Source organism: Tiliqua scincoides, chromosome 4 (assembly GCF_035046505.1).
Source record: "Tiliqua scincoides isolate rTilSci1 chromosome 4, rTilSci1.hap2, whole genome shotgun sequence".
Taxonomy (NCBI): Eukaryota; Metazoa; Chordata; class Lepidosauria; order Squamata; family Scincidae; genus Tiliqua; species Tiliqua scincoides.
The window spans coordinates 54,383,764-54,672,121 of record NC_089824.1 but is presented as its reverse complement, the minus strand read 5'-3'; the positions used below and the strand labels follow the sequence as shown (position 1 = coordinate 54,672,121).

The following is a 288,358-nucleotide window of genomic DNA, read 5'->3' as shown; positions in this document are numbered from 1 at the left end:
GAATAGAAGGGCATGCCCTCAAAGAGATTAGTAGGGAAAACCCACCCTTGCAAGGAATATAGGATCCAGATTGATCCAGACTGATTAACAGTTCTGTTGACAATTCATTTGAGCCTGAATATCAAGAGGAATCATCTTTGTAGACCTCATTTGTAGATGTGCCAACAAGCTGACTGGCATGATAGACGCCTAAACATTTTTCAGGATGGATATAGAATAGACTTTCCCTGAACTAATCATGATCTCCCCCCCCCACCTGATGTGGTGCTGTCTGGGGGCTCAATCTTATCCAACTTTCCAGTGCCAATGCAGCTGTGCCAATAGGGTGCGCACTGCATCCTGCAGTGGGGGAGCAGTCACAGAGGCCTCCTCAAGGTAAGGCAACATTTGTTCCCTTACCTTGGGGCTGCACTGCAGCTACATTGAGCTAGAAAATTGGATAGGATTGGGCCCTGAATCCGTCAGTGGTGGTGCATGGAGATGCTGGCTGTTTGCACCAGTAGCTCCGACATGCTCCGCAGCAGCACACCATTTATGGCACTACAGAGGTATTTACAATGGTGGAACATGAATTCCATAAATGCCCTCTATGTTTGGGCTGTTTTTAAAAAAAGGGAAGAATTATGATGAAAGGAGATAAGATCAGGTAAAATATATTCCCTTTAATTCCAGTATGCATAGGGTTTCCCCCACTTGAAAGCAGGGACAGAATGCTTAACAAAGCTCTGGAAGCTTCCAAGACCAGCTCTACACAGGCACAAATTCCAGTACGTGTGACTATATGAAGACTATATACCTGCATCTACCAGAGGATTATATAATGCACATAGTCCGTCCATATTGGTAGATGTGGTGGTGTCTCAGTTATATTGTATTTACCCACATCCACCTTGACTATGGTAGAAAAATAGGCTGCTGCAAATTATCAGCCATAGGTAGAGGGTATTTTAGCACCATTCTTATGCTAGTAGTGTTAATTTTGTTCAGAAGGACAACTGTCCAATAATGTCAAGTTCCAGTTTCTAGAACAGGTCCAGTGCATAGTGGTTGAATATAAACAATTGTTTTCTTGTGCAGTGTATGTTTATATGGTGTTGACATGGCATCATATAAGTGGTTTCTTTGGTGACCATTGCCAGTACTTCTGCCCTCCTCAGCAATTCCTTACAGTGCAATTGCATGCATGTCTACTCAGAAGTAAATTCCATTGATTTCAATGGGACTTCCTCCCAGCCAAGTCTGTAAGGATTGCAGCCTTGGAGCCCAATCCTATGCATGTCTACTCAGACATCCCATTATAGTCAATGCGGCTTATTCCCATGTAAGTATGGAAAGGATTGCAACCTTAACCCAGTTTTGCCTGGCCCACAGGTATACACATTTGGTCCCTATTGCGTATATGCAATGTTGGGCAGAAATGGCTTAATTGGTTACAATGTGTAGAGTCTGTGTTTTCACAGAAATGTATTTCAATTTTGCCTACTATTTTGCGTACAGCCCTGGGCCCTCAGTTCTAGAACTGAGGCAAAATTAACTACAAGGGGCACTGAGGGCCCAATCCTATCCCACCAGCCAAGAAAAGGTAAGTAAAAATGTTTTTACTTACCTCTCCATAGGCTGCTTAGTCCTCAATAGGTCTCCTCAGACCTATACCAGCTCTTTAGCTGGCATAAGCCTGAGGAGACTTCTGGGGGCGGGTCTGGGGTGGGAAGCAGGGATAATATCCCACATTTGCCAAAATCCACACCCACCTGCACCCAGCCCGGTCCATTTTCCACTGAAGATTCTCCCCTGAACTGTCTCTGCCTTACCAGTGATGTGCCTGCCCACAGAATTGCCAGCCTTGCGCATGCAGTGGCACCAGCTCTGCTGTATGCTATGGGCTGGCTGGAGACCATGACATGAAGGAGAAACAAGTAAACCAAGTTTTTACTTACTTTGCCACACCATGGTCCCCAATGGGCCAACTCGGATCAAAGTGTAGGCAAAGTCCAAGTAGACCCAAGGCATCAAGGATATGTCAAGGTTGGAAAGGGGGTACAGGATATCAGTGGAGCTGCTGCCGCTGCTTCCCTTGACACTCTTCCGGCTGGTCCCAATCTCTGCTCTGATCCTCCTCTCTCATCACACACATTCCACTCCTGCTGCCAATGTACCAGCACCAGCAGTGAGTGGGTGCTTCAGTGGCATATGCATAGTCACCAACCATTTGTGCTGGTAGCCCCATTCCATGCACAATTGCTGCTGTTGCCATGCCAACAGCCTAGGTCTTCCATGAACAGAATGCAAGTTCCATCAGTAAAAGGCCTGGATAGGATCGGGAGGTCAGAGTCAGTATTCTAACACCTTCTGTAAATGTACAGTGCAGCCACATTTGGCATAGTGTGTACATTTCTGGTTATCACATGCATAAAAGGATTTGTAGAGCTGGAAAAGGTGCAGAAAACAGCAACCTAAATGAGCCAGGGTGGTGTAGTGGTTTGGGAGGTGGACTTAGACCTGGATGATCCAGGTTCAAATCCCCCCTCAGCCACAAAGCTTCCTGGGTGACCTTGGGCCAGTCACTTTCTCTCAGCCTCACCTACCTCACACGGTTGTTGTGAAGACAAGAAAGAGGGGAGGAGCAGCTGTGTAAACCACCCTGAGCTCTTTGGAGGAAGGGCGGTATAAAAATGTGAAAAATAAATACATAAATAATCAAGAAATTGGAGCATATTCCTATGAGGAAAGGTTAAAAAGCATAAGGAGGTTTTTCAGTTTATGAAGAAGTGACTAAGCGAGGGCATAACACTGTAATAGTTGGTAACATTATGACCTGTGTGGAGTAAGTAGACAGAGGTTTTACACAATACTGACATGATGCTACACCCAATGCAATTCATTGGCAGTAGGTTCAGGTCAAGACAAAAGAAACGTATTCCCACAAAGTGCAATTGACCTGTGGAACTTGCTGCAACAAGATGTCACGATGGCCACTCAATTAGATGGCTTTAAAAGCAGATTAGATGAATTCATGGAGCTTGGGTATCCTTAGATACAACTAAATGAAACTATGCCTCTGTCTCCCAATGGCTGTGGAGAACTAGCTTGTGAGCATCCCAGAGCATATGGCTGGAAGTAGGATGCTGGACTAGCTGGACCTTTTGTTCGGTCCAACAGGAGTGCTCTCACCTATATATCCTTTTACAGAGGAAGTTACACTCAGTGCCCACTGTTCTTAGGCCACCCCAGGTGATGAACAGGCACTTGCTAACAGAAACATACTGTGTCCCAAATCTTTTTACATTTCCCTTTGAACAGCCAATGCATGAGCGTTTCATTCCCAGGTCTTGACACTGACAATTGTCAATGCAGTTGATATTACTAGCCTTTCTTGCCTGGTGGTCTTATTAGCCTATTCTTACCCCACATTAACTCTGCATGTTGAGTGCACTTCCAAAAATGCTCCAAGGACCTTGACATTTTTGTACAGCATAGTATAGGTGCAGAATAAAAGCCAATTGAGCCATTTCTGCCCAATGTTGCATATAGGCAACAGGGATCAAATGTGTATACCCGTGGGCTAGGCAGAAATGGGTTAATACATTATTTCTTAAGTGAAAAGCCCATTGTATGGGTAAAAAGCAACTGGAAGACAGATAATCACAAGAACTGATTAGAGCTTGGGGTAGTCACAGCAGTACTGGAAAGGCCTGCACAGTGATTGAGAGGCTTACTTCAAGGACAGGATATGCTGCAGCAAAGGGTGACAATGTATCCAGAACAGAAAGGATTAGTATTCAGGAAAGCTATGCTAGGGACCTGGTTTTCCCTGCACCGAAGCTGGCGATAAAACCCTGGAGAAGCACAAGACTAATGCCTTAGCAGTGCCACCCCATGAAAAACCTTCTTCATTCACAGAGTAAGACCCAGGACACGCCAGAGTCTCCGCTACATATTTCCAGTTTTGTAGGAACACTAGCTTTGCTCAAGGGCCAGTATGGGCAGGGCTCGGCTGCTCCTGGTCTCTCACGAACACAAAGCTGCATTAGGTCCTTCTGTGTTTTTCTCTGGAGTTCAGGAGCCGTAGCATGCGCTCATTTTTTGTAAGATCTGAAGGCAGCTCATTTTTCTAAAACAAGAAGCGAGAAAGTATTTTCATTGTACAGCTTGAACAGGCCAGAGTTCACGAAACACTGCAAAAAGGGACACTTGCATCTACTTGGAACATCTGCAATGCTCTACACCAGTGGTTCCCAAACCGTGAGTCGGGACCCACCATTGGGTCACGTGGGTCACAAAACAGACAAGCTGATAGCCAACAAGGAAAACCCAATACAAAACATGTATTGAACCCAATGGAAACAAAAATGGAGCGGCACGTGTGTGTTTAGTCATGAATAGGCAACCACGCCTTCGTTCTTATCAAAGGCCAGGCAAAAGGGAACACAAGGCCATCAGAATGGTCCCAATCAGATGAACATGGAGCACAACAAATGATCCAGAAGGCACCCTTCCCACCACAGAAAAGGATAAAAAGCAGAAGTTTGAATGACTGGTAAAGTGAAACCTTTTTCATAAAGCTAGAGGGTCCCAATAGAGTGTTGTTTTAAAAAGTAGGTTCCAGTGCTAAAAGGTTTGGGAACCACTGCTCTACATTGATGTGCTTTCTGTGAAACACCCTACACAACAAGTAAATCCTAGAGCTGCTATGCAACAGGATGACTGTACTATATTAAGCATAAATCATGTTCCTACAAAATAAAGATGGACTAGTGTCTCTGGCATTCAGTGGGAGGCAGGAAAATTTGCTTCCTTATATTCCAGCTCATGCTGAAGGTATGCTTCAGGAGCTTTCATACTAGTCCCAATCAGCTCTCCTGTCTCCTTTGAAAAACTTATTATAATAGGATCCCAGGGAATTATGGTCCTGAGTGTCCCAAATGTCCTCTCAGTCATATAAATTATCATTATGATGAATGGTTGCCATTTCCAATTTGCTATGTGAGTAGACTATTAAGTTTTTAAGAAGGGTGCCATTGTATAACATTTGAGAAACACTTGACATAACAGCAAATAATGTTTTCACAAAAGTTCTGCTGCCCTCTAGTGAAGATTTATAAGACATGGAGATGTTATTCTCTTAACTCTTTTCACTTATTTTTCTTAAAATCCTCAATGAATACAGCTGTGCCTTGGCATCTATGGGGGTTCCGTTCCCAGAACCGCTGTAGATGTAGAAACCCACAGATAGTGAAATCTGTGGGTTAGGGCATGCCAGACCTTTCAAAGCAATCAGAGCTCTGCTCCAGTCAGATCCAGAGGGTGTTCTGAGGCCCAGGGAGGCTGTGTATGGACTTCTGGTCCTCAGAAGGCCTTATAAAGGACTTAGAATGTCACATCCAGCTTTTCAGGAAAAGTGACGTTCTAAGATCTTTATAAGGCCTCAGAACACCATCCAGATGTGACCAGAACACAGCTCCAGTTGCGTTTGGAGGGTACAGGTCAAGCTTCAAAGCAGGTTGGGGACCGGCATTGAGTCAAATCTGCAGATGCGAAATCTGCGGATAATGAGGTCTGATCTGTATACCAATTTTAGGGATTGAGGATTTGACAATGCAATCCGATACATGTCTCCACAGAAGTCCCACTGTGTTCAGTGGGACTTACTCCCAAGAAAGTGATCACAGCCTATACATACTTACCTGAGAGGAAATCCCACTGAACTCACTGGGACTTGCTTCTGTGGAGACATGCATGGGATCACACTGTTGGTGTGCTAAAAAACTTTCAAACAGTTTCCAACGTCAGGTAAGTTTAACACAAAGACACACTACCTTGTTCCGAAGGAATGGATCTGCTCCTGCTTCTAGAAGTAATGCTACTGCTCTAACATTGCCACCAAGAACCGCTGCATGGAGGGCTGATGTCCCATTCTAGGAAATACAAAATGTACATCCACATAACTCATGCAGAAAATGATGTGGGACCAACAATTCAGGAGGATTTCAAATGTCGGGGGGGGGGGGAAGGTGGAGTCTTTTAAATAAGTCTTCAAAAGAGGGGTGGACCAAAACTTTGAACTTCCTGGTTTTGACATGTAATAGGACAACAAAGTGATTCTGCTGTATTCAAATATCCTGTACCCAATTTGTACAAATATTAAGACCACTACCACTAGACTATACTAGGGGAATATCTAGTTGGCGTGAATGAGTCTGACTTTCTATGCAAATCTCACAAAAACAAGGGTTAGCTTCTTCAGGATCCTGGAGTTTCCCTAAAATGAATTTCCCCAAAGATCTTAAATAATACTTGCCTTCAATAAGCCCAGAGCAGGAGAGAATTTAAGCAATTCCTCTATGACGTCACTATAGCCTTTGTTTGCAGCTTTAAGTAAAGCAGTTGTGCCATCCTTCAAAATAAAGGGGGAGGATTAATAAGGATAACTTGTTTCTTTTTAGATCTGCCCTTTTCTAGAATTCACACAGGAAGGTTCCTTCCATTCAATCTTCCCATCCCCTTCCTTGTTTAAATTTTCAGCAGTTTTAGTTAACTAATATTTTTCCTGAAACATGAAGAATCGAAAAACTGTCTGATACATTGCTCCTAAGAATAAGAAAAACTAAACCTTATGGGATACTTTTCCAAACACATTATATTTGTTGGTATACAGTTTGCATGTTTGGACATATACCTGAAACTTCTTAAGTGTACACTAAAAAAATGTAAAGTGCAAATACAACAAGCAAATGTACCATGCAGGTACTCTTGTCAGCAGCCCAAGAGCGAGAGCTGCTCTGCTGTGTGTATACTAGGTGGCAAACCCAAGTTTGTCTCTACATAATGTGCGAAACCACTCTTAGACATTTTCCTGACAAGGCCAAACAAAAAGGGATCCAGTTAATGAAGTCTGAGCACAGCCTTCCAGCATTTTCAGAGCAGCAAGAAGATCAGGCACAAAACCTGGACATAAAAAAAGAGCTCAGACTCATTTATTTTAAATTGGAGGACATGAAGGACTAGCTGTCCTGTTACCCTGCACATTCCTGATCTCGTCTGATCTTGGAAGCTAAGCAGGGTCAGGCCTGGTTAGTACTTGGATGAGAGACTGCCTAGGAAAACCAGGTGCTGTAGGCTTATACCATAGTCTTTCGAGACTGAAGGTTGCCAACCATTTTTGTCCTACCTATTCTAATTTAGTAGGACATGAAAACAATGTCCATAATCCAAAAAGTTACTTTCATGCGCTCAAAGCCTTGGAAACGACCAATGGAATGTTTTCTTTGCACTTGTCTCACAACTGCGCTATGGGCAGCAAACACAGAAGAACCAGGACTAAGGAGTTAAGCATCAAACCAGAAATCAAGACTAAGGACACAGTAGGAATATCCACAGCCAGAGGCCTTGTTGCTCAGTAAAATGCCACTGAAACAGGAACCATTTTAAAGTTGTTCCTCTTCTGGAAGGATCCAAAAGCCTGCCTGTCCAGACTATTCTTCTGATGATACTGTACATTGGGCTGCAGTTCTTGCAGATGGGGCTATTACTCACAGAACCTATGGCTCTTCTCTCCAACCTAGGCATTTCCTGACAATTGCAGATACTTGTGAGGGCTGCCATGTGCAGTGGGCATTATATTCAAGAAACACAGGTTCAACAGTCCCCTTAGGGGTGCAGAGAATGTCATGTAATTCTTGGATCCAGACCATTATCCTGATCACAGCTTAAGTTATGATAGGGATCATAAAATAGCAGCCCTGAAACTGGTGTTCAGCGCCAAGGCTCCACTGTGTAATACAGGCGTGACCCCGCATCCAAGGGGGGGGTTGGTTCTGGAACCCCCCTTCGGATACCTGAACTTGCAGATACAGGGAGACACCCCCACCCACCAGAGGCTCTTCTGAGCCCCACAGAGGCTCTTTCACCTGCAGCCTCTGCAGGGCTCAGAATGGCTATCACAAGTTTTAAAGAGTTACCTCCAGTTTTTCTGCAAAACCAGGATGTTTATATGCCTTTAAAAGACACTATTAGAGCTGGGGAAGCTGAGGGTTTTCCTGGGCCTCATAATGCCTTTTAAAGGCATTAAAATGTCACTTTTGGTTTTTGCTGAAAAAACAGAAGTGACTTTTTTTACTTGTAATAGTCATAGGCTGTGGGTGAACATGTGCGGCTTCTGCGGAGCTGAGAAGAGCCTCTGGCGGTGAGGGGAGTACAGCGCAGGGGCCCCAAGGATCCATGGATAAGTAAAACCATGGATACGGGATCCGCAGATACAGGGGACCCCTTGCATGTTTAGCAGTAATGAATGCTAATAAATACCAAGACTAAAAACTTTCACATTACATTTAGAATAAACTTCACTTTCCCCTTATGCTTGAACTCAGGAAACTGATATTTTTAACTATGTAAAATGCAAATAAACCAATATCAAACCATATTTCAGTTCCTGGTTTGTTTGTGATATTTTTAACTATGTAAAATGCAAATAAACCAATATCAAACCATAGTTTCAGTTCCTGGTTATTATAATGCCGTTGTACAAATCTATGGTAAGGCCACACCTGGAGTATTGTGTCCAGTTCTGGTCGCCACATCTCAAAAAAGACATAGTGGAAATGGAAAAGGTGCAAAAGAGAGCAACTAAGATGATTACGGGGCTGGGGCACCTTCCTTATGAGGAAAGGCTACGGCGTTTGGGCCTCTTCAGCCTAGAAAAGAGACGCCTGAGGGGGGACATGATTGAGACATACAAAATTATGCAGGGGATGGACAGAGTGGATAGGGAGATGCTCTTTACACTCTCACATAATACCAGAACCAGGGGACATCCACTAAAATTGAGTGTTGGGCAGGTTAGGACAGACAAAAGAAAATATTTCTTTACTCAGCGTGTGGTTGGTCTGTGGAACTCCTTGCCACAGGATGTGGTGATGGCGTCTAGCCTAGACACCTTTAAAAGGGGATTGGACAAGTTTTTGGAGGAAAAATCCATTATGGGGTACAAGCCATGATGTGTATGCGCAACTTCCTGATTTTAGAAATGGGTTATGTCAGAATGTCAGATGCAAGGGAGGGCACCAGGATGAGGTCTTTTGTTATCTGGTGTGCTCCCTGGGGCATTTGGTGGGCTGCTGTGAGATACAGGAAGCTGGACTAGATGGGCCTATGGCCTGATCCAGTGGGGCTGTTCTTATGTTCTTATGTGCTAACCACAGATTGAATAAAAAATAATTCCCCGAGTCTGGAATAAAAGGAACCTCAGATTATAAAAAGATAGGAAAGGAAATTGCTATATCTCCCGCAGCACACAGAGGAGGGGATTCAAAATGTTAAATTCAAATGGTAGTCTGCACAGGGTCCAAGAGATGCCAGAGATGCAATGAGGGAAACTTGAGTTATATCCCAGCTAGGTTACTCCAAAGTATAAACAAACAAAATAAGCCATACCACAAGACCTTGACACATTTTCTACCAACATTAATCCCACAAAACCAGAGGGAGAGACGCACATTCCTTGAAGCATCTCGGTCTGCTCCTCGGAGTAACATTACTCGCACTGCCTCGCTGTGACCCATCTGAGCTGCTATCCACAATGGAGCTGTCCCATCCTTCAAAGAAAAGAAAAGAAAAAGAAAATCTACCAGGATTGATCAATTTGACACAGGCAACACTAAACAATTCTGGCAGCTCAGCACAAGATTCTGGCTACAGCTCAAGAACAGAATGAACTCAAATCCTTTAATAAAATCTATTGCCCTGAAAAAGTGACACAGTGTTCAGTCTGGGGAGAATGCAAGTGGAACAGAGAAGCATACCACTGAGGGTGAATGGAAGGTGGGTTTTTTTTTCCCATGACTGAAATGAAACATTTGATGAAGTTGTAGGATGGAAACATTACTCTGTATGACAATAAAAATACTGTCTCTCTTTCAAATTGCATAATTTTTACCAGATGCCATAGGAAGGTTTAGGAGGCAGAACATAATGGCTCACTATCTAGCTGAAAACGGAATATTTGCAGTGAAAGGAAAACCTTATCCAGAAAAAAAGTTTAATTTGGCCATTCTTGAGGCAGAGCTACACAGGATGCATCAAAACTTTAAAACAAAAATAGCATCTGATGCAGTTGGTGAGAATGCTATTTTAAGTGGATGGAGTGGATTTTAAGTAGATTTAATTTTAATAGAGAAGGAGTTTCCTATTCTTTTCTCTTTGTGCTTTTCGTCCACTGGTTTATTTCATCCCCAAGCTGCTTTTATCTTTATTGAGGAAAAGGCACAGATACTGTACATGCATCTTTCCACCAGCAGAAGCTTATCTGTAGCCCAACATGGAGTTCCTCCAGTCTGCTTGGGAAAAACAGTTGGCACAGAATGGAGGAGACCACTGCAGCCCCTCCGCCCGTACTTAGAGGAAGGGGATGAAAGCCATTTTGGCGACACTGCACCCGGCAGAGCTGCTGGGGATAGGACTGGGCTGTAAGGCTTTCATCTCAGGTCTGGTTAATAGTCACAGTAAAGCTAGCAACAAACAATATGTTCAGGGTCATATGCTGTCAGTTGTTAAAACAGTAATAATAAAAAAGGTAACCTTTTGTCAGCTATGATTAACTATTTAATTCGGATCATCAACTTGCCTAGTGAACCGCAGTCCTATCTACTGGGCAACCCTGGGACAAGTTGCTTCTGGCACAGACTGCTTTGAGCTTTGCTTATCAATAGAGGCGTTCTTAAGCATTTTAATTTTTTTGCAGATTTCATTTTTTCTCAAGGAAAAAGTGCAGAAAGGAGTGTTATGTGTTTTTGTTCTAAGGGCGCATTTTTATAAATTATAATTATAAATTATAAGAGCTTTAAAAGTGTACCATGATACAGGTACAGGTGGTATAGTGTCAGCAGATGCAGCCGGTCATTATATAGTCAATTAGGTGTTAGAAAATAGTTGTTTATTTTGCATACTTTTTTGTTAACAAAACTGTGAAGTGCAGAAAGAGGTGTTATGTGTTTTTATTTTGTTATCACTGAAAAAAATCACACCTCTACTTATCAAGAAGGTGGTCTCCAAATGATAAGACCAAAAAACCAAACAAACACCCAATTATATTTTGCAAGGGAGTATTTGAATCCTAATATAACCCCAATATAAAGCCAGAAAGCCAGAGTGAAAAGGAATAATTCAGGAATAAGGATGGAGTAAATCAGCAAGTTCAAAACAGAGATCCAAAATACATCAAAATGGAGATATAACAAAGAACAAGGAGAGAGAGGACATCATAATGGTTTTTATACACCCTATTTCCTATTATGGCTTTGTGTGCCTGAGAATGAGCAGCCTAAGAGACATAGGGCGCAATCCTAACCCCTTATTTCAGTGCTTTCCAGCACTGGCATAGCAGTGCCAATGGGATGTGTGCTGCATCCTGCAGTTGGGTGTCACTCATGGAGGCCTCCTCAAAGTGAGGGAATGCTTGTTCCCTGACCTCAGAGCTGCATTGCCCTTATGTCAGTGCTGGAAAGCACTGACATAAGGGTTAGGATTGCGCCCGTAGTTAGCCACCCAAGTTCATCCTTGGTTCTAAGCCCTGGGATCAGTGTGGGTAAATGATTAAGGGCCCTGTAATGCCCTGAATTTATATCTGACTCTGCTCTTTTGCACAGAATGTATGATATTAAACAACAACATACTCTAACTGAAGTTGTGTGGTTATGGTTACATATCTCCTTCACTGTTTTACAGAACTGGGATTCTAAGAAATAAATTGTTGATCATTTAGATAAGAATATGCAAATAAAGATTCCAAATAGGGGAAGTTAAAGTACAACTTTGGTAGTCTGCACAGGGAGCCCAATGTTATCAGAAAAATCCAACTTTTATCAAAGATTAACTTACCCATCAAAGTTACAACATTGGAATTTAGGGAGTTAGAAGTCATGGCTGATTTATTTTAGAATAATAGAGAGAGAAAAATTGACAATATCTTTCAAAAAAATAAAAAGGAAATGGGTTGTATCGAAAATCTGTCTTGCGCAAGCACTGTTTCCTGCTTCAGCAAGAATTAGAGGGGTTTTGATTTTTTTTTCATTCCCCCTTCTTTCTCCAGCCTCCTGTATCCCATGAAAATTTGCTCCTGCGAGTTGAGGGACCTTCTGGAACAACATGAAATGCAACACAGGAGATAGTGAGAGATGGGGAAAATCACTGGAAATAACACCTCTTGCCTGCTTTTGTGCAAGCAGAAGACTATACTTGAGCAAGACAGGGTTTGGATCCAACCCAATAACAGCGAGTGATCAAGGTGTTACAGTATCTAGGTCTTAAAGATGCCGAACATTACCTGCCTTGGCTGGTTGACCTTTGCTCCCGAAGACAGTAATAAACGAATTAAATCCAAGTAGCCTCCTTGCGCAGCCAGGAAAAGGGTAGTAGCACCATCCTACATAAAAAGAATTCTTTAAGCTGCAATTCCAAACACACTATTCTGGGAGTAAGTCCCACTGAATTCAATAGGACTTACTTCTGGATAGACATGCAAACAATTGAATGGTTCATTAGCTTTTAAACTGTCAAAAAAGCACCCTCAACCGGATAGTCTATCACAGAATCCTTCCTTCAATAGTACTCAAGCACAGCAAGGATGCTTATGCTTCAGTATCCTTTCCGTAACCACAGATAAGCTTTTGTTGCTTAACACGAGGCTTCTTGTAGCACTGAAAAGCAAAATGCAAGGTTGCTCTTTAATTAGTCTGCTTCCGGACTGACATACAATCAATTTAAAGATTAAACTATAAATCTTGATGCTTTCTCAGTAATTGTTCCAACAAGAGTGCACTGAAAGTACGTATGCCTCTTGTGGAAGTCTGCCAATCAGAAAACTTTTGTGTGTTCAGCTGAGCAACATCATGCAAGAGAAGCTAAACAGATTCTTGTTTTCAAGGGAGCTTCCTTTTATTTACTACTAGAAATTACGTTTAAAAAGAACCTTAACAACTATCAAGCAGACTTGATTAAACAAGGAGTTTACTAAAGACTTCAAAGCTATCTAAGTTGTAGAGTAGTTTTTAATACAAGATCAAAAATGGTAGACAGGTTCTTAACTCTCTCACTAAAAGCAGTGAGGCTTAAATTGACTTAGATTGTTCAGTAATTTCATTAAACTAAGATGACAAGGATTAAAAGATGTGACAGCTATAATATAAATGCTGTACTGTATTGTGATTTTTTAAAAAATTTCAAAACAAAATTTTTAAAAATGCAACACAGTTACACATTTAATATGATTCACAAATCATCATAAAAAGAGAAGAGTTTTGTCTTTTAAAAAAACCCTCTTTGATACTAGTACAAATATTTAACTCAATCCAACAAGGGAGATACATGTTTAGAAGCAGACTTCTATACACGCAACCAATGCATCCACAGCACAATAATAACCTGGTGAATGGGATATGAGTACATCCTTATTCAGAGAAACTTGTTGTACACAACTGTTGTGCTTCCAGCTGTGCTTCACTTTGGCTGGATTGGGGCCATTGTTTTTCTGATCCAGTGGCATCTGTAAGCCTATGATCAGATGATACAAATGACTTTGTCAAGTGAAATAACCAAAGTGGCCACAATCAGTAAACATAAAGAAGAGGAAGACAGAGAAAATGATCAGATTGGAATGAAATAAGAGATAGGAAAAATTTGAGAAAAGGTGTTTTGTGTAGTTGCTGAAAGACAGGATAAAAAACTGAGAAGTGCAGGGAAGAAGCACAATCACACAGGGAGATCAGCCAGAAATGTCCAGGAATATATTACATATCTTTGTTTCTGCCTAGAATTCTCCATTACTGTGCAATCCTTTCCAGAGAGACTGAATGAAACCCAACACGTTCAGTGTGAAGCAGATTTTCCTACAGATTTATCAGCAGTAGCCATAAATTTCTTCAGATGCTCTCCAGCTCTGGTTTTGTGCACATCTTCATTGGGTCATAAGACAAAAGATGGACTTACTATTCCATCTGCACTCCAAGGGCACTCAAACCACTTGCCCAGAGCTAAGATTGCCAATGCTTCATCTGACAGGGTTCCTGTGCCTTTAACAGCTATTTGACAGACAAAACTTTGGCAGGTAAAGCTGCTCCCATCATATTGCTTCTTTTCACACAACTATTAAAAGGCACAGGAGCTCTGCCAGAAGAAAAGTTGGCAACGTTACCCACAGCATTCACACATTTCTAGGGGGTCTTTCTGCTTCAAAGGCCACAAACAAACTCAAAGATTTAGGGTACAGTACTCCATACTAGTAAGGTATCTTGTTTTCTCGTATGCTCCAAGATGCATTTGGTGGACTACTGTGAGATACAGGTGGACGACTGTAGACTAGGTGAGCACTTGGCCTGATCCAACAAAGCTGTTCATATCTTCTCTGATACTGAAAGGCCATTCACTCCCTCATTTTTCCCTGAGAATTCAGAATGACATTCATCCCAATTCATTGCATTCCCATGTGATCCTAGATGTCACTCTGTTTTTTACAAGTGCCAATTTATCACAACTTTGCTTCCAGTACAAATGCAGTGCAAAGCCTTGTGAACTGATTTAACCTATTGTTTCACTGCCTGTAGAGCAGTGTTTCTCAAATGGTGGGTTGGGACCCACTAGGTGGGTCACGAGCCAATTTCAGGTGGGTCCCCATTCATTTCAGTATTTTATTTTCAATGTATTAGACTTGATGCTACCCTGGTCTGTGACTGCATTTGGGGAAATGTTATAGATCTGTACTTTTAACAAGCTACTATGTATATTCTTTTAACAATGATAGTAAATGGGACTTACTCCTGGGTAACCGTGGGTAGGACTGCAGCCTAGGATTGTTAAAAAAAAATTTCCTGTTTGATGATGTCACTTCTGGTCACAACATTAATTCCGGTGGGTCCTGACAAGACTCTTATTCTAAAAAGTGGGTCCTAGTGCTAAATGTGTGAGAATCACTGCTGTAGAGGATTAGTCGGTGGTCTGGTTGGTCAGCGACACATAACTGAACACCACTCATTACCTTCACCAACTGCTCTCTCCAGTGAAAATTGGTGTAGGTGTGGAGATGTCCTAGCAGTTTCATATCCTTTATATTTTTTTTAATTCAAGCATTAGTGCACGCTGCATCACTACTATGTACAAATGCCTCAAAGGGGGGGGAATCATTTCCTGAAGTAGTAGTGCCATCACTATCAAATGTCAAATAAGGTTTGGCCCCTTACTTAGAGCCAAATTACATGCAATGATCAAAGTGTAATTAGCTCTGATAGGTGAACAGCTGCCAGACTGGGTCCATGGTGGGATGGGGGAAGTGGTAACCCTACACCCTACCACAGCAGCTATCAATCCAGTTGCTTTTCTCTAAAAAAGAACTACACTTGTCAAGGCTGATCATGCTTTAAAAGACACATGTAGTTTGGTCCCAAGTAAAGGCACAATGCATGACTCTCAAGTGACTGAAATGGCTGAGAATGTAAACTGTAGCACGTCAACACCCCATCCTGTGTCATCTTAAGATGGCTCAGAGCATATGGTGAGAGATGATGCTTTGGATCATTCTACATATTTTTCATCTCCTCCTTCCTAACGCAAAACTTGAACAGAAATTGTACTTTGCTTTCTCCTTGACAAAAATACATTATTCTTGGAAAAGGCTCCCTAAACTTTCTATCTTTCGGGGAAAAGGGAGGATCCAAATCATGAACGTCAACTTTGAGAAAACTCACATAAAGCTGATCGTGGATGTTGGCACCATGTTTCAATAAGGTTTCCACCACCTTCTTGTGCCCGTATTGGCAAGCGGCTAACAGAGCTGTGCCCCCATCCTGAAAAAGAGCAAAGAATGGGCACGAGTGAAGGGGGAAGGGAAAAAAAAAGAAAAGACAAAGTTGCAGGGAACAGAAAGTGCTGAACATTTCTTAGCATTTAGCTCACTGTGGCTGGAAACAAATTCCCCCTTTGCTGTCCCCCTGACTCCTGCTAAGGAAGCAAAACAACCACTCATTTCCCATATACCTTTTTCAGAAATCTAAGCCTTATTCATAAGTTGGATTAGAGCTCTTTCAGAGATCTTGTCCACACTATATTGCTGGTAAGCAGCTCCCACTTGTAATTTCAAGCAACATTCTCTGTATATGAGTTTCAATCCAAAAGTCTCTGTAAAAGAAGGACTCTTGTACTCTCCTTACTTGTCTCCACTAGCAGAAACTTGTTTTTCTGGTTGATGAATGTCACTTGAAGCTGAACTAGGTGTGATGGAAGCAGACCTGTCTCTCTAAATAAAGGCTGCCCCATCATGCATTGTAGGTCCACTTTAAAATGCAAAGGGGGAATGCTGGTAACAGGGCACTGAACATGCTGCATGTTACCTATAGCTTCTGTTTTTTGGAAGCTTTTCTCTCAGCTGGGTTCACTTCTACCATCAGAGACTGGCTACTGGAAAAGTGACATTAGGAGAATGTTCTCATGGTGCGAAAGCAGAAGGTGATAAGCACTCTTCATAGGCATGCCCTTTTAAGCTGAGCCCCCAGCCCTCACTTGATATGCATTTATCTGTCTCTAGATTCAGGCATGCATTTCAAAAGACACAACTGCCACTGTCATATTTACTTGGCTTCTTATTTTGAATGATGCATATCGTGGAAAGTCCACCAAGTATCACAATTACCATTCAGGAATCCACTAAATTCAGTACAATGGATGTCAGATCTCCACAGTACCCCAGAGTTGTCTATCTAGGAAACTTGTGACGCAGTTACTTTGATTCTTTCCTCTTTGCCTTTTCCAACTTGTTACCATTTTGTCTTAACTTCACTCTACTTAAAGCACACTGGAATACAGAGAACTATCCTTGGATCATTTCTTTTCTCTCCTCTTTCTTTTTTTTATGCACTAGTTGCAATCACAATTGCAACAATGAGTTCCGTGGATCAATTGTGCGCTATGTAATTGTGGAATGCTTAACAGGAAGCACTTCCTGTTTATCTCTATCTAGTATTTTCAAGAATTCAGGTTGCCTGGAAGCAGACTGTGTGTTGCTATAAGCCTGTAGACTTATAGCACCCCTGTAAAGGAAAAGCCTTTTCATTGGGGTAAGCCTTTAAATAACATTAATGGGCATGGGGGGCACAGAGACAGGGGTTCCCTGTATCTGTGGTTTCCGTACCCATGGGGTATCCGTGAAATGGATCCTCCACAGATAGTGGGACACACTTATACTTCTTCATAGCAAGCCAGAAGTGCCTGTACTGTAGAGAAAATGTGCAAGTATCAGCTCCCTGCAACAAGAGGCACATGTAGCTATCAATTGCTAGCCCAGCAGCTATAGTACACACATGATGGTCAAGGGGTTGGAAATGAGAACCACTCCAATACAGCCACATGCATTTTCCTACTTGTTTTCATGTAAAATGTAATGTGGCAAGCAGCCCTTTATAAGGAAGGTGTTGCCCATAGCTAATTGCATTTGTACTTTTTCTAGCTCTCCGAGAGCTGGGTTCCTCATCTCATGTCAGTTTTGGAACAATTTTGCTTACATCTGCAGGGAATTAGAAGTTGAGGCAGCATCACCAATGCTGGCAAACATTTTGGAAACTCTGAGAAATGAAGCCAGTACCATACTAGCAGAACTGCACACCAGCAGATCAGAACAGAAAGATTTGCATAATCACAGCACAGTTACTAAGAAAAAGGCATACTGTTATTATGCACATGAGACCTTTTCAACCAGAAAGCAAAGGCAGACATTGTACCACTCTGCTTTCAGAACCAATGAGTCTGGGCTGCAATTATTAACTCTTTCAGGACAGACACAGTGCCTCTCAGCTATCATGGAGTGTTTTACAAACCAATTACACTACAGTGCAAGATCAGATCAATATATTATCAAGTTCCTGTAGCATTCCAGCCTGCTGTCTCATCAGCAGTTACTGAAGGGCACCTTTTCATGTTACAATAAGCACCAAACATCAAATGCAGAATTCTCATGCCTTTGCCAGAGAGGGAGAGGGGAACAAAATGTGCAGTCCGAGTGTGCAGTTTGTTCATTTATTTAAAAACATTTCTGCACCCCCTTTCCTGTCCTTAGGCAACACAAGACAGCTTACAATACAATAAGACAGAACAGAACATCAAATAAAGCAAAAACAAAAAAATTAAAAGTAGCGTCCATGAAGTCAAAGCCATAACTCAGAAATTGGACTACATATCCCCTCCCCTACCACAGCCATCACTCCAAAAGCTGAACACAAGGCCACTAGTAGTACTCCAGTACTCTGAATAGCCAGATTATGATCTGGATTTCCTGCATAATCTCAAGTGTTTTTACTTGGAAGTATATCCAACTTCAGTGGTGCTTACTCCCAGGTAACTAATGAGAAAGGGCTGTAGTTCAGTGGTACACCACATGCTTTGTGTGCAAAAAGTCCCATGTTCAATCCCTGGCATCTCTAGTTGGGGCAGAGAAAGATTCCCATTTGAAACCATAGTAACAAAGGCAGGATAGTACACCATACTGAGAGATAACTTGGTCCCTTCTAGCCTTGTGACTGTAAAGCTGTTCTAAAGTGCAACAACAATTATAAAGAAATCTTGCAGCTTTCAGCACTCCTGTTTGATTTCTACCATGGGTTCAAAACTTTGCATCAGGCAAGTCAATGCTTCCCAGCCTTAGCTCCTTATATGTATACTGGTTATCTCATTATGCAGTCCCATTTAATGAGAATCCCCTGCACTACAAAGATTTTGTGAGGACAATCACAATAGTTAAAGAATTCTATAATTTATATAAGACATATATATAAGAAATAGCAAAACAAGTTCAATATAATAGTATAAACCAGAATACCATTACTGTCTCCAAGACTGGCACAGGTCAGAGACTGTATAAAGCTAAAGACAGGAGGAAGACATGTTTCACTTCAGAGGAGCTTTTCCCCCCCTTCACTCCAAGATCACATTTGCATTTGTCCATTTCTGTGCTTCACTTGCTGTTCAAGGAAACTCACAGTGAAGGAATGCACCTTGTCGCATGATACAGCAAGGTGAACCAACATTCACCGCTGAAGACCACACACCACAACCAAGATGTCACTTAGATGATGCACAAATGGAGAGGGTGAGATGACCTTACTGCATATGGCATGTGCCATAAGCATTTCCACACTAGCACTAAGCTGTGAAAATCCATACATAACAGGCCTGGCATAAAACAACTGTGGCTCTGGATATGGAAAGAAGATATTGCTTCACAGTTTAGTCCACAGCTTAAAGTGTGTGAATTATTTAGTCTCATCCCACTATGTGCACTGTAGCTAATCCTGTCCTGCTGAATATGAACAATGACAGGTCCTTTCAAAATCCAGCTGCTTGAGTGCCCGCAACAGTGAATTCCATAACTTTGCAACCTGGACATTGAAGCACAGAGCTTTGAAGCTGCTTCTTGCTTTTGTACCACTGGACAACATAAAATGGAAAATTTATCTGGACAGCTTCAGTTGTGCCATTTTAAACTAGCAAGAGTTCAAACAATAAGGAAAAGGAGTGGCACTCATGCAAAGAAAACTAAGCAATAAAACCCAGGCCTGAATTAAATTCTCTGCCAGAAAGCTGAATGGCAAGAGGCAACATTATTTCATGGGCCTCTTGTTCTCTTTCCATGCCAAGTCTTGGAGCAGAAGAAAACAGCAACCCTTTCTGCCTGTCTAAATTCATCTTTGTGTTAAAGCTAAGCATAAACCTCTTACTTTGGTTTTAAACTCGGTCGAGGCTCCATACTCAAAGAGCAACTTCACAATATCATTGTGGCCTTGTTGTGCAGCAAAGAAAAGGGCAGTGGCACCAGACTGAAAATGAGAAACATAAAGCCCATGTATTACCCATTCAAATGCACTGGATACATTTATTTATTTATTTATTTATTTAAAGGCTTGGTGCTGCCTGCCAGCTGAACCAAAATTCTCATATCTGGCAACAGATGCATTTCAATCAAGGTTTTCTCACACAGTTCCAAGACTTTACCATTGCCACCTTTTTCTTCTAGTAGGACTCCCATGTCTTTTACAGCTGCATGACAGGGTCAACATTCGAAGGATGGAAAACCCGCACCAGTTAAATTTCTATTACACAGCTGTGAGAAAAACAGGAGGCAGAGTCACTGTTGAGTGAAATGTGCCTTCTTGGCACAAGACCTCGAGGTGAGGCTCAAGATGCCATGCCCCCCTCCCTTCAGCTGTATTAAGCAACACCTAACAAAACTTCAGGGAATTAAAAACATGTTCCAAATTTCTGTTAACACCAGAAACCTGGGCAGATGCATCAAAAGTGTGCATGTAACCCACATGGCAAGCCAGTCACCTGTTGCTGTGTCTTTCTGAGGCTATAGTTACACTCTAAAAGAGATGCTAAGAATTAGGTCTAGTGGTCATATTAGCCTTCAGTATTTTTAATAGGTGCTTAAGGACATGGGGATAATGGAACTACTCATAGTAGGATGAAAGCCTTGTATTGGTAACTGCTCCAGCTATTCTAAACCACTTAAATTCATGTAAGAATACCCATCTTATCCACTTCTCAAATCTGGTAAAGTTGCATTTTGCAAATGTCACTGAGGTGATTAATATCTGAATTCCTGGTAACCCAAGACAGGTACATATACGCATAGTAAATAGTAAAGACCTGTGTTGCAACTCCTTCATCTCACTCTGCTATCAGCTAAGAAGGACTTGCAGTTCTTGGTACTCTTTCAGGTTTATTAGCATGCTTTGTTTCTGAGCAATTCTGACATAAGTCTACACAGGCCAAATATCAGTGCGCATGAAGGTTTTACTTCTGGAAGAGAACGTTCATGACATCTAGGAATCAAGAGTTGACATTTTTCCCCCTAAGGCATCTGTGCCTTCAGCAACTTCAATCACGACACAACAGCCGTTAAATTAGGGAGGCGCTTCCCAGCACAAAGACACAATACAGTGTGGAGGAAATAATCAGATATTAAACTCCTGCTTGTCATAAAACTGTGAAAGACACAGGAGCCCTGTTCAATATAAAGGCAGCAACCTTATAAATTATTAACTTTCTGTTTGTTTTAAACATGTACACACTCACTGATGGCTGCAGTTTAAAAACTGTAGCGCATTTAAGCTGGAGATGGTTATATCCTGTATTCCTTTGAGATAGACACTTTAGGAGACTGGCATGAAAGAAGATGATTAGAAGCACCATCATGGGAGAATATTTATTTTCAACCAACTGAGTTGAAGTCTGAGATTGATGATGTTGGCTGAAGTTTGATGGCAAGGTGTCTTGAGGGATGGTGCAAAACCCTGACAAGAGAGCCATACAGTAAGGAACTTGATGTTCTGGTTGCAAGGAACCAGGGAATGTCAGACCATGAGGACCACCATTCTGATTAATTGCTGTTGTCTATTATTAGTCAAAGACTGATATAAATGAAATAAGTAAAATAAAATAAATTATCTGCACTTTTGGCATCTGGGAATAACCATCTACAAAGTTCCCTAAGGCTGCAATCCTATGTATACTTACTTGGGAGTAAGCCCCATTGAATATAGCGGGACTTACTGTTCTTTCAAGCAAAACATCTATAGGACTGCACTGAAAATGTAATAGTAGGTTTTTTTATTTGTATTTTCAGCCAATCCAGCCCATGAGATTCCTTTTAGCAAGCCTTATTTAAATGAGGAATTCTATTGTACCTCTCTCTGAAGATTGATATCAGCTCCTTGCAGCACCAATTCTCGCACGCAGTCTTTGTGGCCATAGTATGATGCTACCATAAGAGCTGTAGAACCAAGCTGGGCAGAAATAAACACAAATCAGTATCTCAAAAATATGAAAATAACCCATACTAACCTGAACCTACCATATAATTTTTATGCACCAGCAGACTGAACCAAAAAGAAGGTATCTGAGTGTGTGTAAAGTGCCTCATGGCTAGTACTGAAAGCTCCTACATACCCAGGATGTGGAGGGGGCAAGAGGTGTGACTTTCAAGCAGGAATGAGACCCAGTGCCCCTCTGTGTTACAGAAGGCACTGGGGGAATGCAACATTTTCAATTTCCTCATCTGTGCAGATTCCTTTCCAAGATTCCTGGCCACACAGACACTCAGCCATAGTGAAGGACATCACTGATTTCTGACTAGAATCTTTCACTAAGGAAAAGTTTTTCCACATCCACTACACTTAATTTTTGAATAGCTGGGAGACACAGACTACAACCACCATTCAGTATTACTGTTTCTTTCACCATACCCTCCCCACGATTGCTGGCCTGTCTGCAGCCTTCTGTGATCTTCTGTTTTGCACCTGATCTTCAAAGTGCTTCCCACACAGCATCATCACTGGCTCTTAGGGTACTAGCAGCAGAGCCATTTGAGGATACAGATGCGGGCCTTGACTTTGTAGACAATATTTAGGGCAATATTTCTGACTTTATGACCAGATACTCTTTCAATACCAAAACACTACTCATCTGCACTGCTGAGGGTGCAATCCTAACCCCTTATGTCAGTGCTTTCCAGCACTGGCATAGCAGTGCCAATGGGACGTGTGCTGCATCCTGCAGTTGGGTGGCAGTAAGGGAGGCCTCCTCAAAGTAAGAAAATGTTTGTTCCCTTACCTCAGAGGTGCATTGCCCTTATGTCAGTGCTGGAAAGCAATGACATAAGGGGTTAGGATTGTGCCCTTAAGCCCTCAATCATATAGGAAGGGAAGCGTTTGTTGCCACAGTTCAAGGGAAAGAGTTTGGTATGTTTTGGCTGGTTAAGAGAAGGCTACTGGGAGATATGATAGCTGCCTTCAAGTATCTGAAAGGCTGTCACATGGAAGAATGAGCAGACATACTTTCTGTGGGTAGGATTAGAACCAAAGGGTTGAAACTACAGGAAAGTAGGTTGAGGTTAGAAATGAGGAAGAATTTCTTAACTGTAAGAGTTGTCTGGCACTGCACAGACTGCCTTGTGCAGCTGTGGGCTTTCCCTTATTGGAGGTTTTTAAGCAAAGGCTGGAGGGCCATCTGGCCGGGATGCTGTAGCAACTGCACTGAGCAACTGCACTCTCCAACTCTTAACATTCTATGATTCTATGAAACAACATACTTTGCAGACAGAAGGTCCCCAGTTCAACCTCAGCACTCCTAGGTAGGGCTAGGAGAGTTCCCTGCCTCTAACCCTGGAGAGCTGCTGTCAGGCACTGAGGACAGTACTGATCTAGGAATCAATGGTCTGATAGACCGTTCTACTAAGGCAGTGCTCTAAGTTATAAGCAAAAAGCATTCAAAGAGATCAAACTGGCAGTTCATTCAAAGTATCACCACATTCTTATTTGCTTCTATTGATATTAAAGGAAGCATCTTATATTAATATATAACACAATGGATGCAATATGTACGGATGCTTCCTATTTGTGTGTAATTACCATGTATGTATATCCAGAGTCCTCTGGCACCAGTTGCATTTTTAGAACATCATGTCGATGTTCATCAGAAGATTTGGGATAGATTAGAATCTTTGCTACCATTTCATATATGGACAAACTGAGCGGCATATGATCATTTACGGCCACAAAACGTAAGCCAGAACTATAAACTAGATATAATTGGCTAGTATGTGTTAGACCAGGGGTGGCTAACATTTCAAAATCCTGGACCTTTAACAGTTGTGTAGAGGAGGGAGTTTCAGCAGGCACAGCTTGTCATGACAATCTTTGCCTGCTGAAATTCCCTTCTCTACTCAAAGGTCCAGGAGTCCTAAAGCTGAAAGGTTGGTCACCCCTGTGTTAGACCATGTTGTCACCAAGAACCATTCTAGCCAAAATACTCTTTGAATCATACAGTGAAATGTGCACTGAAATCAATATTTACCTGTATGTAAAATATTGGCCTTCTTCTGAGTAAATGCTGCAAACCAGTGCAAACCAGTGTCACACACAGCTTATGGATTTTTTAATCCTCTACACTTGAGGTAGAGATATGTAGTCTGATCCAACACATGTTGCTTAAAAGTAAATCAATTCAAATAGGACTTAGTCCCATGTAAGTACACACAAATTGCTGCCTCAGCTGACCACAAAATACACACACACACACACACATCTGCACAATCATACATTAATGAACATAATGTAATCTGGAATGTAATTTTTAAATCTTTACTCCAAAGCAACTTACATTTAAGCAAGATGCTGAAATGAATGCATTAAAACAAGTTCTTTCTCAATGAATTATGGAAACAGTGAAAATCATACATTCTTGTCATGTATAAGCAGGGAACCTTACACTGTCTTTGCAGTCCACATCTACACGTCCACTGTTCAACAACAGCTGAAGAAGTGCCAAGTTTCCTTTCCGTGCAGCCCAGAAGGCAGCATTTGCAAGAGGCGTCTCCTTCTGTTAAAGTAAAACCGAAACAGCAAAGATAGCTAAAATCTCTTTCAAATTGTTATGTACCATTGTAAAACAAGTAACTAAAGAACAGCTCTTAATCTTGTGCCTTCAGTAGGATAGACATTATTGTCACACTGCGAGAGAGAGTGTGTGTGTGTGTGTGTTTTACACAACATCCTGGCACACAAAAATTAAGCTGCTGAAAACTTGCTTCTGCTGTTGTATCCTCGTGCCAGGACAACTTTCATCTGCTAAAAGTTTCGCGTCACATTTTTTTTAAAGGCACAGAAAAAGGACAATTTTTGTTAAAGCTGACTTCACTAAGCTTCATAAAATCCTGAATTCCGTGTCAAGCCGGAAGGCCTGACACAGAGTCTCTCAAGTCTGTGCTGACAAAATAGCTGGCATAGTCTTGAGAAATCCCACTGCAGGGCTTGGGGCTTTCCCCAGGGGATGAGGAAGGAGAAAATCCCTTTCCCCCAAGGAGACCTCCAGCTGCTTCCTGGCACCCACTGGATACATCGGTAGCCGCTTTGGTGCCGCTGCTCCAGTAAGCGCCAGGAAGTTCAGGATTGGGGTGTAAGATAACTTTTGCTTAAGTTTATGGTGGTGATATGCAGTGTTGGGAACTCGAGTCAGTGACTCAGGTTGTGAAAATGCGTTATTTTTGCTGACTCAGAGACTTGTGAGTTGTGCATGTTAAAGACTCTGAAAAAGACTCAAGTCAGGGCCCCCCTGACTCAGCAGTCGTCAAGTCTGCCTGTGTCTGGGGGTGCTTGCTTACTGTTTTCACCGCGTGGAAAACCTTGTGGGGCAAGCATTCCGACAGGCGAGCAGCAGGGGGTTCCAGTTGAGAGGTAGAAAAGGGTTATTGCGAGCAGGAGGGGGAGACGGGACTGGGCTCTCTTTTCCCATCTCTGATAGGAAGGAAGGAACAGATGATCATTGGACATTGCTGTCCCTCCCATCCCTCCTGCCCTCTTTACAGATGGGGGGGACAAAGGGGAGTGTTCAAAGAGAGCTCCAACACAAACACACACACACACACACACACACACTCCCCAATAGCAGCGCCGTTTTTTCCACTTTTTAAAGGGGGGAGCAACTCAACCCGAGTCCATCAGAGTCACTAAAGGTGACTCAGTGACTCATAAAGTGCTTCTGTTATGACTCTTTTTCAAGTCGAGTCGTGGTGGGTAGTGACTCAGCGACTCGACTCAAGTCAAGCCATGCAAGGTTTTTTCAACACTGGTGATATGAAAGATTCAGACTTTTAAAAAACGCATGCAGTGCGTTTCTTAAATATTATCTTATGACATTTCCTGTGATTTATCAGGATGATTCAGAGTCAGAAACTTCCATTTTATCCAGATAATCAAAATATCTTAGGCTGGGCTCAATGACACTGCAAAAAGGAAGAGCAGAAGCCCTCTTTAGTCACAGCATTCTCCTTTGTAGGGGATTAGTATTCATCAAAAGAAGAGCAAGCATGGAAACACAGGAATGTTGGTTTTGTTAGCCTGAAGGTGAAGAAACCGAATCTGAAACATTTGCATAGGTCAAAAAAGAAAACAAAGAATGTAGGATTTTGAAAATAGGAACATGCTTGCTAATAGGCTAGGGCTACAATACTTACAAACCAATCCTAAGGACCACCAGCATTGGCTTAGTGGCTGCTGCATCAGTGCTAGCTATTGCAAATGTGCTATAAAGCACATTTGCAATGACTAGGAAGAAGGCGTGGACTGTTCTGTCAGTGCTGAATCCAGCCTACTAGCTGCCAGCACTAAGAAGTACAGTGGGAAGTGACACAGGGGAGGGGGAGGGTGGAACAGAGGCAGGGAGGGGGCAGCAGAGGAGGCCTACGCCATATTCTAACCCCCTTCCCAGCCCTGGAAGCCCTACATGGGGCTTCTAGGACTTACGCCGGCGATTTTGCTAACCTGCAAGTTATTCTTTCCCAGCAACACAATTACCTGACAGCACAGTTTCCTCTGTTCTTTCCGGAAACAGTAGCAGTGGACTGGAGCTAGTAATATTTTAGTGCTTTCCTGCTTTTCTTCTTCAAATGACCCAATCTTACTTATCCTGCATTACTGTCCTATTTCTGCCTCTACACCCTCTTGAGATCAGACACTACTACACTGGGGCACACAAAACTACAGGTTGATACATTCCTCTGGATGTCATTGCAAAGTATCACTGTGAAACATGCTTATTAATTTATTTTCTCAAAATTCTGCACATTAGCTATTTGCCATCAATCATTTTCTCCCCCTGTGGTGTGTACTAAATAACGACTAATATTATTACTATAAGGAAGGTGCCTTTAATATATCATTAAGTGCTCCTTACTTCCCTGCGCCTTGAGTAGTTCAGGGACAAAGTTACAAGATTAAATTTCCTTTGGAGGAGTGAGCAGTGGAGAGCGATGGTTTCTAATTGGTTTGTTTACACAGATACAAGCAAATCATACCGAAATAAGCAGACTCCTAAAATCAGGGTGCAAAACCATTAAACATGCATCAGATTCCCAGAGAAACCAGCTGTCTCCCAAAACTTCAGCCAACTCACAGCTCTCTCTCTCTCTCTCTCTCTCTCTCTCTCTCTTTTAGGCTGGCTCTGTGTATCTGTGTAAAAGTCAAACCTCTAATGCTTCTAGTCACCGTATCTCCTCCAAACTCCCCCATATCTCATTCTCAAGGCTAGTAATAGATCCAGTCTATGAAGGACCATTAAAGCTCTTTTCTCAAGTCCCTAACTGCCTATCAAGTCTGGCAGCAAAACCACAGCTATAGACTCATTCATGTTAATCAAGGCAGCCAAACTCATAAAAATATAAAACCATAAAAAGAACAAAAAGCACTGCAATGAGATGCAGGTTGGAAAAAGGTAAGAAGTATTAGTAAACAACATGAAATGGAAATCAGTTTAGAAAAACCTTCATACACTCACTACACCATTTAGTGACCAGTGCACCACATTTTCAGAAGAATGTTTTGGTGCTATTATCTATCAGTTGTCTCTGGCTTTTTGAAGGGTTATAACCCTCCTCTGTCTTTTACTTAAGGTAGTGGTTCCCAAAAATCTTACTTGGACTTTGGAAACCCTGTAAGTGGGGGGGGGGGGGGCAGCAACATGATCGTCATGATCACGCTGCTGCCAGGCAGGAATGGGGTTTTTCATTTACTTGGGATTGCTATGGCTCTCTGTAGGGTCTGGGGAGCCTGTGACCCCCCTCTGGAGCCCTCCCTGGGGCTTGAAAACATTGAAAAAGGGGGGGAAAACCACTTCTGATTTTCATCCTAAAACAGGAAGTAGTTTTTTTTCCCTTTTTTCAACCTTTTCATATGGCTCTAGAGAGCCATAGCAACCCTCAGGAAAGTACAAAAACCACTTCCCTGCCCAGCAGCAACAGGATGATAGCAACTGGTGCTTTGTTGCTGATTTCCCCTTAAAGGGGAATGGCTCTTTTCTGGTTTCCCTGGTGAGTTGTGACCCACTGGTTTGGGAACCACTGATTTAAGGCAGGGGTACCCAAACCATGGCCTGGGGGCCATTTGCGGCCCTCAGAGACCCCCAATCTGGCCCAGGGGGAGCCCTTAGGATCCACTGAGCCTCTGGTCCTCTGGAGACTTGCTGGAGCCTATGCTGGCCTGATGCAACTACTCTCAGTGTGAGGACCAACTGTTTGCCCTCTTGTGAGAACTATGGGCCAAGGGCTCCGTCCGCTGCTTACTGTTTCACATCTGTGAAGCGGCAACAAAGGAAAGGAAAGGAAAGGTTGGCCTTGCTTTGTGCAAGGTCTTTTATAGGCGTTGAGCTATCACGACACCTTCATTCATTCATATAAGTTCCATCTCTAATGTATTCATTTTTGCAAATTTATTCAAATTTAAAATGTAAATTAATTATTTTTCCCCAACACAGTGTTAGAGAGATGATGTGGCCCTCCTGCCAAAAAGTTTGGACACCCCTGACTTAAGGGATTCACAGCCCACTCCCATGCATGTCTACTCAAAAGTATGCCTCACTGAGTTTAATGGGACTTGCTCCCAGGTGAGTGTGCACAGGATTGCAGCCTAATGTATTCAGGCAAAAGGAGCAACTTACTGCTATCCTTGTTGTAGGCAAGGTTCACCTTATTCCCAACAGAATGAACCAAAGTGACCAACACAGTCATTAAAGTAAAAACAAAACAAACTAAAAACTTATAATTTTTGAGTATTTTAAAGCCTCTGAGTTTAAACTTAAAATTTAAAAACCAAACCAAACCACCAGCAACTAGTGTCAAGTATTATTTTCATTCTGAAAAGTTATTGGACTTTTAGTGTCCCTTCCCCATAAGAATTTTTACCTTACAAGGAGACACCAATTACACATTCATAGTAGGTTGAGTATGAGAAAGCGAGGGGGAAGGGCTGTGGCTCAGCAGACCTGTGTTGCAAGCTCTGCATGCAAGTGTTCCCTGCCTGAAGCCTTGGAGAGCTACTATCTGTCAATATCACCAGGCCTGCAGAATGGTTTCATTCAGCATAGGGCAGCTTCCTACGACTTACTCAGCTCTGCAGTTCACTGCAAACTTTTTCTTTCCAAACATATGGCATCTCATCATCCCTAAAATCCCACAAACCTGAAGGACAACTGCCCCCATTCCATTTAGAAGAATAATTATTTCCGTTTCTGAAAATTAAAGCCAAGAATAAGATACAAAAGATCACCAGGAGTTTGTTAAAAGACACTGTCTAAAACTCAAAAAGGATGACCAAACAGATTAGTTTAAACCACTATCAATTAATTATTATCTGGAAGTGACTTGTCTAAACATGGACCTCGGATAAACAAATCCAAAGATAATGCATATTGGGGTTGGGGGGAAGGGTGAAGGACAAAGAACACAAGGCCTTTACCGCTTTGGCCCCTAAACTTTGGAATACCTTCCTGATGGATTTTTGTCCGGCTTCCTGGCTTCTTGTATTTAAGATTATCTTTACTAAAGTTATTGGGTGCAGCAGAGTTTTTATTAGCTAGAATCATTTCAGTCTGTTGCTGGACATGGTGCAATCCTATACACATTTTCCTGGGAGTAAACCCCATTAAACACAAGGGACTTACTTCTGAGACATGCAATAGGATTGCGCCCTTAAACGTTACTTTTACATCTTATTTTTCAGTAGTCCCGTTAGGGAGAAGGGCGGGATAAAAATAAAGTTTTATTATTATTATTATTAGTCTGGAAGGGGGAGGCTCACCCTGGTCCAAAAAGCAATATAATAACTGCAAGAATAAAGCTTGTTAGATTCAGCATGAACTCCGTTTTCTTCTCTTCTCAGCTTCCTCAAACACACTTTTTGGGTGCAATGGTGTGTCCACACTGTACAGAAAGGACTTTGCTCTGCTCTGTGAGAAGTACTAACAAGAGCATTTGGGGGCATGTACAGAGCACTGTCCCCTCCGCAGGCAGCATGGGTGAGAGGCAAAGATTCTGCCTGGTGAAGGATTTGTAAAGCTTCTGGCACTGCTCATTAAGGCTACAATCCTAGGCACACTTTCCTGGAGTAAGCCTAATTGGTTACAATGACGCTTCTGAGTAGACAGGCATAGGATTGGGCTCCAAGGCATGCACACTTTCTTGGGAGTAAGCCCTCATTGAACACAATGGAACTTACTTCTGAGTAGACAGGCACAGACTTGTGCTGTAAAGGCTCACAAACCAGACTGCACCTTACCAGCCACGGAGAGAGCCCCCACCATCCCATTTAGACAGGGAAGGCAATGAGAACCCAAGCCTACGCATGTCTACTCAGAAGTAAGCCCCATTATAGTCAACGGGGCTTACTCCCATGTAAGTATGGCTAGGATCGCAGCTCCCAATCAGCCCAACCTTCTTCCAGGCTTCCTGCTCGCCGTTTAGTAAGTGATAAACAGCCCAATCCTAGCCACACTTTCCTGGGAGTAAACCTCATTGACGCTAGTGGGACTTACTTCTGAGTAGACCTGCATAGGCTTGGGCTGAGAGCAAGCAGAAGGAGGTCGCCGCCGCCTGGTCTCCTTCGCACCACCTGCTCCGGGGGAGAGAAGGGCAGGAAATGGTGTGTGCGCGTCCAAGCAGGGCCCCCAGGCAGGGCTGCCGGGCATCCGCAGTGCCTCGCAGGGGAGGTCACAGCCGCAGCGGGAAGCCTGGAGGAGGAGGAAGGGCTCACCTTGAAAGACATCTTGCCATCACCAGCAGGGCTGTTCAGTGAAGCCGCGCCGCTCCCCGGCCTTCCCCGGTGCTGGCCAAGGGACGATCATTGGCTCGCCGTGCAGAGCAGCCGCCTCTGGCTGCAGCAGGCAGCGCCGCGCCCGAGCCCGAGCCCAGCCCAGCCGGCGTCTGGGTAACAGCGACCGCTGTCTGCTTGCCAGCCCGCAGCACGAGGCCTGCGTTTCCCGGGGAGCTGCCCTGCCCAGCTTAGGTGACACACAGCACTGCTGATGGAGCAGCTCCAGTGGCACAGAAGGGCTGGCTCCATCTGGGTGGCTCAGGTTGGAGCCACCAGAACTTTGCAAGGGGAGGCTGCGGTCTGCTCTCTGGCTGCCTCCCCTGCTGCCTGCCCAGTCATTCATGGCCAAAGGAAAGAACAGACTTTGCAGAGAGCCTGTCTGTCTGTTGGGAAAAAAATTAAGAGCAGCGCAATGCTTTCTTAGGATCAGGGCCTCCGAGAGGAATTTCATCAGGGGGCATCAGTGGTGTTGGTAATGATTGTGCAGCCCAGCGCCAAGCTCAAAATGATGCCCCGGAAATGATGTCACAAGTGGCAGTGATGTCATGCCAGGGCTTTTGAAAAAGTGAGAATGGGGGGAACCCGCCCTCCAGACTCATGAGAACTGACCCATGTTCACCCCTTATTGGTTCCATTCTGTATCATAATAAGCTCTTTTTAGCTCTCAGAACAATCAGTCTAACTCAAACCTGACTTATGAGAGAAACTGGGAATGGTAGCGTGATGGGATGTGATAGACAGTTTGGCGCAGTGAGAGGATGCAGGGATAAAGGAGCTAATAAGCAGCCCATCTTGGGGCATTCCTTGTACAAATGCAAATTTTATGGCATTTTATTGCATTTTATGCAAATGCCCGAAGTCTCTGAGCAAAGATTGGAGAACTGGAATGTCTGGTGACAAGGGAAAACATTGACATAGTGGGCATAAAGGAAACCTGGTGGAATGCGGAAAATCAGTGGGATACCACAATCCCGGGCTATAAACTCTACAGGAGGGACAGGGAGGGGCGTGTTGGAGGTGGGGTGGCCGTTTATATTAAGGAAGGGATAGAATCCAGCAAAATAGAGATTGAAAGTGGGTCCGACTCCACCATAGAATCTCTGTGGGTTAACTTACCAGACCTGAGGAGCGATGTAATACTGGGGGCGTATTATCATCCTCCAGACCAGAAACCAGAAGGGGACCTTGAAATGATACAGATCAGGGAGGTGACATGGAGGGACAGGGTTGTAATCATGGGGGACTTCAATTATCCTCATATAGACTGGGTCAATTTGTGATCTGGTCATGAAAAGGAGACCAGATTTCTTGACATGTTAAATGACTGTGCCTTAGAGCAGCTAGTCATGGAGCCCACCAGAGGACAGGTGACTCTGGATTTAATATTGTGCGGTACTCAGGAGCTGGTTAGAGATATCAATGTTACTGAGCCATTGGGGAACAGTGATCATGCTGCGATCTGTTTCGACATGCTCGTCAGGGGAAGAATACCGGGCAAATCTCTCACAAAAACCCTTGACTTCCGATGAGCAGACTTCCCTCAGATGAGGAGGCTGGTTAGAAGGAGGTTGAAAGGGAAGGTAAAAAGAGTCCAATCTCTCCAGAGTGCATGGAGGCCCAGCGGAAGTGTATACTGCAAAGGAAGAAGGGCTCCACTAAGTCCAGGAGGGTGCCCGCATGGTTAACCATGTGACAGATCAGGAGATCAGGAGGGTGCCCACATGGCTAACCATGTGACAGATCAGGAGAGAGATCTTGGGGTAATGGTGGACAGGTCAATGAAAGTGTTGACCCAATGTGCTGCGGCAGTGAAGAAGGCCAATTCTATACTTGGGATCATTAGAAAAGGTGTTGAGAACAAAACGGCTAATATTATAATGCCGTTGCACAAATCGATGGTAAGGCCACACCTGGAGTATTGCGTCCAGTTCTGGTCACCGCATCTCAAAAAGGACATAGTGGAAATGGAAAAGGTGCAAAAGAGAGCGACTAAGATGATTACTGGGCTGGGGCACCTTCCTTATGAGGAAAGACTTCAGTGTTTGGGCCTCTTCAGCCTAGAAAAGAGACGCCTGAGGGGGGACATGATTGAAACATACAAAATTATGCATGGGAAGGATAAAGTGGATAGAGAGATGCTCTTTACACTCTCACATGACACCAGAACCAGGAGACATCCACTAAAATTGAGTGTTGGGAGGGTTAGGACAGACAAAAGAAAATATTTCTTTACTCAGCGTGTGGTCGGTCTGTGGTGATGGCACCTGGCCTGGATGCCTTTAAAAGGGGATTGGACAAGTTTCTGGAGGAAAAATCCATTATGGGTTACAAGCCATGATGTGTATGTGCAACCTCCTGATTTTAGAAATGGGCTATGTCGGATGCAAAGGAGGGCACCAGGATGCAGGTCTCTTGTTACCTGGTGTGCTCCCTGGGGCATTTGGTGGGCCGCTGTGAGATACAGGAAGCTGGACTAGATGGGCCTATGGCCTGATCCAGTGGGGCTGTTTTTTTGCTTTGTTGGTTTTGTGTTTCCATTTTCCGGTTAATTGGTTATAACTTTTGGATAGAATACAGATATTCTGGTGTGGTTTGTTTAATTGCATTTGGCATCAAATTACCTTTCCAATGATATATAACAGGATGTATTATTTGTTCATGCCAAGGTTTTTGCAGTTTTGGCCACAAGTGTCAAGCTCAGCTTGTTGTCCCCCTAAAGCTTGTTGCCCAGTGCAGTTGCTGCCTCCTGCACCTCCTTACCTATGCCACTGGGGGTACAAAGTTTCTTTGGGGTCCCTTCCCAAAGTGGGAGGGAAGGGGGAAAAAAAAGAATGGCAAGGGCGGTGACAAGGGTGGGCAGAATAGGGATGGGGAGGGGACAGAATGGCAGACAGAAGGTGGCAACAGCTGGAAAAGTCTTTGGAGCCCAAGCCTACTTGCTTGTCCAGCATCAACAGCTGGATTCAGTAATACAGAAAACCAAATGCACTCTTAAGTGTCTCTAAAATCTTTTAAATATAGACTGTCATTGAGGAAAATCATCGTATTGAGTCTCACACTAGAATGGAAAGTGTCCTGTCCTTGGAAAGTACCAAAACATACTTCTGCAGCAGCTGTTGCCCCACAGTTGTGTCCCTGAGCTCCTACACAGTCCTTCATGGCAAGTAGATCTACACGACAAAGAGCAACTATAGCAAGCCAGCTTCCTCCCAGATTTGACACTGTGTTAAGGAGTGTTTGCATTGCTTGGCCCAGGGTATTTCTGCCCTCCTTCTTTGGCTCCTGGCCCCCCTCTTTTTACCCTGGGCCCAGGTACAAATCACCCCTCTTATTCCCCCCCATGGGCCCTGATTAGGACCAATTAAAAGATCCTCCCGAAACTTCCTCACTTCTTTTGTCCGTTTTAGTTAGTCCTAATAAAAGTATGACCCTTCTCTTACTTCTGAACAAATACACAGAGAAAACGTCTGTATCATTTGTAGTTATTTAAATGAGAGCATTTTGGTAGGTGTAGCTTACCATGCATGGTTGAAAAAAGCTGCACCTATTGAAATTCCATCTTTTGTGCAGCTATTAATAGGGCAAAGGCTTTGTCTTCCTTTACAACCAGTCACTCTAGCCATAGGGTTTCCAACTTTTCAGTGTGCAGCTGCACTGGAGATGCAAACCATGCTACAAAAACATTAACTTGCTGATTTCAGCAGAGGAGGCCAGGCCTTTTATTTCCTGGCCAGCTGGCAATCCTACTGGCCAGAAATGAACACACACACACAGAGGGGGAAAAATTTTTTATATGGTGATGGCCCAGATCCATTTTACAATAATTGCTCATATTTTTTTGTCTGTGTCCATGAACTATACCGATCATGAATGTCTATGCCTTGTGACGATGCTGTGGTGCAAACTCATAAGATCCATGGCATAGGTCTTCATGGGCCCTCATCCTTTTGATATGTATACTGTACATCCCAAATTCACAGCCTAAATACAGCTCACTATCTATGCCACTATAAAACCTGTCCCGCCCTTCATTCCGTCACTGTGGCACAAAGTCATACACCTTGGGCGCAGATTGCCATTAATCCTCATTATTCTTAAATGCCAATCCCAACCCACTGCCTAATCAAAGCTCATATTCATGCCTATAGACTGAGCCTTGATGATATATGCACTTAAGAGTCATACAGATCTGTGCCACAGAACTGCACTTTTCTCATGGCAGTACCACAAGGTGCATAGCTAGAGGGAGTACATAAACACTAAGTATTGCAGGCACCTGAACGCACAATGGAAGCAGTCTCTTCCCATCCCCTTTGGAGCCATTTCAGATGGTGGGAGCAAAACAGAGGCATTTGCCACAGGCTGGATTTGTACTTTACAGTACTGTGCTGATGCTGTACTCTACAGTCTGTGGGTTCAGATATGAGCTGTCAGTTCAATCCTATGCATATCTCCTCAGAAATAAGTCTTACTTATTACTTACTTACTTACACACTGTGGCTTACTTCAGGAAAGTGTGTACAGGATTGCAACCTGTGATTGGAAAGTAAATTTAGAGCACCTGCATATATGAAGATGCAATGGCATTAAATGGCTTGCAGAATGGGAATCTCTGCATTAGGTAGTGTCCTAGAACTTGCATTTACATAGATAAGAACTGTAAAGGATAAGATGCATCTGCCCCGTGTTTCTAGAGACTTGCAGCAGAGGCCTGCATGCATCATGAAGGATGGCAGCCTTAGTGCATGCACAGATATGCTAACAGTGTGTTTAATGACACCCCAAAAACTTAAAAGAAGGACACAGTATCATGTCTTAGTAATGAGTGCCATGGCCAGAGCATAAACGTTATTCCCCCCTTTAGTTAACTGACTTGAATGCTACCCCCAACTCCAGCAAAGCAGCACACTCTTAGAAGTACATAGAGAAAACTGTTCATCTCTTACTGCCCAATCCTACCCCCCACCAATGGCACTGATGCAGCCACACTGATGGACTGTGTGTCCATGTGGTTGGGTGGAAGAATTGGACAGCCAGCAGGAGATAAGTAAAAATATTTTCATCACCCTATAACCACTTGATTGCCTATGGATTTCCTTGGACCTACGCCAGCCATTTTGCTAGTAAATGTCCAAGGAGAGAAAAGGGGTGGGTGGCCTGGGGATAGGATAGGACCTGATGCACATTGGTGTTGCCAAGCTGCACCCCCCTCCCCACCCCCTGCCTTCCCCAATCCACCCTGAATTTCCCCCTCCCTGTCCACAACAAGCCTTTGCCACCAACTTACTGGCTCTGACAGGTTTCAAGACCCGCTGCTCCATGTATTGCACTACAGCCCATTTGCAGTGGCGGCCTGGAAGCGCATAACAGCAGCCTGGCTTTTGTACCACTGTAAAAGGCCTTTCAGTGCTGGAACACTAGTTCCAGCAGCACAGTGCCCCCAATACAGTTGGGGCCTTACAAACTTAAGATATTGCAACTTTAAAGCATGTTTCTAAATTATTTAAAAGCGCATCAAACACTCTTGGCATGCCATCAAGGAGGCTCCACTGGAACCAGCAGCAGAGTACTGCAGCGTGAAACACATAAACAGCAGCCACTCAGCATTTGTGATCATTGTTATCTATACAACAGATACAACAGTCTTGAATAACTATGAATAGAATAACGTCCGTTCATTGCTTATGTAAAATATTCTTTATGCACTGACTGCAATAGCAATAGGACAGCCATCCCTTGGGAGCAAAAAGGTATTTTTTCTCACTTAGGGCCCAATCCTAAACTGGCCCAGTGCCAGCAGTGAGCCCTAGCGCTGGTGCTGGGTGCTGTAAATGTGTTGTAACTCACGTTTATGGCACCCAGTGAGTAAGGAGTGCTGGCACTGGGCCTGTGCCAGTCAGGCACCGGGCCCAGCACCAGCAGGAAGAGGACGTGCTGCCACCTGGGGTAAGCGCAACTGCCGGGCAGCGGTGTGGCCTCTTGGGGGGCAGGGGAGGGCGGAACAAGGGTGGGGTGGAGGGAGGAACCAGGGCCGGAGGGGGTCGGATTGGCAGAGCTCTCTGCCGTATCCTAAACTCTGTGTTGGGCCAAAGGCCCAACATGGAGTCTCTCAAGCCTGTGCTGGCAAAATAGCTGGCACAGACTCAAGAAGCCCCATCGTGGGGCTCGGGACAAAAGTCCCCTTTCCCCAAGAAGACTTCCAGCTGCCTTGCCAGCACCTGCTGGATTTAGTGGTAGCCGCTTTGGTGCTGCTGCTCCAGCGGATGCCGGGAAGCTCAGGATTGGGCTGCCCATAGCTTGTCTTTAGTCAGTACTTGTGACTTCATGGTAAATCTACAGGAACCAAAGGAAATCATGAAGTGAGTTGTAATTTATTATTAGTTTTTGAACATCTAGGTTTTTAGGATTTGTAAATATATGTTTTGACCTAGGCTAATTGCCTGTGTAGTTCCAGTCCTGCCTGAAATAGTCTAGTACTTTTCAAACACTTCTGTACTATACAAACATTACTTTATTCTGGCATTTAATTCCATAAATTAATTGCATAGTATTTGAAAATAAAAAATCGTTAAAACATTTTTATAGTATTGTTAACATTTACATAGAGTGTATTCTTTTTATTTCTGAAATGTTATAGTGTAGTCTGAACTTTGTAGCCTCTTAGGGCTTATATTGCTTCATCACCCCATTCATTTGTTTATGTTATGCTATAATTTTTGTCAATATTGTTAATTAATGTGAGAGGTGACCCAAACTGTTCTCAAAATATAACTACATGATTGATTTACATAGGGATATTAGTTTCTGCTGATTCTTTTCTAGTAACTTCTAACTTTCTTCCCTTGTTTGGCAGGAGTATACTGACTGAACTGCTGTTTTTTTATTCTTTCATAAGGTTAACTGTGATAACAATCTTCAGTGACTTCACTGCATTTTACAGCAGTGAAGTGGATTTCAGAAGGGTAGATTAGCACCTATGCAGCTTGCCAGTGATTTAACATACACTATAACATTGCTAATGTTTAAGTAATTAATTATTACATGGTTCTTATAAGGTATTTTTTCATTGGATTATTTGTTTCCTGATACACATACAAGCGAGATTGTGTCCATAGTTGTGCACAGTAGTTATTTACCAGTCCAGTAAAGGTGAAACCTATTATAGTTTGGGACAAATATCTTTCCCTGACAGATTAATCTATATATCATGCAAATATAAATGCTCTGACCAATAATGGTTATCTAAAGGTCAACCAGAAAAACATTTTGGAGGTTTCATTCTTCCTCTGGAGAATTTGTAGATGAGCTCTCTGCAAGACAGACAATTAGATTGATAAGAAAATGAAAATGCAAGTTGGGTTTGTACTCAAATGTGGAAATGTTAATGGAAGTATGAAGTACTGAATTTCAGGTTGTACAGTGGACCTCTGCTTTTCACTTTGCTATGGACTCACAAGTGCCACCAGTGGAACCTCATGTGTGATAGATAAGCCAATCAGCAAAGTGAATATGAGCATTTGATAGCATTTCACAGCCCAATCCTATGCATGCCTACTCAGAAGTAAGTCCCATTAGAGTCAATGGGGCTTACTCCCAGGAAAGTGTGGATAGGACTGGGCTGCCCACCAACAGCAGAGTTTTTGTGGCTGTGTGTGTGGAGAGCAGATGTAGCCAATGTGAATACTGAAGCAAGTGTAAGCCTTCTAGGAAGCATCTCAGCTAGCAGCAGCATTTTTAACATGTCTGTGTGTACCGAGGGAAGGACATAGCCTTGTAATTTGTGTTTTATAATTACAACATTGTTTAAACTGATAACCATGTTCCTCCAAAGAGTACAGTATGCACCCTTTAAAGCACCTTTTAGAGAGAGAGATAGCTTTGTTCCCTTTCTAAATTCCAACGTCCATCTACCTTGGAACGAATTACCAAAACACAGTGTTACTGAGTTCATATTACAATATTTTCATAATATAATGGTGGCTCTGCAAATGGATTACCATCATAAAGTGGGAGTCCACTGTACATGAAAATGCATAGGAAGGTGCCTATTCAGCTCCATACATCGAGGGGTCTTTCATAGTTTAGTCCCAGGAGGGGTAACATACGCTCAGTGCAAACAGCGCAACACATGCTCACTGCCACACATCACGGGGTAAGGGGAAAAGTTTTCCCAGGCCCCAAACTTGCACTGGATGCAGCACAGGCGCCCTGGCCTGCCTGTTTCCAGCGCAAGTTAGGATTGCGCAATGAGTTGTACAATAAATAGTCATTGTTGGAAGTCTTAAGTGTTGCACCTATTTCATTTGCAAACAGCTGAGTGAGATGATTGTGGCATGCAAACAGTGATGTGATTTCATCTCCAGGATTAACCTTTCTTTCAAAAGGTAAAACCTTTGACAAGCTCAATTTTTCTTTGTATCAATTAGCTTAGCGTGTGGAAATTCCTCACATGTATTGTTACAATACATTTAAAAATACTTACTTCTCCTCCCAGCTTAGGAATTTTTTCATTTCTGTCTTTTTTTTTTCTTTTACAGCTTTGGTACATTGTGTGCAGGTTATGATTTCATGCATTCTGTTGCCAACTTTTCAGGCTCCTCCCCTCTCCCTTTCCCTGTTATGTATTTTATGACTCAGTCTGGAGTTTAACTGTTTACCTGTCCTCGATTGATTCAGCTGAGCAGCTTTATTATAGTGTCTTTCACTGAGTTCTGTTTTCTTTCTGTACACTTTGACATTATATGCAAAAATAATTATATGGAGAATATTCTGTTGTACCTGGCTAGTAGATATATGTTGAAATAAAAAGTTATATTCCAGCGACTTCTTTTTTTACTACTTTCCCTGTGTGCTTTGGGTGTGGAGGTGGCAATTTGTTTGTTCATGGCATGGGAACAGTAAGTGTGAGCTTATCAAAATATATGTGGCGCAATGACTTAGAATGAAATCTTAAATTTTTACACTCTGTTGTGTGGATGTTATGTCAAAGTATTCTATCCAGGGAAGACGAGAACCATTCTAAGACTGCAATCATATCTACCCTGACCTAGGAATAATCTCAATTGAACACAGTAGAATTTATTTCTGAGTAAATATGCACAGCATTTTACAAGATGGTACTCAACCAAATAATATGCACTGAAGCCTATTGAGGTCAACAGCAGTAACAGGTTGTGAATGTGATTAATGTCCTACCCCCCCCCATTTCCTGCCCATTTTTCCTTCTTTTTGGACATTTCCAGAAGCTCCTGTGCAACAGCTTGGGCATCATTCTTCAAGCGGCCTCTGGTTGTTTGTCTGAAACTCCGTTGTCCACCAGCTATGTGTGTATGTGGATTGGAAGCATACTGCCCTAGCTGGTGCAGCTGGTCTTCCTAGAGATTGGCATTTCCTTCTGATTGGATGGCCAAATATGTTTGTCTAGGTCAAAAGGATGGGTTGGTGAAGTCAGGTGAGTTCCACTCCTCCAGTCAGGTAACCAAGAGGGATTTTTTTTCCCAGATGGTCCCCCTCTGCCTGGATAGAAGCTTACAGGATTCTTCCCTGCTTAGTCACTGATCCAGTAAAAACGGAAAGCGGGAAGGGATGTGTGCACACTAACCACTAGGTTCTACTCCCCTCAGTCAACCTGCCTTCTCCAGGTGCCTTCCCTGACAGTGAGATTGTGCCTAAATTGACCATGTAAGCAGGTTACTGGTAGTGTTTTCAGATAAAGGAAACAATTCCCTCAATTCTGTTCTGAGGAACAAACTGCTCCATAGCCATTACTGCAGTTATTATGTTATGCACTTTTCCATTCTATGGGGTACAGTCCAGAAAAAGTTAAAACAATGGCATGGAAACAAGCCAGCTACAGTTTGTCCCCTGGAATTCCTTCATCCTGTTCTCAATAACATCTCCTTTTGGATTTTAATTTCACATAGAAAGGAAAAGCAATAAGCGGTATTAAATGTACTTGATGAGTACAGGAAACAAACTTATGGCATGGCTTGAGTGATGTGGCTCTCATCCAGTGGTAGTTTGCAGGGAGCAGCAAACAATGGACTTTTTGCCCTGGTACACTGCTGCCTCCTAGCCTACCATGAATGGAGTCTGATATGGTTAGGAGGAAGGGATCTGGTCCCCTACCTCCTTACCTTGCTCCTTCCATGCATGGTTACTTTAAACAAAACAGGAAGTTTGGAACATTTGTGCTTTGTTCAAAGCACGGGTGTCCAAACTTTTTGGCAGGAGGGCCACAACATCTCTCTGACACTGTGTTGGAGGCCGAGAAAAATACAGGCCAACACACATTTTGCTTCCTTAAATGGTTCACCAATTCCTGGATATATTTGGGGTACCAATTCCAAAAATGGCATGTGTTTTGCCCTATCACGTCTAGTTTTGGAGACATGGCATAGCCTCTTTAGTGAATGGTTCAAGCAGCTTCCTCATGAGGAAGCTATGAGGCTAAAGAGGCTATGCCATGTCTCCAAAACTAGACGTGATAGGGCAAAACGGATGCCATTTTTGGAATTGGCAACCCAAATTCATATCAAACCACCATAAAGTTTGGGAAAAACTTTTCAGACCTTCAATTTTGTAGGCCTGTGTAATTAATTTACATTTAAAATTTTAGTAAATTTACATAAATGGATATAGTAGAGATGGAACTTACATGAATGAATGAAGGTCTCCCGATAGCTCAAGGCCTATAAAAGACCTTATGCAAAGCAAGGCCGGCCTTTCCTTTGCTGCCGCTTCACAGATGTGAAACAGCAAGCAGTGGAGGGAGCCCTCGGCCCGCAGTTCTCATGAGAGGTCAAGCAATCAGCACTCATGCTGAGAGTAGTCACGTCAGGCCAGTGTGGGCTCCAGCAAGTCTCCGGAGGGCCAAAGGCTCATTGGAGACTGGGGGCGCTCTGTGGACTAGATTCAGGGTTCTGAGGGCTGCAAATGGCCCCAGGCTGGGGTTTGGGCACCCCAGGTTTAAAGGGACCACATATAGAAAAAAAAGGTAAGGGGCTAGGGATCCTGACTGCCACCTTCCGTGCGTGTGTGTGTGTGTGTGTGTGTGTGTGTGTGTGTGTGTGTGGTGCCAGTCCTGCTTATATATAAGGAGGTGGTATGTGGGATCAAGAACATGTAGGACCATGCTGCATGATTGCCCCCCTTCCTAGCCGGGTGGGAGGTGGTGGCAACACATCTTGTGTCTCTCAGGTGTGTTTTGCCCTTGCACCTGCTTATTGTCAACACTTTCACAAGTGAAATAAATAATATAATTCTTAATAGAATATAATTCTTAACTCTTCCTTAGTTAAGATTTATTTTAAAGTCAAATACGATATTTGAAAAAGGGCAATTCTGCAGATGCTAATTTACATTAAAACACTGGCAAACAAAACACAGGTTGACATTTCATTTTGACTCTGAAAAGTGGATTTATACGCACAATACACGTCTCAGGTGGAAGGTAGTTTTATATTCATATTTAATACTTGAGACTGTTTGAGACACTTATGAATGGATGCAATTGAACAGGTGTATTATCATCATTAAATACTATGAAACACTCAGGATCTCATTCTGGAGGAATATACAGGTCCAGCCTTGTTATACACGGATTTTTTATACATGGATTTGAGTCAACACGAATGGCCTCTGCATATGTGCTGATCTGTGTAGAAGGGGAAAAATACACCCCTTTAAAATCAGTTAAAAAAACTGAACAGTCCTTTAACAATAGCCTCCTTAATGAGAAAGAGAGTGGGCAGCTGACTGACAATCCATCAATCCTTCTCTCTCCAGGCAACCCCTCCCTTCTCCCTGAGCAAATGAAAGAAAGGTGATCACTTTGCATTGGTGAAGGGAGGGGCTGAGTGAAGTGCCTTTGTAAGCACTTGGAGGAGGACTGATTGATGAATTGTCTTCTTAATGACTCTTATCTTACATCACAAAAGTCAACAAGGCTGTTTTTAAATCACTGGAACTTTGTTTTTAAAATGGATTTGCTTTAGTGTGTTTTTTTGCATCCATGTGAGTTCTGGGAAAGGAACCCACATAAATAATGAGGCTCAACCTGTATATGCAAAACACTGTGTGCTATAATGTGCTTTTATGTTTCTGTCCACCAAGATCCTCCCAGCCGTATCTATGGTTTGATCTTATGGAAGTGCATGAGCAAATGCATTTTTATAGTTTTATGTTCTCAGGTCCTTTAAGACTGGAGGTGTTTAGACCAGTGGGGTAGCTAGAGAGGTTGCAAAGCACTAAGTTTTGCAGGTCCCTGAACATGCCATGCAAGCAACCCCTCCCTTTCAGAGCCATTCCAGGTGATGGGAGCAAAATGGAGGCATTTCTTCTCCATTTTGCTCCCACCACCTGGAATGACTCCAAAGAGGAAGGGGAGAGGCTGCTTGCACAGTGTGTTCAGGTGCCTGCAAAACTTATTGCTTTGCACCCCCTCCAGCTACGCCAGTGGTTCAGACATTCTGGCTAGGATGGAGCCCTCAGATCTGTTTGCTTAGAAATGGTCTTTATGAAGCTTCAGGTGCTACTGATCTGAGAGCAATGGCAAAAATGCAAGAACAGCCACTTTTCCTGACCTAAGTGACAAAGAAAAGGAATGTTGGCAGCAGTGCATTTAAAAACAGGATGTGAAATTACTAAAGATTTAACATCAGTTTTTCCTCAGACATTTGTTTGGAAAGATAGAAGCTGACAGTGCAGCTCAGTAGCACTTGGAAGAAGTGAAGCATAGCTGCTGTACCCTACTTTTAAGATAACCTCGTTATCTACCAGTATCTCTTTGCATGAGACTACTAACAGATTTGGCTACATGGCTCTTATATGTAAGCAGCTTGTTACTGTAGTCAGAGAGCTGGGGCAGCAATTCTAGGGAGAATAGCCTGAGCCTATGCAGTGCTTTAAAGCTGTATTTAATTAAGCCTTTTTGGAATGGCAAGTGTTTTCTTATTTATGTTTCTATAACAATGGGCTGGGCAACACTCCAATAAGACAAGAGAAACAAGAAGTAAATGTAATTTGCTTTGAGTGCCTTGAACTTACTAAGAAAAGCCAAAAATGCCTACATGGTTCCTTACTATAAGAACACAAGATGCCCTGTTGTCTCACATGGTTTAAATATCTTCCTGGATCAGGTTAGTGTGTGACACTCTCTAGTGTGTCTTGGATTAGAAACAAACTGTTAGGGCCTAGCCAGACAATCAGTTTAAAGCTTGCCCTCACCAGATTTTAGCATTTGCAAAATAGTCCTAGGAGTCTTGAACCAAAGGCATCCATGCCCATCCCTGGTCTCCAGAAAGGATATCGTCAATGCAAAGATTGCTGCCCTGCCCATTAAAAAAACAACATAGCTTTCAGCATCCATGAAGTGTATGACCAAAATGAAAGGAAGTAATCTTGCCTGAAAGAGTTGCTGTTAGTTGCTTTAGCGGATCCCATTATGTGTAGTTTCTCCAAGTATCAGGCAATTACCACCTGAAGCCCTATCATAGGATGGAGAACATTCCTGAAATATCTATACATGAAACTGCCAAATCTAATTGCCCAGTATTGCCAACATTGATTAGTCCTGGCTCTCTGGTGCCTCAGGCAGAAGGTTCTCCCAGCCCAGCTACCTGAGTTCTTTTGCACTGTCTATACTGACTCCAAATCTCCAGGGTTCCAGATGGTGGTCTGGAGATGGTGGAGATTGTAACCCTTTGCATGCAAGGCATGTACTTTACCACTGAGCAGCAGACAATCCCCACAGCTTCATCATGGGACCACTGTTGGCTATTGTTTGCCTAGCAACTTTCTGTGTGCTTATGCAATAGGATTCTTTTCACTGTGCAGTTAGTCAGACCTGTTGGTAACTTCCAATCCAATTATTGATGCCACATTGCACATTGCTACATTCAACCCATATTCTACTGGAAGTATCACAGTACTGCCCCTCTACTTGTTGTCGGCTGCATTCTGTACTTCCTTCTGCGAAATTCAAGCAACCTGTCATTTTACTCACCACTGCATATCTTCCAAACACAGATTAATCTTGTACAACATGAGTTTAATTCACCACAAGTAGGGAACGAGGGACCAGATGGTCAAGTACTAGTAAAGGTCATGTGAACTGGCCCTGTTTCACTTTTACATGTATCCCTTGCTATGGAACCACAGAAAACTGTGGAGTATTCCACAGCCTAACTTTTGCTATTCCATTACCTGAAAGTGGTTTTAAAGCTACCATGAGATCCAGATGACATTCCCCCAAATAAATCACTGAACACAACTGCTGCAATTTTCCTGATATTCAGCTTGTGATTGGCTTTAACAGCTTAGGAGCAAAACACTTCAGTGTACAAGCCATGCTGTTTGCTCTTGAAGGACAGAGATGTGCTGCGCATGTCCCTATTAGTTGTGCTCAGCAAAATCTTGCAAAGATGTTGGCAGAAAGTTACAAGAAGACACTGCCACTTAACCTATGCTGCTCTAACCTTGATTGACAAAGTGCTGAACTGTCAGCCTAAACGGAAGATGCGTCTTCATTTTCAGTTGCTGGGAGGTGATTTTGATATCCTGCAGACAAAGTCTGGTATAATATATACGTTCTGGTTTATCTAGAGCAGGGGTCTCCAAACTTTTTGGCCAGAGGGCCACATCAAATATCTGGCACGGTTTTGAGGGCCAGAAAAAAATTTAAATATAATATTTATATAAATAAATTAGAGATGGAACTTAGATGTGTGAATAAATGAATGAATGGGCTCATTCATTCAACCTCTCTGGCCCTTAGAACACCCTCCAGATGCAACCAGAGCATAGTTCCAGTCATTTTTGGCAAAGTGGGACAGAGGCTTTCAGGGGACAAGAGATTGGCCGCGGGCCGGATAGAGGCTCACCACGGGCTGCATCTGGCCCCTGGGCCGGGTTTTGAAGACCCCTGATCTAGAGGAAAATATACATTTGAGTCAACTGTTTAATCCCTCTGGGCCAAGATGACCACCACAATATGTACAACCAAATCTCTGAATTTTCCACTCATTTCCCTTTCCCACTCATTTTCTCTTTCCCACTCATCCCCCTCCTCCCCGAAAATCAATTTCAGGAAGAGACAGTTTAGAGAGGATAAACAATGGCAGTGAAAAAGTTAAGCACTGCTACCCCATGGCTGCTTCTCAGCTTCAGATTGCCTTCTCCTAAAATTTTATTTTCTTGAAAATTTAAAAAGAAAAAAAGGTATTGAGATTTTGCTACAAATTGTGAAATATAAAGTCATTCATGCTTATTGTAGTTTACAAGTGTAAACAGAGAGCCCCATTAACTGATGATTATCACTAAAATATCCAAATAGCACCAAAATATGCCATTTTTAGTCTCACTTGAACATAAGAACATAAGAACAGCCCCACTGGATCAGGCCATAGAACCATCTAGTCCAGCTTCCTGTATCTCACAGTGGCCCACCAAATGCCCCAGGGAGCACACCAGATAATAAGAGACCTCATTCTGGTGCCATCCCTTGCATCTGACATAGCCCATTTCTAAAATCAAGAGGTTGTACATACACATCATGGCCTGTAACCCATAATGGATTTTTCTTCCAGAAACTTGTCCAATTCCCTTTTAAAGGCATCCAGGCCAGATGCCGTCACCACATCCTGTGGCAAGGAGTTCCACAGACCAACCACACGCTGAGTAAAGAAATATTTTCTTTTGTCTGTCCTAACCCTCCCAACACTCAATTTTAGTGGATGTCCCCTGGTTCTGGTGTCATGTGAGAGTGTAAAGAGCATCTCCCTATCCACTTTATCCTTCCCATGCATAATTTTGTATGTCTCAATCATCTTCCCCCTCAGGCATCTCTTTTCTAGGCTGAAGAGGCCCAAACACCGTAGCCTTTCCTCATAAGGAAGGTGCCCCAGCCCAGTAATCACCTTAGTCACTCTCTTTTGCACCTTTTCCATTTCCACTATGTCCTTTTTGAGACGCGGTGACCAGAACTGGACACAATACTCCAGGTGTGGCCTTACCATCGATTTGTACAACGGCATTATAATATTAGCCATTTTGTTCTCAATACCTTTTCTAATGATCCCAAGTATAGAATTGGCCTTCTTCACTGCCACCGCACATTGGGTCGACACTTTCATCGACCTGTCCACCATCACCCCAAGATCTCTCTCCTGATCTGTCACAGACAGCTCAGAACCCATTAGCCTATATATGAAGTTTTGATTTTTTGCCCTAATGTGCATGTCTTTACACTTACTTACATTGAAACACATCTGCCATTTTGCTGCCCATTCAGCCAGTTTGGAGAGATCCTTCTGGAGCTCCTCACAATCACTTCTGGTCTTCACCACTCCGAAAAGTTTGGCGTCGTCTGCAAACTTAACCACTTCACTGCTCACCCCTGTCTCCAGGTCATTTATGAAGAGGTTGAAAAGCACCGGTCCCAGGACAGATCCTTGAGGCACACCGCTTTTCACCTCTCTACGTTGTGAAAATTTCCCATTGACACCCACTCTCTGTTTCCTGGTCTTCAACCAGTTCCCAATCCAGGAGAGGACCTGCCCTCTAATCCCCTGACTGTGGAATTTTCTCAGTAGCCTTTGGTGAGGGACTGTGTCAAACGCCTTCTGAAAGTCCAGATATATAATGTCCACGGTTCTCCCGCATTCACATGCCTGTTGACCTTTTCAAAGTTACCTTTGAAAGTTACCCAGATGGTGTAAAGGAACGGTGGACTTGTTATCCACTTTATTGGTTGGCAACCTTCAGTCTCAAAAGACTATGGTATAAGCCTACAGCACCCAGTATTCCCACGTGGTCTCCCATCCAAGTACTAACCAGGCTGGGCCCTGCTTAGCTTCCAAGATCAGGCATGTGCAGGGTAACAGTTGCTGCTCCATTATTAGTGGAATCAAAAATGTACATTAGCAGGAGATGGTAAGAGAAGCTGCTGCTACTTTCTGCTAGGTTGATCTTATCAAAAAATCAGTGCAAGATGTTGTAGGGATGTAAACTTGCAGGTATTGGCTTATTAAATTCCCGAATTCCTCCTGGAAAACAGCCATCACTGGGCTGCTTCACATTTACATAATTATCCCTGAATGACTGCATAATCAGGGTATGACTTGCAAATATGAATGGATCATCAAAGATCTAATGCTGCAGCCAGAAATTGTGTATCATTTTGTGTCATCTCAAAGACAAGGTTTTTCAATTGTGTCCGTTCACATATTCAGCTGAAACTATCATTCGAAGCACATAAAATCAAGTGATGTAGTTCTATTTTATAAACCAGTCACAAGTCTTTGGGGGGAAAACTTGCAAGTAACTAGAACAAAGATAGAGGGGTAGTTGTTTGAGTGAATCTTGTCATGGGCTTTGTGAAATGTCAATATCCTATTTTCTGTTTTCCTGTTGGGTACCTCAATGCAGTCATTCTCTTAGGACCCTTATCTCTTACTGTTGAGATTATCTAGTAAGGGGTAGATATGATTCTGAGATAGAAAATCTCCTTTAGCCAAGTCCCCAACTGCAACAATTTCTCATTTTAACATTTACCTGTTTATTCCCAACATGCCCTCAATTTGACATGAGAAGTGGGTTGAATGAGGACAGTGAATTTGTCATTAATAACTCATATCGCAATTATTTTGTTTACATTCTTTCTTGTCTTAATCTTCACAGCAGCAGTCAGCCACTGTAATTTCCACTTTACCTATGAGAAATTAAAGAGGTCAGACCTTGTTGTGGATAACGCTAACAATTTTTAGCATTATTATTTTATTAATATAGTTTATCACTCCAGTGCTCTTTACCATTCTTAACATATTTTATCCTCCAAGCAAATCTGACACAGGCTACGATTATTCCCATTTTATGGATGGGGAACTGAGACTAAGAGAGAGAGATTTTCCCAAAGCTATGTTACCATACAGTGTGGCTGCTGTTTTCATGTGGTTAGGTCCCACATCACATTACTAACTCTTGAAATAGGGAAACGTGTGATTACAGGTGGATTACATGGTTACATCCCATGGCAGTTCCGCCAGCCCTCCGAAAAGTGAGAGAAGCAGCCATGTAACCTTCCTGCCCCTTACAGACTCCTTGTTTGCCCCAGTGTATCCCCCCCCCCCGCTCCTGGGGCATAAAATCAGATTACCTGGAAGTAGAAATCACTGCTCACAAATGCAATGTAAGAATGGAATTGGTTCATGTAGTCCATATGTGAAGTGGGACCATGAGACTATATAATTTAGAACTGTACATTTTTGCATCTGATTTTTAAACCACTTTTTGCACAGTTATTGGAATTATACTTGCTTGGATTTGAACATACATTTGATTTAAAACTAACTTACTTCTTCTTTCTATTCTGATTAAGAACATTCACAACTGGAATTCATATGATCATTTGTGAACACTTCTATCTATCTAATCCCATTGTTTTCATGAGGTTTAAATTAGTCACCATGTAATGTGAATATAAAGCCAATACACAGAGAAATACATTCCCTTTTTCTTCCCAATTCCATTCTATATTTTAAACATTCCTTGTATTGGGGTTCCTCCTCTCCCTGGGGACCCCAACTTGCCAGGGCAGGGGTTCAGAAGGCAGAGACCAGCAGCCAGGGCCCCATACTGGGTCAGTGGATATCAGGGGAGGGGCCAGGGATGCCTAAGGACTGGCAACTGCCAGCAGGTGTCCTTTTTCAACCCCTCAGGCCGGAGTGCAAGAGGACCACTTAATTTCCAAACCCCTTGCCCCCTACAACCTAGTCCTATGGCTGTTTACATGGAAATAAGTCCCCTTGAATTCAGTTGTGTGTTAAATGTGCATGGGAGTGCAGCCTAGGGAGAAGTTCTGATCAGATCTGGAGTTAGCGCTGGATGATGTGTTTTCTGAGCTCTCACCTGATACCTAGATGGGGCTCTCTCTAGAACCATAAAGATGCCTGTGCCCACAATTGGCCAATGGTGGCACCAGATGAAAAAAAAATGGGGGGACATAGTATGCAAGGAATGAAGTGCATTTTGAGGGGGTGGGAGGACTTTATCTCACTGAAAGAAAACTACAGGTGTGCCTTGCTTAATGATCTTCCGCTTAAGGACAGACCTGTGGTCAAAGTACAACAAAGAGGCTCTTGATAAGGTCCTCAGGACTCATAGCCTGCAGCAGAGTGTCTGTTTACCCAACAAAGAGGCTCCTAATGCAAAGAAGAGGCAATCTATCTCCAGTAGCCTAGCTAGCTAGGGTCTGGCAGGGAGTGTCCATTTACACCACAAAGGCATTAGATTGGGCTGAATGTTTGCTTAACAACCTAATCCAGCCATTTTCAAGCACTGTGCTGTGGCACACTCGTGTGCCACCAACAGTCTGCAGGTGTGCCTTGGGAGTTTGGGGGAGTGTCATTGATTAGTAGGGCCATCGGGAGATGTGAGCCCCCCACCATCAGCATGGTGTGCCTTGTCAATTGTCCAAAAACTGATGGTGTGCCTTGACTATTTTAGTACCGTGTCAGCAATTAAAACATCCCCATTATTAAGCGATGCACCCCCTGCAATTTAATGCTCCTGCCTTAAACATAAATTACACTCACGTAAACTGCCTTCGGTGTTTGAAAAGCAGAATATACGGAAGGCTACAAGCCAGTGCACGCTTACCTGAGAGTAAGCTCCATTGAACCCAGGGGGACTTAGTAGACATGCAGAGGATGGTGGTGTAAAATGCACCAGAAAAGAGCCCATGGGAAGAGCTCCCTCTCCCTGGTTGGAGAGAGAGAGAGAGATGTTTTACATGCATGGCCATTGTTGTGACTGCAGGCCCTTCCCTTGGCTCAACAGAGGAGGTCCCTCCGTGGAGCTGCCTGGCCCCAGCTGCTGCCGGGATTCTGCGAACGGCGTCCGAGCAGAGCGGGTGCCTTCGCCGTCTCCTCCTCCTCGGTGTCCTGCGGGCCAATCGGCACCACAGCCAGGCGCGTTCTCCCTCTGGGCCAGCCAGGGACTCCTCCCGGGCATCCACACACAGCCAGCCAGAGCCAGGGAAGCCTCGTGCGTGCTGCTGCTGCTGCTGCTGCTGCAGCAGAGCAGGGAAGCCCCGCGAGGATGAGCCGAGCAGTGGCGGCGATGGCGGGGATCCTCCTGGCGCTCTGCTGCCCCGCGCGCGCTCAGCTGGCCGGGGACTCCGCGGCGCCCGAGCTCAGCCTCCACCCGCCCTACTTCAACCTGGCGGAGATCGCCAGCATCTGGGCGACGGCCACCTGCGGCCAGGGCGAGGGCGGGAGGCCCCGGCTGGAGCTCTACTGCAAGCTGGTGGGGGGTCCCGCCGCCTCCCCCGCGGGACAAACCATCCAGGTAACTCGCATCATCGGGGAGAAAAGAGCCAGGAGTGGGTCGGGTGGGTCGCACCAGGGTCGGCTATGGGACCTTGTGGACCAGTTGCTGCGCCTACCAAACGCAGCAGAGGGGATCGCTCTCCTATCTTTGCAGTGGCAACCTTGCCAGTCCCCATTGAAGGCTGCAATCCTATCCACACTTTCCTAGGAGTAAGCCCCACTGACTATAATGGGACTTATTTCTGAGTAGACATGCATAGGATTGGGCTCTAAGTCATGTACACTGCAATCCTATTCATGCTTACCTGGGAGTAAGCCTGTTCATTATAATGGGACTTCTGAGTAGGAGTGCATAGGATCAGGGTGCTAAAACATTCTTCCTTACGGAATAACACTCCAATCCTATGTATGTCTACTCAGAAGTAAGTCCCACTGTAGTCAATGGGACTTACTCCCAGGTAAGTATGGATGCGCTTGCAGCCTCAGGGCCCAATCCTATCCAATTTTCCAGCACCAATTGCAAAGTGCAATGCAGCCCCAAGGTACAAATGTTCCTGTACCTTGAGGAGGCCTCTGTCACTGCCTCCCCACCACAGGGTGCAGTGCACACCCCATTGGCACAGCTGCACTGGCACTGGAAAATTGGATAGGATTGGGCCCTAAGTCTCAGTTGACTTACATTGGACTGGGTTGGCTACTGTACTCTTTAATCTGCATTACATCATCAAGGTGGTTACTAAACTGGAAGCGGATTTCCCCTCCTGCCATCGCTTCCATTTTTATGCAAAACAGGTATTCAGAACTAGATTATATTGAGACAAGTTTGTTTTCTGGCAGGGGTTCTGTGTTTTAAGGTGCATGATAGGTATTCAACAGGTGCAGCTTTCCCCTTCATGTCTCCATGTTGTGGGAAGGTGCAGCAGCACCAACTGAATTTCTATGTGCCAGGTAGCTGTTAAAAGCACAGAAGCCTCACCAGAATGCCAGTACCAGATGCCAGTTTCATGTAGTGATGAATACTTAATCTAGTTTAGCCTTCCTTCCCCCTAACAACTTTGTTCTGCTCACAATCCAGGTTTTGAAGAATGAGAAAGGGGCAGGTTTTTTTCTACAGGCTAAATGCATACTTATGAGTAAAATGGGGAATCTGTTCCATTTTGGTGATTGTGAGTAAATGAAATCAAAGGGTAATCATTTGGATTTATGAACCTCCAGTATTGTACAAGAGAATAATCTTCTGCATGTGGTATATGTTTTCTGATTTCAGAATACAGGGTTACTGATTTCGAATACAAAACCAGGACATAGTTGTTATTCTTAAGTAATACAATTAATTGCAGGGTAGTGATGCACGATCAGCATTTCAAATAGGGAGCAATACTGTAATTGCCTGCAACCATTTCATCAAGATTTATGAAGAGAGTTTAAAGGTACAACAGGTGTTCGTTCATCTTTCCCTTGACAATTGTTGGCCTGGCCTCCACTGAGAGGGACCTATGAGGGCACCCTGTCACTGTGTGTAACAGAACCTCAGGGATCCTGGCCTAGCCCTTCCTCCACCCCTTCTGTGTTATAGGTAAAGAACCAGATTATAGGTAAAACCAGGTTATGAAGCCAGAGTAGCTATTTTATACTCATACCTTTTTTTCTCTAAGTACTTGGATAATGAAAAGTAGGAAACAGATTAGATAACATACAGAAAAGAGGCAGATCTCTTGTATAACCCCTTCCAGTTTTTAAAGAAGAAAGTACTGTTTTATCAACAGGGTCTGGATAGGCTCATGGTTTCCAGGGTCATGCCATCCCCCTGTACATCATGTGGTGGTGCAACATCATGATCTGCTACACTCTGGTAGTAAGGCATGGAGAAGCATTGTGCTTTTCAATAATATTGAAATGTGCTTCTGGTTTTTACAAGTCAGGATCCCTGACCTTCATAACCTAGTCCTTGCCTGCTGCCCAAAACTTAATGAGGAGCCTGACAATCAAAGACTCTGTTTGGCATCTCTCGGCATCAAGGAAGTGATGTGGGCTGCCTGTGTGTTCAGTTTTGTACCTGTGCATATTGTATGACTTCAGCAACAGCGAAAAGAAAATTCAAAGACAACATCTTCAGGGTTGGGTTAAAGAAAATACGCTTCTCCCAGGTGCTTTGGTTGTAACTTGTAGGATCTTGTTTGGAGGCAGAGGAAGAATAAATTCTAGCTGCAATGATCCAGTATTATGTGCGCCATTAATTCTACAGATATGTTGGGATGGTGGGGAGTGTTGGGGACTGGCTATTAGGTCAATTCTCAATCAGCTTGGCTCTCTTTTAGGTACAATATTTGGTTGGCTCCCATTCATTCTCACTTCTAGTCAATGGGCAGTTTAGGTGCAAAGCAACTTAAAATGCAAGGTAGCTTTGGTCCCCTTCCTCCAGGGCAGATGGTAACTTTTGTTGGAAATAACTTGCCAGACATTTTTTATATACTCTGGCAAGGGAATTAGAGATAGGAAGAAGGAAGACAAAGGCTGCAATCCTATCTACTCTTACTTGGGAGTAAGCCCCATTTACTATAATGGGACTTAGTTCTGAGTAAGCATGCATAGGCTTGGCCTCAAAGTCTCCTAAGTTTTTTACATTTCAGATTCATAGCTGCAGAATACCTTATTTTAACATTATGAGGTTTCACAAATCATCACTATAATCCACACAGAAGCAAAACATAATATATGAACTAAGCCAAAAGTACAGGTTATACAATATTGCTTCCTGTGTCTGTTTCTGAGAGTAGTACCCTGTGGTTCATGTGAGTTAATGTAATTCTTCTGTATGTTGAGGATAATAAAGAACAGGAGAGCTCTTCTTATTTAATATTTGTCTTTGAGATTCTGGGCAAGAGGTCAGTGGTGATAGTGCCTGCTCCAAGTTCCTGGAAGGATTACTGAGAGATCTGTTCTGGCAGAGAGAAACACGCTGTGCTACTTACAGCATTTGTATAAATGTGACTCCAGCAGCGTCCACTCTCCAGTTTCTAACAAAGCCTTATTGAGACACATAGCCTGAATACTTCTGTCCTTCACCAGTCATCGTTTTCATTCAAGAGAGATTCCAAATTCTTTCAAAAGGCTGGGGAAATCAACCCTGGAAAATGTGATAACAGTGCAGTGTACATATTAGCACATTGTTCCTGCTCTTGCGCTCAAATGAACTTAAGCAAAGCTAGCAAAGAGAGTGTTCGTGGTTAGGCTCTCACACAAAAACTGGACACCCTGCATCGCGTGCCTGTGCATGTGTCCAATATTTAAAAAAAACAGGAAAAATACACACCCTTCAGGTAGTCCTAAGGCGGAGACAGAGAACAGCATCAGCGCCTGGGAAATCCAGGTTACACTGAGAGATGCTTGCTCCACTTTGCCCTTTGCTATGTCAGAAGCCTCTATGGGGATTGATCTCATTCTCTGAAACATATTTACTCACAAAAAACCTGTAAACTACAAATTATTTAAAATTTAAATAATAGCTTTGGCAAGTGCATTGTCCTCAGGTAATTCAGAGAGAATTCTGGGTGGGATGTTCAGAAATTCCAAAGTCCTTCCAAGATTTTAACTGAAAATTTCAGTTTCGGGCCCAGTACAGGTGATATACTGGTCCACCTGTAAAGGTCTGTATAGTCAAAGCTATGGTTTTCCCAGTTGTGATGTATGGCTGTGAGAGCTGGACCATAAGGAGGGCTGAGCGCCAAAGAATAGACACTTTCGAATTATGGTATTTGAGAAGACTTTTGAGAGTCCCCTGAACTGCGTGAAGATCAAATGAGTCATTCTTACAGGAAATCAACCCTGACGGTTCATTGCAAGGACAGATGCTGAAGCTGAAGCTTAAATACTTTGGTCATCTCATTAGAAAAGACCCTGATGCTGGGAAAAATTGAAGGCAAAAGGAGAAGGGGATGGCAGAGGATGAGATGGTTAGATAGTGTCACAGAGGGAATTAACATGAATTTGGACAAACTCCAGTAGTTGGTGGTAGACAGGGAGGCTTGGCGTGCTGTGGTCCATGGGGTCACGAAGAGTTGGACACGACTTAACGACTGAACAACAACACAGTATCTGTCTGTTTAAGACTACTACTGTTCTGCCCCAGCTGTAAGAATAGCTCACTGGATAATATTTCTATGAATCCTCCCACAATGTTCTAGCAAATACGTAAATATGTATACTGTATGCATAGAGCTGGAACTGTATCCCAGAGTTCCTTCCAGAGACATGCAACTCAATCCTATCTAAATCCTGATGCAGCAGTGCCAGCACAGGCTACACTGCATCCCGCAGGGGATGTTCAGCTGCTGGAGGTCTTTGGATAAGGGAGCATTTGTCCCCTTGCCCTAAGGTAAGCTTCAGCATCTGCAGTGGATCAGCCCAGATTCGCACCAGCGATACAGCTGATGCAAGTCTGTGTTGATCCATGCAGGCAAATCAGGCTCAGGAAGGGGGTTGGCATTCAGTGTGCGTCACCACTGCTGAACCCACTCTTCTCCCAGGCCCAATCTATCAACCCGCTGCCCATCTCCTCCCTGTTCTGCCCTCCCCTTCAACCCCCTCCCCACCTTCGTGGCACTCTATTCTACTCCTTGCGCTGGGATTACCTGCTCCAGCTCAAGGAGGCATACGTTGTTTTCTTTCTTCTTTTATCCTTGCAGCAAACCTGTGTAATAGGTTAGGATGAGAGATGGTGACTGGACCAAAGTCATCCAGTGGGATGCCTGGGTGAGAAATTGAACTTATGTCTCCCATGTCCTAGTATGACACTGTAAGCATTATATCATGATCACCGCACATACTCTTGTGAATGCAAAGTATGCTTTGCATCTCCAGTATCCTGTGTATGGGAGAGGAAAGCCATGTTTGCTTTCATTTGTTAAAGCTACTTCTGCTTTTCTATTGGCTCTGCAAATGTTTGTCTGCAGCTCATAAAGTCATCTTCTCAAGAACAGCAGAGGATAAGGTGGAGGGGCTATTCAGGGGGATCCGTCTTTATGAAGGAAGATCAGAGTTATTCAATATCGATGTCTGGGCCAAAAAATTTCCAAACAGCCAAGAGGCCAGCCCTGTGTAGAGCACATAAGTTGCCATATTTTCATAGGTTTCTTAACCTTTTTGGACTGAGAATCCAAATGTTTGCATTAATGACTGTATGATGGGCTATGGGTAAGGACTTTAGCTCAGTGGCAGAGTGCAACTTGCATGAAGAATTGTCTAGGTTCATCTTCTGACATGTCCATGCAGGATTGTGGAAAAACACCTGTCTGAAACCCCTGCAAACCTCTGCCAGTCAATGCTGACAATACTGATCCAGATGGACCAATGGTCTGACTCGGTATAAGGTAGCCAAATAAACACATATACAGGATATGAGTTTCAGGAGATGTGGGTAATGAGGTCACTACAACATGCACACCTGCTTTGATGATAAATTCCAGCCCAAATGTAATGTTTGAAGCCCGCCTTCTGGAATTGAGAGACATGTATACCATTCCAGACAGGCTTTAGTGCTGAATGCCTTCTGCAGATATTGTAGTGAAAAACTAGCAAAGGGGAAGGCTTGGTCAGGCAGCTTATTTTCCTTCTGCTTCCAGCTACCATCTTTGCTGGCAGCTCTTGTGGAATGTACTTTAAATAACTGAAATGCTTGCTGTTCCAGGAGACTATTTTGACGTACATGTTAGAAGCATTATTAAACCCTTTCTTCAGAGAACTCCAGTGACCTAGTTACAGTGAAATAATTTTCTTTCAATCTACTCTCCGGGAGTCTGCAAAAAAAAAAAAAAAAGTGCTTGTCAGGTTTCATAGCCATGTTCCAGAAGGGCAGAAGAAGAAAGAAGAGCCCCAGTCCTCATCCCTATTCATTCGACTCTGCCCCCCCAAATCCAGGATGAGCCTGCTTGATCATTAAGGTCATAATTGGAGGTTCTTTCCCACATCCTGCTGCCCTCTGAAATGGGGAAGGTGGCCATACTGAGAGAAGACTTCCCAGCAATTGCCTCCTGGCTCAAGCCCAACCCAGGCCTCTAGTGGCTGAGATTGAACACAGGTGCCACCCCACTGGGGTGTGCAAAATGTGCTGCACAGATTTTACCCTCCCTTTTCCATTTGCTGCCCTCTTTCGCATAGTTCCTTTCCTGCTGTCGTTCCAAAGAGCTGGGAGAGAGACTGAAATTGGTGCCCTAGAATGGCTCCTCTTACCATTTTCTTTGTCCCTCCCTCACTCTTTCTGCTTTTTGGAAGTGTAGGCAAGGATCCAGGAGGGTTGTGGTTCTGATTGCAACCACAGGTCCACGGTGAGCCATTAGGGGAACAGCATTGTTGCTCCTCTGAATGTATTGCTGAAGACTCATGGTCTCACCAGGGCTAATGAGGCTGACCCTGCCCAGGCTTCGAAGTACCTCCCTAAAAGCCCAATCCTATCTGAGCACAGTGCTGGCACAGTGCTGGCATGATATCTGTCTGTACCAAAGGCGGGGAGGGATGGGACACAGCAGCATCTGAGCCATGTCCCTCTGGTGCATCAAATCTAGCAACAATACTGGTGTTCCCAGCAACGATGACACCACTTAGACACCAATACTGGTGTGCCACTCCGGCATCTGAGCCCCTTTTATGGGCTGCATGATAGGCTGCTGACTGTCTTCTCGGGGCTGCTGTCTGGTGTCCCACTGTAGCTGCCCTTTAACTAGTGGTGGTTTTTCCAGCCTGTTCTTGTTGCCTCTCTCTGGGTTTTGTGGTGGGCTGCCTAACTGTTGCCGTTGCATCTGTGTCTCTCTTGGACAGGAGTGTCTTGTTGCCGGGGGGTGGGGGGCTGTGCCTCAGCTTTTCTGGGTGGGCTCTGCATGCCCTTCTCTCTTTTCCATTTTGGTTTTTTTTTGCCAGTGGGGTTGCCCCAGTGTTCGGTCTGCATCCAGATTACAACAGGGTGGTGTCATCTTGCCATTGTGCCAGCATCAGTGGTGCAGTGATCAGCGGCGGTGGTGGGGCATCTGTGCTGGTGGGGCTGTAGTTTCACTGGCATGTGTGGTGATGCTGGCATAGCTTGTGGATAGGATTCTGCCTTTAGTAGGCCAGTTTGGCTCCTTCCTTGCTGATGTGTTGTTTGAGAGTAAGGACTTCTTGTCTCCAAACAGGCACTTGGAAATAAGATACTTCAGCTGCCTGTTATTTGCGGCTGCAGCATATGAAGTCAATCTGTTGTTAATCGTTTTAAATAATTTTGTCATTGCTTTTTATAATGTTGGCTGTATTCATTGATTTGATGTGCTTCATTGTTGTTGTTTTTTGTTTAGTTAGCTGCTTTCAGTATTTTACTTATAGAAAGGCAAGATAGAATTATGCAAATTTCATCCCTGTAACCACCCATTTGCTGCTTTTGTTTCACAAGTGGAGTGGCAGCTTTTGCAGGCAGAACACAGGGTAAAGCCAGGGTGTTTTCCAGGTCCAGCTCTGCCCTCCAAAGCAACTGCCTTGTCCAGACCCTGGGAAAGAAGGAAGGAAAATGTTTTTTCCCCCCTCTCCTTCACTTTCTCAAAACCATTTCTAGATTTAGGTAGAGGAAATGTACTGGTAACATACTTCCCCTTTCACATTTTCCTCTTGAGTTTCTTTAAAAGGAAGAGAATTAACTCAGTTAATCTCTGAGTTGGTGGTCATCCTGTATGTGAGAACCCTGGAGTAGAGACAGAGCCGTTCAGTTCCTTATCTCACAGTTGTAGCGTTTCCCCCTGAGGACTGAATAATAGCGATTTTTCAAAGGAGAAAATAAAGGGACATGCTGAGAAACACCATTGAGTAGAAGCGAAAGTGGTACCCTGCAGCCTGGTGATTTCTGATTTTGTCCCCCCCCCCCCAACTTTGTTCCAGATTGTAGCCCATTTATTAATTCCTGTGAACACAATGGGAACCACTGAGAACTGAAGTAGCTCCAAATGCATGTCTTCACATAACTTCAGTAGCAGACTATGTCACTTCAGAACTGCCAGCAGTGTCACTTCAGTGAGGTAACCTAGTGCTGTCCCTTTTTGCCTGTATGTTGGAAAAAAACAAGTAGTGAACATACCCTGATCTCATACAGTGAACAAGGGAAAAGGAAGAACTATGCCTTTCAAAAGAGCACTCTACTTAATGGGTTCTGCCTGGATGGGCAATAGTGTTGTAATCTGTTTCTGAACTCTTTTCACCGTCTCTTTCAAGTATCTTGGGGAAGAAGCAGTAAACAACTGTTGGACCCATCCAGTAGCAATTTTGCATTGTACTGCTGTTGGTCAAGTCCAGCTGTGTCAGACCTGTCAAATGTATTATTTCGTCTTTTCATTTTCTTCTTTTCCAGGGCCAGTTTTGTGACTATTGCAATGCTGCTGATCCTCACAAAGCTCACCCAGTAGAAAACGCTATAGATGGGACAGAGCGCTGGTGGCAAAGTCCGTCTCTCTCCTTAGGTTTGAAGTATGATGAAGTCAATGTTACATTAGATCTAGGACAGGTAAGAATGGGTGTTGCTTTTCATGATGTTGACATAAACAGTGTTCTTTGTCTGAGGTCTATACCAGAGGTCCAAAAGGAAGGTGGACCCTGTCTTGAGTTAGGAAGGTTATTATTCGGTGCCATCTATCGTTCTGATTTACTGGTGTGATTTCCTCGAGTCTCAGGTGCACACACAAGCCACCCCTATCTACAAGGCTGTTTCACTTCCTTAATAGCTTTGTGCATGTACAACTAAGGGCACAAGCCTAACCAGGTCTACTCAGAATTAAGTCCTATTTTGTTCAGTGGGGCTTACTCCCAGGAAAGTGTGGTTAGGATTGCAGCCTAACTGAGGAGATCGCTCCAGGAACGGAATGGATTTGGCAGCAGTGGTTTTACAGAATCCTAGCCTCCTTCCCAGACCTGACCTCCTGGTCCATACAGACCTGTGCCAGCGATTTTGTGAGCAGAAGTCCTGGTGGACCCTTCCACACTGTGGAGGGTGACCCCTGGGTAAGAGAACAAATGTTTCCTTATTCAGAGGAGACCTCTGCAGCTGCTCCCCTGCAGGATTTAGCAATGGCTATGTTGATGCTGCAGCATTGGCGGTGTGGGGGGGGATCCATATGATTTGGCTGTAGGTCATATCGTTTCCTTTACCTTTCTGGGAGAAGTGGCTTTTGAACATTCATAAATTGAAGGTCATTTCTTCAATCTACACACTGTGCATTGCGAGGGGGTGTAATTTTGGACTGGTTCACTTTAGAGTGTATCAGTGTAGGATCATTCTTCAGAATGCTTCTCCAGGCAAAAAATCTTTTCCCCTCTGTATGTAGTAACAAGAATAGGTTTTCGTCTCTTGTGATGTCACTTCTGGAAGGCTCTTCTAGGTTCTGAGGCTCTGTTTCTAGGGCAACTATCTGTAGTAATGAATTTTATGTCCCTCTTCCTCCGATAGCTCTGCACAGAATCTGGAAGAGTTTTTTAGTGATTTTCAACCGCTATGTTCCAAACTCCTGTGGCGCATCTGCGGCACACTGGTTGAAAAGTGCTGGTCTCTTGTGTAGCTAGGGACTTAATAAAACCCACTAAAATATTTAAAATACTTAAGACAGTGGAGTTTCTTGGTGGACCATTTATCCAGATTACTGGGCCAGTGAGCTAAGCATGCTTGAGAAGAGTGTGGTGATTGACAAAATGGCTGGGAAGGTCACAAAAATTCCAATGGGTCCCTAAAGTAAAGCTATTCTTCACTTTCTAGAAGTGTGTTTTACTTCACTTATGTTAGGAAAAACATGTATTGCCTTCTTGGAATTCATTATAAAGCAGGATTAAATATGCACAATTAGAGGAAAGGGATTTGCAAATGAAACCAAACACTTTACAAATGCTGTGTTCCTCCTATTCTCTCTTCAGGACTCAATGACTCCTTTCCTTCCTATGTAATAAATGTGAGATTTTTAGAATATTTGTAGACCTGGGAAGTAGCATAAAACAAAAATCCTCTTTCTTTCTTCCAGTGAAAAACTTTTTCTACTTTGAAAAACTAAATGCTAAGTTTCTAAGTTTTTAAACATTTGCGTAGCATTGCTGTGTAACAAGAATCTCTAGTAAAGAATATTGGACTGAATATAAGGCTGTTTCATATGTTCACAACTATGCTCTATTTTTAAATTGGTCTTTAAAATAGTACTTTTTTCCTTAGATTTGAGAAATATTTGTGAAAGCCATCCTGTAAGTCCTATATATTATCAATATGCAAGAAAATTAAGAGAGCCCAATAGCTCCCCCCTTTTCCCCACAAGTTCCTTTGGTGACTTGATACTACTTCACTAAATTTCTTCCCTGGCTTGACCTACATAGTTATAGTACAAACTAACTGTTATTCTCAACAGAATTACTGTAGATTTACATTGCCTCAAGAAAGAATTGGGTACATGCAGAAGTGCATGCACAGACATGTATGCATCACCATAAGCTGAAACTACGGTCAACTACAGCAAAAGCAGGGGAAGGATTTACACTGAAATATAAAAGTCTGTCAGTTGGTAAAATTAATGCAATACACCGTTGCTTTAAATTACCATAATTTATGTTAAACGTTTGAAAAATGTCCCAGTTATCAGAGCAATTAAGCCACGGACTAAACTGCCAAAAGAGTTTGTGAGTTTTGCTTCCTTAGTGACTGACAAAAAAGAGTATATTAGCATCTCTTGAAGATCCTTTATATCCTTTATAAGGATCCTTTATATCTCTTGAACATCTATTTGGTCTATGATTTGCAGATTGGATAAAATATCCTGCCACCTCTTCCAGATATATAATTATTCCAATTTTTCATGTGGTATATCATTGGGAATTACCAGGTCTCAAAACTTGTGATGGTGTATTATTTCTTTATGGGAGGGGAAAGCTTTTCTGCTTCAGAACACATTGCAACTTAATGAATCTGAGTTACCAAAATTCAGATAATGGTGGGGCCTTGATATCCGCGGGTGAGCCGTTCTTGAACCCCCCACTGATACTGAAAATTGCAGATCAGTGAACCCATGATTTTTGGCCCTTTATGCCCTTCAGGGGCTTCCCCAAGCCTCCAAATGCCTTAAAAGGCATAAAAATGTCACTTCTGGTTTCCCAAGGGAAGTGGCGGGACTGGAAGTGGCATTTTTTTGCCTCTATGGGCCATTCTGAAGCCCACAGAGGCAGCAGGAGGACATACACTGCCTCTGAGGGTTTCAGAAAGCTCTCCCGAGGTCCCCTTCAGAAGGAGCCCTCCAGAGGTCCTCTTCAGAATTGCAACTCTAATCCCCTTTGGAGGGTCCAGGTGGGGTCCGAGTCAGGCTCAATGCAGGTTTGGGGGATCCACGTTGAGCCAGATTCATGGAAACAGGATTTGTGGATATGGAGGCCAGATCTGTGCTCATTGTGTCCTATCTATCTATAGATTGTACTCATTTACTATTTGTCCAAACCTCTGAGACTAAAGACGCAATTCAGACTGTGTCCATGGTCAGTGCAGATCTGGAAGGGTTGCAAACATGCTGTAAAGCACGTTTGCACCTCTGTGTGAGTTGCCTGAGCCAGCACAGTGTTGTGTGCTGGCCTGTGGAGGCCACATCTAGCCTCTGCGCCAACAGGGACGGGTAAGTATGCGCCGGCGGAGTTCACCCAGTGTGGGGGTCTGGGGGGTCATGGAGAGGGCGAGGAGGGGGTGTTTTGGGGTGGGCAATGGGTGGGCCTGTGGATGGGCAGGCATAGAGTGGGAGGAAGGGCCAGGATCTGACACTTATACCTGGGCCAGCCCTGGGCTGCTCGGATTTGCGCCACCTCTATAGGTGGCACAAATCCAAGTAGCCCCATTGGGACTGCTCTAGTGTTACCCTGGGTAAGGCAAATTTTTTCCCCTTGCCCCGGGCTGGTCTGCAGTCAGCCCCAAACTTGCAGTGAATATAGAGCAGGCCCACTGGCCTGCCTGTTCCAGCGTAAGTTAGGATTGCGCTGTATATAATGTTAACATAGAGTTCCGACATAACTATGAATATACAGTCTTTGAAGAAAGTAGTGCCATGTTTATTATAACAGTGCTTATTAGCAACTGTTAGCAACCTTGTTCATCCACAACATGGAGGAAAGGCAGGGTAAAAATCTACAAAAGATTTAAAATAAACAAATGTTCCTCTTGCCTGGTGGACAAGTTATCTCAGTGGTAAGCTAAGGATAGAACTACTTGTTACTTCAGAATCTGTGTACCTCCAAGCCCACATTTGTCAAAAAAGAGTAGAGGAGGCATTTGTAAGAGAGAATCAGCTGATGAGGTGTGTGCGCTTAACTTGTCCCATGTCCAGTAATTCTCCCTTGTGAATTTTTTTTTTCCTAGTGGAGTTATTTTTGGTCTTGAACCATATTGGGAAGAGTTAAGCTTACCCCCTATCCTGCTCCTTACCATAACAAGGCAAACATAGGGTTCAGAATGCCGCTTATCTGATAATGTGATTTTCCATCCTAAGAACATTGCTTTGGATGAACTGAATATTTCAACAAAGACACATCATAGAAGGACTCAGGTCCCTGCTTGCCTCTAGATTTTTTCCTGACTTAATTTTACTTTCCTTCAGATCTGTATCTTATATGAACCTCAAAGACTGGGCGCCCTTTGAAAATGCTTGCCTTATCTCCTTTCTTGTGTTGCAACACAGTAACCTTCATGTTGCTTATTACTGAATTATGGCTCCTCACTGTGTCATTAAGAAAATTAAATAAATCCCTAACAGTTTTCAATCTTACAACTTTCTTTTGAAATGAACTACAGTAGTTTCCATTATAGGGCCCTTCCCCTTTAAATTTTTCCTTCCTGATTTTAAGTCCTGATTTTTTTTTTTTTAGGAACTAGCCCTAAACATTCCCTGCCCTTGTGTTCTTTACCACCCTACCCCCACCTGCATGCTCTTCTTTCTTCTCCCTTCCAAACCTTCTTCTCACCTTCCAAACTCTTAAAGGGACATAAATATTTATTACAGTGCTACATTATTGTCAAGGTTGGTGTTGTTGTTCCCATTAATGGGAGTAACAGGCCCCTGGCCCCTGCCCACTTAACTTACCTTTCTCCCTTTGCTGGTTCTCCCAGCAAAGGGAGAAAGTCGTTGTTGTTCTCCCAGCACCACCACCGCTTCCTCTAATGGCCATTAGAGGAGGAGGAGGAGGAGGAGGCAGGAGTGCTGAATGCTGAGGGAGAGAGGTAAGCCTTCACCCCAACCCCTGCCTGTGTCATTTAGCTCTCTCCCTTGGTGACCAGCACCATTGCCACCACTTCCAGCATTTGCTCCACGAGCCATTAGAGAGAGAGGAGGATGTGGCGGCAGTGGCTCTGGAACTGAGGGGGAGAGTTAAGCCCTCTCCATCTTCCTCTCACTTGTTGCTTTGCAAGAAAAGGATGGAGCTTGTCCACACTTCATGCAGGAGGCAGAAGGTGGAGGATGGCCACATGATACTCTCTGCCAGCATCACCTCGTGCAACTTGCCACCTGATGCAAAGTTTTCAACACACATCACGGATGGGCAGCTCCTGTAGGGGGTGTACTAGGGGGCATGTTCTAGAAGGGGTGTACCTGTAGGGGGAGTGCATGTCACTCTCTGTAGTCACTATTACTATCTTATTCCATTGTTCTTATGGGAGAAAATTTTCCTCTTGAAATCCAGTATAGGACATGGATACACATATTGTCCCTATTAACCCCTATGTACATTATTTTTTATGGCAGGGTCAATTCCCCTTTATAAGTTGTTTTCTCTGTCCATGCTTTCTGGCCCTTAACCCTAACTCCTAAAGGACTTCCTGTGGTATGATGTTTCCTACCTTGCTAGTTAATAACCTATAATCAGTGATTTTCAACATTTTTCTTCTCATGGCACACTGATGTCACTTCCGACTTCTGGGAGACTCTTTCCCCTGTTTCTAGGGCAACTGTCTTAGTAACAAATTATCCCTCTTCCTTTTTTGGTTCTGCAGTTCTGCTCTGCCAGTGGAGAGACAGACAATTCATTATTATGGATGGTGGCCCTAGAAATAAAACCACAGAACATGGAGGAGATTTTTTTAGTGATTTTCAGCTGCTGTGCTCCAAACTCTCGCAGCACATCTGCGGACCTTTTGCAGTACACTAGTTGAAAATTGCCGGCTATATATGATTAAAACTAGAAAAGGCAGATCAGGAAAGGTGTTTTGGGGTCATGGTTGATAGGTCAATAAAAACATTAACCCAATGTGTGTCAGAAGCAGAAGCAGGCAAAGGTCATTGTAGAGATTGTTAGGGTAGGAATTAAGAATAAGACTGCTGATACGGTATTGCTTCTGAAGGAGTTTTAGGGTAGACCAAAGAGGTACTTCTTCACATAGTGCATACATGCACATACGCCTGTGGAGTGTTGCCTCAAGATGTGGTGATGGCCACTAGCTTGGATGGCTTTAAAAGGGGGTTAGACAGATTCATGGAGGACAGGTCTGTCAATAGCTACTAGTCATCATGGCTATGGGTTTAGCTGTAGTATGTCTCTGAATTACAGGGGAGCAATGGCGGGAGAGACGTATGCCATCTACTTGTGGGCTTGCCAGAGACAGATAGTGGGCTGCCATGGGAATCAGGATGCTGGACTAGATGAGCCTTTGCCCTGATCCCACAAGGCTGTTCTTATGAAAACCATCCTTAATGGAACTTTCTGTTAGGTTCATGTTCACCTTTGAAATTTTGAATTAAATTTCTTTTGGCTTCCCTAGGTTCTGGATTACCCAGGGTTTGCTAATCAGAACCAATCACTTCCCTGAATTTTGTCTATTGCTTATTGGTTTAATGAGACCATCATGCCAGAGTTGGCCAGAGATTCTGCTGGTTTTCTAGCCAACTCTGATGTTTAGTGGAAGTGTACAATGTCCAACTTTCCTCTCACATACTATGTAGTATATTTAAAATGGAATTTAGTTGTCAGATCTGAGAGCACATAGTGATACAGTTGAATCATTGGTACATGGATAGTTGTTAAGCCTCTGAAAACTAGTTGGGGAGAAATGGTATGTCTTTTGTCTGACCTGCTAATTCCACCTGGATGGTGGAACATTGTGTAGCCAGCTACTGAGTCAGTACTTGAGATCAATATCTTAACTGTCCAACAGATAGGCAGGATGTGAGTCATGAGAACATAAAAGCCTTGCCTTGCGGTATCAGACTAAAGGTCCATCTCATGCTGGAGGGAAGAAAAAGGCAGCTCCAAAAGAAAAGAGAAGAAAAGAAAAGAGAAAGATCTTAGACTTGCCTTTTGCAGGAGATGGGCTGTAGCTGAACTTCTGCTGTTCCTCTCATTTGAACAGAGTGCAATATTAGGGTTATGTGGTTTTGACTACATACATTGAAATATGTTGGCTACATTATTATAAATAAATCCATTTCTGAGTACCAGTTTGATCTTTTCCATCTCATGCTTTGTCTCTTTGGACAGTGTATTGCAGTAGTTCTCACACATTTAGCACGGGGACCCACTTTTTAGAAAAAGAATCTGTCAGGACCCACCGGAAGTGATGTCATGACTGGAAGTGACATCATCAAGCAGGAACATTTTTCCCATCCTAGGCTGTAATCCTACCCACTTTTACCTAGGAGTAAGTCCCATTGACTATCATTGTTAAAAGAATATACATAGTAGCTTGTTAAAAGTATAGGTCAGTAACATTTCCCCAGATGCAGTCACATACCATGGTAGCATCAAGTTTAAAAGATTAAAAATAAAAGATTGAAATGAATGGGGACGCACCTGAAATTGGCTCACGACCCACCTAGTGTGTCCCAACCCACAGTTTGAGAAACACTGGTATATTGGGTTATTAAGATAGGGCAAATGCTGATTAGCATGTAAGGCACCCCCTCCATATCCACCGATCCAGTATTCATGTTTTCACTTATTTGCAGATCCAGGGGGACCCTCCAGTTCCCATCAGAGCACAGTACCTTTGTTTTTTAGTTGTTGTGATGACAGCACAGGTGTTTCTTGCTTAAACTGAAGAACGCAATGTGCAGGCAACCTGCTTCCTGTTAATATTATTAGTCTCCCTGTAGCATGCAGGCTGCTTGCCTGCATGTGCCATTCTTCAGATTATTTTAAACAAGTTTAAGCGGTTTAAGCAAGGCCTGTACTGCTATCATTATGACTGAAGAACAAACGTAGTGGGTGCAGGGGAGGGAGGTTGCTTCTATTTAAATAGAATAGTTTGAATCTGGTATTCATGTGAGATCTTGAACAATGTTGGCCTGGCAAGCCAGGAAAATGAGGCCATGCAGCGCCCCTGTGAGTATGTCATGGCACCCTGGGGCACCGCATCACACACTTTGGGAACCTCTGTTATAAGTGGTAGGTTGATGGGACACCCATTTCTGAGCTCTCAGCTCCACTGTCCCTCCTTTTGCTTCTTGGACTCTAAAAGAAAGAAGGGAATGGAGCAGAAGAGAAAGTGTTGAGGAGAGCGATGGACCAGAGCATCAGGGATGCTCCTCTCTCTTCCACATTTCCTCTTCTGCCCCATTCCTCCCTTCTTTTTAGATTTCATGGAGCAAAAGGATGATGAGTGGTGGTGTCACTGAGTACTTGAGGGTAGCATTTGGCATTTTACCTCAGACAATGGGGTGTGTGTATGTTGGGTTAAGTCTTCATGGTAAAATTGGGTGTATATTGAAGGATTCATATTAATGTGTTAAGACCAGTGTGAAGTTGTTGTATTGATTTCTGCACACATTGGTATAGCTCAGTGTTTCTCAAATTGTGGGTTGGGATCCACAAGGTGGGTCGCAAGTCAATTTCAGCTGGGTCTCCATTAATTTCAATATTTTTTTTTAATATATCGAACTTGATGATACTATGGTATGTGACTGCATTTGGGGAAATTATAGACCTGTACCTTTAACAGGCTACTATATACTTTTAACAATGATAGTAAATGGAACTTACTGGTCATGATATCACTTCTAGTCATGACATCACATCCGGTGGGTCCTGTCAGATTCTCATTCAAAAAAGGGGGCCCTGATGCTAAAAGCTTGGGAACCACTGGTATAGCTGATTTCGTATGATATACTACTACATGTATTTTTAGGTGAGCCACCTTGAGCTGAGGAAAAGTGACATATAAGGCTTTTGGTCTAATGGATTAAAGAATGTACATATGAAACCACACAGAGTCTGAAAACTTAAAATGGTCTGATAGGATAAGCTTGTGTGGTTTAAAATATACAGTATTTGACATTTATTTTCACATACTCTGTACTAGACATCAGCAGATGTATTCTTACTGAAAGCAAGTTTAATGCTTCAGCTTGCTTCAAAAGAAACTTATGTTTATACAACCAGGAAAGTCAAATATTGTTAATCTTTTTTTTTCTTCAAGTACTGTGCACAAGCAAAATGCTTGTTTGTTTTATATAGCTGTACTATTATGGTTGACTTTAAGTCTAAAGCTATCAAAGTATTTATCATGTGCAGCTAAGTCTAAGCATGTTTACTCAGAAGACAGTTCCACTGAGTTCAATGGTACTCACTCTCTGCTTGGTGCTGCTGTTTTTGTTTTCAGTGTTTTGGGAGAAAAAGAATTGGAAAGCAGTCTTATTTACTGAGCAGCTTTTGATATTTTATCATCATTATATAGGATTAGAAGGTACATAGGGCTCTCTTGTTCTTTTCTTCCATTATTTTATGTTCAAGTAATCCGATCAGTCTCATAGGGAGCGTTTGCAGATACTGAACTCTTATGTAACAAATAACATGTTTCTGATGACAAGGATGTTCAAATAACAACTTGCATCTAACACAGTTATGGAATTATATGTGTAACAATTTTTTTTTTTTTTACTTTCCTTAACCATACTTAAAAGTAATATCTGAGTATCTAAATTGGGGGTTCTCAAACTTTTCAGTCTTCGGGGCCCTTTGCACTCCTAAAAGGAACCTTAAGGAGCCCCAGGGCTGCTAGGAGCACACATTGAGAATCTACATTAGAATATAAAACTTTGAGGAATGTTGTAAATATGTACTGATCATTTAATTTAATCATAATACAATAAACGAAAAAAATATTTTAAAGTGTATCTGTTAATAGAAGTTTTAAATAAAATTTAAAAATGTTGTTTGGTCCTGAATTCATCTGTCATGCTGGTGGGGTGCAAAGCAACTTCTCAGTGTTATCAAGAGGAACCCTTCTATGTGGCTGGGATAGCCACATGGAACGCAGCAGTGAGTGCGGTCTTCAGGGCCCACTTGTAAGGTGCCTTGGAGCATTGGTGCATGGAGCAGCTCGGCTCCAAACCTAGCACCAGACACTGGCAAAGAGTCAAAACAGGAGAGGAATGAGGAAGGAGAGCCACAAGAAGGGGAGGTGGGAGAGACAGCCAAGCAAACTGACAGGGGGCAGATAATGGCCACTTATCTGGAGGCCCCAGGCCTCCAAAAAGCACTGAGAAACGCTGATCTAAATCATTGGACTGACTGCCAATTAGGATGTAAAGCTATGGGGTTGGATCCTGTATTACATGTATGCTGTCTCCCACTTATGCAAGAGGGGGAAGAGCATGATTTCCATGTGGTTTTCAACAATTTCCCTTCCCCTTTCCAGCTCCCTCTCTCCCCCCAAAATCTGCTCTAGAAGGTTGGAGAATGCTTATTAAGAGGATAGGTGCGATGGGGCTGGTGAGGAAAGGGGAAATTGCTGAAAATCACACCCTTCTCTTCCTCCCCCTTGTGTGCATGAGAGACTGCTTACACAAGAGAGGGTTTGGATCCAACCTAGGGTTGTACATGGGTTGCAAACCATGGTTTGCTTTATCAGGGTTCTGTGTGGCATCTTACCAATGAAACCATGGATGAGGTAGTTTTCCTGCCTCTGCTTCAAGGTGACAAGCAGCTCCTGCTGGTGTTTCCTATACATGCCCTCTGGGATCAGAGCTTACTGTAATAAGTGAAACCATGATACTGTTAAGCATTGGCTATATAAAGCAGTGTAAACATAACAAATCGCGATGTGCAACAACCATAACAAATCATGATGCACAACAACCATGATAGAAGTGTAATATTTGCAGAAGTTCACAGTTAAATTTCTGTTTACAGTGGAACTGGTGCTATATGCAGCATAACAACAACAACAACAGTATTTATATACCACTTTTCAACTAAAAGTTCACAAAGCGGTTTACAGAGAAAAATCAAATAACTAAATGGCTCCCTGTCCCAAAAGGGCTCACAATCTAAAAAGATGCAAAAGAATACCAGCAGACAGCCACTAGAACAGACACTGCTGGGGTGAGATGGGCCAATTACTCTCCCCCTGCTAAAAAAGGAGCACCCACTTGAAAAAGTGCCTCTTACCCAATTAGCAGGGGTTAATATATCTGTTAGCATATGCAAATGTATCTGTCCCATTTGTTTTACCCAGTCTGTATACCACACAGCATTATCACAGTAATGGATCAGCGTGTTAGCCAAACAGCACTTATGAATATGATAACCTTATTTTTTTATGTTTGCAAATAAATGGAACGTGGAAATATAAAACAGTGTATGCATCTGAACTCTTGAGTGTTTCAGTTCTGGCAGCTGTTAGAACAGTGTTTGATCTCCATATGATGGCCTGTTAATACTCACCATGCAGAATCAAAAGACCTTTGGACAAACCTCAGCTGGGGCCAAAAAAGATGAAGTCAGACTCCCTTAGAAGATGTCAAAGTGCCACAGGCAACTCTGACAAATATATTTCCATTAGAGAGAAGAATGAACTTTATACAGCCAATGATTCATTGTGATTCGTTGCCAAGTAAGTCTTAGATTCTTTAAAACTTTTAAGATAATCGGTGCTTAAGGAGTGATTGATCCCATTTAACCAGCATAATTTGCTTAAGTGTAAATCATTGCCCAAACGTCTATCTTCTGAAGAAAATGGTGGATGCGTTTGTATCTGGAGGTCTTTCTGTGCAGCACAAATAGCCAACACTAACACCAGCATAACATCAAGGGCTCAATAGTATCCACAGCCAGCCTGTGCAATACGGCCTTTGCTGCATCCTGTAGGTCAGCTGGGGACCAGGCTGGTGGGGGAAGGCAAGTAAATAATTTTTTTACTTACCTCCTCTGCTGCTTCCTGGTCGCCAGTGGGCCTGCTCAGATCTGTGTCAGCTGCTGCTGCTGAGATCTGCCCCCCAGCCCATTCCCACCATGGATCTTCCTCCATTGCCACCTTACCTCACTTGCTCCAATAATTGGTTTGCAGCCTGAGGGACTTTGCTGAATCTTGTCTTGGTCTAAGGAAAAATAAAATAGTACCACTGTCATCACAGAGCAGTTTTTTTAATATGAGATTTTTCCAACCAATGAACGGTGAAAGATTATTTGTTTAGTCTGTGACCTTATTGAATTAGATATTTGGTGGCTTGCTGAGATCTTAGACATGTAACTTAGATCTTGCACTTAATAGCTTTTGGCATGATTCTTTTGACATTCAGTTTCAGTGTCTCTTATGGGTTTGTGTTCCAATTGTTGCGATTTCTTTGCTGGTTCTTCAGAAATGCAATTCTAGGTCAGACAACTGTAGGTTAATTTAGGAAATGGGTCAGAAATTCCACACTAGAAGGCACAGAAGGCTTCTGCTGTTCTGACTCTTGTTTTTACTCTTCTTCACCATGGATAGGCTTCAACTCTGTTAATTATTTTCTTTGATGTTAAAGAGATAACATAGGCCAAGCCCTCAGTATGCTGTTCCAAGTAAAATAGAATTAAAATTTCTGTTGACAGAAGAGATAGGAAGATCGAAGCCTAAGGGTACAGTGTTTAAGCAAACAATAATGCTGCTTACTTGAGAACATCTCCGCTGAAGTCACATTCCTTATTGTTTCAGGTTATAGTGCTGTAACTACCTTGACTTTATGATTAGACCACGTTTAATGGTTGTTTCATTTACATTACAATTGTTATCTTCCTTTCATAGTTATTGGCAATGGACTATGGCCTTAACTATGGCCCAATCCTATTGGGCGATTATGCAACCGGAATACACGTTTGGGCGGCGGAATGCATTTTATAGCTGTGGAGAGTGTGATAATGCTGGAAAGCGCAGTCTGGCCCCTGCCCCAAGGAGCAAGCGGCCAGGTTCACGTAATGATAGATTGGGGATGCCTGTCACCTGAGATAAGGCTGCATGGGCGCGGACAGAGGATGGAACGGAGGGGAGGGCAGATCGCGCCCAGGAAGGGGGCTGGTTCAGCAGCAGCGAATCCTGATCTGCTGAATCCTGACCCTCTTTCTGGGCCTGATCCACCTTTACATGGATGTGCACCAGGTTCGATATTGCTGGCTCAGATCTGAGTAGACATGGCAGCCAGGCATGGGCTTATCCTGGGGCAAGGGAATAAGTGCTTCCTTATCCCGAGGAGGCTTCCGGAGGTCAAAACTCCCTCATGGGATGCAGTAGATGTTGCATTGGCACCGCTGCATTGCTGTGCAGGGGGTTAGGTAGCTTTGAACTGCTTGGTTTCATACATTCTTCTCTCTCTCTCTCTCTCTCTCTCCCCCTCCCTGTGTGTGTGTGTGTGTGTGTGTGTGTGTGTTATTTTGCTCAAAGAAGCATGTATGATTCTCAAATCTGCAGAGCTTCTTATTAGAAATGTAATGTCTGAATTTCCCCTGGTGTCTGGGGATTAGAATAGGCCCTCAGTTTGGCTGTACTTGTCACAAGAGGCGACTAAACAGCCACCGGGTAGATGGGACTGGATAGCCTGGGAAGGCAGCTCATCTGAGAGAAGGAAAACTCTGATCCCAAACCTCCACTGCCTTGTGGCTACATCCAGTTATGGAAAAGGCTTCAGGAGACAACCTCGAGGCAAAATCTGGAGCCGGAGTCCCTGAGGCAGTTCATGGCTGAACACAGTCACGTTCTGGCAACTCCTGCAACGCCGCTGGAACCAACCGTATTGGCCTCTGCCTTTCCATTGGATCATTTCAGCGACGTGGAGAGGGGGGATTTGCTGCATGGGAAACAGCCTATCCTCCATACCTACTTTACCCAGGCTTCGTGCACTGGAGAGGACACTCTGTTCCAGAACCACCAATTAGAGCGTGATACCATAGTTTTCCGAGACAGAAGGATGCCAACAACAATGTCTGAATCAGCCCAATGTCCATTTTAAAAGATGTCAGTGAATTGATTCCTTAAGCCGTTTACTCCAACGTTTCTCATCAGCTTCTGTTCTTTACTATTTTAGAGCTGTAGCATTCAATCCACAGACTTAACCATTATCAGGACCAAACAAATGGCATTCATTGTACAAGGGCCTGCCCAAGAGTATTGCAGTAAGGAATGATCTTGTGCAACGTAGGTGCAGAATATGTGGGGCCTTAGTGGCATGCATATGAATTATACATCCTACTGGTTTTATCTTGTACTGTATTGTATCTTGGTTTTCTGATTTGTATTTGTATAATATGTGTATTTATTCCATATTTTGTAAGTGGCTTTGGGTGCCCTGTTTAGGAGAAAGGCAGGCTATAAATTGCCTAAATAAATACATATTAAGGCTGGAAACCTGAGGGACTTCAGCTTAGTCTGTCCTCCACCATTGTGTCTTTATGCCAAAATACCAAGTTCACGGAAAATATTGCTATTTAACTGTAGTTTTGCTTTGTTTCAAACGCATTGTGATAAGAAAATGTTGTAGTGCTGAATATATTTGAATACTGAATGTGCTGTGAATTTTTGTAAATTATTCTGTAGTAGAACTAATGGGAAACTAAATTGTAAGAATAAGCAGAACGTGTAACTATTATTGAATCTACAGTCTTTTGAGGTTTGTCAAAAGTGTAGCTTTTGTAGGGGTGCTTAGTTGTTGCTCCCTCTATATCTTTTCTACCCTATTATTTTCTCAAGAATAAATAAAATTAGATTGTACTCTGTACCGCACATTCTATTTTAATATTTCTATGCATGTGTTTCATTACCAGTTTTTTCATGTGGCCTATATCCTCATCAAATTTGCAAATTCTCCTCGTCCAGATCTGTGGGTACTGGAAAGATCAGTAGATTTTGGAAGAACTTATGCACCGTGGCAATATTTTGCTTGTGAGTATCAAGTGTGGAGCTTTTATAGGAAGGACTTCACATTCTTTCAGAGTTGCAAACTATTTTTCCCCTGGGGCTTTATCTTGCAAGAAAATGTGCAGTCTCATGATATGCATGAATGATCCTTCATTCTAAAAGTCTCCTTAGCTGTGCTTGGCAGAGACCTCTCTCAAAATAGTATTAATGATGCTTTCATCATAGTTGTAGATACATATTCCTCAAGAAATGCTTTAAATATTTGTTTTCATTAAGCTTTTTAGGAGATTAAAGTTTGGAGATAAGCACGATTAACTTGAATAAGACTTGCTTCTGAGTAGACATACAAAGGATTGTACTGTAAGAATATAGTCCTATGCAGGGTTAAGTGCATCAAAACAATTGATTTCAATGAGCTTAGGTATGCTTAACTCAAGATCAAGATGTGGGGCAGGAGTCCAATGCATGGTTTAAAGTATGTTTAAGGCCACCTGATATTTGTGTGTCTAATGGTATTCTGGATTATAGCCATTATATCCTGACATAAGAAAACAAGAGAGGTGGATTTCTGTGCTAAAACAAGAAAAAAGGAACTGCCTCTCCCAAATGGAGCATAGCTTGTCCTGCTCTTCTTGTTCTTTCTTCAGTCGCACACTCATTGACGCACTCTCAGGGTCAAGCTATACGTTATAATATAGCAGCAGGATTAGGTCCCCTTTGGATCAAGATCATTCCAGGGTCCCTTCTTCTCTTCACTTTGGCGCCTGTTATTTGCTAAGGAAAAAAAGTTCTAATTGGTGCCAGTGGAAACTCCCCCCCCGGTCTGGAATGGGTTAGTGTTGGTGGTAGGGTTAGAGTCCTGTAAATCCTCCCCCCCCCACCTGCATCCAAATCCAGCTACTATTTCAACTTACAAGACCAAGCAAAACCTTAAAGTGCCATCTAATTTCACCCCCTGTACCCAGACTATACCAGCAGGGCTTGGAAGGAGGAGAAGTTCTTTAACTGTCAGGGCTATCTTCTCTTTCGCTGAAGTTGCTGTGGTGACTTGATGACTCCTGAATAATGTTTTCAGGACCAGAAGGAGCCACATATAAAGCATATCACAAGACAGAGATAAAGGAGATTTTTCTTCTTTTTTTTTACCAGATTCTAAGGCAGACTGTTGGGAACGTTTTAAGAAGGAGGCTAATGAGCGTGTTAGACGAGATGATGATGTCATTTGCACAACTGAATATTCTCGAATTGTGCCTTTAGAAAATGGTGAGGTAAGTCCAACAACAGCATTCATATTTCATATTTACAGAGTATAGAGGGGTCACATGTGTTTTTCTCAGAAGCCTACTGCAATGAACTTATTTAGTAAGTTGGTCCAGCAGTATTCAATGTTAAATATAATTAAGTCACATTGAAACCAAATTCTCTTATATGATGTCATCAGGCTATATGTGGTTACATAATTTTGGGTATCGTTGAGGAGGAAATTCCCCTTCCACTTTTCACCTTCCTTCTCTTTGACCTGCATAATGTTGGTGCCCACTAACAGCCCAATCCTAAAGGTGGTGCAGCAACGCCAAAGCAGTTGCCACTGCATTCTGTGGCACTGCGGCAGCCGATGAAGGACTCCTTGGGGAAAGGGGACTTTCTGGGGAAAGGGACCTAAGCAGTGCTAGTCTATCAGTACCCTTTTTGAACTTAAAAAATGAGTGGCAGCAGAGCAAGTTTGCTTGCAAAGAGGACATTTACACACACACCTGCTGTCTCTCAGAAGTGATTGTGAGCAACCCTTAGAGGGTGAAACATTTCTGCTGAATATATTCAGGCTCCTCAATTTTTTTTTTTTTAAATTCTGGAAGTCTTCAGTTTCTACATATCTTACATTCTGGTTATCAGTTAGATTTGCAAAGGGTTCATTTAGAGGTGAGTACTGGAGTGGCAGTCCTCTCCCTCAGGAGCACATGGAGCCTTTTCCCCCCTCAGCATTCACCTCCATTTTCCCTGGCCTGTCACAAGTGTGCTCTTGACTACCCCAGTTACTCCCAGGTGTCTTTGCGTTCTTTTCTGGCCACCATTTTCTAAATGTAGTGTAGGCAAGTCACTTTGGGATAACTTTTCCCCATCAATATTCTGTGCATATTCAACCATATACATGGGCACAACAAGACTACAGAAACCTTCATTGGCAAACACCTATTCACATTTTACCCTACCAGAGGGACATCTTGTGCTAATAAATACTTACTGACATGGATAAAGGCTATTTCTTGGCTCCTAAAATAGTAAGTTCTAAGAACTGAGCCCTGCATTTCATTATTCTACAATGAACTCTTGTTTAAAAAGAGCTTTGAAGCTTTTTCTTTAATCGTAAGAAAAACATGCTCCTGCTTACAGGGAAATTCCATAACAACATTTTGTATTTTCCTGCAATCATAAAGAGCCATTAATCAAAGGTCTCATTTTCTGTCAGCAGTCGCTAACTTCATGAATCTTTGTGTTACAGCTATAAAATAAACACTTGTTGGTCGAATACTACGGTGGTCACTTATCTCTTCATGATTATTATGGATGTATGAATAACTGTTGTTGATATTGCAGTAATCATAAGCATTATTTGATGTGCATTGTTGGCCAATCATGCCAGTTGTATAGAAGCTCCTGTACTTTAAGAACATTCAACTTAGGCCCAAATCCTAACCAACTTTCCAACACTGGCATAGCTGTGCCAATGGGACGTGTGCTGCATCCTGCAGTTGGGTGGCACTCATGGAGGCCTTCTCAAAGTATGGGAATGTTTGTTCCCTTACCTTGGAGCTACATTGCTCTTACGTCAGTGCTGGAAAATGGGTTAGGATCGAGCCCTTAAGAACTTTCAAGATACAAGCATGCCTGACCATATGTCCATAGATGGCATCAGCACCTATTCCTGTACATTCCCCATCTTGTTCTAGCCTTTCCCAGCAAGCCCTGTTAGCTCACTTTTCAAGGTAAGGCTAGACAGTATAGTGTACAGTTGGTGTACTGTAAATAATTTTTTTTTCATATTATACAACATATCCATTACCGATAATAGTGATGTTGAATGTAAGAACAAAACAACTTCCAAACATACCTTTGGACTCTAACTTGTTTTTAAATATTGGTGTGTCTATATTATCTCCTGGGAATAGGGTTCCATTCAGGCATAGGAGCAACAGGGGGATGTATGCATAGTTCTGTTTAAAACCGTTGTGGCTACTGTTATCTTAGAAATCATACAAAGCTGGTGTAGCATAATGAATAAGAGATAGAGCTGCACAGCAGGATTTTCCTGGTTGGAATCTCACCTCTGCCATAAACTCATTTGGTAGCTTCAGGTAAGCAGCTCTGCCTCAGCTGCAATATGGGATTAATAATGTTTACCTGACAGCATTGTTGCAAGGAGTACATCAGAGTAATATATGTGAAGGACTTTGAACACTCAAGCACCATACAAATGATAAGTAATATTATTAAGAAAGGGCCAGTGGCCCTGCGCATTCATCTCTTCTGCAGGGATGTATACATTTTGTGCTATTAATGTGTCCATGTTTTTAAAATGAATCTCTCTCTCTCTCTTTCTCCCCCTGCCCCTTAGATTGTGATTTCCTTGGTAAATGGACGTCCAGGAGCAAAAAACTTCACTCACTCTCCCATGCTTAGAGAATTTACAAAGGCAACAAATATCCGTTTACGCTTCCTCAGAACCAATACGCTTCTTGGACACTTAATATCTAAAGCTCAGCGGGACCCCACAGTGACACGGAGAGTGAGTAAATGTGACAAAGAGGACTATGCAGTGAATGTGAAGAGGCACTAGTGAGATCTATAAGATTCATAAAATCTACTCAGCAGTTCCCTGTTCATTCCCCAATCTGCAAAATATTTGTGTAATTTTAGGAACCCAATCCTACCCAACTTTCTAGGCACAAATGACTAATGGCTGGAGCAGTGGATCTCACATATTTAGCACTGGGAGCCACTTTTTAGAATGAGAATCTCTCAGGACCCATCGGAAGTGATGTCATGACTGGAAGTGACATCATCAAGCAGGAACATGTTTCACAATCCTAGGCTGCAATCCTACCCACATTTACCTAGGAGTAAGTCCCATTGACTATCATTGTTAAAAGAATATACATAGTAGCTTGTTAAAAGTACAGGTCTGTAACATTTCCCCAAATGCAGTCACATACCATGGTAGCATCAAGTCGAATATATTAAAAATAAAATATTGAGATGAATGGGGACCCACCTGAAATTGGCTTGTGACCCACCTAGTGGGTCCTGACCCACAGTTTGAGAAACACTGGGCTAGAGGTATTTGTTTCCAGTGAGTAAGATAGGGTTATAGCAGAGGTGCCCAAACTGGGGTGTTGTGACACCCTTGCCAGGGAAGCTCTGTCTCTGCTCCCTTAAGGGGCAAGACAATGGTGAAGGCAGCAGAGTGCAATTGCCACCATCATGTCGCTGCTGGATTTTTTTTTTTAGATTTATCTCTGACAACATCATTCCTCAGAAAGCTCAGGAAGCCCACAGACCCCTCTGCAGGGCTCCTCAAGCCTCAAAATAGCTAAAAATAGCAATCATGACTCTCTTCTGGTTTGCAGTTGCAAAGAGTTTGGGATTGTGGAGAGTTTGGGAATGCCTGGTAATAGCCTAAGTCTTTACTGACTCAGTGGTCTTACTTCTGAGTAAAATAAATAACGCCGTTTTCAAACCCCTCTACTAATGACCCAATTCTGTGGGCTGTTTACATCACCATAGCAAGCATTCCAGTGGCGTAAACAGCTTTGTGTCTGTCACAAACATGACAGTGCTGGTGAGCATGGCCTGGCTGCTGCTGCAAGCAGTGAGTAGCTGGGTCTGTGTAAAGACACCTGCCGCCAGTGGTAAGACCATACAGGGATCAGATGGGAGGTGGGGGTGGCAGGGAGGCAATGGGGGTGGGAAGGAGCATGGATCGGGACCGGGAAGGGGGCGGGTGTGGCAGTGGCAGTGCCTGCTGAATCCTATCCACCTTCCTAGGCCTGATCCACCTTCACCAGTCAATGTCGACGTGTGCCAGCAATATGGCACAGGTCGGAATTGAACCATGATGGCAGCAGGGGATTACGCTGGGGAAAGGGAATAAGGAGTTCTCCCCCCAAGGAATCCTCAACATGCCAAAACTCCCCTTTTGGATATAGTGGAAGCCACATTGGCACTGCTGCATCACCAGATGGCAGTTGCGGACCTGACCCCTGTGACACATCAGGGCACAGGCCTCTGTGTCCCCCCCAGAGGAGATTCACCCAGCTGTATGGAGCCTTGCACTATATCCACAAGCACTCCAAAAGCCTTCTGAGGCCTCCGGAGCACTGTTAACCAGTACTGGAAACAGCATTCTGGAGACCTCAGAAGGCTTTCAATGTCTGGGACACAACGCTGGGCCTGTACTGTGGAACAGCTCCAGAGAGCAAGCGGAGGTGGCAGTGGTAGTATGGTGGCCGCAGCAGCGCTGCCCCCACAGGTACCACAGGTGTGGCACATGGGGCTTCCCCCCCTTATCCTCCCCCCACCACCACTGCCACATGGGGAGTTAGGTAGAATTTGGCTGTCTGGTTCCTGTTTACCACACAATTTGTCCAAAGACACTATTTTTGCCAGCTGCATCTGTGTCTAGGGTTTTTTTTTTGAGGCAAGTGGGATGCATACATGAAGCAGAATTTGTAGGAGGAAATAATCCCCTGCAGTTTCAATTTATTGTGTTTCCTGGACACCGAAGATAAAGTAGCAAACTTGGTTCCCTTTGTTTGACCTTCTCCCTTCCACTGTACATCAGTACTGCTCAGGTAGGGTGGAGAATCTTTCTCTTGTTTTCTTAAATGTACACAGAAGTGACTATAAATATTGACATTTACATTGACTCAGCCCAAGCTGAGTACCGCTTTATCGGCCTCCTGTGTTGGTGGCAGGGCGTGGTGCTGAGATAGCAAGTTGTTAAGTTGTCTGCACAGCTTGAGGCTAGTAGTGCTTGCAAACATCTTACAACTCAGTCCTGTGTGTATTTGCTCAGGAATAGATCCACTGTGTGCAATGCGCCATTTGCAAATGCTCATGCATAGGATTGCAGCCTCGTGTTCCTGAGTGCTGACAGATCTGCAATGTTAAGATTGGAAAAAGCTATCAGTGGAACAAGGCAAATAATTAAACAGTTCTGGATGATGCCTAACAATTGGAACTTGTGAGACAAGCTCTGTGTTGTCTTGGTCCCTAGCCAATGCCATGAATTTTGAGGGGAAAACTCAATACAGTATTTGTTGCATTCTCCTGTTGACTGATATTGCTCTAGTTCTAAACCAAGTGCTTTGGGTTTATGCTTCATAAGTCAACAAATAATTGTGGTCTTCAGAAGAAGCTATGTCAGGTTGGGAAACCATTGCTTCAAAATGAGTTATAAGTAACCATTAAAGAGCTAGTGGCAGTACACTATTTCTTTTTTGGTGGTCTTTGTGCAGTCACACTTATGGGTTCTGTGCCTGCACAGAGCAACCTTGGAACCTTTGAGCTGTAGCCAGAGAACCGATGCTTGTCTCTCCCTCCAGGAGAGCACATGTAGCCACCTGAAAAGGGGGTTTCCAAGTGCCTTCCCACTCAGTTTTCTTCTAATTGCTGTGTGAGCAGTGGCTTTGGAAATTGCTCTGCTGCGTTTTTGCTGTGACTTTAACAGCCCAATCGTACAGGCTTGTATTGCCAGCAGAACTAGCACTCCACCAGCACTACCTGCTTTACAGCTGCTGTAAAAGGCACTCTGGCAGCACACAAAGTAGCATGCTGTTAGAGTACCAGAGGGGAGTCCAGGCTATATTAAATTTCTGCCCAGCCCACAGGTGTAAACATTTGATCCCTGTTGCGTATATGCAACGTTGGGCAGAAATGGTTTAATTTTAGTGCAAGGATTTCAAAAAAATGCCACTATTTTTTAATAGCATTAATAGTTCAGCCACAATTTACGCTATGCAGTTGAATAATATGATGTGTAATACAATGCATTAGGCAATAGGATAGATAAAAACACAAAATTTAAGATAACTGAAGAAGTTTTGATGATACAAGAAATAAAAAAATAAAAAAAAAATCAAAGATTACTATTGGAATCGGCACCTTTGAATTGTATAAGAAACATTAAAAATTCAACATAAACATTTCTTGTGTTACACAATGTATTAAAATGAATAATGCGTGGTAGATGGAGGTATCTGTGTATTTTTCACTATCAGTAGACCAATAGATTGTGTAACTTTTGATTGACAGAGAATACTGATGAGAAATCCATTAAGCAACTTATCTGCCTATCTCATTTCTGTTCTCTAGTATTACTACAGTATAAAAGACATCAGCATTGGTGGACAATGTGTTTGTCATGGACATGCTGATGTCTGTGATGCAAAAAGTGACCCAAGTCCATACAGGTAAGGAGGCTTATGGTATTTGTGAAATGATTGTGCTTTAAAAATGATTCCTTGGCTGTAAAATGGTGGTGTATGTCGGTTTCTTTTTTCTCTTTGAGCTCTCTAGCAGATGGTTGTTTCTGAAATGGAGAATAATCCCTTCTTCCGAAAAAGAGTGTATTTTTGAAAATGCATTTGAAAAATTGGTTGTTGGATCTGCATATGTTGATGAAAAATACTGTGTCTTCATTTCAACCATTATAGAGCAGTCGCTTTTCTACTGCTTCATTGGGAAAAAAAGGCATGAAGTAGTCTTAATATGTTCTGAAAGAGATTACCATCCAGTAAAATCCCTGTTAAGTTATATAGAAAACTTCATTGTCCAAGTGCAGTTTGACTGCAATCCTGCATACAGTTTGCTTAAATCTCATTGAAGTTCATCCTGTGGTGCTGTGGCACAGCGAGGTCCAGCGGTGCTGAAATGGCCACTGCTGTATCCCGTGGGGCCGGAACAGCTGCTGGAGTCTCCTTGGGGGATGGGAACAAGTGTTCCCTTATTCTGGGTAGAGCTCCACTGGCACCAATGGATTTCCTCAGAGCTGCCCCTGCTATTTAGTCAATGGGTCTCCTCAGAGCTGCACCCAACTGGTGCTGGCCTCTCTGTTGGCACAGCGGGCTCACCGCCACCAGCAGAGTGCCTTGTGATGCTTCTGTGATGCCCAGCACTGGCAGTGGGGCAGGAGTACTGGTGGTAAGCCTGATAGGATCAGGCTCTTAAACAGCCTGGGTGCCCAGTTGTAGCCTGTGCCTCTGCTTACCCACCCTGCCCACAACGCTTGTGCAGCTCCGTAGGCTATGGGCCATAGCTACAAAGCATTCTAATTTTGGAGGGTGTATTGCAGGGCTTCTCAAACTAGGGCATCGTGATACCCCAGCCAGAGGGCCCTGGACTCTGCCCTCTTAAGGGGTGGGGGCAGGGGGGAGGCAGCAACGCAGTCCCCAGGATCACGTCACTAAGGGGGCTGCAGGGACTGGCATTTACTTACCAGTCCCTGCAGCAGCCTCCTGGGGGTGCGGGGAGCCCTGTGTGACCCTCCGCAGGGGCCTCCAGCCTTCAAAATTGAAAGCGGAGTGATCGCGTTCCAATTCCGGTTTTGTGGAAGCAGGGCGCAATTGCTCCGCTTTCACTTTCTAAGCTGTGGACGGTCATCCAGGGCTTTCCGCACACCCAGGAAGCTGCTGCAGGGACTGGTAAGTAAATGCCTGTCCCTGTAGCCCCCTTAAGCGGTGCAATCCTGGGGATCGTGTCTTTGCCTTCCACCTTTCCCCGCTCCCACGCAAAGACTCCCACGCAAAGACCCAGAGAGTTTGAGAACAACTGGTGTATTGATACATGCTGACGCTTAGGTTTGTGCACATTTCATGTTGGATTGAGTAAAATACAAAAGAAGTATTAAAAGAAAAAAAAAATCAATCAATTCAAAATTGCTTAAACATCCAGGTACCAATGTGAATGTCAGCACAACACTTGTGGAGAAACTTGTGATCATTGCTGCCCTGGATATAACCAGAAACAATGGCAAGCTGCAACAACCAGCAGTACGAATCCATGTGAACGTAAGTAGCATGAAAAGATGCAACCTTAATAGTTGCTGGGGTTTCCATTATTGTATTGGTTTCTTTCATCCTGTAAGACAACTGGCGTGCTATCAAGAACTCAGATGGTGTCTCTTGTAGCAGTGGCTTGTGTAGCAAAATGAAGCAGTATTGGCAACCCAAAAGACATTTTGCAAGTGAAACACTTGAACGTTATAATTATGCAGTTTGTAGTATTGGAAATTTGAAGAAGTGTTCTATACAAACATTGAGGTCTGAGCTATCAATGGTGAAACAGTCCCAGACGTTTCATAAAGCGTTTGGTAGCAACTAGACATGTCAGAACAAACATACCTGAATTTTCCATGAGTGATGTGAGAAATATTATTTGTTTTATTAAAAGGATAGACTGTGAACAGGTAAATGGTGTGACTTCATATATTTAAAGAAGCATAGACAAATGGCCAATCCTGTCTAGGGCTAGCTCAGAGCATGCAGCATATGCTGTGGGCTGGTCATGACCAGGCAGCCTGAGAAAGGTAAGTAAAGAAAATTTTATCTGCCTAGTACCCAGTGGGTCACCTCAGTCCTATGCAGTTCTTTGGCTGGCATAAGTCTAAGGAGCCTTTGGAGGTGTGTCTGAGCCTGGAAAGGGGGATAGGATCTGGAGTGTGTGGCTACTGTTGAGACCCACCTCCTCCCTGCCCTGAACTGCCCCGATTCTGCCTCCATCCCCGCCACCAACTTACCAGTGACAGTGGAGGTTTTGTAATCCACCACTGCCGGCGTGGGGCTTACCAGCTGGAATGGCAGAATAGCTGGAATGATGGCAGTCCTGGCGTTACACTGGCAGATGGTGAGATCTGCCAGCATAATGAAAGAATAGAATTGGGCTGTTTGTAACCATCAAAAGTCTTTGAACCAAAATATGTAGCATTTACTTTATAGACAGAATACTTTGTGATTTCTCATAGCCAGGGGCCATGCTTGCTATCCCTCTTAACAGCATCAGACTTGCATTTCCAAGATTTTGAAATAATTTATGTGAGGAAAACAATTCTGCTGCGGGAAGGAAGGGAAGATGTGGCTGTGAGGCACAACAAAAATGTTTCCGATACCAGAAGGGATGGTTTATTGGCAGTACTTGAATTACAGGGAGAAGGGCAAAGGAGGCTTTAATGAAATACACAAGCCTTACTGCCTGACAGCCCAATTCTATGCTTGTCTACTTAGAAGTAAGTCCCATTAGAGTCATTGGGGCTTACTCCCAGGAAAGTGTGGATAGGATAGGGGTGTGAATCTCTCCCAATTTTAACCAAATCATGGTCCATCTGTAACCTTCAAAGCACAGTAGCTAAGGGGGCAGTCACAAAATAAATATTGTAGGAAAAAACAGTATTCTGTAAGCTGCCTTGGGCACCTCCCTATAGGGAGAGGGAAGGTGATATACAAATATTTTAAAGAAGTAATAAAAGCTATGGTGGAGCCATAGTTGCTCTGCTCTGTAGCTCAGTGCTGTCAGCTTGTCATGCTGAAATCTCTTCTCTACCCAATTGTTAAAGGTCCAGGAGCCCTAAATTCTAAAGGATGGCCACCTCAGGTTTAGACTACTAGAGGTTAGCTTTAGGTAGGGACTCAGAGAGTCTGCAGTAGTTGTTAAATTACAAACAGTCTCAAAAAGAAGTGGAGCTCTGTCAAGGCTACTGCAAAAGAGCAATGGTTTCTACCACTAAAGACACCAACAGGAGAGGAGGAAAAGAGAGTCTGAGCACTGCAACAAGATATAATATTATTAGACTCCCTGATTCTAGAAACAGTATGTTACCTGAGCTTGCCATTGCCATTTTCCACCTTCTGCAGGGAGTTTGTACCACGAGAAGAGCTCTGCTATTGAAAGCAGCCAGGCGGGTTTTGCATCTCAGTATCATGCTCTGGTGCTGCAATAAGCCAGCTGCCTCTCCCATTCCCATCTGTTGTGTTATGAATCAATGTCAAGAATACTGCCTGGCTCCAAAAGTGGCTTAGGCTGCAATCCTAACCACACTTTCCTGAGAGTAAGCCCTATTGAACAAAATAGGACTTACTTCTGAGTAGACTTGGTTAGGCTTGTGCCCTTAGACCCACTTTGAGTTTACTTCTTTGGAAGGTATTATGGCCCAAATATGTGCATTTGGAAAGAACTAAATTCTTTAAGCCATTTCTGCCCAGCGTTGCATATATGCAGCAGGGATCAAATGTGTACACCTGTGGGCTGGGCAGAAATGGGTTAAAAAATAGAGAGAGATTCTTTCAATGTTTTAAATCCTTTCAATGACTGTGAGGCCTACAGCTAACTCCTTTTTGTCCCCTGTAACAAGCTTTATGAGCATGTCCTGAGAATGCCACATAACTGCAGGTAGTGAGTGAATGGACTGTAAGCTCACCTGGCTGCTGATGGTGAGAAATCTCACTGCATGTTGTATAGAAATCTGAGAAGTTCTTTTCTTCCCTGTTTCATTGCTCATTTACTCCATTATTAAAATGAAATCCAACCCGTCATCTCTCCCAGCCTGCAACTGCCATGGACATGCTGACAACTGCTATTATGATCCTGAGATTGAACAACGTAAAGAGAGCTTAAATCTCTTTGGAGAGTATCAAGGTGGAGGGGTCTGCATTGACTGTCAGGTAAAACACATTGAAGTAGACCACAGATAGATTTGAATCAGAAATGGTATGCAGAAAATTAATTGTTTTTGAATTGATAACTGAGCCTGATTTTTAGTCATTGAAGTTTTGCTTAAGTTTTAGACTATTATGTTATGATTCTAAGAATGTTTGCTGACCAGGAAATCTCATTGAGTTAAAGTGGATTTATTCCTTAGTAAGTGCTTTTTTTAGGGTTGTAGCCTGAAATTGTTAATATTTTCTCTGAGCTATGATTAAAATTAAACTTTATTTTTAAAAAGGGGCATCAGTAATGAAGGTGAAGACACTGGGAGGAGGGACATTGTGAGACACTTATCCAAACTAAATGCAGGATGTTTTTTTTTACCATTTAAATGAGATACTACGGGCTCTTCCAGATGTAGTGTTTTGCAGCTGACTAGCACATCAGATCAACCACACTTGTCCACACCTTTAGGGTGCCGATTGCTGATAGTCCAGGCAGAATAGTAGGATTATCACTGGCAGCATGTCTTCTGTCATTTCAATAGATTCTTCCTGTTGTGCTTCCTTTTCTGGTGCTACTGTCACTGCTGGAAATGACACCTGGAAATCCCATAACTTTCATGCCAAAAAACAGGAAGTGGCCTGTTAATCGGAGGAATCAATACCAGATCACAGGATAAAGTGTCTGCTGTGCCAGTTTCTCAAGCTATTGTCAGTGATAGCATCACAGAAAAAAAAAAAAAACCATACAAGATTAGAGCTACCCATGAGGAAATCCCCTCATTTTCATGCAACTCTAACAAGCAATAGAAGATGGATCGCGTTTTGCTCAATACAACAATTCTGGTCATGAAGATTAGAGGGGCAAAGCTGGTCCACACTTGGCCAGCTGGAAAAAAAGCGAAACTGGGGAGGGGGATCAGGGAGGAGCCCATGCCTTCCTTAGCAGCTACTTCTGCCTCTATGGGGCATCTGGTCTCTTACTTGAGAACTGGAGGCAAAGTCCAGTGCATTTATAGTGTATTTTTCTTCCCATTGTAAAATTGAAAGCAGGATTTGTCTTGCATGTAGTTAGATATAAATAAAAGAAAAAGTAATTTTTCAAGATGTAGAGTGAAGCTCTTTGTGAGATTTTTTTAAATTTAGGTTTCTGTGTGGAGCTTTCACTTTGTACTTTGCCCATGGAAGAACGTTACTTAAGCTTCCAATGTGAAAATAAAAAGAAAAAGTATCTGCAATCTTGAGAAACACTATCTGAGAGAGAGAGAGAGAGTGAGAGAGAACGCAAATGATCTTGATTGTCCTTATTTTGATTTTGTGGAGATTATGGTGGGTGAAACTGCTTAGCCATGAAATCTATTTATAGTTTTCCCTTCTAGAAGAGGCATAGGAATTGTACTTTGCCCTTTCCCATTTATCTCACAGAAACACAATTAGAAAAGTTTGAATGAATGACAAAGTTTCCGTGAATTGATGGAAATTGGAACATGGTGTACTAAGAAATGGACTGTTTCTCTGAAAAAAAAATGTTATTTTGTATGTTCTGTGCTCTGTAGCAGGCAACGTGGCACTGCAGTACAAATGTCATTTTCCTGCTGTACATTGAATTTTTCATTATTTTTATCATCACAAAGTTTAAAATGTTCCTGCTGTCCAAGTAACTTGGTTTTGTGCTTTTTGCATAAAAAATTATTTTGCTAGAGGGTTTATTGGACTTGAAATTTTATCTGAGCTGGAAAACAAACTATTTTCCAGCATATAGAAATTGGATGACTGTTACTGCCTCTATTTAAAAGAAAGGAGAATTAAATAAATGCATTATTATGCTTCAGAAGTTCAGAGGTAACACTGAACCCTAAATGTACGGGATAGGATTGGGCTGTTAGATATTGATCATGTTACATTTTAATGATAGTCCAAGATACTGTACAGAAAATTTGACAGTATATTAAAAAACCAGCTCTGAGTATGCTGCATTACAACTATATCAACTTTTCCTCCTTTGCTATAGTGTGTTACTATGCCTGTTCTTTTTGTAGTTAGGTATTCTTGTGATTACATTGTTCTCATGTCATTTTTCCTTCTCTTTTCTCTTTTCTTCTCTCTTTATCATGCCCAGCACAACACAGCTGGCGTAAACTGTGAGAAATGTGCTGTAGGTTACTACCGTCCTTATGGTGTTCTGGTGACAGCACCTGATGGATGTAGACGTAAGTTGTTGTTGTAGTTTTGTGTGTGTGTTTTAAAGGAATAATTGCTCAAAATAATTTCAGTATGTTCTAGTATATGAAATTAGTGCATTTGTATTTCCTTTAGTGCTTTTTATTCTAGAGCCATGTAGATAATAGACTGCAGAAATTATAAGGTTCCCTGTGCCCAGCTTCTTGTGCGCTTAGTAACTGCCTAACAAGAATAGCCTCTTTTATCACTATAGCTAGCACTATGTAGCATCTACTGACAGCGTTTGTGTAGTGCTTTTTGAGTGTGCTAACTGCTTCATGTATATTGATGCAATCCTTACAACAATCCTGTAATGCAGTGGTTCCCAAACTTCTACTCATATGTAAGTCCCATTATAATCAATGGGGTTTAGTCACAGGTAAGCGTGGATAGGACTACAGCCTCAGTGAGTAATTCAGAATGCTGCCACCAGGGCCTCTGAAAGGAATTTTATCAGGGGACACAAAGTTTCTTTAGGACCCCTTTGCAAAGGGGAAGGGGTGAAACAGAGCAGGGGAGGGTGGTGACAGGCGAGCAGAATGGGGGCAGGGAGGAGCGAAACAGAGTGGGGGTGGGCACTGACAGCTGGAAAAGTCTTTGGAGCCCAGGTCTACCCATTCATGTGTCATTGGCTGATAGATGCAGTAATACAGAAAACCAAACACACTCCTAAGTCTCTCTAAAATCTTTAAATATAGGAAATCTTGAAGAAAATTAGTGTCGTATTTAGGCTCACACTAGAATGGAAAGTGTCCTGTGTGTACCAAAACTTCTGTAGCAGCTGCAGCCTCACAGCTGTGTCGTTGAGCTCCAATAAACTCCTTCATGGCAAGCAGATCTAAACACCAAAGAGCTACTGCGGCAGTCCCGTTTCCTCCCAGATTTAACACTGTGTTAAGGACTGTCATGTATGCATTCCTTGGCCCAGCATATATGGCTTTCCAGTAGTTGCAGAAGCTGCAGCCACTCACTCGTGGTATTGTCCCCAGCAATACTTGTGCGGGAGACAAGTCTGAGTAGATAGGAAAATGTAAGATCCTAGGAAATGTAAGAAATTTGTGGGCCCCCTCCTTTGGTTCCTGAGTCCCCTTTTTGACCCTGGACCTGGGTACAATTACCCCCTTTACCCCCCTCTACTAGGTCCTGGCTGCCACCAGAAACCTTAAAAAAAGTTGCCTTGAAATGTAATTCATGTTTGTAACAAAGAATTCCAATGGTTGCTTTGCTGTGGGAATACCAGAATGCAGCTTGACAGACAAGCAGCCTGCCATGAACCTAGGAAGCATACATAACAATCATACAAGACAGAGGTTCCCAAACTGGGGCATTGTGATGATCCAGCCAGGAAAGCTCGGTCTCTGCCCCCTTAAGGGGCAAGGGATGGTGGCACTATTGCCATAATCATGCCACCGGTGGGGACAAAGGGCTTTTCTTAAACTCACCACTCGCAGGGTGGTTATCATGCGATAGTTATTGTGTCCCACTTCCGGTTTGCGATCGTGAAGCCAGAAGTGAGTCACAATAACTATCTTTGACTGTTTGGGGGCTTGGGGAACCCTACAGAAGTGTCCGCAGGCTCCCCGCACCCTCTGGAGAGTCAGCCTTATGAGTCCTTTTATCCCTGCCGGTGGTGCAATTATAATGATAGCATTGCAACCATCCTTCTGCTCCCTCACACATTTACAGTGGCCCAAACTCTAGCCAAGAGTTTGGGAACCACTGATATAAGATATAGTAACTTCTGGAAGCCAGCTGCTAGTCATTTGTTTAGCATAAGCTGCTATTAGTAGGAAGGTAATACACTAGAACAGTGGTTCTCAAATTCTCAGGAAGAGTTTGAGAGCCACTAAGTCTTTGCTGCAGGCAGCAGGGCGGGGGGAAGGCAGAGACGCGATGCCCAGCTTCGCACCTCTGATCGGGGCGCAGGGGCATGCTGCCACTCACTGCCACCTGCAGGAGCCTCCCGGGGGCCGGGGAGCCTGGCGCCAGCCTCAATAGGGCTCCCCACGCAGCGCAGAGCCCTCCAGAAGGTGATTGCAACTGCTTCCTGCTTCTCCCCTGACCCCGGGAGGCTTCAGCAGGTGGCAGTGGGGCAGTGAGCCCCTGCGCCCTGATCAGAGGTGCGATGCTGGGCATTGCATCTCTGCCTTCTCCCTCTCCTCGCCCCTTAAGAGAGAATTGCCCAGGGCTCTCAGGCTGGGGCATCACAACGCCCCAGTTTGAAAACCACTGCACTAGAGCCAAGATGGTGTGGTGGTTCAGGAGTTGTACATAGATCTGGAAGTTCCAGGTTCAAATCCTCCCTCAGCCATGAAACTTCCTCAGTAATCTTGGGCCAGTCACTCTCTCTCATTCTCACCTAGCACAGTTGTGAGGACAAAAGGAGTGAAGGAACCATGTACACTTCCCTGAGCTCCTTGGAGGAAAGTTGGTATAAATACTTGAAAAATAGTGTGATAACGTTGACGCAGGATGCAGTGGATAGTATCCTAATTCTAGATTATAGTATTATCTCAACAAGGAACCAGGCACACGTGCAGTTAAAATTCCAGTAATTGCAATGTTTGTCATTAGGAAATAAATAAATTGGGCGGAGCAAAACTTTGGGGCTGATGTTGTTGCTTTATTTAGCCTGCAGGTGCAATCCAGAACATTCCCATGGCTGTGAGGAAGGATCAGGTCGCTGTTATTGTAAACCGAATTATCAGGGTGAACATTGTGACCAGTGTGCTGAAGGATTTCATAGTTTTCCTTTCTGTTACCGTGAGTGTCTATGTAATACATTTCTTAAGTTTTAAAAAGTGAATGTCCACTTAGATCTCTTTGTTCCAGCTCCAGTGCACAAAATCATCAGTAAGTCACCAGTAAATTCATGTTATAACGCCAAATAAGACAATTATGTAACTTCAGGTGCTATCTGTGCTGGGATGCAATGGCACCCCGCCTGGGCTAAAGGACTTCTGGGGCCCTAGACTCTCCCCCAAGGCTCCTGAGATTGGGGCTGCTTCCCTGTTTTTGTCTCCTGTGAATCTCTTGCCATTCTGCTTGTGGGGTGTGCCTTCCTCCTTCACCCCCTTTTTCTGTCTCTCTCTTCTTCCTGCAGCTTGCAGGTCTGCCCCTGTTTCTGCTGTCTCTCTCTTCCCCTGTCAACCTCCTGCACTGTCTGTCCTGGCCGCTGCCTCCTATCATCTCCTTCTCTTCCATCTCCATGCCTAACCTGTGCCAAATCAGAATACTACAATCTATTAACGTGTAATAAAACAAAATGTTATTCACTCCTTCATTCATTTTCACTCCACCATTTACAATTAGTCCCATGGCAGATGACAAAGTCTAAAAACATTTTTTTAAAATTTACAATAATATTGTATTTAAAATAGTAATGAAAATATTCACGCTCATGCACAAAAATAAATATCTCGACAGTTGCTCCCCAAGTCAAAAGCTTGGTGGAACAGGAGGGTCTTGAGTATCTCCTTAAACTCAGAGAGAGGGAGCACTTCTTGAATAACTTGTAGCAGGGAGTTCCACAACTGGAGGCTATCACAGAGAAGACTCTTTGCTGCAGGGGTGCTCAAACTTTCAACTTTAGGGATGCTGGACCTTTAACAAGTGTATAGAAGAGAGAATTTCAGCAGGTGCAGCTTGTCATCTGTGGGATGACAAGTTGCACCTGCTGCAATTCTCTCTTCTATACACTTGTTAAAGGTCCAGAATCCCTAAAGTTGAAAGTTTGAGCACCCCTGCTTTGCTGCATGAATGCTAGTTAAGCCTCACTTAATGTCAGCACATGGAGAAGAGCCTTTCCCAACTATCTTAATGGATGGGTAAATTCATGTGGCAGAAGGTGGTCCTTAAGGTATCAATGGTCCAAACAATGTACGGCTTTAAAGATCAAATATAATTGAATAATAATAATAATAATAATAATAATAATAATAATAATAATAATAATAACAGGTATTTATATACCGCCTTTCTTGGTCTTTATTCAAGACTTTATTCAAGGCGGTTTACATAGGCAGGCTTTATTAAATCCCTTATTAAACAGGGATTTTTACAATTTCAAAGAAGGTTCGTTCTTTCAAGAACGACTACATTCAAGGTGTTTCATTCCGATCTGGCTTCACATTCTGGCCTCCATCCTCCCACGCTCAGAGCAGATGGGAATTGCTTCAGCTTGTCAGCTGCTCCAAGGTCGCACGGTGCCAGTGGCCTGGAACTGGCGACCTTGTGGATGTTATCTTCAGGCAGACAGAGGCTCTACCCTCTAGACCAGACCTCCTGCCCTAATAATGTAACCTCTAGTTATTTTCCTAATAGATTCCTCTTTTCCCCCCACTTGAAAGGTATTCCTATTTATCCTGTTACTACTTCAAGCTCAGAAGACCCATCAGCTGGTCATATAGTTGGTAAGTTCTTCTTTATCTCTTGCTTCTGAAGAATTTGTAATTTATCATTTATTGGCCATGTATTAATCGTTGACCCAATCTTGAAATATTTAAGTACTTAATGGGTAATTTTACACAGTAGGATATGGAATTGCTTTTTTGGGTGGGGGTGGGTACCTTCATTTATGTGTGGACATCTGCTAGAGTAAATGTGCATCTTCTTTGGACTGGAAAAGATGAGTATGTTCTCCCATTGGGTTGCTCCAATGCTATGTTTTAATGCTTATGCTTTGTTCTGTAGTTTTTTCAGCATTATTCTGCAGCATAAAGAGATAGCAAATGGTATGATATTCGCACCTAATGACAGAAGATAGCATTACAATGTAGCATTAGCCCTCCTAAACATGTGCTTCACTGAGCAAACAAAATTATTTCATTCATTGTCTATGGTTCAGCAAGAAAAGCTTTACCAATTCCATAGTTTCAGACCAACAGCACAATACTATGTGTGTCTACTCAGAAGTAACCTCAACTGAGTTCAGTGGAACTTACTCCCAGGTGGGACTATATAGGATTGCAGCTCACATTTATTGAACACAATCTATGTTTTTATTTAGAAGATTTGTACCTACTTTTCCACCCTTCTGGGTGCTCATGTCGACAACTAAAGGCTAAGGACTGCTAGGTAGTTTGCGTATGTGTATGAGGTTTTTTTTTTGTAATTTTCTTGTATTATCGCAATCTAAGCCATTTTGAGGATTATGAGATTAAGGGCACAATCCTAACCAGGTCTACTCAGAAGTAAATCCTATTTTGTTCAATGGGGCTTACTCTCAGGAAAGTGTGGTTAGGATTGTAGCCTAAAAGGCATGGAATTACCTTCAGAACAACCAAACTATGTTCAGAGGAAAAGCGGAAAAGCTCAGCGACAGTTGAAGAACTTCAAGAAAAAAGGACTATGTCAAACTTTGATAGAAATTATTTTCACCCATACAGACAACAAAAGAACTGTGTAGAACAGTGTTTCTCAAAGTTTGTCCTCCACTGTACCACTTCACATCGTCCACTTATTCAAAGTACCACTGGAAGTAACTGGTGATGACGTCATCACAAGTTATTTCTGGATAGGGAGGCTAGATGTAACATGACAAACTCCAGTTAGAGGCTCAGGGTAGATGGGAGGGCTTTTTGGGGTACGGAAAAGCTGGTTTTGGAGCTGTGCCTGCTAAGCTGAGTCTGCTAGTGCTGTTTGTTGCTTCACATTCCTGGTCTCACTGCCAGATAGCAGGTGTCCAGGAGTCCTGTGAGTACCACCAGACACCATCTCAAGTACCACTGGTGGTACCCATATCACCAGTTGAGAAACAGTGATGTGGAGTATAATGAATCCTCAATTTAACAGACTAATGGGGGGGGGAGTGTTAATGTAATAAAGAGGGAACCATTAATGACTCTAGCTGGTTGACAGCCCAATCCTATGCATGTCTACTCAGAAGTAGGTCCCATTATAGTCAATGGAGCCTACTCCCAGGGAAGTGTGAACAGGATTGGGCTGTAAATCTGAATGCACTGAAATCAATGCAGACACACATGTGTGAAAGTTGTATGACTCGTGAAGCAGAAAACGTTTCTGAAGTCTGCTAAATCAAAATTTGTTCAATTGAGGGTTTGCTGTTCTGAAAAAGATGAAGCAGCAAGCTCATGTGAATATATGATCTTGTCCAGTCTAAATGCCTTTGCAATCAGTTGACCTCAGCACTTGGTCAAGTGATTAAGCCTACAGTTCCCTGCACAATTATGGGAGAGAAAATTCAACTGAACTCAGTGGGATAAACTTCTAAGTAAATATGTGTAGGATCATGCTGTTTCCCACCATGAACGTTTAGTTTTGTCTGCTTGCCCCAAATGAATGACGTGGCAGATCGTGCTATTCATGTTTCTTTTAAACATGTATTATTAAGGCTGGTTGAAAAATAAAAGGAGGGCAAAAAAATTGCTTGCTGCGCAAGTAAATACTTCTAGTAGAAGCTGACCTTTGCTTGTCAAGAGCTTATCCATCACAGGATCCTCTGATGTATGAGGGCTTGTCTGTTGTTTGGTATTGAACATCTTTATTACGTACTTAAAGCTACCAGGACTCAGCTTCTGCACGTGGAAATCACCCTTAGCAATGCACTGCTTATGCTTTCAGAATGTTCTTGAACAAGAACTACTGTCATCATCTAGACCAGGGATATCAAACTTGTTTCATACAGAGGGCTGAAGTTAGCATTCATGGGCCAACTGAGTACCGGAAGTGACATCACTAAGCAGAAAGTGACATCATTAAGCAGATGATGGCCAGAAATAAGCAGTTTGTTCTCATTAGCTGCAAATGACAGAAAATGTGCAAATGTTGTTCATATTTTCAAGATATGAAAGTTACCATGTTGGGAGAGCCCAGTAACAAGGGCCAGAGAAATTGCTTCGGGGGCCACATTCGGCCTACGGGCCTTATGTTTGACACCCCTGTCCATCCCCTCCAGTTTTGTTTTGTTTCATGTGAGTGCTTTCTTTGCTTGGGCAGTAACTCTGCTGTGTTCTTCTGTCTTTTGTATGTGAAGATGGATGCAAACCAGGATTTTTTGGCTCACCTTGTCAGCGTAAGTTCTACAGTTCTGCTGCCAAAGTCAATGCCGTACAAGTGCCATTGTACATTTTTTCAGCCCAAGTGTAATGTGACACTCAAGGCAGTTAATTCTCTCGATGTTTTCCTTTGTAAAATCTGTGCTGTCTAGCTTGCCAGTGCCATGGCTCGGGAGCATTGCAGGACAGCGACTGTGACAGAAGAACAGGACAGTGCCGATGCCACACTGGATTTCAGGGGATTGCTTGTGACAGCTGTGCAGTAGGATATTTCCATTATCCTTTCTGTCAAAGTAAGTGATCACACCACTTGTTTTTCAAACTGTTGATACCTGGCAATTGGGTATCAAGGAAGCTACTTGCAAGTAACTAGTGTCAGGCTTACAGCCTGAGGGGTCTAGATTTTTACGATAGCATTTAATTCAGTTATCTGTAGGATGGCCCTAGGACTAGCCTCCTTAAACACTTGAGGATGGATTTTCACTGTCATTCAGATCATTTAACTAGGGGCATGCTTAAGGGCTAAACTTGCCTGTGTACAGGCACTTGTGTGTACTGTCACATACAAAGTGGTGGGGAACAGGCTTATGCTTTGAACAAAAAGACACAGAGGAGAGGTGAAAAACCCAGCCCCCTTATCTTGCTGCTGTCTGTAGTTTTAAGCAATAATTATCTTCCTAGCCAATTCCATTCTGCAGTGGTGTGGCTATGGGGGGGGCATGGTAAGTGCTGCAGGCGCCACAGTGCACAGTGTAAGTGGCTCCTTCCACTTGCCTTTGGAACCTTTCCGAGCAGTGATGGCAACGTGCATTGCCATTGCTGTCCAGAGTGGCTTAGACAGTGAGTGGGAGGGGGCACTTACACTACGCATTGCAGTGCCTCCAGTTCTTACTGACCCTCTGTAGTTGTGCCACTGTGGTTCTGATATCTTAAAGCTACAAATTCTACATATTAAAGCTATAGAGAGCAATGAGATAGGGAAGGAGGGGGGCCATTTCTCTCCCTTCTCCTACGTATTTCCATTTATTTAAAGAGTAGATTTCCTTTTCCCACTTTATGTATTAATGGGACAACTGGGATTAACTTCCATGTGCTTTCCCTGCACATGTAATTTGGCCTAATTGGGTTTTTTAAACAGTGCCTCTGAAAGTATCTTTCTTGGCAGTGTGTACCTGCAACCCGGTTGGTACTCTTCCCGAAATATGTGACTTCCTCGGGAGATGCCTCTGCCGCTTGGAAGTAGGTGGCCTTCAGTGTGACAGCTGCCGTCCTGGGTACCATTCGTTCCCCTTGTGTCAAGGTAAATATACATAGAACATTCATCTGACCACAGAGAGTTCAAACCTGAATACAAATATGGTTCTGTGTTTCTTTTGATCTGCTGACTTAGAACTGCTAAACAGATAAGTCACTCTGACGCATTGGGCTGTAGAATTGCAGTATGGTATGTTGACTGAAAAGGAAGGCATGGGAAAACTTTACAGGCTGTATCCTCCCTCTTACCTGGAAGGAGGGTATCTGAACCTAGCTTTGGAACCTTTGTCTGCAATGTAGAAATATATTCCAGCCCATCTCCTGATAATGTCTGAGAGGGCCTTCCTATGTGTACTGAAGAGGTGGACCTTCCTTCTGCAGGGGCAAAGGTCTGCAATGGTACCCCTCTGCAGAATGCCATCGCCCCCATGTGCAAATTGTTTTGGAGGATAAAATAGTGAAGTGGGCATGGTATCATCTGTGGATGAGAGAGGTGCACTAAACCCTTCCAATAACCAGCACATCAGCAGGATGTGCCAGAACCTGCCATAGATTTCAGTAACAACTGAGAAATGTGCCACACTTCCACTCAACCTGGAACTTAGAGAGGTGGCTCAGATTCCATCTTGAATCCAAATTCCATGGCAACTCTAGTCTATTTGAAGCAGGAGGAAAAAAAAATTAGTCTGCTGATTATCTGAAGAGGAAAAAAATCAGTTCAACAGAAGGTATCCTCTCTTCTAGTGTGTTTGTTTTTTTTCTTGGGCACATCCAGATATCAGTTCCCAGATGATCTCATAATTGAAAGCAAGGAAAATATCTTAGGCAGGACTATGTTAAAAAAATAAAAAAGTCAACTAACAACCATATCTAAACACCCAGAATCCCATATGATGGACCAAGAATCAATGCAGGGTAGGAAGATGAAGAGGCACCCAAGCTAGAGAGAACTTATAGAACCAGTTCTGGTAGAAACTAGTACAGGCCTGAGAGGACTGTTGGGGCAGCTTCTCCCACGCCTTCCTAGGGACTACTTAAGACCTGCATGCCTTGAGGGGAAGGGAGAAGAGGTGCTCAGAGGGATCTTTATAGCACCATCGCCTCTAGATATCAGGCCTGAGAGTTTTATGATGGTATTGTACTTTCAAAACCTTGCAGGCTGCCTGGGGGGGGGGGGGGGGGAGGGGGGCTCTTCCTTGACAGAAAGTTGAGATATAAATAACTGGATAGGCAGATAGATATTTCTAGAGGGCAGCAAAATAAACACATTATTTCAGGATGTAGCCATTCATTTGTCAGTGTATTTCTTGCTGAGTTCAGGTGGATCATCAGCAGTTTTTGAAAAATATACTGAACATCAGGCTATAATTCCAGGAACAGGCATTGCAGGAGTTAAATCAGATTCATCGATACTCTGCCAAGCCTACTGGATCTTTACTGTAGGATATCATGTAGCAATAGCATAAGCACTTTCCTAAAATAGTTTTTGTTGACTTTGAAGATTAGTTTCTTTTATCTTGTTTTGGTCTGGTCTTCAGAAATGTCTGATCTATAGAACCAGTATTGAAAAGCATGGGGATTCATTCTTGATTGTGTAGCATTGATACCCATTTTCAATCTTCTAGTACAGCTGGAAAATATTTTGATCAATTCTGAACATTGACATGGCAATAAAATCATTATTCTTTCCTTTATTTACTTATTTTGGGGCATTTACTTTATTTTGGGGCATTTGGTGGGCCACTGTGAGATACAGGAAGCTGGACTAGATGGGCCTATGGCCTGATCCAGCAGGGCTGTTCTTATGTTCTTATGTACTTATTCATTAGTGAACAATTTTTATTATTGTTTTCCACCCTACTTCTCCATAAAAGAATATGAATTTGAGTTGATTTCCTTGAGATTTGTTTTGAGGTGAAAGCAGTTGTAATTTTAAGAAAGTGAAGGAACAAGTGTAACTGAAATGATTTCTTTCTTTTTCCCGTCAGAGTGTGACTGCGATACAACAGGGTCTGTGGAGAACACATGTGGCCCTCGCGGTCATTGTCTTTGCCATGCAAACTACGCTGGGCTGAGATGTGACCAGTGTGCTCCTGGTTATTACAGCTACCCCAATTGTTTGGGTGAGTAACCAGCCAAGTTTATTTCTCTGTTCTTATTTCTCAGATGAACAGCTTGGTCTACAATGTGTTACATGGAAGTAAGGCTGCTAACTTAATACTAACAGCTCAATCCTAACCCACTCTGGAACAGGGAGATCAGCTGGCCTGCCCAGTATCCAGAGTGGGGTTGGGGCTACCTGTAGCTCAGCCTGGGGCAAAGAGAATGCCTTTACCCCAGGTAATGCCACAGCAGTTCCAATGGGGCTATGAACAGATCTCCAACCTCATTTACATACCTCGCTCTTATAGCACAATCCTATGCCCATCTATTCAGAAGTAAGTCTGATTAAATTCAGTTGAACTTACTCCCATATATGTATAGGATTGCAGCCTTAAAAGGGGAAGCATGGAATACATTGGTCACAAAGGCCTCAAGATTTGATTGCTAGAGAATATCTTACAGAACATTATGCCAGAGAGAATTTTCAGTTGTTACCATAGCACTCTTTATGCTGATTGTTCTGTCATTTTAAACTGGATGCTTTTGTTCAGCTTGTCAGTGCTCAGGCTTCGGCTCCTACCAGGGCACATGCGATCCAACAACAGGGCAGTGTGAGTGCCATCCAGGCATCACAGGTCAACAGTGTGACAGATGTATTTCAGCAGGCAACAACTTTCCTCATTGTCAAGGTAATATTTACAAGGAAATTATTGGTTTGTGCAGTAGAGGCCACCAGCAATTTGAATGAACTGTTATGACACCAGGACAACTTGATGCATTAACCTTACTCTGTACTTTGTGGTGAGACTACTTGTTTTGTAAGCCGCTATTGCAAAGTGTCAGATGCTCTTGAGAGCTTGATGAGTTCCTTGGGTGACAAGCAGATGGAAGGCTTGCTGGAGGCCAATAGTCTGGTGGTACAGAAGGAGAGTGTCATTATATTATAAAGTCATTATATTATATATTATCATTTTCAGAGAAATTTTAGTGCACGCAGGAATCCATCTTGTAAGAGAAAAAGCAGCGTCTCTCTGTACCTTGAGAATAGTTGATATCAGGGAAAATTCTCAGGCAGGCACCTGTCTTAGTCTAGACTGGGCTATTGTGACAGTGACTTCAAGGCTAGACAGCTAGACCACTAATTAAAAATTGACTGCAGCTGCATGCTTCAGGAAGGGAGGGGGCAAGTTGCTACTGGGCAGACCTTCTGTCAGATAGGCATGTAGAAGGTTCTGAGGTCTAAGGCTCATGATTGGCACTAGAATTTGTCTCTTGTCTCCAAGTGAGGAGAATTATGGACTGTTGAGTAACCTCAGCTAGAATTACCTGCAGTTCTTCCTCTGACTACCAGTGCATGGAGTTGGGAGTCACTATCCATCAGGCTCTTGATTCAAGCCCCAAGGCGCTTCGTACTGAGGTCTCCAGTTCAGCCGCGGACCTCCGCAGCCCCACGCCCGGCGATGGCACCTCCCGTGGGCTATCACCACCATCCCCACACAGAAATCCCCCCCCACTCACCAGAGGCTCACAGAGCCTCACTTGACCTCCTCCCACACCGGGATAACCTCTGTGAGGTTCCCTGGCACTATAAACTGTGCTTCCAGCAAACCAGAAGCACAGTTTCCGCCTCCGTCAGGAGCCTCAGAGAGGCTTCCACGGGGTCCTGGCAGCCAGCGTCTGGGGCATTTGCCCCGGGGAATTCTATGGCAGGTATGCAACTGCTCAAGTCTGGTTTTATGGATAGCATTTGGTTTAGATTGTGGATGTAAATGATACAGGTGGAAATCCCCCTCTCTGCTTCCATGATCTTCACTCAGTGATTTTGCCAAAACTGGTCAGAATCAATGCGGTACAGTGATTATGGTCATAGGCTCAAGTCCTGCTCTCAGCCTCATTTCCATCTCTATTCAAGAGCAACAATAGTGGCCACAGGTGTGTTGTGAGGCTTGCTGTGCAATCTGCACCTAAGAAGTGCTATTAAAATTATTAGTAATGATTTGTGCATGAAACTTACTTCCCAGGTTTCTTGTGAGGGTAAATGCAAAATGTTTTATACGTTTAAAGTCCTTTCAACATTGTTGAACATAAATAGCTTAATTCTAAAATATGATTTTTTTAAAGGAGTCAGCAATGAATGTGACCCTGCTGGTACCACTGAGTCCTATTTTGTAAGTATGACATTATAGAACTGGTATGAAATGACTGTCAGCAGCTATCGATATTATTTGCTGAAGGTGTTGAGTGTCTGGGAAGTTATCCTAATAACTTAAGTTGATGTTAATATACAAAGAGAGAAACAAACAGCTGGTAATGTGTTTGCATCTACTTATCCTAATTAATAACCCAATTATGGCAGCTGCAGTTATAATTTAGGCCAGAAGGTCTGTGTTTGGATCCATTATGGTAAATTCTTTGTTGTTTTTCCCCCACCAGTTAATGGGACAAGAAGCAGATGGGGCCACAGGAAATTACTAGTTTAAAGATACTGTAGCACTGTCAGATGGGGTTTTCCAGTAAATTCCTTGAGGAAAGGGACATTGGGAGGGGGAAAAATGCAAGCCAGTTCTTGAGAGAGGAAATGGAAGCATTTTCCAGAATAAAATTCAAGTTGTGTTTAATGTGCTTGTGGATCTGTCATCTCCATCTCCTCTTCTCATAAGGGGGGAGCAATACCTCCAGGTGGATTGGGAAGTTCATTGATAAAGCAGCCATACCTTGAGGATTATGCTCTCAGATTCTTTATTGGGTCAAATGATGAACAAAAGAACCAGGGCTTGGCTTCACCTTTTCAGTTTTTTCATTCCCCCGGGAACATGGGCTGGTGACCTAAGTAAAGACACTTTGCCTATAGTGTTGTCCCAGGCAGGATACTGCAGTCTCCAAGCCACCTGTTCAGTCCCTCTCAGGGATTGTCTTGGGGTCCTAGGAAAGCTATTCTGACCACATTCCTGGGAAGGGATCAGTCTTGCAGGCAGAGATCTTGAACTACTGTCTTGGGGTGTATGCTGCTTCCTTCTTGCTAAACTTTTGTTTTCTCTCTTTATGCTGCTTTGCAGCCAAGTCTACTCTAGGTTGTCCTGGCCTTTCGCTTTGTGTTCCTGCTTCCCCTTCACCTCGAGCCCTTCTGGGCTCCTGGAAGTAGTGCTCCTTCTCTCTCCTTCAGACTTGTCTTCTTCCTCTCTTTGGCCTTCTTCGTCTGTCTCCTCTCTACCTCTTTCTCCTCCTTCTGCCTCCCCCATTTGCTGTCTTGTATAGAGCCACATCTGAGCCTCTCCGTCTCTGCTAGGTATTGCTTATCTACTGGCCTACCTGCTGGCTGGGAGCAAATAGTCAATGGCATCACCGACTGATGCGTTGCTATCTGGCTCACAGGTGATGCCTTGCCTACCCCTGCCCAGCTGATTAGTGGGACTGACTGCACCATCTCCCCTCTGATTGGTGGGGCCGTCTGCGCTGCTCCCCAACCAGCCTGTGCACACACAGCCTTCCAGCTTGTTGGCAGTGCCCTGCCTCCCTCCCCCTCCCCATCGCCATCACATCTAGCTCCATCTAAACTCATGGAATCTCAGGCTAGTTACAAAATTAGCCTGCCTGCTATACCTACTGATAGCAAATGTGCAATTCCTATAACATATTATGTCTGAAGCAAACATGTACATATAATTAAAAGTTTCTCTGTACTGAACTTTCCTCTCACGGAAATTGTAACCTAATTTTTGGTTGGTTACAGGGTTGATGCTACCTAGAAGCCACAAGGACAAAGAAGGGGCACTACTCACCAAGGTCTGGGTTGCACCCCAGAATGCCTTGTTGCTTCCAGGTGGTGCTGGCACACAACCCACTTTGTCGACTGTGTCACACCACAGAATGCCTTGCAACCTTGCATTCTGGGGTGTAACTTGGAAGCTGCATGGCATTCTGGGGCATGGTGTGGCTGCTGTGGCTGATGAAATGGGCTGTAGAGGTAAAAAGTTTGACAACACGGTTGTGTTCTAGTCTAGTCTCGCAATGTCTATAGAGCAATTGGGTTTATAGTTAGCAAATGTCCCCAAGTTTTTGATAATCTGTAGGAGTGCCTCTGTAGGGGGACTTCTCAGAATCTGGATATGTTATCCCAGCTCATCTGGTTTCTTCAAGTCTCATACATGCAGAGTGCATTGGGAATTTAAGCCAGGGCAGTCTAGTAGCTCCACTGTTGGGCTGGGTTTGGTGGCTGTAAGGCTCACCTCTAGAGTGGACCACTATGAGTCATTGGGCCACTTTCTGTTTCTCAGCCCCAGGTCTTCTTCTATGAAGGGCCTGTAGTATTAGCTTATAAAAGTCCTGAGCTTCCTGTACTGACAAATACATTATATTACCTTTGTCTATTAGGACTACTGCCAGTGTCTGCAGAATGTAGAAGGTCCAACCTGTAGCATCTGCAAACCACTTTACTGGAATCTGGCAAGAGAAAACCCTGATGGATGCATACGTAAGCTTGTATTGATGAACCTTCTGTTCTGTTAGGAAAATAGAACCTGTGCTTTTCTCAGCTATTTTCAGCCCAGTTTGGGTCTTGTCTGCCAAACATTATTTTTTATTCAGTAACCTTGGGCAGAGTTAAAATCTGTTCAGATTCTCACGCAGGACCATATGCAGGTTTGAAGATCCTAGAGGCCACACTGACAAAGGAGTGGGAAAAGTTGTGTAATGCCACCATTTGTGGTATTATACCTTTATTTAAAATTCATTGTCCGTTGCAAAAAGACAACTGCTATATTTTGGTGAAAGCACATTTCTCACGGTTTGATGGATATCAACTAATTCTTTATTCTTGTTGTTGTTTTAAAAATTCTGGTGCCTGTTAATAAAACCATTGATGCTTAACCAAATTCTGTCCTCTAGAGCAGTGATTTTCAACCTTTTTCATCTCCTAGCACACTGGCAAGGCACTAAAATGGTCAAGGCACACCATCAGCTTTTTGACAATTGACAAGGCACACTGTGCTGTTAATGGGGGCTCACATCCCCCAATGGGCCTATTGATAAATGACCCTCTCCCAAATTCCCGCGGAACACCTGGGGACCATTCGCTGCACACCAGTGTGCCATGGCACAGTGGTTGAAAATGGCTGCTCTAGAGTCTCTTGACGATAAATGGAGTTATGCAATATTTTCATGCATTCATTTGAAAACCTAGCAAGTCCTTTGTTTGGAGAATATTTTTTCTGAAGTAGTCTAAAAAGCCTTTTGGTTGAATTTTATTGCAGCATTGCCTGCCTTATTGTGGGCGACCTCAAGTTTTGCAGAGAATATGAAATATTTTGGCTACTTTAGCTAGACTAGTGGAGACACATTACTACAAAGAAGATGAGAACATTCTTTGGGAAAAAAGACTTCTAGACCTTTCAAATGAGCTTTGTACATTGCTGCATGTTTTGCAAATACTTTCAGTCATTTTATTATTATTATTAGAGGGACAGTAATAAAATGGCAGAAAGCATTTGAAAGGTCTAGGAGTCTTTTCTCCAAAGAATGCTCTCATCTTCTTTGTGGTAATGTGTTTCCATCAGTCTAACCAAAGCAGTAGAAATTCATATTGAACTTACATGGCAGCACAGTGCACTAAGGTCAGCAAAGAGAGTTTCTGAAAAAAGAGTTTCATAGTCCCAGGATAATTTTTATTCAGCGTGGCAGAAACTCATACAAGAGCAGTGAATGAGTGAGAAGGAAAGATCAAAGCGCTCATCCATCAGTTATAAATCTCATGCTCAAGTGCTTCTTTCTCTATTCCCAGTCATGTGTTAGACCTCAGCGCTTGAATTAGGAAAAACCATATTTTTTTTAATGTGGAACTGCCCTACTCGTGTGATCCACACGGTGCTTTAAAAGGACTTTGGATTGCAAGATCTGGGAAGCTCCTGCATTTAAATAAATATCTTCGTCTTGTTCAGGTGTTGCACGTACCAAGAAGTTGTACAAAGAAGGGAGGAAGGAGGTGGGACAGTGAGAGTCCTGATCTCGCCATGCGTAGAGATTCTGTAGTCAAGTGGTATATGAACAGTTCTCAGGTCTGCCCTTCCTATTGGGCAGAGAGCTCCTTCAGGCATGTCTAAAGTCTAACACACACCCACTGGATGCTGGTGATGTAAACTGATTCTGGGAAAATGAGTTTCAAATGAGTTTGTTTGCCCTTGCAGAGTGCCAGTGCGATGCAGCTGGTACACTGAGTGGAGTCAGAGAGTGTCAGCAGGTAAAAAAAATCCCATTTACTTTGTTTAAAATTGTTTAAATTTGTGATTGAATAAAGCTGTCAACTGAAATCTGTTTGCTCGCAGAAGCCCTATCACATTGGCTTTGCACTAAAAAAATGTTCATTATTTTTTGGGGGAGGGGGAAGCAGAGTCCAATTCTATTATTGTTAGCTTGAAAGCAAATGCTGTAGAGTTTAATGGAATTTAGAGCCCAAGCCTATACATGTCTACTCAGAAGTAAGCCCCTTATAGTCAATGGGGCTTACTCTCAGGTAAGTTTGGATAGAATTGCAGCATTACTCCCAGATCAGTGTTTATACTATAGGTTTGCAGCCCATGTAGCTTGCTAGTGAATGCTTTGGAGATAGGGTACAGTAGCTCAGTGGTACAGTACATACTTTGCATGCGGAAGGTCCCAGGTTTGATTCTTGGAATCTCCAGGTGGGACTAGGAAAGACCCTTGACTGAAACCTGGAATGTTGCTGCCAGTCATTGTCAACATGAACCAATGGTCTCAGGTAGGGGTGTCCAACATAAGGTCCATGGGCTTGCTGTGGCCTTTGGAAACTTTTTATCTGGCCCATGTTAGGCTTTCCTACCACCACCATCAGCTACTCTGACCTGGAAGACCCCAGTTATCCTGCTAACTTTTCAGCAGTGCTCTCACTGCTGAAGGGGTGGCCTGCATGATAAATGGTCTTTTCCAGCACCACCCTTTCATTAGCACTACTTCTGCCATGGCTCCAAGAAGGAGAGATGGAGGGAGGCCTCAGAATGTGAGGAACAATACAGGGGAAGAGGCAGACAAAAGGGGTAAGAAAGGGATGTGCTGGGAGAAGCCAATAATCTTGCAAGCTGTCCTTTTAGCAGCACTGCTTCTGCCAAGGTGTTACTTTGCAGAGCAGGAAGCAGTGCTGCTAAAAGGGTGACCTGTGTGATAATTGGGCTGTCCCATATCTTGAAAATATGATCAAGATTTGTGTATTTTCTCTTCTTTCATTTGCAGCTATTAAGTTCCTAAGTAAGAAAACTGTGCTTATTTATCGTCATCACCTGCTTAATGATGTTATTTCCTGATTGATGATATCACTTCCAACCCTCAGTAGGCACTATGAATGCTATTCAGCTCACTGTATGAAACAAGTTTGATACCCCTATCTAAGGCAGGAGTTCTGGGCAGGAGGTCTGGTCTAGAGGGTAGAGCCTCCATTTGCCTGAAGATAACATCCGCAGGTTGCCAGTTTGAGGCCACCGGCACCGTGCGACCTTGAAGCAGCTGACAAGCTGAGCCAAGTAATTCCATCTGCTCTGAGCATGGGAGGATGGAGGCCAGAATGTGAAACCAGATCAGAAAGAAACATCTGAATGTTGTGGTTCTTGAAAGATAGAACTTTCTTTCAATTGTAAAAATCCCTATGGGGATTTAAATAGCCTGCCTATGTAAACCGCCTTGAATAAAGTCTTGAATAAAGACCAAGAAAGGCAGTATATAAATACCTGTATTATTATTATTATTATTATTATTATTATTATTATTATTATTATTATTATTATTATTAAGGCAACTTACTTAACTTCCATGATGAAGAGTCATGGACTCTTCGCTCACAACAGGAGAGGAAACTGAACGCTTTCCACATGCGCTGCCTCCGACGCATTCTCGGCATCACCTGGCAGGACAAAGTTCCAAACAACACAGTCCTGGAACGTGCTGGAATCCCTAGCATGTATGCACTGCTGAAACAGAGACGCCTGTGTTGGCTCGGTCATGTTGTGAGAATGGATGATGGGCGGATCCCAAAGGATCTGCTCTATGGAGAACTCGCGCAAGGAAAGCGCCCTACAAGTAGACCACAGCTGCGATACAAGGACATCTGCAAGAGGGATCTGAAGGCCTTAGGAGTGGACCTCAACAAGTGGGAAACCCTGGACTCTGAGCGGCCTGCTTGGAGGCAGGCTGTGCAGCATGGCCTTTCCCAGTTTGAAGAGACACTTGGCCAACAGTCTGAGGCTAAGAGGCAAAGAAGGAAGGCCCATAGCCAGGGAGACAGACCAGGGACAGACTGCTCTTGCTCCCAATGTGGAAGGGATTGTCACTCCCGAATTGGCCTTTTCAGCCATATTAGACGCTGTTCCAGAACCACCTCTCAGAGCGCGATACCATAGTCTTTCGAGACTGAAGGTTGCCATAGGAAGTTAAGGCAACTTCCTATGTTCGTATTTGCAGCTGCTCCACAGACTGGTCTCAGACCTAGCTAACCTTATAAGCAAGGCCCCAATATCAAAAGATATCTGTGATTGGCTGATTTCAGCTATAGAGGAAGTTCCCACACTGCCTAGAACTGTTTCTCTGTGGGTTGCTGATCTCACACACACCCACTCCTACAGAGCTGGGTTGAGTTGGCCTTTCTCTGGGCACATGTGGTGATCCAAACACCTGTCCTCCCTTTACCTACATCAGTGGTTTTCAAACTGGGGCGTCATGACGCCCCAACCTGAAGGCCTTGGCCTTAACGGGCAGGGGCAGTGAGGAAGCAGGGAGGAGGCTAAGGGGGGCTGCATGGACTGGGATGCACTCACCATTCCCTGCAGCAGCCGACCTCAGGACCTGAGCCAGCAGCGATCCTGAGAATTGCGTCACTGCCTTCTCCCCGCCCCCACCAAGACTTACTACAGTAAGTCTCTTGGGGAGTTTGAACCGGTAACCTACATACTAGCTCCCACCCAATGTCAAGAACCACCCTTTCATGAATGTTGAGGAAACAAATTATTTTAGTTTATTTCACAACACCATTACTTGAAATAAGAAATGTCAAGGAAATGTTGAAAGCTTCCTCTTTTTTTGCCCACAGGAAAATGGTGAATGTTACTGCAAACCCTTTGTTTGTGGAGATTCTTGTGATACTTGTGTAGAAGGTTATTATGGTCTGGAGGACAAGATTTATTTTGGATGTCAAGGTACAGTGTGATTTATTCACAATAGAGCTTCTGCATAAGGACACAGATTTCTGATAATCTTCAAATCACTGCTACATTAGAATATTTGTACTTGAACACTTCTGTGAGTTAACTTGTTGACTTTCATTGTATAACTAGGTTCAATTTTCACTTATTTTGTGACAATTCCTTCAGGAATGGAACCTCGCTGTAAACCGAGGTCTACTTGTATAATCTTTCTTGTTGTCTCACAAAAATTTGGCTTAGTAGCACAAGCTTTCAGATTGGCTAGTACAGGCCTCTGTATGCCTGTCTTGAATGGGAGAATGATGCATGAAAAACCTCAGAATGATGCCCTCTTCCGTTTGTTTTTTTAATACTATGCAGAGGTGGAAGCAGCTAAAACCAGCCTTCCTGGCATTTGTTGTCCATACCTAAAGCTTCACATTGTTTCATGGCATGACCAGACCTGCTCCAGCCATTTATTTTGTTAAATAATAGCGCAGGAATATAGACTATTGTTATAGCTCCTGTAAGTTATAGCCTATATAGATTGCATTCAGGTACAATATCTATGCGTCTCACATTCAATTTATGTAGTTTCTTTGAAGAGAAACAGCTACAGTGTTTCTCAAACTGTGGGTCGGGACCCACTAGAGGGGTCGCAAGCTAATTTCAGTTGGGTCCCCATTCATTTCAGTATTTTATTTTTACTATATTAGACATGATGCTACCATGGTATGTGACTGCATTTGGGGAAATGTTACAGACCTGTACTTTTAACAAGCTACTATGTATATTCTTTTAACAAGGATAGTAAATGGGACTTAATCCTGGGTAAGTGTAGGTAGGATTGCAGCCTAGGATTGTTAAAAATGTTCCTGCTTGATGATGTCGCTTCCGGTCGTGACATCACTTCTGGTGGGTCCTGACAGATTCTCATTCTAAAAAGCGGGTCCCAGTGCTGAATGTGTGAGAACCACTGAGCTAGAAGCTTTTGTTCAACATCAGTTATTTCTCCTTTTCCCTTCTGTGACTTTTGAGTGTGTTGAACCACTGAGGAGGTGGTAGATTCTCCCTCACTAAAGATCCTCAAGCAGAGGCTTGACAGGTACCAGCTGGAGAGGCTGTAGGAGGAGTTCCTGCTACAGGCAGGGGGTCCCGCCTTACAACTCCATGATTCTGTGAGTGTGGGGGAATGACCCTGAGCGGGCACACAGGCGACTCGGATCTATACACACCAGTGTGAGATTCAGGGGTTATGCCAGCACAGTGAGGAGGTGTGTATGTGCATCCCTTAGTACTGATGAAAGGAACCTTGAATAAATCTTATTTCTAGAGTGCCTCTAAAGCAGTGGTTCCCAAATTGGTGGGTCACAACCCACCAGAGGAACTAGAAAAGGGGAATCCTTTAAGGGGAATGGCCCAGAAATCAGCAGCAACACAATTGCACTGCTGCTGAGCAGGGAAGGGTTTTTTTCCCCACTTACCTGGGGGTCACTGTGGCTCTCTGGAAGGTCTGGGGAGCCTGTGACCTCCTCTGTAGCCCTTCCCGAGGCTTGGAAATTTTGTAAATTGGGAAAAAACCTGGTTTTGTCTCGAAACAGAAAGTGGGTTTTTTTCTTCGTATAAAATTTTCAAGCCTTGGGAAGGGCTGCAGAGGAGGTTGCAGGCTCCCCAGACTCTCTAGAGAGCCATAGCAACCCCCAAGTAAATGCCCTTCCCCTTCCCCTGCTAGCAGCAAGTTCATGGCAATCACATTGCTGCCCTTTCCCCTTCCTTGCAAAGTCTTACAGGGTTCCCAAAGTCAGAGTAAGACTTTAGAAACTACAGCTCTAAAGACATTTGCAGCACAAATCTTAGCATGTCTACTCAGAAGCTAGTCCTATTGTGTTCAGTGGGGCTTGTTCCCAGGAAAGTGTTATAGGATTGCAGCTTTAGAAAAGAATGGTGAGTGCTCACCTTACTCTTTCTCTCAAAAACTTACAGGTCTTTATTCTGGTTATGTATATTTTATATTATTTGAGTAGAATTTGGATTATTTTCTTCCCTTGCAGGTTGCCAGTGTGATGTGGGTGGGTCTGTCAGTCCTGTGTGCAATGACCTGACAGGTGCCTGTCAGTGCAGAAGGCATATAGTTGGAAAGTCCTGCACTGAGTAAGTGAGCCTGGAAATCCAAGTTTGTCAACCACAGCAGTATTTTAAAACTTCCTTGAGGTTTCTTGCTATCTCTTCGGTTCTAGATTGATGAGCTAAATCAGCTGCTAACTACTCAAAAACATTATTCTTATCATAGTGGGTGTCAAATTCATGGAAGATAGATCTACACAAGGTGGCCACAATGCCCCTAGGCAGGCTTCAATGGTTTCAATCCCAAATCCACATAATCTCATGCATAGGGATTTTCTGGCCACTTTGTACAAGAGCCATGAGAACTAAATGGAACCATATACAAAGTGATCATAGGGGCATCTATAAGACATCCTTCCACACACACAGACACACAGAGGAAGTTGTGCAGGTATCTCAGCACGTCCCTTCGCCTTCAGAGCCATTCTGGGCAGTGAGAGCAACTCTGACCTCCTCTGTGTTGCTCTCACTGTCTGGAATGGCTCCAAAGGCCAGGGGGAGGGGCTGCTTACACACTGCACCCCCCCCCCGGAACACCACTGATAGAGTACAAAGCGGAACTGTTCCCACCAGCCCGATGCCTCCTCGCCTTCTGGTTCTGTCCCTGATGCCTCTATGTTCTGCAGAAGGTTAGAAAATAGAACCTACATGTGTGTGCTCCATTTTTCACACCATTCCTTAGGCCCCATTCCCTGCCATAAACTAGCTTAAGAATGTGTAATTGAAACAACTGCATATGTTTCCCCTGTTTACTTCTGTGTCACCCTCTTTACCTTCCTCTGTTTTCCTTTGTCAATATGTAGTCTGTAAATCCCTCTGGGCAGGGACTTGTCTTTTCAGCATGCCTTGTGCATTGATGGCACCGCATAAATAATGATTCTGCTGAGCACATGGAGATCAGGAGCAGGGCCGCTGCTTGTGGCCCCTCTCTTCCCAGCCCACCCATGCAACTGGATGAAGCAGCTTCCAGGGGCAAGCTGGCAGAAGTGTTCTGGACCCTGTTTCGCCTTTGCTGCTTCATTCTACTGTTGCTGCAGTCTTCTTCTCACTCACTTCCTTGACAGGCAAGTTGATGAGATGACAACTGGAGTGGTGGCAACCAACCCATTTCTCTAGTGTTGCTGCTGCTGAGAGTGTTCTGATCACTCTCAGAGAGAACAAGTTTGCACTGCTGCCACATACCAGAATGCCCACCTTGGACTTCCTCTTCTGCTCCCTGAATGCCCTTGCCTGGACTGTTTTGAAGGAGTGGCCTGATGGGCATTGGAGTAGGAAGTGGCAATGGTGGAAAAGGGAAAGTTGGAGGTCATGTGTTTAAAAAAGCAGTGGGGGGCTTGGGTGGAAAATTTGGGTGTTTATTTGAGCATTGCTTTGGCTTGAGCCGGTCCTGTGCACACGTGTGCTTGGAGGGAAATTATATGCTTCCTTATATCTTTAAGTGCCAAAGTGCACAATAGAGGAAGGCTATTGACTTCATGTCCTGTTTGTGTGCTTACTTTCTAGAGGTATTTATATGTTGGAAAGAGAATGCTGGACCTGGTAGACTTTCTTTAGTTTGATCCCACTGAACGCTTCTTAGATTCATGTGCTTCTTTAATATATATAGGAAGCAAAACATTTTCAGGAAGTAAGTTATTGTTTTGCTGTTTAATTTTGTATTTCTGAAAGGCCTGCACAGAACCATTATTTTCCTGATCTACATCACATTAAGTTTGAAGTTGAAGATGGTTCAACGCCCAATGGAAAAGCCATCCGATTTGGTTATGATCCTCAAGAATTTCCTGGCTTTAGTTGGAGAGGTTATGCACAGATGTCCCCCATACAAGTATGTATTTAACTGGCTAGCTGTTTTTATCTGAAATAGCTTTAGGAAGAGGGTGCATGTGTCATTTCTCCTGAGTCCCACTGCATTTGTGAAAGACACTGAAAAACGTAACTTACGTGGATACTGAAGCCTCCTAGAAACTTCTTCTTTAACTGATCATGGACGAAGTGTAGAAGGATGTATGCCTCAGTGACATTTGGTATGTAAGTTGCCTTGTCTGTGCAAGAATATTTTGTACTACATGTTCTGATTGCAGCGTTACTGCAGTTTGCCAATTACTGTGAGACATTCACATCATCAAGAGACACATATAGGAAATCCAACATGGCCATGGAGATTCCTCTAATGATTGAGATGGTCCATATGAAAACCTGTGCTAGATGTAACAGCAAAGTCACAATGCAGAATAGACCTCACACAGGAATAGAACAATGTCTAAGAGCCCAATCCTGAGCTCTGCCCTCCGGCTTTCCGCCGGAGGGCACTGCTGCAAAAGTGCCGTAAGACACATCTGCGAGGCTTACCGCCGGGTCAGCGCCCGTGCTAGCCCAGCGCTGACCGGCGCTGGGCTAACACTGGGTGGGCACCCGTCCTCCGCTGCTTGGCGGTCTCACAGAGTACACAGAGTAGCCCCATTGTGGGACTGCTTCCCTTACCTGGGAGAAAGGGGACGAAAGTCCCCTTCTCCCAAGGCGCCGCCTGCGGCAGGCTGAGGCATACAGGATGCTGCGGCAGCTGTTCTCGGTGCCGCTGCAGCTGCGCACCCCAGGCAGCTCAGGATTGGGCTGTAAATTAACTCTAACTCTGTTAGAATTACAATTGAATGTAGGTCTGCATACTTGCAAGAAAATTGTACTGTTCAAGAAAATGTGGATATACATATTTGTTGCAGTCATGTTCTTGATCACAGTCATGGATTAGGAGGTGCTGTTGACTGTGGAGTCCCACAATTTCATCAACAGGGTTCAGGCAGGCAGTGGGAGACAGTTGTGTGTGGTACTTTGTTATGAGGAAGATATAGCCTGTGAAGTGCTCCTGGGATAGAGGGTCATAAGTACTTTCTTTGCACTAACCATGTAGTTTGGGCTTTACGTGAATCTGGCAATCTTATGGCTGTACCCACAGCCATGCAAAAACATTTCATGTATTTTTACTCTTATGTTATGAGCCGCAGAGTCAGAAAATAAAAGTGCAGTTGCTCTTGGCCCATTTCTGTCAAAATCCTGACTTTTTTTTTTCAGAACAGAAGTAAGTTCTGCTGTGTTTAGTCAGGCTTATACTCTATGTAACTGTGTTTAGGATGCAGTTGGATAGTGCCAGATAAAAACTAAAGAGAAATTGTTTGCAGGAGGAGGGAAAAAGTTTGAAAGTGCAATCCTATACATGTTTACTCAAAAGTAACGTGTTCAGTGGAACTTACTCCCAGGTAAGTGTGTACAGGATTGCAGCCTGGAATATGTAATAGTATAGAAAAGTGATGAAAATGAAGGAACAAGACAGATTACATGGAACTCTAAATATGTATCTATTTGAGTCAGTATATTTGCTAACCAATGTCTGGTAAGTACTACTAACTACTTACTACAAATCCCCACTTCTATCATCTTTGTAGTGCTTGTTAACAATGACCCTTACTTATTTACGTACGTAGTATGTATTTTATACTACTTTTCAAGTATAATAGTTCTCAAAGCAGTTCATAACAATATAAAATATCCACCAAAACAGCCATTAATTCCAAACTGCAATCAACAATTGACACAGCCAAAGAAAGCAGAACAGCAGATAAAAACAATTACATAATATCAAGGCTTCAAAACTGCAAGATAAGATCAAACATAAAAGGAGCAAAGAAATAGGTGCCCGTTAATTTCCCTGTCCTTCTGCTCAACTTTTTCATCTACCTTCTTAGCAAGTAGGATTTAAATATTCTCTACAACAGATGAGGGTGGAGAATGAGTGGAAGGACTAGTAGAGGAAAACACAGGAAAATGTTTGGTTGCAAACTCTCCCATTGCATGATTTACATTGAGTTAGTTTCTCTAGATCAGCTATTTTCAACCTTCTCCATCTTACAGCACACTGACAGGGCATTAAAATGATCTAGGCACACCATCAGGTTTTTGACAATTAACAAGGCACACCATGCTGCTAGTGGGAGCTCACATCCCCCATTGGCCCTACTAATAAACGACCTTCCCCCAAATTCCAGTGGCACACCTGTGGACCACTCATGGCACACCAGTGTGCCATGGCACAGTGGTTGAAAATGGCTACTTTAGATTGTATCCTTGCAACTCTGACATTTGCCGCATGACAAAAATTTCTTCTCAAATAACCAACTTTAAGCTCTTTGGTAATTGATTAGGGAACATCCACAGTACTAGGTGTGTCATCCGTGATGGAACATTAGCCCACAACTTTCAACAAAGTCAACATTAAGCACAGATGTACCTTTCCTCACGATCCATGTTCCTCAACAAATTTACTTAGAAATGAATACAGGGCATTTTAGTTAACAGGGCATCTGCTTTAGGACTGGATTTTGAGATAATGTTTGGTGCAAGGATCTGTGAGAAATGTTTTGTCCTGTGTTTTATCAAAATATATAATTTTTTTTTAACATGGGGTGGCATCTCTGAAACTTCTGCCATCAGTACCTCTGCAGATCGGTGTTTCTCAACCAGTGGTATGGGTACCACCGATGGTACTTGAGGTATTGTCTGGTGGTACTTGTGGGACCCCTGGACATCTGTTGCCCGGCAGCAGGACCAGGAATGCAACACAACAGTGGTAGGAGACTCAGTTTGGTGGACAGAGCTCCCAAGCATGCTCTTCCGTGATCACATAGGTCCTCCCATCCACCCCGAGCCTCTTACTGGTGTTTGTCATGTCACATCTGGCCTCCCAACCCAGAAGTAACTTGCAATGATACCATCCCCAGTGACGTCCAGTGGCATTTTGAATAGGTGGATTATGTGAAGTGGTACAGTAGAGGACAAACATTGAGAAACACTGTGAGCTGCTTCCATGAATGATGGACAGAGCTCCAGTTTGCAGACAGAGCTCCTGATGGCAAAAGCACTAAGCTGGGATTCCATCTGCTATGTTTGCAGATATGCTAAATGATTTCTAGGCATTTTCCAACTTTGGGTGGTAGTGTTAAATAATATGCTTTCCTGTCCTCTTCTTTGCTTCTTTTTTCCCAGCCAGAGGTGGTAGTCCCTGTCACTGTGGCTTCTCCTAAGCTCTTCCACCTAATACTGCACTATGTCAGCTTGGTTTCAGAAAGCTCTAAAGGGAGGATCTCAATTGCTGAGGGAAAACATTTTGACCCTAATAACACTTGTAAGTGAACTACATTTCTTGCTAGGTTTGCTTTTCTTCCTCTTCCGTACCCCAGGAAAATGCTTTCCCCCCCTCTGCATACATGTCTGCGTTTGCATGTGTGTGTGTTTATGTACATGTTTGTACCTTTTCCTATAGGAACTGATTATTTTGCTTGCATGGCATCTAACGGTTTATCCTTTTGGCACTTTAAGGCTGTTTTTTTTTCTTGTTTATTAACTTCCCCTTTACAGAATGAAGTGAGGATAACTTTGAATGTGGAGAAATCAAACCTCTATTTATTTCATGTTATCTTGAGGTATATTAATCCTGGAACTGCAGTAGTATCTGGCCAAATAATCGCTTATCAATCTCGGCCTCACAAAGGTAGGTAAAACACGGCAACTGCAAAAAATAGCAGGTGATTGAAAAGCCTCTTAGTGCATTGAGCTAGTTCATCTAAAAGATATGGGAGGTTTGTTGACATGTTTGGGATACTAAAGAAGTTTCAGAGATTTCTCAGAGATGAAATAGTTTCAGAGATATTTGGAGTTTTTTATGAAGTTTGAAATGATACACCAGAATCCTGAATGCTCCCAACTTTTATTTTTGTCACGGGAGGACTGTCCTTTTTGCACACACATGTTTAAAGACATGCATGCACACGCACATGTGCATGGGCGCACAGAGAGAGAGAGAGAGACCTAAGCCTCACAGTTATAGAATTAACATTTGAATATGGGGCGGCAACCATTTCCAGTCTGATACATCATGCTGAACAAATTGCTCCCTCCTGATTTAAATGGGGTCTGCATAAAGAAAGGTTAAAAGCCCCTGAAAATTCATAAATAAAAGTTTTTCCTCACGCTTTAAATGGCTTCAAGAATTTGGATAAATAAGTTCAGCCTTGATCAAGAAGATGAGCCCCAAGTTTACTAACTGGATTATTTCAGTTGTAGTAGTTTCCCAGAATACTTCCTTGACCCCAAGGCTGCCTTCATGTGCATGGTCTCATCCTTAATTCGTATTTTTCTTATTAATAGCTTGCTTGCCCCATTTAAAACTTAATCGCTTCCTAGGATGCTTTCATGGAGGCTAATGTTGGCATAGTTGCTTTTCAAATAATGTTTATATAATAGCTACTTGTCTCCACAAGTGAATACAGGGAAAGGTATTAGTGTAATGGAATCTGAAACGCAAAATCTGAATTCATCTCTATGCTGTAATAGCAGAATAGCTGTTTGCCTGGTCTTTTATTGGTGGCTCAGTACCATATCTCCAAACCCATATTGGGGTGTTTGGAAGGACAGCCATTCTGCTTTTTCATATGTAACTAAGGGAGCAATCCTAACCCCTTATGTCAGTGCAGCTCTGAGGTAAGAGAACAAACATTCCCTTACTTTGAGGAGGCCTCCATGAGTGACACCCAACTGCAGGATGCAACACATGTCCCATTGGCACCACTATGCCAGTGCTGGAAAGCACTGACATAAGGGGTTAGGATTGCGCCTTAAGATATATTAGAAGTTTATGTTTAAAAATGTTATGAATGCCCAAAAGAGATGTTGGAAGGCACTTTTATTCTACAGGCACATTCATCAGAGAGCCTGGTTTGGTGGCCGCTTCCGGGAGCTTACATAGTGGCAAACCTTGGTTTGTGAGTGTAATGTGTGAAGCGGTCCTCTGAGAAGCCTCCAAGTTGAACTTGGCACTAGATTCTGAACTGACTGAATACTGCATAGTATTCACGAACTATCCTGTTCGGTCTTCTTTATTTTCTCCTTTTCTGAATGATGCCTATATATCCAGTGTTATGTATTGCTCCAGGGAAAAGGATCTGTGCTGGCAGATCAGAGTCAGACTCTTCACTCACTCTCTTGTCAACTTGCTCTTCATCTTGTCTTAATGGTGTTTTTGGATCATGAATACTCAAAGAATAGTTTTATTAATTGATTTGTTTGCTGGCAGGGAATATTCAGAGCAAAGATATTGTGTTCCCACCCAGTAGAGACCCGGCTTTTGTAACTGTCCCAGGAAAGAGCTTTGCTGATCCATTTTTACTTGTACCTGGAACCTGGATTTTTAAGATCATGGCAGAGGGAATCCTTCTGGTAAGGAATTCACCTATGGTTATAGTGTTAATTGTTTTGAGAATTGAGCAGATGTTTGCACACACAAACACACAGCTCACTGAAAAAAATATATTTTGTCTCTTTTGGGGAGGTGGAAAGACAAAAGGGACAAAGGACCCAAGCCTGTCCAACTTTCCAGTGCCAATGCAGCCCTGAGGTGAGGGAACATTTGTTCTATTACTGACCCACCTCCCCACTGCAGGATTGGCTTGGCTGCATCAGTGCTGGAAAGTTGGGTGGGATTGGGCCCAAAGTGTATTTTTTCAAGGGGTAGTGTGAGCTTTGGTTGAACAAATTCTTCTGAAAGGAGAAATGTTTCAAATTAACACATACAACCTTGAAATATTGTTTCTGAAAATCACTCTTTTCAGTGCAATTCCCTAAATTTAGGATTGCTTTTACTAAAGCCAGGTGTAATGTACTCTTATCAGCAGTCCTTTTGGGATGCTATGCAAGGCGTCCCTATTCAGAGAGACTGTGCCCTTGCCCGCATAATGTGGTGGAGACAACTGCCCACATTGTTTTGCAATGTCCATATTATGATGATTTGAGATCTAAATTTATCTCTCCGATTTTCGGTACTGAGATGGGGATGCAGGTGGAGGAGCAGCTTGCTTTTCTGCTATCTGATATATATTCTGATATATCACTCAGGGTTGCCCACTTCTGTCATGCTGCACAGTTGGTAAGAAAGAAAATTGAGAGTGTAAATCTCTGATTTTATGATTTTATATATGTGTAAAGGGGTGTATTTTGTGTATTTTGTTTTGTTGTCTGTGATTAGCTGGTCGGATGATCGTAAATAAAGTATCTATCAGTGCAATTAAAAGTTCTGTTCTCCACTGTAGTTCTGTCACTGACAGATGCAAGTGAGTCCATGGGGAACTTTTCTTTATATATATTGATTCATGATAAAGAAGGAAAGCACCCTGAATGTACTTCTCAAAGTACAATGAACCCTCAATTCAACAGACTTTAGAAATAACAATTCACAAAGACCATCCAGAGGTCTGCTAAACCCTAACTTACAATCTAAGCAGCACTGACAGAGTTCTGTTGAGTTACTTAAGTGTGTGTGTGTGGGGGGGGGGGGGGGGTTGCGGCTCAAGGTAGGTTTACCTACTTCCAGGGCTCCCTTGATGCTAGTGTTCCAGCTCTTTTGGACCTTGTGGTGGGTACCCTAGGAATGAAGATGTGCTTTCACATGTCTGAGGCTGCTTTCAGAACAGAGAGTCACTTCATGAGGAACCCTCCATTCCTAGAGCAGTCTCAGGAATGGAGAAAAGGCATCTCCAGTCCTAAAGCACCTTATTCAAGGTCAGAAACGAGAGCTGCAGTGTCAGCACCAAAGGAGCCCTGGAATGTAAGATTTGTGAGTCTTAGGTAAGCCATTCCCCTTCAACCTCAGCTACAATATAGGGTTAATAGCTTATCTTACAAGGCTGTTGTAAGGATAACAATATTATGATAAATATTTCTTATTATTTATTATTTACATACTGCTTTCCACCAAAAAGTAGTTTACAAATTGAAACAAGTCAATAAATGGTTCAGTTCCCCAAATCACTTTACATACTTTATATGAGTCACTTTACATACCCAAGAAGTGCTATTCAAATGTTGGGTATTATTATTATTAATCCAGTGCAGCAGATGTGTTTCTGAAACTGTCTCCAGCAAATGAAATCTGTGATTTGGAAAGAATGTGTTACTGTAAGAGCTTAGTTTAACTTGATCAAAAGTGTTCATTAAGTACCTTACAGCACAAGCCTTGTATATGTTTACTAAGAAGTAAATCCCACTGCATGCAATATGCCTTACTCCTAGGAAAGTGTGTAGTGTGTTTAGAATTTCCCAGGAACTTCTATAATCACTTTCCTGGGAGTAAGCCCTATTGAACACAGTGGGGCTTGTTTCTGAGTTGACATGCATAGGATTGTGATGAAAGGCAGTTTCTCAGAGTCTTTATTGATGTCCTTTTGCAAATATGCAATATATAATTTTTCTGCAGTGATCACATTATATTTGCTCAATAAATATACTTATGTAGATCTTGCTTTTTCTTGGCAGGATTACCTGGTACTCTTACCTAGCGACTACTATGAAGCACCCCTGTTGCAACTACCAGTTGTAGAGCCTTGCACATATTCAGGACGTCCCACAGTAGATAAGTTAGTGTACTGTATCTATTTATATCAGTGAGACAATATCCCACATCGTTTTCCTAATCTAAGCATTGCCATATCCCTGTCTTTTCTCTTTTTTCAGTTGTTTACAGTATCAACATTTGCCACTGGAGAAATTTCCTTGTGCGCTTGGTTCAGCAGTAACATTTTTCTTGCATGGGGGAGAGTACAGGAAAGTCGATTTTCAGCAACCAACAGCCACGCATCCATTGATGTCTCATATCAGTGGTCAAGAGGTAAGACCTCTCCATTTATATGTAACTATTTCACAGTGTGGGTCACATTTAATGCATTTTAGCTATGTGCATTCTCACAGTATTATTGTGTGGTGACTTACTCATGTTTGTGAGAGCATTCATGCAATAATTATTTTGGCAGTATTCAAATGTTGCTCGAATCTTCCTTAGGTGGACCTGCAAATAAGACTAAATGTTCCCCAAGTTGGCCGGTATATTGTAGTCTTTGAGTATGCTAATGAACGTGATCAGAAATACATTGCTAACGTGAAGATGAACAGTCCTGGGCATTTGATGGAGGAAAAGATTAATATATACAGCTGCAAATATAGGTGAGAAAATCTTAAATTATTCTTTATTTATCTGTCTTAAAATTTGTATGTGTCCTTTCGGTCAAATATTATGTCAAAACACAATAAATTCAAAACACATAAACTCATACATAAACAACAAAAACTATATAAAGCAGCAGGAAACTAAAACTACAGTATGAACAGCAATAGCAACAACAGAACTGTTCATCTTAGGGAACTGTTATTCAAAATAATAAAAGGCTTATCAGAGGATTTACAGAAGTACATTGTCATTAGATATGTAGAAAATCATGGTTTTTCCAGTTGTATCAAATGGAATGCTTCTATTTGTACATAGATGTTAATCTCCAAGGTGTCAAATAGAAAATGGGCAGCACAGTCCTATGCTTCCCAGCGCCAAAATGGCAACCCCTACATCCCATGGGGCTGCGGATCAGCGCCAGGTCTACTTGAGGTAAGGGAGCTTATGCTCTCTTACCCTATGTAGAGGCCAGGTGGCCCAGATGGTTCTCCTTGGATCTGTGTCTGCTATTGAGTGGGCGCAGAATCGAGGAGACCCATGTTGGGTCTCCCAGGCTGGGAAGGGGTTAGGATATGGTAGCAGAGCCTACTGCCGTCTCCACCTTCCTCCTGCCCCACTCCCACCTTCCCCCGCCCTCCCCCTGCCTTGTAACGCCTCCCCCCCACCCTGACTTACCACTCTGCTGCCTGGCACTCACCTGGAGCTCTGGACATCATGTGACTAGCCTCCGCCTGCCACTGGTTTGGTGCAAGCTTGTGCTGAGCCAGTGCTGGTGCTGGCTCAGTGGTAAGTGTCGTAGGTGTGCCTTATGGCACATTTGCAACACAGCGCCAGCGCTGAGACCACAGGATCTTACCCTCAATTATTTGACTTGGATAACTCTTCATTTTGCTTTGTGGAATGTGAGGAGGAGGTGGAACAAGTGTATGTTTTTGGCTGGAAGAATTCCAGCATAGCTGGTGTGGAAAGAATCACAGTTCAGGATAACTACCTCTGAAATCTTGTGTTTGCTACAGCTTCCAGTGTCGGAGTGTCATAGTTGATAATATGAATCGCATTGCGGTTTATGACCTTTTGGCTGATGCAAACTTACACCTTAGGGCATCATCAATAGATTTCCTTCTGGTAAGTTTCTGTTTGCAATATTTTCCCATAAGGGAATCAAGGAAGCCTGTCTGTGTTTTAGATAGGTTATGGAAATTACCACACTTAAGAGCAAACTTCAGAACTGTAAAAATAGTAAGCTTTGTATGTGCAGAGATATCTGTCCATCCTTATAACCCTTAGACACCATTACTTTATCCCAGTGTTTCTCAAATGGCGGGTCAGGACCCATTCATTTCAATGTGTATTTTATTTTAATATAATAGACATGGTATGTGACTGCATTTGGAGAAATGTTACAGATCTATACTTTTAACAGGCTGGTATGTATATGTGTTTAACAATAATAGCTAATGGTGCTTACTCTCACCAAATGTGCATAGAATTACAACCTTTGGGATGTTTGGGAACTTTTTTAAACAGATCAGCAACTGCTTGGGAGGATTCTTTTTTTAAAATACATTTAAAAACTTATACTTACTGTAAACTTTTAATTTACTTATTTAATGATTTAATTTGAATTGGTTGTATGGGGCATGTTGAAAATTTGCCAGCTTCATGATGTCATTTCTGGCCATGACATTTCTCCCAGATTAATGACATCACTTCTGGTGGGTCCTGACAGATTGTCATTCTAAAAAGTGGGTCCTTGTGGTAAAACGTTTGAGAACCACTACCTTATCCAAATTAAGAGCCAGTCCCAGTAACCTGCTGGTGTTCATTTTTATACTTTCTGTGTGATTTCTCTGACTTCTCATTGTGAGGCAGGAAAGGAGGCAGGTGGCATTGGCCCCAAAAGCACAGCTGAGGATGAAATCATCTAGTCAAATACTTGTTGCAGCTTCTGGAACCACTGCTATGGACAGCTCTACAGTTGCCCTTTGCTTGTGCTATCCCTTGGGTCCTTCTGCCTTACTTATGGTCAAAGATCACTTCAACAAGCATCAGCGTCCTGCACTACCACTTTCCATTCACTGTATGCAATCCCATGGATTTATGTATTATAATTATTTATTATTATTATTTATTATTTTATTAATTTGTACCCCGCCTTTTTGCCCAACGGGCACACAAGGCGGCTAACAAACAATTTAAAAATACAACATGAAAAACAGTTAAAAACAGTTTACAATGATTAAAAAGCTAAAAACAAAACAAACCCCATGGATTTTCGTATAAAAAGCAAGAACACCAGCCAGCCTGTCAACAATTAAAAGCTTTTTGAAATAAAAAGGTCTTCAGTCCACGCCGAAACGTTAGCAACAAGGGAGCAGTTCTCAGTTCTAAGGGGAGGGTATTCCACAGTTCGGGGGCCACCACCGAGAAGGCCCTCTTCCTGGCCGCCACCCCTCTCACATCTCTTAGTGGCGGCACAGTCAAAAGGGCCCGCCCAGAAGATCTAAGAGCACGGGCCGGATTGTAAGGAAGGAGGCGGTCCCTCAAATACCCCGGACCCGAGCCGTAAAGGGCTTTAAAAGTCAAAACTAGTCAAAGTCAAAAAGCAAAACTAATGTGTTTGCCATGGTCTCTTTGGCAGCTCCCATGATCACAACCATCTGCTGTGTCTTCCCCAACATATGTAGCAGTAGGGATGTGATTCAGATTTTCGTGCAGCAACTAGTATCCACTATTGCAGGTTTCACATATACTTTGATGCACATTATATAATGTTTTGGGCTTCATGATAATAGTAATTACAGTGGAGTCACATCATATGGGAATCTTACACAAATTCAACTGTATGAGCTGGGGAAACAGTTTAAGTAGTGCAAGCCATTCCACTCAATGAGTGTGTGCCTCAAGTGAGAACGAGAAGGGAGACATGAATCTACTGTTCCCTCAGTTGGTCTCAATTTCCTTGTCCATCTCCTAGTATGATTCTAATTTTTAAAGATACAATACATATTTTTTCATACAACGTGACCCCTAAAGTCAAGCAATTTAAGGGGTTTTCAAGGGTAATTTTATGTAATTTTTGCCTTACACACTGACTTTAGAACCCAACCCCTACACAAGACATGACTCCACTGTATTTAGCTTTGTTAACCTAAAATGTTTTGTGTACGTTTGATCTTGATCTTCAGTCATTATTAGCTGTAAAGCAATGAAACCGATTGCACAAGTCCCTAATTTCCCTAGCAAATGGCTAAAATATTTTATTGTAAGATCTTTGCTGCCATCTTTTGGATACATAATTACTTCCTCTCTTACCTCTTTATGCCCTCCACTTTCAAAATAATGTCAACCACAATGAAAAGGAAAACATGGGTGATAACAGAAACATATGATTCCCATATCCATATTGCTTTAAATATCTGTTAGGAGTTTGATGTGATTAGTAAAGTTACTAATCCTATGTTAAGGATTGGGCTGCAATCCTGTGCACACTTACCTGGGGGTAAATCCCATTGAATTTAAGTGGAACTTAAGTGGAATAAGTGGAACTTCTTTCTGAGTATATATACATAGGCTTGCATTCTTAGAGTCAGAAAGGAAATTTATCCAGTTCTGACTGAACTTGTTTTTTTTTGTTTGATTTGGTTCTGCATTGTGCATATGCATGGAGTTCATAGCTTCACTGACCAGAGACCCCTGGATTGTATTACTACACTATTTCCTGAATAATTGAAGCATCTGTGGTGAAGAACATCTAACAGCCCAATTCTAAACAGCACTGCTACAGTGGGGCCGCATGGCCTACACCAGTGGTTCTCACACTTTTAGCACTGGGACCCACTTCTTTAGAATAAAAATCTGTCAGGACCCACCAGAAGTGATGTCATGACCAGAAGTGACATCATCAAGCAGGAAAATTTTTCAACAATCCTAGGCTGCAATCCTGCCCACACTTACCCAGGAGTAAGTCCCATTTACCATAATTCTTAAAAGCATATACAGAGTAGCCTGTTCAATGTACAGCTCTGTAGCAGTTCCCCAAATGCAGTCACATACCATGGTAGCATTAAGCATCAAGCATAATTTAATATATTAAAAATAAAATATTGAAACGAATGGGGACCCACCTGAAATTAGCTCATGACCCACCTAGTGGGTCCCGACCCACAGTTTGAGAACTGGCCGGCGCTGGGCTAGTGCCAGGTGGGCGCCCATCCTCTGCTGCTCGGTTGTCTCACGGACCATTGAGCCGCAGCACGGTGAGTGGGGGCAGGAAGGGAGGTGGGGAGGAGGCATGGTGGAGAGAGGGTGGGCGGGAGACATGACGGGGAGGCAGGGGGCGGAGAGAGGGTGGGCGGGAGGCATGCCGGGGGAGGGAGCGAGGAGACAGGAGGTGGGTCCGGTGGAGCTCAGCTCCACTGGATCCTGATCGTTTGTGTAGGGCTCAGCACCCTAAACGAATGCCTTTACTTTACCGCCAACCTTTTGGTCGACGGTAAAGTGAGTAGCCCCATTGTGGGGCTCCTTCCCTTACCTGGGGGAAGGGGACGAAAGTCCCCTTCTCCTGAGGCACTGCCCTCAGCAGGCTGAGGCACACAGGATGTGGCGGCAGCTGTTCTCGGCACCACTGCAGCAATGCGCCCCAGGCAGCTCGGGATTGGGCTGCCCGCTTCTCCGGGTTGTAGCCTTCCAGTACAAAAAATTGGAATCCATGAAGGATAGAGACTTACTTTTTGAAACAAATTGAGATATTCTAGGGGAATTCCTGCTTTCAACTCTGCATACCTCCCAGAGCCTTGAATAAATGGCTTACTGAATAAATAAATAAGTCTTACTGTTCAGGTGCAATAAAAGCAAACTAAAAAAACCAAAACAAAAAAAAGGCCTTTCTATGCTTCTGCTCTTAGGAAGACAAATGAGCTGTCCAAAGTCACACAGTGAGTAACTGCCCACAGTGCACACTTTTAATCCCATACTGGTACACTAGCAGCTCTCTACCCAACCGTGATGTACCCTTGGCTGCCTTCAAATGAGAGTAGGAGCCTACAAGCTCTGTGGGCATGAAAAAAGATTTCTAGCTGTCTGCCCTTCTGTTTCTTGTCAAGGTCTTGCAACCAAAAGCTCTCCATTCATAAGCCTTCAAGATGTGCATTGTATCTTTGCTGTAGGAGATCCCTTTCTTTAAGGGTTTTATTCATGCAGAATTTTTTTTTCATATGTTGTTGTTGTCCTTTTTTATATACTGATATCTGTTGGCAAAAACAAAAAATAAATGCTTGTCATCTTTGGTTTCTAGCACAAAGTCTGCATTATTCCAGCAGAAGACTTTTCTTTAGAATACGTGAAGCCTGAAGTACGCTGCATTGCTGCTTATGGCCCTTTAGCTGATTCAAGGTAAAGTATATTGTTCCTTAGATTTCAGTAATGGCTTTCAGATTAAAATAGTGTAATACTGAAAAGTGTATCCTCTGTTTTGGGAATAACCACAATGCCCACAATACTGCAGGGCTGCCACTCTTAAAGTAAGGGGAAGAAAGGATTTTTCTTTCTGTTCAGTAGTGATGTGCAGGTCTGCGTAGAGATGTGTTAAACTCCTTTGAGCCATTTTAATAAATTTCTTTTAACTTCTCTGAAAATTCCTGCAACTGTTTCATCTGTACAGGACCCTCAGATTATTTCTCTTTTTGTAAAATATGTTGACAATTTTAGCTGCATTTTGCTTGGATTCTGTCAATTGATTTGTAAGTTTCTTGTTCTTTAAAGCATGCAAACATTTTAAAGGAATCCAGTGATTCATTTGCTTTCCTTTGATTTGATGTTTCTTTCCAGTCTCTGCATAATTGGTATAATTTTTCTCTCTCTCTTTCACAGTGTTTCATGCATCCCTTCTCAGTTTGAAACCCCTCCTGCAGCCGTGGTGTTGAGTGCACTAAGGGATGGGAAGATTAGGGAAGTGCAAAGAAATGTAGTATATCAGGAGTCATTGAGTTATCCTTTACCAACTGCTCATCCAGCTAATGGAGTAACTTTGACATCTTTACAGGTAGTTATATTCTGAATTAAATGTAGGTCACAGTTTAGCACAGATGTGTCCTACAAGCTCTTACAATCATCAAGTACTCTTATGAATTAATTTGCCAGGATCTGATGTGGATATGTCTTTTTGTGACCTGAATGGCAGTGTTGCATGCTGCAATGATTGTGCCATTGTCTTGCAGGGTCAAATAGCATGGCAAGGCAAGGTGTGGCTTCGATGAAATTTTCCTGTATAGGGGGAGGAGAGGAATTGCATCAGGTGCCAAGAAAAGTTTTATTTTTACAAGAGGCTTGGATCTGATGCTCTCATAGCACCAACCCTGGTCAAGGGAGACATGAGTTCTGGCCTGGGTCATGTGTCGTCTTGGAATTCATCCTTCACCTTATACATGTGTCACAAACGTATTGGGTAACAAGTGGCTCATCTCTTTGCTGTTACATCTTGTGGAATGACCAGGAAGCTAATGCTTCCTGTCTTTGTGTTTCTTTTCTATTGTCTATGCAGCCTCATGTATTTTTGGATGATATTGATCAGTCATTTTCAACCACTGGGCCGTGGCATACTGGTGTGCTGCGAATGGTCTGTAGGTGTGCCATGCGAGTTTGGGGGAGGGTCATTTATTAGTAGGGCCATTAGGGCATGTGAGCCCCCCACCAATAGCATGGTGTGCCTTGTCAGTTGTAAAAAAACTGATGGTGTGCCTTGACAATTTCAATACCTCGTCAGTGTGCCATGAGATGAAAAAAGATTGGAAATCACTGATATAGATGATGGCTCCATCATAAAATCAATGGTATTTTCCTCAGTTTTACCTCAGGAAGAAATGCAAGCAGCAGAATTTGTGAATCATTCACTCTCACTGCTTTTCTTGCAAGATGCAATTCTTGGTAACCGACTGCCTCTCTGACTGTTAATTACAATTATTTGGATTCATCATACCCAATTCCACAAGCCACACTGGGGACTGAGGGCCCAAGCTTATCCAACTTTCCAGGGCCGAGGCAGCCACAATGCAGCTCTGAGATAAGGGAACAAATGTTCCCTTACCTTGAGGAGGCATCTGTGACAACCTCCCCACTGTAGGATGCTGCACATGCCCTGTGGGCAGGGCTGCATCACTGCTGGAAAGTTGGATAGGATTGGGCCTTTAGTCTTATTCCCTTGCTAATCTCTCCTTGCTCCAAATGGCAATCTGGGAATGAGCCAAGTGAGAATCTAAATGAGAGATTGCCAGAAACCTATAGAACACTATACTATCCAACCTTGCATTACATTTTATGGCATCTCTTCCTGCGCTTTCACTCGAATGCAGAATCAAGCAGCCCATTATATGCAAAGATGGTAGTTGGATGTAGCCTTGCTCTCATTGCAAACATTGCAGATTAAATTTATTCAAATTTATATTGACAGAATCAAATTACTCTGACTGGGAGAGTGCCACATTTGGGTAGATATGTGTTTGTCATACATTATTATCAGCCAGAGAACCCAACATTTCCTGTACATATCATTGTGGATGGAGGACGCCTCTGGTCAGGTAAACTAGATTTACATTGGTTTCGATTCTGTTGCATTTTGAGTTCCAAGAGATCAGGTTTCAGCTTTTGTTTGTTTCATTTAGGTTCTTATAATACTTCATTTTGCCCACATACTTCTGGATGTCGGGGTCTGGTGGTGGCTGAAAATCAGATTGAACTTGATGTTTCTGAGCATGATATCTCAGTACACCTGACAATTCCTGATGGAAAAACACTTATTTTGGTAGGTTTTAGTATTCAAATCTATTCATTCTTTAGACTAAAAAAGATTCCTAGTATCCTTTTTCTCTGGGGTTGATATAGATGCAATAGAATACATCTCATTGAACTGAATGAAAATTGCCCAAAATTGCTAAATATACAATTTCATTTTCTCACACTTAAAGGAACATGTCCTGGTTGTTCCAGGAGACAGCTACAGTAATTCAGTTCTTCATAAAGATACTGTGGACAAGTCATTTGATTTCATCAGCCAATGTGGTGGAAACAATTTTTACATTAAGTAAGTAACTCTTGTATTGTGGCACTATGTTGATAATTTAATGTATCCATTGAAGAGTGCCCTTGCATGTGCATTGATATTCCAGATGCATCAGAGAAAAGTCATTATTAACACAAGCTTTTAATGTCTTTAAAAAAAAAAAAGATTGGATTCAGCTTCATTTTACATATGAAAGAGCATTACAATACTGTAGCAACAGTAACAAAGATACAAACATAAGTGGAAACAGATTTATAGATAGCATTTAATTTTTTAATCCAATGCAGAATATGAACAGGCTTGGTTTTTAATTCCAGAATTCACTTATTTTGTATTTTTTCTTGTCATAGCCCTGTGACTTCATCAGGATTCTGTAGAAATTCTGCACGGTCACTAGCAGCTGCCTACAACGGTGGGGCACTGCCTTGCAATTGCCACAAGAATGGTGCCACTGGCCCTACTTGCAACCCTCTAGGAGGGCAATGCAACTGCAAGCCCAACATCATAGGTCGTCAGTGTACTAGGTGCCAAACAGGATATTATGGATTTCCGTCTTGCAGGCGTAAGTAAATAACTAGTAACTATTGGGATAAACTTGCTTAATTTAAAAGCTACATACGATAAACTTCTGATGTTTGAGAGCCACAATATTTAAGAAGTATTTAAATTCCTAAATATATTTGCTCACCGTGAACATTGAGCATATGTTCTAATCCTGTGAAGTCTCGGTTTATATCTGGTAAATAATTACAAAGCTTGAAAATTTCTTATGTAACTTTTGTATCAATTGTGATGCAAAAAGGAGCTGGGCCAGCATATTTCAGAAAGCCACACATTTTGTGTCAAAGAGCCACATGTGGCTCACGAACTGTGGTTTCACTTTAGAGCCCTGATATATACCACCCCTGGTATATATCAGCATTTATTTAAGATTATGTATTCAACCTTTATTTGAGAACTTTGTCTAATACTTATCATTGGTTGCGTTACAAGTCATCTATGTGCAGTTTTTAATAAATGACCAATTTATGGTTAATTTAGTCAATTTTATAAATGGCCAGTCAGTATGAATATGTAGCAATTCCATTTACTGATTCTCAAAAATAGCCTTGACTAACCTCTCTGTGGGTTTCTGGATAAATCATTATATTATTCATGTTTGGTGGTAATACCAAAATTGTTTGTTGTTCCTAATATAGGCTATTGTTATATAGCATGAAGGAAGGGCCATAGCTTAAAGGTAGAGCACCTGGTTTGTCTGCAGACGGTCCCAGGTTCAATCCCTAGCATCTCCAGTTATTACTGGAGAAGATCACTTCCTGGAGAGCCACTGCCTGTCTGTGTAGATATTTCCGGGTTAGGTGGACTAATGGTCCAATTCAGTAAAAGACATATTCATATATGTTCGGCTGGAAGACCAGCTCTGTCTAATAGCATCCTCTCACCACTGGCTCAGATTTCTTATGTAAGCTACTTATTCTATGGTGGCATAACATTGGTTTACAGAAAGGGGTGGAAGCAGAGAGAAGCCCATTTGGGCAGTTGCCTAGCAAGAAAAGGATGGATAGTGCTGGTATTCACCCCACTGTGTAGGGTGGGACTTTGTGTGTAGGCTGCAATAGTTTTTGTCAAATCCTGGCTCTGAACCTAAGTAGCTACTAAGCACATGCATGCTGTGATGATCACTTTACACCAATTAACTCAAATGACATAATGAAGTTGACTTGAGGCAAAATAGACACCACTTGGATATTCTGGACTTCTATTCAAATTAATAGTAACTTCCATATGTACAATTAAAATCATGCATAAAATGGGTTCTCCTTTTCCCAGCGTGCAACTGTGGACGACGCCTTTGTGACGATGTAACTGGAAAGTGTATTTGTCCCCCTCAAACCGTGAAACCAAGATGTGAAGTGTGTGTGAAGCAGCATTTCAGCTTCCACCCTCTTGCTGGTTGTGAGGGCTGCAACTGCTCAAGCAGAGGGATTGTGAATATGGCAAACCCAGAATGTGATAAAATTGATGGGCAGTGCAAGTAAGTTCGTATTATTGAGTTGCATATGAACATTTGCATCAATGTTTGCAGGGGAAGGGAGGTTCGTGGTGGAGAGGCATGCCTATTTTTAAAAACTATCTGAACAGGAATGAGCAGGACTGAGTGAGAGTGGGGACAGAAGTGGCAAGAGGGAGGAAAGTCATGTGCAGCAGCTGTGAGGCTTACCAGGATGAGGCTTACCAGGGCCCAATCCTATCCAGCTTTCTAGTGCTGATGCATCTGTGCCAGTGGGGTGTGCATTACATTCTGTAGTAGGGGGACAGTCACCAAGACCTCCTCAAGGTAAGGGACCGTTTGTTCTCTTACCTCAGGGCTGCATTTTAGCTGCATCGGCACTGGAAAGGTGGATAGGATTGGGCCCCCAATCCTTTGCAACTGTACTCAGAAGTAGTCCCATTTGGACCGGTCATTCAATGACGCTTCCTCCCCCCAAGTAACAATGGAGCTCACAGCAGCCTTGCAATTGGAAAATGTGGTCTCTACAAACCTCCCCCCTGCTTCTCCGCCTCCTTTTTTCCTGGGCTTCACCAGCCAATCCTAAGGCAAGAAGCCTGTTGGGCTCCTGCTTCTGCCTCCCCTCATCCAAAGAAGTATACCAGATTGCCCATTTTTCATCCAATGACCATCGGTTCCTTTAGAGATGGGCAAGAGAGCCCACTCCTGCCTCCAGCCCGATGCAAAAGCAAACATCAACCCTTCCCTGCCTCCTGACTGAAACCTCTCTGCTGCTTGCCAGGTCTGAATGATGAAGTTTTCACACCATGAAAACAGTAAGCAAGCACACCCAGACACAGGCAGACTCGAGTCTGCATTTGTGGGGTCCGAGTGCCAAGTCAGGGGCCCTCGACTCTAGTGTTTTCCCAAGTTTTCCATGTGTGTGACTCGGGTGTACACGAGTCAGTGAAAAACGCAGATTTTCATGCCTTGGACTCGAGTCACATTCCTGGTTATTAGTTGTGAAAAAATTATCTCACTATTTTTGTAGACATTCTGCCTCCAGCATTTGCTACCTTTTCCTTCATTGGTTGAATATATGCACTCCAAAATTACATTTGATCTGTTAGGAGAAAATACCTGCAGAGTAGAGTTATTTATATCCTTCTGTAAATTAAAATCAGCTCAGCTGTTTCAGCTGATGTAGTTCTCTCTTTGCATGCAAGATGCTCCTCCTTTTGTTGAAGTCAGTGGGGAAGTCTTTTCATGTGGGAAAACCTGTGTGCACACTGGAGCACACAGAGAATTCTGGAGGAGTAGTTTTGGTAGGATTAAGAGTCTTACAGTGAAACTTGGATGTTACCCTTTATGTGTAATGTGACCCTGTTGTTTTTTTTTAAACATTTTCATTTAAATAGTATGTGAGGGGAAGCCATGAAGCAGGCCCAAACTGTGATTGAAAATAGTTTAGCACAGTTTTGATCCTGACTGCTACCCCTGTGTGATGTTTTGAAAGAAAAAATTCGATTGGCTTTCAAAAGTATTAAAGCCCCCCCACACCCCTGTTGTTCTGACCCATTTTGTGCTTCCTCCCTGGCTATATAATACTAATAATTAAAAAAATACATGTTCAGGGTAACTAGTTTGTCCCTTCACTTTGAACTGATTTGTAGTTCTTGATAACAGTGCAATTTTTAACCAATGTTAGTTTAAGTTTGTGTTATGTGCCTAAAGCATAATAGTTGGATGCTTTGCAAAATGCTAAGTGTGTTACTGCTCAAAGAGCTATTGTGCTTTTCTGGCTGTCAAATTTGGGGCTTGGAGATTACACAAGTCCAAAGTCCTAATGCATTGTGCAAATTTGCTTTATTATCAAGGTATGTGGTTATTGTACTGAAAGGCTATGTATAGAATGCCTCTCCTATGTACAGTGTTATCTTACATGCCCTGTGTATGCTTTGATCAGGACTTTGAAAACTGGTTTAGAGCCACATACCAATTTACACCAAATATAAAATGTAATTGCTGTGTACCCATGTGACAGGCCACCAAATATCAGGCTTGGGCTTGTACTGCAGAATGATTCAGTTGCAGTTTGGAGGCTGCAGTCCTAAACACATTTATAGACAGTAAAGTTCAATGAGCAGAGGAGGGCTTACGTCTCATTTAATATACGTAGGATTGCTCTGTAAGGTTTATAATCCTATAATGTACATACTTATCTGGGAGTAAGTCCAGTTGAACACAATGGTAGTAACTTCTGAGTAGATACGCCTAGGATTATGCTGTAAACATAGTGCTCTGTTGCCTTATCCTAACCTCCGTCTCGGCCTGGGAGACCCGACACTGGTCTCCTTGATGCTGTATCTGCTCAATAGCAGGTGCAAATCCAAGCAGACCCATTGGGGCCGCCTGGCCGCTACACAGGGTAAGGGAGTGTAAGAGCCCAATCCTGTGGTCCATAAGGCACGTTTGCGGGGCTTACCGCTGGGCTCCCGCCCAAGCTAGCCCAGTGCTGGCCGGAGCTGGGCTGGTGTGTGGCAGGCGCCCAGGTTCTGCGGCTCGGCAGTCTCCTGGCTGCGGAACAGGAGTGGGGGCATGACCGGGGGCATGGGGGAGGCGTTCTGGGGAGGGGGGAGGCATGGCTGGGAACGTGGGGGAGGCTTGTTGCGGGGACGGGGAAAGGCGGATTCGCGGAGCCGAGCTCCGCAGGATCCAAGGCGCTCAGGCATGGCTGCTCGCCCTACACAAGCGCCTTTACTTTAGCAGCGACCAAAAGTTCGCCGCTAAAGTGAGAAGACCCATTGCGGTGCTGCTTCCCTTACTCGGGGAAAGGGGACGAACATCCCCTTCTCCTGAAGAGCCTCCTGCGGTAGCCCATCATGGAGCCGCCGGACCTGGGCGCTGTGGTCAGCTCAGGATTGGGCTGCAAGCCATTTCTTCACCACTGCAGCCCTGGGTGCTGTGAAGCATAGGATTGGGCTGCCCGAAATTATTTTCAGCTTTTTTTGTTGTTTTTGCTGTAGATGCCGCTCAGGAATAACAGGTCGACAGTGTGATCGATGTGCTCCTGGTTCATATAACTTTCCCAATTGTAAACCCTGCAATTGTAATAGAGGAGGAACAGAACCAGATGTTTGCAATCCACAAACGGGAGTTTGCCTCTGTAAGGTCAGGTGCTTTTGCATTCAAAAGTCGCTGTCATTATCCTGATTGGCGGTTAAATCATTATTTAACTCGTAATAATCATCACTGCCATCATTAATTTTAATAAGAAAAAAACTAAAGGTATAGTATTGCCCTGAGTTAACTTGAAATCAAAGTTAATTATAAAAAGTCCCTAAAGAGAGCTCTCTCTTGTGCCATTCTCCAGCATTTCACATGCACTACTTGCAAAATGTTAGAATTGTCTCCTAAAAATGCCAATGGCCTGTTAGTGGAATGGTTAGTGAGGGAGAACGGATGCTAGACTCACTCAAGTTGCCCCCTCTAGTCATATCTTAGGGGGTTCACTGAGTGGAGTGGTGGCTTTGCTGGAGCTGGTTAATCTGCTTTACTCAGCTGTGTGGCTCCCACAACGCTTCCCCTTTCTCCCTACTTGTTGCCATCTAGTAGGCTAGACACTGACTGCTTTCCTGTCCACCCACCAAGAGGCAGGTTCTATTCTCAGAACACCTGCCTGGTCTGCAGGGTCCCTCCTACTTCCTTTTTTGAGCCAGTCTTTCTCAGAACTTCCATTTTGGCAGTCTATGGACAATTCGTTACCAGATTATAAGGGTGCTTCCAGACAATCCTTTCCAATTGCTCAATCAGTTTTAATCATGTTTCTAGTCTGAGTTCTAGTTTGCAGTGTGACTAATGTGGATGAGTCCTGGCATCACATCTGTTTTTCAATGTCTGTACACGTCTCTGCTTGTTTCTGAAATACTTGGGCTGACTCTTGAAAAGCCAGGTGTGCGTGTTGCATAATTTTTTTCTCCCTCAATCAATTCCTCTATCTATGCATAGCCCCGATTACAATACAATTTACCATTCGTAATAGCTCTTGTAACCGTGGTACTATGAAGAATGAAAGCCAAGGCTCACGTGCATGATCACACATAAAGAGCCATGCCCAATCTCAGTGGGGCTTTCTCACCCACAATCCTTTAAATACATACTTCCGACTGCGATCCAGAACTTCAGAATGTTGTGTACATTTCATCTGACTCGACTAGTAACTAAGGGTGATATAATGAGTAAGAGTTATTCATAAAAATGTTTTTCTGGAAGCATAGTCAGCCCAGAGCCTGAGGCAGCATGCCAAGTTCTGCCCCCTTTAACCAATGATGACCCAGCCTCCATTCCTCACACTCTCTGGACTAGAAAAAGAAGAGGGATATGGAGTGGAAAAAGTATGGAGAAGATGCTCTAGCCCAGGAGTCTCCAAACCCTGGCCCGGGGTCCACATCTGGCCCTCCAAGGAATTTTATCCAGCCCACAGTTCCCCAGTGCTTTGGAGCTAAAACTATTATTATTATTAATTATTAACAGTATTTATATACCGCTTTTCAACTAAAAGTTCACAAAGCGGTTTACAGAGAAAAATCAAATAACTAAATGGCTCCCTGTCCCAAAAGGGCTCACAATCTAAAAAGATGCAAATGAATACCAGCAGACAGCCACTAGAACAGACAGTGCTGGGGTGAGGTGGGCCAGTTACTCTCCCCCTGCTAAAAAAAAAAAGGAGCACCCACTTGAAAAAGTGTCTCTTACCCAATTAGCAAGGGTAGCTCAAAAGACGCACTTCCAGGTTTCCCAGCATGGCTATATTCTGCATTCAGCCCCAAGAGGTGCTCAAAATAGCTCAAAAGGCGCACTTCCAGGTTTCCCAGCATGGCTATATTCTGCATTCAGCCCCTAGAGGTGCTGAATGTAATGCAGTGGAATGGAATGGAATTATTCCATTACATTCAGAACCTCTAGTGGCTAAATTATACACACACACAAATACAGATGTTGGGAGATGTGGAATGTAAGTATAAATTAAAGTTAATGTTTTTGTTAAACTCATACAGAGCAAAAACTGAGACAAAAAGAAGTTTGTGATTTGTGTCATAGGTTCCTTGATGCTTTTTCAAAATCCATTCCCCTCCCTTCCTTTGCAAGTCGCTTGGGCCCTCTGCTCCCTTCCTCCTTCCACCCCCACCCACTTATTGTATTCAGTCCAACTCTCAGTACATCATTTCTCCTTGTATTTATTACTTATTTTCTGGCCGTCAACACTGTGTAAGATACACAATGCAGGCCTCGTGCCGAAATGTTTGAAGACCACTGCTCTAGCCCACTCCTCTTCTCCACTCTTCTACTCCATCTCCCTCTTCTTTTTCCAACTCAGAGTGCAAGGAGGAAGAGAAGTAGTGGAGGTGAACAAATGGAAAGAAGTAGGCACACCCTGCCAATCTGCTGTCTGAAGTGACCGCCCCTTGGATGAGCCAGCCCTGTCTGGAGGGGTCCTAATTTAAAGAGACCTGTGCATTTCTAAATACCTATAAGAGATTGTCTGTGCACTGAAGGGATAAAAGTGTTAATGTGGCTTTGGACTGAAACTGTCCTTTCAGAAGGAGATAATTTCACTTGCACGTGTGCTGCTGTGCACTGGGAAGCAAGGCTGAGAACAATATTCTCTATTATTCTGTGTGTGTGTTTTACAGCTGTTGTCATGTGTATATTACTGCCGGAGCTTTATGTGGAAACATTTAATGACTTATTGCAACTGACTTATAGGAGAACGTTGAAGGTATACAATGCGACTTGTGCCGTTCTGGATCGTTTTATTTGGACCCTGCTAATCTGAAAGGTTGCACCACTTGCTTTTGTTTCAGAGCAACCAATAATTGCCGCAGTACAAATAAACGTAGAGTTAAGGTACGTTTTCAACACTTTATTGTTTTTGTCACTGTAAGGGCTCAGATTTGGAAAGCTTTTAATTTGAAGAGGAAGGCTTAAAAAAACCTTCTTAAATAAAGAAAGCAAATTAACTAGACCAGCATTTCTCAACCAGTGGTATTTGAGGTGGTTCTGGTACACACAGGACCTGCCATGTCATGAGACCAGCAATGCAACACAACAAGCAACAGTAAGAGGCCCAGCTCAGTAGGCAGAGCTCCAGCATGCACTTTTTACACGCTCCAAAAAGCCCTTCAGTCCGCCCTCAGCTTCATACTAGTGTTTGTCACATTGCATCTGGCCTCCCGATCCAATAGCCAATTACTTCCTGTGGTACTTCCAATAGGTAGACCATGCAAAGTGATACAGCGGGAGGCAAATGTTGAGAAACACTGAACTAGACAGCAGGAGAATCATGATGAGATCTTGCTTTGAAAGAAACAATTAAAAGCATTCTGTGTGTGTGTGTGTGTGTGTGTGTGTGTGTGTGTGTGTGTGTGTGTGTGTGTGTGTGTGAGAGAGAGAGAGAGAGAGAGAGAGAGATTAGAGCCGAGGTGGTTGGTAAAAAGTTTCTATCACAAACTCTTGCATCCTTGAGAATGAGCTCTTGCCCTGTGAGAAAAGCCCTGTTTGGTGCAGAAATGTTTCTGTGCATCTCATCTGTTTTGCCATTAGTTTGTCGATATGAGGAACTGGCACCTGAAAGCTGTGGGTAACAGCATGGATATCCCTACAACTTTCAATCCAGGCAGCAACAGTGTCGTTGCTGATGTTCAAGAGTTGCCTTCTTCTGTGCATAATTTGTACTGGGTGGCACCACAATCTTACTTGGGAGAAAAGGTAACTGACACCTAAAGCAGTTTCTTTATTGATGGGGTGGTGGCAGGGTGCGGCCCATGTTTATTGCTGAAGATCTATATTGATATCTTTCTTGTTGTTTGAGATGTTTATTTTCCAAGCCTTCTTTTTCTGATTCTCTCTCTCCCAGCAATTTGGGGTTACCTTTCTTGTTTTCTGCTGTTTCTCTTTTTCTTTCTCCATACTGTATCTTCTCTTGTCTGTCTTTTCCTCTTCTTAATCTAGCTCAGGAGTCTCCAGACCTTGGCCCAGGGACCAGATGCGGCCCACAGTGAGACTCTATCCAGCCCATGGCCGGCCTCTGATCTCCTGAGAGCCTCTGCCACAGTTGACTAAACACAACCAGAGTTGTGCTTGTGGGGTGGGGAAATGGGGATCCATTTAAGTGTGTGCTTTATTTCTTCAGCTGTGTTCGTGCTTGGAGAAGTCCTGGACATTTGAGCCCATTCATTCATCTAAGTTCCATCTCTAATGTATTTATTTAAATTTTATATTTAATTTTTTTCCCCCCGGCCCTCAACACTGTGCCAGATATTTGATGCGGCCCTTCGGCAGAAAAGTTTAGAGACCCCTGATCTAGCTCATAGATGTAATAACTTTCTCACAGTTAACAGCTCCTTGATTGGGCCCTCAAGCCCTTTTCTTGTTCCCTCCATTGCTGCACCTCCATAGAACTTGTGCTGGGAGTGTCATGGCAAGACCCAGAACACTAAGATGTTTGTGATGTTATACTTAGAAATGATGATTTAAGCTCTTATCATTCTCGTAATCACTTTAAATGCGTTGTTCAGCTTTCTTCATATGGTGGATACCTGAGTTATCAAGTGAAATCCTTTGGCTTACCTAGTGAAGGCATGACTCTACTGGAAAAAAGACCTGATGTGCAGCTATCTGTAAGTAACATTTTGCATATAGGAAACCGCTTTCTCTACATGCAGATACTTCTGGGAAAAATGGAACAAGCCCTTACGATAGCAAGGGCACAATCCAAACTGTGCTTTGGGCCAGCGCAAGTCCCTTGTGCCAGCTCAGGAGGGTCGCAAACATGCCATAAAGCACCTTTGTGCCTCCTCAGGAGTTGGTTGGGCTGATGCAGGGGTGCGCGCCAGCCCGCAGAGGCTGAATCCAGCCTCCGCACAGACTTGGAGAGGGAGTCTTGTGTCGGCCAAACTCTGCAATGAGGAGGTAGAAGGGAGGCATTCTGGGGAGGGGGGAGGGAGGAGGGACGGGGATCCTGGGGTAGGTGGGTGGGGAGCAGGAGACGAGGCTGAGACCCGGCTGTTATGCCGGATCCCAACCCTGTTCCTGGAGCAGCGCGGAGCGGCTGCAAGCTGCTCCGCTCTCCTCAGACTTATGCCACCTCCAGAGATGGCGCAAATCCAAGGAGACCAATTGGGGCTGCAGTGGCTTACTCGGGGGTAAGAGGAAGAGTTTCCCCTTGCCTCCAGCTGAGTCACTGTGGGGCCCTATCTCACGCTGGACACAACGCAAGCCTCCTGACCTGCCTGTTCTAGCGCAAGATAGGATTGTGCTACACATCTGCTAAAATATGAGTTTTGCTCCTAGAACAGGGAAATCCCACACTCAGGTTAGGGAAACTTAGGTTTATCCTCCTACCTAGTTTTTGCAAGAGAATGATTAGGTGAATGTGTATGCAAGCCTGATCCTATGCTCTCCGTAGGTGCCATATTGATGTAAACAGAGTCATGGCGTTGTACAGTTTTCTAAAATAATGCAGAAATATTGTAGCTCAGAATTCATAATATCATCATGCTGTGTTTTGATGCTGATGCTATTTTTCGATGTTGCTGATGTTGATGTTTATTCAGATAATGCTACCATTTCAGCTGAAGTATTAAGAATTCAACATTGAGGAGCATTCTGATTCTCTGTATAAATGCTAGAACATTAAAATACGAATGTCAATGTGTTTACATAGGGACAGCAAATGAAAATAATCTATGTGGATCCTAACAATCCTTTGCCTGACAGACAATATTATGGATCAGTTCAGCTAGTTGAGGTAAGAACTGCAATAATTTAGTAGCTGACATTTCACTGACCAGTATTTTCTCTATTCAGTAGCACAACATTGGGCACAATCTGTAAAAATACTCTTGTGTTACATTCTTAGCATTTATTTGATATTGTAAACTCTGAATAAAAACATAGCTGAGAAAAAAAACCTGCAATAAGTATTAACCTTGTATGGGAATCTTATGGAAAAGGAATACTTTTGGATGTGTCAAGAAAGGAAATGATCTAGTTCCTTTGCCTTATGTTCAGTAAATAGCTGGTGATGTTTTCTTAATGGGCAATCTAGCCATGGGGTGAGGCCTGAGACCAGTCTTTGTGTATTGCAGAAAAAAAACAATAGTTTTACAGAGAAAGCTGTGGTTTATAGTAGCGGTTTGCTGGAGGTGAAGCATCCTTGGGGAACAGTTGCTCAGTATTTATTTAATCATTACATTTTTATCTTCTTCCTCTGAGGAACTCATCCTGGTTTACAAGGTTCCTTCCCAATCCCTCATTTTATCCCCCTAATAAACCTATATGATAGGTTAGGCTGAGAGACTAACTGATGCAAGGCTGCTGCTAAGTAAACTGCATAGTTGAGTAGGAATTTGAACTTTGATTGCCCCAATTCTTGTCCAACCCGCATTGCACTGCACTGTATGTAGGTAATTATCTTTGGGGTCTGCTGCCGGATGAGCAGCTCTACAAAACTTACTGGAAGCAAGTGGGTCCTAAAGCAGGCAACAAAAAATAGACAGATATTATGATAAGCCATAGATCATCCATTCTTTCTCGCTCATCCAGAGGCAAATAAACTATCCCCCGGAATTTTCATTGCATGGGGAAATAGAGAGCAAGTCTGTTGAAGAGTGAGCTTGTGAAAATGGCATCATTTTATATGGTGTCGCAGTATTTTCCAGAATTACTGCTTATAGCAGAACAGCAGCTTATTTGACTGCCTGAAAGTTAAAAGTCAAGCTGGGTTCTTGCCTGGTGCGTGCCTGGGCATGATGAGTAAAGATACCTTTAGTCTTATTCTGCCATCACTCACACACGTGCTTGCTGACGGTTTTAGGCCACTCCAAACAAATCACGTTTTTGATGTAGGAGATTTTCCCTGAGGCATTAGAAGTCAGGCTAAAACAAAGTCCATCAATAAGGGCTCGATCCCTCGCTTAACACCTTAGGCATGGCCTGTCAGTGCCCTTCAGGTTCTGGTGTCAGCATGAGTGTGTGGCACTTACAATACATAGTGAATGAGTCTTGGGCCTGTGTAAAATTATGCTGTTCTCCTGTGCCTGTTTTACATTTTGCTACCATAAAAGGTCTAGACTGTAAAACTGTCTTTTTCTAAAAATATTTCTGAATCCCTTTTTCCTTTCTCTAGTCCAGTGGTGCTCAAAGTGGTGACTTGCGACCCACCATAAGACGTAAAAGAAAGCCATTCCAACTTAGGGGGAGTGGCCTAGGAATGGGTGCCCCAGAGGCAGGGCACCATGGGAACCCAGGTGCTTGTCTCCCTACCAGGAGTGATCTTTAGACATCAGAGAAGGTCCGGGAGGCTCGCAGCATCCTCTGCAGGTCTCCCCCCAAGCTTCTTATCACTCTGATCTGCAGCTCAGAGTGCACTTCTGGTTTTTGCCCCAAGTCCCTGTGGCGCCATGATCACTACAGTGCCGCTTGGTCACATCCCACCATCCAGTCCCCACCCCTGCAAACATTTTCCAGTGTTTCTCAAACTCCCAAAGAATTTGACATCTGCTGCTCTAGTCTTAGCATAGACCAGTGGTTCTCAACCTCTCTGGGAGTTTGAGAACCAAGGTAAGTGCATGCCGGGGAGAGGCGAAGGCAGCGACATGGTTGGCAGGATTACTGCGCTGCTGGAGCCAAAAAAGGGTTTTTTGTGACTTCAGCCAGCACTAGCCTCCAGGGAGTGTGGGGTGCCCTGCTGATGTCTCTGCAGGCCTCCCCAAAGCTAAAAATAGTGACTAGAGCCCACTTTCAGTTTTGTGATTACAAGCTGGAAGTGGGTTACAGTCTCTCTGCTTCGGTACCACTATGAGACCTAAACTACATTACAATGGGCTGGTTTGCATCCAAGCAGCAGAGAAGTATTTATCTGGATAGAGCCCCTTCTCTTGCTTGCTCATTCACTAGTGTTCTCTGCAGCATTATAATACTTGCTGTTCCAGTTGATTGAAAAGTCCACCTTGGATACTAAAAATGTACAACAAAACCTTTTTAGTTTTAGCAGTAAGCAATTCTGACATAAGAAAAGAAGCTATTGCTTTGCACCTTGCAGAGCATCCCATTTGAGCAGAGCATCCCATCCCTGACCTTGCAGAGCATCCCATCCCTCTCTGTTCCTATTTCAGTTCATGGTCTATACAAGTTGGCTTCTGAGACTGATCCTCATTTACTCTACCTCTTCATTTTTTTTGCTTGTCTCTTGCTTGTATTGCCTGCTTTTTCTGTCTTAATCATTTCCCCCTCTACTGTCAGTGTCTAAACATACATTCTCTTTTCTTGCCTTCGCAGAAAGCAGTGCTGACTTTTTAATTGAATATCTATTTTTGTGCTGAGCAGATTGTTCATTAAACTTGCTCCACAGTCAAACTTTGATTGTATTTTTGATGTGCAGGGAAACTTCAGACATGCGAGCAGCAATAGCCTGGTATCTCGAGAAGAGATGATGATGGTTCTGTCTAGACTAGATGGATTACAAATCAGAGGCCTTTACTTCACAGAAACTCAGCGGTTAACCTTGGGTGAGGTTGGACTGGAAGAAGCCACTGAGACAGGAAATGGCAACATTGCTTATAATGTAGAGACATGCTCCTGCCCTCCTGAATATGTCGGTGATTCATGTCAGGTAGGAGATTTCCTTTGTCTGTGATCTGCATCATTCATGAGACATTGCTCATGATAACAGTACTGATTTAGCTTCAGCAATGAAAGCAAATAATTCATGTCAATTTACTTAAAAATTCAGTAGAGTTGCCTTTTTGAACATGTATTGCTGTTCAGTGGAATGTTTGACCTTCTATACCGTAGGCTGCAAGTGGAAGTTATAATTGGTTTATCTCGGTATCTATTTATGAAGTGACCAGAGGCAAAAGAGAGTCGGGTTCCTTTACCTTAATTTATATAGAGCTGTGGTTCTCAAACTGTGGGTTCAGGACCCACCAGTGGGTTACAACCCATTTTTTGGTGGTTCACGAAACTATCAGGGCAGATTAGGCTATGTGCATCAAGGGTTAGATAAGCTGCTACTTGCTGGGGGGGGGAGCACTGCTGCCCAATCACCACTATAGAACACTACTTGGCATTCAGAAATCGGACAGCAGCCTGTAGGGACTCTAAAAAGTTTGAGAACCACTGGTAGAGGAAGAAATCATGCACAAGTGAGCAAAACCACACCCACTGAATTTCCCCTTCTTCCACACAAGTATTAAACAGTCCAGGAACCTTGTCCTTTCAGTCACTCTCCTTATTTGGTATCATTCACTGATACTATCAGGACTGTTTTTCTAAGTAAATGTGTTTAAGGTTTAAACACAAGGTTTAAAAATGCAAGGATTGTCATTTTTCTTCTTGAGTTGCTGTCATACTACAGTACTTGCTGAATGTCATATTTGAAAATACTTTCAATAGTTGTTTTAAGCAACCTTCTCAGTCTGCTATATAAAAAATGGAACTGATTAGCATGCTGAGGCTTGTGTTAATATATGAATTAAAACCTTCCCATTCCTGTCCTGCTCACCACTCACAGCTTTTGTGTGGTTTTTGCTTTTGTTCCCTGGGCTGATGAAAATACGTAGCCCAAAGGAAGATATAGAAGCGCTCGCCTGAGTCACACACACCCTACATGTTTCCACAGAATTACTCAACCAGTGATTTAGAGCTCTAATCATCTAGTACTGTCTGACTGTGTTAGGCCAGGAAAAGGTGATGCCTGCCACACCTTAATTCAGATATACACTCCTTTGCAGGGATCACAAAGTGGTTCATTTAACCTCAGCAACTGCTAGGTGTTGCACAACCTGACTCATGTCTAAAGTTTAAAGGAGGAGCATATCGCAGCATACAGACTTGCTTATCTGAGGCAGAAGCTAAACAATCAGAGGTAGTGTAAGGAAAAGGGCTGCATGGTGAAAGAGCCTTGCAGGTGAGCAGCAAAGCTTTACGCTAAGCAAAATGACGGCCGGAATGCAAAGACCAAGCAACCTAGGCTGGCTAGTTTTGTGGATAGGCCTGAGGCATTGTTTGGTACATGCTACACAGCAGAGGATAGTGTTTCATCATCATCTTCAGGGCCAAGATCAACAGCAACAAAATCACTGGGATTTTAAACCAAGACAGGTAATGTATGTTCTCTTTCTCCCCACAACCCCAGTCCGCCCTCTCAATTTTTACATCCTAACGTTTAAATATTTTATGCAGTATTTGGAGTCTAAACACAGATGTTAATTTCCTTATCCACTGAGTTGTGTTGCTTCTTCCTACACCTGTTATAAAAGGTTGCTGTTATTATTTGATAGCAAGGGTCATGTTTAGGTCATTAGCTGAGCAATTCCTCAGTTGCACTGGTAAGAGTTCAGCAGATGGTTAGCCAGGATGTTTCTTTTTGTGTTGAAAATGGCAGGCTTTTTTTCCAAAGTCTAAGTTCACTTTTTGCCCTTGCTTTAAAATTTTGAATGCTAGAGTGGCAGTGTTAAAATGGATTAGGAGCAGATATTTTGCAGACTGCATGGCAAAATGGGAATCCTCTTTTCCTGCCCGGCATAGGTGAGTCTGCAAAGAGCAACTGCCTCTTTTACATTCTGTATGTTGCACCATATGACCATTTCAGCTCTAAAATGAGCTTAATCAGCTTAAATCAGTTTATTTCTATTAGTTTTTTCAAAGAGTTCCTTTTATTAGTCCCCAGTAACTCTAGTTTAATATGCTATTAACCTTTTAGTTTATTTGTTTTGCAATTATCCGTACCTTAATGCCTGCTCTTGCAACTACCCTGCAATTATAACCACTGGTGAATGCAGTTACAGTATTAGTTTTAAAAATTTCTACTACTGCCATTAATCTAGTATTATGTGCAGAGAGTTTTACAATCTTGACTGCGTTTGTCTTCACAGTAGTTCTGTGAGGTAGCTGATTATTATTCATATTTTTCAGATGGTGAACATGGTTTGCTAGATATTGGTTCAGATAAACATTGAGTCAACTGGGAGAGGTAGTATTTGAGGCAAAGTGTTCCAGATAGAATATAAGCACTGGGCCTTTCAGTTCACTGCCTACTGAGTTCAGGATAATGTATTTTTAAAATTTATTTTAAAAATGTACAGCCTGTTCTTCTCCTGAAACCTACTGTGACTTAAAATGTATGATTAAAAGCAATGCAGTTATTTTTTAACAGCAATTAATATTCAGACAAATCAGGGTGAGGCTAAGCTACATACAGTAGCATTTATAACACAGCAACACACACATGACAAAAAAGGCAAATATCCAGCTGACAGCAGGACATTGATAGCAAGTGAGCCTACTGCACTTCATGGAGCCAGGAGTTCAACAGGGCAACCTCCAATAAAGCACAGGAACTCACAATACAGGTTGAGTCTCATTATTTGTGAGGGTTCCATTCTCAGAACTCAGTGGATGACAAAAATCGTAATACAGCAAATCAATTTAATAAACAAAGTCCCTTTGCTCCAACAGTCTTTCTCCAGGCCCTTAGAAAGGATTATCTTTCTTTCATGTGTTCAGAGGGAAGGAAGGTGGTCACTTGGAAAGAGGATGTTTGATGGATTGTTTGCTGGCTGCCCTCTCTCTAACTATTGTAAAGGACTGTTTTCCTTTAATGTAAAGGGCCCTTCTCATCATGTTGAGATAAAAATCTCTATAACAGTAAGAAAAGCATTTTAAAGGGGTGCATTTTCCCCCTTCTCCATGTATCAGCACGTTCCTTCTCATTTGCAGTGGCCATTTGTGTTGAGTCACATCTGTATATAAAAAATCCATGTATAACAAGGTTGGACCTGTACTCTAAGAGTCCAATCCAGCTTTCCAACGCTGATGCAGCTATAATGCAGCTCCATGGTAAGGGAACATCTGTTCTTTTACCTTGAGGAGGCTTCCATGACTGCCCCCCACCTCAGGATGCAGCGCAGTGAGTGCATGCCCAATTGGCATGGCTGCATTAGTGCTGGAAAGTTGGATCGTCTTAAAGACTAGCACATTATTTTCATGTATGAAACATGATACAGCTCATTTTCATCATATGATCATGCAAAATCATAAATTATCTGTCACTATTAATGATCTGTCATTATTCTTTTATTTTCTGTGAGATCTTCTCGGACCAATCAAATTTAGAACTTTTTCAAATGTGCTAATTAGTCCCATCATTGGGTAGTTTTCATATTTTAATAGTAGCTCAAGGTCTGGTCTGGTAGAAATTCTCGTGAGAAAATAGATCATATTCATTTGCAAGACTAGTTTTTAATGTGATTTTTCTCGACTTTATTGAGTACAGTTCAACACAATGTTTTGAACCCAATTGTAAACTGGTACATGTAATGAAACCTGATGGCAGCTTCTGATAGACACGTGTGCTTCAGGAAGAACCGTTTGCACCAGAGACGTTGAGGGAAGAGTGCTTCCCCCTACTACTGTTCTCCCTCCCTCCTGGTTAGAGATACTTAGTTGGTGTCCAGGCAAACAATATTGAATATGAAATCTTAGAACAAAAGATGTGAGTTTGAAACTGGAACCTGAAATTATTTTGGTGGCATCTAAAATTATAATGCTGAAAACATTGTTTGTGGTCCAAAATATTTATTTGCAGCATCATGATTTTTGGAAATTGAAGGATCTGAAATTTTTGGTTGGATTCTGGGTTGCCTCTTGAAGGCAAAGATTCAATGTTTGTCATATTGCTCTAAATCAGCCATTTTCAAAGTGGAGACCAGTGCGCTCCAGCAAAGGCTTCCCTGGCATGAACAGTGCTTACCGTTCTGCTGGGGAGCCTCTACAAAACCCTTCCATGCGCCCCCGTCGTCACTCCGGCCAACTGTGTCTGGCTGGAAATCCTGGCACAAAGCCTGCTGGGGCATTGGAACCCAGAAGCTGCTAGCTGGTGTGAAGACTGGGGGTATGTGGAGGGTCATTGCAGAGGGTCCCTTGTGGAACAGTAAGCGCTGTTCATGTGGGGGAGGGCTTAGGCAGGGTGCTGGATTTGGCCTGCGGGCTGGAGTCTGGAGAGCCCTGCTCTAAATGATCAGTATAGAACAGCGGTGCCCAAACCCTGGCCCTGGGGCCACTTGCGGCCCTCAAGGGCTCCCAATCTGGCTCTCAGGGAGCCCCCAGTCTCCAATGAGCCTCTGGTCCTCCAGAGACTTGCTGGAACCCATGCTGGTCTGATGCAACTGCTCTCAGTGTGACGGCCAACTGTTTGACCTTTTGCGTGAGGTGTGGGATGAGGGCTCCCTCCACTGCTTGCTGTTTCACATCTGTGATGCAGCAGCGGCAGCAAAGGAAAGGCCAGCCTTGCTTTGTGCAAGGCCTTTTACAAGCCTTGAGCTATTCCAAGACCTTCATTCATTCATATATGTTCCATCTCTAATATATTCATTTCTGTAAACTTATTCAAATTTGAAATGTAAATTAATTCTTTTTTTTCCTGGCCCCCAACACAGTGTCAGAGAGATGATGTGGTCCTCCTGCCAAAACCTTTGGACACCCTGTATAGAACATGTTGCAGAAGAAACATAGGGGTGATCTAATTAAAGCTAAACTTCTTGAAATAGTTACAGGTCTTAAAAAAAGGCAATTATCCAAGAGTTGGCCACTGCCCTGACCATAGAATCTGTCTAAAAGCTAGGGTTGTGAACTTCTTTGGCTATGTATCCATAAAAGCCACAGTGTTGTCTCAACAGATATCTAATTGTACAGGCCATATCTTTGACAGCTCTTTTTTTCATATCCCCAAAATGCCTTCTCTTGACTTTGATTAAAAAGGAGAAAGCAGCTTTGCCTCTCAAATGCATCTACCCAATGAACATTCTTTTTGTGCTTTGAGTGTCTCTAGGACAAGCCTATGCATACAACTTTTACTCCGTATTAAAGAATGCCTTGCATTGCCTAAACACAGCTTCATATATCCCCAGGTCAGGAAACTGGATTGTGTTAATGCAGAGGTGACGTCACTGAAGTACTTTTAAAAATTAAACTATACAGTAATTCAGATGTTGGGAAAACATTAATTAAAACCAAGCCCTGCAAAAATCTGTCAGTTTAAAAAAAGAAAAGAAAGAAATACCAAACCCTTAACTGTATATTAACTCCTTTAATCCCCAGCCATAGAAAAAGTTATCTTCAAAACATTGTGCATATCATATGAAATATGTCTTTCCTTACCATCCCTCTAGGGTTCAAATTGCGAGCATCCTTCTTGACATATTTCAGAGAACTGATATAGCTATTTTTCAAATTGCAGGCAGTTCATGAACTTTAAAAAAGAGCTGACTTTGTCAAAGTGTCTGGATTTATATTGTAATTCTCTCTGTGTCTCAGAGAGAACTGGTTCATTCAGTTGCTTTGTTTTTGATATAGTTGTGACCAGCTTCGAGCGTTTCTTTTCCAGAAAAGCAGGAAATAAGATTGTAAAATAAATAATACGGAACAACCTGTAACCATCTTGCCCATGTTTAGCAAGTTGATTTCTTTCACTTTAAAATGCCCCGGCATGTTTTTATATTTTATGTGATAAAGTTATCACTTTCTCAAACCATTATTTCACTCTACCTCCTCTCATTCATTTGTCATAGGAATGCAGTCCTGGATTCTATCGTGAGAATAAAGGCTCATCCACAGGACCATGTGTTCGTTGTCGTTGTAATGGACATTCAGATAGATGCCTGGATGGCTCTGGAACCTGTATTGTAAGTAAAAGTAACATTCTTGAAATGCACACCTATTCTTAATTACTAATGTGTGACATGCATAATATCTTTTTTTTCAGACATTCAATTCCTGATAGATCCCAGATTTTTAGTTCACTCCAGAGCTCTCCAGCCTATTGAGGGCTTCCTTATTAACTCCAGTGGGGATGGCAATTCTCTTTGTGGTTACAGATGTTTAGATACTCAGAGCGGCTCCTTTTTTGAAGGGAATGGAAGTTCTTGAGTGTGCAAGAGTGCCATATCACAGTGTATAATGGGCTGGAAAGCAGAGGGTTTGTCTTTCTGATAGCAGAGAGCCACAGCAAAAATAAATTACATCAGTGGTTCTCAAACTTTTAGCACCGGGACCCACTTTTTAGAATGAGAATCTGTCAGGACGTACTGGAAGTGATATCATGACCAGAAGTGACATCATCAAGCAGGAAAATTTTTAACAATTCTAGGCTGCAATCATACCCACACTTCCCAGGAATAAGTTTCATTTACTATCATTGTTAAAAGCATATACCATACATAGTAGCCTGTTAAAAGTACAGATGTGTAACATTTCTCCAAATGCAGTCACATGCCATGGTAGCATACCATCTAATATATTAAAAATACAATATTGAAATGAATGGGGACCCACCTGAAACAGTTTGAGAAACACTGGATTACATAAACTTGGCAATTTCCCCTTTGAGAGGACCTGCTTCATGTGAAGAAGGCCTTAAACTCAATCTCTAGCATCTCCTAGTAGAACAGAGAAAGTTTCTAGTCTGAAACCACAGAGAACTGCTGCTGGTCACACAAACCCTTTCACTGCTAGATTTGTTGCATACTTAATTCCTCACCCACTTATTTTACCATACTTCTTCAATATGACTATTTTTTGTGTGCCAGAGTTCTTTTGCATTATGCAATATTCCCCTTGCTTTTGTTTTGATAAGCGCTTTGGGTTAAATACAGGAGTTGTAAGCCAAATCAGCAGGTTTCAGGAGGTGTATGAATCATAAGGCATTTTGACTGGAGAAAAAAAAGACAGTTCATGACAAGCAAACACAAATGCAGGAAGAGGATTGTTTACATCATCCTGCAATGAGTATGAGATACATACTCACTTTTTCAGACTAATAATAATAATAATAATAATAATAATAATAATAACAACAGTATTTATATACCGCTTTTCAACTAAATGTTCACATTTAGACTAGCAGACTAGCTTCTGCCACATTAATAAATGTACAGACGGTGGTATACCTGGAGCCCAATCCTATTCCACCCTGCCCCCACCAATGCAGCGATGCCAAAATAGTTACTGCTGCAAGGGAACAGTTGTTTATCGAAAGTAGAAGATGTTGGGAGTTCTGTGGGAGTTCAGTTCTCCCACACTGCATGTAGCTGGTGCAATGTAATTGGTGCTCTCTTAGTCCTGAGAGACTAAGGATGTATTTATTTGTTCAGTCTTGCAATCATGTAAATGTGTGGAAGAAATGGAAGCCTTGGGGCAAGTCAGCTATAATTTTCTCTTCCTAATAATAATAAGGAACCTAAAAAATTGAGTTGCTAATAATTTTCTGGTTTGTATTTTTTTTATTATGAAGAACTGTCAGAATAATACTGCTGGAGAGAAGTGTGAACAATGTAAAGAAGGATACTTTAGAGATGCCAATGAAGGAACTTGCAAGATGTGTCACTGCCCATTTACGAACAGGTACTATATGTGGGTAGGAAGTGGTGTGTGTGTGTGTGTGTGTGTGTGTGTGTGTGTGTGTGTGTGTGTTGTGCTTGGCACAAGGGTGCCTAGATTTACACATCAAGCCACTGCTGTAATGAAAAGAGCTATGTTTGCTCAGCACTCTTCCCATTTTAATACTTCGTTTGGGATTTTTGGCTGTATTTTTGTTAATAATAATTATGATAATGATGGCACTTTATGCAGAGTAAAAAAGATGCTTCCCTGCCCCAAGGGGCTTGCAGTGTAGAAACTGACATAAGGGAGACAGAGAGAGCATTAAACGGGGAAGCATAAGCTATTCTTTCAGTTTCATGTATTTAAGTTCAGTTATGGTACAGAATGGGAACTTAGGCATGGTGCCAAAGGCTTCTAGTTAAAGGTAGGTTTTCAAATAGTGAGAGAGCACCCTGCAGATATTTAGAGAGGCAGGTCCAGATAGCAAGAGACAGGGGCAGCAAGAGACAAAGGCTGGAGTTGTTGAAGGAAACAGGAGATCTTCAGAAGGTTGAGGGTGGTAGAGCTGAAAGAGTGAAGGTCACAGACAGGAGTGTAGAGATAGCAAGAGCTGAAATGTAGTGAGGAGTGAAGTCTTGAGAGGCTTTGAATGTAAGAACAAGAGGCTTGTGCTGGATTTTGGAGTGGACAGGAAACCACTGAAGGGATGTGATGGTGTCTGTGCAATGAGCAAGATAAATGACTTTGCCGTTGGAGTGTTGGGTGAAGTTAAGGCAGCTGAGATAAGCCAATAGAAAACCATCAGGGGTGAGGTTGCAGGACTCAAGGCCAGAGAGTACCACAGTGTGTTTGCTAAGGGGAAGAGGCCAGATTCTTGCAATACTGTGAAGTGGAAAAGACATGATCTGATGACAGTCTGAATATGGGAACAAAGTAGAGAGAGGGATTAAAGGTAAAACCAAGACTATGTGTCTTTTATACTCTGTGAGGTAGACAGTGACTTCAATAAATAAGGAGAGGTTATAAGAGGAGAAGGACTTGGGGGAAAAATAAGAAGTTCGGTCTTGGGTAAAAAACCAAGAGCTTTCTAACCCAGACACAGGGTTGGAAAGATTGCATCTGTCCACTCTTCATGAAACACCAGAAGTTAGTCAAAAGTATGTGTGAATGGAAGGCAAGAGCTTGGACGGCCCTGTCTGTGTGGGCAGAGCACACTGCAGAGTATGGTGGTGGTTCATCATTCCTTGGCATAATGAGAGTAAGGGAAGATTACATCTAGCCTGAATCTCTGAAAATGGACTTAACTAAAATGTGGTTTTTGAGAAGCAGAGATGTTCTGTAGCACTTAAAACTGAAGTAATTAGTGCCTAAGGGTATCAAATTGCACTTGCCGGGTACAGACATAGAAGTCAGGGAGAGTCTTAAAACTATTTCCCTGGTAGACAATATATCAGAACATTTGATGAAGAAAATTTTATTCCCCCTCATAGCTTTGCAACTGGCTGTGTAGAAAATAATGGAGAAATGCAGTGCTTCTGCAAAGAAGGCTATACAGGAGTACACTGTGAAAGGTAAGTTATTTATTTATTTATTTACTTACTTACTTAGGGCGCAATCCTAACCCACTTTCCAGCATTGACATAAGGGCGATGCAGCTCCAAGGTGAGGGAAGAATCATTCCCTTACTTTGAAGAGGCCTCCATGAGTGACACCCAACTGCACGATGCAGCGCATGTTCCATTGGCACCGCTGTGCCAGTGCTGGAAAGTGCATTAGGATAGGGGCCTTACTTACTTACTTACTAACTACAGTTATACCCCACCTTCCTCCCCGAAGGGACCCAAGGCAGTGTACAACAATAATTTAAAAGAATACCAAAAAAACCACAATTAAAAACATGATTAAAAACAAAGTAAAAACACATACACAACAAACATCTTAAAAACAGCAGTTGGACAATAAAAGTGTAAAAAAGCAACAGAGGGAGAGAGGCGGGTCTGTGGAGCTTTGCTCCACTGGATCCAAGGCATTCATGGAGGGCTCAGCGCCCTACACAAACGCCTTTACTTTACATGGTAAAGTGAGTAGCCCCATTGCAGGGCTACTTCCCTTACCCGGGAGAATAGGACGAAAGCCCCCTTCTCCTGAGGTGCCTCCCGTGGTTCTCGGTGCTGCCAAGGCTGGGTGCCCTGGGCAGCTCAGTATTGGGCTGCCTGTTGGTCACTGGGGCTTGGCGTGCGGAATCCGCTATGCCATTCTAGCGACTACATTGGCTACCCCATTTGTTTCTGAACCCAATTCAAGGTGTTGGTGATGACCTTTAAAGCCTTATAAGGAGTGGGATCAGGATACCTCAAGAACTGCCTTGCCCCATATTTTCCTGCACATCCCCTGTGGTCATCAGAGAAGGCCCTTCTTAGGATACCTCTGCCATCTGAAGCCAGAGAGATGTCAGCAAGGCAGAGGGCCTTCTTGATTGTGGCACCATGTCTCTGGAATCTGCTGCTGGAAGATCTGAAGGCAGCCTCTTCAGTATATGGTTTCCAGAGGGGTTTGAAGACCCATCTGTTTTGCCTGGCCTTTGGGGAGGGAGGTACTCCTTTTTTAACTTCTTAACTTTTATGCTGCTGTACACTATTGGACATTTTAATCTGCTCTTTTATTGTTATTTTAATTGTTTTAATGGTTTTTATGGTTTATTAATATTTCCTTCCGATGTTTTATCTCTGTGTGTTTGTACATTGCTTTGGGTTTTTAGAAAAGTAATATAGAAATCTAATAAATAAAAATAAAGATATTTCTTATGCATATAATAATGTGGTATGAATTTCTACAGGCACGCATTGAATTTTACCTTGAAGCTCCCAGTTTTATATACCTGGGCAAAGAGGAACAACCAATTAGTTATTGCATAGTATGTAAAGTTCTGGCTTGAATAGCATTTCCTGTTACATAGGAGCTCTGAAAGAAACAGGATACAGTCCAGTTCTTTGAGGTTTCAGCTGATTAAAAGATGAGACTGGTTCCTTTTCCTCCTAATGCTCCATCATGTGGCTAGCCACATGTTAAATTTAGCAAAATAACAGATAGGATATGTTCTGAAACTAATTTTTAAATTTTCATCAGGGTAGATAATTGTAACTTAGATCTGATTACATAAACACATATTTATTGTTTGTTTTTCATGCAAAAGTCCAGCAGAAGCTCTTTTTAAAGTATTAAACATGCAATGTATTTATTAATGTTTTGTAGCTGTGCTCTTGGTTATTTTGGAAATCCTTTGAAATATGGAGGATCCTGTCGAAAATGTAATTGCCCTGATAATAGTCAGCTCACGAACTGTGATCGCCTGACTGGAGGTACGTAAAGACATATAGATGTTCCTTGATATAGGATACTTTATTTCACTGAACATTACAACTCCGTGGAGACAGTATGAAAAATATTCCAATTGAATGCAGTCTACTGAAAGTTTCCTATGCAAACACACTTGCCCATGATAAAATACTAAACCATTTCTTTTTTCATGCATATAGTATGATGCTTTCGTTGTCCCTGTTCCACCTTCAGGCATGACTTGTCAGATGGCAATTGACTGTGAGGGCTGTGGAGAGAATCTTCTGGCTGCATTCCAGCACAGAGGCTTCCTTTCACCATTCTGCCCGCCATCAAACCACTCACAATTTGCAGCACTGGCCTGACAGTGCATGAAGGCACGCTGTGCTGTGCAAAGCTTATGTTGTGTTGTGTTGTTGGAATGCTAGTTCCAGCAACACAGCCCAATCATAGGTTTGGGCTGTGATATGAGTTGACAGCGATACTTTTTCCAAAGGTTATAACATTCTTCTGTTTTTAATTATAATATTAGTGGACATGTTCTAAAAACTCTTTTAAAATTCTGCTCAGCTACTGAAACAAAAGATAGCCAGAACATGTTATATCTTGATTTCCAGTTTTGAGTTATTTCCAACCACCTACATCAGCAGTATGTAGTGTATTTTAGCAAGCTCTGACATCACTATGGTCTTGTGCTCAACTATGGAAACCTTTAATTTCTTCATCTTTAGCTGTTCTTTTTACTGCATGGGCTATAATAAAGTCCAATTTAATTGGCACTTTCCTTTAATGTATCTTGAAATATACCTAGGACAGTAGTCAGTGTATGAACAATGGTAAGTGATTTAATAATCTAGACTACATACCAAGTAATTTGCCAATGTTGGCTTCTACCTTCATATTTTCTTAGCTTGATAGTTGCTTTCAGTTCACTCAGCAGATGAACAATTGATCCCCTGCAAGGATGAAGTCAGCCTGCCGTGGTGCAGAAGCCATGAAAGTTTGGTGTAGTTTAGATTTGTTGCACTTTGAATATTTAAAGTATCCAGTGTACATCATAGTACATAGACTAAACCTTGATATTCCATTTGGAATATGTTCTAAGCCATGGAATGCAAGATTATACACCTGTTTTGATTTGATGTTAGTTTTAGCATCCTGTGAGCCATTGCAAAAATACTAGAAGTCTGAGATTACAGTACTTGGGACAAATCACCACCATAGCGCCTTCAAATTTTGTCACTCTTCATAGAAACTAGAGCAGTGCTGTTATTGGAGGGAGCCATGGCATGGACCCCTTCCAGTGTCCTCAGACTTCTGGCACTACCAATCAGTGTAGTAAAGAGCCACACTGCAGGGGTTATAACATTGCTATAGGGAGCATTGGAATAGGCCCATGATTATTCTGGGATAAGTCTTGAATTCACTTTCACTGTTTCTGATAATCTCTTGCAAGGTGTTGAGAACTGTTTTCATTTTTCAGTGTATATAGAAGATATCTGTTATTTTGCAAATGACAGTCTTCTGATTGCCATTTCAAAATCTGTTGTCTGTGTTGGAACTCACGTTACCAAACTCACGTCATGAACTGGGTGTTACCTGTGTTGTACTTCAAGCAATTCTCATGTTGGCTCTGCTTTTTTCTTTCTTTCTAATGTCCAGAATGCATAAGCCAAGAACCAAAAGATATAGATCCTCAGGAGGACTGTGATTGTAAGTAATAAAACTTGGCCAGACTGGATTTTTGCTTACAGGGGTTCATTAATGGGAACCAAAGAAGTCAACAATATTTGCTTTTAGGACAAGCCTATTCAAAAACTAATTAGTTGAGCACCTAAAGGGAAAAGGCTCTGTAAAAAGAAAAGTCAGTAGGAGACATACTGTAAATGGCCTCAGGATTTGGTTACTGCCTCCTGGGTTCTTAAGTTTCTGTCTTTGTTTGTATAGCATTTGTATAGCAAATGATGATAATTTGTTGAAGGAAGCTTGTTTGGTGGTACTTTACTGTGCTCAGTGGGTTGTTCTTTACGCATACTAAAAACTAACACTTTGCACTGTTTGATGTACGCTCTTTTCCATTCAGCTTGTGATAGCTGTGTAATTACTTTGCTGAACGATTTGAGTACAATGGGGGACGAACTCCATCTGATCAAGTCTCAGTTGCAAAGTGTCAGCACTGGTGCCAACACATTGAGACAGATGAAGCATCTGGAAGATCGTGCCAGACAGCTGAAGGTAACTCAAAACAACAACAACAATGGTTTCATGAGGGAAAAAAAGAGGCATAAAGAAATAGATATTAGGCCAACTGCACAATGAGGTGCCCTATAGCCACAGCCATGTGGCTGTTGCTTTTCTATAAAGGAGGCATTTTCAGCCACTCTGCTGTGGCACACTGGTGTGCCGCAAATGGTCTGCAGGTGTGCCGCGGGAGTTTGGGGGAAGGTTGTTTACTAGTAGGGCCATTGGGGGATGTGAGCCGCCCACCAACAGCATGGTGTACCTTGTCAATTGTCAAAAAACCGATGGTGTGCCTTGACAATTTTAGTACCTTGTTAGTGTGCCATGAGACAAAAAGGTTAAAAATCACTGCTATAAGGCGATACCATGCAACTTGATGGGGTCAATTGCATGTGCTTCTTTCTGTGGGAAAGACCCACATGATTTGCCTTGTCTATACAGATGTATCATTAAGAACCAGCCCCAGTTTTGTGGGATCACCTCAGAGGACAGCCGCGCTAGTACAACTGCAGCTATACCTAAGGGCATCTACTTAGTCTGTAATTCTTCACAGAATGAGTCACATTTGGGTCCACCGAAATTGATGTGTTTAAGTATCAGTGAAATCTCTATTGTGTGGAGATTTGTCAGTATTAGATCCTTAGCCCCAACCCTGCTGCTCTGAATTGCAAGCTCACCTGAGACTAGGAGCTTCCCCGTTTTTATCAATGATTGATAGTAGCAATTTTACTTGTAAACAACAGTGGGGAATTTTTTATTTTAGATGGTATAGAAATCCCCTAAATAAAGTAAAATACAATCACAATTTTTACTTCAGTGTAAGTTGTGTAACTTGTATCATCAGACAAGGTGAGGTTCTGCAAGCCTCCCATGCAGATGTACATTTTTTGCATGCCTTTCCCTACCTATTTTTAATTTTATCCCAGTTCTCATGTGAACTATACCAATTCTTTGGGTTATTTTTACAGTAGTAATAGTAAATCAGCCCTGATTGAATATTGGTGTGTGCCTTATAATTCATGGGGGTTGAATGCATCAAACATTTGACTCTACTGTGACTGGTATTATTAATGGATTTTGGTAAGGTATGTTTTTGTTGAAATTCACACTGAATCTAGGTTCAAGTTAGGGCTCATTCATCCTCTTCCATTTGCTTTTCTTTTCAGATTCTTTTGAACCGCTACCGTTCCATTATTACAACTCAGGGCCCAAAGGTGGATGAACTGGAAACAGACCTGATTGACCTTAATCAAAATGTGAATGCTCTAAAAGAAAAGGTGGGCTATTAAAATGTTATATTGTATATTATTGTATATCTTGATTGGGTTGGATCCTTCTGCATTGGGAAACTGTCTTCTGCTCACAGAAGGGCTGCTTTATACCTTGCAGCTGAGTGTTGCACAACAAAGTGAAATGAAATGCAAAGGTGCTCTTTCACCTGTACAAGAAGAAATCTTGAACTATATTAGTAGAATTATAGAATTTCTGTTGCAGCTTTTGTGCAACCTTTTATGCAAGCATTTGCAGAATAGTGCTATTTTATTTCTTCACATGCTTCTTTGGATCCAACCATATATGGGGTTGCAAGTAAGAACCACATATGATGAATGCTGACCACATATGATGAATGATTGATGAATGCTGATGTTTTCTGATACTTCTTGAGATTTTATGAAGGCCAGTGTCAGTAAATCTCAAAAACTGCTGAGTCTGCTCAAAATGTCCACATGCCACTCTCATTTCCATCCTACAAGAGTTTTACAATGCCATGGGTGTAAATGTTAAAATAGGCCTAATGACACAAACTACTAGCAAATGCTTTTTTGAAAACCATATATTGTTAAACCATTTCTCCCTCCCCTTAAAAAAAAAACCCTATCTCTTCTTCCTTCTTTTTTAGGCTGAAAGTAATTACAAGAAAGCAGAGACACTGTTCAATAATTTTAGTCAGACTAACCAAAGAGGAAAAGACTTAATTTCAAGGATACAAAGTAGTATCATCAATATTAATGGTAAGAATGTCTTCTGTTCCGCTACATCAGTGGTTCTCACACATTTAGCACTGGGACCCACTTTTTTGAAAGAGACTCTGTCAGGACCCACTGGAAGTGTTGTCATCAAGCAGGAAAATTTTTCACAATCCTAGGCTGCAATCCTACCCATACTTATCCAGGAGTAAGTTCAGTTTACTATCATTGTTAAAAGAATATACATAGTAGCTTGTTAAAAGTACAGGTCTGTAACATTTTCCCAAATGCAATCACATACCATGGTAGCATCAAATCTAATATATTAAAAATACAATATTGAAATGAATGGGGACCCACCTGAAACTGGCTCATGTCCCCCCTAGTGAGTAATGACCCACAGTTTGAGAAATACTACATCATTCTACTTGGTTCTGAATCCTGTTTTGTGGGAGTAATTTCAGTTTTTTTAATTCACAACTGAAATTTTACGTACCCTGTACTTCTCTGACAATGGACACATTTTGCCTCTTGTGAAAGATTAAGATTATGAGTGCAGTGGCCATAGATGTGATTATTTAGGAATTTCTTATCAGTGTCTTCTCTAACATTGACAAATGCTTGTACAGCTAGTGTATGTATTGTGCCACAGAATGCTTTCAGATGCAGGGATGTTAGTGTCTCCCTAGTGATTTTTTCCCCACTCCTCTAGTCTGTAACTTCGGAAATTCTTGCTATAAAGATTGCTTAACACTTTGAATAACCTTGTCCCACCAGCAGCTGTCCCCAGTGCAGAGTGATAGAACCGATTAGCAACATTGTGGAAATATGATATCAGATATCAGTTACAGACCTACCCCTTGCTGCTGCCAGGGCAAAGGTCCGCGATGCCGCCCCCCCCCCCCCGCAATGCTGCCCCCCATACCAACCCAGTGAAACTGAGCTTCACACAACTCCAGGACCAACTGGGGAAGCATTCTGAGGCTTCCCTGTTGTCTTAAACAGTACTTCTGGAAAACTGGAAGTACTGTTTCTAATAATGTCAGGAGCTGCAGAAAACTACCCACACGGTCCTGGAATCGTGCGAGGCATAGTACCCCGGGGCATTTGCCCCACCCCAGGTCTGCTGCTAAATGATACAATAAGAGATTTTAAGCATTAGAGCTTAAGGATGGAAAACATACTGTGTTCCATAAAGATGCTGTCAAGAACCCATCCACCTGACAAGCACATGTACCAATTCTAAGTTCTTAAGAAGTGGAATGCACTTTGTATCCTAGACATCAGGCCAACTCTATTAAATAGGAGGAAAGTAGAATAAATGCAAGAGTTGCAGCATTTTAGCTAAGACTGCATGATGAGATATTTGCACACTAATAAATATGTGTGGGACTTTTCAGTTTAGAAGAGGAGCATGCAACTCTAGGGCTATGTCCATGAAAGCGTTTTATTTGGATGTGATTTTTTTCCCCAATCCATAGTTCTGCAGGAACAGATAACTGGTATTTCAGCAGAAGGAGGTCCTTTGCCCTCGGGGAATGCTACCAAAGAGCTGGCTCGAGCTCAGCAAATGATAAGTGAGATGCGAAACCGCAATTTTGATCAACAGCTTACGGAAACAGAGAAGGAGAAAAGAGAAGCACAGCTTTGTAAGAGCTTAATTGATTGCACAAAGATCTTAAGGGCAGGGGAAGTGATTCCGCATGGATATGCTGAGGTGGGGCAAATGGGAAGTGTTTTGGCCTCATTTGAAGATGCCCAGTGCATTTTAGGGGCCATGGGGAACAGGAAGTAAAAATCATGGTTGTGGCTACATGTGGGGAGGAAGCAGTAGGCCTGAGAGCATACTATACATTCACTAGCAAGTGCAAGTGAGAGAATAGCAGGATATTGTGGTAGCCTTGAGAAACAGACATGCAAATGGTAAGGTAGAAAAAGCAGGCTGGTCCAAGCCATGAAGAAACCTATGAGGTTGATAAGGCCCGAGAAGTGCCTGATGTACAGGATGTGAGATCTTCATCCTGCAGCGCTCATTTCAACTGTACTGTATTTGCCTAGTGTTTTGGCTTTTGCATGCCAAGAAGTCAAGGTGGGACCATAAGAATCTTCTGAAAGGAGCTTGTAGTGAATTAGAATTTGTTTCCACTTTGCCTTGAAGTTGTGTGCATTTATCATTAACGGCTGATCAATTTTTGGTAAAGAAAGTCTGCAGAAGATGCAAAATACTTCACAGTGAATAAATTTTGAAAAGCAGTATGAAGTACTTTCTTAATGCACAACAGTAGAATGTTGTGGCAGTAGTATAGCCTTACCATAGTGTTTTTTCAATGAATTATTTAATTATTAGCATGTCAGTCAGTGTGAAATACCAGCAGCGTTAGAACTGTTTGCCAGAAAGGGCATGATCAGAATGGGAGCTCACTGTGTTCAAGGAAGGTCAGGTTTTTTCTTCTTCTTTTTTAATCTTAATGTTTTACTTTGTTCATTCTAAATCTGTAGTGCTGGAGCGTGTAAAAAATGAACTTCAAAAACACCAGGGGAAAAACCAGGCACTTGTTAAAATTGTCAGGGATTCATTAAATGAATACGAATCCAAACTGAATGACCTTCATGAATCTTTGAGAGAAGCAAAGGAACAGACCAAGTTGGCTGAAAGTCTAAATGGAGAAAATCAAGTTCTCTCAGAAAATCTTAAGGTAATATTCCTTAAAAAAATTTTCCCTTTGATTTTAGTACAAAAAAAAATAAGATCCCATTCACAGTCGTATCCTTTTCTTCGTCGTAGCATGCAGGTGCGCCAAAACAGGCTGCACTGCATGCTGTGCTAGAGAGGGAATTGGGGGGCTTGGGAAAGATAAGGGAAAATATTGTTATCCATCACCAATGGGTCTCCTTGGACCTGCACCAGCTCTATAATTGGCACAAATTTGAGAAGACAAAGGAGGCGTATCAGGATGCTCCAGAGAGGATAGCATCTTGGTGCAAGTTGCTTACGCCAGGATAAACCCCTCCCACCTCTGATACTTTGACACTTCCCGCCTCTGACACCCGACGCTGTCGCTCCCCCCATTCCAACCACTCTACCAATTTACCAATGTTGGCAGGGCCTCTCCTGGCCGCTACTATACATGGGCGCTCCTCGGTGACTACTGCAGTGGTTCAGAAGGGCACTGCTGCACATGCTCCAGTAATGGTTTTTGTGATAGTGTAAAGTTTGTTCTGCTGCTGAAACAGATTGGGTCGTAAGAGTCTTGTATACACAAATTAACAGAAGAAGAAAAATGAGCTAATGGAAGGGCACCCTTTGTGTTGTCTTATTTACTGTACTATACCTATTAAAAGGGTTCTGTAAAAAAAAAATCAAGTAGACATTGCTGGAATTTTTGTTGTTGTTGCTATTTTATATCTTAGAAACTAAACATGAGAGTTTTCTTTTTCTAGGAGAGCCTAATAAGCTTTAATTTGATCATCTAACCTGTCCAAACCTAGACTCCTTATCCTGAGAATACTATGTACTGAGTACCTGAGAGTCTTGAATGTGGACGTATAAAAAAATGTTCCACCCTGTTGTGTTTTACTTTTGTGTTGACTCTCTGTGCTGGAAACAATCAGTTGCTTCAACAATAACAGCAACAAAAATTCTTCAATGGCTCCAGGTTTAGATATTTTGAGTCCAGTGGATAACCTCGTTCCGATCTTTGTGACTTGTCTTTATACTTAACTTTATATTACAGGCAAGAAGCGATTTACATGGTTAATCTATATACAGGCATATCCTGGTATCTGCAGGGGTTCTGTTCCGGAATCCCCTGCAGTTAAGTGAAACTACAGATACCAAGGAATGCCCCCCTGGGCCAATTATAGAGCCAATTTATACAATTTATAGCTTGTGTAAATTATAGAACTGGTACAGGCCTGAGGAGACCCAATGAGAGCTTCCCTGGGCCTCCTAATGCCTTATAAGGCATTAAAAAGTCACTTCCGGTTTTACGAAATGCAGGAAGGTTTTTTTGTTGTTGTTGTTGTAAGACTTAGTCTGAGCCCAGCTGAGGCCACAGGCAGACATACATGGCCTCTGCCGGGCTCAGAAGATCCTCTGGGGAGAGGAGGGGAGTGTGCATGGAGGCATGCGGACCCGATCCACAGATAAGTGAAACCACAGCTACAGGAACTGTTTGATACGGGAGCCTCCCTGTATTTGTTAACAACGTTGTCAGCTGTAGCAGAGTGAGGGGCTTTTTCAGGTGTGGGAGTTGAGAAGAAGCTCCTCCCTTGTGGTGGTCTGAAGTAAGACCTTGTCTAAGCAGAGGTACTATCCCAGAACCAAGAAGTGTCCCACCTCGAAATAGCTGAGAATGGAAATGACACCTTTCCACTTGATCTACATTTTCACTTCCTGCAAGCATGGACGATTCAGAAACGGCCTGCCAGGTTAAATGCAACCCTATAAGCCAGTAGTTCCTGAACGTATCTGGGTCACGACACCCTCACAGCCTCTTCCCAGCTCAGCTGGGCACTGCCATCTTTCATCTCATGAGGTCCAAGGTGGCAGCACCCAAACCTCATGAGATTTTGCAAGATCCAAGATGGTGGCACCTGGGGGAACAGGTAGGAGGGCCCACTAGGGTCATCCTATGGTGCTCCTGTGAGTGTGCTGTGACTCCCCAAGGTAATGCAATTCACACTTTGGAACTCTTGCTTAATCAAACATGTTGGACCTTCTTCCCAAAGAGAATCTATTTTCTGGGATTGGACCCTTTGCAGAAATAACATTAATTAAAGTTCTGCCAGCTTGAGAGCTCTGTTTTGCGCTATTAAAAAGTCAATATGCCCTTTACTTCTTTATCAGAAACGGATTGAAGAGATGACTAAGCAACATAATAATATCGAGGATCATCTGCGTTCTGCGGAAGCATCGTTGGTTCAAGCAAACACTGTATTTGGATTGCTGCAGAGGAGTAGAGAGGTACTGAAGTAATGCTTTAATTCAGCAAAGAGACAAAAATTGACTCTGCCATTGTAATGGAAATAAAAATAGGCTCCAGTAATTGAGTTGGTTTTATAGGTAGTAGTTGCTGCCCATAAAATTTGAACTACATGAAAAGAATATTTTTCTCCTGCTGTGTCTCATCTTCTATGCTTAATCTTCTGTGCTATGCTCAAAAGCACACCTGGCATCAGGTTTTGCATGAAAAGCTAAGGCACACAGAAGGCAGCGTACCATTTATTTCTTGTTTCCTAATTTGTGCATGCCTCAGCAAAAACAGCATCTGCCTCTCAAACTCTAGGAATATGAAGGCATAGCTGCCCAACTGGATGGAGCAAGGAAAGATCTAAGTGAAAAACTGAAGAGCCAGTCTTTGTCAGCCAGCAAGGAGCCTCTTGTAGTGAGAGCAGAACAGCATGCCAGTTTTTTGCAAGACCTAGCAAGACAGCTGGATGAGTAAGTGTTGACAACTGCAGATGAATAACTTAAGTGTACTCTGTACCTTGCTAAAGTGTGTTGTTTATTGCATGTGAGCATGGATTTAAAGATTGTGTAAGTGAAGGATCCTATACTGAATCATGCACTGAAGTCTGGCACCTGTCCTGCAAGTCCACATCCATGCAAAAGGCGCAAGCTCCTTTCAGTTCGCACTTGAAGTGTGCCCCAGTCAGTGCCAAGAACATGACCATCCTCCACCACACACATTTTACATCCCCTTGTCCTTGCCTTCAAGTAAGGCTCCCAGTCTCCCTGTCACTTGGCAGTGTTTGAAGACCCAGTCATTTCAGAAGCCTTCACAAACAGCCCAATCCTACCAAGGCCTGCTCTGGTGGAATGTGTGTTTGCTGCTGCGCACTACCACAAAAGCATCATAAATTGCTTTGTGGCAGTCCAAGGCCTAGGCATGCTGGCAGGGATGCCAGAGCCTTTCCGCTGGCGCAGTTGGAGAGGCCCACCAGAATAGGCACGTCCAGTGCAAGGGCAGGGGAGGAGGCTGAATGGGATGGGGTAGGAAGAACAGGGAGGATATAGGGGTGGGACATGGATAGATCAGGCCTGGGAAGAGGCAGGACCAGTGGCCCCAGCATGTGCAAATTCCCAAGGCCGTTCTCGGACCTGATCCACCTGCGCAGATCAGTGTAGACTTGTGCCCGCGATATTGCTGGCAAAGGTCTGAGTCAACCCATTTTGGCTGCTGTGGCTTACCAAGGAGGCTTCTAGCAGCCAAAGATCCCCCACATGATGCAGCATAGCCCAAGTTGGTGCAACTGCATCACCCTATGGGGATTTAGGTTGGATTGGACTGTTAGTGGCTTTGGGGTTTTGCCAGCTCTGCATTTTTGGTTTCTTTTCTGGTTTTTTTCTGATATTAGAATTGTTGTATTTGGTTGTAGTTTGTTCTTTATATTTTCATGTAGGCCCCCTGAGTTCTCTTTTGAATAAAAGGGCAGAACAAAATAAACATAGATTCTCAATGTAAAATGGGGTGTGCAGTGATAGCTTTCCATGCCAACAAATGTCCTAGTACTGAGTACCATTTGTTTGACTTTTTCACATATTATGCTGTGTGTGGGTGTGTTTTGTTTGAATGGGCATTCAAGTAAAAAGCGTATTTCAAACATTGTGTTTTAAGCTTATGCTCTCTATATTACTGTATTTTCTACCGTATTTTTTTCGTAGGATCAAGAAAAATGCTAGTAATGATGAGCTGGTGGCACGTGCCGTGGAAGCAGCTACTGCCTATGAGAACATTATTAATGCCATCAAAGCAGCAGAGGCCGCTGCCAACAAAGCAACAAATGCTGCAGATTCAGCATTATCGGTAAGTGTTCTAAGGTCACATGACAACGATCACTTTGTGGGTTCTGGCCATTGAATCTGTTGGTGCTAAAACTGCTTTTGTGCATGGGCCTCCTTTAGAAATAAGCTTACAAGGGCCCACCAGAGAATCCGGTCAGTTTAAAAAGTGATAGTATAGGCAGTAAGACACCTTCCACTCACTGTCCCAACAGTCCCTTGGCCCATTGCTCTTTCCTGACAAATGCAGCCAGCAAAACCGGCCTCATAGAAAATGGAAGGAAATGGTGCATAGTGAGCATATTGAAGCAACACAGTGCTTACTGCTGCTATGTTCCCCTTTTCTGCCTTTGAGATGTTAAAGCAATGTTCACCAGTACTTGGAAATGATAATTAGGCATACAGAGAGCTCATATTGTAATTCAGAACGGATTATTTTGCATTTGGGATGTTGTGTGTGTGTGAAATGGGGTGTGTGTGTGTGTGTGTGTGAGAGAGAGAGAGAGAGAGAGAGAGAGACAAATGCATAATTTTTCTGGTAGTGAAAAGCAGTGATTGACTTCTGAAAGCAAGATGACTGCATTCAAAATTAGCAGGGATATAAGGTCCTTTTTATGTAGCCTTAATACCTAGCATGTATGCACTGCTGAAACAGACGCCTGCGTTGGCTCGGCCATGTCATGAGAATGGATGATGGCCGGATCCCAAAGGATCTCCTCTATGGAGAACTTGTGCAAGGAAAGCACCCTACAGGTAGACCACAGCTGCGATACAAGGACATCTGCAAGAGGGATCTGAAGGCCTTAGGAGTGGACCTCAACAAGTGGGAAACCCTGGCCTCTGAGCGGCCCGCTTGGAGGCAGGCTGTGCAGCATGGCCTTTCCCAGTTTGAAGAGACACTTGGCCAACAGTCTGAGGCTAAGAGGCAAAGAAGGAAGGCCCATAGCCGGGGAGACAGACCAGGGACAGACTGCACTTGCTCCCGGTGTGGAAGGGATTGTCACTCCCGAATTGGCCTTTTCAGCCACACTAGACGCTGTTCCAGAACCACCTTTCAGAGTGCAATACCATAGTCTTTCGAGACTGAAGGTTGCCAACACTCTTCTCAACTATACCTGAGAATTACCTGCATTAATTCAGCTTCTACAGAAAGCTCCTTGTTTAGTTATTGCTTCAGGTATCATAGAACCAAGTTCCAGGATTCAGAACAGATTCCAGGGCTGAGGAAGATGCTCAGTGGCATCACTCGGGGGCGGGCTGCACCGAGTGACAGGGGTGACACTACTCCTGTCCAAAAATCTTAAAACTGTGTTTTTGGGGATAATACCATCAGGTTTTATGTGTAATTTCATACAGAATGCAGTGAAACAAACCGTGTTTGAATATCTCCATCCTATCAAAAGTTATAACAAAAAACCCAGCAGGGTTGGGGTGATGATATGTTGCCACACCCCCTTCCTGGGGTGTTGCCGCACCCGCCACCCAGGGTTTTGCCATGCCCACTGCATGGGAGAAGGCCCATCATGGGGGTGACATGCTCGCTTCCTGCACTGTTTGATGCAAACCCTAGTGATGCCACTGGCTTGCATAGAAATGGCTCTGAAATAAACAGAGGGTGTCGAGGAGCAGATTTTTGTGAAACACACTCAGTGAAAATAGAAAAACAAATAATGAAGATGAAATCTCCCTGATGGCAAGAGAAAGCAGTATTTCCACAGCATGATTGGGTGGACTGACTTCTTATATAATAAACTCCTTCCTATTTCTCTTGTTTCTGATAGCTTGGTTAATGAATTTAGAATCTTTTTGGTGTATTCTTCCTAACATTTACATGAAACTGCTTCACTTTCAGACAATGGAGAGAAAAGACCTTGCAGGAAGGGCCAAGAAACTGAAGGTCAGCAGCGGTGATCTGCTGAGTCAGGCACAGACAGCGCAGAACTCATTACAGAGTATGTAAACACATAATGCCAGGTTGATAAAATTTGCAGGGTTCCAGTATGGCTGCTCCAGGTTTAACCTTCTTAAGAGCTCATTCCCACAGTCTTTACTGAGGGGATGAAGTCTTCGTGTGATGCCTTACCAATGCCAATCTCATTCAGAAAACAATGAGTCTGGTTGCTTCATATGAGAACTGGTGCAATCACTGCATCAGACAAAAATCAGCTTTAAATGATTTTCTTTTTTAAATGGTTTTCTCTGATTTAGGATATGTAGTGACTTTCATATAGGAGTGGTTTCAGAGAAACAGATGTCCCTACTTGAAATTGGTAAAGTTGCTGGCTCAGAGTTTACTACTTAAGAAATAATTCAAAGGATACAAAATCTTGATTTCACTCCAATTAAACAGGTTCCTAAAGGGACGAAAGGTTTAGCAGGATGTGGGCTGCACCCACACATTTAGGTGGTTGATGGGAAAGGCTTTCTGGAGAAGGATTTTGAAAAGACTGTCTGGATGGTCTAGCCCCTGGGCAGTTAGGCTTCATATATTATGCAAGAAGTCTTGTTGGCAAGTAAGACTATGCCAAAGTTAACAGCCCAAATTTGCAAGGCCTTGAAGGTGACCCACAGATGCCCCACAGTGCTACAGCTTTCTGTTCCATCAGTGGCCTTTTGTTAGTATGCCCTTGATTAGAGGGAACCTTGTCTCACCTCCTCCAGTGCAAAGTCCTAGCTGATTCTCAGAAATGTCAGCTAAGGAACCAAGACAGAGTTAGAAGAGGCTGAGCATGTTTTGGAATGTTAAGTCATTGGCAATAATCCAGAAGCTCTTCCAAATGCAAATTCAGTTAATTCAGCATGGCTGAGTCCGGCTGTGGTGGAGCCACCTCTCCTCTCCCTAGCAAAAGAGAGAATAGAAAGTGAAATGGTGAAGGGTCACCCGAATGTGAGAGCTGAGCATAATTACCAGGTGGATTCACATCAAATTTTGTTTTACAGAAATCAGTCCAGCACTTAAAGATGTAAATAGCAAACTTGAGGATGCTAAACGCAAGAAAAATGAGATAGAGATAAATCTCACAACCTTCCAAAATGACCTTCGTGGCATAAACAGAGGTAAGTTTCCATATGTGAACTTCTCTTACAGCAAGTTTCTGAGTTTGTCTAAAAATTATGTACTGAGCTTCTACAGGAGGGCCCCTGTATCCGCAGACTCACTTATCTGCAGATTAGGTCCACGGTGCCTCTTAATGTCTTATAAGGCATTAAAAATGTCACTTCCGGATTCACGGAGAAAGCAGAAGTTGCATTTTTAAAAACTGTTGGGCTCAGAGAACCCTCTGGAGGCAAAGGAAGCAGAGCAATCCTCAGCTCTGGAGACTGGTGGGGAGGCATTTGCCCATATCCGTGGTTTCACAGAATGGGACCCCCATGAATTCGGGGGCATGCCTGTAAACTGAGTAACCCAAAAATATCCCTACTCAGGTGGGAAGGAGAAGAGGAAGAAAATACTGAATCAGAATACTTGACATGTTGTTCACTTGCTTAGCACGTTGTGAACTGTGAGCCACCCAGTACAGAGGACAGATGGTTTTCTTTCAGTATTACGTTTTCAAATAAGAGGGGGAAAATGTTAACATGAATCTTTGTGGCTCTTTGTCTTCCTGCTAGATGAAACTGAGAGCATGATCACCAGTGCAAAAAACATGGCAAAAAATGCCAATGACATTACCGATAATGTGTTAACGGAACTGAACCCAATTAAGGAAGATGTTGATAAGATAAAACTTTCTTATGAAAGCACACGTAGTGAAGACTTCAACAAGGCTTTGACAGATGTAAGCAATACAGGTACGGATGTGTTTGTTCTCTGGATCCCCTCCACCGTTTTGAAGTTGATATTAGCATTTGTTTGAGTGGAGCCTTTTTAATATATATACAGTAAAAGAGAAATGAGGCAGTGTTGAAAGTTCATGATGTGTCCCGTCATCAGTTAGTAAACACACCTGTTATGGAACTGAGTGTTGCCAGGAATTCCCAGGAAAGGCCGCCATCCCTGGTCGGTCTTTAAGTCCTGGATGTAAAATATTTGAATGTAGGTCATGTCCGAGATTATGACAAGAGTTGGGGCAGTTTACAAGTAATATTTTTCAGTAGTAGCCACATCCAAGTTCCCTTTCCTCCTCATAAAGTCAAGTTCATTATGATGCTTGTTTCCCCACCCTTTTGTGCAGCAGCCAATGGTGTGGTGATAAGGAAACACAAATTGTAAGGATGGCAGGACCTGTGGGAAGTATGCATTGACTTTATGGAGCAGGAACTTTACAGAGGGTTTCAGGGCTGGCCTTCGTGCAACCACTGCAAGGGAGTCAGTTCTCAGAAGTCAGGACTAAGAGCAGATTCAATACTGAAGCAAGGATTCACCCTTGAAGTCTCATCCTAGAAGGCATGCACACAGCCAAGGAGGCTTTGTTATTCCGACAAAGTTCAGGCCCGAATAGGAAACTTTTTATAGTCATTCCTGCTCAGAGATGTCCATTTGCTAGCCTAGGTGGGCAGAACTAGTCCAGAGCTTGAAAGCATTTTCCTCTTGCAGTTGTCCCAGGCTGTAGTTCCAGCAGCTTGCCACCAGGGCAGCTGCTCACAAAACCTATAAGAGGCTATTTCATATGGTGGCCGAATAGCATTTATGGTACCTGCTGAGAGTCAGCTGTGACATCATTAAGCAGGAAGACATCATTAAGCAGATGATGGCCAGAAATAAGCACTTTTGTTCTCATATAGAAACTCATTAGCTACAAATGACAGAAGAGAAAATGTGCGGATCTCGTTCATAATTTCAAGATATGAGAGAGTCCAGTTATCATGCTGGGAGAGTCCAATTACGGGGGCTGGAGAAATTGCTTCCAGGGGGGTGCATCCGGCACATGGGCCTTAACTTTTGACTCCCCTGGGCTATGGTTCTTGGCTACAACCTAGGCAGTTCCTTCTTGCGTCAGCCCCACACTCTTTGTAGTTCTGCCATAACAGCTACCATGAAAGAGCAGTCATTGTAATTAGGCTTGGCTGTATCCTATCTTGCTTGGTCCTAGCACATACAGTAAAAAGAAGCTAGTTAACCATTTCATCTGCTCTGTATTCTTTATTTCCATGCTCTGTCTCTTATGAACTAATCATTAATAAGTAGCCATAGCAAAATTATTAGCAATGCCTAAAAATTAAGCACTAAATTACCTTATTATAATTTTAGAGAGGTTGAATAAGAAATAAAGAATCCAATGCTCTGTCTATTCATGTGCCATTGTAAAACTGTTTATTTCAGGGAAAAGCTATTGGTTTAAACCAGGGCAAGTAAGAATGGAATATTTCCCATGGTATTTCTGCAATTAAATGTGCACATTATGTGACTCATATTTGATGTTTTAGTGCTTAATATTTCTCCCCCCCCCACCCCCATTAAAATATTACCTACAGTAAATAACTTGACAAACATCCTCCCGGGCCTGTTTAACAAGATTACAAGCATCAACCAACAGCTGATTCCGATTGGCAATGTATCTGAGAATCTAAACCGCATCCGAGAGCTCATTCAACATGCCAGAGATGCTGCAAACAAGGTACGTGGCAGGATTTTTTTCATGGCTGCTGCTGCTTTTGTCATCTGTTGTTGCATGTTTACCCAAGAAGAACACTGCTCTGTCATTATTTATGCCCAGGTATATTTTATGTTTGGTGAAAGCTTTAAAAAAAAGCATACTAAGTCGTATCCAGGGCTTGTCTGAATGGCAGCTTCCCCCCGGGTTAGTGCTGTAAAGCTAAGCTTGCCTTGTGGAGCATGACTAGATTCATTTCAAATTGTACAACCTGAAGGTATGAACTTTGGAGTGTGAGGCCATCTGCCTGCCTACTTGATATTTGCCCAGCTTGGCTTATAAGATCTACCCAGGGAGACATGGCTGAATGGATAGGGAGAGTAGTCAACTCATTTCTTACAAAGGGGATTCTGTTGTTGATGATGAAAACGGCAGTGGGGCACCCCCTCCTGAAGAAGCTCTCCTTAGATCTCTCTGAACCAGAGGTTGAATTTCTGGCCAGGTTTTTTTTCTTTTCTTTCTTTTTTTTGCACAAAGTGACCAAGCAGATAATGTCTCAGCACCTGGAGGATGTCTCAGCACCTGGAGGAAATTGATTGTCTTGATCCCTTTCATTCTGGTTTCAAGACTGGCTTCAGAGCAGAGATGGCCTTGGTTACCCATTTGGGTGACCTGCATTGGAGACTGGACAGAGGGAGTACATCTTTGGTGGTCCTGTTGGACCTCTCAGAAGGTTTTTGACATTATTGACCATAATGTCAATTATGGGTTGGTTGGCCAGGTTGGAACTTGGAGGCATTGTTTTGCAGTGGCTCTCGTCCTTAGCTGACGAATCTCAGACACTCAAAGTTGATTATTTCATGTACGTGTAAGTTCATTATTTTATGACTCCTACGAATTGCTATAAACTAGAATTATAACGGTGTTGCCTTTTTGTTTGGATCCCCATGTAATACATTATTGATTATATTCCTTTTAATTTTTAATAGGTTGCTATTCCCATGAGGTTCAATGGCAGTTCTGGGGTTGAGGTTCGACCTCCAAGTGACCTTGATGATCTAAAGGGCTATACTTCCCTTTTTTTATTTCTTCAAAGACCTCTCTCAAGGTTGGATAGCCCACGGAGGCAGACTTCCAACATGTTTGTCATGTATCTGGGCAACAAAGATGTAGGTATTCTTTTTGTGGGTTCCTGTTATCTGCATTATTTTTTTCCTTATGTGATTTGTTAATTATTATGGAAAACTGGTTGTAAAAGTGTGAACAGTGTCTGCTGAAAATTTAAAAACTAGAGTGCGTGTGTGTGATGTATGCATGGCAGAGTGTCTAATAGTTAATTGAACTTTAGTATAGCCCCCGTCTTCCTTGCAGTGGCTAGTAGTCACTTTTCTTGTACTCCCTACTGCCCAGTCTGTACAAATCCTCCTTATTTCTCCATTTTACCACATTCAATTGTTGTCCAAATGAATTATTTTACTAATGTGATTATATAAGATGGGGGAAAAACATTTTGCATAAAAAATCAAGCCAATTTCCACCAGAACTTGAAAAGCAGGTTGCCAGATAAAAAGTTTTCCTACAAATCACTGAAACCACCCTGAAATAATTACATGGTTTATTTCTGGTTTTGGAATTAACCAGTAAGTGAGGTCTGCTTCATACATGGCAATTTTCCTGCACAGAGATTATCAAGTTGCACTGTACACATAATGGTAAACAACATTTTTCTGTGTGAGAAAATGTTGTTTACCATTATGTGTACAGTGCAACATGAGTACTTTTTGTTCCTCACTGATACAGATGAGCAGTTGACCCCACAGAGATGATGTTTGCAAGGAAGATGATAATTTGAGAAGCAGCTCCCTTAATTATTCCTTTAAACCCTTTCTGTTTCTAGAGTTCCAAAGACTATATAGGTATGGCCATTCGGCGCGGTCGTCTTATTTGTGCCTATAGCTTAGGAGGCAATGAAGCGGAAATTGAAGTGTCAGAGTCAGTGAATGAGAGTGAGACCACTGAAGCCACTCTGGATCTTGTGAACTTTGAGAGGTATGGGAATGAAAGATAAAAGTCCTTCCTGTTGAGCTTTCATTCAGAGATCTCAAACCTTTTGTGCCGTCTTTTTTTTTTCTTTTTAGGATTTACCAATATGCAAAGCTGAATTACGTTAAAAGTGCAACCTCCACTTCTCCACTGAGCCTCGATCCTTTTGAATTTAGTGCTGGGGATAGTAACACTCTCTTCAACCTGGATCCTGACAGTGTGGTTTTCTATGTTGGAGGATACCCACCAGATTTTACAGTAATCTGTTGCTGATTTATGGCAACTTTATTTATTTTAAAATGTTTATATTCCACCCTTCCCCTCCAAATCAGGAGACACCCTGGGTGATTCACCACAAAGCTAAAAGCAGTAACAGCCATAATGGAGAAAAAAACCCACTAATGATTAAAAAACAAAGATTTTATAACTATAGCAGCATAACATGAAATTATCAGGACATTCAGTTAGTAGGCAGCCCAGAACAAACTCTGTCTATTTGTAAATAGCCATATATATGTTTAAAAACCAATGGGCAGTACTCCTGATAATTCTGACATTTTATAGTTGACATCAAATAACTTGGCAGTAATATTCTGTAGTAGCAGCAAGGAAAGGCTATATTTTGTGCTTTTAAGGGCACAGTCCTAACCCCTTATGTCAGTGCTTTCCAGCACTGACATAAGGGCAATGCAGCTCTGAGGTAAGGGAACAAACATTCCCTTACTTTGAGGAGGCCTCCATGAGTGACACCCAATTGCAGAATGCAGCACATGTCCCATTGGCACTGCTATGCCAGTGCTGGAAAGCACTGACATAAGGGGTTAGGATTGGTCCCTAAATTTATACCCTTTGAATTCTGCACAATCTGAATAGATTACAGATGTTATTTATTTAGCATGATTTGCTTTATTTCAGTGAGCCATGCAGAGGTTTTGCAGAATTTTTAGATCTCCTTAGCCATCTCCTCTAATACCCGGAATCCTGCCTGAGTGACTCTCAGATATCTGAAATTTAACAAGTCAAGGCCCCTAAATTTTTAAGTTTTTTAAGTTTTCAGTCATAAGGACTAGAATCTTGCTTTTTCTTTTAAATAAAGGCCAAAATTATTAAAATGTTTCTGAAAGTGGAAGCAACTTCTATGCCTGTGTAATGGGCACAGTGGAAGTATGAAATGCATTCACCTCTGGTGTCAGGGTATCATAGCAGCTTCATAGTTTTCATGTATATGTTAAGCACTCTTAAACCAATGCTGCTGTCTTTAACTGAAAACTGTTTTTATTTTTATAGCCGCCAGATACAATCAACTACCCTCGTTATGAAGGCTGCATTGAATTAGATAGCTTAAATGAGAGAGTTATTAGCTTGTACAATTTCAAGAGGACTTTTAATCTCAATACAACGGAAGTGCAGCCATGCAGGAGGTAAAATAAAACGTTCCTTTCAGATGGCATATACATTGTTAAACACACATTTGAAATTTTACAACACTTGCTATATCATGTTGAATTTATTCCAGTCAAGGTTGGGTTGATATAGCCAACTTTCAAAAACATCTGAGTCCTCTTTTTAATCATATTGTTGTGATATCCCTGTCGATAGTCCCATAGATGTTTGAAATCCCATAGTATCACAACCCAACATGAGTTCAGCAAACATTAAACATTAGACTTTTATATCCTTGTTCCAAGCAACTATTCCATGCAGATTTTAAGTCCATATGGACAACCACTTTGCCATATGTTCTCCTATATATCTTCATCTGATATGTAGTAAAATCCTCCTTACCACTTGACAGGATGATATGGACAATCAAGTTACCACAAGATGGGAGAGTTCACTTGAGGCTGTTGGGTGATTTGTACGAGTGCTCTGTAAGGAGATGGAAGTGAGAAGCAGATAAGATAGATGCTGAGTGGTTATATGCCTGAGGGCCCAAGATACAACCATTGTCCCTGAAGCTAATCAGTTCTAGATCTAGTTAGTAGCTGAATGGATTGCAATTGCTCCATCACATACTAACAGCCTGATTTTCAAAGCGCTATGAGGCCTGGTCACTGGTGGTTGAAAAAATTAGGGCTGTCCGTATAGGGAGAAAAGAATACAGCTTCTTTGCTGCATACCAAAATCAGTCTCTTGATTCATGTATCCTCTATATCAGTCCACCCTGAGGCTCAAATCACATAAGGTGGAATTCTGTCATTCTTTCCAGTGTGTATGTGTACAGATCTAAAGCCATCTGGGAACAGGGACTGAGCATGTGGAGGAAGGCTGCTTAACCTTTTTCTCTCTCATTGCTTTTCAGTTCAAAAGCACATGCACACACAAGTTGCTTTTTCACCCACGGGGAGGAAAATATAGAAATTACCGGGGATGGGCTGGAGTCTCAGCACCAATTGTCAAGTCAAGCCCCGAGTTTCTATCCTCCTTGACAGTTGCAAATGAGTCATAATGGAAGGCAGTCATGACTTGTCCAAAGCTGTTTTCGAGTCATTTTGACTCAAGTCCAAATCTTTTTGAGAAACGAGTCAAGTCATGGAAACGGTGAATAAAAAGCAAGTGCGCACACACGCAAAACAGTGACAAGCACACAGAAAAATGAGTCTTGACTTGAGTCTATTTGAGTCACAAGTCTTTTCATAGTTACTGCCACGGGTCTTGAGTCAACCCCAAGTCACTGGCATGCATGACTCAAGTTTCCCATGAGTTGCAAAAAACCATGTCAAGTCCAAGTCTCAGACATGAGTTCCCATCCCTCAAAATTACATGTGAAAAAGCATCTTGAGGAACACAGAAAACTGGAGAAAAAGTAAAACAGTCTCTATCCACCCACTCAGAATTATGGAGTTTCATAATTCCTTCCTTAAGGAAAGAATCTACATCTAACATAGTATGAGCCTTAGAGCTGTGTGATTCTGGACACTGCAACAATTAAAAAGAAAGAAAGAAAAAAGAAAAGAACAGGTGCATCAAAATTAATCCGAGATCCAAGGTTGTTTTTTTTTTTTCAATATAGGTTTCCCTTTGATGACCTCAAATTCAAAAATTTCATTTCCTGAAAGTTTTGCTTTTTTAAAAAACTGTATTTATTAATTTATTGAATTGTGCCCATAGGATAACAGTAGTTCTGATTTGTAACATTTCCCTGTTACAGATACCGGCAGCAGTCTACTGAGAAATATTTTGAAGGCACAGGCTATGCGCGCATTGATGCTCCTGTTCAAAGTAAACGTTTCTTACGATATGAGCAAACTATTCAAACCACTTCAGATGAAGGATTGGTGTTTTTTGCAGAAAAGCAGGTAATGTTGTTCTTGGGGCAATCTGGGGGGGAAAGTATTTTCCAAGCACTGTGAAATAATCTTATTTTTGAGTGCTGTTGGATTCTACATGGCAATAACTTTACTACAGTTCTACAACATTCTGAAAATATTGAGGAGCAAGTATGCAAAGACTGAGTGCATACTATATCGCTAATAATATTGCTTTAACTTTAATATTTACTTCTCTTCAATAAAGAAATGGACTCCTAGCCCAATTCTATCCTTCATTTGTGACAATGAACTCATGTTCCATTATTGCAAATGCAGCAACACCCCCGCAAACAACTCTTCATTGCTGGGAGCTTCAGAGCTGCCAATTCAAAGGGTGGTCAGCTTTGCCTCCCCACAGCTGCAGAGCCTGACCTGTAGCAACACAAGTAGGCTGAAAGAAAAGGCAGTCATGGGCAGGGAGAAGGCAGTGGGCTGCATTCTTACAGCAGTGACTTGCGCCAGAATCTTATCCCTGATTCTCTGGACCTGTAGGCAACCTTCAGTCATGAAAGACTATGGTATCGCGCTCTGAATGGTGGTTCTGGAACAGCGTCTAGTGTGGCTGAAAAGGCCGATTCGGGAGTGACAATCCCTTCCACACCAGGAGCAAGTGCAGTCTGTCCCTGGTCTGTCTCCCTGGCTATGGGCCTTCCTTCTTTGCCTCAGACTGTTGGCAAAGTGTCTCTTCAAACTGGGAAAGGCCATGCTGCACAGCCTGCCTCCAAGTGGGCCGCTCAGAGGCCAGGGTTTCCCACCTGCTGAGGTCCACTCCTAAGGCCTTCAGATCCCTCTTGCAGATGTCCTTGTATCGTAGCTGTGGTCTACCTGTAGGGCCAATATACCCCCTTTCTCTCCTCAGACTTACACCAGCTACATAGCTGCCGTAGGTCTGAGGAGATCCATAGATGGCCAGTAGGCCTACCACGAGTTAAGTAAAAAAGTTTTTTTACTTACCTCTGCATAGCCTTGTGTGCTCCCTGAAGCCTGTCTTGTGTGCTCCCTGGGGCATTTTATGGGCCACTGTGAGATATAGGAAGCTGGACTAGATGGGCGTATGGCCTGATCCAGCGGGGCTGTTCTTATGTTCTTATGCCTTCTGGTCACCTGTCACCCCCACCATAGCTTGGTGGCATGGCTTTTTTGGTGTGGCTGCATGCTATGGTGTGGCGGGGGATAGGATTGGGCTGTCAAAGTAATTGTGTCTGAAAGATCTTATATTTGTCTAATTTTTCAGCCCAGGACATATGTGTAGTTCATTGAAAGAAGCCTATTCATGATCCATTTAAATGCCCACATTCTTTCAACAAGATTATTTCGATGTCTGCAGTGGGCTCTGAGGCTTGAGCGCCCATGGTAGTCTTAGGGTCCAGAAGTTGCTGTAGGTCATAAACTTAGGACCCAATCTCAGGCTCTGAGTTTCCCAGTTCAATCTTTGAAATTCTCTGACAGTAGGACTCTAAATGGCTAGTGAAAGAAGCAGGAAGCTTGTTTCACAAAGCAATAAATATGCCGTACTTTGATTCAGTATAGCTTCATTCTGCTGAAAAGGAGAAAACTAGTAGAGGAAGACTAGACCATTGGAATTCTTTTGCTGGATTCTGAGATATTGCTCAGTACCGTCTTCATGTGTACCTTCTTTCTGATAGCACTGAGAATGGAAAGCACACTTTCTTTAAACACTAAAATTCTAGGGAGTACTGTACAGAACACAAGACATTTGCACAATTTATATAAATGTATCTATTAATGTTATATAATACATTATCTTTTTTAATTACAGGACAATTTTATTAGTTTGAGGATTGAAAAAGACTATATAGTACTTAGATACAAAGTTAATTCACAACCTCCAAAAGAAATAAGAACTGAAATTAATAGAATGGATCAACGAGTAAGTCTTTGAAAAAAGTATATATAATGTGTTATAAATGATGAGTTTATGTATGTCATACATTCAGACATATTTTGAAAACAAATATTTCAAGCTCGCATCTTCTAGCTTTTTTTTTTGGTCAAAGATTGTCCTTATCTAGAGGTATAGAAATTATTTTTAAAAACAGGACAACATTTCTGAAGTACATCTTTTGTTTTAAAAGTGAATCTGTGAAACCACTGCATCATTTGTAAATGTGTTCCTTGAAATTAGTAACTTCCAAATAATAAACACTCATGTGTCCAGGGGCTTCACATTTGTTTTGGTGAGCAGGAAATTCTCTTCAAGTAGGGAGAAATACATAGTATACGCCAGTTTGTAGAGATACTTCTACCATATGATCCAGCTCAGCACAATTAGTGCTACATACACATCCTGGCCCTTACAAAGTACATCCACATACTTGCTTTAAAAATAGGTTTAGCAGTGCCAACATTCAGTTTTAAAACTATCCAGGAAGGAGAGGAGGAGCCAAGATGCGCACACAGTATGAACATGCACATTGGTAATTGTGTGGGGCTGGATGGGTGGTATTGTCCAAACCGGCCCTGTCCTTTCACAGGCATTTTCAAATGCACACGTGAATGTTTTTCTCAAAGAAAAGAACTGGAAGCAATCTTCAGGCAGTCGGAAACTCTGTATTTACAATGAGCAAACTCTTTCATCCTTCTACTGTCCCTTCTAGAAGGACAATTAAAACACTTTGTCTTACCAGATTTTCTCATCATTCTCTTGCTAGCTCAACCTGCTTCCTGCAAGACATATTGTACATTTTTTTCCATAACAATGTGGACGCTTCATTGTTTGAATGTGGTGTCAACCTCTTTAAAAATCGAATAGCTCAAAAGCTCCATATATTTGGAATGAATTAATACCATGCATTTAGGAGTAGACTGTTAAGATCCTGAGCGAGTGTTAAAACCATCTTGAAACTGAAGGAGGGGAAATGAAGTCTGTAGATTTAAATTCCATAAATCTTTTTCTCAACACCTACCTTTTTAGCTTCTTCAAATTAATATAGCATTACACGCTGGAATGCTGCTAATGATTCGATGTTGCTTGTAAAATGCATTATCCAGAGAAATGATGAGTAGAACCATATCTCTTACTTTACAGTTATACAAATGAGTAGCTATACTACACACTGTATTTTCCTATAAACTGTGCTAAATTCTCTTACATTTCTGCACCTGATCCTGCTTGAGGGCTGTTCGTGTCAGATGTAGCTCCAGCAATAAATGCAGTTGTTTAAGAGGTTAAAAAAGAAATTGCTTATTGTATGTTTCTTTTGGTTAATGTTAAGTCTGCTTTATCCATTTCAGGTTTCGCTAACTATTTTGGAAGATAAATATATTTTGAATACTAAGCAGACAGACAAACTTCCAGCTACATTTTTCTTTGATTCATATTACTTGGGTGGAATCCCAGTGTCTTTAAGAGAACGGTGAGTCACTATAATCTTGATAATGAGAACTAATCTCCAAAGGGGAAAAAAATTCTACTGCCTTATGTAGGACCCGCTAAATGGAGAAAGTGGTGGGGCTTCAGCCTTCTTTACAATCCTGTTAGTCTCACCTGAACACTTACTGGTGCAGCAACTTTGCCTGACAGCTCCTCCAGAACCAAATCTGATCAGGCCCTTACAATTTGTGACCTGCCGATCTAAATACAGCCTATTAACTATGTATGGCGCCAGGATGCTGGGGCCTTGCAGTAGTCCTGCAGTCAGCATTTCTTGTTGCACCTGTTCTCCTCTAATGATATACTGAGTGCTATCACTGCATCAGGCCATGGGAACCATGTTAGGTAGTGGATCTGTTGCCCACTACCTGACCAGACGAACCTCTGGTTCCACCCCTGCATATCTTGGCAAGCAGTTGTTTGGCTTCTAGGGACTGAAAGAGAGATATTTTTCTGCCAGTTCTTTAGGAGACATTCAGCCCCATCCTGAGCTACCTGGCGCCCAGGGCAGCAGCTGCACCAAAATAGCTGCCACGGCATCCTGAGCACACTGGGCAGCCACCAGTGGCTCCTGATGCTTCCTCAGGGGAAGGGGACCTTTAGCCGGTGCAGAGTGAAGCAGTCCCATGTCAGGCCAAGAGGCCTGATGCAGGGCGTTGGATCAGGTGGAGCTGAGCTCCACTGGTCCCGCCCCCCTTCCCCGCTCCCTCCCCTGCCATGCCTTATTCCCACCCTTCCCCACCTCAGAATGCCTCCCCCCATGCCCCGATTTATCTCTTTGCTGCCTGGAGCTTCTCACAGAATGCTGGGTGGTGGCTGGCTGGCATCCGACCGGCACGGGCCCAGTGTGGGCTCGCACTGAGCCTGCTCCGGTGCTAACTGCCACAAGCATGCTTTAAGGCACATTTGTGACAGTGTACGCCAATGATGAGCTGGTTTGTGTTCTTTGGGATTGGGCCCAAAGTCTCTCCTGATTGATCAAGGGAAGGTAGGTCTAAGCAGCACATAAAAACTGGGTTGATCTGCAGAGTAGAGTGATGAGATGGAAAGGCAGGCTGGGGTAGAAAATCAAGTTGGAGACCATAGCAAGTCCAGGAGTCTAGAAGGTTGAAAGTGGGGATTGAAACAAAGAGGCAAGGGAGAAAAAAATGGGAGTTTATTCTGGTGCAGCTGGTTAACTGGCAATATATGGAAGATAAATAAAAGGTAGAAGGCAGTTTGTATACCACAACCAAAACTGATGATAATTACTTTAAAGAAAGTAGGAGTGGAGAATAATAACGTTTAAAAGTCAATTCATTTATTTATTTCTGGAAACAGCTTTGATATATCCACACCTCCATTTCATGGGTGTATGAGGAGTGTGACAACTTCCTTTGAGGCTTCCCCCACTTTCTCTGAAACTGTTGGTGTCAGCAGGAAATGCCCAGAGGACTGGAAGGTAGTTTATTTGTTGGCTTATTTATTTTTCACATTTTTATACCGCCCTTCCTCCAAAGCGCTCAGGGCCCAGTACACAGCTGCTCCTTTTGTCCTCACAACAACCCTGTGAGGTAGGTGAGGCTGAAAGGAAGTGACTGGCCCAAGGTCAACCAGGAAGCTTCATGACTGGGGGGGGGGATTTGAACCTGCATCTTCCAGGTCTAAGTCCACCTCCCAAACCGCTACACCACCCTGACACCACCATTACTTCTTCCTTAGATACAGACCACTAAGGTAATTCATGTCACATCAATTGCTTTCCATTAGTAAAAGATACAGTTAAAAAGTTTCACAAAGTGAAGACATGTAGAACTTCCCTGCAATGAGACATGTGCCACATGACCTCTAGAGCTCACAGATCTGGCCACATGTGAGATTCATTAATCCCACTTTGGATATTTGGGCACTCATGACCAAAAGCAGTAGACTCTACTGCCACTATGAGGACAAAACCAGGTAGAGAGAGTCTATCCTTGAAAAGTTCCCAGTTGTGTAGTGAAGTACCCAAGTACATATCTTTAGCAAAAATTACAAACAGGCAATTATAGATAAATTAAGCACGTTTAAAGCAAATGAAAACTCCTAATGTGTGTTAACTCACTGGTCCCTAGCTAGATGGAAGATTAGCAAAAGGTAGAAGGCAGCTTTCTCAGGGCACCACTATGTCTCTTTGGCACATGTTGAGGCTGATGGAACTGACAATGCAGCAATACATCCCATATTGGTAGTACAGAATACACCCAAGCATCCTTGGCTTGACCTAGGATTGACCTTAAGAAACTTAGGTTCAGTGATGTTATAAGCCCATCCAATTGGGTGGTTTACAACTACCTGGGCATTCCTATCTGCTAATTAAGCTTTGGATGCCCAACTGATGGTCATGTGCAAATCCCAGATGGTGAGCTGGTGAAGGGCTCTTGAAGAACTCAGATGAGGAACACAGGCAATCACCAACTACATGCTTGGCCATGCAGTCCTTCTGCAATGGTGCTATTTAGCAGTTTCAAAGTGAAACAGATGGGGAAAAGGAAGAGTGAAAGGAGCGATCCTATTACAGGAGAAGCAAATAAAATAGGAGTGAGACTTGTTCTTCTACATAAGAGAACTAAATTCATTATTCATTTGTATGTTTAGCTTGTAAGAACTGCAACTTTTTCCAAGGATGGAGTACTTGGTTTGAGTGATGAGGGTTTCCCATTTCCCAATGATTTCCAAGTCAGCTTTGGCTTTCAGACATTGGACCTTGATGGAACATTATTCAACTACAATCTACGGGTATGAACAATGCATTTTGTTTTGCTTTTTGCTCAAATATCATCTGATAAGCTTGCTACCAAACCTGCAATCCTCATGATGAAATTTTATTTTGTGGTCAGTTTCGTTGTATGTTATATGAACCACTTATTGATTTATTTCTATGTAAGCCACTTTGTGAGCTACCTTGTTGAAAAGTGGTATATAAATATTCTTAATATAATATTCTTACAGCCCAATCCTAACCTGCACTGGAACAGGCAGGCTGAATGGCCTGTGCTGTATCTAGCACAGGTTAGGAGGTGACTGGAGGGCAACTAGGGGTAAGAGGATATTTTTTCCCTTGCCCCAAGTAATGCCCCAGCCACCCCTATGGGGCTGCTCAAATCTGCACTAGCAAAAATTGCTGGCACAGATCTGAGCACCCCATGTAAGGCTGATTGGGACAGTAGTGGGGGTTAAGGTACAACTTGTGCTGTCACAGCCGGTACCAGTTCCCCTCCTGGGCCCAATTCACCTCTCAGGTCACTCTCCCCCCACCCTGAAATGTCCTCTCCTGACCCCTGAAATGCCCTCCTGCCACCCTTTCCCACCCTCTGCTTCAGCCTGCCTGGGCCGGCACAAACTTATCCCATCTGGCATGGGTCTGGCATCCATGGGCCAGTACAGGCCTCTGCACCAGCCCAGCCAGCACTAGAGGAGACATAAATGTACTTTACAGCACATTCACGACACTCTTGGGCCAGCACAAGAGGCCTGCACCAGCTTAATGGAACATTAAGATTACGCTCTTAATAACGTATGTTTTCTTTTTAGCCTGATGTGCTTACCATCCTCCTGAGAAATGGCTCTATAATCATAAGGTTAACTGATGAAGAAAGCCAGCCTAGCAAGAGATATGAAGATGGTTCAATGCATTATGTAACAGTAATGAAACAAGATGATATGTAAGTCCAATACTTCATTTGATTACGGTACAGAATGAAAGCTTTGTTAAGAGAAATGACACCATAGCCTTAGTGCTTGACTTATGTTTTAAGGATCTACAGAACTGAAACTGCCATCAGTGGACGTGGATCCTCAGAGTCAATAGATGCTTTATTTACAGGCTCAGTGTGGAATGTTCCTCACAGTTCTGCTCTTGAATATCACAGCATTATTTATGATAAAACCTAAAACAGTGGTTTGGATCCCAAGATGCTGTACATGAGCAGAATGATGCTTTCACTTGGGTGGGGCAAGGCAGGGAACCAGTTCCACTGATTCCCTCGTTCTCCTGTTCCACATCCCATGCTGTTCTGGAGGGACTCCCAACCACCAGGAACAGATTTGCAGAGAATTCAGGAGTTGCTTCAAAAAGAGGAGCAAAAAAATCTGGTTCCATGAATGGAACTCTGCTCATAGTAATTATAATTGAAGCTTGTATTACTTCTGTAGTGCTTTACTTCTGTGTGCTTTTTCTGTGCTTGGTAAGCCATTTCTGCAAACAGTTTCTCCTTGTTAGGCCAGGATCAAGTGCACTGCACTTCAAAGGAAATGGGGTGGGGAGGGGAGTAGGATTGGGAGAGCTCTCCTCTGCTCCATCCTGAACTCTGTGTTGGGCCGGAAGACCTGTCAGGGAGTCTCTGAAGTCTGTGCTGGCAAAATAGACGGTGCAGACTTGAAAAGCCCCATCGTGGGGTTTAGGTCTTTCCGTGGGGGACAGGACGGGACAAAAGTCCCCTTCCCCTGAGGAAACCTCCAGCTGCTTCCTGGCACCTGCTGGATATAGGGGTAGCCGCTTTGGAACCGCTGTTCCAGCAAGCGTTGGAAAGCTTAGGATTGGGCTGCCCACTGACACTTTCCAAATCCCATTGTATGGGCCACATGGAAAGAGAACAGAGCCTGGATAAATCCTTCCCTTGTCTATAGAAAATGCTGGACTTTTCATGGGTAGTGCAAATTCATAAGGCAGGAGGAACAGTGTTGCCATGCAACCTCCTTACAGTCATGCCTCCAAGAATGGCTTCCTTTAGTGCTGACCTTTACAGTGCTCTTTGTCCCAGTGTGCTTGACAGCCATTCTAACCAAATGGGAAGAGTGCCTTCTGGGCCAATCAGCACCCACTTCCTGCCTGTTAGATAAACAATGTCTCCAACAGCATTGACTCATGCAGCATTTGACTCTTGGTAAACATATCCACTGCGCTATCTGAAGTATTGCTGTACAGTGTATCATTTCCCGTAGGGTTTGAAAAAGAACAATTCCACTGAGGTCGCTTCAACTGCACCAGTAATTGAATGAATCAAGTGTTTTCCTTCCAAAATTTATTAGGAAAGCAAGGCTGTGCTTGAAACAATCATATACTTACTCAGGGTACCGTGCGTTGTGGATAGAAGATTAGCATGCAGTACAATTAGGGTCTTTTTGGTAGTCAGTATTAAGAATGTCTTCCACCCAGGGGCTAAGGGTACAATCCTAACCAACTTTCCAGCACCAAGGTAAGGGCAATGCAACTCTGAGGTAAGGGAACAAACATTGCCTTACCTTGAAGAGGCCTCCATGACTGACCCCCCAACTGCAGGATGCAGCACATGCCCCACTGGCACAACTATACCAGTGTTGGAAAGTTGGTTAGGATTGCGCCCTAATTTGGCTAAATTGCTTGCCTCCTTTTGGAGACAGGCAAAAATATTGTTATTCCTTCTGTTAACTGACAGTGCAGTCCTATGCGTGTCTGTTCAGAAGTAAATGCGTTTGAGCTCAGTGGGAGTAACTCCCAAGAAAGTGTGGATAGGATTGCAGCTTGAGACTGAGATTCAAATATATCTGCTGCTGCTGTTTTCAACCTGTTTTACTGTGTACAGGGTTTCTGATTTTAATTTTTGTTAGTAATAGTTGTGTTTTGTGCTGTAAAATGTTTTGGAAACAATAGTTAAAATATGATGTAAGTAAATAAATGTTTAGATGACTTGGTGGTTCTGCTTTGAAAATTCACTCTGACTTGTGTTACTCTTGCTCCAGGCTAAAGCTGCTGGTTGATGATGTGCTTGATTCAGAAATATTTGGAACTCTTGGAAGAAAATCATTGAATCAACCGATAGTGCTGGGTGGGGATAAATTCGAAGGATGCATTTCCAATGTCTTCATACAAAGGTATACTTAATTCACAATGTCAATATACATAATGGATTTACTGGGGCAGGGTCATGCACAGTTTCAAAAATGTAGAGGAGGAATCCTTTGCAAACCCCATAATGTTTTTCATGAGCAATATGGAATCATGATGCTTCCAGCTGATGCCTTTGGATACATGTCAGAAATGGAACATCTGCACACGTGAACAAGTGGAACTTCAAAGGACAACCTGCAGTTCCTGAAAAAGAAGTTGCCATATTTGTGCAGGGTTTTGTACATCTTTCTGCTATGTTCACTGTCATAAGAACATAAGAACATAAGAACAGCCCCACTGGATCAGGCCATAGGTCCATCTAGTCCAGCTTCCTGTATCTCACAGCGGCCCACCAAATGCCCCAGGGAGCACACCAGATAACAAGAGACCTCATCCTGGTGCCCTCCCTTGCATCTGGCATTCTGACATAACCCATTTCTAAAATCAGGAGGTTGTGCATACACATCATGGCTTGTACCCCATAATGGATTTTTCCTCCAGAAACTTGTCCAATCCCCTTTTAAAGGCGTCTAGGCTAGACGCCATCACCACATCCTGTGGCAAGGAGTTCCACAGACCGACCACACGCTGAGTAAAGAAATATTTTCTTTTGTCTGTCCTAACCCGCCCAACACTCAATTTTAGTGGATGTCCCCTGGTTCTGGTATTATGTGAGAGTGTAAAGAGCATCTCCCTATCTACTCTGTCCATCCCCTGCATAATTTTGTATGTCTCAATCATGTCCCCCCTCAGGCGTCTCTTTTCTAGGCTGAAGAGGCCCAAACGCCGTAGCCTTTCCTCATAAGGAAGGTGCCCCAGCCCCATAATCATCTTAGTCGCTCTCTTTTGCACCTTTTCCATTTCCACTATGTCTTTTTTGAGATGCGGCGACCAGAACTGGACACAATACTCCAGGTGTGGCCTTACCATAGATTTGTACAACGGCATTATAATACTAGCCGTTTTGTTCTCAATACCCTTCCTAACGATCCCAAGCATAGAATTGGCCTTCTTCACTGCCGCCGCACATTGGGTCGACACTTTTATCGACCTGTCCACCACCACCCCAAGATCTCTCTCCTGATCTGTCACAGACAGCTCAGAACCCATCAGCCTATATCTAAAGTTTTGATTTTTTGCCCCAATGTGCATGACTTTACACTTACTGACATTGAAGCGCATCTGCCATTTTGCTGCCCATTCTGCCAGTCTGGAGAGATCCTTCTGGAGCTCCTCACAATCACTTCTGGTCTTCACCACTCAGAAAAGTTTGGTGTCGTCTGCAAACTTAGCCACTTCACTGCTCACCCCTGTCTCCAGGTCATTTATGAAGAGGTTGAAAAGCACCGGTCCCAGGACAGATCCTTGGGGCACACTGCTTTTCACCTCTCTCCATTGTGAAAATTGCCCATTGACACCCACTCTCTGCTTCCTGGCCTCCAACCAGTTCTCAATCCATGAGAGGACCTGTCCTCTAATTCCCTGACTGTGGAGTTTTTTCAGTAGTCTTTGGTGAGGGACCATGTCAAACGCCTTCTGAAAGTCCAGATATATAATGTCCACGGGTTCTCCCACATCCACATGCCTATTGACCTTTTCAAAGAATTCTATAAGGTTCATGAGGCAAGACTTACCCTTACAGAAGCCATGCTGACTCTCCCTCAGCAAGGCCTGTTCGTCTGCCTGCACTCATCCTGCTGTTCATCTAGTTTGCAGGATGTGGTGACGGCATCTGGCCTGGATGCCTTTAAAAGAGGATTGGACAAGTTTCTGGAAGAAAAATCCATTATGGGTTATAAGCCATGATGTGTATGTTCAACCTCCTGATTTTAGAAATGGGCTATGTGAGATGCAAGGGAGGCCACCAGGATGCAGGTCTCTTGTTATCTGGTGTGCTCCCTGGGGCATTTGGTGGGCCGCTGTGAGATACAGGAAGCTGGACTAGGTGGGCCTATGGCCTGATCCAGTGGGGCTGTTCTTATGTTCTTATGTCTTATGCTATGGACTACCGTGGAATTGACGTGTGATGGCACAGTGTGATGTGGAGGGACTGTACGAGCAGCTTATATTTACCAGAGTTCCTCCCAAACATGTGGACATACCATTATGATACTGTTTAGCAACCCCTATGATTAACCCCTGCTAATTGGGTAAGAGGCACTTTTTCAAGTGGGTGCTCCTTTTTTTAGCAGGGGGAGAGTAACTGGCCCACCTCACCCCAGCACTGTCTGTTCTAGTGGCTGTCTGCTGGTATTCCTTGGCATCTTTTTAGATTGTGAGCCCTTTTGGGACAGGGAGCCATTTAGTTATTTGATTTTTCTCTGTAAACCGCTTTGTGAACGTTCAGTTGAAAAGCGGTATATAAATACTGTTAATATATAAATAATATAAATATGGGTCTGTCTACCTGCTCGTGTCTCTGAACGCCCAATCTGATATATATAGTCTGGCACACTTGTAGGTGGCATTTCTATTAGCACTTCGTGCATATGCAAAATATGTTCATCCTCTGGAAGGACTGAATGTAACTGTGCCCAGAGTTTAGCATCCATAAACAGGCAAAGCTAAGCATTGGCAAATTTCACTGAACAGAAGTTTTGCCTTTTTCATTCAATGGTGCTTCTCCTTAGGTGCATGTTTTCCTTAGCTAGCATGACTTTTACAAAGTAGTACACTCTTACATCCCTTTCTCTTCTTATTTCTGTTCCAGGACAGGACAGTTTCCTCAAGTTCAAGATCTAACTAAATATACTGAGAAAACTGATGTGTCCTTAGGCTCCTGTATGATAAAGAAGCAACCAAAGCTGATGCTGCTGAAGGAATTCACAAGTGCTTATCATCCCAAGGTTTGGACTCTGCAATTCTGTAAAGGCAGGACTAGTCCCATATCTATGGAACCAGAAAAATCTAACTTCTGTTATGTTACCTAGTCTGACCAATACGGCCTATATCAACTTTATTTTAAACCATATTTGGAATGCTTAGTCGTGGCTTGGTGCAAAATTTGAATATTTTTTATGGACAGATGAAGAGTTTAAGGATCATAGAATATTGTGAAGTGTGACCCAGTCATCATTCATGGGCATTTGAAGAATTGAAAATAAAAAATCTCCAATAGGATTGAAAAGCACAACAAAGAGTCTCTCCTCTCTCCAGAACTAATCTGGGACTGAGGCCTAGAACACATTTTATAATCACCATGGGATGCCTCCAGCACTGCTCGACCTCCCCCCATAAGAACTTCCAGTCTTGTCCATGATGTTTAAAAACACATACTGTATGAATCAGTCAGTGATTACATTGTGATTTTCAATGCCCTGCTTTCCTGCCCACCACAGGAAGGCATGTAATGAAGACCTGGAACATGATGGTTACTGAAGCATGAATGGTTGGACAAGGAAGATTCACTACGGCAGAGGTTTTTAGACTGGGGTGTTGTGACGCCCCAGCCTGAAGGCCCTGGCCTTGGCCCCCTTAAGGTGCAGGGGCAGGGAGGAGGCTGCAAAGTGATCTCCAGGATCACGGTGCTCAGGGGGGCTGCAGGGACTGGGATGCACTCACCAGTCCCTGCAACATCATCCTGGGGGTGCGGGGAGCCCTGTGCGAGCGCCTGCAGAGCTCCCCAGCTGGTTAGAAGTGAAAGTGGAACAAGAAATGGGTAAGAAACTAGAGACAATGAATAGGAACCTGGGAACTGCGCTCAATGCAAGTGTCTTCTTCATGACAGAAGCTGAAACTATAGTTTAAGCCTGTAATTCTCATTTCTGCCCAGCTTACAGGTATGCACATTTGAGCCCTGTTGCGTATATGCAGCGTTGGACAGAAATGGCTTAAGAATGCTCAAACTTCTGTTTTTCCCCCCATAACTATTTAATCAAAGTTACCTGGAAGTCACGACTGACCTGAAAATCCTGCCTGTAGTTCCAGATCTATTGGGACAGCCTGATCTATGTAGTGGGGAATGGAAATATATTCTACATATGCTTAGATGCATTTCCTCTCCCCCAGTTTCAGAAATTGAGCAGCAAGCATTAAAAGCATTAATGCTTTTAATTAATTTAATTTAATTAATTTAATTAAAAGCATTAAAAATTGGGAACTTGACTCATATTCAGTCATGTTCTACTAAGAATCTCTTTTTGGGGGATGAATCTTAAAATTCATTCATAATAATAAAAATGAGCAGCCAATTCACAAACCTGACTTTAACTGATCTGTTGATTTGGGGTTTAGTTTCTAAAAAGGTTAGTTAAAATTAGTTGAAATTTTGTTCCAGTATTTTCACTGGTTGGAAATAAAAGCTCTGAGAACCTTATAATCCAGTCCTATGTCAGAAGCCTACAGCTGCAATCCTATATACATGTTCGTTGGAGTAAGTCCATTAAACACAATGAGACTTACTTCTGAGTAGACATGCATAAGTTTGTGCTGTTTCATAACCCCTTCTTCGTACCTTTATAACAATATTTATTTGCAAAGTGAACGTTTCTAAATTTATTTTAAAATGAGTTTGCAGAATGGCTGGGTAATATAATCACAAATACCATATAGAAAACGGAGAGGAGAATAGCATCTTCATTTGAAAAACCTCAAGTTGTGATTCAGTGGTTTTTGAAGCATAGGTCTAAAAATATCCTTGTAGATCTATGACGGAAGCTAGGAGAGGAGAAACAAGGTGCAGATTGTCAGACAGGGTGAGTGAGAAATGAATGCACAGAGTCCTCACAAGGAAATATGTAAACCATGACTCTTTTTTTCAACATAATATCCGCTTAACTTAAAATTATTCAGAGCAGTGTCCGTACTGAAGATTTAAATTTTCTCTTGCAGTTACAGAACAAAAAATTCATATCCTACTTGACGGATGCAGGCATGCGGCAAAACAGAAAGGGCTGTCCTTTACACGCTCCGTTAAATTTTCTCACTGGAGCTTATCACTTTGGCAATACTCCAGGCACTCATTTGTTGTTTATGGCTTCCCAGACATCACAAAGAGACAGGTAATTGGATTAATTTTCATCTTGCTGTCAGCATTTGATTTTCCTTCAAGGTGTCTAAAACTTTGTGAGGTGCTTAGGATTGGATTCCGAAGGACATATTTTATACTGTACAAATACAGTAAAAGATGTAATATCAAGCATGCACAGGGAATAGGGGATGCTGGTTACTCCAATGTGCCAGTTTCAAAGCTTTTATCATCTCCAGGGTTCCCTCTGCTTCCTCCTTACCTGACAAGCCTCCCTCTACTGTGTCTCTCCTACCTTCCTTTGCAAAGGCCCTCTAGGAACGGAGACACTTCCATTCTTATGAGGCCCTTGTCTAGAAGGAATGTCTCCAAGGAAAGGGAACAGAGAGATACTGCAAAAGTCAAGGGGATTTGTTTGGGAAGGTTTTTCTTGGGCCTCCAAAAATAGAAGAGAAAAAAAATAGCCCAACCCAAAAACGCACTGTAGCAGTCTCCAGATCAGGACATTTGCTGGTGTGATGGCATGAGGTGCTCCTGGGTGACAAGCAATCATTGTGAAGTTGGGTCATGCCTATAAGGCACCAGTTACTGGGCAGAACATCACACATTCCAGTAAACAGTATTTGTCCAATGAGGAATTTTAGCTGGTTTTATTTATGTAAATGTCTGAACTAGTACATTTCAGGACTTTGGATTTTGCCTGGAAATTTTAATTTTTAAAAATCAAAAATTGTGACATTTTGAGAGGAAGGCGCTGTTTTACTCTGCCATCTTGCCCATCTCACCCTTTTTAAGGGTGGTCCTCTTCGTGCAGTTTCCCATGGCCTCGTGTATGGGGCCACCCATGGATATGTCAGGTTTCTGTTAGCCTGAGTCAAGGTTGGCAAGGTCTTCTTGTGTCAAAAATGGTCCTGAATTTTTGGAAAAAGAGATTTCCCTCATGGGGGGGGAGGGGATCCTAACTGCACGTGAAAAGATACAAATGGAAAGATACAAATGCCTATATCCAAAAAAGCCTATGACATTGGTTCATTCTTTCCATGGAGCATGTTTCTCATTGAGAAGCTTCCTGTCCTTGTTCTTGTGGCCCCCAGAGTTGTAGTGTATGCGGAGGGGGGGGGGGAATGAGGCTTGACCTGCCTCTGCTGGGTGTCTTGCACTGGGGTGATTGACTGAACTTGCAGGTGGATACCCAAGAGCTCCTTTCCCTGGTTCTGAACAGAAAGATTGTCTTGGGAAACCTCCCAGCCAGTCCCTGCAAAATGAATTTATATTGTTTCTTGGATCTTCCTGCTTGGAGTCGGGGGGGGGGAGCCCACTTTTTCAAATGGGGTTGCCGTTTGGTAATACCACTTCCTGCTCTCTGCTTCAGTGATTTACTATGTCTGTGCCTGAGGGTGGGGGTGGGGGTGATTGGTAGTTATTTACTGCCACCACAAGAGGCTGAGGAAACAAGGTGAGGGAAGCTGACTGGGTGACCTAGGCTGTATCCTAACCCCCATCCTGAGCAGTTCAGCATTACACTGGGCTGCTTGGATTTGCAATAGTAATTTTGCAATTAATTTTGCAAATTTGCTGGTAATTTGCTGGTGCAGATTCAAGTACCCCCATTGAGGTGGTTGCTGCTCTACCCAGGTTTAGGGGAAACAAATCCCCTTACTCGAAGTTCAGTGGCAGCTACCGCCTACTCTCATGCTGGATATAGCACAGGCCAGTCAACTTCCCTGTTCCAGTGCAGGATAGGATTGGGCTGCTAGACTTTTAGGATGCTGAGATAGCAAAGAAGCCTCTGGAGGGTTAAAAGTGTCTAAAAATAGGAGAACTGGGAGTTCTTCACATTGGTATTGAGATAAATAATAATTGTCTATCTAGAGCAACTTCAAATGTTGTTTCATCTTCCCTTTTTTGTTCTTTTGTGATCATTCAAGGTCCCATTTTGCCATTGATATACGGACATCATCATCTAGAGGACTGATCTTCTTCATGGGCAACAAGTTGGAGGGCAGATTCATGGCTCTTTACCTTACAAAGGGACGTTATGTCTTTTTACTTGGCATGGATGGGAGGAAGATAAAAATCAAAAGCAAAGCCAAATACAATGATGGGCAGTGGCATACTGTGAGTATGACTTCAGTTAAAGATTACAGCCCTTTGTTAACCTAGGAAGGCACTTTCTGCTGTCATTCTTGCCCATCTGCAGACTATTCTCTGAAGGATGGAGGTGGGGCTTCCGTTTTACCTCACCTACCATCTTCAGCTGTGATGGCAACTGTGCCTATCCAGAGGCAGAGCAATTACAGTTCTCTCATTGTGACAATCCTAGGTTTGACCATTAGAGTGTCTGACTAGGACCTGGAGGACCTAGGCAGTGCTGGAATATATGGAAGCACAGGTGGGGCCTCGGTATCCACAGGAGATCTGTACTTGGACCCCCCGCGGATAAGGAAAATCACAGATAATCAAATTCAGGTTCTTCAGCCCCTTTAGCCCTCCGAAGGGGCCTGGAGCTGTGCTCTGGTGCCCTCTGGAGGGCTTTCTGAAGCCCGCAGAGGCAGCACACATTTGCCCGTTGTCTCTCCGGGCTTCAGAATGGCTGTTTTGGCCAAAAAAATGCCGCGTTGAGTTTCCAGTCCTCAGAATGCCTTATATGACATTAAAATGTCACTTCCAGTTTGCCTCAACCGGAAATCGTGGTGTTTTGTTTTTCCCCCTGAAATGGCCATTCTGAAGCCCGCAGAGGTAGCGAGCAGATGTGAGCTCCATCTGCAGGCTTCCGAAAGCCCTCTGGAGGTGAGTGGAGTGCAGCTATGGTCACTTTCAGAGGCTTCAGGTGGGGGTCCACATTTGGGCCAGATCTACAGATGTAAAATCTGCAGATAAACAGTCCCCACCTGTATTCTACCACTCAACATATGTGCAAAAAAATTGCAGAATGTGGTGATGGGCATTGGACATAGGATACAATTTATTGGGGAAAAACTTTTTTTTCTTTTTTAAGTCATTTCTGCCCAATATTACATATACACAACAGGGACCAAATATGTGCACCTGTGGACTGGGCAAAAGTGGGTTAAAAAGTTTCTAGCCCTCATCACTGCAGTTATATTTGAAAGCATGTGAGCAACACCTAGTGAAATCCCAGAAGCCAAAGATATATTGAATGCTAAACTTCAAAATCTTTCAAAGCTTAGTTCTGTCATCACTTATATAATGGTGTTAGCTATTTTAATTCAGCATTAATACTCTGTGCTGCTTAGTCTTTTTGTGATGCCTGTATTCAGGATTATGCTTGTCTCTTGAAAAGGTGGCATTCAGCAGAACTGAAAATAAAGTACGTCTTGTAGTTGATGGTTTGAAAGCTCGAGAAGGAAATGTACCAAGTAATTATTCTGCCAAGACTGAGTCACCAATCTATCTAGGAGGCGTGCCTTCCTTAAAAGTGCAGGTAAAAAACCAAGGTTTATTTTGCTGATGTGAATTCTCTTTGAACAGAACATCCACATTTGTGCTTTCATCCCAATGTACTGCTAAGCCAAAGGGCAGGTAACACTTTTCCCCCCTATTTTAGCTGTAAGTAAATGAATGAGAACCCAAGTGTGGCAGGCACGTCGCCTTCTAGCTTGACTCCCCCTGGAAAATGTAGATGGGAATACAGAAGTAGATCCCAGTTCGTAACTTGAGTAATTCTGTTCAGGAATCTGCATGGGTACACAATAGTTTCATGGACATCAAAGCTACAACTAAGCTGTTAACCGAGCACTACCACTTTTTAATTGTATCATCAGGGAAACAGCTTCTGCACAAATCCTACCCTTGCAGGGATTTTCCAGTGTGGTGTTTGCAGAGTCAACATTGAGCATTTTCTTTCTTGTATTTTTGCTTTACATGTTCAGTGCACAGGCACTGCCAAGTATATTTTCACACATGGTTTGTTGACCATAAAGTTGTCAGAGGTGAGACCCAGGCGCTCCTGTATTCCATCTATGTTCCCTTCTAGATCAGTGCTCTAGCAGCCTATTTCCCTACAACCCTTCCTTCTTTCCCATGGAGAGTAAATTTCTTACATTTACACTTTCATCCCTATCTGGCTATCAACCTAGCTCAAAAAGGAAAAGGAGGCATTTAGTGGTTTTGTTACAAAGAATAAATATATACCTAAATTACCAAGTATGGAATAATATATTGCAAGTCTCTGAGAGGTTTGGCCTACCCAACCTTAAAAAGGCACAAGGCTAAATGCAAAAGAAACCTTGGGATAGCTCAGAGTGAATCTAGGAACCATGGGTACTGCTCTCCTACCCAAGACTTAGTCCAGCATTTTGGTTAGTTAGACCACCCATGCTTATGAACTGTATGCATTTAAGTGGTTGCCTGTTCAAAGGCTAGATAGGATCCCCTCGTCTGCTGTTGGTCAGAGAGAGTTCATTGCTTCACACTGTTTGGTGTGGGTAGGTTGTGTCATTCAGATCACAGCTGCCAGTGGCAGTGTGGGTAAGGGAGAAGAGCAACAACCTAGTTTGGTGAGCCCTGAGAAATACTCCAAGAGAGGACTATCTAAGCAACCCCTTGAGGTTACACCATGCAAGTGAATTGAAGGTAACTCCCGTAGGCCCAACTTGCATTACACCTCCAAAGGCTGCTCCACTTGAGGGTAATGATGATGTTGTGCACCTCCTTGACCTTATGCACCGAAATGAGTTTGGAAAGAACAGCAGGGTCAGGCATTGGCTGGTCTGCTCCTTGAAGACTGGGTGGCACTGCCAAGTGTGTGGGGAAGCTAGTCCTTACTGGGCTTCAGGTTTTTATTTTATTATTGCCCATGCTGCTGAGGGGTGATATTAGGTCAAGTCATTTTTTAAGTAAATGTGTGGCCCCTTGAACCAGTCTGATTGTAAAACCAAAAACTGTGGTTTTACTTGGTGTGGGGGCAAGTGATGTAATTATTTATGCTGAATGTGCATTTTCAGAACATTCCAGGAAAGAGTTTTGTGGGTTGCCTGAAAAACTTCAATGTGGGGGGAAAACCTGTACATTCTTACTATCAGAACAGTGGTGTTCTGCCATGTTTGGATAACACTTTGGAGGAAGGAGTCTCTTTCTTCAATGAAGGTGGACATATAGTCCTTGGTGAGTATTGTAGGAGTTACCGGTTCTTATCAAAAGTGTTGCATCATATTCTAACGGAGAACTCTTGCCATGCATAGTCTTACTCAGTCATTTTAAATGACCGTGAGTAGGGGATCTACACGTTTCTGAGGGGCAGATCCAGCTGTGCAGAGAAGTTAGCAAGTTTGGAAAGACTGGAGCAGCAGGATGTCAGGCAGTTCCAAGACTAACATCTTGGTCTGGAGCCAAACTAAGCCCTTCTGTTCACTCTTGGCCTGGTTACCTATCCTAGGTTCCACCCCGTCTTGCATAAATTGAAATCTTTAAAGGGATTGCCCCAGTGTGTTGAACTTTGCTCTCCTGTGTAGCTTGGTTAAATCTAGTTAGTTACACTGTCTTGCAGGGGAGGTTGTGCAGAGGAAGAGATCCTTTCAGATGAGACAGTATCCCTCCCCCTTCTGTTGAACAACTATGCAGAGAGCCCCTAAATGTGCATGAAACTGAGTTCATATTTTTGATATGCTCTTTAATATATTAATTATTTTCATTATCTAGAAAAAGCTTTTTTGATGAGCACGGAATATAGGATTGTATTTTCTATTCGTCCAAGAAGCTTAACTGGTATTTTAATCCATACTGGCAGCAAACAAAGGAACTATTTAACTGTTTACATGGAAGGCGGCATGGTAGGTTTTTCCTTCCCCTAAACTACTTGGTTGAGAAGGGGCGAACATGGGAGAAAGAGAGTGTGGGATCTATTTATCTGCAGTTTGTAGAGTTCTGTTACAATACTGTGTGACAAAGAGACAACAAAAACTTCTGTTAGAAAGATAGGTGTTTGACTCCCAGTGGTTAATGAGAACCATTAGATAGTACAAAAGAAACTAACTGCGGTATGAGACTGTCTGGAGGAGGCAAAATCTGCCCCTCATCCCAGATATAGGTGTCCCTAGACCCCAGGGTATGTCATACTTCTCAGTACACTCCTTTACTTTCTCACCATTGCAGGCCAGCAGGCAGTAAAATTGGCTTCCCCTGTACCTAGAATTCTCATGCAGATATTTGCTTTCTACTTGAGTGATAGTGCACAGAATACAAATAGCCCTCTCTTACCATTTCGGAGACAGAATGCTGTTCTTCTAGACCATAGCAATTTGACTTTCATAAATAAGATGGCTGTCCCTAAAAATTGCAAAATTAATCAAGCTCAGCAAAACTCATAGTAGCATACTCTTGTGCCTGCGTTGTTATCTTTTTGTTACTTGTCATTTAAAAAATACCTGTTTTCACAGCTCACTGCTTCTGGAAATAGTGGCACTGGAGAATTCACAATGACAGTCACACCTCAGCAGTCTCTGTGTGATGGCAAATGGCACTCCATATCAGGTACCTTGCAATCTTTAGAGACTGGATAAGGAGAGAGTCAGGCATAGTTGAGCTCCCAAATGAATGCTCTTTCCTTTTTTAATAAGTACAACTCTGTTTTTGTGCATCTTTATTAACATCCTTTAAATGCACAATGGGATTTTTATCCATTTAAGGTTTATCTGTATCTCTGGTTGTTTATTTTTCTGTTGTATGAATTCTGACTAAAACATGCCATGGCTACTATCCATAAATCAGTTTATTCTGATCTATCCTAGAACAGTCTCATAGGTTTCAGTGAGATTTCAGCAAGATAGTTCTGGAATTAAGTGGGTTGTAGTCTACTCAAATAGATTCATTGCATACTTTTAAACTGTCTAGAGACTAGTCATTTTCTGGTGTGCTTTTATCACTGGAATAAGAAAGAACTAGTGCTACAGATCACATTCCTGCACAAAAATGCAAGTAGAAGTCCGCTTCCCTACACAATACAGTGGAGCTACATGTAATGTTAAGCCCAATGGCCCCTTCTCCATTGGAATCCATGATGAGAGATGATGTTGAGAATCCTTCCCATCAGCTTGTTTCCCCTGAGATTCTCCCCACCTCCTATGATGTGGCTTCCTCAACTGCAATGTTCCTGACCCATGTTTGTAAGGGAAGCACAGATCTGAAATCCCAGCAGTGTTAAATCATCATGCAGAGGGAGAGTTTCAAGGGGGGAAAGGACTGACCATGAAAAGGTTGACAGACTAATGCAACACTTGTAGTGTAACATGCAGTTTGGCCTTATGGCCAGGATACTATATAAATATTACATTTGTCCAATGAAGAAAATGGTGGTCTCAAAGAGGAGGGGACAAAATATTTTGGGTTATGTAGTCAAGGAGAATGGAACGCAAGGCTGAAAAGCCTTTGCTGTAACTTCCAGTGACCAGTGCCTTGGGTAGAAATACTGATTGATTGATCCGTTTACAGTAACCCGGAAGCAGGACGTTATTCATCTAGAAGCCGATACACAGAGTAACTACACTACTGAACTATCAACAATATTTTCCCTTGGTTCTGCACAACCGCTTTATTTTGGAAGAGTTCCAGGTAGGAGTCTCTTATTCGTTAATGTTTAATTATTGCTACTTTGGTTTGCTTTGCAAGTGTGTGTACAAAGCAGGCAGTACCTTTTATATGGAAAAGTTGCACTCAGTTGAGGAAAGTAAAGCTTGTATGCCATTTTTGGTGAAGGGCAGGACTTTGCCTCTCATTCTCATATGAAGATGCATGCATGCTCACACAGAGTGCACAGTTGCTAGAGGTTTCCTTGAAACTGTGATTTTCAGGAATGCTCTATAACATCAAGATTTTTGTTACATTTTTTTGGTTACATCTTAGTGGACAGCCCTGTTAATCATCCAGATTATTTTACACAACAGGAATTGATGGTGACTGCCATTCTGATGCTTAGAATCTCCTTCCTATTCTAATTGCCATGGAGAGAAATGAAAATTATGCATCTTGAATGGGACCTTGAATATTATTTCATTTCTGTTTTCTGTCATAAAGAGATACTGAAGAACATTCATCCGAGCCACACATCTGCTTGCTACAGTTCTTTATTTAGCCCCCTTTCTTCTTTTGCAGTTCATTTGGAAACACCATGGCTTCCTGTTCAAGATGTGTTCCTTGGCTGTCTGAAGGATGTTAAAATCAATGACAGGCCTGTCTTGGTCAGCAAAATTTCAGACATTCACGGTGTTATCAGCTTGCAAGGATGTCCTGTCAATTAGCTGTCTAACTTGGATCTCCTCAGGATGGTCAAATCACCTAGCGTACTGTATGAATTGCCACAATATGGTTTCATCTCCTCTTGGCCCTGTGTTATTCTTGCTGCTTGTGTCCAGCATGGTTCAAGGATGTACATTTTTTTTTCAGAATTGTAAATGATGCTGCCATTGTTAGGCTCTTTGTGAAATGTCATTTATTTGCAATGTACAAACCACTATGTGCCATAGTGCCATATGAAATACAGAATGGTCGTGTTTTATATGTATTGTAATATAATCTGGAGAGATTCTGTTCTCAGCCACAGTGAGCATAACTAGAGCAATTGCATTGACACAGCATCCCAGTCCTGAGGCTTCTGACAAGAGAAGCTCTGCCCAAATTAGAATTGGATGATTTTTGGATTGCAGGCAGAATATAACCTTGTAGACAGAACTTTATAAAAATAGAAAATGTTTGATTGCTGAACAAGTTCTTTCATACTGAAGTGTGCATTACATAATGACAAATATATATAAATGGAGTATGAAGCACTTTACAAAGAGTGGTAACTCGGAGGTGACAGTCTGAAGAGGTTTATGACCAAATAAATGCAATCTGCTTTTTAAAAAATCTCCTTTTTGTTATTGTACTAATCACTTATGGTTACATTTTCATCAGCTTTAATTTTTTTAAAAATAAGAATAGGGTATATGATTTTAGGCCTGTGATCTTCCCTCAAAACATTTAATACGTATAGACAATTTTATATGTTATAATTGTGGTTCAGCAGCATGTCTGTATACAGATGCAAGTGTCCGTAGCTCAAATGGTGAGGTCCGTGGCTCAGATGTGGACTGTGGCTGGGTGGTGTCAGCACCAGTCCTTTCACTTCTCTCGACCCTGCGCCTTCAATGCCCTGCTCAGTCAAAGGAACCAACTGGCCATGCTGTGTCTGCACAAGCAGCAGACATGGAACAAGCCCAGCATAAGGCACTGCAAGATGAGGGTGATAGAGAGAGGAACAAGTCTCTACCTCAGAAACAGCAAGAAGAAAAACTGCTGCTCAGCTGTGTCGGGGGGGGGGTAGAATGGACTGAAAATAGGACAAGAAGTGGGCCGCTTTGGAGGCAGGACTAAAAGACATCACGCACACGGGGTACCTGGGCTGTGGGTGCCCTGCCTTGAGTCCAGCAGCAGCAATTCACTTCTCTTCCTCCCACCATGCAGGAGTAGTAGGCCAGGTTTCCGACTGCAGTTATTAAGACAAATAAAGCACACTTTTCCCATTTTTTCCCCTTGAATGAATACGTTCATGGTATATTTTCTCTGCTCACCCCCATCCCAAGCACTGCACTGCCACTGTTTTCCCCCTCTTTCTTTGTCCTTTCGTTATATTTGGTTTTCTGGCATTACGTCATACATCTTTAGAAAATGGAATTGCGCCCCCTCCCCAAATCAAACAATGTTTGGGGATGGACTCCTCAACAATGAGTAAAAAGCACATCCAAAAGCATTAATGTGAGTTGATTTTGTATTACTCATTATTAATACTATTACTCCTGCACCCTGTTCAACCCCCCTTCCCACCCTGTCCCGCTGTCAGCACATGCAGGATGGCTTCAGCCTTCCTTCTGGTGTACAGGCCCTCTGCACTGTGGTTTACAGTGCTTTTGTGACAGCCAGCACCAATGGAATAGGCCAGCAGCATCACTAGGGTTTACGTCACCCAGTGCTGGAGGCGAGCACCTCATCCCCATGATGGACTTCTTCCCATGCAGTGAGGCAAAAACCTGGGTGGTGTGCATGGTGATGTACTATCGCCCTACCCCCACTGGTTTTTTTGGCCTTTTGATAGAATAGAGATATTTCAAAGTGTTTTCTTTCATTGCATTCTGCTGTAAATTATGCATCAAATGGTATATAACATAATGGTATTATTCCTACAAACAGCAATTTTGGTCACTAGTGGTGTGCCCCCCCCCCCCCGATATCAAACACCTTACTGGTTCCATGCTGTGTCATAATAACATCTCATTTGCTCTTTGAACAATCAGTCTTATTGGTCCATTTTGAATTATGAAAATGTACTTTTTTGTTACATAAGACAGTTGCGTTTTTGTTTTCTGGTTTCTAGGCCATAATTTTTGATATAATTGTGATATTTCACTCTGGTTCTTTTCATTGCATTCTGCTGCAAATTACGTATCAAATGGTATATAACATGATGGTATTATTCCTACAAACCACGATTTTAGCGTGTGACTCACCCTCTGCACATCACCCGGTGTGGGTCACAGCCCCACCGCATCCTCTGGTGATGCCACTGGAATACACATTCTGCCAGCTCAGGCCTTTGTTAGGATTGGGCCATAAGGCTGCAATCAAAGCTTACTTCTACTCTGTGGGATTTCTCCATACATAACTACAGGTTTGGACTGTGCATCATAAGCAAAGTTTGATAGTATGCTAAGCCAACTCACCACCACAGTTCACAAATTATGTGGGCCAAAAGTCCAGAACCCCACCCTCCCCCAAAGTGGTTTAAATCTCATGTTCAATGGTTCCCAGTGACCAGTGGGTCACAGCACAATTTTTGATGGGTTTTGCAACTGACAAGGCAGATTAGGCTATGTGCATCAAGGGTTCTTGCTACTTGACCTGCTTGCTTACAACCTGCTACTTGAGGGGAGCACTGCTGCCCAATCACCATTATAGCCACAGAGGCTTGAGCGGCTGGTAAAGTGAAACTCTTTTTTTAGATGGGTCCCAATGCTAAAAAGTTTGGGAACCACTATAATCTAGTCAACATGTTCTAACTAGATGAGGTCAGGATTTCTGCACCATGGCTCTCCTTTCTGCAGTGCTCTACTTCTTAAGATGGGAAGACAAAACACAAATATATGTGTGCCCATTTCCCATTGAGGTTATAATACATTTAATTAGTTAGAAATAGCTGTTGTCTTACTGGTAGCTGTTCCTATATGTAGATATGTTGTTGAGGGAGGAAGAGGCAAATTGAATTAGTCAGGCATCAACTAATTATACAGAATATTTACTTTTATTTAACAAATAACTAATTCACATAGCTGTTACAGAGGCAGAAATTTGAGAGAAAGTTTGAATTAGTTTTGGCATAAGCTATGGTTCAGTACCTTGAGGCAAGGGAAGATATTACAATGTTACTTAAAGAACTGCAGCTATAGATATATGCAACATAAACCTGTTTTTGTTTTTTTTAATTCTGCATTAATGGCTGGACTGTTGTTTCAATTTTCTTTTAACATTTTAATCAATACTGAGATGTTTACCCCATCAGAGCTCCTATTCTGTTTGTGTACATGTCCTTATGTCTATACCACGTTTCCACATACAGAATCATAAACCCTTGATACGGTAAAGACATGCACCCAGAGCTACCCTTATATAAATCAAGCCCAATTCATACCTCAATTAATAGTATAATTGGATTGCTGTCATGTAGACAGGAAACTGAATGGTGCCAGTGTGGAATCCTAATACTTTTTACCCCCCTCCTGATGTACAAATTATATGCAGACCCTTTTGCCACTCTTTGCTACATTGAAGCACCCCCACAGGAGATGCAAATATTACTTGCTATCAAAAAGGACAATGGATTTCACATACTGCAAGCTCATCAGTTATATGTACAAGTGCACACACACATCATGCCATGACTGATTAGGCAGTCAGGGCTAGTACATCCATGAGGCCAACGGAATGGTCACCACAGGATGCAGACCCGGAGGGGGGCGGGGCCAGAGGCAACTGAATGGCCATGCTTTTCTGAGCTCTTGAAAGCTCTTGGGAAAGCATGCTATTTCCTGCCAAAAAACTGTGGGTCTGGTAAGATCCAAGGATCTGTGATCAGGAGAGATTCGATCCTACAGATGGTGTACGGTTTCAGAGAGGAAGGGTCCAGCTAGGGGCTGTTTTTTCTCCAAGGGAACCCAGCCATCAATGTTGGCGTTGGTGAGGATTCATGTTGAAACTAAGCTGAAGGCCCCAAGCAGGGAAGGAAGTTGGAAGAACTAAGTGAGTGTTGTTCTGCTGTGTGTGTCTGGCATTGATTGATTAATTGACTGCCTGATTAAGCTTTTGTCCAAGGGAAGAAGAAGGAGGGGCAGGTTTTCCCCCTCTGGGAAGAGGAAGAGGGGGGGAGGCTTTCTTCCCTCATTTGTTTGCTTGTGTGAGAAGAAGCTTTGGAGGAGACCTGCTGAACTTGTTATGGAAATATGACAGCATAACTCTAATTTTACAAATCTAATTACAAATTAATCGTTTTGGAATATGAACTTTGCTTTGAAACGTTCAGTTTCATTTTCTTGTGGAGATCTTGGACTGCCTGTGGAGAGGGCTGGAGATTTGCATTTCTTTGTTTTGCAAAAGCGGTTTCATTGTTTTGAATTCCTCCCACTATCTCTTGGAAGGGAATGCAGTTGATATAGTAACAAATGTAAGCAATAGAACCAAGATAACAGAATAAGAAGAATAGAACATTGGGGACAACTAGTGGATTTTAAAAGACATTGCAAGGATAAGAACAGGACTTGACAAGTGAAGTAAGGAGGACAATACCCTGAGGACATCTAGTGGCTTTAAAAACATTGCAAAGCAAAGGTTTATTTGATTTAAAATTTCCCTGTGTTGGTTTTTATAGGTGAATAGTTGATTTTTTTTGATGATATGATGTGATGCTATGGGTAACTGATAGTGATATATGTGATAACAGATATTTGAGTTTTACAGGAAAGAGATATAAGAAGGAAGAAAAAGGATGACAGGAAAAGGAACGAAAGTTAGGGACTCTCCCGCACTGGAGTCAAGCTTGGGAAAACTAACACAAGAGGAACCAAAAGGGAAAGATTGGAATTAGACATTACAAGACAATATAGAAAAATTAGTGATGATGGGACAGCAGCACACAAATCAATTTTTGCAGGTTCAAACTAGTCTGGATGTTTTAACTACACAACTAAATGATCTTAGTGTGCAATTGAAAGCCGTTAAAGATCAAGCAGATGAGAATACACAAAAGATTAGGGGGAAAAAAGACAATAAAAGATCAACCTAGAATACTGGAGATAGAACAAAACCAATATGATGGAGAGGCAACTTTAATGGAAATTCAGATGGAGAGTGCAGCTCGAGTGGTGAGAATACAAAATGTACCAGAACAGAAAGGGGAAGATACACAACGTCTGATTGGTGATTTAATATCAGAATGGATTGACACACCAACAGAGGAGATACTCATGGATCTGGATTCAGTGAGAAGAGTGAGCACTTTTTATCTAAGAAAACATGAACTACCAAGAGAAATCCATGTGAAATTCATCAGAACTTTTTACAGAGATGAAGATCTCACAGGAAAAGGAACGGATGGTGGCGGGTAGCAAAGTGAAAATTCTGAGCCATGTCCCATGGAGAAAGAAGAGAAACGAATATGAAGAGCTAGTAAAATTTTTAAGAAGGAAGCAAATACCATATAGATGGCTTCTCCCAGAAGATATGCTTTTTCAATTCCAGTCACAGAGATATAATATAAATACAACAATAAAAGCAGAAAAATTTTTTAGTACAGTGATGAAAGGTGAGATGAGAAATGAAGAAAATGAGGAAGAGGAATTGAGAAGAAAAGAACTAGAAAGTGTAGAAATAGAGCTGGAAGAAAAGAAATCAGATGATTCAGAGACAATTGAGGAAATGGAGAAGGAAGAAACTAGAGGTGTAAGGAGACACTCACTGATAGCAACAAGAAGAAGACAAAAAGAGAAGGTGAATAGTAAAAAGTAACATGATGGTTAAGGCAGGATGGAGTATTTATTCTGTCAACATAAATGGCTTAAATTCACCTCAAAAATGAAAGAAAGTCTTCCTTCAATTGCAAAAGTTATTTGCTTAATATTATCTGTGGCAGTTTTAAGCTGCTATGGGAAGCACGCAAGGCTTAGGCCTTGTTGCTTGAGGGAGTGCAGAGAGCACTGAGATGTAGCAGTTCTACGCTGCTTTGGGAAGCACCCAAGGCTTAGGCCTAGTTGCCTGAGGGAGCAGAAGCAGAAGCACTGAAGGGACTTTGGGAGAAGAAACTGAAGTAGCAGGGAGTCAGAGCAATGATGAGACAACAGTCATGGATTCAAATGTAGATGCCTGGGAAGAAGGCGGAAGTGGAATGGAGTGAGATCGAGAGAGAGTGTCCGCCCTCCAGCCAGCCTTCTCCAAGCTTTTATTTACTTTCCAACACATGAAGCAATACTGATAAACTTCTAGTTACAACTAGCTGAGACTCTAGCTAACCACACACATTCGTAGATAATGACCTCCTGTTGTTTACTGCACTGGGCTTAGACACTCAGCATATTTCAAGGCTGGCAAAGTGTGCTTTGCGTATATAGCTGATGTGTCTGCTATGTTGCCAAATATGCTAAAGCATTTCAAAGGCCAGCGCTTGTGCATAATTACTACAATTATCTTAGATATTATAGATAAAGAAATATTATATAATAAAGATATTATAAAGAAGATGTGTATTTACTTATTATGATATTAACTGCTGTAAGGATTTTATATGCTAGATACTGGAAAGTTATTAAAATTCCAACGAAAGATGAATTAATAGAGAAAATAATGAATGTGGCGGAAATGGATAGGCTTACAGAGACTTTGGATCAACAGCGTAAACCGACACAGACAGAGCAATGGAGATCATTTTATGCTTGGTTGAAAATGAAGTTGTCGATGTATAAGATAGGGCATTTAGATGAATATATTGTATACATGATATATTATACAGGATATGTCAAAATCATTTATTGTATTAGCTAATAGCCATCACAATGATATTATACAGGATATGATATGATAGATAAATGATATTAAGAGGCTAAGCTAGAAGAACAAGATTAGAAGATATGTATTGATTGATTAGATATATTGATATATGAGTGCCTGCACCCTCCAATGGTGTGTTTTTGTGTCTTTTTTGTGTGTGTTGTATATTGAGTTTGTGTTTGTTATGTGTTTGTTTATATTTGTTGTTTGTTTTTATTTTGAAAGATTAATTAAAAAAAATAATAAAGGATGCAGACCGGGAGAGGGAACATCTGTATCTGCCCACCCATTTTTTACTACTATTGCTCCTCTTCCTCCTCCCACTTGCTGAATTAGAAAAGGAAGTGTCTAAAGTAGAAGAGGAAGTGTTTGTGTTGTTGGCAACCTTCAGTCTCGGAAGACTATGGTATCGCGCTCTGGATGGTGGTTCTGGAACAGCGTCTAGTGTGGCTGAAAAGGCCGATTCGGAAGTGACAATCCCTTCCACACTGGGAGCAAGTGTAGTGTGTCCCTGGTCTGTCTCCCTGGCTATGGGCCTTCCTTCTTTGCCTCTTAGCCTCAGACTGTTGGCCAAGTGTCTCTTCAAACTGGGAAAGGCCATGCTGCACAGCCTGCCTCCAAGCAGGCCGCTCAGAGGCCAGGGTTTCCCACCTGTTGAGGTCCACTCCTATGGCCTTCAGATCCCTCTTGCAGATGTCCTTGTATCGCAGCTGTGGTCTACCTGTAGGGCACTTTCCTTGCACGAGTTCTCCATAGAGGAGATCCTTTGGGATCCGGCCATCATCCATTCTCACGACATGACTGAGCCAACGCAGACGTCTCTGTTTCAGCAGTGCATACATGCTAGGGATTCCAGCTCGTTCCAGGACTGTGTTGTTTGGAACTTTGTCCTGCCAGGTGATGCCAAGGATGCGTTGGAGGCAGCGCATGTGGAAAGCGTTCAGTTTCCTCTCCTGTTGTGAGTGAAGAGTCCATGACTCGCTGCAGTACAGAAGTGTACTCAGGACACAAGCTCTGTAGACCTGGATCTTGGTATGTTCCATCAGGTTCTTGTTGGACCAGACTCTCTTTGTGAGTCTGAAGAGGAAATGTGGAGAATAGGAAAGTGGTGGGCTAGACTGTGTCTGAATAGCAGGAGCAGAAGCTGGCACATCAACAGGTGATAGGAGGCAGCATTAGGCACCCCTTTGCAGGAACCGAGAGCTCTTGGGCCAGCCTTAAGGATAGTATCTGAGGGCCCAATCCTATCCAACTTTCCAGCACCAATGTAGCCCTAAAGTAAGGGAATAAATGTTCCCTTATCTTGAGGAGGCCTCCCCCCCCAAACCACAGGATGCTGTGCATGCCCTGTTGGCACAGCTGTATCATTGCTGGAAAGTTGGATAGGGTTGGGCCCTGAGATTTAGCAATACTTGTGAGAGTATTGCAAGTAGGTTTTTCCCCCCCAAATTTTAGAGCTTGGGTGCCAAATTTCAAATGGCACCTTTGAGTTTGAAGTGTCACTTGCACATGCCGCACACGACCCCACATCAGTGTGTTACAAGGCTATTTGGACTGCGGTCAAACTCTTAAAATTAAGGTTATAATTCACAGGAAAATTTCCTTCACACGTGTATGGCTGTTTTCTTCCACAAGTCTCATTCATTTCATTTAGGAAATGTTACCTTTGAACTCAGCCTTTACTCCGAAAATTAAACATCTTGAAATTTCCAATAATTCCTAAACATCTCAGCATATGGTGGAATAAGATTTCCATCTATGTGAATTCTCTGAAGGTATTTCATAGGCATAAGACCTGTATGGATATGAATAGCACCACTGAAAAATCTGAAGTAATGGCCACTGGAAGTACTGTAGGCAGCAGCTTTTCCCTGTCGGTATTTATTGCTGTTATTACTTTCTCATTACTGGCCTTCTGACAGAATCCGTTCATCACTCAAACACTAACACCTCCTGGGAGCGCATTTCATAGGTTGCATATTGCTTTGACTACGGCACTGCAGGCTAGGAGAGCCATGCTTTCCTCTATTAGTTAATGAAGTGCAAAAATAATTGCCCCACATAAGGAAAAATGACTGCTCGTTGCTTAGCTTTCTATTTTGGATTAGTGCTAATATTTTTAGAACACTTTAATGGGCCATTCTCTGACAACGCGGAATGTTCTGTAGTATAGCCATACAACGACATACAGTAGTTTGAAAAACATGATCACGATGGCCAGAGGCCATGGCCACTTTCCCTTCTTCCACAGTGCAGAGGGAAGCATCTGGTTCTTAAAAAGGGCTAACCACATTTACAGGCATCTAGCACATCATTAAACAAGTGCCGATTTGCAGTTGCAGTTAGCAATTACCCATCCCGCTAGTTTTCTGTGCTTCCTTCTGTCTATTTTTTTACTTCCATCTGGAAAGCCAGCGGAAGTCAGATCTTCACAGACACAAAAAAGCATAGAATCTTATGCCTGTACTGAAAAGGTTGCAATAAGTAACTTTAAACCACTGGATGATGCTATAGTAAAGCTAAAACTTTTGTTTATTAAATCAGATTGGCTCATCATAAATAGTCTGCTGCATAAAAAGTTAACGGCATTGTTGTTAATCCCTGAATAATGTAACATCATGGGGGGGGGGGAGGTTGTAATTAAAAACAGAAACAGAAAGGCCAGTTCAAAATTATAATGTTGGTGCAGAGTGCATTACAGCCATTATATTCACATATCCAATACCTCTGGGAGGGAAATATAGATTATTACTGTTTTACATATGAAGATGTTGACTTGCTCAGTCTTTCAACACTGGGGATCGTGTCGCTGCCATTGCCCCTCCCCCGCACACACTTACAGTGCTCTCAACTCCCTTGCACTGCTCTAAAACTTGGAAGAGGAGACTTAAAATTTTTCCTTGATGGAAGATCCTTTCTGGCCCTTCCAGCTGTGTGTGTCATTCCGTGACTCCATGATAAATATCCTAATCCACCCCTGGTGTACAGCAAAATCTAAACAAGTGTTAGTACAGGATGAAAAGCTTTTAACACACTTGCTGTGATACTGTCCTTGGAGCTGCTGTACCAATCCAGTAAAGACAGCTTTGCATGAAGCCTCAACGGCACTAGGAAACTGCTGATTATTTCCTTTGTTTGGGCAAAATGTCAACAATCCCCTTTGGCCATCCTATTTGTCAAGACTAAAGGAAGCACATCCTGTTTCTTGTTCCAAGTGCCAATACCTCCTATTCATGCTTTCATTTGCCCAAGTGTAACATGTTGACCACCTGCCTCTATGCACTGACAACACAATTCATCATACTGACAAGAAAGCCTCCTGCAGGACAGAAGAACCATGGTGGCTGAAGAGGTCTGACAAGACTTACCCACCACCTGTCCCTCCTCCTTTCAGCAGATTCGTTTAGCATGATGGGTAAAACAGTCTTGCTTTCTGGCTGCTCAGGGATAACAGGAACCTGCCTTTGCCTCTGATGCCTCCCTTTCTCAATAGAACATAAACCAGAACACAGCATTGTTCTTGCGAAGGAAGGAAGTGCTATGGTACATGTTAACCATTACATCATGAACCGCTCTGGTCCTCAGCTTCAGAGTTGGAGACCCACAACTGAGGCACAGCCTGGCCTAAGAAAGGTCACATCAAGTGACATTACCATGTGTTCTTTTTTCCAAAATAGAAGAAAATGGACCTTGCTTTTCAGGAACTCTTCCTCAAGTTCAGTCTTTGTGCTACATCACTAGCGTGGATAGCTACAACATGGCTGCCAAATTCCAGCTGGTTCCATTGCTGTACATGCACTGGTCAGCTGCCTTAACACTCAAGTTCCTTGACTAAGTTCACTCTGTATGCAGCAGAAGATCACGGGGCTCCAGCAAGTCTGATCACCTGAGCTTGTAGTTTTGTGCAGCTTCCATATTTCTTACAATCCACTTCTTATCTGCTTTTTTCTCAATCCGTTGATAGTCACATAGGCACCAGGTTCAGAGAGCTTCAGCTGCTGTCCTGAAAGTCCCCTTTCCTAAGGTCCCCAAAATCTTAAAGGAACCTTGCCATCAATTTCTAGCAGTGGAGGATCCACAGGTAGGATCTAGTGGGGCACATGTTGCACACCCACAATCATTCAAGGGCCTATAACCATGCATGATCAACCCCTGAGGCTGTTCACTGGTTCAGCGGGGTTCACTGGTGGGTTCATTGTTCATAAGGTTTGCTTGTGCCGCTGCTCTCCACCATCACCCAGAAAACCAGCCAGGGCTCAGGGCACAATGGGAAAGTTTACCACCAGGTAGAGAGGAACTGACAGCATCAGCAAGTGGTGGTGTCACCTTTGTGTCACCACCATCTCCTGTAGCAGTGAAACAGGCCACTGCCCAGTCACCGGTCCACTGCCCAAGCTTTACTCACTGAGTATTATTGGAGGCACCTCGTCAGAAAAACTAACCCGGAACCAGGCAGTGGGTGGGCCCTCCTCCATTGTCACCTCTGTACCTAAGGGTGGTGATGTGAAGAAAGATTTGCATCTGTCTGTTGCCTGGTTTCCCAGGCACTATGGGGCGGGTAGCCGGCATGAGTATGCACATTTCAAAGCATGGAGGGGTACATTATTGGAGGATTTATTTATTTATTTGATTTGTATTCTGCCTTTCTCCCCAAAGGGCACCCATGGCAGTTAACAATAAAAAGATTAAAATACATTAAAATACAGAATAAAAACAAATAAACATTAAAAATAAAGAATTAAAAACAAGATAAAAAATACAGAGCAATCAGCAATAAAAAATGCACAGTAAAAACATTAATTTATAAAACAACCCTTATAAGGCCGCGAAGGCTTTCCTAAATAAAAACGTCTTTAGGCCCCGTTGGAAAGTTAATAACGAGGAAGGTGTCCTCAATTAAAAGGGGAAGGAATTCCGTAATGTAGGTGTACCACCGAGAAGGCCCTGTTTCTGGCTGCCATCCCCTCCACCTCTCTTAATGGCGGCACAATCAACAGAACCCCCTCTGATGACCTCAGAGAACGGACCAGACTATACGGAAGAAGGCGGTCTCTCAGATATGCTGGTCCCAAGCCATTTAGGGCTTTAAAGGTCAAAACCAGCACTTTGAATTCAGCCCAGAAACGATCAGGCAGTCAGTGCAGTGGCCAGAGCAGCGGAATGACAGAGTCAAACCGCTTCATCTTTATGTCACGATGGCATGGAACACCGTGGCCAGATCTGCCTGAGACAGGTACAGCTGCAGCTGGTGCACCAGCCGAAGCTGGGCAAAGGTATCCCTGGCCACAGCCGACACCTGGACATCCAGGAGCAGCTGCGCATCCAGGAGAACCCCCAAGCCCCCAATGATCCTTGCACACCTTTTGGCCCAGGCCCCCCTCAAAGTTTGGGGCTGGGACTAGTTTCCACTTTCTTTTCTTTGTTTAGAACTTAGGCATTGCACAAACCCCTACTACAAGACAGTTCAGAATCAGACAATAAGTTCCTTTACAAATATCCAAACATCCATGACACAGCCAATTGCATTTAGCTTGACAATTTCTGCTTGTAAGCTAGCACACAGCTAATAACAATTAGCTGATATAGTCATACCTCCAATAATGCAGCTTCTTTAGTGCTGATTTGTTATAGAGCTCTTTTGTCCTGGCATGGTTGACAGCCATTCTAACCAACGGGAGCAGTGTATTTAGGGCCAATCAATGTCTGTTTCCTGCCTAGTAGATTCAAAAAAAGTCTCCAATAGCACTGATATACACAGCACTTGACTTTCAGGGAACGTATCCCTGATCTATGCTATCCAAGGTATTGTTGTACTGTACATTTTTGCCCAGCCCGCATGTATACACATGTTGGTCCTTGTTGAATATATGCAACGCTGGGCAGAAATGACTTATGGGTACAATCTTACCTGGAACTAAGCCTCAATGAACACGAGACTTATCTTTGATTAAACATGCTTGTTGTTTCTTCTACTAAATCTGATTTTTCTAACTGAATATTTTGCTGGTTGACACAGTATTCCCTTCCTCGTTTATTAAATCTTTTGCTTTATCAGTACATTCATGTGGAAATGTACTGAAATACCCATTCCATGATAGTTTAGAAAGCAACAGTGCTGTAATTTACACTTGCATGTGATGGGGGAATCCATGGTTGGACCTCCTATCTTTTTAAAAGGTTAATGTAGCTGCGGCGGCAGGGGTATGTTGGCTCAGAGCAACAGCACTGGGGGAGAATGGATTCAACCTTCCCACACTCTGTTTCTCCAGTCTAATCCAGCAACACCCTATTTGCCCAGCAGGGTAAAAAGGACAACAGCTGCATTGTGCCTGTCTTCCTTTTTCCCACTGTAAGAATGTGTAGCAGATTTTTGGAAGGAATTTCAATTCAAAAAACCACACAGGAAAAGTGTTAAACAATCACACTTTCAGAACTAATTTGCCCATTCCTGCTTTTACACCTTAAAAAACAAAACAAAACAGCATATCCAATTACAGATCTTCCAAATCACATGCAATTTGGTCTTAAAAGAAATACAGAATGACATCCAAAGAGGAAGCACAATATTTATGTTGTATGCAGTTCACCAATTCTTCCTCCCAGTGTGGGGGATTTTTTTTAAAAAGAAAAAATTTTCAGGAGTCTGAAATTGAGAGCAGGTGATCAGCAGGGGAACAGGCTGTTTAACCCTTTCTCTTCCTGCCATTTGTCTGCTCAAAATTCTTTCTTCCCCACTCCACACACTGCTTGTCTTTTTCCAAGGAGAAATATAGAGGGTCCCCATATCTTATCCCCATGGGTGGGAATGCAACTTGGGGAAGGGAAGAATAATAAGCAGACAAGTGGCTGAAACAGAAATCTCCTGTCAGTCCTCCATTCCCATTTCCAGACTTCTGTGGCTGCTTTTGCTTTTTAAACAAGACAATTTTGGAAGAATGGCATCATGAGTCGCTTGGCCTTCAGTGTCTAGAAATGCAGGCTGGAAGGCCTTAGAGACAAAAGTTTATCCAGGCATGAAGTGCACTAACCCAGCTGTTGCCCATGGATAAGACTGTCACTGAATGCACATGAAAATTATCCTGCTTGGATGAGCACATTTAATGCATTTAATTGGGGAAGAGTCCTCTGCATTTGGACTTACAAAGGAAGATGAAGCCTTGTCTCAGTCCCACCCCTAAATTATATATTGCACTTGCTTATTTTCCCAAGCACGTGTGGCAAAACCTTTCAGATTGTGACACTGTATTTCTTAGGAATTACAGAACATAAATCAGAGGCAAACATTCTCCCCAATGTGGCAAATTATTTTTCCACAGGCTGTTCTGGTATCATTTATCTGAGAACTCAATGGGATGTGATATGGGAGATCCTCCAGGCCAGATGTTTGGTTAGTTTAGTTCAAACAAATTTGATTGGAGAAACAGCACTGGAAGAGGGGGTGGTTAACCATTTTAACATATTGTTTTCCTAAACTAAATTGTTCCTCCTCCTGAGGCTGCTATGAGCCCAGTGGTTCTCAAACTAGGGGACCCAATTTTTGGTGGTTCACAAAACTGACAGGGCAGATTACACTACGTGCATCAAGGGTTAAACAAGCTGCTACCTGGGGGGGATACTGCTGCCCAATCACAAGACCGCCTTGGGATTTGTAAATCAGGCAGCAGCCTCTTGGATAGCATTTCTTAACCAGTAGTACTCATACCAATGATGGTATGTGTGGGTCTCCCAGACCCCTGCCATCTTGCAGCAAGACCAGCAACACAACAAGCTGTGGTAGGAGGCTTGGCTTAGTGGGCAGAGTGTCTTGAAAAGCCCTCCCGTCCACCACGATCCTCTTAGCACAGTTTGTTGCATTGCATCTGGCCTCCCAATCCAGAAGTAACTGGCATGACATCCTCTCCAGTTACTTTCCAATAGGTGAACCATGCAAAGTGGTACAGTGGGGACAAACATTCTGAAACACTGTTCTAGGGCCTCTAAAATGTTTAAGAACCACTGTATTAGCCCATCAGAGAGGAAAAAGATGCAGTGTATAGTCACAGTTGCCCTGCCCTTGAGTACATGTTAGGTTCTGGGTTTATGTCATAAAGAAGTCGAGTCTGCGAGTGCAATTTTGCAGAAGCAGCATCTCCCACAATAAATTAGTTATCTGATACATTTGGATGTGCAGCTTAGCTCTGTGTTTCTAGTCCTTATGATTGCAGAGATGCACCCTCATTTCAGTTTTCAAGCATATCTCCTAAGATCAGCACAAAAGGATAACCAATCGATCTCTCCATATGGGCATGGGAGAAGAGACCTTGGGTGGCCTTTGGCTCTGGATGCATGACAACACTTTAGCTCTTATTTCAAAGAAGGTCAGTGTATCCTTCCCTTATACATATCCAGCTTTCCTTCCCCTCTCCAAGGCCCTTGTCTGCAAGTTACACAAGCCCCGGAGAATCAGAAAGACAAATCAGCTACTTCCCAAGGTCCCCTTCTCCCCTATTTTGCATGGTTATTTGGGTGACAGCGAACAAATTCAGCATTTATTAACCCAAACATAAAAAATATATTTGAGAGAGGGAAACCTGTGGGTACAGGAAACACACCAGACTATTATAAATCAGTGAGAGGCTAAAGCATGAAATTAAATTAAATTAAAGGTGTTGTGTTTGTTGAGACACAGTCTTGCAGAATGCACTTTGCCAAAAATAACTTCAACAAAGCTTGACAATTTATAGGAATGTTAAGTGCCAAACCTCCATCATAACTGCATTTCTTCATAATCCCTTAATAATGAAAAACACTCGCAAGATCAAATTTATGGCAACTTGATGCTGGGGCCTCAGAAAGCTTACTATTTAAAAAGGTTAGTGTAACTGTGTGAACATGATATTCTGTCTTGCCTGGAAGCATGAAGACCATTTTCACAGGCTACAGAAGGAACTTTTTAGTGGCATCACGTATCAGAACATTATAATCTGTTTGATCCAGAGAATTCCCAAAATATTCAGAACTGCAGCTCAATGGTTGCTTATGTAGGGCTTACACTAATATACAACTGCAGGTCCAGTACCGAGTGAATTTCTAGTGACCGGGGGTGTGATATTCAAGGGTTCTATCACACACCATTAATGGGGAATATAAAGATACTGTATTTATACTGCTGGGCTTCTCTGGTCTGTGAACCATACATTATATCAGATGCAATGTTTCTTGACTCATAAATATTTAAGACATAATAAGCAGTGAGTTTCATTACTAGAGGCCTGAATGGCAGATTACAAAACATAAAACCAAAGACCTAGTGACCCGAGTTACATACAAGCTACAGCACAATGGCTCTTTATGAATACACTATTGAACATAAAATATTCTTATTATAGTTAAGAAGACAAAGTAGGAGGGAAATTCCATTTATGATTTTTTTAGGTACTATCCAGAAAAATGGTCAGAGATTATTTACATACGTACATGTGCTGATTAATTCAGCTTTTCACCCAGGAGAACTTTCTCGTGCTCCCTCCTATCCAGTGGCATCACTAGGGTTTGTGTCATCCAGTGTGGGAGGCCAGAGCATCATCCCAATGATGGACCTCCTCCCATGTGGTAGGTGGGGCAACATCCCAGGTGGTGAGAATGGTGATGTACCATTGCCCCGCCCAAAATGGCTTTTTGGCTTTAACTTTTGATAGAATATAGATATTTGCTTGGACAGATGGAAAGAAAGCATCAGATCCACAGGCCTTAGGGGACAGGGAAAACTTTGGTTCTTCAGAGCAATCCCCACCGCCCACCCACAACTCTAGCTAGCTGGCTTAGAGAAGCCTTGCCTTTGGGGGAGAATTCCATGACTGACTGCCCCTTGCATGATAAGCTGATTTAAACCTGTCAGCAAGGCCATATCCTGGGAGCCTCCTGAATTCTAAATACATAAAGTTGTAGCAAACACAAAAGAAGTGCCTTCAACCAGGCCTGGCTTATGCTCAAGAGCTGCCCAAGCCAGCCCCAAATTGCTGCTTTTCTCCTCCAAAATCTTGAAACTCAAGTCCCGCCCCTTGCGCCTTCCCTCTGCCAAGACCAGTGGACAGACATAATCAACAGAAAGGTGTGAGCAAAACACACCTTGTGAGCAAAACACAGCAAAGGGTGCTGATGTTTTCCATGATGCCCTTTGTTTGATTAACAAGTTCCAGCCAGGGTGGTATTTCCTATATGCTGTACATTCAGATTAAATTGTGAATACCCAAGGTCATGGGTCAGAATGGTGAATCTGTTCAAGCAGATTCATCCAAGTCTGCACCATGTTACTTACGAGTACATTTGAGGGGGGCTTCTACTAGGAGGGGGAGCTCCCATTCGCCACATTCTGAATTCTTAATTAATCTGGCCTGCTAGATCTCATCCAAAGTAGACTTGTTGCATTGCTTGCTTACTTCTGAAAAAAAAGTCAAGTTTGGTTCAGGCTTTGATAAGTCTCCAAGGAAATGGCTCCACAATTTTTAGAGCATCATCTATCAATGTGCTGCGGAATGCATTCAGATCACAGATGATATAACCCAGTTCAAATATAATCATCCTGGTCCAACCAACAATTGGCCATATCCAGACCCAACAAGCACACTTTATTGCAACAAACACAATGTGAAATATTGGTCACTGTATTTATGATTAGGTAGCCTTTAGTTGTACAATCCATAAGGAACCCTGCTGATCACAATTGAGGCACTGCCAGGCTGGTACACAGGAAGCTGCCTTTGTCAGACCACTATTCCTTCTAGCTTGATGTATCTCTAGTTTTTCTTGGGTCTACCTGGAGATGCTGTGGATTGAACCTGAGACCTTTTGTATACAACGCACATGTTTTTCCATTGAGTTACAGCCTATCTCCAAGGTGACTAGGGCACCAACTGTGTACACAGATGATAGCCCCAAAGATGCAGATCAGGAGTTGGAGCTGACCAGTTCAACAACTTATTTATAGTACAACTCTATGTATGTCTACTCAAAAGGAAGTCCCACTGAGTTCAATGGGGATTTCTCACTGGTAAAGATGTATAGGATTGCAGCCCAAATTGCTAAAGAGGATAATATAAAATTCAATCTCTGACAGGGGTATCTAAATTCAATGTGTGTATATACACACACATGCATATCTTAAAAAATAGTTATTCTGGCAAGGCCAGTAAAATATGAGCCAAGTAATGAAAGTGCACAACTTCTGCTTTAACTATATGGACCTTGAGGGTAGACACACTCAGGGCCTATTCACAAGTGATCCATGGATGCATCAAAAACAGCCACCACTGTAGGTAAGAAGAGCTTTCTTGTATTGTAGTTCATGGGGATACTCAGCTGCATGAAGATTTCATAAATGTCTTCCAGAGCACTTATATATATTTATTCTGTAAATTTATACACAGAATCTGGATTTCACAGCAGCATATAGTTCTAAAAACAGAGGCAATGAAATCCAATCAAACAGAACAATGAGAATCACAGAAGTTGTAGTAAGCCCTCCACCCAACAAAAGAAACCCATCAAGACCCAGCAGAGATCGTCTAGCTAGGGGGAATTATTATAATAATATTTATTATTAAGAATATATGTATGCCACTTTTAAACAAAAAGTAGTTCACAAAGCGGTTTACATAGCAAAATAAATCAGTAAATGGTTCCCTGTCCCCAGAGGGCTCAGTCTAAAAAGAGGGGCAGAAAAGACACCAATAACAGCCACTGGAAAAGATGTCATGCTGGAGTGAAAAGGGGCAGTTGCTCTCCCCCTTCTAAATATAAGAGGACATTACTTTGAAAGGTGCCTCTGCACAGTTAGTAGGGGTTATAGGGGTCAGTAGGGAAATTTTATATTCCTACCCAGTGAAACTGGTCTGAGAGAACACAAGATTATTTTTAATTGGTGGTGTTTAAGCAAGACTGTCAGATGGAAATAATTTCCAGTCATTACCAGCATGGACTAACCCTGAATGGGTGATTCAGGAGCTGAATGATTCCAGTATTCCTTGATTTCATCGTTATTGAATCTTTTAATCTCCTCTTCCCCTATTTGCATGATTCAGAAGCGATTCTATTCAGAAGCAATTACTGCAAAGTAACTAAAGAAAACAAAATTGCAGTCTGATGTCAAAATTCAGGAACAGAAGGTGGGTGAAAGTACTGTGAAATTAAGATTTCATATAACTATGAAATGTATCCTACTCTCCCCCCCCCCCCCACAAATATTCTGGGTTTCTACAGAATGCCCTGCTATGCCTTTTGGTCTCCAATGGACACATGGAACATCATGGGTGTAAGGGATGACTCACTGCCTTCAGTACTGGAGCATATTAGAGACACGATGCATTCTTTGGCATTCAAGAGAGTGGAGAATATTCTGCTCATGTATAGCTTAATGCGTGCCCTGGGTCCCTGTAGAGACCTGTATGAAGGTCTAACTATTACCTGCCTGTAAATACTGCTTTAAAGGATATGTTATCCACATATACGCTGAAATGTGCAACCTAAATCTGAATCATCAACCAGTTCTCTATGGGAACTGCTGTCACAGGGCATCATGGTGTTACTAAGCTGAAAATATGGACACATTATATTCTCAGAACTGAAGCTTTGCCTTGACAAGTACGAACAATGGGAATAATGGAACTACTGCATGGGAAATGATGGCTCAGGTTAAATCACACACTCCCAGCAAGTGGTAGTTATGCCAGTAGGAGGCTGCACAGGCAAGGCAAGACCAGGCAAGACCCTCTAGTCTTGGATAATATTATGGAATGAAATGTTTAGCTCCAGGATTGCCCTGATTACCTAAGATGGTTGGGATAGGGAGGAGGAACTGCTGGACTGTAAAGGAACAGGTGGTCTGCCTGTCACTTAGTCCCCATATAAAAAGCCCCCCCCACCTCTGCCTGAAGGTGTAGTCAGCTGCAAGCAGTTGGCATCCTCCCAAATATAACATCAGTACTTGACAAGAGGTCCTATTCACATTGCAGCCATTGCTTTCCCATGAAGGCATCTTCCAGAAGCACATTCTGGAATGAGTCATATACTGTATAGTGGGAAAGACAGAAAGAATCTCCTTTTTTCTTCTTCCCCATTTCCTCCACCTCCTATAAAAGGAGTCCTGCACCTGTGAATATTAGCAACAAACTTTGAAAAAGTATAATTCTGTATTATTTCATTTAAATATTCAATGGGAAAAATGCAAATACCTTTTCCACAATGCCAGCAGAAATTCACAGCATTTAATTCCGTTCCCATGAGCCTCCTTCTTATGGAAGCCAAGCAATTCATTCAATATATATCCTGTGTATAACCTATGACCTATTTCATAATGCAACAGATATTGCAGCATTCCTGATCTTTTGATGTTTTGTAGTAAAGACATTAAATGCACTTTATAGTCATGTAGGAAAGGACTACAAAGTTATTCACAGGCTGTAACATTAACAGAAGCAGTAAAATCGCTTGGTCACTGGCATTGTATTTGTTTTCATTTATAGGAAATACGTTTCAGCACTACAAATCTTCACCAATATTTGGCACACCTGGACTGCAAGTGAGCCAGCTGGAGTTAGCTAATGTGCATTGCTCTCACACGTTACAGGGAACTCCACAGACACATGGTTTGTAGGAATTTGTCGTGGAAGAACTTGTCATGGAAGTGGGGAGGGTATTTATTATACAGGCATAATGCCAAGCAATGGCCCCTTTTCCCCACAAGTTGCAAAAGGAGGTATTGCAACTACTGTTTCCCACTCCCAATCCATAATTGTTCAGTCAACAGTCTGAACAGGCCCTATGTGTAATGCCCTAAGTGTAACTGAGGACCAGATCAGGTCTCTGACTATGCATTAAGTCTGTATAAACGTAGTCACGTCTGTTCAAGCAGTAGACTGAATGTGCATAGGTTACCAATAAGAGGGTACTGGTGTGATCATGAGCAGCCTTCCCTGTAAGCTGCCATGCAGCTGCAACTGAAGCACCGTACAACAGGAAAAGGTTGCCATGCACCACCTGCAACTCCATGGCTACACTTTCCATCACTGCCATTGAGCATTCTGGATGGCAACAGTGGCCCCTGCACTCCGTGTAGGGCTCCATGCACTCAAGAAAAAAAATAGAGGGAACATTGATCCTGTCTCCTCTATGTATGCCGATTCTGCATTCCAATTCAGTGAGGCTTCAGCCTCATTGAACTCATTGAGATCCACTTCTGAGTAAATACGCATCAGATGGAACTGCACACACATAAGGGCTGGTTAACTTCATTGATTGGCAAAAGAGCAGCAGCAATTTGATTTCAGTGGAGGTGTTCATAGTCAGTTCTACCATTAAGCAGAGGGAGGCAGATCACAGTGGCAGATACAAGAGTACCACAGACATCAAGCTCCCATGTTAACTGCAGTTGAACAACTGGAAGCAAGATCACTTGAAAATTGACGTAGAATTACCCTTCTACAGATTTTACCTCTGTCTTGGTTGGATAACAGAACTGTACAATCCTACTTCATAAACTTTGAAGCATCAAAGTAGGGCACACAGCCCCTGCCGTCTGATGACAATCACATGAAGAAAAACCTCATAGGTGGGAGAAAGCAAACGTTTTTGAGGAGGAGAGTTCTGTATTTCAGGAATAAGGTAAGCTCTACAATGTAACCGAGGCACATTTGGAATATTTTTAGCAGCATTGATTTTTGTAAATAAATGAAATTTGAAAATGGCTGCTGCAGAAAGTGAAGCTTTCCAAACGATTGTGCTAATTGAAAACTGAATTAAACTCACAATACTTGCATTGTACCATTCACCTGTTTAATTCAAAGCCATCAGTAACAGCAGCAGTAAAACAATTTATTATGCATAATTGTTATGACTAACCTGTTTAGTAATAAACTGTTTCGCTTTTAAACATTAATGGCATCTCTGTTGGCAGTACAGCAGGATGGGAGCTCTGCTGTGTGTTGCATGCACAGATACAGTACACTGTGGAACAACAGTACAGGTGGGGCCTTGGTATCCACAGGGGATCCATTCTCGGACACCCCATACCAAAAACATTCTGAGGCTTCCCTGGGCCTTAAAAGACATAAAAATGTCACTTCCTGTTTCCCTCAGGAAACCAGAAGTAAGTTTTTTTGGCTCCCGGAGATATTCTGAAGCCCGCAGAGGCCATGGGCAGTCAGGTGTGGCCTCTTTGGGCTTCAGAAAGCCTTCCAGAGAGGACCAGAGCAACACCCAGAGGGTTCAGGTGGAGTCAAGTCTGGCTCAATGTGGGTTCAGGGGACCTGTGTTGAACCAGATCAGCAGATGTAAAATCTGCAGATAAACAGGCTCCACCTGTATATGCAGCAGAAGATACAGAAAAACTACACCCATAGACTTCAATTTGTGCATCAAATTCACTGTATAAGTGCCCTCCCAGATTCAGAACTGACACTGTATATAGTAATTTGGTTGGGAACAAGAATGCTTAGGCGGCAATCCTAACCACGCTTTCCTGAGAGTAAGCCCCATTGAACAAAATAGGACTTACTTCTAAGTAGACCTGGTTAGGATTGTGCCCTAAGTTGTACAAAATCAATTCTGACTCAGAGCCCAAGCCCATGCATATCTACTCAGAAGTAAGTCCTGTTACAGTCAATGTAATTTATGCCCAGCTAAGACTGGATAGGACTGCAGCCTTACTGGTTTAAAAAATCTTAAAGCATTCAATCTTGTATAATTACACACTTACACTTTCTGTTAGTTTTCTACGAAAACAAACAGAAAGTGTTTGTTACTTACTTACTTACTTCTACTCAGAAGTAAGTCCTGTTACAGTCAATGCAATTTATGCCCAGCTAAGACTGGATAGGACTGCAGCTTTACTGGTTTAAAAAATCTTAAAGCATTCAATCTTGTATAATTACACACTTACACTTTCTGTTTGTTTTTGCAGAAAACTAACAAGAATATTAGGTTATATTTTATCAAATTATGATGACCCACCAATTTCTACATGATTGTTTCTGCACGTTCATGACTTTGCTTATTAAGCAAAACCAACAGCAATGCTAAAAAAAGAAGTGTATCTTAAAAGTCAAAAATGCAAGATTTTAAAGGTGTGAATGATGCATATTGTTAATTCTAGTTAAAAATTGAATGGAACCTTTTTATCTATGTGGCAAAACTTTGTATTTTTGGCAAAAGGCTGTAGATTTAAGCACATTGACAATGGAGGATGGGAAGTGTTATGTATGCAAGCTATGCAGGAGAACTGCATATCTGGTCCAGGCTGGCCAATCAGGTGATAGATCAAAATCCTACCATCTGATTGGCCCTCTAGTTAATGTTTCAACTGCACCAATCATGGGGAGTCTGGGCGGAGCTAAAGGGTATAAAAGCCAGGGGCGTTTGCCTTGTGTCAGATTCATTGCCAGGTTCTGTTCTGAAAATGGAATAAATGTATTGAGCTGTTATCACTACGCCTTCCTTGATTTGGATGGACCCATATAACATGAAGGGGGGAAAAAATCGAATGAAGAAATAAATACACTCAGTAGGACTGGCTACTTGGCCAAAATGTTTAAGGATCCAATTCTATAAATTTTCCAGTGTTGATGTAGCCATGCCAATAGGGCACATGCTACATCCTGCAGTGGGGGAGGGCAGTCATGGAGGCCTCCTCAACGTAAGGGAATGTTTGTCTCCTTACCTCGGGGCTGCACTGTGGTTGCATCGGTTCTGGAAAATTGGATAGGATTGGACCCTAAGGTTGTACTAAATACATTTGCTATGTAATTTACTACAACTACCTTGGGCATTTGCTTCAGCATGGGAAAGGTAGGATATAAATTCTTTCAATAAATAAATAAGCCCCATTGATCACAATGAAAATTACTTCTGACTAAACCTGTTTGTCTTGTGCTGTAAGGCTCATATGTGGAATTAACATCTAAGCAATGTCTTTAGAATTATGGGATAGATAATCAGGCTGAATCCTATACACGGAATGCAATCCTAAATAAGGCTTCAGCCAGCGCAGCTGCTGCTGCATCTGCCAAATATATTGTGAATGTGCTATAAACACCCTGGGAATAAGCAGCAGCAGCAGGAAGGCCTGTACTATCCCACCTATGCTGTATCCCATCAACCGGCCACCAGCTGAAGACCTGCACTGGGCAGCAGGGGGTGGCAAGAGGGAGTTTTGGAGGTGGGGTGGGGGTTTTCTGGGCAGGGGCCTCCTCTGCCATATCCTAACTCCCTTATTGGGCCAGGCAGCCCTACAATGGGACCACTCAGGCTTTCACCAGCTAAATAGCTGGCAGAGATTAGAGTAGCCCCATAGGGCTGGCTGGGGCATTACTCATGATATCAGGAAAAATATCACCCCAAGAAGACCTCCAACCAACTCCCAATTAGCACTGGATACAGCATAGGCCAGGCCTCCTGGTTGTGCCAGTTAGGACTGGGCTGACAGTTACCTGGGAGTAGGTTCAATTGAATTCAATGGGACTAAATTCTGAATAGGCATGCATAAGATTGTGCTGCAAGTGTATTACTCACTGATAACTCCAGACACTCAATATGCACATGCTAAAGGCTATTTATTGAAAACAAAACAAATATTATGCATAATCAGACACTGACAAACAATTACTGAATACAAGGTATTTCGCTAGAACTACATGAAGTATATTCTTTAAAACCTACTCTTCTTATTTTATTTTATTTTTGAAGAACGTATAATCCAAATGTTTAAAAAAATTTCACATCAGATTTTCCATTTGGCTTAAAAATCATGGCAACTAAGAGAAAAATGTGACTTTTCTGGATTTATTTTCTGCATTACTAAACCGCAGACACATTTTCAGAACTGAATTTGGACATGTTCTCTCCAGACCTTGGCCTTATGATCTGTTTTGAAGTACAGGGTTTATCTTTCAAGTAATGATGACAGGATATTCCTAACAGGTCTAAGACTGAAATCCTATACACATTTTTCTGGGTGCCAATTCCATTGAACACAGTGAGACTTCTGGATAAACATGCATAGCAGTGCACTGTAAAGTACCTTTTCTGCTCCACAGGAAGTTCTCACATAACAAACATCAGCAGTGAGGGCTTCTAGGGCACAGGGAACAGAAATTAAAAGCATTCAACTCCCTGCTGCTGTTATAGAGATGGAAATCCATATTTAAAGTATTTTAAAATGGAGGTTCTGGCATTTTTACAGCAAGTCTTGTGAGATTTTGAGCTTCAAGAAACCGTATATTAGTGGGACATTTGATAAATTGTTTACAGGCACAGTACACCCAGTCACGGGAACATAATCATGATTTGTTCCCTCTAAGGACAAATTATATGTAAAGCAAAACACACATCAAGTATTTCTTCCTCCTCTCTCTTTAAAATAAATAACTAGGAACCTGAAATGTTACTGAACATTTAGAAACACATCCTGTTTGCTTTCAAAGCGGAGCAACATACATTCAACATTTTATCATGCTCCTTAGGGTTGCGATCTAAAGGACATTTAACCTGACAGCAATTTCTATTGAAATTAATAAGGCTTCAGTGATTAAAATTTAAAGAAAGGTGGGGTCTATCAAACAGCTAGATGAAACCTTCATGTTCAGCAGCAGCATACTGTATATTTGAATTGCAGATGCTGAGAAAAAACAACAGAACAAACCCAAACAGGGGTTGGCTATCATATACATCTCAATGTTTGTCCCCTGTGGCACCACTTTGCATCATCTACCTATTGGAAGTACCACCGGAAGTAACTGGTAATGATGTCATCACCAGTTACTTCCAGATTGGTAGGCCAAATGCAGCATGACAAACACTGTTAAGAAGCTCAGGGTGGGCTTTTTCGAACACACAAACAGCACACTCTGGAGCTCTGCCCACCAAGCTGAGCCTCTAAGAACATAAGAACAGCCCCACTGGATCAGGCTATAGGCCCATCTAATCCAGTTTGCTCTAACTGCTAACTCTAACTCTAACTGCTGCTTGCTTCATTGCATTGCTGGTCTTGCTGCTAGGCAGTGGGGGTTTGGGGGTCCCTCACATACCACCAGACACCAGTGGCGGTCCTGGCAGTTTTCCGCTTCTGGCCGGCTGCCCAGCCATTCTGAGGGCTGCCGTCTTCTTCTCCCCTTTCTTTAAAGGGGAGAAGGGGAGGGCAACCCTCAAATGTGGTCAAGAACTGTTCCAACAGTGGCTGCAGCAAGAGTGCAGCCACAGTTGGTGTGGTTGGCAGGAGTGCAGCCACTTTTGGTGGTTACCTGCTGATCTGAGGGCCGCCCTCCTTTCCTCCCCTTTAAAGAAAGGGGAAGAGAAGAGGCTGGCCCTCAGATTGGTGCAGAACTGTGCTGAATGCTGCACTCCTGCAGCCACTGTCAGCATGGTTGTGGTTGCTGACCACAAAAAAAAATTGGTGGCGAGGGAGCAAGTTGTGGTGCCACCCCCAAGCTCCCAAGTGCCTGGCACTCAGGTACTGCACCCCTAGCCTCCCCCTGGGTATGCCACCACCAGATACCACCTCAAGTACCACTAGTGGTACACATACCACTGGTTGAGAAACACAGGTCTACATGCCTTGCCTGTCAGCTTCTCAGCAGCATCTGGTTGACCATGGCCACTACTATTTGCAAACGAACTACTGCATTAGACAGACCTTTAGCACATCTTAGTGAGAAAGCCTTGGGGCTTATATTAAAGAAGCCACACCCTATCTTTTTTTTCTTTTTGTAGTAGAGAAGCAACAATCTATGTTCTCAACATTTGTCCTCTGCCATACCACTTCACATGGTCCACCTATTCCAAGTACCACAGGAAGTAACTGGTGATGACACCATCACCAGTTATATGTGGTTGGGAGGCCAGATGTGATGCAGCAAACGCCATGAAAGACTCAGAGTGTGCAGAAGGGTTCTTTTGAGCATGGAAAATCAGGCTTTGAAGCTCTGCCTACCAAGTCAGGCCTGCTACTGCTTTTTTTTTACATCATGTTTCTGGTCTTGCTGCTGGGTGACATGGACAGGTGTCCCACAAGCACCACCAGGCACCACCTCAAGTCCCACTGTTGGTGCCTGTACCACAGGTTGAGAAACACAGGTGTAGCTATTGTCACAACAATTCACTCACTGCCAGGTGGCAGGTGTCCAGGGGTGCCATGAGTCCGCCAGGCACCACCTCAAGTCCCACTGGTGGTGCCTGTCCCACAGGTTGAGAAACACTGGGTAGTTATTGCCATGTCACTTCACTCGTTGCCAGGTGGCAGGTGTCCAGAGGACCCACGAGCACCACCAGGCACCACCTCAAGTCCCACTGGTGGTGCCCGTACCACAGGTTGAGAAACACAGGTGTAGCTATTGTCACATCACTTCACTCACTGCCAGGTGGCAGGTGTCCAGAGGACCCACGAGCACCACCAGGCACCACCTCAAGTCCCAGTGGTGGTGCCCGTACCACAGGTTGAGAAACACAGGTGTAGCTATTGTCACATCACTTCACTCACTGCCAGGTGGCAGGTGTCCAGGGGACCCACGAGCACCACCAGGCACCACCTCAAGTCCCACTGTTGGTGCCTGTACCACAGGTTGAGAAACACAGGTGTAGCTATTGTCACAACAATTCACTCACTGCCAGGTGGCAGGTGTCCAGGGGTGCCATGAGTCCGCCAGGCACCACCTCAAGTCCCACTGGTGGTGCCTGTCCCACAGGTTGAGAAACACTGGGTAGTTATTGCCATGTCACTTCACTCGTTGCCAGGTGGCAGGTGTCCAGAGGACCCACGAGCACCACCAGGCACCACCTCAAGTCCCACTGGTGGTGCCCGTACCACAGGTTGAGAAACACAGGTGTAGCTATTGTCACATCACTTCACTCACTGCCAGGTGGCAGGTGTCCAGAGGACCCACGAGCACCACCAGGCACCACCTCAAGTCCCAGTGGTGGTGCCCGTACCACAGGTTGAGAAACACAGGTGTAGCTATTGTCACATCACTTCACTCACTGCCAGGTGGCAGGTGTCCAGGGGACCCACGAGCACCACCAGGCACCACCTCAAGTCCCAGTGGTGGTGCCCGTACCACAGGTTGAGAAACACAGGTGTAGCTATTGTCACATCACTTCACTCACTGCCAGGTGGCAGGTGTCCAGGGGACCCACGAGCACCACCAGGCACCACCTCAAGTCCCAGTGGTGGTGCCCGTACCACAGGTTGAGAAACACAGGTGTAGCTATTGTCACATCACTTCACTCACTGCCAGGTGGCAGGTGTCCAGGGGACCCACAGCACCACCAGGCACCACCTCAAGTCCCACAGGTGGTGCCCGTACCACAGGTTAAGAAACACTGGGTAGTTATTGCCATGTCACTTCACTCGTTGCCAGGTGGCAGGTGTCCAGAGGACCCACGAGCACCACCAGGCACCACCTCAAGTCCCACTGGTGGTGCCCGTACCACAGGTTGAGAAACACTGGGGTGGTTATTGTCATGTCACTCATGTCACTGCTGGGTGGCAGGTGTGTGACTCCCAGCAGGCACCAGCTCGAGTGCCCCTGGCGGCGCACGCCCCCACCACAGGCTGCAGACCGCGGTCCAGCCTCGCGCCCAGAAGCGAACAGGGACTCCACCGCGGGCGCGCCCAGAGCTGCCTGCAGGGGAGCGAGCGCAGCCTCCCTCAGCAGGACTGCGGGCAACGGCCTCGGCGGCGCAGTGCGCAGGCTCGCGCCCTCTCGCGCCGGCTGCAAAGCTCTGCTGGAGGCTCCCAGAGCGGGGAGAAGGAGGCAGAGCGGCCGGCGGGCTGGCGCTGCCCGCGAGGGGGAGGGGAGCCGGAGCCGCGCTTCGTCGGGGCCCTCGTCACACCGGCGGAGGCTGAGCGCAGTGCGGGAGCAGGCGGAGGGAGCCTGCCGGGTGGGTCCCCGTCCGCCCACCGCCAGCGATGGCCGGCTCCGAGCCGGAGGGCGACGTTGCCAAGGCGCCTCAGCCCATGGAGGACTCGGAGCTGGCGCTGGCCGGAATCAACATGCTGCTCAACAACGGCTTTCGCGAGTCCGACCAGCTCTTCAGGGAATACAGGTACTCCCTGCCCTGTGGGGCGGCCTGGGGCTTCTTAGCCCCAGCCCTCCTTTCTCCAATGGCGCAGGCAAGAGCGCCCCTGAGCGAGTGCAGAGTGCCTTTCTCCTCACTTCCGTAGGTGGGGTGACCAGACACGGAGGGGGGCGGAGCGGCTGTACCCCTAACCCAACCGTTTCAACCCGTGTGCCGCGGATGGTCTGCAGGTGTGCCACGGGAGGGACATTGGTTTAGTAGGGCCACAGAGGGATGCGAGCCGCTGCCGCCCCTGCCGGTGTGCCTTTGTCCGAAAACTGCTGTGTGCTTTGGCAATTTGTGTGCTTTGCCACTGTGCCCTGAAATGGAAAAGGTTGAAAATCCGCTGCTCAAACCGTTGTCTAGAAGAGGGAATTTGGGCAGGTGCAGCTTCACATGGAAGGGTTGAAAAAGCTGCACCTGCCCAAATCCCCTCTTCTAGACAATGGTTGGAGGTGTAGGCACTCTGTCCGCCTTTGGCCACCCCAGTGGATTTCAACCTTTTTCGTCTCAAGGCACACTGGAAAGCCACTGAAATGGTCAGGGCACAAAATTGGTTTTTGGACAATTGACAAGGCACACTGTGCTGTCAGTGGGGGGCTCACACCCCCAAAATGGCCCTACTAATAAAAGACTCTTTCCCAGTTTTCCGAGGCACACCTGGGAACCATTCGCAGCACACCGGTGTGCAATTGCACAGTGGTTGAAAATGGCTGGGCTATTGATTTAGGGGTACTATGGGTATGGGCATTTTGCAAAGCCACAAAAGCTAGTGCCACATCTCTGTCCCAAAGTGCTTCCAGTGTATGTGAATTGCAAAGGGTAATCAGGAGGGCTTCTATGGAAAAATAACTTACCCAAGCTTCTGTGCTTCCCATCTTGGAATTTAAGAACTTGGTAGCAGGCCCCTTTGGCTGCATGATTGTCCACCAGGCGCTTCTCCACCTGCTCTTTTCACAGCTCTCAGCACTGAACACTTGCCCTCGAAAATCCACCTTTCTTTCTTTGTTGGCTCCCCTTACTGCTGCATCCAGGGGTTCAATGTGTGCTGGGGCTTGCTCTTATTTTGAATGACAGTACTTAGCCCTGGGATGTTTAAAGCAATACCAGTGCTCCAGAATATGTTCAGAATGTTTTGTCCTCTCAGCAGCTACACCTGGAATTGTAGACTACTAGGGTTTTTGAATCCAAATGAATGCTTGCTGTTTCCTTCTCCTCTGCATTGACAAGAACACTTTGTTGTGTTCTGCATTAATTTATTTGGAATAACTCCCATCATCCCCTTTCCCATTCTGTGTATTCTGCCATACATGCATCTTGGGCAGTTGCCCCCCTTTTCCTACATTAAGCAGGTATTGAGCCAGTCTGACTGTATTACAGGCTGGTTCTCTATACTGAGGAGTAGCTGTGATGCTGGCATCCCATCTGAGCTCATCATTTTTTATCATTGTACTTCTGGCACCTCTTCCTTATGCCTTTCTCTTGAATGTCTGTACCCATTGTGTGGTGATATGCTTCCAGTCTGCACATACTTGAAGGTGCAAGTATGGGCTAAGCCCTGGCATTAGAAGCAAGTCCTGTGATCTCTTACTCAGAATTAAGCCTTAGTTGAAAGGAAGGAACACACTGGGGACTGTCCCTCTAGTGCTGTGTCAACTCCATTCATTTAAGAATACAGAAAGTTGCCTTACACTATACTTGTGTCAGATTATTCATCCACTTTGCTCAGTGTTGTCTATTACAGTGACTGGCAGTGCTCTCCAAGGTTTTGTACTTTTGTCCAGGTTTTTCTTAGCCCTGCCTGGATGCCATCAGGGACATTCTATATGCAACACAGATAATATATTACTAAGCTATAGATAAGCTTATATATATATATATATATATATATATATATATATATATATATATATATATATATATATATATATATATATATATATATATATATATATATATATATATATATATATAAAAGATATAAGCTTATATAGATAAGCTGTAAGCTTATATGGGGCTTGTGTAAAAGTTTCGTTGGTGTGAATGGAAAGCACCTAAGTTCTTTTACAGAATGTGTCCAGTGTGATAACAAGCAAGAAGGCTGAATCATTGCAAAGTATCTGTGAAGTTTTTAGATTGTGAGCCCTTGGGACAGGGAGCCATTTAGTTATTTGATTTTTCTCTGTAAACCGCTTTGTGAACTTTTAGTTGAAAAGCGGTATATAAATACTGTTAATAATAATAATAAGTTCAAGTCACTTGCATAGACTCACTGGCTAAAACTGAGTTGTGTTTTCTGTCAGCCAGTCACATATAGGTATTTTGTTATATGCTACTTTACTTCTCTCCCTGAGAAAAAGACCCCCTTCGACTAAGCACTTCCTGCAGCTTGAGGATTGAGGCAATCCTGGCCACACTCCATCTGCTGTGCTTTCCTCACCCCTCAACATGGCATACACCAATTGAGACCCCCTGAGACCCCTTGGATTTCTTCAGTAACTTTTCTCATTTATGTCACCCACCAATTTTCTTCTTCTTCTTCTTCTTCTTCTTCTTCTTCTCCTCCTCCTCCTCCTCCTCCTCCTCCTCCTCCTCCTCCTCCTCCAATACAGTCACTAAAGGCTAAAACTTGAATCCACTTTTACAGAGACTGAATAGAAGCATTAAGTGCAATAAATTACAACAACATTTCCAGGATATCCCTTTCATGTATGTCCTGTGGAGAAGGAGAATGGAAGACAGTTCAGTGCATATTATATACTGTATTACATTTTTGTACTTTATATTCTTTCCTAAATGTTCTCTCTTTCCAGAACATACCCAGAAAAACTTATATTTCTTTCTCCTCTAAAAGAGCAAAATATAAGGTGTGCAGTGTTGCTTCTTTCCTGATTTGGATCCTTTCTTCAAATTCTCTTCTGTTGGGAAACTGTTAGCTTTTCCATCTAATAGGTCCCTTGGCCATAGGTGACTGTCCCTTGGCTATAGGTGACTACAGTATGCGTTGCAGTTGGCCTTCCTCCATGCACTTCTCTGTTACTGTAAAGTCTGTCTCTTTCTGCCCCTGCAATTAGATGTTCACTGCCTCTTTTATCTCCCTGCAAAGCTAGGCTTCACCTTATCTTATCTGTTTCTACCTTCTATGCGTTTCTTACCTTCAACCCATGTCATTAACCTCCCCACAACTGAATACCTGCTGGACTTCAGATACAGCTACTCCCTAGTGCAGGTATTTTCATGCTTTTTCATCTTATGGCACACTGACAAGGCACTAAAATTGCCAAGGCACACCATGCTGCCAGCGGTGGGGGGGGGGCTTACATCCCCCAATGGCCATACTAATAAATGACCCTCCCCCAATCTCCCATGGCACACCAGTGTGCTGCGGCACAGTAGTTTAAAATTGCTGTTTGTTCCTGGGGACCTGTCTGTGGTGTGACCTCTTACAAATCTTCTCTAGCCTTCTCCCCAGTTCCACCCATAATCCAGCTACTAACAATTAGGGTTTTCCTATTCTTTGTGTTTCCAATCTTCGGTTTAGTGCCTTGTAATTTGTAGTACTGTTATTTGTTACACCCTTGTTTTGCCCTTCCTCCCACTTTATAGCAGTGTGTGTGTGAAGTTCCCAGGCATTTTCCCACCCAGGTTAAGTTTATACATAGTTTAGTAAATGAAATCGCATCAGGTGCTTTCAGACCTTTCTCTGCTGAAGTACTCCCCCCCCCCCGCTGTGTGTGTAAAAATATTTCCACATATTGGAAATGAGAACAGATGATTTTGTCCTGAGCTGTGGGGTGGAGAGGACATTGGTCCCTTTGATGTGTAAAAATTGCTGTTACAAGGTTCCTTTTAAATATTATTTTGCTGTACTGTTGACCTGTTATTCACTTAGTTGATGCCAGATTCTTAACATTTCTATAATACAGTACAAAGGCTGGCTCAGTGTAGCTTCTGGTATCATTAGTCATGCTTAATATATCTGCCCCCTTTTTGCACTGGGGAAGCCTGCAGTCACTCTTGCTTACTGGCAGCACCTGCCCTGTTCCTGAAACATTGCATCCTGCTGTTCTCACACTGCACCTGCTTAAGCAGCCATTTGCCACCTGCACAAACTGCCATGTCATCACTGTTCCCATTACGCACCCCCTTTCCTCTTCTCTCTCCAGTCCTTCATGAGACGACCCTTCATTGGTGGATTTATGTTCTCCTCTCCTTCCCGATCAACAGCATGACTAAGATCAGATTGGTGCCGTTTGTCTCTTATCCTACGTGGATACTGCTGAAGAGAGGGAAGCTGAACACAAATGCTGTGTAGCTTGTTAGTGAAAGCATTTTCTTTCATTCTGCTGAAAGACTGTGATCTTCTGTTAAGTTCCTTTTCTTCTAGTTCAGTAGAACAGGTTAGATTTATTTCCCCTTCCCTATCTTTTTTTCTAAGCTGACTTCCCCCTATGCACAACTGCACACATTTTTCATTAAGTGAAGCAAATTAGATGTGTGTTCTAAAATGTGCAGAAATGTATTCTTGGAGATGCATGTTGCTGAAGCCAATGAGTTACATTTCAAAGTAACCTTAGAACTGCAATCTTAGTCATGCTCTTCCTTTTCCTACCACAGTGACCTGCAAAAAAGAACTCTGATTTTATCAGTCTTTCTTCATCCCATTTGTATAGTGTTATTTAAACAAAAACAAAAACAAAAAAACATACTGTATCCCATCTTTTTTCCATTGTGGACCTCAAGGTAGCATATGTGGTGGTTCCCAGACACTGACCAGACCTAGACTTCAGCCAGGTCGCTACATCATGTGTCTTAAGGACACGCTCTTGGATCATGATGTTGATTAAATATTCAATTTCTTGAATTAATTTTTTTTGTCTAAATAAGTCATCTTTAACGTTTTAATAGTTCTTAAAAAAAAAAAAGCATTGCCGCTGTATTACCAGCAGTGCTTTTTTAGAACAAACATAACATGCATTCAAAACGGGAGAAGCAAATGTGTGCAGGAATCCTTTGTCAAAAGTAATGGCACATCTATGTAATTTGGTGGTGAAAGGATAAATGATATAAGAGCTAAAGTGCACCAAAGTTTACTAAAAGTGCTCAAGGACCAAAATGGGGTTTGACCTGGGACTTACTATACAAGCACACTTGTTCTTTAACTGTACTAGGGGGAAATCTAACACATTATGGAGCCCTAAGGAAAGCAATTAGGAGGAGAGGAGAAAGGAACTTCCTAGAAGGCACAGAGCAGAAAGAGGGACATCATGCGTAGATTAGTTGGGCTTCATAAGGCCTGGGAGCCAGATGCAGTTCCCTAGAAGCAGTTTATCTAGCCCTTGTTGTTATAGGGCTCTCCCAGAGCTTCCCTTTCAGCAGCACTGCTTCTGTGGAAGTTCTGGGAGGGAGAGATGGAAATAGACCTTGGAAGGCAAGGAACACCATGGGGGAAGGGGCAGACCAAGAGGGGAGAGAGAGAGAGAGAGAGAGAGAGAGAGAGAGAGAGAGAGAGATGCAGCAAAGCTACTGGGAGAGCCCAGTTCTTATCCCTTTCAGCAGTGCTTCTTCTGTCAAATCTTCGCTTCTCAGCTGATGAGTTGCAAGTGACTCAGCAGAGAAGCAGTGCTGCTGGAAGGGCAGCCCGACTGATAATTGGGCTCTCCTCCAATGTGATAATTGGACCCTCTTGAAAGTATGATCAAGATTTGCACATTTTCTCATCTGTCATTTGTAGCTAATGAGTTTCTATGTAAAAACAATGTGCTTATTTCTGGCTATCATCTGCTTAATGACATCACTTTCGCCTTAATTATATCACTTTCAACCCTCAGCAGGTCCCATGAATGCTATTTGGCCCACTATATGAAATTAGTTTGACACTCCTGATCTAGAATCTCAGCTCTTCTCCTTTATTGATTGCTTTCACCTGGGTGTTTGTCTATGTGTAGAGTGTATACCAAAACACCGAATTGAAACCTAAAGGAAGAGAAGAATAATGTTATATACGTTGTTCCTCTGTGCACAATTATATGATGAATGGCATAATGATAATTGCAACATCTTGGGGGTTGAGAAAGCACCTCATTACTTGAAGAACAAACCACTCATATTGCAACATGTGACTGTCATAGTGGGTCAGAGTTGCTGCTGCAGTGACAGTTTTTCAGCCACAGCTGCCTTGAAAGGCTTTTGGAAGAACTGAGGAAGACAGACCTCATAGCTGAAAATAGTAATTTATTTTAAGTGTCTTTACCAGAGGTTGATTTTGGGGACCTGAAAATAAATGACATATTTTTATTCTCATTTTCCCTTGAAGGTCAGATATGTATAACTTGTTTGAGCACCTTATATTCCTTTTAATAGCCATTTACAAAATGTCGTTTGACCCTTAGGAAAACCTTTGGTCAAAATTGCAAGATCTTTGCAAAATGAATTGGTACTTTCAAGAACTAGCTTGAAGCCTTCCTCTTCACTCTCCTGGTTTTTTTATGTTTCTTCCACCACATTTGCCCCAAAAGTCTTATGACCATTCCTGAGAATAGTAGGAAGAAGGGAAATTTGTCAGCCTCTGATCTCTGGGAGATCTGGAAAATGCAATATGAAGAAAGGAAAAAGAGTGGCTGGTACATTTTGTGAGTTGTGAAGCGTAAAGCTATGATTGTTTACTACCTATTGTCCATACTAGTGGTTCTCACTCTTTTTAGCCCGGGACCCACTTCTGAGAATGAAAATCTGTCTGGAGCCCACCAGAAGTGATGTCAACAACCTGGAAGTGATGTCATAGCCAGAAATGACATCATCAAACAGGAAGTGACATCACTGTGATGGCAGAACCAGAAGTGATGTCATCAAGCAGGACATTCTTGCCTAGAAACTCAAACTGTAAATGACAAGAGACAGTATTCCAGCTCAGAAGCTTCTTCCAATTCTCCATGCCCTTGCTACCATTGCTATCAAGCAAAAAATAAAACAACATCTGGAACAAAATATTTGTGTATTTATTAACTACTATTTTTATTTCTGTCTTTATTTACAAAATCTCAAGCTACTTCTTGTATTGTGCTTGAAACTAATAAACACTGATGTGTTGATACAGTGCTCAGCACTAGGCAGAAACAAGTGCACCCTACTCATGCAGCTCAATACAAGAAGTAGCTTGAGCTTTTGTAAATAAAGGAAATAAAAACAGTAGTATCCCCCTCAGAAGGAAGATAAACAGGGACACTTCCCCTCATCTCCCCCAAGCCTAAGCACGTCTACTCAGAACTGACTCCCATTATTGGCAATGGGGCTTACTCCCAGGTAAGAGTAGACAGAATTGCAGCCTAAGAGAGAAGTAAGAAGAGGGGAAGGGTGCACATCAGAGAAGCGGCTGGGGGAGCAGCACTCTCCCTGGGTGCTTCCCCCCCCCACATGCCAGGCTTGCCCTCCCTCTTCTCCCACCTCCTGGGTGCTCTATTGGCAGCCAGGCAACCAGGGATCCCCCCTCACCCCAGCTAAGATATAAAGAGAGGACGTGCTAGCCAGGGCAGGAAGGGATCGTGGCTTCCTGGTGATTTCAGAGAGGGAGAGAGGTTGTGATGCAGAGGACGAGAACGGCAGTGGGGTGGCGGCGGCAATGCTGCTTTCAGAGCAGGCTCACAAGAGGGGAGATCACATGGGTCTGCCTCTACTCACCCAAGCTCTGTGTTCAGGTCTCTGCCTACACTCTGCAGCCCAGTCCAGTTGCGGGAGGGGGGGGAGCTGCTCTGTCTTGCAACCCTGTGGCAGCCCATCCTATCAAAGCAGCCAAGCTGAGAAAGGTTGGTGGGGAGAAGCCTGGCTGGCTCGTCCACGTCTCTCCCGGTCCTTCTTTGCCTGTAATCCAAGCCTGCACTTCGCAATTGGCCCCCCTGAGGGAAGCCTCCAAGTGCAGAGGGAGGTCCAGCTGGAAGGCAGCAGCATGCTTTCTGGGGAAAAGAGGCACGCTGCTTTCTTTACACATGTGCAAGCCACTTTTAGTTACGTCTCAATGCCGGGAAGTTTAAAATGGCGATGCCCAGGCTTTGCCCACTTCCAAAATGGCATCGCCGAGGACTTTTGCCATCTTCCAAGATGGCTGCTGCCAGCTTCTCATGACCGACCAGAAATCGGGTCGCGACCTGCCAAGTGGGTCCCGACCCACAGTTTGAGAACCACTGTTCCATACCATAAGCATTTTCTCCACAGAAGAATTAAAGAAGAATCTGTAGTTCAGTAGTGTGAATTCTCTGCTTATATGACGCCTAGACATAGGAAGCTGCCCTTTTTATTTATGGATAAAGAATCTTAGGTGATGGAGCTGGGAGGGACTTTTGCCTGAAGCATTGGAGAGTTGGATATTCTTGCCTGTCAGGATTGATAACACTAACCCATTAGTCTTGCTCAGTACAAAATAGCATAACGAAACATTCATTGAAATTCTCTGAGTCAAGAAAAGGAGGGGTGAGTGGGTATACTGAAGCATTGAACTTCTCCTAAGGTAAGTGAAACATGAGAAGACTGGGAGTGTGCAATAATGCTTTTGAGTTTCACTCCCTCTTTGTAATAGACTTGTTAAATATCAGGATGAACACCTTTGTAATAATACAAATAGCTGGGTATTGAAACCAATTAAAAACTCAGTTTTAAAAAGGAAGTCTGAGTTTCTTGTTCTTCCTAATATAGGCAGTCCTGTACCCTTGTCATGCACTGTTGCACTTATAGACTGGCACAACGCTCTAATACAGCCATTTTCAACCACTGTGCCATCGCACACTGGTGTGCCACCGCGAATGGTTCCCAGGTGTGCTGCGGGAATTTGGGTGAGAGTCATTTATTAGTAGGGCCATTGGGGGTTGTGAGCCTCCCATTGACAGCACAGTGTGCCATATCAATTGTCAAAAAACTGATGGTGTGCCTTGCCAGTGTGCTGTGAGATGAAAATGGTTGAAAATCACTGCTCTACTATTTGTCGTCTTCATCATATTCTAGGTCAGGGAAGTAAAAACTTGTTTCATACAGAGGGCTGAAGTTAGCATTCATGGTATCTGCTGAGGGCTGGAAGTGGCATCATTAAGCAGGAAGTGATGTCATTCAGCAGATGATGGCTAGAAATAAGCACTTTGTTTTCACATAGAAACTCACTAGCTGCAAATGACAGAAAAAAAATATGCAAGTCATTTTCAAGATATGAGAAAACCCAGTTATCAAGCTGGCAGAGCCAATTATAACAGGGGCTGGATAGATCACTTCCAGTTCAGCCCACAGGTCTTGTTTGACACCCCTGTTCTAGTTCCTTGTTACATTGTTCAGTTTCCCTGCTTATTCCCTCAATGACTGCAGCCCTTTCTTAAAAATTCCCTTTATTGCTCACTGCCAGTGCTTGCTTTGGCTAAGAGCTGAAGTTTTGGTGCATTTTCCCACTATGTAGATGTAGATGGAGGGTGGAAAAGCTCTACATCTTGTTTCAGAATACTGCTAAAAGAGGTGAAGAACTTTAGCACTCTTCAAGGCTAGGAGGGGAAGGAGGAGAGCTTAAGAAATGATGGTCTGGTTTAAAAGTAACCTTGGGTATGGAAAAGAAACATGCCCATGTGTAATTATAGGCAGCTAGTGTCAAGTTTTAATTGGGTTGCTAGTTTCAGCATCTGCTCCTGGGGTATTGGCACACTTCTGTGGCATGCATCCAAGCCATTGACTCCTGGCATGCTATAGCCTTATCCTTGTGAACCAGCTACATGGCTTTCCTCTAGGGTCCTCAAGCTTTGTTAATGTGATCCCCAAAACAAAATTTAGGAATTTTCACAGCCTCCTCCCCATATTACAGCTAGACACAACCCATGCTTTGAGAACCTCTGAAGCATGAAGACAGTTGGTCTGTATAGCTCAGTGTTATCTGCACTTACTGGGCAATGGTTCCTGGGGTTTCAGACAGGGGTCTTCCCCAACCCTGTTTGGAGATTCTAGGGATTGAATTTAGTTCTTCAGACCATTCCAAGCTGTTCACAACTCCTCTGAGGATCCTGACCCACACTATGAGGTTTTCATGTGATGGTGGTTTTTTTGTTATCCCTGATGGATAAACTTTTTTTCTTCACCTCACATCTTTGAAAACATTTTTAATTATGTACATAATGTTAAACTCCTTAAATATGAGTGTTAGCTGTTTTCCTGAATAACTTTGAATTCTGTAGAAATGTCATATAAAACTTATGTTTCCTTTTCCTTTTTTCACATAGGGGCTTTGTTGCTGATGCTTGGATTAACCATATCAGTTTTATGCAAATATCACAGTTAGACAAGCTAGGTATTGAAGTTTATTTGTGCTACAGTGACCCTAAATTCATGTGAATATGACTTATACATTTTATTAATAGTTTTCTCTCTGATCAAGTTTTCATCTTTATGTTGTATTGGCATCACTAGTTAAGGAAGAGCATCTGGATTCAGCTTTACCAGAGGTGTACAAACCTGAATACATGAGTTGATGTACGCTCTCATCCCTTGTGGCCATTTCTCTCTTACATTTTTACTTGTTAGTTTTATCATAGGTAGAGATGTTTGAAAACGTTATTTTACTCAGAAGTAAGCCCATTGTTTTCAGTAAGACTTAGGCTGCAATCCTATCTTACGCACTGGAAACACTTCTACCCATAGGATGTACTTCATGCTGAGAAGTAAAGCCTCAAACCTGAATTGATATTTAAAATAATAATTCTGAGTTGTCTGCTACTTACTTCTACTGCAGAGAAGACATGCCATTGTTAACACAGGTATTTTTCACCATTGTGCTGCTGTTTACACTAACTTTTTTGACAATTTACAGACTCATCTTCACAGCAGGTGTTTGAAGAAAAGTGAAAACATGCTAATGTTTTGGTTTTTAAAACTTGTGTTGAAACATACCAATGTGGTTTACTCTTTGTAACCAGAACTTTTAAATTTTATTTTCTGCAACTGTCTTGTATTAACAGACGCATATCATTACTTAAGAAAGAAAGGCAACTCAGGACAGCAAGTCTGGCTGCTGCACCTTGTGTATTGACTAACTGAGGAGTGGAAAAGCTTCAGTGGCTTGTGTTCTGCGTCTCAGACAGCTGTGAAATCCTTAACTTGGATTCTGAGAATATCTTCCCTGGTGACAGGAATAGGAGGGGGGAATCTGTCAAAATATTCTCATATGTAAAACTTCCAAAAGATAACTTCAGCTGGGGAAAAATGTGGAAGTGTCAGCATCTGTCTCTGTAGATCAAAATAAATGACTTGTCTCCAGATACCTTAAGATTTATAGGTAGCTTTTCCTTCCATAGGCAATGAGGAGACTCATTGTGTTTTATTTTTTTTTAAATCTCATGAAAATACCAGACAGCTTAAAATTCTACCATCAGTTATCCACTAAAAGCAGGTAGAACCTGCTTGTACTTTTCTTTATGCTGTTAAAAGGGTAAGCCAGTCAATGTGCATTGCCTTTTAGATTTTGGCCTCAATAGTGCATGAACATCTTATTGCTCCCCAGACTACTATGACCCATTTGGTAGTGGGGCATGATAGCTGTTCAGATAGGAAACTAAGAAAGTTCTTATATACACACACCAGCTACTTTTTGCTATTCTTTTTTTCTAGGACTCACTGGCAATGAGTACCCACAGTTTACATCTTCTTAGCTAGCCCTTGGTGTTCTTTCTGCCAAGAAGTTAATGTACACATCTTCTTGTTTGCTTACCACCAACAAACAACGCCCAATGAAACTTGAATGTCTCTTCTCTAAAGACTGAGCGGTATCCGTGGTTTGTCTTAAGTTAGTGAACCAGAACTGTCAGAACAGAATGGGAAGGTTAATGATTTCATTGAAAATACTGTATGTATGTGTAGAAAAATGGTGCAGCAAATGCCACTGTAGTTGCAATAGTAAGAGTGATCCTTAATATCTGATAGTTTAGTATATTCTTGTTGTAACTAAAAAAAACTTTGCAAGGTAACTTGAAAATAAAAAGTCAAGAGTAATTCTTGTGCTCACTAACAAAAAATGTTCTGGTTCTGGTCCCTATAGTACAAACAAAACTTATTGAGCTTTTCAAACTCTGTACTGTTTCTGAACTTCCAGTGCTGGCAGCTTTATAAACTGGTGGTGGTTCCTTTATAAACTGCTGGCAGCTTTATAAACTGCCACACCAGTCAGGAATTATTGGATGGTTAAAATCCTCACAAACTACATTGAAAGGAGAATTATGGCTGCTTTGCAACCCTTTGTTCTTATGCGTTGGATCAAAAATATTCTGTTCCTTGGTCTTTAGAAGCAAACGGGAATGTTTTCTTTGCCTATCCATTCCCATAGTCCAGGTGTGTGATTAGTAACTGTGTGGATCATGTGCTGTCTACTATTGCATGAGTTTCAATTGAGAAAGCAAATTCATATGTGCAAAGGAAGGCTCACATGGGTCTGCATCTTCTGCTGAAATAAATGGGAAGCTTATGAGTCACAGGGGCTCTGGAACTGTTTAATACTTTGCTTTCCTCAAGGTGTATTATGGTGGGCTCCATGACTGCCACAGGCATAATATGGAGTATAGAAGACTATTTGGCGGCCCTCTGTATGATGTTCCTAACTTCCTTTGTTTACCTGGTATAGATCTCATGTCAGTGCAGTATGAGTTCTCCCCTCCACCCTATTCAGCTGGTTACTTTGTAGCAGAAATAGGGGCTAGAAGGAAAACAGACCCTGTTGCTAAAATAAAATTAGTATTTTGTAACACATTACTCTTCATTGAAAGTTGCAACGCAGTTATCGCCTCTTAAATGGTTTCTCTTTACCTAGTCAACACAGGCGCCCTGGGTAAATAATGTGGGGCAGTATGTATCTCATGGGAGGGATTAACCGCTCTTGACAAACAGCTACAGGAAGGTGATTGCCAGCCATTGCCCTATAAAACTTATCACAAAACTGCTCGAATCAGTAAAAAAAGGGGGATACTTGCCAATCCTGGATAGGGGTGGGATTTGAATGCAAGTGTCCAGTCACAGGACTATGTTGACCATCTCATTCCAACTTCTGAGGCATTTCACATCTTACTGTGCTTTTCCTCCTGTGACTACAAACCATCTTTACAAGAAATGGACTAGAGAACATTGGTTGTCAATAATTTTTTTCTAATTGTAGGTATAAAACTGAGCTTCCAGGAGCTTAAAGAAAAGTTTAAATTGCTGTAATATTTACATACTCTACACCAGTGGTTCTCAGAAGTTTAGCACTGGGACCCACTTTTTTAGAATGAGAATCTGTCAGGACCCACCAGAAGTGATCTCATGACTGGAAGTGACATCATCAAGCAGGAAAATTTTAATAGTCCTAGGCTGACAATCAGCCTGAAGAAAACACAGGTCATGGTTCAGGATGTGGACTCACCTCCCTGCATTACAATCTCTGCGCATGAACTGGAGGTTGTCCATGACTTTGTGTACCTTGGCTCAACGATCTCCGACACTCTTTCTCTCGATACCGAGCTAAACAAGCGCATCGGTAAAGCAGCTACCACATTTTCCAGACTCACAAAGAGAGTCTGGTCCAACAAGAAGCTGACGGAACATACCAAGATCCAGGTCTACAGAGCTTGCGTCCTGAGTACACTTCTGTACTGCAGCGAGTCATGGACTCTTCGCTCACAACAGGAGAGGAAACTGAGCGCTTTCCACATGCGCTGCCTCCGACGCATCCTCGGCATCACCTGGCAGGACAAAGTTCCAAACAACACAGTCCTGGAACGTGCTGGAATCCCTAGCATGTATTCACTGCTGAAACAGACGCCTGCGTTGGCTCGGTCATGTTGTGAGAATGGATGATGGCCGGATCCCAAAGGATCTCCTCTATGGAGAACTCGTGCAAGGAAAGCGCCCTACAGGTAGACCACAGCTGCGATACAAGGACATCTGCAAGAGGGATCTGAAGGCCTTAGGAGTGGACCTCAACAAGTGGGAAACCCTGGCCTCTGAGCGGCCCACTTGGAGGCAGGCTGTGCAGCATGGCCTTTCCCAGTTTGAAGAGACACTTTGCCAACAGTCTGAGGCTAAGAGGCAAAGAAGGAAGGCCCATAGCCAGGGAGACAGACCAGGGACAGACTGCACTTGCTCCTGGTGTGGAAGGGATTGTCACTCCCAGATTGGCCTTTTCAGCCACACTAGACGCTGTGCCAGAACCACCTTTCAGAGCGCGATACCATAGTCTTTCGAGACTGAAGGTTGCCAATACAATACCTAGGCTGCAATCCTGCCCACACTTACCCAGGAGTAAGTCCCATTTACTGTATTGTTGAAAGCATATACATAGTAGCCTGTTGAAAGTACAGAGCTGCCCAGATGCAGTCACATAGCATGGTAGCATTAAGTCTAATATATTACAAATAAAATATTGAAATTAATGGGGACCCACCTGAAATTGGCTCGCGATCCACAATTGAGGAACACTGCTCTACACAGAAAGATAATGGAAAGCTGTTTATTTACTAAGCAGAGTTGCCGTACTTCTAATTTACAATTTTCCTCTTTATTAATCTTCTAGCCTACCATGCAAACTCCAGCAGCGAATTAGCCTATCTGGACCTGTTTCTCCCCCCTCCCCTTTTCTTGGCAGTAAATCCTATTATGACAATCTCTAGTTCAAAGGCAGGCAACCTTATCTTTTCTAGCCCTTTGGATGGTTTTCACTCCTATTTTCTTGATAAACAAGTTAATTTGCCCTGGTTTCTCAGCAGATACAGAAGGCAGGCAGTATTTTAACAAATGTTCCAATGGAGATTTTCTCCTTGTCCCTGGATAACAGTTTTATAGAAGGTGGGAAAAGGCACACAGTACCGAGAACTCGGGGTGGGGGGGATTGCAGATATGTTGAACCAAGTTGGATCCGGATGAAATGTGGGTATGATATACCAGGAGAGTCTTCAGCTAAATAACTTCTGGAGGTGTAGATGTGCAAGTCTGTTAACAGCAAAGACAGTGTGTCTTGTGGCACTGTAAGGCTAAGTAAACTTTGTTGGTGTCTCTTGCTTATACAAAAGCATATGCCTTAAAGCAACACACATGTGTCTAGGCTGATTTAGTAATTCCTGCAGTGATGAACTGGCTGCTCCCCTGTCGCTGAATTTCAAGTCACTCTGCAAATGTTAAAATAATATAATTCAGGCAGTTCCTTTGAGAAGTTCTCTTGTTGGCCATGTTGACCCATATGAAGACAAACCACTTCGGTGAAAACTTCCTGTGTGATCTGCCCATTCTGAGTGATGGATGGTTCATTCAGCTGCTAACAGATCAGTGTAGGATCTCTGAGCCACTGGGAAACAGTTTAAAGTGACTCAGGCTTGGATTGTTCTGAGTCAATTAAATTAATGGGGCTCCTACATGATCTGCAGTACTTGCTGAGTATTACTGACCAGATCATCAAGCCTGCTTGTAGGATGTATGATTTTCTATCATCTTGGAGAACCAACTCTACTAACTGGGAGGATTAGCTCAACTGAGGGACATGGGAGGCCTTCCTTTGGGACAGCCTATGGGAGTGGGGAGGTAATGATGGAAGGAGGCTACGAGTGCACATATATAAAGTTTATGTGCAACTATTCCAAAATCCAAAAAATTCAGAAATCTAAAAGACTTCTGGTTCCAATAATAAGGGATCCTCAGCTCCCATGTGTCTGTGAGAGTAAAGCTTTTATGTTGTGCTTTTATGTTATAGCTGTTTTTTATTATAATCTGCTCTTGTAATGTTTTTGTTATAGTGGGTTTATTCTAATGTTTTTATTTAAATCTTTTTCCCTTCTGTATGTTTAATTTTTATGTTGTGCATCACTTTATGTACCAGAAAAGTGGTGTATAAATATGCTAAAGCAAAAAGCCACTGCTCCAAGATGTGGGAAACTGGAGTGCAAAAGAGAAACATAGCTGTAATGAGCATAATGGAAACATGGAGGGACAGGGAGAACAAGCAAGAAACTTGTTCCATGACAAAATTCTATAATAGGGACAGGGAAGGATGTATTGGGAGTGGTGTAGCTCAGTATGTCAAAAAAGTTCTAGAATCAAAATCTATACTATAAAAGGTATAGAATCCAACAAATTAGAAAACTTGGGAACATGACCCTTCTACATAATCATAGTGGGTGAAAACTTGAAACCCAGAGAATGTAGTACTGGAGATATGCTATTACTCTCCTGATGAAAATGCTGAGAGCGTTCTTGACTTGGAGAAAGAAGTCAAGGAGATATCCAAAGGAGTAATGGGAAGCTTTAATTACCCTCATGTAGATTGGATAAATTCATGTTCTGGTCATGACAGAAATTTTCTAGATATGCTCCCACTTATTGAGCACATTTAACAATTCTCACTCACTGAGCACATTTATTTTTGAGTAAATATGCATAGGATTGCACTGTATAAGACTGCCCTAGAACAGTTGGTCTTGAAACCAACCAGAGGGGAGGCAACCCCCAACCTTGTCCTATATAACTCCCAGGATCATCTTGGTGTAAGATGTAGATGGCATTGAACCGATAGGAAACAGTGATAATAGTTCATTTGTGCAGTTCAGTGCACAAAATATATAACTGGCAAGTTTTCAAGGAATTCCAGTATGGACACATTTGACAGCAACAGGAGGGCACATCTGAAAATGAGGAGAATAAAAGGAGGCTGAAAGAGAAAGTCAAGAGGGTAAAACCTCTGCAGAATTATTTAAAATGACAATCTTAAAAGCTTGTCTAGAATGTATACCTCATGTAAAATACTGCCAGGTCCTGGAGGATGCCAGCATGGCTTGTGAGTGGAGTTGATAAAAAGCAAGAAGGCTTCTTCTGAAAAAGAAAGTCTGACTCAAAGAGAACAAAAGGAGCACAACTCGAGCCAAAGAAATATAAGCTGAAACAAAGCATATAAAAAAGAATGTATGAGTACATGTCTTAAAAAATCATGGCAAGCAGAAACATATCTTTAAATACAGTAAAAGCAGGAAATCTGCCAAGCAGCCTGTTGGACTATGAGGAAGTTAGTGCAACAGGAGACATTATAGGAGATAAGGCAGGAAACTGGTTCTGTTCAACCAGAATGTGCTGCTCTCATTTGCAGCAGACAGTCAACTCAGGAAAAAAGTGCTGCAGTGAAACAGCGGTAAAGGAAGCAATATTATTGGAGGTGGTACTGTACATTTTCTTTTCTAGAAAGAGAAACAGTTGTTTTCTAGGAAGCTTGTTCAGAATTTTGTTACTGAGAGCTGTTGCTGTTCTTTGACTGTGTCCTTATAATTTTTATTACTATTATTGTAGCACTGTCTTCTGTGGTTGTAAGTGGCCTTGAATACTTCTGTAGAAATTCCAGTTAAAGTCAATCATTGAACTAACAGTAAAATTTGCATATATTCTATATATGTTATCAACACTTGAAGTAATGAAGAGTGACTTTCAGACATTGCTTTTTATTCTTGCTGCTTATCTTGTGTTTTGTATCTTAATTAGGGCACACGTTCCTGAAGGAATATATTCTTGCTGGCAAGCTAATGAAGATACATATAATCATCAGTGAAAACGATGTTTCCCAGGAAACTTATTTTTTTTAACTCTGTGGCAATTAAAGATATTATTCAGACCCAAGCAGAAAGTATTTACTGATTGAATTAATATATGTGCCATTCTTTATTTTTCTCTTTTTTCCACATCTTGGTTAATTTGAGATCAGCTTGTGTTGTAATGTTCTGTGTATTTTGTAGGAGGGAATATTGGCTTCCCCACAACCTCTTGCATAATGGAAAAGCTGTATGGAAAGAAAGTTGAAGAGCAGCATGAGTGAAAGAGGGGTCAAAGTACATGAAAGTTGCAAAAAGAAGTGATGTGGAAGGATGGAACTGAGAAGACATGGGGTAAACACAAAAATGCCATTAAGGCCCAGGTCTTAATTGGTAGGGAAGGAATAGCTAGATCAGGTAGCTCTGGAGTCTGGGCTACTGCAAATAAGGAATTCCACAGTAGCAGTGCTTCAGTGTAGCAGATTTCTTGGTAGCAATGCTGAATTGTAAGTAGATGAATACTAGACAGGACCTTTCTGTGGACATGTCCTGTTTGTGGAACTCCCTCCCTATATACATTTTTGTACTGGTTTTCTAAGTTGCCCTAAAGGCTATTTTAATGGAAAGTTTAGAACCAAGATATTGGTACTTTGGTCCCAATATGAGCAGTGCAATATTTGCACAACGTGCAAAAAGTATTGTACAGTGCAATTTTTTTCCAGTTGTCTCTGAAGAATGTACCAGTAATAATCAAAAGCTATTGCGAAGTCAGTGAGCAAGTGATGAACCCATTAGCGAAATAGATGCTAACACCAATACTTACACTAGGAGTTTGCATGTTAATTATATATATTGACATTACTTCTGATACATACCAGTAAGGGTGCAATCCTAACCCCTTATGTCAGTACTTACCAGCTCTGACATAAGGGCAATGCAGCTCTGAGGTAAGGGAACAAACATTCCCTTACTTTGAGGAGGCCTCCGTGAGTGCCACCCACTGCAGGATGTAGCACATGCCCCATTGGAACCGCTATGCCAGTGCTGGAAGGTACTGACATAAGGGGTTAGGATTGCACCCCAAGTCTGTTTTGGGCTGGTTCTGTTCACTAGGCTTAAGCAGAGGTCATTTGCTGGCTCTGCATCATGGGAATTATTTATGGTAGTACATTGTGTTCTATATTGTCAGTTATATTACTTAATGGCTACATGAAGGGGCTGAATATGGTCTTCTGGAGTTTTTTTTTTTTTAGTATAGTGCCAATAATATGGTGAGGACTCCCACCTTTGTGTAAAACCTGAGCAGTAATTTGTCTTAAACCAGTGTTCTCATCCTTTGGGTCAGGCCTAATACACTGGAGGTGAATCCAGAGATGATGGTGGACAATTCAGATGCTCTCAGGTGGGGGGCACAGCTGGTCTGTTTTTGGTGATATGGTTGTTGTGCTTTTTCTTTATATAGAGCACCGTAAGTGTGCATGGCACTTTTGATAGAAAAGTGTGCATGTTTCTTTCTCATAAAGACTGGTCTCTACTGGAGGGGCTTACAATCTTTAACACTGGTGCAAGGGAAATGATGAGTGGGGGGACAGAAGTGGGAGTAAAGGATAAACAAGAGCAGCATTTGCAATTCTTTAGTTATACATGCTTAGCTTAGGTGCAGCACAATCCTAACCCCCAGGTTAGGCTGGCACAAGTCACTTGTGCTGACCTGGGGGTGTCGCAAATGTGCTGCAAGGCACGTTTGCACAGACTTTCAAATTGAGGCCAGTGCACCTGCACCGGATCCAGTTCCAGCAGGGTAAATTTGCATCAACCAACATGGGTCTGGGGGAGGGGGGGCATGGGGAGGGTGGGAAGCAGTCGTTTCGGGCCGGGGGGGAGAGTCGGCAGCAGGCATTCCTGGAGGCGGGGTCAGGATTCTGCCAGATCCTGCCTGATCCTGACCCCATTCCCAGGCGTTGTAGAGCAGCCTCTGGCTGCTCTGCTTGGATTTGCACCACCTCCTGAGGTGGCCCAGATCTGAGTAGACCCATTGGAGCCAGTGCAGCACAACACAGGGTAAGGGAAAAGTTTTCCCCTGCCTTGGGTTGCACCAATTCTGGCCCCAAACTTGCGCTGGATGCAACGGAGGCCTGCTGGCTGGCCTGCTCCAGTGCACGTCAGGATTGCATCCTTAAAGTAGGGAAGAGGACTGAGGCACATAGAAAGACACCACAGAAGTGCTGAGTTTTAAGGAGAGATTTGAAGCAAGTAAGAAAGCAGCTTGCAGTGTTTTGGGAGCTGTTTCCAAACATAAGCTCAGCAAGATACTGGTGGGGTCTCTGTTCTTCTGGTACAGTAAACTTACAGACTGGGAATGTTCCTGGAACTGGCTCTAGTTGTATCTGGCATGCCAGCTGTGCTGTTCTGAAAAACAGCAATCCTGCCATCACCATCATCAATGCATCATACATGCATTTGTAACCTTCATGTTCAAATATGGTAATGTGAAGTTCCCCTCGTTTTCAAATCATTGTCTTTAATTGATACAGGATAGGGAGGGGAAATGGGAACTATTTTGCCAACCAACCCAAACTTTTTGTTCATTTCTGGACCTGGGGGATGGTGTAAGACAGTGGGCTGCATGTCGTGGAGGGAGTTCCTTCCCATATAAGCCTTCCCACCCGTGCACGTGTTTTAGACTGCTGAGTGCAAGCAGGAACTGCTGCAGGGTCGTTTCTGCAGTGGCTTGTGGCTCTGAAACCTGCTCCTTCCTGAGGTTCACAAGTGACCATTCCTGTTGATCTTTGGAAAGACATGTGTGTTTGTTGGATCTGAGAATTAGTCCTCTGCTACAGATAACATTACAGAACATTCAAGCAACTAAGGGCGCAATCCTAACCCCTTATGTCAGTGTTTTCCAGCTGCAGGATGCAACACACGTCCCATTGGCACCGCTATGGCAGTGCTGGAAAGTACTGACATAAGGGGTTAGGAATGCGCCCTAAGTCATTTTATTTAACTGCAAAGTAATAGAGGATGAGATGGTTAGATAGTGTCACGGAGGCAGTGAACATGAAATTGGACAAACTGCGGATGTTAGTGGTAGATAGGAGGGCCTGGAGTGCTTGGTCCATGGGGTCACAAAGAGTCGGACACGACTTAAGGACTGAACAGCAACAACAGTAGTTTTATTAGAATACCAATTTTCTGTAGCATACATTTAGCAAGTGTTCTTGTATCTCCTTATATCTTTTAAACCATTTTCTGCATACCACAATATCATTTAATAATGAAGCACTTAAAAAAATAAAAATAAACTTAGAATCAACTTCCGTTTGTTCTGACTGTGAGTAAACATAATGTCTTCCAGTAGCCCCTGACAGCATGAGCTTTGCTTCTTTGTGATTTTTCCTTATAGCGTGAAGTATGCAACCTTGGTGTTGGCTGTGCCCTTAGGCAGGCAGCAGATGTTACTGTATCATTAAAGACTGGAAAATTGTCCCTTAGATTATTAAATTTCTGCAAACAAGGGATGTGCTGCTCTGGATTTTTCAGCCTGAGACTAATTTCTTTGGCCATCTTGAACCTTTAAAGATGTCTAAATGTTGAAAGTGGAGGAGGGATGTGACTAGAGAACTAGCTTGGCTGAATTCTTCTGAAGGAGAACAAAGTAGAAGTCCAATATCTGTCCATTATAAATCCTTCGTCTTTCTCCTCTTCTCTCCAGCAGGAGAAGCAGCACTACTCCGATAGTGTGGTCCATGCCAAATACAGGAATCCTCAGTGCCTCTTCTGATCTCAGTGCCTCTTTTGACTTTTGATCTCCTCCTGTTCTCTGCCCCTCCCTGCTTGCTTCCTTCTCAGAGCTTTTCTTCCTCCTGTGATACTGATGCAACCTGCTTGGCATCTCTGCACATTTTTTTTTCTTGTCATACACCTTCTCTAACCTTTTCTTTTCTTTCTCACTTGATGCTCGGAATAGCTGGCTGTCCCCCTCAGATTCCTTCATGTGCCCTCTCAATCCTGTTGTCTCCCAGCCCCTTGTAACCAGTTCCCTACTCTGCTGTTGCCCTCCTTGATCTCTGCTGCCTATCATACAATCGATCACTCTCTTCTGTTCTTCCTTGTACATTTCCACTATTGATACCTGAATTCGCACAAAGCAAATGTTCTTGGAAATGTCTAGAACTTTTGACCCAGGAGTCTGCCTCTCGTCTCCAACCCTGGAGTGACTGTTCTGCTGCCTAGAGAGGTGGAGCAAGTACCTTCTCACTTATCTAATCAGAGTTTGAGCAGCAGCTTTGAGAATGGTTCTGCAGCAAGTTTTTTGGCTGTGTGTATTTTGTCAGAGTTTTCTTGGTCCATGTCTATCTTGGTGGAATACTAGTCCTCGTCATATTTTGTGGCTTTGTGAGATTTCACCTTCTGTGATTCAGCTAGTTTTCTCCTCACATGTCTAATCACTCAAGTAATGTTTCAGTGGGAGAAACTCTTCTGCCTTCCTCTTTTCTATTGGATTTCTTCTATCTTTAGTTCTATTTTTTTCTTTCCCTTTGTCCCTGGGCTGCCTCTTCTAATACTGCATACCACCCGAACACTGATACCCTAGGTCTACCAAGTCTTTGTGTCTTGGCTTTTCTCCTCCATCCAGTCCTACATGTCCAACTGCCTGGTATTTCTGCTTGGGTATTTCATAGCTGTCCCAAGCTCAGTATGCTAAAGACATCTTACCTCCCATGCCTTCTTGTATATTCTCTGTATCCATTGACAGTGTCACTATTGCTTTGTTGATCAGGCATGAAGCCTTGACTTTATCCCTAATTCATCCTTCTCTATATTCAATTTGTCAGCAAGTCATGTTGTTGATGTATATGCTACACTTTGCTTACAGACTTTTTATCTTTGTGGCAGGTTTATAAGATATATTAAGGGGGGGGAAGCTTGGATTCAAAGGTGCCAGTCTGCGAAAGGACTAGTGCAAGAAGCTTGCCAAAGGAAAAAAGCCAGAACCGATTCTGAACCCCTTGTGTTCACGAAGGAATAGCTTGTAATAATTTAATTATATTTTTTAATTTTAAAATTTAGTATCTCCTCTAAGGATGTTGTTTTTGTTGGACTTTCTCTTTTTAGAAAAACTTTTTTTGCTATGCCTTTGTGGGTAGCATGACAAGAGCATCTTTTGAAGTACAGATAGCATTCTTGGTGCTTCTTTCAGTCTTGTGTATGTGTACCTGTCTAAAAGTCTCCTGTTGCCTTAAATGACTCCACCTTTGCTTCCCATATTCCTGAAACGCCCTCCCATAACCCTGTGTGGTGCAGTCATTCTCTTCCTTAAAACCTTCCTTTTTCTTTTCTTCTTCTACTTCCCTTTCCTGTTGCAGTTGGCTTTAATCCCTTAGTCTTCATCCTCTGTTGTAACTGCCTTAGCACATGCAATTTAACTGAATGTATCATCCTCTGCTGTAACTACCTTAGCACACGCAACTTAACTGAATGTATAGTCTCTCTCAGTTACTTTTGCTATTTGGATTTTAGACTGTAAGATCTTCAAGGCAGGGTCTCATCTTTTTGCTGTTACTTTGTAAAGTATGATACACATTGATCACAAGTATAAATTAAAAATTAATGAAAGTAGGTGTCTTTTTGTGTAATATAGGTGTAGTAATCTACAGAATTAAAATCTGATTCAAGGAAGTTTGGAATTTTAGGCACTGGGTTCACAGATATAACAGTGAGGAATACTTAGTCTTGTAGATAGGCCAAATGGAAACATCTTAATAATTGTGAAGATATTCCAGGTTGTGATCCAAAGTTCTTCATATACAAGAATGGACTTTGCACGGGTGCACTCGACAAATGGAGGGATGGCAGGAATAATCTAACTTCCCCTAACCCCTTTAAGGGGCAGGGGAAGGCAGCAACACAATCCCCAGGATTGCACTGCTGCCAGGGTTTGGGGAGGTGTTTGCACTTACCTACAGCCAGTGCTGCAGTCCTAAGAGGTCCAGGGGGTCAGGGGAGCCTTCTGTGGGGCTTCCCTGCCTTCAAATGTCTAGAAAAAGGCACCTGGTTTTTGCAATGAAGCAGGAAGTGTCTATTTTCTCTTTTTTAAATGATTTTTTCAGGCAGGGGGAGCCCTGCAGGGGGCTCCCTGGACCCCCAGGACTGCAGCAGTGGCTGCAGGTAGGTAAAAAACCTCCTGTCCCCTGCAGCAGCACAATCCTGGGGATCATGTTGCTGTCTCCTCCCCTCCCCCACATGTATTTACAGTGCTCCCAATTCCCTTGTAGGAGTTTGGGAAGCACTGCCATAAAGCATCATTGCACTTGCAAAATCATTCTATTTAGTGAGGAGATTTGGGGGCAGTAACCATGTTCACTGCACAAATCACCCTTTTCAAGTGCCTTAGTAATTATAGTGGATTAAGAGGATCCATTCAAGGATTGATTTAGATATTGTACTTCTGCTGTGTGTTCAATAGATGAACAGAACTACTCAGATGTATAAATTCATACAGTAGAGGGTGTGTGTGTGTGTGTGTGTGTGTGTGTGTGTGTGTGTGTGAGAATGTTAGCATGTGCTGTTAACTACATATAGGACATGACAGTCTGAAAAGACTCTGTGGTCACAGTCCAACATGCAGTTATGCATGTGTGATTTCCATTGAAATCAGTGACATAGCTTGACTGTAATCATGAATGTTCAGATGTCCCATGTCGCACAATTGAATAAGCTGAGTTAGGTGCTTAAAAACCTAATATCAACTGTCATCTGTAAATTTAAACATACAGTGACTGTTCAGTGTTCATCAGTTTAAGGTACAATAGCTTTTAATCTTTCATAATCAAGAACCCTGATCTTCCATCTGTTCTGTGACTACGAGCGTATGATATTACATAGAACCCTTTGTTTCTAATTCAAGGGTAAATATGTGTATTCAGGAGGCACCTTTTTTGTAAGCCTCTTTGAACACTTGGGTAAGGTAAGATAAGCCTTTCAACACTTTTTTGCTCTTAACTTTCTTTCTATTGGGTATTGCTTTGCAATCGTCTGTGTAATTGAAGATTAGGCCTGTAATCCACAAGAGATGAAGGACAATGCTGAAAATTTGTCTGAAGCTATAACTACTTGCACTGTTAAACTGAGAAGTGATTTGCCTCTTCAAAACTCAGTCAAAAATTGTGTGACTAAGGGCACAATCCTAACCAGGTCTACTCAGAAGTAAGTCCTATTTTGTTCAATGGGGCTTACCCTCAGGAAAGTATGGTTAGGATTGCAGTCTGAGGGGGGAAATGCCCAGGAACCCTCTGCGCCACAGTCCTGATTCTTCCTTGAGTGACTATAGAGCTTCAGTGGATTATAGCTTAGAAAGCATTTCCTTTCATGTTGATTAAATTCATGCAGTCACTAGTTTCATGCAGTTCATGCTATTCTGATTCTCACTTTTAAAAAAATACATTGTTCTGAATTTCATTTTATCTTGGGGATTTTGAAAATCAAAAATGCAGTTTTCAAACCAAATTCTTTGGGAAAATTGAATCATCTTTGCATATTGAACAATTGAGTTGTTTTTTTTAAAAAATAGATTTTGTTAACTGGAATCTGTGTATTAACCTTGATACAGTGCTGTGAAATGCCTGTCATGTTGTCCCGAATATTGGAGAAGTAATTTGGTGTAATTCATCTGCGTCAATCAAAGACGTTTATCAAATTATCGATGGTCAGGTAGTGATAGGTAATGTTTGTATGTATGTGTTATTTATCCTTTTTTCCCATTTCTTTTCAGAAATCATAGTCCATTAATGAGTTTTGGAGCCAGCTTTGTCAGCTTTTTGGTAGGTGCATTCAAAGTACCCATGTGCCAGTATTTCATTTCCTAAGATACATTGTATGTACAATGTGTGATGTACGCCCTTGTATTTTTCTTTTCTGGTGTCACTTTTTGAAAATGCAAATCAAAATTTATTTGTATCACTCTGCTGTTGCTTCCAATTTATAACTTCAGGCCTACCCCTTCAAAACTGTGGGCTCAGTCAAATTGTGGTTTGGAGGCAAGGTACTAATCATTGTTTACTGAATTGGGAATTATGACTAGAAAAATGTGGAAGGGGAGAAAGGAGTACATAAGGTCTGAATCAGATCTTTATTCTTCATAGGTGTTTTAGGCAACCTAAATGTGGCAGTAATAGTATTAGCAAATAACCTCTGCTGAAACACAAAAGCATATATGGGTAGATTATCCCTTATCCGGATATCCGAAAGCCAGACTATTCCAAAAGCCATACATTTTTGTCCAAGACTTGTTTTCTGTAGTGTGAACATTAGAAGGTCTTGTACTCATTCCCACATACAGTGCAGGTTGCAGGCTGTAAGTCCTGTTCTTTGCTCTGTGGTGTGTACCTTTACAGACATTGTTGAAAAGTGTCATAGAGGCCAACAGAAATCCATATGGGCAACAGTGAAAAGAACAAGAGAAAGCATTTCTCATTATATTTATGCAATTATTCTGAAATACAGACAAATCCAAAATCCAGACACCTTCCCATTCCAAGCAACCCGGATAAGGGATAATCAGTCTATCATTCTTCCTTCCACAGGTTTTTTGCATTGGATCAGAGAATGGGACAGTATATCAGCACAGGTGTACATGTGCAACCCTTGCATTCATCTTAGGAGCTGAGATGCAATGCTGCCATTGTTTCCAAGAATTTTGAATGCTCTATATGTTGTTGAAATTTCTCTAACTCTGTGTGTGGGCATCTAAAGTAACTCTGCCTTCTTTCTCTCTCCAACCCAGTTTGGTACTGGGTAACAGCTTGACATGTGAGTCTGTAGATCCTGGCACACCTTTGCATAAATTCTGCTGATCCCAGAAATGTGGGGTTCAGCGTAAATATGAAAATATTTTAGCCTGAGTGTCCTTCATCTCCGGTAGCCCCACTGTATGTGTTGGCAAGCCAGGATCTAGATACTGATCTACAGGACAGCAACTGAGTAACTTCTTCCTTCAAGCTGCTGCTATAGAGAGAGAGATGGAGATTGGTCTTAGGAGTTCTGTCTGCCATAGCTGATTGTGTGGGAGGATCCGAGAATTGAACATCCAGATAGTGTGTGGTTACATTTTATGGTGTTCATTGCTCACCTTGAACTGAAAATCAAACATTGCTAAGATTATTTAGTAGCATACAAAGAGTACTTGAATCTTGGTATATTCTGCACTTATTGCCATAATATCTAATAATTTGACAAAAACTGTGACATAGCTGAAATCTTCAAACTTTTGAATGGCCTAATAGCACATGTACATATTATATGTTCAGTTGTGATTTATACTGAGTAATTTGTGCCTTACCACTGATTATCTTCTGAAAATTCACTATTATGCCAGTACTACAGTTATAAATGTAACATTTCAGACTGCAGTCCATTCCTCTATCCACATAAAGACCATTGGGTACAACCTGTTGATCAGGTGATGATTATAGTAGGTATAATCCCCCCCAACTACCTTATGGGATTCTAATGATGACTGTGTATCAGATGAAGAAGTCTCTTGCCTGCAAAAGCTAATGTGGCAATGAAAATATATATATATATATATATATATATATATATATATATATATATATATATATATATATATATATATGGGGTTGTGTGATCCTTGCTTACAGAGTTTGACAGCATCTCAGACTGTATGTGTGCATCAAAGGTAGTCTTGCTTTTCATCATCAGAATTATGTGGGAAACAACAATATTGTTGGAGTAGAGGAAAGCTCTTTGTGTAGACAAGTCCTACTTTCCAAGTGTCTGAATGTTTGGTATATTTTCTGTAAACCTTGCAGAGTGCCAATATCCCAGAGCTATAAATTTTATACAGAGCCTTTTCTTTTGACTGTCTCTTCTTAGGATATAATTGAAAAGATGATTAAAAAAATATTTTTACTTTTAACCATGCTTGTTTGAGCTGGTTTGCTTGAACCAGTGTTGCATCCCAGCACAGCATCCTTGTACCTAGAAAAGCTTTTGCTTAGTTACTGTTCTAAATATAGCTGCAGCACTTTGCACGCTTGTATCATTCACATCTTCCCTTAGAAAAGCCATCTGAAAAACAATTTGCTATGTGAAAAGTGAAGTGAAACTATCCTGTTTGCTTTTGACTTTGCAGCATTTGAGTTAATATGGATATGTTATATCTAAGAGAAGCTGTGCAGATACAAACTATAGCTTGCATAACAGTAGCTGAAAGACAATTTATGTAACTTAATTCTCTTTTCAGCTAATATAGTATGACAGCATTTTCGGTTCAACTGTATATAAAGCATCCAGCAATGTTAGAAGAAGCAGAGATGGGGAATTAATAATTTCTGATTTTCAACCTCTTGACATTTTAATAAGGCACGCTTGCCATGTTTGTGCTCCATACATAAACCTGCTAATGTCTCAAATTGTAAAATGCTTGTAAAATACTTACTGTAGTATGTGTTTAAATTTCCTGTGACCTACAGCAAAGAGTTTGCTTTGGGAGAGTATCTAGTCCCTATCAGGAAATGCTAATTCAGCTTTTGCTGGAATGTGAGTTGTTAAAAACAATTCAATGAGAGGATTTTGACAGCCCATCAAAATTAATAGTTAACTATGAATATTCTTTATCTAGACTTGGGCTGTTACCACATTACCAGTACTGGTGTTACCAATTTTCCAGTGCCGGTGCTGCTATGCACGTAGGGTATGCACTGCTTCCTGTGTTGGAAATGCTGTTACAGAGGCCTCCTTAAGGTTTGGGAACATTTGTTCCCTTACCCCCGGGGCTGCATTGCAGTTGCACTAGGTCTGGAAAGTTGGATAGGATTGGGCTGTTATTCTCCATTGGGAACCTATAAGCACCATTATATCAGCCGAACCCGAGAAGAAAAGAGCTGTAATTTCTTGCGAATTGGTCCTGTCCTATCATTAAATGATGAAAGTACACAATAAAATATCTTCCTATTGTGTAAGAAACTGAAGAGTTCAGTTTTTTCAACATGCTATGACTCCATGTTCATAGTTGCTACACTGGAATTTTCATGAGTCTGAGACCTCAACTGGTTTGAATACTTTCTGTGTGTTTGATATTTTGTCATGAACATGGTAGGTAACACAAGTGAGTGATGAGGCATTCTTATTCCACAATAATCTTTTCTGTAAAATAATTTACAGCAGTGAGTCATCCCTTGAAAGATCTTCACATTTAAGTTTAGACATCTTAAGATTGAAAAAACAGAATATGGAATTCAGGTGATTTGTTTCCTGCATTTTTCACAATATTTCACTGCATTTTTTAAACTGTTAGGACGAAGGAACTATATAGTATACTGAACAGTACTTAGAACTTTATGCCCTGCAATGCTAATTGTGATTTCAGTTATGTGTATCTATTGATTCCATGGAAGTCTTCAGTTATATATAATTTTTCCATGAGGAAGTCTTTGTCCCACACTGCCTTATTTGTTACACAGTAGTAGTGGGTGTGGGTGTGGGTGAGTGAGTGAGAGAGAGAGAGAGAGAGATTTTTTGATCTATTGACTTCCCAACTCGTCTGCCAGTGGTTTTTAAATGCAGTTCTCTTCTGGAAAATGGTTATGTCTTGGTAAGCTTATTCCAAATGCTTATAAGTTATGAAACATCCTTAGTTTGGGCATCAGTACGCAGATTTAGATTAACTTGTCGCTTTTTACAATTCAAATAGTCTCTTCTTATCTTTCAATAGAATGCCATGATGACTTTCGAAGAAGAGAAAATGCAGTTGGCATGTGATGACCTGAAAGCAACTGAAAAACTGTGTGAGAGTGAAGAAACAGGAGTGATAGAAACCATAAAAAATAAAATTAAGAAGAATGTAAGTGCAGTGTGCGAAGATGTGAATAAAAATGATGTGCCAAGATATAAATGCTTCCTAAGTCCATTCCATAGCTCTCTTTGGCATGTAATCAAAGTTTGCATGATTGGGCTTTCCATTTCAGTGTTGAATTTGAACCACCCCAGTGACTGAACTTTGTGGGATTTTCAAGAAAGCCTCAGGATCCATTTTTGACCTTGGTATTTCCTGCCTAGCACAGTGAAGAAAAGGGCCCTGCCTGATCAAAAGGTTGAGCTATAGAAAGTTGTAGTAGTTGATGGAATACATTCTGACAGACTGGACAATGTGTGACCTGATGCAGCTACCCGTACTAAATAAGAAGGTTCTTTGAAGCTACACTAAGCATCTCATCTCTGTGTGTGACCTATTCGTAAAGATGGGGTGTTGAGTGGCAATCAGGGAGAGGCCTTCCCTGTGATGTCACTTGCTATACAGCTCGCTCTCCTTATCCATTTGTCCAGTGCCTACTTTGATTATTTTTTAACTGACAATCTTGTTAGACTTTTAATGGTGTTGAAGTGATTAGCAGCAGCAGAGAGATTAGTCAGTCTACTGTGGGTTTGTTTTGTTTTGAACTTAGTTTTTGGAATACAATTGTAAGCTGGTTTGATGCTACAGTTAGTAGAATGTGACTGGTTGTCTTGTGAAGAAGTGCTCTTGAGTGAGCCCCCTATTAATTCCCAGGATTCTCACACCAGTGACTTTATTCTCTGCAGTTCTCCTGGTCCCTTTCTTCATCCCATCATTACCCCCTTGCATGCCCCCCCCTTCTTGATTATGCCTCCCTTTTCAGCTTTGTTGGCTCAAGGTTCTCATTATGCCTCACTTTATATGGTGCACTAATTTGGTATCTTCATATTGTGATCCCATGTCATTGAGTGCAATATGACTTATAAAAACTGTCGTACTTCCTCCTACTTGTGATTCTGAGCCCTGCCGTCTTGGCAAATTACTCAGTTCTGCTGCTTTCATAACTGAGCCTTATCAATATGTCATTGACAAAAAAAAACTGTATGTGTTAAGATGATAAAGGGTTTTCTTTTTCACAAGCCAATTACCATTTGGTCTTTATTCCCCCCCCCCTCGCCCAAGCCTTCTCAATATTGCTCCTGCCTGTTGAGTTGCAGGTTTCTATGGGTACTGACTGCTTCATGACACAACAGTTGCCTGGAGGTCTCCACTTGTCATTGAAGCTTGGCTATTCCCTTTAAGTAGAAACTGTGAAATAAAAAGTGGCACACATGAGGTTCACTTTTTGGTACCTAATTAGTTTTAGAGCTTTTTATTACTGTTTCATTTAGTAGAAGCTGGCAATGTGTTCATACTTCCATCAGCACTACTTGTTTATATGCGTGTAGACAGCATGTATCCTCCATTAAATTAGAATGATTAATATTGGCAAGTAAACCTGCTGAAAGTATCCCACTGATACTGTTTATCTGTGCTAGATCAGTGGAACTCTTGCAGCACACTGCATAAGCCATAAATAATTCAGCTTTGCCTCCCTTTGAGAATGTCCTGCATTATTAACGTAGAGTATAGAAAGACTGTGCCATTTGTTTTGTGTCACTATTCCATATTTTTTTTTCCCAATGGGAATGTGAGCAGTAGGTCACAGTGTTCTTGTTCTCAATATGTTGAGAGCATCTCCGCCCCCTTACCACACATGGCAGATTTACCTTGCCATAGTAAAAGGAAGGTGAGAGAAACCAACAACGTTCAGGGAAGAGAGGGAGGCAGCAAAATGCCCTGTCAGAGCATCCACGCTGCTTGGAAGGTCATGGTTTTTATAGAAGTTTAATGGGCACCCACAAAAAAGTGAGGTCTTTACAGTACAGCCGTTGCTTCTGTGGATCATGCCCCCCCCCCATGCCAGGAGTGTGCCCATACAGCAGTAGTTCTCAAACTGGGACATCGTGACGCCCCAGCCTGAGAGCCCTGGACTCTGCCCCTTTAAGGGGCAGGGAGAAGGCAGTGATGTGATCCAGCGGGTGCAGAGGAGACTTTCCCTAGCAAGCCTTACCTGCTGACGGAGTCTGGGGAGCCCTGTGGGGGGGACTCTGCAGTGCTCTCTGCAGCATGGAATTAATGAAAAATGCAATTGCGACTGACTTCCGGGTTGTGAATGCGAAACTGGAAGTGGGTTGCGATCATGTTTTTCAATGTTTCCATGCTGCAGAGAGCCCTGTAGAGTCCCCCCCACGGGGCTTCCCAGAACCCCCAGACCCTAGCAACCAGTAAGGCTTGCTAGGGAAAGCCTCCTCTGCGCTTGCAGCAGCACAGCAGATCCTGGGGATTGCGTTGCTGCCTTCCCCTTGCCTCTGCAAGCACTTAGAGCGGCTCAAATTCTCCTTGGAAGTTTGAAAACTGCTGCCATATGGTGTGCCTTTAAATGAATAACCAAGACTGGCTGTTTTGGTTCTAGATAACCCTTAAGTTGTTCTTCTCTTGGCTGTTTCTGATTGAGTGATGGTTAGTGATTCTTAATTTTGATTGTTTTAGTGATGGATTTTGTTTTGATTATTATGATCCGGTATTTTTTTCTGTTTTGAATATTCCTGGATCGTACAAAATTTCTGAGCACAAGGTCTCAGCTATCCTTGGAAAAAGGTATTTCTTCAGTGCAGCATTATAATTGCCATGAAAGTGTTCTTAAGAACTTGATGGATTTTTTTTAAAGGTTAAAAATGTGTAAATATTGCCTTGTTTTAAGATAATATGTCATTTGCACAGTGTTTCTACTCTTCTCTTTCATGTTTTTCAAAAAAGGTTGATGGCCGAAAGGCCTCCCCATCCATGATTGATCGACTGCAAAGGCAGATAATTGTAGCAGACTGTCAAGTTTACCTCGCTGTACTTTCATTTGTAAAACAAGAATTATCAGGTGAGCCGCAAATTGTAATATTAATCATAATTTTTTTTCTTCCTGAGGGACTGGAAATTCTGTCACTTTAAGCTGTCCAGGTTCCCGTTTCTTTTGTATGTGAAGAAAGTGCTAGATTTTTTTCTGGCTTACCTAGCACAGGGTCAGGGGCTGGGCATGAATCTGACAACCACACCCACTGAAGGGCTTCCTTCCCCAGTGTCATGAATAAGTACCTGGAATGTGCTGGAATCCCTAGCATGTATGCACTACTGAAACAGAGACGCCTGCGTTGGCTCGGTCATGTCGTGAGAATGGATGATGGCCGGATCCCAAAGGATCTCCTCTATGGAGAACTCGTGCAAGGAAAGCGCCCTACAGGTAGACCACAGCTGCGATACATCTGCAAGAGGGATCTGAAGGCCTTGGGAGTGGACCTCAACAAGTGGGAAACCCTGGCCTCTGAGCGGCCCGCTTGGAGGCAGGCTGTGCAACATGGCCTTTCCCAGTTTGAAGAGACACTTGGCCAACAGTCTGAGGCTAAGAGGCAAAGAAGGAAGGCCCATAGCCAGGGAGACAGACCAGGGACAGACTGCACTTGCTCCCAGTGTGGAAGGGATTGTCACTCCCGAATTGGCCTTTTCAGCCACACTAGACGCTGTTCCAGAACCACCTTTCAGAGCGCGATACCATAGTCTTTCGAGACTGAAGGTTGCCAACTACTACAGGCCTAGGTTGGCATGTGAAGCCTGAACCAAACTAAGACAGTGTACCTGAGAAGTGGCCAGCAGTTCCCAGCTGCAGGAATGTGAGCAAATAAACAAAAGGATTGTTGTCTCTCCTTTGCTGGCGAGAAAGGACATATAACAAGAATTACAACCCAATTATCAAGCATGATGGAGTGCAGCTGTGGATCTCCAGTTGGGAGGGGTAAAGAACTATGAGGGGTTAACAACCAGGCCAACTTCGAGAAGGTTCTGTTCCTGAAGGGTTGTGATTGGACAGCTAATAAGTATGAAGTCACCTCAGTACTATTAGCATAAGAAGTATAATAATGAGTGCCCATGAGGTGTGTGTGTTCCTTCTTGGACTGAGGTTTTGGATGCAACATCCTGCCCACATGTGAGCTCCATTGTCCATCATGGGCACCTGGCCCCATAGGTAGCCTGGGAGCTAAGAGATCTACAGGAGTAACTGACCCAGGTGAGAGATAGGTATTAATAGAGATAGCCAGCTAGCTTTATTATTTTATTGCTGATATGTTTCCTAGATGTTTATGCCTCTAGCATTTGCTGCCTTATTGTAGTGTGTGTAACCTTATGTGCTTAATAAACTAAAATACTTTTTACTAAGTTGTTTCATTGTCTGTTAGGGACAAAGGTTCAGAATCCTGCCTAGCCGTTCAGCAAGCTACTGAGGTCTAGTAACTCATTGAGGTCTAGTAACTTGAGGACTGAGGCTTTAATTGGAGAAAGAGCTCAGTGCCTGCAAGGAATAGAATTTAGCCTAGAGGGTCTGAGTGTCCCTGGACTGAGGCACTGGCACGTACAGGGTGGTGGCAGTACTACTGAGCAGAGGAGCCTTGAGGGTTTTAGGGTTCGAAAACCAAGAACCCCAAACCCCCCTTTGTTTAGGTGCTAAACATTCCAATGGGTTGTAATTCTTGTTACCTCCTTTCTGGCCAACAAAGGAGAGACAACAATTCTTTTGTTTATTTACTCACATTCCTGCAGCTGGGAACTGCTAGCAACTTCTCAGTTACTGTCTTAGTTTGGTTCAGGTTTCACATGCCAACCTAGGCCTAACATGTACTTATTCATGACACCCAGCTAATCCCTAAGATCCATGGAGCTCTCTCTGCTGCTTCTCACATCTGCCTGGTAAATCTTCCCATTGAATCCTGGCTTATTAGGCAAAAGTGGGCAGTAACAGTGGATGCTCCACTGAACTATAGTGCTTTTTGAAACTTCTCATTTTACGATATTGAAGGAAGTGACTGAGCACACCAAGTTCAGGAGCAGCACCCCATAAAGCAGTGGTTCCTAAAGTCATACCTGGACTTTGAGATCACACGAAGTTGTTGGAGTGGCAGGTAGCCCCCAATGATGCTGCAGCATTCATGGTGCTGCGGGGACCCAGGGACATTATAAAGTACATGGGGGCTTCCAGCCCCCTCTGTGTGGCTGCACTGAGCTTCAGTAGCAGATCGGAGCTCACTTCTGGTTTGCAATCTTGCAAATTGGAAATAAGCTCCAGTAATTGGAGCTCAGTGCAGCTGTGTGGAGGATTGCACAGGGGGCTGCGAACCTCCAGGTCATTCCATGGCCCATTTCCATTTCCCCTGGTGGGTCACAACCCACCAATTTAGGAATCACTGCCATAAAGCATGAAGGACTGCCATGTGGTGGTGGTGGCCCTCCTTGTGTGTGACTAGATGTATTTCTGCTTTCCCACAGGGGAGTTTAGATCCTATCCAATCAATATTTAGAACAATCCAAGCTATTGTTATTTGAGTGTAGGTCTTTGTTCAGTTAAGTCTGTTGGTGAAAACAGAAACTTCTTGATGATCAAATGCTATCTTTTCCTTTGGTGATAACTGTGATACTTGGTTCTGTACCCAGCGAGATAGTATATGCCCTTCCTTATTGTTTCCTTTTTGATATTGGAAATTACTGAAACACACAAGGCGCAATCCTAACCCCTTATGTCAGTACTTTCCAGCACTGGCATAGCAGTGCCAATGGGACATATGCTGCATCCTGCAGTTGGGTGTCACTCACGGAGGCCTCCTCAAAGTAAGGAAATCTTTGTTCCCTTACCTTGGAGCTGCATTGCCCTTATGTCAGTGCTGGAAAACACTGAAATAAGGGGTTAGGATTGCACCATTAGTTATGTTACAGAGATATTCTTTTTAATCTCATGTTTTATTAAAGTTAGCATTTTAGCCTGGAAAGTAGAACGCTTATATCAGGAATGGGGTGAATGGTTCAGAATAACCCTGTCTGCAGTCCAAGGTGATGAGAACAGTATGTATATTTCTTTCCCTTTTTCTCCATGCTGACTGCAGCATTGCTGAGCAAAAGTGTATAAACAATTGCCTTGTGGTGAACCACACGAGTACCAAAATTTGCTCTGCAGCATAAAGCAGTCGAACTGCACAGTCTTGCAGTAACTTTAGTGTCTTAATAAAGCTGAATCATGGCTCTTGATCTGAATGTTATTATAACTGACAGCTTAATTTTCTATAGTTTGGTAGTTCTAAAAAAAAATTGTTTCCTTAGTTCAACCTTAATGGCATAGCTTACTGCAAGCAGTTGGGCATGGACAATTTTTAGTCATTAAACCATTTTCATGATTTATTCTTGTAATAGGCTTGTGCACAATGTAATCTTCTCTTTGTGACTTAATTTCTTGTCATGTATTGGTTCTGGGTACCCTGGCAGAGCAACAGGTGGAATCCCCCAGAAAACAGCATCTTGTGACTTTGTAATACCATGTTCTTACTAACAGTGCTTGATTCATGCAGAGATTTTTTGTACAGAGACAACATCTTGTATGTTTTTTTTCTGGCTTTAAAATCTGGAACTCTCCTTCATGAGCGTCTTGTCAGTAGTAAACTATATACAGAGGGGCCCCCTTACCCGTAGATCCCATATCCGTGGATCATGTCTGCGAGGCCCCCCTGCATGCACCCCCTCCAGAGGTGAGGGGTACTCTGTCTGTGGCCTCTGCCAGACTCAGACTGAACCCTAGAGCACAAAACACGTGCAGTTTCACAGAGAACCCGGAAGTGACTTTTTAATGCCTTATAAAGGCATTAGGAGACCTGGGGAATTCTAGTAGATGCACTTGGCAAACAAAGACAGTTTAAATGTGGTCAGCTTCGCCTGCCATTCCACTTATTCAGTACTATTTATTTATTTTTCACATTTTTATACTGCCCTTCCTTCAAAGAGCTCAGAGTGGTATTTATATTTCCTTCCCTCTTTTTGTTCTCACACCAACCCTGTAAGATAGGTTAGGCTGCGAGATAGTGACTGGCCCAAGGTCAACCAGGAAGCTTTGTTGCTGAGTGGGGATTTGAACCTGATTTTTCCAGGTTGGTCTCAGTTCCCACATGCCTTTTGTAGTTTTAAAAGAGACAGTATGTTCTTTTCCAAATGAAAGGGATTTTAAAGGTAATTTTGAGCATAAGCAATTTTAGCTTTAGGTGCTGATTCAGAAACAGAACCCTTGAGTAAGATGTGGGCCGACTTTATCTCTGTGTGACTGAATATGGTTCTGAGACCATTAGTTTGTGTATTCCCTCTATTTGAAAAAGGTGTTTTGTTTTTAAGGAACCTTTTCTTCTTCTTCTCAGCATATATAAAAGGTGGGTGGATCCTTAGAAAAGCTTGGAAAATCTACAATAAGAGCTATACGGACATTAATACACTTCAGGAATTATATCAGAAGAAGAAATCTCAGGAATCCTTGACTTGTGATGCTGCAAATGATAATCATATTGCTACAGAAGATGTAACGGAGGATTCACTGAACAGACTGAAAGGTGCTGTGAGCTTTGGATATGGACTTTTTCATCTTTGCATATCCATGGTGCCCCCAAACCTGCTCAAAATCATCAACCTGCTGGGCTTCCCTGGAGACCGCTTACAGGGGCTTTCTTCACTGATGTATGCAAGTGAAAGTAAGGACATGAAGGCCCCTTTAGCTACGTGAGTAGCTATATTGCAATGCTTTGGTTGTTAGTACTGAAAGTAAGTAGACTACAAGCTGACGTAAGTTAGAAAGCACACTCATGTTTTGGTGGAAACATCAGCAGGTAAAACTGAGAATGAATTTCTAGAATGACATGCCATGGTTTATGAAACTGGAGACCCTTTTAAGAAGGGGGCCTTTTAATTCACAGAGGTTTAGGATTGCATCATCAGATTGTTCTTATTGAACAAAAACGTGTTCGCATGAGAAATACTAAATAAAATGAACAGTTCTTAAAACCTCTGTAGGTTGAAACTTAGTTGTAAGGAAGCTTATACACGGGGCTGACCCAAGACTTCCTGATGCTGTAGGCAGCGTGCCAAACGCTGCCCCTCTTTATCCCCTCCTATGTGCTAACCTCTGCTCCTACTCTAATGTTCTGGTTCAGCACTCACCTCCACATTTTTTCTTCCTTTTCTAATCCAGGGAGGAGGAGGAGCAGTGGAGGACAGTAAGTGGATAGAGAGGGGTAGCCCCACCAATCTGCTGCCTGAGGCGACAGCTTCAGTTGCTCGTATGGTTGGGCAAGCCCTGCTTGTACAGAATTACTAATTTTAATTCAAGGATTTTTCTATATGCTCCAGTATGTTGCAGTTGTCAAATACTTTTCTCAAATCACAGGGTGCCCTGATTCAAAGCCTAGGGTATTCTGTAACTGACCTTCAGAACTCCTGCATGCAGTCTTCACCATTCTGTTCAATGGAGAGGGTAGTTATACATCCGCAATTACTTTACATCCTTTTCCTCTCAATTGACTCTGATAATCCTATCATAAGGCCACTGTGTATGTGTATTGGATCCTTCCCATCCGCCAGGGGTCTCTGACTTGGGGTGAAATAACGAATATGCAGCCCACAGCCTGTTGTAGTTAATGGAAAATCTCACTGAAGTATATAGCCTGGTAGTCTACATGGACACACTTGTTTTAGTTAGTGGTTTAGCTGTTTTGTTGTTGACTATGCCTGATCATAAATCTGGAGCACATTATTAACATGTTTCTATTTAGAGAGCACTGATTTGATTATCCCTGATTGACATGTAAATGCATATTCATTCCAGTTTGCTTAATGGGCTTTTCGAGAAAATCAGATACCACATCTAGTATTAGAATTCCAAATGCAGGAATTGAGAATACAGTAGTGTGCCATCCTATTTCTCTTTGGCTGAATGGACACCAGATTATTTGCTGTTGTCTTCATGTTCCAAGTCCTACATGCCAACCCAGAGCCTCATTTGTGCTCCGGCTCATTTTGGTAGTGGGGGAGCCTTGTATACACAAAGTGATGTGCTTTCAGGGCTGCCCTTTCCTTTGAAGTGGAGAGGAATGTCCACAAATGGAGAACACCCATCTTTACACTGAAGTGTATTAGTGGTGCTGGATGGGGATCTTGAGTTATTTTTGTCTATATATTTTTGTACAATTATGTCAATGAAGTGGTATATATGCGCAAATATATAAGATGTCAGGCTGCAGTCCCAGGCAACCCAGCACAACCTGAGGTATGCTGAACATTCATAGTATAGCTGATCACGTGACTGAATTGCAAGCTGGATTTAAGTGGGAAAGTGGCTTAGCTGTTCCACCAGTTGATCACCTGCAATAGAAATGTTTGCGGTATCTCTGCTTCTAAATTCATTTGTATCCTGCCTACCTGTGGTGCCATAAGCAATTTGTAAGGCAATTTGCTTTCCAGACTGAGCTGTTACAAATATCCTGTCTTGCTATGACTTAAATGTAGATATGAATTATTAGGATAAATTTGGTCTAATTTGAGAGCGGAAGAGGGATAGGATCCCTAATCTTATGTTAATATCTTCTAACTAGGAAACCAGATTTTGTCATGCACATTTTTTTTTTTTGCCTATACTTTTAGGTTAGCCTTGCTGTGGTACCATACTGTGGTTCGCCCCTTTTTTGCTCTGGATGGCAGTGATACCAAAGCAGGATTGCAAGAAGCTAAAGAAATACTTCAGAACAAAGAAGCTGCTTATCCAAATTCTTCCCTTTTTATGTTCTTCAAGGGAAGAATACAGCGTTTAGAGGTACTATAAGCATTCTCTCTAGTGATCTGCAAGACTGATTGTTTCTAAACTATTTCAATAGCCATTTCATAGAAAAAGATGTGTTAAATTCCTGTTGATTTGGGTGGTCTTCAGAATCGGTAGTCAGTTTACTTAGCAAGGGGGATGGGGTTAGGGGCTGTTGTGCCTAACTTTTGGTAGTTGACCTGAATTCCTATCCTGGATTCAAATAAACATCAGACTTCTAGTGCTCATAAGTGAAAAGAACATCTCCAAAATGCATAGGCAGTTCCATATTTCAAAGGAGAAAAGTTTCTTGTGGCAAAAGGGTATCACGTTTCTCATACTTGGCTACTGTTTTACTGGTGGTATTAACTCTTATATATTAAAAGTCTTCCTGCCCCCTTGTGGGAGAACAAATGAACTGTTTTGTGATGGAAGCAAAAATATCTTGCCACCAACACTATAATCACCAGTGGTATCATATAAGCTGAATACAGTACAAGATAAAACATTTGCCTCGCCTTATCTAATCACTTTTGTTTTCTTAAGTATCTGTTAGCCTGTCCCGATGTGATCCACACTGCTTAGGCAACCCAGCTATTCTCTCATACTTCCTGGGGCTTGTGATGTTTAGCTCAAAATACTTCTGTCAGAAACCTCCAGCCCCCTCTACCTTTTTGGCAATCTCAGGATTCTCCAGTCTACATATTCCTTGGAGATTCATGGCTATTTTAGTGTCAGATGTAAGCAGAGTTACTGTGATTATCTTGTCCAAAATACATGGCACTCTAGCAAGCTACAAGCCACTGTAGTTTGGAGATTGTTTGGTGTATAGTGCTAGCTTCTTCTGTCACCTGTATTTTGATCGTTCCTGAACACGTTATCCCCCAGTTTGGTGTCTTGAGGAGACAGATTTTCTTCCCTTTAAGTTGCAACCCCATGTTTTAGATTCCTGTTATTTTTGAACACTTGAAGTAGAACAGAGGCAAAGTGTCACATTTTAATACCAAGTTTTATTTGTTGTTTTTCTCCTGCCAGAGTTTTGTAGTACTGTTGAATGGAACTACCTTATTTTTATGTTGGGATGCCCTGTAGAGTGTAACTTTTGCTTGTAAAGCTTTAGTTATTGTTTTTTTAAAACACTGCATCTATTGTTCTCAGTGGTGTTTGTTATTGTTATTCTGTGATTTAGGGCTAATTCACTTAAGCAGCATCTGCTGCTTCTAGGAAGGAAACTGAAATAAGACTTATAAGCTTTGTTTGTGAAGAAAAGGACTACTAAAGGCTGTGGAGATCTATAATGTACTTCTAAGTTCCTTGAAGGTGATACCTTAGATGTGTGAAGTTCTGAACATGAGCACAGTCAAACACTTCCTGTCTTGTCTCAGCTTTGGCAGCAATTCTCAATATTGCCCCCATTACCCTACTGTGATTCACACAGGTAAACCTGGTATAATGCTTTTGGCATTATCAATTCTACTCCGATGGGACATATCATAGGTGCTTTTCATCTATCCATGTAAGAGGATCATAATACTTTGCATCCAAGAACAAGCAAACTCCAAAGCACTCTGGGACTGTTAAGCAGAGACTTTGATTACTCTTTTCCTCTGTAGCCTTTTCTATAATGTCCATGACACCAACAGTGAAATAGCAACATGGGTTTGTGATGTTCATAACTGGGGTGACAACTGACACCATTGATGTCCAAAACATCAACATCAGTACACCCATCTCCACCAACATCAGCCTACTCTCTCCTCAATTCAGAGAATGTCTAAAGACTTTTGTAGATGTTTGGAATTCCATCACATCAGACCAATGGGTGATTATCATGGTCAGGACTGGAAAATACCATAGAATTTCAACATCTCCTTCCCTCAAGTGTGATATCACCCAACCATCCCAGTCTGTACCAGTCAAAATAGACACTCTTTCTCTGGAAAGGTGCCATTGAGCCATTGCCTCTCAGTCAGCATCATTAAGGTTTTTGCCATAGATTTGAAATAGACATCCTTTAACATTGCAAATACCTACACTTTGCAGTGAATACTGAGCACTTTCAGTATTTTCTTTTGGCATTTCTGCAGCACTGAAGGTATTAACAGAGTGTATAGATGTGGTTATGGTGTTCTTTCAGCATTAAGAAATAATGATGTTTTCTTACCAGGATGGTTGCTAAGATGACAGAATCTAAGCTTCTTGTTAAATCAGTATGTTTATACCATGAGATTTCAAGTTACACCTTGGTAAAGACTTGTGTTCTTAGAGTAATTTGCTAAAAACAGTGACATCTCTTAGGACCTAATCCGTGCAGCACTGCAAACTGAGCATGTGCTGCATACTATGGAGTGGGGGAAACCAGACAGCCCAGGAGAGAGAAGTAAAAATTTCAAAATGCTTCAGTGTAAGCCCTGGATAGGATTGGGCAGCCAATTCCTTATATATAGTTATGCTTCATTCATTTGTGTTGTAACTCTGCTGTTTATAGGATTTATACTTTGATCACTGATCTGTACTTCTAAGTTGTTAAGGTCTGAATTGATATTATGTACCATGAGGTACATAAAACTTCCTGGAAATTTAAGTTATAATTGTTTGCCTACTATGTTTAGCCTGTCCTTGGATCACTTTCTCAGTTGCAGTGAGTGGTGAGTGGCCAAACCCTCATGAAATAGATTCATGCGTTTCTATGGGAAGAATGAGTGTGCCTGCTATTCTGAGAAAATTGACTCAATAGTACATCTCATCATGCTCCTTACTTGTGCTTCACAGCCCCTTTAGATACAGAGAAGGATGCACATTTGCTCAGCAAGATCTCTGTTTCTTGCCTTTGACCTGCTCCACACTGCAAATTGCTTTTGATTCTGCTCTACATTTAAACTATTTACTTTTAAGTTGGAGGGGAAAGAACAGAGACTCTGCAGAGTACACAATGAGTGTTTTTCAGAACTGTGGACATATTCGTATATGCAAGACTTTGAGCAAATTGATAGTGTTTTGTTTTGAATGTAGATGTGAAAATCTGTGTTGTAGTAAAGTGCTCTAGACAAGTGTTGCCTCAGTGTTCTTTTTCTTTCCTCTGAAAAGTTGTACCCCTGCTTAATGCAGGGGTGGCCAACTTTTCAACCTTAGGACTCCTGAACCTAACAGTTGTGTAGAGAAGGGAATTTCAACAGGTGCAGCTTGTTTGTGTGATGACAAGCTGCACCTGCTGAAATTTCTTCTTCTACACAATTGTTAAAAAAACTGAGAGCCCTAAAGTTGAAAGGTTGGCCACCCCTGGCTTCATGATTAGGTTGAATACCCCTTTATACCTGCAAGTTGGACATTGTTCAAATAGGAGCTTTCTCATCACAGCTTCTGGTCTTAGGCTGGTTCCAGAACAGGCCTAATGAGAAGAGGCACTGTGTAGGGCAAGCTCATGATTAGATGGCTGTCTTGGAGGAGGCCAGAGATATATTACTAAAGGACAGGCCTACCCTATAGGGCAGGGAGGTCAGAGATAAATTGGCTGATGGGTGGGGCTGAGCAGGCAGTGGAGTGATGTGCATGAACTTAAGAGAAGGGCAGGTGGGAGAGACAGATATCTCAAGTTAAAAGCTTTGATCCTGTGGGCTAGGAGACTAAGGGTGCAATCCTAACCCCTTATGTCAGTGCTTTCCAGCTTTTCAGCACTGACATAAGGGCAATGCAGCTCTGAGGTAAGGGAATGAACATTCCCTTACTTTGAGGAGGTCTCTGTGAGTGACATCCAACTGCAGGATGCAGCACATGTCCCATTGGCACCGCTATGCCAGTGCTGGAAAATACTGACATAAGGGGTTAGGATTGCGCCCTAAGAGGGCATAGAGTTGCCAAGTTTAGGCCTTGAAAATGCTACTTTGACTTGAGATAAGCAGAGAGAGAAAATTCTCTGAGCTGTGTCACTGCAGCATTATGACCTGACAAAGGAACAGCAGGATCTAATACTCAGGTTCCCACATACAACCAGTCTATACTTTACCTACTGGTTTCTAAGTATATACTTACGTTGCTAGATGATAATTAAATAAAATGTTTTGCAAGTTCTAAACTATGTGAGAGGACTTTGAACTGTGATTTTTAAAATTGGTATTTGTTTATATTTGCATTTTGGTAATAGCAGAGTTTTTTCTTCTTCTTAGTGTCAAATCAACAGTGCCTTGACCTCCTTTCATACTGCTTTGGAATTTGCAACTGATCAGAGGGAGATTCAACATGTCTGCCTATATGAAATTGGTACATAATACTAATATACTTCTCTTTTTCTATGTTATACTGCTACAACATTATATCTGAAAAACATTAACCTATAAGCGCCTAAAAGCACGTTGGTGCGTGAACCCCTTTGGCAGTTGCCACTCATTGGGATACTGCGCCTGGTCGATTGGTGATGATGTCTTCACATTGTTGCCAAACTTCCAGGTTACTGACCTCTGCACTATGAGGTACTTGGCTTGGAGGTATGTGGCTGCTCATCTGCACACCTCAGAGGGAACCCTGGTTATAAGCATGCATTATATTAAAATAGACCCAGAACTTGATCATTGGAAGCATTGTTAATGTTTTTCTGCATATGGAAAGCATATGATAATTTACAGTCTTCAGCTGGTGAATAATCAAGGGGAAAATTTCAAGCAGTTGCTTTACTATGACCACTGAAGCACACAGAGTCTTTGAAATGTGTGCTTCTTTCATCAGCTTCGCTTCAGAGTAAAAAAGATATAGTGTTAACCTCTGTGTGTGTGTGTGTGTGTGTGTGTGTGTTTATAAAGCTATAGATTCATGAGCATACTTATCTATTTGTTCTGAATAAGTGTTCATCAGATTGAAGTGTTAGTAAATAAAGATGCATCTCTCACTGACCAGACTTTTGCAAATGTATTTATGGCTACAGTTGCATTAGAAATCCCAATGTTTGCTTGATCTTTTCCCAATTTTTAAGAAATGTTGTGTGTATTTATGTACAGTACTTCTTTTCAACCAAAAGGTTCACACTGTGGTTTACACTGCAAAGGAATAAGATGGCTATCTGTCTCATAAGAACATAAAATCAGAGAGAGAGAGAGAGAGAGAGAGAGAGAGAGAGAGAGCGCATAGCAAACAGCCACTGGGAGGGATGCTCTGCTCGGATGAATAGGAACTGTTGCTCTTCCCATGCTAAATCTAAAAGAACATCCATTCTAACAGGTGCCCCTTTGCCCGTTTAGCAGGGGTAACCTGCAAATAGACAAATCTGTACTGAACACAGATCCTTACTAGTATAGTTAAAGATAGTCTTGATTTGCTATTTAATCACCCCTTTCGTATTGCTTTTTTATCATCTCCCAAATTTGGCGTAGCTGAAAAGAGATGTTTTTCTTGAAGAGTGGCAAAGCTGTTTGCAGCCAACACTCCTTCCCAGCCATTTCCGCAATGGCCCGTGAACAAAAAGCGGTCTTGCGCTACAATTGCGATGGAGCAATCCCAAGTCATTCAGCCCTGAATGGGCGACAGTTTCCCTCTTCTCCAGATATTTGTTTCCTTACAGTTATGCTATAGCTGTGCTTATATACTATGTAAAATTGGTTTCCTTCCTTTGTTTAAACTGTTGTTGTTTGTAGGCTGGTGCAGCATGATCGAAATGAATTTCAAGGATGCATTTGAATCGTTTGAGCGTCTTAAAAATGAATCAAGATGGTCCCAGTGCTACTATGCCTATTTAACAGCAGGGAAGTATAGTTATGTCCATAGGTTTGTTGTGTGTGGGAGACGAATGAATGCATCAGTTAGTATACAGCAGCAACATCCTTTCATGAGAACTCTGCATTTTGATTCTTTGCCTCTTCGATTAGACCTGTTTATGTAACTTTACTTTTAAGTTTTGCCATGTGAACTGCAACACTTCATGCAGGAACAATGGCAATAATGCTGGGAAGTGTATGTATAAAAGTGTAAAGGTTTTCCATTTTTCTGTTTGAAATGTCACTTAATTAAGGACCAGTCTTGTTAGGATGATTGAAATGACTGTGCTGCTTGCTCTAGAGTAGCCTCATGAACCAGAACCCAAAGGAGCACTTGAGGTGAATTTTGTTTTTGTCTAAGCAGTAGACCTTCCTTCCTCTCCTTCTTTTCATGCTGTATCATAACTACTTTTGAAACTCCTGCCCCCAATTTCAAGAGCAGTTTGGCATGTGGGAGAGCTGTTTGGAAAACACAAGTACAAAGCTCTTTGTGGTATGCTTACAACTAATTCCATAAGAAACCTCTCTGGATTCTACCATAGAACTCAAAAGTACTGTTGAACTACAGCTTGTATCCTTCTGATGCTCAATTAGACCAATTTCTTGTGACCATGCCATATTTTTCCACCTTCATGTTGTCTGGTGTCTGCATTTCCTTGTCTCTTGTCCATAAATCATTGGAACACTTTTTTTGTTCTTTATTACAGTGTGTCAAGGAGCCACCGGTGATGTGAATGGGGCACATATTGTATTCAAGGAAGTTCAGAAGCTTTTTAAAAGAAAAAATAATCAGATCGAACAGTTTTCAGTCAAAAAGGTCTGGCTATCGTAGAACAGGGTGACTTGGTCATTGGATTGTAATCTTCCCCTATATGTTGTTCCCCCCTCCTGTCAAATGCTGTTGAACTCATCTCCCACCATCTCTCTGTTAGAGACATAGATTTAGAGATATCCTGTATAACTAATACATTGTTTTGCTGGTTTGGACATTATTTTTTTTTGTGAGAGAGGCAGGGCAGACAAGAATGAACCCACAGCTTACACATATCCCATATCAGGTGCAGGAATGTGCATAGGTATGGAAAATAGTAAGAGAAATAATTCCACTGGGAAAGCTAAATCAAGCCCTTGTTCATTCAGAAAGTAGTAAAGGAATGCTGAATGATAATGTTAACATGCTGCTATTCTTTGGTCTGTGTATCCTGAGGAGAAGAATAGATACCTGTTATGTCCTGCTTACTTGTTCATTTCTCACTCTGTATATTCATACAGGGGTAGTCTGACTGGGTCCATCACCCTAAACTGGCTCTGGAACTGCTGGTGCTATCACACCATGCTGAAAAAGGAAAAACCAAAACCCTTACCGTTTTGTGCCGTCATTGTGCCGTTTTTGCAAACCCGGAAGTGTGGGTTTCTGATTTTGTTTAAAGAGACTGCACACCTGAAGGAGCTTCTGCCTTTGTGCAGTTCCTGTAAATAAAATCTGAAGCAAGCCTGGACATGGGGAGCAAAAACCCTGTGACAAAGCACAGTACAGAGCACTGTATCCACTTTCCACTTGTTTTTAATGAATGGGAAGTGGATTGATGTGGCTTGCATCTGCAGCAGGCTGGAGGGAGGGAAGCGGTGGCATACTTGGAGTGAAGGGCATTCTGAATCTGCCACCCCCTTGCCATCTGCCGTTGGTGAAAGAGGCATCAGGTCACTTCATGCCTGGGGTGGCCTTGCATTCATGCATATACTGAATGTATAGAGAAGTGGGACTGTGTCCTGGACGTTGGCATGCCCTGGTGTGTAAAAAGGGCCATGATATATTGTGAGACAGAAGAACTCACTGCATGGGGATTTTGTAACACACAGAACCGCCCTCAGTCATTCAGCTTTGTAATTTCAGGATGAAGTTCTTAAAGTTCTTCAAACAGAACTACAGTGTTGAGTTTGTCCAGTTTTGCAAATTTAACTTAAAACTGTTGATTACAGAACTTGGGTGGAAATGAAATAAGTATTTTTGCTGTTTTGCAGGCAGATAGATTTAGGAAGCAAAAACCAACTAAACAACTCTGTGTGCTGGCTTCTATTGAAGTATTGTATTTATGGAAAGCTCTTCCAAACTGTTCCTTCACCAACCTACAGCACATGAGTCAAGGTACAAGATGTGACTTCTTATCTTTTGTGCTCACTGTTTTCTTCCATAAAACAACACTTTGCTTTCTGTCACTTATGCTAGTAATTTTGTGCCAATTGAAAGGCTGAAAGTGGTTTGCTCATCTAATGACAGACACGTTATAAATTCTTGCCTTGAAATAATAAACACAAGGAGTTGGCTGATGTCTTTAAAGCAGATTGCAACATTTGGACTATGGAGTCCTCTTCCTCATTGGGAAAAGTTTTGTTTCTAAAATATTTCTTGCAGTGTTACAAGCCAAAATAATAGTGCACTATAGCTGGTGGGTTTTGATCACATGACTTGTTTACATTTATCTAATTGTGTGAGTAAATCCTTTGATTTTATCTGCATAAGTAATGTCTGTAGAAGTGCTGGAGGAAGTGGCTGGATATTTATGGAATTTCTATGACCATAGCTAGCTCATGATCATAGACCTTAAACCCTGTGCAGAAGCATGCTGAAAGACTTGATTTATGGTATTGCACTGGTTTAAATGTTGAAATACCCCATCTCAAGTTCTTGGTGCCCATATCCAGTTATTATACCCACATCACATTCATTTGAAAGTCTAAGTTACATGGAATTTAGTTTTAGATGTTAGTGAGTCAGACAAGTGTTTGACTTAGCATGCGCATGTGCTCCTCACCCACCCAATTGCTAATTTCAGTGAATTATCCACCACGGTCCCAAGATCTGTCTTATATTGTCCTGGCTAGTTCAGATACCATCAAACACTAGAAAGTTGGGTGTCTTGCCAAATCTATATGGGTTGTACTACTCTGGTAAGGATTAGTTTGTAATTTGGGGATACTCTTGGATACAGCACTGCTCCTGCATTTTCCCAAGACATCGAAACCAAGATTACCTCAGCTAGCCCAGTCAAGGCATTTGCACGAAAAGGTGGGTCCAGATCCCTAATTTTTTCGATGTTAACCAGTCCTGGAATCAAAAGCAACCTTTCATTTTTCTAAGTGGGATACCTGTTACAGAAAGCGGCGTCACTACAAGTGATCATAACTCTCCAGCCTGGGGCTGATGTGCTGCCAGTTACCTTCCTGGCCTCACTCTGATTGCTTTGATAATACAAGCTCAGCAGCTTCCTCCACAGATTGGTTCATATATGATAGCCTAATTTTCTACCTGCCTAACCAATGCCAGAGAGCATCTGGGGGCACTCTGGGGTGGGCAGGCAACCAGTCATGGCAATAGCCCTTGAATATCTCAGGTCACATCTATTAAACTCACTTTGCTATCCCTGCACAGTGTCATATCTCCCTCTTCCTGCAAGGACCTACCACTTGCCTGCAACCAGCACAGAACATTTTTTTTAAAGTTCAGAAATGCAACTATTCAGTTTATTAGTTATGATTAAACTGAAAACTTTTCTGACACTGGTAGCAGTTCTGCTTCATGCCCCGTTCTAGATCCATAGAAGCTTATACTGAAATAAATTGGTTAGCTTTTAAGGTGCTACAAGATTCTATTTTTGCTGTAACAGACGAGGAGTCCAATTCTGAGCTGTCCGGAATGTAGGAATTCTGCTGCTCTGCTGAAAATGACTGCCATGGCATCCTAAGCACAACTGGGCAACTACCGTTGGCTCCTTGGGGAAGGGGACTTTTTTCCCCTTCCCCCAGGTAAGGAAAGTAGCCCTGCAATGGGGCTACTAGATTCTGTGGCAGTTCTGGAGCTGCTGCAGAATCAAAGAGTTCTGTGCTGGGCCTCGTGACCTGACACAGAGCTCAGGATCCTGCCTTCCTCTCACCCTGCTCCCTCCCCGGTGTGTCTCCTCCCCACCTTCCCGCTGTCCCAGAACGCCGCCTCCCCCCATGCCCCCACCTCCCTCTCTTCCACTCTGCAATTCGCGACCGTGGAGCATCAGAGTACCAGCATTCCACCTGCACTAGCCCAGCATCAGCTAGTGCTGGACTAGCTCTGGCACTGGGTCAGTGCTGAGGGCCCACAAGCGTGCTTTATGACATGCTTGCAGCAGTGAGCCAGTACACACTTTTTAAGATTAGGCCCTAAGATGGCTACCTCTCTGATAGTGAATCACATCAGATCCTCTTTTTTTAGTGGCCCAGTTTTTAAATAAAGTTCTTCAAGGTTGTGAACCACACCAGGTAAGTCTTCAGGCATATGTGTTCAAATGAAAATAAGTATCTGTCTCTGATATCAGCCTTGTCATGAGAAAACAATATTTTTCCTTTTGAAGATGAAGTTATTGAATGCCAAGGCTCATCTTAGTGATGATGTCATTTGTCTGCAGGACCCTGAAGAAGCTCTGTGCCTTAGGAAGGGAGGGATACAGATTCAGCATGGCAGCTGGCATTTGCTTAAAGCTATTCAGATCAGACTGCTAGAAATCAGACTGTGATTAAAAAAAATACAACTGCTCAAGGGCTTTTTGTACCCACTTTTTCTTCCTCTTGGTTACATTTAGCCCTGCAAATTGGCTTTTGAGTTGAAAAAGCAATCCAGGCTATAGCTGAGATTTCAAAAGTTCATTTCTCTGTAAGATACGCAGAATGCATATTATTGTCCTATGGCTGAAATGCTGGACTAAAATATCCCACTGTATGTATGTGCTGCTGTGGTTGATACGCTCTTCCCTAGACCATGTGAATAAAACATTCAGAGCTCTTTACATTAATTCACTTTTGTTTTCTAACTTTATGCATTTTATGCAATTTCTTTGGATTTCTGAATTCAGTCTACACATAAATGTTATTCACTTAAAAAAAAATTTGAGAAGTTTTGTTAATGCAAATAAGATATTAATGAGTGAGAATCCAGTTACTGTGTGTGTTTATATGCATGCATATGTGTGTACATGTACACACAAATGCATGCACATGCACAGGGATGCACACGCACGCAGAGTTACTGAATCCTCACTCATTAAAATCTTATTTACATTAACAAAACTTTGTTTTCTGCTTTTTTTTTCTTGTCCTTTTCAGTCTTTCAGGAAATTCCATGTTCCATTAAGATATTATAGAATTTAGTTTTAAAAATCCCAGAACATTTGCTCTGAACAAGGTCATCTCCTTGTTTAAACCATCTGGCACTTGTTTCAACATTAAAAAAGCAAAAAGATTTATGCTGGGGTGCCCAAACCCTGTTCGAGGAGCTGTTTGTGGCCCTCGGGGACCCCCAGTCCATCCTGCAGGGAGTTCTCAATCTCCAGTGAGCCTCTGACCCTCCAGAGACTTGCTGGAGCCCGTGCTGGCCTGACACAACTACTCTCAGTGTGAAGGCCGACTGTTTGACCTCTCATGCGGGCTGTGGGTCAAGGGCTGCCTGCGTTGCTTGCTGTTTCACATCTATGAAACAGCAGTGACAGCAAAGGAAAGGCCAACCTTGCTTTGCACAAGGTCTTTTATAGGCCTTGAGCTATCATTTATGCAATAAAATAATTGAAGATATTACAAATACCTTCATTGGGTTTTATCTGTGAAACTAAGAGCTGGTTCTTAAGTTACTCTACCTGGTTTTCTTCTATGCATGAATGCTCATGCAAATGGCTTTTAAAAAAATTATTTTATTACAAATATTTGTATTCTGCTTTACATTAAAAAAAATCACAAAATAGCTTGCATAGGGTTAGAAGATACTTCTCTGTCCCAGAGGAGCTCATGATGATCTTAAGAAAAAAGACATGAGAGAGACTAGCAAACAACCACTGGAAAAGATGCAGTGCTGGGCCAGATGGGGACAGTTGCTCTCCCCAGTTAGCAGCAGGGGTTTACTTTTGTGAGCACTCTCGTGCTGAAAGAGGCTGACTTGAAAGAACAGAGGCTGGCTTCTGTGAGCAAGGTATGCTCCAAAACTGGAAACCTTTTTTGGGCCTGGGGGGACGTTTTGATCTGTGTCCTTTCTTCCTTTGCTGGTGCACTGCTCATCATCAGCACTGCAAGTAAAGGGCGAGAAAGCCAGCTGGCATAATTTTACCTATTAGTCAAACTGCCAAAAAGAAGCCTCTTTTTTCAGGTATACTCATCACTCTCATTAAGCAAAACCCATTTTGCAGAATTATACCTCCTAGTCAAAGACTTCTTTTTTTAAAGCCTAGGACACATGGGGACAATGAAGAGGGACACAAAAGAGAGAAAGCACATGGGCTTGTATGCTTGCTTTCTGTCACCAGGGAAACCAAGGGAGTAAAATGGACTATATAAAATGAGAAGCTGACAGAATCCTCATCATGTCTGTCAGCCAAGAAGATGGAGGTGATAGTAGTTGGATGAATTTCTGACCCACTCAACAGTTGGATAAAAATTAAGTTGAAGGAAAGGATTCAGGAAAAGGTTTCCTATCAACTTTTCATGTCTCTTTAATTAGGCCAACCCTAGTTCTAACACTGGGGAGGGCTGTGGAGAAATAGAAGTAGAAATACCTAGTATAAAAACTCAGTTTTGAGTTATTCTGTGTTTTGGTGTCTTTATGAAGCTTGCCAAGAAGTTGATGATACTGCTGTTGTTGGTTTGAAGAACCTGCTCCTTGGTGCCATACATAAATGTTTAGGAAATGCTGAAGATGCTGTTCAGGTACGTTTTTATTGTGACCACAGTAAGAGCAGAGAAGGAAATGTGTTAAGAATAGAAATATATTTGTAATATTAATAATCCAGCAATTGGATATTCATAGTCTTCTGGATAGTCTGCCTTTGTGTGAAACTGTTGGACTCAAACTCTTGAAAAATGAAAGATCTAGAGCAGGGGTCTCCAAACCCTGGCCTGGGGGCCAGATGTGGCCCGCGGCGAGCCTCTATCTGGCCCGCGGCCAGCCTCTGATCCCCTGAGAGCCTCTGGCCCAGTTGACCAAACGCAACCAGAGTTGTGCTTGTGGGGTGAGGGAATGAGGGTCTATTTAAGTGTGTGCTTTATTTCTTGGGCTATGTTTGTGCTTGGAGAAGTCCTGGACATTTAAGCCCATTCATTTATTCATTCATCTAAGTTCCATCTGTAATGCATTTTTTAAATTTCATGTTTAATTTTTTTTCCAGCCCTCGACACTGTGCCAGATATTTGATGCGGCCCTTCGGCCGAAAAGTTTAGAGACCCCTGATCTAGAGAATGGCACTGTTGAGCTACTTTTTCCGGTAGTGTGTGGTAGGGAGAATGCAGGTGTACTGGGATGGTATCATAAACCCATTTGTTTGAACTTTTGGTAATGGGTAACCAGGATTTTTTTCAGTTATAGTTCTTGTTCCATTGTTCTTGTTCCTTGTTTGAAAAGGTTGCGTGATGGACTTAATCAGCAATGCTGCCTTCTTTCCCCTTTCACTTGAATCACTTCTCAGACAGGTCCGCTTCCAGGATTTGGAGTGTCCATTTGCTTTCCGCACAGTACTTCTGACCCCTCCCCAGCTCCTCCATTTTTTAAAAACCCGTTGCAGGGATTTGTGACTGCCAGGCACTCTTAACTACTTTATCGTGTGTGAAGTTCTCTAGTCCTGTTCAGATGTTGATGAACATGTTTTTCCTAGCAATTCCTTGCAGATTACCACTTGTATTCTAAAGTTCTACATGTGTAATGTTGTATCTATTGATACATCTCCCTATTCTAAGAATGGGGAAGCTTCTACTATGTACCCTTTGAAGTATCAGGACTGTATTTACACCATTAAGCGAAAGTGTAGGCCAGCAATTTTTCCAGTATTCTTCATGCTTCAGTATGCTTCTGATTCTTTGGAGATCATTTATAGAATCTTCAGACCAATGCTGTGTAAAAATCTCAGTTATTTCCTAACATATGAGAACAACTGTAAAGTTTTTTCTCCCCTGAGCTTCATAAATGCCATTGTTTTTAATGATTCTGTATACCCAAGGATGTGAGATTATCTCTTTGATGACTTTGAATGTGATTTTCGTAGTACTAACTTCTCATTGTAGTTGTTAGGTTTGGTGTGTGACTCAATTAACAGCCCAAATTAAAAAGACCTTAAAGTTGGCTATTGTGGCAAGTGCTGACAAGAGCGTGTGCATCTAGTGTAAAGATTTCTTTTGTTCTGGAAGGTTTTGCTGTGCTCTGAATATTTTTATTTTCTCTTCCAGTTCTTTCAGCAAGCCCTTAAAGATGAATTGTGTCGCCAAAACAACTTATATATTCAGCCATACGCTTGCTATGAACTTGGCTGCCTTTTGTTAGAAAACCCACAGGTAACAGTGTGGTGTATATTTATATGTATTTTTTTTAAACCGCTGGGGATTTGGGGTGTCTTGCTTCAGACAGAAGTCTGGAATGTTTGCAAGTGATATAGAATGTGCTGCTTTCCACCTTCCTTTCCTTTTTGCTGTCAGTTGCAAGTTAGTATTGCAGGTCGTTATTAAATTATTATTGTTTACTATTACACCAGTGTACTTGGCGTTGTATCAGAATGGGTGAATAGGTTCCTGCTCAAAGGGACTCAAAATCTAGATAGGCACAAAAGAACTTGTGACTATATTGTTATTTATTTTCCTATTAACAATGTATTCATTTTTTTCTTACATACAATCAAGTTATAATGATCTTAGTGAGAAAATCAACCATAGTCTGCCTGTCATCCTCCTTCCCTTCACTGAATAGCACAAATATGCAGGCAGATGTAAAGCATACACAGAACTATGTATGCCCTTTGCTCTGACTGTATGTTAATCAGACTGTCATTCAAATAGCCAGCAAATCTAAGAATTCACCCAGGTAGTCTGCAACTTCTTGTCAACTCCTGGTTTATGGTACAATATTTTTTCTTTTGGATTTCATTGGATTTCCTCATTGCTAAATGTCAGGCAGGTGTTTTATCTTTCACCTTTGAAGGATTCATCATTTGACTACTAATGAGGTCCTCAGTAGCCATGCTTTTTGACCTGTGGTTGCTTGTCTGTCTGTGGGAATATGACTCATGGATATGTGTTATCTTGAAATTATAGGAGACTTTGTGAACAAAATTAGGAGCCATTTAGTTATTTGATTTTTCTCTGTAAACCACTTTGTGAACTTTTAGTTGAAAAGCGGTATATAAATACTGTTAATAATAATAATAATAATAATAATAATAATAATAGGAGCCAAATCCTGTCCTGTCCCCCATCCCCCACTGCTGCAGCCGTACCAAAAACACACATGCTGTATGGTGGGAGGATTGGAAGACTTCAGAGGTGAAAGTACACCTCTGTAAGCCTCCCACCCCAGAATGGGCCTCCTTGGATCTGTGCCAGCAAAATCACTGGCACAAGACTGAGGAGCAAAAGTGGACAGGGATGCTGCAGAAAAGGGGGACAGGATCCAGCATGCTCTTTTGATTCACCCCTTCCCACAGCCTCCCCACCCTGTTCACCCCTCCTTACCCCATTTTACCCACTCCTGCTACAGACTAAATTAAATCCCCTACAGACTAAATTAAAGCATTCCCCATCAGTTTAAATCTAACTTGATTTGAAAAGGCGGAGAGTAAATATAACTACATTTTTTGGATTTTGCATTTCCAAGTATTTGAAGTGGGCTGTTTGCCTTTTGAGTGACCCGTTAGCTAATTTTGGATCCATAGGAGAAATACCTTTTGTGAGTTGCTGCAGACTTATTCCAATTAATTTTATTGCCAGAAAGATTACCAGTCATGTTTATCAAATTCATCAACTAAGGGACAGTGTCTTATGGTTTAGATAGAAATACTAACACATCAGCCTCCAGATGTTGATAAGGACAGATATTGGCAAGCAAACAGTTCGATAGCAATGTCAGATAGGAGTTGGGAACAGAGGGCACCCTGCCTAATAGTAGAGTGAAGTTGAAGTGGATAAAATTGCCTGTCATTACTCAGTATGTGTAAAGTGGGAACCCTGTGTGGAATGCAGTCTAATGAATCTCTCAGGACTTCTGATTATGTCCGCATAGCTGCAATAATGAACTCTGTCCAAGGCATTCTCCATGTCCAGCTAGAGGACAAGGTGTGAAGAAGGCTGATGATAAGAGACCACCAGCATACTTAATAGTAACCTAATGTGATCTGCAACCTGCCTGTTGGGTATGAATACAACCAGTGCAGAGTAAAGTGTGGTAGGTGCATATCTGTGCCAGTATAACCGTGACAACTTGGGTATAAAGTGACACTGGCTAGTAGCTGGTGCAGAGCTGAGCATCCCTGTCCAGACAATCTGGGAGAGTGCTTGTCTCAAGGGCCTCCGGCATTAAGTCAGCAAGCAGTGGGGAATTATCACCCTTCTATAGCATGGAATAGAAATGTTTAAATGACGTATTAATTGTGTCTGTATGTCTGTGAATCACCCTTTGTGCATTGTTCATGGAGGAAATAATAGACCTATTCTTAATTTGCTTGAGCTATTTCCCGACTCTGCCTGCCTGCCTTGTGTCTGTATGAGGAGGAAATCTGCTTGCTATGTGTGTGACACGTTTGTTCAGTATTGCGACCTAGTTACGTCATTGCAATTAGAACACACCAAGTCAGCTTTTCCTTTGATATCTTTTCCAGTTCCAAAAGATGCTCAGCCCTTTGTTTCTATTTAAAAGAGATCTTTCTGTGTATCTCTCCACTGTCAAAGACATGGTTAGAGGTGGCGCTTTGGATAGCTTTCTTGATGGTTTCCCCCTCTCTGTGTAATTCTCTCCCATGGGAGCACTTCCATATCTTACCTTCTTAGAAAACAAGACGCACTTGTTTCATCAAGCCTTCCTTGATTTTGGTATTGTGATAATTTTTAAATCTTCTCATGTTTTGTTCTTTCTTTGTTTTTTATTATTTTGTTAGCTACCTTTTGGAAAGAGGCAGGATGCAAATCTTTTAAAATAAACAGGATATAATTCAGCCCCAAACTGTATATGCTGTCAGTGTGTTTCAGTCTTGAAACCCCTTGGGTGTCATTAAGTTTCAAAGAGTCTTCTATTTGCAGCTTCACGCTCTGCCTGAAAGCCTCTTTGTAGGGATGTGTTTAGGCATCATTGAGGTGTGGCCTCTCATTCTCTCTGTCCCTTCCCAAGAAGGTAGAAAAATTGAAGCATAATTGTCCAGTAGAGCTTTAGGCAGTTAGGCTAACCATGGTGCTAGAAATCAGGAATAAATCAATCCTAAAACCAGTTTGGTAGACTGGCATTTCTCCAAATGCAGTCACATGCCATGGTAGCATCAAGGCTAATATATTAAAAATAAAATATTGAAATGAATGGGGACCCACCTGAAATTGGTTTGTGATCCACCTAGTGGGTTCTAACCCACAGTTTGAGAAATACTGGAATAGAGATATTTCAACACGGTTTGTTTCATTGCATTCTGCATGAAATTATGCATCAAATGATATATCACGTGGTGGTGGTATTAAAATATACCATGTTTTTAAAAAAAATTTAGCCAGTAGTGGTGTCACCTCTCCGGTGCGCGTCACATGGTGCAGCCTGCAACCCCCGCACCCCTGCTAGCAACACCACAACACGAAATATCCCATGGTCCCAACTCACTCCTAGTTTGCTTAAGGCATAGCTGTGATTTCAATTGTTGTTGAACTAATCTGTGAGTGACTCCAATATTTCATTAAAGTGTCCACCATGGATGATTTATGTACTAAGACTGACAAGGTATTGAAAACACAGGGCCAGTTGATTAGGACCATATATACTGAACAGTTTCCTGTTTTCTAAAAAGACTCTTACCACAGTGTGTCTACCCTTTTCATCCCGCACCACCTCTTCTGTGGTCTTGTTAAGGTGCTTATGAGCCAGGATTGTGATTCCTCTGGCATTCGAATCACCTGCTACAGCTAGTTGTCCTTTTTAATATGGTCTGCATCAGTAAGTCTCTTGGAGGAATGCCATATCAACCCTCTCATGGTTTACTGGACATAATATATACGTATCTTTTTGAGAGGTGGCTAGCCCATGCATCATTCCAAGATATAAATGTTAAGGAGTTTAGTCGCTTGAAATGAATATTCCTGCAGTAGTGTAGCCAGGAGGGGTGGTGGGGGTGACACAGTGTTAATTGGCATTCTGCCAATTAACTAAGGAATTATTTTTTTTAAGTATACTGTACATACCTTAACAAACTTGCCTATCAACATAATAGCTTCTGTTCCAAACTTGGAAGGCACAGTGAGAAATGCACATAGTGCAAATGTTTTAATACAGCCCAGCTCATTTCAACAGCACATGGAGTCTTTTGCTTCAAATCAGCAATAAAATTATTTCCCACTAGGGGTCACCATAACCCAAATTCTAAACAATTCTACTTTAGTAACCTCAGCGGTTTCTCAAACATAGCACCAGGACCTACTTTTTAGAATGACAATCTGTCAGGACCCACTGGAAGTAATGCCACTAACTTGGAAGTGATGTCATGGCCATGTCATCATCAAGCAGGAAAATTTTTAACACCCCCCATACGACAAAATCAAATCAAATTAAGTAAGTAAAAGTTTACTTCTAACCCTCCCAAGCAGTTGCTGATCTGTTTTCTTAAAAAATCCCCAAACATCCCAAAGGCTGCAATCCTATCCTCATTTACCCAGGAGTAAGTCCCATTGATTAACATTGTTAAAAGCATATACATAGTAGCCTGTTACAAGTACAGATCTGTAACATTTTCCCAAATGCAGTCACATATAGCGGTTCTTAAACTCCAAGGGAGTTTGAGCCCCACAGTAAGTCCTTGCAGTGGAGGGGGAGGCAGCGATGCTTTCGCCAGGATCGCATCGCTTTGGAAGAGCGCAGGGGCTTGGCTGGACTTACCAGAGCCTCCTGCAGCCTCCCGGAGATGCGGGGAGCCCTGCATGGCCGTCTGCAGTTCCCCGAAGCTTAAAAAGTGAAAGCGGAGTGATCGCGTTCCACCTCTGCAAAACTGGAAGTGGAGTGCGATTGCTCTGCTTTCACTTTTTAAGTTTTGGGGAGTCCTGCGGAGGGTCGTGCAGGGCTCCCCACACTTCCCGGAGGCTGCTGCAGGGACTGGTAAGTAAATGTCAGTCCCTGCAGCCCCCTTAGCGACACGAATCTGGGGATCACGTTGCTGCCTGCCCCCGCGCCTTAAGGGGGCAGAGGCCAGGGCCCTCAGGCTGGGGTGTCGCGACCATGATAGCAGCAAGTCTAATATTGATTGATTTGATTTTTATCCCACCTTTCTCCCCAAAGGGCACCCAATATATTAGCTCACAGATTTCTGATTGTTAGCATTTTTAGTTGTTTATACTTCATATTATCAGAACTTGAATTTTTATTAAAAATCATGATTAAAACATTCTTGTTTATGTCTCTTTTTCTTCCACAGACTGTGCCAAGAGGCAAAACATTACTGCTTCAGGCCAAGGTAAAACAAATTCAGAATACATGAAGCATTTTCTTCATCAACAGTTATGAAAGCTAAGCTTAGCCAGCATTGCTTGCTGCTACTCCACTTCTCACAGAATGCTACACTATAATAGTAGTCTGATCCAGCATAACTTTTCACATTGCACATGGCTTGATGTTTTCTGGCTCTTTGAGGGAACTGAATTCTGAAGGCCAAATGCTTAACGAACAGTCAGTGTGGCTGCTTTGGAGATGAAATGAAAACTAAACCCCTTTTTCTTGTACTTACTCAGTTGACACTGATAGTTAGTGGCCATTTAAATGTCCAAAGTTCTAAAAAGAAATCATCTTGTCTCATCCTTCACAAGTTCTTATTTCTTTTCACAACTTCAGTGAGGGTAACAGTTTGTGTTTTTCATTGTAGGAGGAATTCACAGGGTATGACTTTGAAAACAGATTGCATGTCCGTATCCATGCAGCGCTGGCCTCTCTGAGAGAAGTGGTCCCCCAGTGACAGCTGTGAAGCCTCAGCTCTTACTTTCTCACAGTTTCGGCACTTGACTACAACTTGAAGAACAAAGCTGCTGAGAAGGCCAGCTTCTCTTCTGAAAAAAACCACCAATAGCTCGTGATGGAAAACTGTTGCAGTCTTAACAATTGGAGACAATGTTAACCAAAAAGGTTAAACTACCTTGAGCTCCATGCACTGGAATGTTCCCCTGTGCATGCCTCATTTTGGCGAGTGGGAGCTGGAAGTTGGGCACCTCGTCTTGCTCAGTGGGGCTTATGCAGGAGAACTCAGCATTGGAGCTCTTGTATTCCAGTGTTTTGGGTGGGTTTTCTTCATCCAAGCTGGACATTTTAACCTGTGATAGTACAAATGAGTCTAACTAGAAGCACATGTGATTTCCTTAAACACTATTGACTCAGTTTCTACAAGCTGGTTTGTTTCTGTTTTAAACAGATGTAGTTTTTTCCTTTTTTTGGCAGAGGGGAACCACTTGTTTGTTGAAGCAGTACAGTGTAGTAATGGAAACTGTGCATAAGCAGAAATAAATGTAAATGTATTCAGAAGTCATCAAACAGAGCTGAAAAGATTGGCATTCTCACAGCACAACATACCTGTTCATCTTAGTTTAACTTCATTCAGATGCACTGGATAATGCAAACTGTCACCATATTTATGCTAAATTATGAGAATATTTAGAAACGTTCTTCTATTTTTCAGCCAAATATTTATTTTTTAAACCCACAAGAACTGCGTTTGGCATTTTATACCTATGTTATACATCGTAGAGGTACACTCTACGCAGTACAGTGGACTCCTAGACTTGCTGTGACGTTGGCAAGGCTTAATCACAGGCTGCTAAAGCTTATGATATAAAGCAGTAGCCATTTAAAAGCAAAGTTTAAAAACCCATATTTGAGGAAGATCGTTGTATTAAAATATTGCAGGGCTGTCCAAATGCCGTGTGGCATTGCACTCCTCTTGTGTCACCATATCTTTACCATTACAATAAATTTAGGATTCTAAAAGTAATGTAATAATGTACAATTTCAATCTTTTTTGTCTCTAAGTTATTGTACATTTTGTTGAGAATTTTAAAAGTGGTATTGTTTTTTAAAGAACTAATTTTTAGATTAACAATTTTTTCTGAATACTTGGAAATTATATAAAGTTGGAATAGCATTTTTTTTTCCAAGTGGTAAAGCCTTATTTTCACTTGCTGCTTATCCTGAGATGTGTAAATTTGATTTGTTTTCTTCTTTCTTTTCTGTTGCCAAATGTTGTATCTTGTTTATACATCACCTGAATTGGTGGGCTCCAAGAGTTTCATGGCACAGGGAGGACAGAACTCCATTGGGCAGGATTTAAAACTTAGCCAAGTACCAATGCACACATGGAGCTGCCTTCATGAGGGGGCTTCCCCATTCACCTCAGCACTTGAGAATACTTTGCCTGGTGCAGCAGATGTTTAGCATGTCCTGACACTGAAATATGAGGGCCACTCCTGTTTGTCTGAACCTTCACATGTGCATTGGAACCAGTGAGTGCATACTGGAGCAGAGCTCCAGCTACTAAATGGCAGCTAAGCCTTCACGTTGCTGCGTTCTGAAGAAGGTGAATATTAGAAGGTGAAACACGGCTTTAATTTATAGCCACAATTTATGCTGCAACTGCATTTTCTTAGACTTGATTGTCAGACAGAGCCACATTATTCTTGCTTGGGGACTGTTCATCTTTAATTCAATTCCTGCTTTCCATTGCATCTTACAGACAGAGTGTTTGATATGTTGGCATATGCATGAAAATTGGGCACCACAGCTTATTTTTGTGTGTGCCTGGCTCTCCCAGAACTGCAGATCCAATTTGGCTTTTCGCAGTTCTAAGGTCTGTTGGGATATTTGCAATTCATTTTAACACTGTGCAGACCCTCAGTTGAAGAAGGGAAATGGGTGGGTAGCAATGTTAGAGCAGCAATCACCTATTCTGCACTGTTCAGTGTTGGTGGTCATAGAGGACAAGCCAATGGATGTCAAAGAACAGAGTGGCAGCAACCCTTTCCTTACTTATCAACCCTTGTGTTTTTCTGGAACACAGGGCAAACTTGGGCCAGAGTGCAGAAAACTAGAGCGACCATCCTGTATCTGCAAAATGTAACACACAATAGCAGGAAAAACCATCCTTGGACAAGGATGAAAGAGATTTAGACTCCCAATTGTGATGCAGAGGTAGACATGGTATACTTGAATTATTTGTTTTCTACGGTTCCAAATGAATACAATCAATTTTACCTTACTTGCAGTTTGCCTGTAGACATGAACCACTAAGTTAAACCAGATCAGCATTATCGACTGCAACAGAACTGAGCTATTTATGCCAACCGATTTGTGGATCACACACACAACTAAATGTGCAAACCAGGCACAAATTACACAATTGTTGTACAGGGATGTTGGGGCCATAGGAGGGTCTCATTATATGTAATCAAATTATTAATGAAGCTGTAGTGACACACAGGTCTTTTCCAGTTGCCAGGCCTGTAACTTGCTAGCAAAATAACTTTGTCTTGTACAATGACAATGGTGCAGTCCCACATCCATCCATTTCCCCCACCACTCCCAGTCTTTCATGCACACCTCTTAGAAGAAACCTCCATCTTGTAAATGTCAAAGGTATTTTTATATTAGATTATGCCGGTGATGAGAATGATCTCAGCTGTATTTTATGTAATCTAAATATGTTTTTTATACTTTATAACTCGGAGGCATGGTCTAATAGCAATAATGGTGTAAGCATCTCATTGGTTAATTATATATATAAAATCTATATTAAGAATTTACCAAGTTGGTTATATCTCTATTTTTTTGGTTGTTGATACCTTTTTATTGCATTATACAAGTAAGTAACTTGAACTTTTACATGTCACTTTAGATTGTTTACTGTGGTGTGCTATGAACGTCATTAGTTTACAGAACCTGTACTTTTTATATTTCTGCTGAGCAAAATCAAACAATAACCAGATCTGGATTCCTTCCCCCCTTCTTTGTAGTCGCCCTCTAGTAAGAAACTTCCTGATACAAGTGTACAAAGTTTTTCATGTGACATGTATGCTTACTTAAGTGAACTTTGTAATCTATGACTGAATTTGGGATGACACAAGAGACATGTGGAGTGTCCTCCAATCTGTGTTTTTTACTTTGAATGCAGCTGTGGGAGAGAGAAGCTTCAACTTTGATGGAAACTGCAGGCCTAATTATCTGTTTCCCCAGATCAAACTCATCCCTCCCCCCCCCCCAGGCTGCTTTCCTCTCAAGTGAAAAGATACCTGGACCAAGAAACTGTTTTTTTTCTTCTGAGGAGAAGGGGAAAGAAATATGGGGAGAGAATTTTGATTAACCTGTTTCTGCCTAGCCCACAGGGGTACACATTTGATCTCTGTTGCATATATGTTAGGCAGAAATGGCTGAAGAGTTCACTATGTTCCAGTCAAGTTTGGAATCCACCTCCATCCTATAACTTCATTAAATACAAAAGCCATTGAGAGTCAGTCTACATGTCTCCTGTGTCGCTTCTAGTGTGGCTCTTAGGAGTAGTTCTTGAGTCGATAAGCCTGTGTCTGGTCTTTAAACTACTTTAGTCTGCAGGTGGAGACTTGCATAACTGAATGCTTCTTCATACAAAAAAAATCCCTCTACCTAGAAAACTAGCCTACTGGGAAAGGTGCTGGCCAAGAGTGCTTCTCATGAACTACA

The 288,358-nt window shown here is 42.6% G+C and overlaps 3 protein-coding genes across 3 annotated transcripts; 2 read left to right on the top strand and 1 right to left on the bottom strand.

Annotated features, from left to right (window-relative positions):
* Nucleotides 1-4,027: 4,027 nt before the first annotated feature.
* Nucleotides 4,028-30,620, bottom strand: ANKRD29 (ankyrin repeat domain 29). Its single transcript, XM_066624431.1, has 10 exons — nucleotides 30,609-30,620; nucleotides 24,298-24,408; nucleotides 21,717-21,815; nucleotides 19,746-19,844; nucleotides 15,729-15,827; nucleotides 12,317-12,415; nucleotides 9,492-9,590; nucleotides 6,299-6,394; nucleotides 5,817-5,915; nucleotides 4,028-4,111 (listed from the first exon to the last, which is right to left on the bottom strand). Exons 1-10 carry the CDS (start codon nucleotides 30,618-30,620, stop codon nucleotides 4,028-4,030), a joined length of 897 nt encoding a protein of 298 aa, XP_066480528.1.
* A 20,166-nt stretch (nucleotides 30,621-50,786) lies between these two features.
* Nucleotides 50,787-196,940, top strand: LAMA3 (laminin subunit alpha 3). Its single transcript, XM_066623036.1, has 78 exons — nucleotides 50,787-51,014; nucleotides 59,358-59,510; nucleotides 74,009-74,126; nucleotides 75,252-75,370; nucleotides 77,716-77,886; nucleotides 81,474-81,571; nucleotides 83,052-83,167; nucleotides 85,695-85,813; nucleotides 87,918-88,008; nucleotides 90,650-90,781; nucleotides 92,368-92,430; nucleotides 93,095-93,097; nucleotides 95,013-95,051; nucleotides 95,187-95,327; nucleotides 96,200-96,334; nucleotides 98,943-99,080; nucleotides 100,513-100,559; nucleotides 102,763-102,862; nucleotides 104,571-104,623; nucleotides 107,477-107,582; nucleotides 109,619-109,718; nucleotides 111,360-111,516; nucleotides 115,098-115,230; nucleotides 116,812-116,954; nucleotides 119,046-119,146; nucleotides 119,244-119,397; nucleotides 119,569-119,729; nucleotides 120,750-120,858; nucleotides 125,030-125,127; nucleotides 125,605-125,776; nucleotides 127,181-127,307; nucleotides 127,392-127,531; nucleotides 127,695-127,810; nucleotides 128,140-128,351; nucleotides 129,623-129,827; nucleotides 132,809-132,953; nucleotides 135,549-135,689; nucleotides 136,386-136,550; nucleotides 137,360-137,461; nucleotides 138,508-138,591; nucleotides 141,226-141,456; nucleotides 147,413-147,526; nucleotides 149,134-149,243; nucleotides 150,713-150,793; nucleotides 152,475-152,581; nucleotides 154,221-154,271; nucleotides 154,642-154,793; nucleotides 155,966-156,076; nucleotides 156,700-156,811; nucleotides 158,248-158,415; nucleotides 159,266-159,462; nucleotides 161,616-161,732; nucleotides 162,055-162,209; nucleotides 163,434-163,575; nucleotides 165,403-165,502; nucleotides 166,491-166,607; nucleotides 167,163-167,342; nucleotides 168,966-169,108; nucleotides 170,074-170,253; nucleotides 170,982-171,133; nucleotides 171,223-171,385; nucleotides 172,415-172,548; nucleotides 174,279-174,426; nucleotides 176,219-176,329; nucleotides 177,694-177,815; nucleotides 179,153-179,273; nucleotides 180,449-180,589; nucleotides 181,385-181,515; nucleotides 183,572-183,703; nucleotides 186,430-186,565; nucleotides 188,550-188,719; nucleotides 190,614-190,803; nucleotides 191,990-192,130; nucleotides 193,653-193,812; nucleotides 194,347-194,477; nucleotides 195,084-195,177; nucleotides 196,135-196,254; nucleotides 196,795-196,940. Exons 1-78 carry the CDS (start codon nucleotides 50,787-50,789, stop codon nucleotides 196,938-196,940), a joined length of 10,146 nt encoding a protein of 3,381 aa, XP_066479133.1.
* A 28,626-nt stretch (nucleotides 196,941-225,566) lies between these two features.
* Nucleotides 225,567-285,782, top strand: TTC39C (tetratricopeptide repeat domain 39C). Its single transcript, XM_066626078.1, has 14 exons — nucleotides 225,567-225,834; nucleotides 251,158-251,206; nucleotides 255,121-255,249; nucleotides 258,040-258,154; nucleotides 262,494-262,848; nucleotides 264,766-264,934; nucleotides 269,083-269,176; nucleotides 270,541-270,657; nucleotides 271,368-271,477; nucleotides 272,683-272,806; nucleotides 277,280-277,377; nucleotides 278,887-278,991; nucleotides 284,082-284,120; nucleotides 284,526-285,782. Exons 1-14 carry the CDS (start codon nucleotides 225,698-225,700, stop codon nucleotides 284,613-284,615), a joined length of 1,731 nt encoding a protein of 576 aa, XP_066482175.1. The 5' UTR covers nucleotides 225,567-225,697; the 3' UTR covers nucleotides 284,616-285,782.
* The last annotated feature ends 2,576 nt before the right edge of the window (nucleotides 285,783-288,358 follow it).

Bases quoted from the DNA above. Each gene is read 5' to 3' on its own strand.
- TTC39C (XM_066626078.1), top strand. From the start codon at position 225,698: ATGGCCGGCTCCGAGCCGGAGGGCGACGTTGCCAAGGCGCCTCAGCCC. The intron at 251,207-255,120 runs GTAGGTGCATTC...ATCTTTCAATAG, and splicing joins CCAGCTTTGTCAGCTTTTTG to AATGCCATGATGACTTTCGA. The intron at 278,992-284,081 runs GTAACAGTGTGG...TTTCTTCCACAG, and splicing joins TTTTGTTAGAAAACCCACAG to ACTGTGCCAAGAGGCAAAAC.
- LAMA3 (XM_066623036.1), top strand. From the start codon at position 50,787: ATGGCGGGGATCCTCCTGGCGCTCTGCTGCCCCGCGCGCGCTCAGCTG. The intron at 129,828-132,808 runs GTAAGTTCGTAT...TTTTTGCTGTAG, and splicing joins AAAATTGATGGGCAGTGCAA to ATGCCGCTCAGGAATAACAG. The intron at 193,813-194,346 runs GTGAGTATTGTA...TTCATTATCTAG, and splicing joins AGGTGGACATATAGTCCTTG to AAAAAGCTTTTTTGATGAGC.
- ANKRD29 (XM_066624431.1), bottom strand. The intron at 21,816-24,297 runs GTAAGGTTCCCT...ATTTCTGCCCAG, and splicing joins ATGTGGACTGCAAAGACAGT to CTTGGTTCTACAGCTCTTAT. The intron at 12,416-15,728 runs GTGAGTTTTCTC...CTTTTTATGTAG, and splicing joins ACATCCACGATCAGCTTTAT to GATGGTGCTACTACCCTTTT.